General features: G+C 44.0%; 3 protein-coding genes across 11 annotated transcripts; 2 read left to right on the top strand and 1 right to left on the bottom strand.

Annotated features, from left to right (window-relative positions):
• The first annotated feature begins 39,577 nt into the window (after positions 1 to 39,577).
• Positions 39,578 to 94,125, top strand: CCDC80 (coiled-coil domain containing 80). Its single transcript, XM_029603421.1, has 7 exons — positions 39,578 to 42,036; positions 45,961 to 46,117; positions 50,362 to 50,498; positions 51,783 to 51,934; positions 72,520 to 72,623; positions 82,306 to 82,386; positions 93,321 to 94,125. The coding sequence occupies exons 1-7, from the start codon at positions 40,285 to 40,287 to the stop codon at positions 93,668 to 93,670; spliced, it is 2,733 nt and encodes a 910-aa protein (XP_029459281.1). The 5' UTR covers positions 39,578 to 40,284; the 3' UTR covers positions 93,671 to 94,125.
• A 13,695-nt stretch (positions 94,126 to 107,820) lies between these two features.
• SLC35A5 (solute carrier family 35 member A5) lies at positions 107,821 to 172,321 on the bottom strand. Of its 8 annotated transcripts, none has more exons than XM_029603424.1 (8): positions 172,249 to 172,321; positions 171,573 to 171,628; positions 160,950 to 161,107; positions 140,034 to 140,132; positions 131,244 to 131,377; positions 130,448 to 130,515; positions 128,129 to 128,900; positions 107,821 to 108,053 (listed from the first exon to the last, which is right to left on the bottom strand). In XM_029603424.1, the coding sequence occupies exons 3-8, from the start codon at positions 161,077 to 161,079 to the stop codon at positions 107,985 to 107,987; spliced, it is 1,272 nt and encodes a 423-aa protein (XP_029459284.1). In that variant the 5' UTR covers positions 161,080 to 161,107; positions 171,573 to 171,628; positions 172,249 to 172,321; the 3' UTR covers positions 107,821 to 107,984. The 8 variants fall into 8 exon arrangements, with proteins under 8 accessions (XP_029459284.1, XP_029459285.1, XP_029459282.1 ...); XM_029603425.1 differs by having other exon boundaries at positions 171,573 to 171,631; positions 172,249 to 172,303; XM_029603422.1 differs by lacking the exon at positions 172,249 to 172,321 and adding an exon at positions 171,960 to 172,196.
• Positions 172,316 to 243,020, top strand: ATG3 (autophagy related 3). 2 transcript variants are annotated; one of them, XM_029603431.1, is made up of 13 exons: positions 172,316 to 172,334; positions 172,579 to 172,670; positions 175,547 to 175,588; positions 195,214 to 195,263; positions 203,886 to 203,956; positions 204,101 to 204,208; positions 206,571 to 206,620; positions 210,183 to 210,273; positions 221,161 to 221,195; positions 223,465 to 223,620; positions 231,663 to 231,790; positions 241,741 to 241,809; positions 242,775 to 243,020. In XM_029603431.1, the coding sequence occupies exons 2-13, from the start codon at positions 172,599 to 172,601 to the stop codon at positions 242,854 to 242,856; spliced, it is 954 nt and encodes a 317-aa protein (XP_029459291.1). In that variant the 5' UTR covers positions 172,316 to 172,334; positions 172,579 to 172,598; the 3' UTR covers positions 242,857 to 243,020. The 2 variants fall into 2 exon arrangements, with proteins under 2 accessions (XP_029459291.1, XP_029459290.1); XM_029603430.1 differs by lacking the exon at positions 172,316 to 172,334 and adding an exon at positions 172,427 to 172,473.
• Positions 243,021 to 254,949: the final 11,929 nt, after the last annotated feature.

Below are 254,949 nucleotides of genomic sequence, written 5' to 3' on the forward strand. Positions count from 1 at the left end.
GGGCGGCCCGCGGGCTGAATCCGGCCCGCCTACGGTCTGAATCCGGCCTGCCCACTGCTGAGAGCAGACGGGGAATGAGGCACTGCTGCCTTCCCTTGCAGAGGGAAGGCAGCAGTTCATTCTCTGCTCCCTCGCTCCCCGATTGGCCGGCCAATCGGGGAGCGAGGGAGCGGAGAATGAACTGCTGCCGGCAAATCGGGGAGCGAGGGAGCTGCCGGCCAATCGGGGAGCGAGGGAGCGGAGAATGAACTGCTGCCGGCCAATCGGGGAGCGAGGGAGCTGCCGGCCAATCGGGGAGCGAGGGAGCGGAGAATGAACTGTTTTTTTTTTTACAGCGTCCGGTGGGGGGAGGGAGTGACTCGAGCGAAGGCACGCTGCCCGATTGGCCGGTGCTGGGCAAGCCTTGCCCAGCACCGGCCAATCGGGCAGCGTGCTGTTTCTTTCCTACATACCGGTATGTCACAGTTACGCCTTTCGTGGTCTTTTTTCAGGGGTCCCCAACCACCGGTCCGCGGGAGTTTTTTGCCGGTCCGCGGTCTCCCGGTCTCTTCCGCTGCCGTTGCCGCTGGGCTGTCAGCACGTTCAAGCCCAGTGGTAACGGCAGCGGTGTTAGAAGTGTGGCACCCGCGGCTGGCCTTTTCTTCTTCCCGCGCCTGCACCCCCCTCCCGTGACCTGGAACAGGAAGTGATACTCGGAGCGGTGCGCGGGAAGGAGAAAGAGCCGTGCCGCGTCGGCTGCAGCGTCGGTCCCCGAGCAATTAAAGCAGCCGGTAATCGAGAAAGGAGACAGCAGCAGGAGCCTCCCGCAGCCGATGGGATTCTTCTTTCTTGGCCTGCGGGGGCTGCTGCAGCTCCCATTTGTGCTGGGGGGGGGGGAAGAGGAAGTGAGTAAGAGAGAGTGAGAAGCAGCCAGCCTGCGTGTGATTGAGAGCATGTGTGTGAGTGAGAGAAACTGGTCAGAGAGCTGATGTGTGTGTGTGTGTGTGTGTATGTGAGAGACAATGAAAGTGATTGCTCAGGGAGATGACTGATGTGTATGTGAGAGTGTGAGACATTAGTCAGGGAGGTGACTGATGTGTGTGTGTGTGTGAGAGAAAAAGCATGGAAGTGAGAAGTCTGGGTATGTGGGAAAGCATGAGCGTAAGAAGCCTGGAGTTGTGGGAGTGAGAAACCTGGGTGAGTGTGCATGCATGAGAGAGAGAGACTGCTTGGTAAGGAGACTGTGTGTGTGAGAGAAAAAGACTGGTGTGTGTGAATGTGAGAGAATGTGATTCAGGGAATGAGAAGCCTGTGCACGTGGAGAGTGAGCATGGAAATTAGAGAGACTGGTGTGTGTGTAACAGAGAGAAAGTGATTATGGGAATGAGAAGCCTGTGCATGTGAAGAGAGTGAGCATGAGAGTGAGAAACCTGGGTGTGTGTGAGACACAGCATGGGAGGGAGAAGCATGTATATCTGAAAGAGAACTTGGGAGTGGGAAGCCTGTGTGTGTGTGTATGCATGAGTGAGATCAGGTGACTGGTGTGTGTGTGTGTGTGTGTGAGAGAGAGAGAGAGAAAATGTGATTATGGGAATGAGAAGCCTGTGCATGTGAAGAGTGAGCATGGGAGTGAGAAACCCGGGTATGTGAGAGACACATCATGGAGAAGCCTGTATATCTGAAAGAGAACATGGGAGTGAGAGACTGGTGTGTGTGTGTGTGTGTGTGAGAGAGAGAAAGAAAGTGATTTTGGGAATGAGAAGCCTGTGCATGTGGAGAGAACAAGCATGGGAGTGAGAGACTTGTGAGTGTGTGTGTGAGAGAGAGAGACAGAGAAAGTGATTATGAGAGTGAGAAGACCATATATGTAAGTAGAACACGGGAGTGGGAAGCCTGTGTGTGTGTGTGTGTGTGTGTGTATGGCATGAGAGAAACTGTTCAGGAAGGTGACTGGTGTGTGTGTGCCAAAGACTGTTTGGGAGATGATTAGTGTGTGAGAGACAGAAACTGGTCATGGGGGCATGACTGGTATGGTGTGTGTGTGAGAGACATGGGCACTAAGGAAGAGGACCATAAGTATAGAACTTAGCTTCTACTGCTGCTTCTGGTGTGTGCCACGGCCTGCAGGGAAGGGGAGTAGGAGAGCTGCTGGAGGGGGTAAGTAAAGGTGGCTTTAAGTTTATTTTTCTTGACTGCCATTTTAATTGTGTGATGTCTGCTTTTTTGAAATATTTTATTGGTGTTTGGAGAATGTTTAATAGTTTTTATGAGTTTTTAATTGTTGGATGTTATTCTGTTCATAGCTGTTTTGAAACATTTATTCTGCTTATTAGTATAGTTTTACAATTATTTCTGTGTGGGGATCTATAGTGCTTGCTAGTTCTGTTTTCCTAATAAGAGGTGTATTGGTTTTTAGGACCTGATTTAATATTTGTAGTGTTGCCTTTTCATAGATAGGGTTGCTCCTGTTTGAGTGTATTCCATAATACAGGTGTAACTGTGTGCGGATTAGTTTATGTGCATTACTACAGATCCTGGGAGTATGTTAGGTCGGTTCTGTGTCTGTTACCGAGATGAGATATTTTGCTAGCATGTAAGCGTTTGTATCGGTCTTATTTGTTGTGTTTTCTCAGAGAACATGCATTGGTGGTAAACTGCTGTCTTTTCATAAGTAGGGCTATTGAGAACTGAGTTAATTATATTAGTCCGGCCCTCTAAAACCATCCCAATTTCTCATGCGGCCCCATGGGAAAATTAATTGCCCACCCCTGCTGTAGAGAGTTAGGAGACCAACAAGTGGAAAACAGGAAAAAGTGGTGAAGATCAAATTGATTAGAAAAATTAATTATCCAGTCAGCAAAGGTAGAAAAAGCATTATATATACAATTTAGTGAACCGAATAAGACAGCTTTGGGAATGCAAAGCTCATAATATCTTTTATTTTGCACATTACAGGAGGAAATGTGTTTCTAGTTCTCTGGTGTTGCAGGGCATGCAGATTCTGGCTTCTGGGGGTTTCCAGTTCAGTTTTTTAATGAAGGCTTATGTTGCCAGGATCCCCATACTGGTTCTGATGGAGCAGCAGGAAACTGCTGGGGTAAAACAAACATGAAAATGAAAGGCCCCTACATTTACCAGAGTCTCCCAGCTTGTGGTGCTGTATGTTGTGTTTAGGGTGAGGGCACACATTTTCACTTGGCCATAGGTGCCAAATGGCCTGGCTATGGCTCTGAGTGGCAGTATTCCAAAAGAAAGTCTTTACTGCAAAATTTCTTCAACACAAACAATTTGCAAACAGTACATTTTGTCCTTGCTGCATTCATAATATTAAGTTGGAATAAACAAACGGGGGTCCTGATTCTTGTCTGCACATCCTCCTGGGATTCCCTCACTTCTGTTCTAGAACTGAGATCCCCTCTGGACTGATGCTGGGTTCTGACTCCCCAAGGACTCTCTTCTATGTGTGGTCTTTGTTCTCTCCTTGGACTCTTCAGTCAAAGCACCGGATGGGCAGCTCTCTCCTTTCTCCTTTCCAACACATCAGTGCCGGGTGGCGCCTTGATATATCAGATGAGCTAGATGATCTCTTTCTCCTCCTCTCCTGACTTAACAGCACTTCTCCGGAAATGCTTGTTCATTGTTAAAGGTCTCAGTTCAACATGCAGCTTTGACCAAGCTTTTCTTCCCTTGAGGACAAATCCGGGAATGAGAGATTTACTCCTTCAGTGTTGGACACTTTCCACTCCAGATAGTAACCCAGGAACAGACAGCATGGTGTAACCTAAGTGCCCCACCACAGAGGCACGTCGTGTGGCATCACCAGAGCCTTAACAAATATATAATCCTCCTCAACAAAACGTTTGATGAAAATGTGTTAGACCTTCATAATAGGCGTCATCGGGAAAATGTAATGAAACATTTTAACTGTCTTTGGCATTATATATAAGCATAGGTCTACAGTATTGTGCCACTTTTTTATTTTTAGCTTTTTTTATTTTTGAAATTAAAATATATTATCTTGATTCAAAAATAGTCCAGCAACTTATCTTACATAGAGTCAATTGTAGTAAAGAAACATCACACAGCCACCGCAGGATAATGTATACTTCAAGGACACCAGTCTCTTCTTAGCCCAACATGGGTCCGTGTTTCAAAGCAAAGTTCTTCTTCAGGGTGCAATCTTATGATCAAGGTCTAAAATCAAAAAATATATTAAGCATTTTATTTAAAAAGTTTTTAAAAACAGATTTTTGTCGCTTCAGACATTCACATACATCATGGTGTCAGACCGAAAATGAAATCAAACAATGTCCTCTTATTCAGCCGGTGAATTTAAAATCCCAGCCTGTCAATGTCAAAAGGAGGTCCTAGAGGAACATATAGATTCACAATAGCGAGTACCAATAAATCTCATTATTAAGACCATCAGGTTGTATTGAATTAAGATGAAATATTCAAAACTGTTCCCTGTAGTTTAACCGATAAGCAAGGTCCCTTCCTCATACATTATAACACACTTGCTCAATCACACGCCATTTGAGATCGTAGAACTGGCTACAAAGCTCGACACAATGTTGCACCATGGGGGCTTGCATTTTCTGAGTAGAAATACAGCTACCATGTTCTACAAATGTGTTTGCGAACAGGCCACAATGTTCTTTCAATATATTTTTTGCCACATGAGCAAACTACCATGTGCATGACATTAGAGGACATACAATCAATGTGCTGTTGGGCATAATGCTCTTTTCCTGTTGTCTCGTCATGCCAAGAGGGACCAGTGATGGACTGTCCACAAATTGAACAGCCATCACAACACCAGTGACCCTTCTGAATGGGGTCTTCCTCAATATTCGCCACCTTGACATTAGTAGTCCAAGAATGTACCACATGATCGTGCATATTCTTACCGTGTTTGAAGGCTATTAAAGGCTTACTTGAGAAATTAGTGTGAAGTTGTAAATGAAGTCAATACTTATGGACCAATGAAGCTACACAAGGTGCTAGAGATCTATATTTCAATACACACACCAAACTCTCATCTATATTATCATTCTTACAAGCCAAAAGAAGCCACTGTCGCTCAGCATGGAGTGCCCTCTTAAACGCCTATTTAATGATCTTGTATGGATATCCACAGTACAATAATCTTCTGAACAAAAAGTCAGGTTGTTGTAAAAATTTTGTAAAAAGGAACAATTCTGTCACTGGTCTTACGAAATATAATGGTACCAAGTGTCGATCCATTCTTATATATGGTGATGTCAGGTAATTAATGGACTGGAAATGGTAGGCCATAGAAAACATTAGATTAAAATCTAAAGAGTTCATCAAGCCAGAAAGACTTGCAGCTGTTTGGCATCGGATTTCCCCAAATCTCCCCTCTATTGCCCCCATCTTCCCCTCACTGAATTGCTCCTTTTACCATCTCCAGCTCCCTTTATCCTTCCCCTCAACAGCTGCAACCTTCCTTCTGCTCCTGAAAACCCCTTATCTCCAAATCCTCCTCCCTCCTCGCTCATCTTCCACAGTCATCTTCCAACCGATCCTACCTTCCACGCTTCCCTAGGGCTGGTGTATAGGTACTAAGCACCCTAGATGAACCTTAAAGCCTTGCACCACCTCCTCCCCAGTTGCACCCTCCCCATACACAATTCAAAATAATGCATTTATATTAACAGATTTTACATGAGAAAGGACTTTCTGAGGTAAAAAAAAAAATTCACTTATAGCATGTATATTATATGTACATGTACTGCTGTGGTACCAACCAGAAACCCTACAAAAAAAAATAAAAAAAAGACACTTGGAACCATATGATATTAGGCCTATGGTAATGCATGTTGGGAAAGCCATATATTTATTTATTTACCGTATTTTCCGGTGTATAAGATGACTGGGCGTATAAGACGACCCCCCCCCCTTTTTATACATATTTTTAAGAAAAAAAATAAGTTTACACTCAAACAGGAGCAACCCTATCTATGAAAAGGCAACACTACAAATACCGTTTATCAGGCCCTAAAAACCAATATACCTCTTATTAGGAAAACAGAACTAGCAAGCAGCTATAGATCCCCACACATAAATAATTGTAAAACTATACTAATAAGCAGAATAAATGTTTCAAAACAGCTATGAATAGAATAACATCCAACAATTAAAAACTCATAAAAACTATTAAACATTCTCCAAACACCAATAAAATATTTCAAAAAAGCAGACACATCACATAATATTAAATAATTAAAATGGCAGTCAGTCAAGAAAAATAAACTTAAAAAGCCACCTTTCCTTACCCCCTCCAGCAGCTCTCCTATTCCTCTTCCTCTTCCTTAGGGCCCATGTCTCTCACACACACACCATACCAGTCATGCCCCCATGACCAGTTTCTGTCTCTCACGCACCAATCATTTCCCAAACAGTCTTTGACACACACACCAGACACCTTCCTGAACAGTTTCTCTCATGCCATACACACACACAGGCTTCCCACTCCCGTGTTCTGCTTACCGTACATATACGGGCTTCTCACTCTCATAATCACTTTCTCTGTCTCACACACACACACACCAGTCTCTCTCTCATTTCCATGCTCACTCTCCACGTGCACAGGCTTCTCATTCCCTGAATCACATTCTTTCTCTCACATTCACACACAGCAGTCTCTTTCTCTCACACACACCGTCACCTTATCAACCAGTCTCTCTCTCATGCACGCGCGCGCACACACACACACACACACAGCCAGTCCTCCCGCTCCCATGCTCTCTCACATAATCAGGCTTCTTACTCCCATGCTTTCTCACATACCCAGATTTCTCACTTCCATGCTTTTTCTCTCTCTCACACTCACATACACATCAGTCATCTCTCTGAGCAGTCACTTTCATTGTCTCTCACACACATGAGCTCGCTGACCAGTTTCTCTCAATCACACACATGCTCTCAATCAAATGCATTCTCTCACTTACACACAGGCTGGCTGCTTCTCTCTCTCTCTCTCTCTCTCTCTCACTTACACACAGGCTGGCTGCTTCTCTCTCTCTCTCACTTACACACAGGCTGGCTGCTTCTCTCTCTCTGTCTCTCTCACTTACACATAGGCTGGCTGCTTCTCTCTCTCTGTCTCTCTCACACACAGGCTGGCTGCTTCTCTCTCTCTCTCTCTCACTTACACACAGGCTGGCTGCTTCTCTCTCTCTGTCTCTCTCACTTACACACAGGCTGGCTGCTTCTCTCTCTCTGTCTCTCTCACTTACACACAGGCTGGCTGCTTCTCTCTCTCTCTCTCTCTCTCACTTACACACAGGCTGGCTGCTTCTCTCTCTCTGTCTCTCTCACTTACACACAGGCTGGCTGCTTCTCTCTCTCTCCCTCTCTCTCACTTACACACAGGCTGGCTGCTTCTCTCTCTCTCTCTCACACTTCCAAACCCCCCCCCCCAAATAGTAGCTGCAGCAGCCGCCTCCTCCAGCCCCCGAAGGCCAAGAAAGAAGAAACCCATCGGCCACGGGAGGCTCACGCTGCTGTCTCCTTTCCCGATTACCAGCTCCTTCGACTGCTCGGGGCTGATGCTGCTGCGCCGCTGCTATTTTTTCACGCGGCACGGCTCTTTCTTCCCGCGCATCACTTCCTGTTCCGGTTCAAAAGGGGGGGGGGGGGCGGGAAGAAGACAAGGCCAGCCGCGGATGCCACAGCTTTTTTTTTTTTTTTTTGCACCGCTGCCGTTCCCGCTGGGCTTGATCGTGCTGATAGCCCAGCGGCAACGGCAGTGCGGTGCGCGGGAAGGAGAAAGCCGTGCCGAATGAAAAATAGCAGCGGCGACAGCAGGAACGGCCCCGAGCAGTCGAAGGAGCTGGTAATCGGGAAAGGAGACAGCAGCATGAGCCTCCCGCGGCCGATGGGTTTCTTCTTTATTGGCCTGCCTGGGCTGGAGGAGGAAGCTGCTGCAGCTACTATTTGTGCTCAGGGGGTGGGGGGAGTGGAAGTGAGAGAGAGAGAGAGAGAAGCAGCCAGCCTGTGTGTAAGTGAGAGAGAGTGAGAGAGAGAGAGAAGCAGCCAGCCTGTGTGTAAGTGAGAGAGAGAGAGAGAGAGAAGCAGCCAGCCTGTGTATAAGTGAGAGAGAGAGAGAGAGAGAGAGAGAGAGAGAGAAGCAGCCAGCCTGTGTGTAAGTGAGAGAGAGAGAGAGAGAGAGAGAGAGAGAAGCAGCCAGCTTGTGTGTAAGTGAGAGAGAGAGAGAGAGAAGCAGCCAGCCTGTGTGTAAGTGAGAGAATGCATTTGATTGAGAGCGTGTGTGTGATTGAGAGAAACTGGTCAGAGAGCAGGTGTGCCCGGCGTATAAGACGACCCCAGACTTTTGAGAAGATTTTCTTGGGTTAAAAAGTCGTCTTATACGCCGGAAAATACGGTATTTATTTTTATATACCGGTGTTCGATTTTACATATCACATCGGTTTACATTTAAACAAAATTTGCAGGAACTCATGCATTACCTTTGTCAAATACAAATTGAATTGCAATTACAATATTGTAAATTTCTCATATCAAAACAGCCCTAACTGCCAGCACTCAAACAGTAAATGTCCTACTTATGAAAAGGCAACACTGTAAATATTACACCAGGTCCTAAAACATCAAAATACCTCCTATTAGGAAAACAGAACAAGCCAGGCTGCTATAGATCCCTACACAGAAAATACACGTTAGCAGAATATCACATGTATAGAACATAGACAGACCCTCACTAAATGCAAAATAAAGAGATCATAAATTATAGTTAGAAATGTGCAGCCAAATACTGAACTGGAAACCGCAAAAAGCCATACTCTATATAAGCTCAGGGTACTGATGTCTTTCACACAAAGCATTAGTGCAACTATGTCATTGAAATAGAGGGGGGGGGGGGGGATTGTAGCATGGAGTAGAAAAATATTCATTTATTTTTAAATCAAGAAAGAGAGAGTGATCCCTGACTGTAACCAAAGAGACTTCAAGAGCTTTTGAAATGGCATCCCTTGATTTCTAAGCGACACTTTTAGATGGATTTTTCTCGCCTCCTCAATATCGGACATGCAGACACCTAGAAAGCCTTTCCCATCTCCCAGCGTTGCCGGTGAGTTGAGAAGACCATGTTGTAGGCTCCTCCAGAGCAATAAGAGCAATGTGGAAAAGTAGAGAACCAGATTCACCGTGCTCTCAGGCTTTTGTTACAAGATGAAATGGTTCCCAGATGTTTAACATATAATCAACCTACAAAGCTGGCCTGTGAAAGGATTGTTGATCCTGGCATCTTGCTTTTCTGCGTTTCACTGTTTGCATTTAAGGTGAAAAGGTTTGGGACGATGATGGTGCAGGGGAAGAGGATCATTTAAAATGAGGATGTCACCTTCCAGACAAGGTTTCACAAGGATGACTAATTCACTGCCTTTTTTCCTACACATTCCCAAGACATTCATTTATCTACAATAAGAATAAAAATAACATATACGGATACAACGCTGCAATTTGTAGAGCAGCAGACTCCTAAGAACTGCTGTAGGTTTGTAACTGACAGCATTGACTTGTTCAGGAAGGTAGGAGGGTGAACAGGCCTCTGAACTGGTTTGTACAATGTGACAGGAGGGAAAAGGGGAGGGAGAGCCGCAGAATGACTGATGAAGCTCGAGGTGTTTTGCTCGCGTGGAAAAACCATGTCGCAGTGATTTTGCTTCGCAAATAAACTTGATTTATGATAAAAGGACTGGAAAAACAAAAAGGCAAATACTGGCGAGAAAAAGGGGAGATAGCAAGGCAAGAATTCTTCAAATCTCTGAGGTTTGAATCTGAAAATCTCTTTTGTGTGAAATACATTTTTTTTTTTTTTTTTTTTGCATCTGGTGACCAAGTGTACTCTTTCTTCAGCCAGTATTGAACTGTTGCCTGCAAAGGACTACATCCAATGGTAAACGATTCAAGCTGTGAGTCACAGTATGCTGTGCAGTGTCTGAGTGACTGTTGGTGAGCTTCCTGCTTCCCTTTAATAAGGCTTTGGAGCCTTAGCTTCAGTTACCAAATCTCTTTTAGGGCTGTTGGAAGGAGCCTATTGCTTCCCTGGGTTAAGGGTTTTTCCAGCAGTCCTTTACAAAGCAGTTTACACCAATAGCACGTGTGATATAGCAACAGATGCATCTGTGCTGGACAGGCATTCTTGGTATCATATGGACTGCACACGTGTGTATGAAACCCTGGAGTTCTAGAATGAGCCATGAACAAAAAAACTTCCTTCAAAAATTGGAAGAAGGATCCATCTGAAGATAATAGGATAAAACATTGTCAAGTTAAGTGCATAACATTGATAAGACAGGCGAAGAGAGAATTTGAAATGAAGTTGGCCATAGAGGCAAAAACTCATAATAAAAACTTTTTAAAATATATCCAAAGCAAGAAACCTGTGAGGGAGTCGGTTGAACCATTAGATGACCGAGGGGTTAAAGGAAGATATCTTAGGGAAGATAAGGCCATTGCAGAAAGACTAAATGAATTCTTTGCCTCCGTGTTTACTAATGAGGATGTTGGGGAGATACCAGTTCCAGAGATGGTTTTCAGGGGTGATGAGTCAGACGAACTGAACGAAATCACTGTGAACCTGGAAGATGTAGTAGGCCAGATTGACAAACTAAAGAGTAGCAAATCACCTGGACCGGATGGTATGCATCCTAGGGTACTGAAGGAACTAAAAAATGAAATTTCTGATCTATTAGTTAAAATTTGTAACCTATCATTAAAATCATCCATTGTACCTGAAGCCTGGAGGGTGGCCAATGTAACCCCAATATTTAAAAAAGGCTCCAGGGGTGATCCAAGTAACTATAGACCAGTGAGCCTGACTTCAGTGCCAGGAAAAATAGTGGAAACTATTCTCAAGATCAAAATCGTAGAGCATAGAAAGACATGATTTAATGGAAAACAGTCAACATGGATTTACCCAAGGGAAGTCTTGCCTAACAAATCTGCTTCATTTTTTTGAAGGGGTTAATAAACATGTGGATAAAGGTGAACCAGTAGATGTAGTGTATTTGGATTTTCAGAAGGCGTTTGACAAAGTCCCTCAAGAGAGGCTTCTACGAAAACTAAAAAGTCATGTGATAGGAGGTAATGCCCTTTCGTGGATTACAAACTGGTTAAAAGACAGGAAACAGAGTAGGATTAAATGGTCAATTTTCTCAGTGGAAAAGGGTAAACAGTGGAGTGCCTCAGGGATCTGTACTTGGACCGGTGCTTTTCAATATATATATAAATGATCTGGAAAGGAATACGACAAGTGAGGTTATCAAATTTGCAGATGATACAAAATTATTCAGAGTAGTTAAATCACAAGCAAACTGTGAATCATTATAGGAGGACCTTGCAAGACTGGAAGATTGGGCATCCAAATGGCAGATGAAATTTAATGTGGACAAGTGCAAGGTGTTGCATATAGGGAAAAATAAACCTAGCTGTAGTTACACGATATTAGGTTCCATATTAGGAGCTACCACCCAGGAAAAAGATCTAGGCATCATAGTGGATAATACTTTAAAACCGTCGGCTCAGTGTGCTGCAGCAGTCAAAAAAGCAAACAGAATGTTAGGAATTATTAGGAAGGGAATGGTTAATAGAATGGAAAATGTCATAATGCCTCTATATCGCTCCATGGTGAGACCGCACCTTGAATACTGTATACAATTCTGGTCGCCGCATCTCAAAAAAGATATAGTTGCAATGGAGAAGGTACAGAGAAGGGCACCAAAATGATAAAGGGGTTGGAACTGCTCCCCTATGAAGAAAGGCTGAAGAGGTTAGGGCTGTTCAGCTTGGAGAAGAGACGGCTGAGGGGGGATATGATAGAGGTCTTTAAGATCATGAGAGGTCTTGAACGAGTAGATATGACTCGGTTATTTACACTTTCGAATAATAGAAGGACTAGGGGGCATTCCATGAAGTTAGCAAGTAGCACATTTAAGACTAATCGGAGAAAATTCTTTTTCACTCAACACACAATAAAGCTCTGGAATTTGCTGCCAGAGGATGCAGCAGTTAGTGTAGCTGGGTTGAAAACAAGGTTTGGATATGTTCTTGGAGGAGAAGTCCATTAACGGCTATTAATCAAGTTTACTTAGGGAATAGCCACTGCTATTAATTCCATCAATTGCATGGGATCTTCTTAGTGTTTGGGTAATTTCCAGGTTCTTATGGCCTGGATTGGCCTCTGTTGGAAACAGGATGCTGGGCTTGATGGACCCTTGGTCTGACCCAGCATGACAATTTCTTATGTTCTTAATGAAATCCTGTGGCCTATCATGTGGCCTTCTTAGCATCCATTTTCTCTCCCCCCCAACCTTCTCCATTTTCTAAATAAGGAAACTCACAAAAATCCCAGGGATGTCTGGCTGAAAATAATATGCACTGGGACTCGGGCCAAGGTTAATCATTGCACATGGATTTTAAGAGTCTCCCAAACCTGTCCCGGTCACCCCTATGGCCAGTCAGGCTCTCAGGATCACCACAACCTGCAGGCATGGGATAAAATGGAGACTCCATATATGCAATGTGTACTTCATACATATTCATTATGGATAGCCTGAAAACCTGACTGGCAGTGGGGGTCAGTGGGACAGGTTTGAGAAAGCCCTGCTTTCTTTTGAGGAAATCTGATGCCAAAGAATTTAAAAACCAAATATCACTGAGTACGAATAAAGAAGCCAATAATTAAATCTCTGGCTGCAGGATTTTTTTTTACCTATTTGATTATTGCCCTTCCTCCACGTGGGTGAAGGCATCTGCCTGTGTCGGCATCGCATGTGGTTTCACCTGCATATCTTTGGAGGCATTCCTGAGGCAGGATTAGGTTGGGGGAGACACAGAACTGGAGAATTTTGCATAAAAGCAAAAGCACCCATACTATAAGCAGGTGCAAATTTGTGAGGTACCTTTTGCAGGGCAATAATCAAAGCAAAAACTACCGGTGTAATTTATGTACCCCATAGCTTCAACGTACCTCTAACAGCTAATGGAAATGCTTCTCTGAGACCCAGACTGAACATCACTAGCCCAAGCAGTATTATCCCACCAATGCACATTTCTTTCTGCTCAGCTTGAAAACGTTTGCAAACACTCTACAGGTAGACAGTAAGCATCTGCCTTCCCCAGCCTTCGAGCCTTACAAAGGTTTTCTGTTGTTAATTCACTTCTTTGACTTTTGAAGAGGCAGTAAGCCAGCAGAAATGGGGAGTTTTTTTCCCACTTCCTTTTTTCTTGCATATTTCTGTCATTCTTTAACTCCATCCCCACCTCTACTCTATGTCTAGAGTAGAGGTGGGGCGCAGGAACCCTCTACTCTATGTCTAGAGTAGAGGGCGGCGCAGGAACCCTCGCAGGCATCAAGGGCTGGAGAGACCACTGCTGAGAGCCACCCTATGGCTGGCAGGGGCTGCCATCTTCCTTCCTGGGCGCTGTCAGTGAGCCACCTTTGCGGCATTCCTGGCAACCTGCCAATCTGGCCTGCTTTTGTGTCTCATACAAGCCCAACATGACCGGTACATAAATTCGGCAGTTTCTGTAACCAAACACCCTCAAATCTCAATTTAGTCTACCCTTTAATTTTTTTCTAGATATTTATTCTCGCTATAATCATGCCGAGCATTCACCTACGTCCTGTTGACGAGTTACTATTATTATTATTATTATTATCTATGTAATATTTAATTTAATCTATTATTAATATCCATATGTTATAGGTTATATGCTAAATGCAATATGTTATACGTTATATGTTAAGAAACGCTGTTCCATGTAACGCCTTTTGTGCGAAAGTTTTGTTATATGTAAACCGACCTGATTCGATACTTGTATTGAGAATGTCGGTATATAAAAATCCGAAATAAATAATAAATAAATAAATACAATGACTTCCATACTTCAAACTAGTTCACTGTTATTTCCAAATTGTGGTCATTCAGCCACATGGATCTATGCAAGGAGAACCCCAACAGTGAATTTAATTTAAATCATGAGAAAAAGAAAGCTGCCTTCCCCACAAGGAGGACATACTGAGAAAATATGACTCATGATCTGGTTAATATCTGAGGGCTCACTAGGTTGAGCACTTATACAGCAGATGATGAAAAAGGATGATGACATCTGGATTAAGGGGAAGACGTGACCTTTGGTGGATGTAGATTGATGAGAGCTTGGCCTGTTGTTTCAACTGTTGTGAAACTGAGGAGCAGATGTTTGTGCAGACTGAGTTTATCAAAGCAGACTTCGAGCCGCAGCAGTAGGCAGACTCAACCAGTGCAATACCACTGGCGTGTCAAGAGGTTTTCAATTCCATAACCCATACACAATGTCGGCATCATGCAAGGGGAAGAAACGGATACCCCCACTTTATTTTTGCAGTACGAGCGGTATTTGGAGCACCAGCAATTTTATATTGTGCCAGTCAGTTTAATTCTAAGAAATCTGATTGGGTGGAACTAAAGCTATCCGTGCCTGTTTCATTGTTGTCTCTAGCTGGGGCATTCACTTCTAGGAAAAAAGACCCAGTCATTGAGAATTACTACTTAACAGAAGGAGCTGTCTTGACCTAACTTATATCATTCTTAAATAGCTCTGGGGGACTGGACACATGCCAGTCTGGATTCTGTGCTGGACCTAGCACGGAGTCCGAACTGGGTGTCAGTTAATCTTAAAATAACGGGGCATCTGGATAGAAATGATCTGGCTTTGGTGGTCTCCCACCGGGCATTTCTTCTGATTTTGATTTGGTAGACCATTCTCCATCGAGATCAAAAGATGCTCAGTTTTAGGACTTGGGAATACAGTAATCAATTGGATGAAATCATTCCTAGAAGGAACATCTCGGTCAGTTCATGTCAATGACATAATTTATTTATTAAGAGGACTGTGGTGTGGAATCCCTCAAGAGTCAGCACTGACTCCCCACTCCTTTGTAATGTATATTAAAGGCTCTTCAGGGTGAGAGTCCTCCCTAGCTGGCAGATTGGCTTGTTAAATATGTTCTTCCTTGTTCCTTGCATTCTGCAGATAAACATATTTATTTATTTATTTATTGTTTTTGTTATACCGAGTTTCATGACTGGCATCACATCAACCCGGTTTACAATTAACAATGTGTGAAAAGCATAAGGTAACGTGATAACAATATTCCCAATAGAACTGTGAACTTTAAATACAGAGAATCAATTGAAGGGTGAGAAAGTTACAATAAAACAATAAAACAGGGAAAATTAACTTGGAGCTGGAAGAGGGGAGAGATTGAACAATGCAATATTTACATTTCAGCCAATTAGTGTAGTAGTACATATATTCAAAATACCTTCTTTTAAAGATTTATGCCCTCAGTCCACCCACCACTGAGTTTTCATAGTGGAAAGGCCGACGCTATGGAATGAATTGCCTGAAATTTGTTTTAACAATGTTGATGTAAATTTTATCAGCCCTCCGTGTTATCTTTTGCCTAGCCAGCCCCCTCCCCCGCAGGTTGAGTCCTTGGCTTCTGGGGGCCAGTAGGGCTTAACTGGACAGGCTAGATAAGCCAGACAAGGCAGGGCAGACACAGGCTGGATGTAGTGGGCAGAGATAGACTGGAAGCTGAGATCTGGGTACAGGGAAGAAGCTGAGGACTGGATAAGAGGCAGGAACAAGGCTGAATACAGACATAAGAACATAAGAAATTGCCATACTGGGTCAGACCAAGGGTCCATCAAGCCCAGCATCCTGTTTCCAACAGTGGCTGATCCAGGCTACAAGTACCTGGCAAGTACCCAAACACTAAGTAGATCCCATGCTACTGATGCCAGTAATAGCAGTGGCTGTTCCCTAAGTCAGCTTGATTAATAGCAGTTAATGGACTTCTCCTCCAAGAACTTATCCAAACCTTTTTTAAACCCAGCTACATTAAATGTCCTAACCACATCTTCTGGTAACAAATTCCAGAGTTTAATTGTGCGTTGACTGAAAAAGAATTTTCTCTGATTACTTTTAAATGTGCTACATGCTAACTTCATGGAGTGCCCCCTAGTCCCTCTATTATCTGAAAGAGTAAATAACCGATTCACATCTACTTGTTCAAGACCTCTCATTATTTTAAACACCTCTATCATATCCCCCCTCAGCTGTCTCTTCTCCAAGCTGAACAGTCCTACCATTTTCAGCCTTTCCTCATAGAGGAGCATTTCAACTCTTTTATCATTCTGGTCGCCCTTCATTGTACCTTCTCCATCGCAATTATATCTTTTTTGAGATGCAGCGACCAGAATTGTACACAGTATTCAAAATGTGGTCTCACCATGGAGCGATACAGAGGCATTATGACATTTTCCGTTTTATTCACCATTCCCTTTCTAATAATTCCCAACATTCTGTTTGGGTTTTTTGACTGCCACAGTACACTATGCCAACAATTTCAATGTATTATCCACTATGATGTCTAGATCTTTTTCCTAGGTGGTAGCTCCTAATATGAGACCTGACATCATGTACCTACAGCATGGGTTATTTTTCTATATATGTATCACCTTGCACTTATCCACATTAAATTTCATCTGCCATTTGGATGCCCAATCTTCCAGTCTCAAAAGGTCCTCCTGTAATTTATCACAACCTGCTTGTGATTTAACTACTCTGAATAATTTTGTAAAATCTGCAAATTTGATTACCTTACTCTTCGTATTCCTTTACAGATCATTGATAAATATATTGAAAAGCACCAGTCCAAGTACAGATCCCTGAGACACTTCACTGTTTACCCTTTTTCACCGAGAAAATTGACCATTTAATCCTACTCTCTGTTTTCTGTCTTTTAACCAGATTGTAATCCACAGAAGGACATCGCCTCTTATCTCATGACTTTTTAGTTTTCTTATAAGCCTCTCATAGTGGACTTTGTCACACACCTTCTGAAAATCCAAATATACTACCTCTACTGGTTCACCTTTATCCACTTGTTTATTAACCTCTTCAAAAAAATGAAGCAAATTTGTGAGGCAAGACTTCCCTTGGGTAAATCCATGCTGATTGTATTCCATTAAACCATGTCGTTTTATATGCGCTGTGATTTTGATCTTTAGAATAGTTTCCACTATTTGTCCTGGCACTGAAGTCAGGCTCACCGTTCTATATTTTCCTGGTACACCCCTGGAGCCCTTTTTAAATATTGGGGTTATACTGGCCACCCTCCACTCTTCAGGTACAATGGATAATTTTAGTGATAGATTGCAAATTTTAACTAATAGATCTGAAATTTCATTTTTTAGTTCCTTCAGAATCCTGGGGTGCATACCTTGTGGTCCGGGTGATTTGCTACTCTTTAGTTTGTGAATCTTGCCTACTAAAATGCTCACAGTGATTTGGTTCAGATCATCTGACTCATCACCCTTGAAAACCATCTCCAGAACTGGTATCTCCCATCATCCTCATTAGTAAATACAGAAGCAAAGAATTCATTTAGTCTTTCTGCAATGGCCTTTTCTTCCCTAAGAGTCCCTTTAACCCCTCGGTGATCTAACAGACCAACTGACTCCCTCACAGGTTTCTTGCTTTGAATATATTTTAAGAAAATTTTATTATGAATTTTTGCCTCTTTGGTCAACTTCATTTCAAATTCTCTCTTAGCCTACCTTATCAATGTTTTACATTTAACTTGACAGTGTTTATGCTTTTTCCTATTTTCTTCAGATGGATCCTTCTTCCAATTTTTGAAGGATGTGTTTTTGGCTATAATAGCCTCTTTCCCCTCACTTTTTAACCATGCTAGTAATTGTTTTGCCTTCCTTCCACCTTTCTTAATTCATGGAATATATCTGGATTGCGCTTCTAAGGTGGTATTTTTAAACAATGTCCACACCTGTTGTATGCTTTTAACCTTTGCAGCTGCACCTTTCAGGGTTTTTTTTAAAACTATTTTCCTCATTTTATAAAAGTTTCCCTTTTCAAAATTTAGTGTTAAAGCTGTAGATTTACATATTGTTCCCCTACTAGTCATTAGTTCAACTTTGATCATGTTATGATCACTATTGCCAAGTGGCCCCAGCACCGTTACCTCTTTCACCAAATCCTGCATTCCACTAAGAATTAAATCTAAAATAGCTCCCTCTCTTGTTGGTTCCTGAACCAATTGCTCCATGAAACAATTGTTTATTCCATCCAGGAACTTTATGTGTCTAGCATGTCCTGATGTTATATTTACCCAGTCAATATTGGGGTAATTGAAATCTATCCAATCATAAGCAGAAGCAAACCTTGCACATAAGCAAGTACTCGGGATCACTGGTGCAGGTAAATAAGTATATTTCCATTCAATGGTAAATAACTGTTTTATTATTGAAAAGGTTCCAATACCCTTACTGTGGCAACTCCATACAAAGTTACAGTCAAGAGTTACAGGTCCCCCGACACAGTCCCGTGTTTCGCGGTGGCTGCATCGGGAGGGACCGGATGACATTCAAAATCTGAAATATAACATGAGTAATCAAACATGGAAACAGGCAGGCTGCAGGAAAACAAGTTACAGTGAGTAATCACATACCTTATAAACAATCATCAGGAGCGCGAGCGTCCTCTGCATTTGACAAACATTTAAAGGGCAAAAAGGCGCGAAAAGCTAGCTCTCGCGAGATGCTGAGAGTGACAGGAAGACACCTGTAATCGGATTAACAAATTAACACAGATCCTAGTAAACCAGTTACAGTGAATGTTTACATATCTTATGAACAGGCATCAAGAGAGGAAGCGCCCTCTGCATTAGACAAACATTTAAAAGGGCGCGAAAAAACGTACTCCCGAGATGCTGTAATTGACAGGCAGACACCTATAGGAGAATCAACAAGAATCCTAATAAAACTGGTACCATTCAATCTCTTTGTTAAGACCATGAGGGGAGACTGAATTAAGGGAAAAAATCCAGCGCTGCTCTCTCCGACCAAGCATACCGGGAAAATCTCCACCTCGTAGGGGGGGCGAGACCACCTCTAATACAAGGAAGGAGAGATCAGCGATGGAGTGACCGGCATGGATCCAATGCATTACAAGGGGTTCATTGGTTCTGGATGATCTGATGTTGGAGCAGTGCTCGATAATTCGTGTCTTAATCATCCGTGAGGTTTTCCCCACGTATATAAGCGAGAGCTAGCTTTTCGCGCCTTTTTGCCCTTTAAATGTTTGTCAAATGCAGAGGACGCTCGCGCTCCTGATGATTGTTTATAAGGTATGTGATTACTCACTGTAACTTGTTTTCCTGCAGCCTGCCTGTTTCCATGTTTGATTACTCATGTTATATTTCAGATTTTGAATGTCATCTGGTCCCTCCCGATGCAGCCACCGCGAAACACGGGACCGTGTCGGGGGACCTGTAACTCTTGACTGTAACTTTGTATGGAGTTGCCACAGTAAGGATATTGGAACCTTTTCAATAATAAAACAGTTATTTACCATTGAATGGAAATATACTTATTTACCTGCACCAGTGATCCCGGGTAATTGAAATCTCCCATTATTACTGCATTGCCAAATTTGTTAGCTTCCCTGATTTCTCTTAACATTTCATCATCTGTCTGATCATTTTGGCCAGGTGGACGGTAGTATATTCTTATCACTCTACTCTTACCAAACACACATGGGATTTTTACCCAAATATTTTCTACTGAGCATTTAGTCTCTTGTATGATCTTTATCCTGTTGGACTCTATACCCTCCCAGACATAAAGTGCCATATCCCCACCAAGTTGATCTTCCTTATCATTGCGATATAATTTGTACCCTGATATAGCATTGCCCCATTAGTTATGCTCCTTCTACCAGGTGTCTGAGATGCCAATTATGTCTATCTCATCATTCACTGCTATACGACTATCAATCATCGCAATAACCATTCATATCTCACCAATGTTACTCATTGAGTCTATTCCATCCATTGAACCTATTTATAAAATGTGTATATACTACCCTAAATCAAACTGTTAAAAGTATTGCTACTCTTTTATGAACCTAAGCCATGTTGTTGCCACTATTATTATAAAATACTATTATTATTATAATAAATATAAATATAAATACTATTATTATTATTATATAATAATAATATAAATAATATAAATAATATAAATAATAATATAAATAATATAAATACTATTATTATTATTATACTACTATTATAAAAGATGGTTCCCAGGGAATAGGGCATTGCCTCTAGGGTGACTGAGAGTGCCCAGTAATAGCATTCATGTTTCCCTTCAGAACTTAATTCTTTATTATTTATTGAGGTCCACATTCAGAGGCATTTAACCAAATAACTCACAAGTAATCCTGCTAAATGCTGACTTCTGAATATTTTTGTGACATATCCAGCTAAAATTTAGCCAGATAGCTTAGGGGCATTCCGAAAGTGTTTCTGGAGGAGTTAGACTAGCCGGATAACATATCCAGCTAACTCTAAGCATGCCATAGAGCAGTCCTAAAATTAGCTGGATAATTTAGCTGGCCATCTTTAGGATAGCTGGCTATATTCGGTAATGTGGCTGTACCAATGAATATCCCTCCAAGTTTATCTGGCTAACTTTACAGTCCAGCCAGTGACTGAATTTATCCCCATTATTATCCATTGACTGAAATTGAAATGTTAAAAATTGTTTTATTCCATATTAAAAAGAAGATTCTGTATGGCAAGGTTGCATACATAACTAAAATGTGTTTGAGCTTGGTTATGATTTTAGTGTGTGCAATAGATTTGAGGGTTTTTTCCTTGTTCATGGACATTATGTTTCTCTTAAGTGTTATGTAACTTAATTATATCCCAGTTTTTCACTTCCTTGTTCTCTGTAAGACACACATCTGTTATGTCATCCCAAAGTTATTTGTAAACCGAAGTGATTAGTAACATTGTTACCAGAACCTCGGTATATAAAAAATGTTAAATAAATAAATAAATAAATAAATATTTGTTACTATCACTTGTTACCTGTTACTTGTTACTCTTGCCTGATTCTAAGCCATGTTGTTGCTACTACTTTTAACCTAAATTATATTGTTACAAACAATACAAAGTTTCAATGTAAAATAAGAAGCCTAACTCTTATTGAACACTGTTGTAATGTAAACCATTGTGATATGCCAGATCGAACATCGGTATATAAAAACAAATAAATAAATGAAATAAATATATACTCTAACTCTCCCATCTTACTTCTTAGACTTCTGGCATTGGCATACAGACATTTCAAAGTGTGTTTTTTGTTTGTATTAACAACCTGATTTTCAATTGATAGGGAGAATTTGGAATTCTTTAGCTCAGGTCCATCAAGAATAGAACACAACAAGTGAAATATATAAATGGGTTTTCTCAATCAACTAGCCTCAATATGGAAGTCCCACAAGGATCTGCTTTATCAACTGGCCTGTTTAATATTTATTTAGCCCCGATTGCTAAGTAACTTGCCACGACATGTGACGGTTATAAGATTTACGCTGATGAACATACAATCTTTTATTCGTATGTGTTCAAGCTGGAAAGAGACCATAGATCATTTACAGATCTATATATTGTCGATACATTCTTGGTTACATCACAATAAGCTCTCTCCAAACATGTCCAAAACATAATTTTTGGTAATTAAACAATCCTATTCTTTAAAGACTTACCCTTCAATTTCCCTAGGAAATTGTTCTTTCAAACCCTCTGATTCAATTAAAAGTTTAGGTGTTTTCATTGATTCTCATCTTTCTTTTAAGCCTCAAATCAAAGCTGTTATTAGATCTGGTTTTTATAAGCTTCGAGTTATTGCAGGTTTGAAAAAGTTGTTAATTTCTGCTGATCTTCAGATGGTTCTGCAACCAGTCTTTTTCCCCGTGATTGATTATTATGACCGCCTCTATCTAGGATTACCTGCTTCTCCACGCCAACCTCTACAGGTTATACTAAATTCAGTGGCTCGCTTACTCTCTGATATTAAATGTAACCAGCACATTACCCCAGTATTAATGGAACTAAATTGGTTGCCTGTCAAACAACGTATTGCTTACAAAGTTAGTATGCTTACTGCCAAACTGTTGAACCCAAATACTTGTTCATGGGTTAAGCTTTATTAAAAGTGTATAAGCCATCCAGAGTGCCCTGTTCATCTCAACGGGGCTTATTAGACATTCCTTCGGTTAAATTCACTCGTCTTGCACCTACTAGAGACTCAGCTTTCTCCATTGCAGTGCCAGCAGTATGGAATTCCTTACCAGGTGATTTGAGATTGAACCCTTGCAGTAAAATGTTTAAGACTATGCTTAAGACTTTCTTTCTGCAACAGGCTTTTTAGAATAATTTGACTGCTTTCTCACAGGTATTTGATACAGATGTTTTAAACAATTAAGACCTTTTTGCAACATGCCTTTTTAAAATAATGTGTTTCCTCATAGATATTTGTTGCAGATGCTCTAACTAATTATTTACTGGCTGTTTTTTATTATTTTATTGTATGTAAATAGTTATTTTATATATGTTCTTTGTACATTGCCTCAGCCTCCAGTGTGAGGTGATTAATAATTTGTTAAAAACAAACAAAACAAACAGGCGATTCTTTACTTATAGGCGCATGAACTACTTTTGCTTTTATTGGAACCTCTCTGCTGGGATGTTCTGACTCTCCTGTTTCATTAGTATCCTTCAAAGATACCTTCCTCCGATTCATGCACTGCTGAGTGACTGTCGGCTTTCCACCTTGTTCTAGTTTAAAAACTGCTCTATAAACTAGAACAAGGGCTTGGGTAAAGCAAAGCAGGGAATGGAGCCTAGGGACTAGACTGGGCAGGACACGAGAAGACCAGACAAGGCCAGGACAAAATAAGGCAGAATAGGGCTGGATTTAGACAAGGCAGACAAAAACACCACTGAACAGAGAACACTGAGGCCCAAAGGCCGCTAAGAATAAGGCTCTAAGGCCACCAGGTAAGGTAAGGCCTAAGTAGGCCACAGAGCAAGGTCCAAGGAGACAGAAAGCCCGGAGGCCACAAGGCAAGATAAGGCCTGAGTAGGCCACAGAGTAAGGAGCAAGATATAGGAAGGCCCAGAGGCCACAAGGCAAGGTAAGGCCTAGACAGGCCTCAAGGCAAGGAGCAAGGCCACAAGGCATAGTAAAAGGAAAGAGAGGCCAAGTCAAAGAGCCAAGGGAAACTCCATGAAATGGCAAATAGGTTCTGTCTGGCAAAGCAGGGTTAAATGGGGCTGGAGCTTAGGTGTGGTGTGAGCTGCAAGTCAGAGCTTGTCAAGGCTGGAGATGAAGCTCGCTGAGGACCCCTGCTGGAGAGGAGGCTGCACCACAAGCTGAGTTAGATGGCCAGTGAGGAGATAGCTTGGGTAGCTTGGAACAGAGCTCACTGGAGGCCTCTGCTGGTGGGGGGAGGGGGGTCATAGAGGATTGGATCAGGGCACGGTGAGGCTGCACAGCAGGCAAAATCATGACAGGATGGTTTACCTCTTAAACAAACTTAACACAGAGAAAACAGAAATCTTAAAGGTTGGCTCAGTTTGTCCATCTGATTTCCCCAGTATTCCAGCAGTTAAGGGCAACATCTGCACTTTTGCAAGCAAGATTAGAGACTTAAGGGGGGTATTTGACTCCTCTTCCTTAGAAACGCACATTTGGGGGGGGGGGGGGGGTTTGCAGGACTGGCTTTTGAGAAATTAAGACTTGTACAACAACTAGGGCCATTTCTACATGTGGAAGTTTTTTTAAAGAGTTGTCCTTTCCCTCGTGATCTCCCAATTGTGCTTCTGCATTGCTGTCTGTTGAGTAAATTCTCAAAGGAATTACATGCATAAAATGAGCATATACTCAATTAAGTAGCTTGTATTCGCGCACAAGCTAGTTTAAAAACATCAAAAGTACACATGTATTTTCTGTTTTACATGCACATTTCCCTGCACAAAAATGGGGCAATCTAGAAATGGGACCAAGAGATACGCGCTTAAGTTGCTATTTTATAAGAGATTTACAAGAATACATTAGGTAACTTATTTGCACCATTTTACACCCAATAATTAATTAGCACAACTGATATCAGACTCGTTTGTTGTCTGCTGTTTTTGGGTGGGAGGACTGGGTGAACTGGGGAGAGTTCAGGGAGAAGTACTAGGAGGATCTCAGTGAACTGGAGATGGACTGGGTGAACTTGCAGAGGTATCAGCAAACCGGTGATTTCAAGTATGCACGAAAATTTTAAAATATACCTGCCTCCACATATAAATCAGGGTTTTATGCCAAGATATTTTTTCCATGCGTAAAATATACCTACATATGTTTTTGAAAAAGACAGAGAAAGTATGAGCTTTCATTGCATTACAAAATACTTGGGCGTACTGAAACATATGTGCGTATGTTTGGGCAGATGTACACGTATTTTATAATCTGCAGAGACTGATACACACAGATTATAAAATACTATAATAGATCTGTGCATTCCCATATTTGCATATGGGGTCATGCAGAGTTCTTTGAAAGTTATTCTCCCTATGGGCTTACCAGCAAAACAGTTGTACAGAACATTGCAGCTAGAATGGCACTGAGGAGATCATGTAGGGCGAGAGGGATACCCATATTCCACAATATTACATCGGCCACTGCTAGCCACTAGAGTTAAGCTCAAAATACTAACATTGACCTTTTGCACATTAAGAGGTAATAGACCAGAGTACTTGGCAGAGGCTCTTATAGTCGACACATGCTAAGATGGGAATTAAATAACTCCAGGGAGGCTTTATTAGAGGTAATGACCATTAAGAAAGTTTGGAAGGCATGTTCTAGAGCCATGGCTTTCCCTGTCATGGTGCCTATTCTTTGGAATAGCTTCCCCAGAGAGTTTAAGCTTGAAACTAGATAATTTCTGTTCAGAAAGAAGCTTAAGCCATGGCTGTTTCTTCCTAAGTGAAATAGTGTACTTTTTGGGAAGGATATGACCTGATAGTCTTTGGAAGAAGATGAGGGGCCTGTGAGGGATGTGTTTTTTTAGGCTGTTGAGGGGGTAGGGGATAATCAAGATTTTATGTTTTCACATTTTTATAATGTTTTGGGGGACTTAACGGTTTTATTTCTACCTTGTTATGGTTTTGTTTTATGTTTAGTTTAGATTCTGTGCTAGTTGGTTAATAGTTTGTATTGAATTGGCATTGCTCTGGAGTTTTATTGGTGGTACATGGATTGAATTAGTTTGCTTAAAAACAGTGGTTCACAAATGATTAAATGAAATGAATTAAAGGTTTTGTTTTTTTTTATTTATCCTTGGAACATTGTGTATTTCTGTTTGCATTCACTATGCTTTACAAACAAAGAACTGCAGATCATTACCCTTCCACCATATCAGAACCTAATGATAAGGAACAAGATCCTACAAGCAGGCAAGCTTCTGTGGCTACCAGCTGGAATATAACCTTAGCAGCAGTGTGGAGCAGAATAACTAGATAGACTGGAAGGGAACAATGGGGATTAGAAAAAAAAAATGTTCCCTTGATGCCCCGTTTTCCTCTTCCCCTTCTGCCACTCACCCCGCCCACCCTAACTCACATGGCACATCTGATCATTCTCTAAACAGGAGGGCCCCAGGAGACTGTTCCTCATTGCTGATCCTTTGGTCAGCAAAGGGGGTCATCAGAGCAGAAGTGAAGCTCCTGGACTGAGTGAACGCAAGTCTCCCGGGCTGCAGCCTGAGCCTTGGGGATCAGTCCCATAACTTCACCCTTTACATAGTAACGTAGTATTGATGGCAGAAAAAGACCAAATGGTCCATCCAGTCTGCCCAGCAAGCTTCTTATGAAGTAACTGCTGCTCCGTGCTGGTTACCCCCAAGTCTTAATTTACAGGTAATACTATTAACAATCAAAACCAAGCAACTGTCAAACCCATAAAAAAATTACTGCTAGCAACATACAGTGCTGCTGCTTGAACGTGCTTTGCTTCTGCACTTTGTTGCAGAAGCAGTCCTATGCTTTTTCCATAATGTCTGCATATCAGTACCCTAGATTGTAAAAGTCAGGGCCCGGTGTTAGTTGTCATCTGAATCTAATTCCCCTTCCCCCCCCCCCCCCCCCCCCCCACTGTTAAAGCATAGACGATGCTGCAGTTACGTCAAAATCATGTATGTTAATTGGTTAAGGATAGTAATCTCCATGCCTTCTGTTAGGGGTAGCAGCTGCCGCTCCGTGCTGGTTACCCCCATGCACCCTTTCCATAATTTCCTAGCCTTTAGGGATCCACAGTATTTATCCCATGCCTTTTTTAATTTGTTTATTGCTTTTATCTTCACCACCTTTTCTGGAAGGGCATTCCAGGCATCCACCAAGAAATATTTCATGATGTTGGTTCTAAGATGTCCCTCCCTGAAGTTTCATATCACAACCCCTAGTTCTATTCTCTGCTTTCTTTCAGAAAAGATTCTAAGAACAAGCATCATTAAAACCAGTCAGGTAGCGGAAGGTCTGTATCATATCTCCCTGCACCTCCTCTCCTCCAGGGTGTACATATTTAGGTCCTTCAACCTCTCCTCATAAGTCATTTGATGGAGACTCCCCCACCACCATTTTGGTCGCCCTTCTCTGGACCGCCTCCATCCTGTCTTTGTCCCTTTTGAGATACGGGCTCCAGAACTGAGCACAGTACTCCAGGTGAGGCCTCACCAAGGACCTGTACAAGGGAATTATCACCTCTTTCTTTCTTACTGGTTATTCCTCTCTCAGTGCGGCCCAGCATTCTTCTGGCTTTAGCTATCACCTTGTCACATTGCTTCGCTGCCTTCAGATCACCAGACACTATCATCCTGAGGTCCCTCTCCCAGTCTGTGCACATCCGTCTTTCACCCCCCATCACATACAACTCTTTTGGATTACTGCACCCCAGATGCCGTGACTCTGCACTTCTTGGCATTGAATCCTAGCTCCAAGTCTTCAACCAAGCTTTCTTAAATCACTTTTCATTCTCTCTACTCCTTTAGGCTTTTCCACTCTGTTGTAGATCTTAGTATCAACCGCAAATAGACAAATTTTACCTTCTGTCCCTTCCGCAATGTCACTCACAAAGATATTGAACAGACCCGGTCCCAAAACTGATCCTGGTGGCACTCCACACAAAACTGTCCTCTCTTCAGAGTAGGTTCCATTTACCATTGCACGCTGTCTCCTGTCAGTTAAGCAGTTTGTAATCCACTCCACCACCGAGTCCCAAGCTTCCTATTTTATTCACAAGCCTCCTATGTGGGACCGTATCAAAAGCTTTGCTGAAATCCAAGTAAATCACATCGAGCGCTCTTTCTCGATCCAATTCTCTAGTCACCCAATCAAAAAAATCAATCAGTTTTGTCTGACAGGACTTTCCCGCTGGTGAATCCATGCTGCCTATAGAGAGTTTAAGAAATGAATACACAAACTGCATTTTTCAATTTGATCAGTAAATGCAGGATGCATGTAGTGATTGACCACTGGATGAAATTTTGATTCACAGATTGCTAGTCAGAAGCAGGGGTTCTGTAAGCCACAGATGGTGAAAATATGAATGAGATAAAGAAACCCTTCTTTCCCCTACAGTGTGAACACTGAATCCTACACCTCAAGGCCAAACTTGAATTTGAGCCTTCTGTCTGACGGAGCCGGCTGGAGGGTTGGGTGCGTCATGGAGGCAATTCACTGGATCACCGAGAGGGAGGGAATATAGAACAGCCTCCTGCTGGCTGAAGGAGCAGTGCTGAGGGTAAGTCTCAGAAAAGACCCCTGGCCAGTGAGGGCAAATGTTACCCAGGTGTGGCTCTCGGGGGTGAGGACACTCTCTACAAAAATTAGGGATCAAAAACAGATAGAGATGTTTATGTCGTTGCTCAAATTAAGATTTCTAGTGGATGGTTATCGAGCCTATAATTGGGATGTACGTAGTAGTCTTTGTAGCTTTAAACTTCTCATGATTCATTTTCTCAGACAACGTGCCAATGGTTTCTCCATTGCAAGATCCCCTTAACTAAAACATTGCCCCACAAGGAGATACAACTGAATGCAGACCCGGAGAATCTCAGTTAAGCTCTCTGGTGCTACGCTATCTCTCATCTCCACCAATGTCATAGCATTTTTAGGGCTATATTTAATGTCACTGGCAGCTTCCCACAGACATTAATGAGAGCACGCCTAGTGTACAGCCATCACTCTGAAACCACTTTTAAGAAGAGATGGATGGTAGGCTTTCATAAGTACAGGCTCGGCTTGTGTAAAGTGGTAAAGTCCTTTTTTTTATAACCTTCTTACAAATAAGTTTAAAATGTGTTTCCTTTTGAATTTCAGAGGCATCTTGAAATGGGCTCTAGAAGAAAGTAGAAATGATTTTGTCCTCCTGCAGGTCAGCTCAGATTCATTCCAGACCCTAGCAGAAATGCACTTCAATCTCTTATGAGGAAAAAATGTAAAAAGACAAGGAAAGGACCAGTAGAATAGGAGTAGCTAGTATTTGTCTAATACTGTGATGCCGCCATAGCCATAGTAAGTGGGCCCTTTGGCACCCTTGGCCAAATACAAAAGTGCTCCCTCACCCTATATACAGCACATGACACCAAGAGCTGGCATTGTTAAATATTTTGGTTTTCATTTGAAATGTAACACTATTATTATCTATAATCTAGGGGTTCATTTTCAAAAGCATTTCCGTGTTTTACACACGTAAATTCACCTTTTGAAAATTACTCTGGGGGTTAAAGGTGTAAAAGCAAGTAAGGAAGTGATTTTGCAAAGCGGTTATGCAGAATGCAAAGAGGTGCTCTTGAGAACGGAAAAATAATTTACTCGTGTGCTTTCAATTTTCAAAAAAGTGCACGTAGCTGTTCACAAGAGCATTTGCACTTGCCCCCAGGGAAGTGTTTACATTCAGCTACTGTGGGTGAAATACCTACAGTACCTGAATGTAATCTGCTTGGAAGTGTCAAAAAGCAGAATAAAAATCAATTTAAAAAACATGTAAATGTGCTTGCCTATGCCCTGCTAAGGTACTGTATGTGCTGTCACATACATTTATATAGGAGACTTACATGCGTAAATCTACTTTGAAAATTCAGGCTGAAATCCGCATGTATAAGATTTCAGACTTAAGTGGACTGTTAGACACAAATTTGACCCTGGTTTCAAAAATGTGACCCTTAGGTCTATAATAAATGTGATCCTTAATCTCTACCAGAATTGACCCTTAACCTCTATCCAATGATTTGTAATCTCTGCCTCATTAAGCAGTAAGGGTTGAAAAAAAGAGTATATGCCTTTAAACCATGATGATGACACGCCTTTTTTGCTTCTATGGAATTATAGGATTTTTTTTTAATTATATTAACAGCAAAGAAAACTCCCTCCACTACCAGGCAGATTGTGATGTACCACCAAACCCTACCAAACTCAGCACCTTTGTAGCAAACCTGCCATATCATAACAGCATTAATATCCAGGACTGACCCAGCAACAACCTTACCTATGAAAAGATAGCACTACGAATATTACTACAGGCCCTAGAACACCAAATCACCTCCTATTGAAAAAATAGAACAAGTTAAACTATCCCTACACAGGCAGTACATGCTAGCAGAATCCCTCATCTTGGCCACAAATGCAGGACACAGACCAACCCTCTTCAAATAAGGAGCCACAAATTAGAAACAGAAACATGCAGACAAAAACTGAAATGGAAATCGCAAGAAGTCAGATTCTATGGGCAGTACAGCCTTGCAGACAGAGAAACAGGTATTTCCATCTATACTGAGCAAAATATATGTGCTGCCCCCAGATCTTTTCCACCCTAGGCACAGGTCTATAGAGCCCCCCCCTCCCAATACACATCCTCCAGAGTCCCCTCATAGCCTCTCCTATAGACCTTCCATGCACATGATTCATGCCTCAGAAAGAACCCTCACTATGCACATTATCTAAATCCCCATGATCCTTCCCCATACACATTCCCAGACTCCTAGGGCTCCTTCACATCCCCCACTCCCAGAACCTCCCACCATACACATGATCCTCTCATATTTATATAACTGTATTTGTATGCCATCTTTCTGAAGACAATCAAGCTGGCTCACAGTGTTACATGGTAACCATAAATGTGCAATACAGATATAAAAAAACAACAAAACATAACCCCCTCCCCCAGCTACAAAAATTGAAACAGCAGCCACTCAAACCATTTCAAGTCAGTTAAAATAGACCAAGTCTGAAAAGCCGGGCCTAGCATCCCCAACAATCTGACAAGCTATTATCACATAGTACTAAGCTCTATTCCACTCCTCATCTTTAAATAACAACCACCCTTTAGTTTAGCCTATTAACTTTGATTATATTGTCTTTCAGATAATATATCAAAGCGACTTACAATAATACACACGGCATAAAAATACATCAATGACAAAACCAGAATAGAAAAACCATTAAACAAACAAGACAAATCAGAAAAACAAATATAAATAAATCAGATACTTTCATAAAAAATGCCAACACATATAATAAAAAATAAAATGATACATAAAATCCTTTAGCTACAAAGCACCTATCTTTAGTAGTTAGCTTATAGGAAGTAAGGGCTTGATTGAGTAGCCACTACTTAATAAATTTCCTAAACTTTAAGAAATTCAATTCTTTACCAAGCTCAAGTGGAACAGTGTTCCAAAGAAGGGATCAGCAAAGGTTCGTGTCCCTGTCGTGCACGTTCCAACTTCATCTCAACTGGACCTGGAAGTTTTTAACCGGACCAGCTGAGATGGTTGCAGGGTCCTATCCAGAGTATAGAGTATTAAGAAGTCCAGCAAATAAAAAGGCTGACCCAAGGCCGGTGCTTCCATTAACCAAACTAGGCAGTTGTCTAGAGCGCTAACATTTATTTTGGGCCAAGATAGGAATTGTGCCAGAGCCAATACCACCCAAGAAGGGAGAGACGTGCTAGAGCTATCGCCTCAGGAAGGAGGGAGCACCGTGCTAGAAGTACGTTGAGGGAGGGGGAATGCATGACCAAATGTTTGCCTAGGGTGCTAAATAATCTTGCACCAGCCCTGGTAAGCAATTATCTGTATTTTGAATCAATTATAACCTATGTTGAACTACAGCAGGAAGGCCCTATGGGAGACCATTACAACAGTGTAAACAGTTTAAAATCAATGCATGCACAGTGGTTTAAAGATCGAGTTGTTTCAAATAAGGTCGTAAGCACCATAAGTAACACAAGTAAAAGGACCACACTAAGGCTAAAATCTGATCAGTCATAGTTAATCCAGAATCCAGTTTCACTCCCAAGATTGTAATACAATCTTTCGAAGGTATCACTGTTCTTAACATGATAGAAGCTGCTTTAACAGGATTGCCTCTCCTGCTAATCCAAAGAGCTTCGGATTTCACTGAGTTAAAATAATGAGGGCATATCTGAAGCCTATTAAAGAGCCTGCCAACCAGATCTCCCTTGGCAATGAGTTACACAAGTGAGGGAAGGCCGAAAAAAAAAACAACAAACCTCTGCCTACCAGCTCTAACCGACTTTCCAGTTCCCACAGCCTGAAGCTCCAGCAAATTTTGCTCCTGGGAACATATAGCATACAGCGAGGGGTGCAGGGTCTCAAATACTAGCAGCCAAATATTTAGGTTCTGAATCGGGCAGAGGTGATCAAATTTGCAGATTATGCAAAATTATTCAAAGTAGTTACAACATGAGCAGACTGTGAGGAACTAACTGCAGAAGGAACTTGTCAGTCAGGGCAATTCAGCATCTAAGCAGCAAATGAAATGAAATGTGGAGAAAGTAGTGCACATAGGGGAAATATCCAAACTATAGGTGCCCAGTGCTGGGTTCCATGTTAGGAGTCACCAGCCAGGAATGGGATTTTGGAGTCATTATGAACAAGACATTGAAATCCTCAGCCCTGTGTGGCAGCGGTCAAAAAAATCAAATAGCATGTTAGAAATGATTTGGAAAGGAGTGGAAAACGAAACAATGAATATCATAATGCCTGTGGTGCGAGTGCACTTTGAGTTTTGTGTGCAGTTCTGGCCGCCCCATCTCATAAAAAATAAAGCAGAACTAGAAAAGGTACAGTGAAGGGCAACAAAAATGATAAAGGGGGTGGAACTGCTCCCTTAAAAAGAGAGATTAAATGGGTCAGGGGCCTCTTCAGCTTAGAGAGAGAGGTGACTGAAAGGACATATGATAGAGATTTTAAAATCATGAGTGGGGTGCAACCAGTAATTAGGGAACAGTTTCTCACCCTTTCAAATCGTACTAAGACTGGGGGGACACTCTGTGAAACCAGCCGACAAAGTGGAGAATGTATTTTTGTCACTCAATGCACAATCAAGCTCTGGGATTTGTTGCTGGAGGATATGATGAAGGCATCTAGCACTGCGGGGTTTAAAAGGGGTGTGGACAAGTTCCTGGAGAAAAAAATACATAATTAGCCAAGAGGATTTATGAAAGCCACTGCTTATCCCTGGGAGTGAGCAACAAGATATGGAACTACTCTTTGGGATCTGCCAGTTACTTTGTACTGCAGTTGGGGGTCACAGGTGCCTCGAATGGCAGCACTCTCTGGGTGCCAGCAGCATCAGTAGTGGAAGCCAGCGTGAGGCCTTTGCTTGAGTTTCCGTGGTAACAGAAAGCCCTGCACGAGGAGGGATCAGGGCCGCTGCAGGCCCCGTGAGCCACCACTACCTCACAGGGCCCCATGTTGTTGAATTTCATTAGTGACGCTGCTGCCACTTGCAGATCAGTTGGGCTTGGGACCAGACATGAGGGGAGAGAAGGAGATTTCCACCGCTCCTCTCTCCTCAGCCTGTACTGAATCTACCCAAGAGTAAAATGTTGCTTGCCCTCTCTTCCCACCGGTTGTCCTTCACCTTTTTCCCAGGACCCAAAGAAAAATGTTGCCACTACCCTGGCCAGGGACTGTTTGGAGAAAGGGCTGTTTGAAAGAATGGACGAGAGGCAGGAGAGTTTTGAGGGTTGGATAAAGTGAAGAGGGATTGGCTGTGGAGAGGGGAATGATCGAAGATCAACTGGGGGATGTACAAGGAGGTGGGGGTAAGAGGGGATAAGTTGGGTGGAATGTAAGAGAAAGGTCAGAGGGGAGAGGTGAAGCTGGGAGGTGAGGAAGGGGAAGAAGATGAGAGTGAGGATGGACTAGGAGATGAGCTGGAGAGGGGATGAGAGAGGATCAGCTAGAGGTTACAGGAAGGGCGAGTAGGCGACAGGATTAGCTGGGGAGTTATGAAAAGGTCTGGAGGGGCTGAGGAGTTGAGAGGAGCAGAGGTTGAGAGAGGGGGTCTGCTGGGGAGAGGAGGTCCGCCTGAAGCGATGAAAGTCGAGAGAGAGGATTAGCTGGAGTGTGGGGAGGGTGAGAAGGAGTGATTGATGGAGGGGGACTGCACCCCTGCTAATTTGTTTTGCTCATTCCCTGGGACCATGCACATTTTCAAATGCTAAAATGGGATCATACTGACAAAATGTTTGGGAAGCCCCTGTCCTCGTGGCTCGTATTGGCTACTGTTGGAAATAGGATGTTGAGGCTGATGGACGTTGGTGTAATCTAGCAGAGCACTTCTTATCTTTTGTGTCCAGTATAATGTAGACAACAACAGATTTGCTGAAGAGAAAGATGAAGATCCTAGTGAAATGACAAAGGAACTCCAGACAAAAGAAAATTTCTTGAAGTCCCTTTCGGAGATTTGGACAAATACGTATACATGCTTTGGAGTTTCTTTTACACAGCTGTGGGTTTCTGGGGCAACAAGAAATACATTTATTTTTTGGGATCTACTGGGTACTTGTGACCTGAACTGACCACTGTTAAAGACAGGATTTGGGGCATTTCCCATGTTCTTATGAACACGGGCCCTGTGTCTGGTCTGGATTCTCTCATCCCAGATTATTCATCGGAGTTAAGATACGGCCTTTAAAGTTTGTGTATAAAATAGTAAGTGGCTGCTGCTGACTTTACCACATCCTGTAGCCCTCGGTGGCGTGCGGTCAGGGCCTTCTAGGGATTCAGTGAATCCCTGGCCCTAACGGATTTCTTTTATTTCTTTATTTTGTTTTGGTTTTGTTTTTTTGCCTTTTTTTCAAGTTGGGCAGGGATAAACCAAACTCCTGCCCAATACGACACTGCATTCAGCCACATGATCCACTTCATCGACCCCCAGCCGGCAGCAGAAGTTGTGTTTACGTGAACGTCATCTCCTGCTGCTGCAGGGCTGATCTCACAGCTCATATCACGAGAATGGCCCCCACGGCAGCAGGAGATGATATTGCATCAATGCAACTCCTGCGTCCATACACCAAAAAGAACCTGTGATGCAGCAGCCTGCCAGGGGAGCCTATCCCGTTGGTGGCTGGAGACGAGTCCCAGCAGCCGCTGCGCAGTTCATACTGCCACAGCTGAAAAAGGACCAGTGACTCAGCGGCATGGCTAAGAGGTGGAGAAGAGAGCGGGAGACCCTGAGCCTGTGTGTGTGTGTGTGTGAGGGGAAGCAGGCCACTGAGCGTGAGAGACTGCTTGTGTCTGTGCGTGTGTGGAGAGAGCCATTGAATGTGAGAGTGTGCCTGATTATGTGTGTGTGAGAGGGAGAGAGAGCCACTAAGTGTGAGAGAGTGCCTTTGTGTGTGTGTGTGTGTGTGTGAGGGGAAGCAGGCCACTGAGTGTGACAGCGTGCTTGTGCGTGTGTGGAGAGAGCCATTGAATGTGAGTGTGTCTGATTATGTGTGTGTGAGAGGGAGAGAGAGCCACTAAGTGTAAGAGAGTGCCTGTGTGTGTGTGTGTGTGTGTGTGACAGGGAGAGAGAGCCACTGAGTGGGAGAGCATGCCTTTGTGCCCTATGTGTGTGAAGAAAGAGCCACTGAGTGTGCAAGAGTGCCTGTGTGTGTTTGTGAAAGAGAATTAATACATGTGTTAGAGTGTGTGTTTGGAGAAGAGAAAGAGAATAAAGTTTGTGCATCCTCTTCCCCCCCTTCCCCCACAACTAATCCAGGACAATCTCAGGGTTACTGGAAATCATGTTCTCCCCTTTTTTAAATTGTTGGATATTATTTGATATGTCAGCTGTTTTTAAATATTTTATTGATGTAATATTTGCAGTGCTGTTCTTCTCTGGGTGGGATGGTTTCCTGGGTCATAAACATGACATGTTTTTGCACATGAAACTGTTAATTAGTGAGCCATATCCTGATACTGCTTGCAACCCACTGCAAGGCACACGGCAGGGGAACGAAGTTTGTGCACATTAAAAAAAATGTCTGATACCAGTTTCTTTTAGTAATTATATAAACTTTGGATGTATATTACTTTTTACACTTTTTTGTTTTTTCTTTTTGTGATTTGATTTGAGGTGTGTGCTTGCTATTTTTTTTTAGTTTGTACTAACATATTTGCAGTGTTGCCACTTTTTTTTTTTTTTTTACTGTTCAAGTGCCCGCAGTTAGTGCTGTTTGGGTATGAAATGGTTTATTATATTGTAATTTTTATTTATGGCTTTCTGAGGGTCAAGCCTACACACCCAATGCATATTACAAAATGTCTAATTCTATATGGGTTCCAGCTGTCTTTTGTATGTTGGGGAGAGGAGACAGAGGGCACAGACTGCCGAAGGCTGGGGGGGGGGGGGGGGGGGGGGGGCGAGGAGAGAGGAGGGAGACTGAGGGAGCGAGACTGAATCCCCTACTTTAAATGTCACTGCACGCCACTGGTAGCCCATCATCTATCCTTAAATTTATTGGGAACTGTTATTATTGATTATCATGAAGATCCAGCATGCACTGGATAAGGACTTGTAAAATTTGGGATTTCTCCAGCCACCACTCGTTCTAACCTCCTGTGGCTCAGACCGAATCTGAGTAGGGCATTCCGACCATCACTCAGCAGAGAGACTTATTTAGGACTGTTTGTTTGTCATTGGTTTTCTTGCTGTCTTTTATGCTACGGTTAGCTGTAGGTTTTTAAAATCTGTAAACCGCTTTGCTTTTACTGTAGAAAGGCGGCATATCAAACAAATAATTATCACGTAAAGACACCTGGTTTAAGAAAGCATCTGCGCTGGATTATGGAGGGACTGCTGTCAATTCCTGTCCACCAGGGGATTGTGGCTGCAATGGCTGAGCTAGCGGGACAAAAGAAGCGTGGAGAAACCCCGGCAGCTGCAGAGAAATGCTGGGGATGCAGTAATGTCATTCCAAAAAGCTGCATTTTTTTTTATTTCAGACAGGTTACGGCCAAGTAAGATAAACTGGCAATGGGAGCCACATTGCTCTATCTTTTATTTCAGACCATTCCTTCTCTTGAGAAATCAGTATTTTTCTTCAGGGACTCTTACTGGGTAGTTAGGGAGGGAAGAGAGGGAGCAAGAAATGGACAGAAGGAAGCCAGGAACCTACAAGTTGCTGCAGGGTCCAGCAAAAGGAGCCCGATAATGCAAGCCTCAGGCTGTCTGCTGCCTAGCTCAGTGGTCCTCTTGCTTCATCTTTCAAAGAGCCACTTCAGTAGCCAGCCAAGTCTCAAAGAAACCGCATGGAAATACTTTTTATCCCCTGCATATAAACATTCATTATAATCTGAACCTGTTCTATATAAAAACCTTGTGGTGTAAGCGAGAGCCCACACCGGGAACGCTGCTTGTGGCTTTCTTCTCAGTTCTAAACTGGAACGGATTTGAGACGGATTCTGAGTTTCCAATGACCCCCATGCTATAATAATGATCCCTTATTTTGTCAGAGGAAGACTCCTCTGACTGACTCAGCTGCTGCAGAGTGAGGCCTCCTATGCCTGCACGTTTGCGTCTTCGCATACTTAGCGGCCTCGCATTTATAAAGCTTCAGTTTCCCCAGGGTTTGGTTTTTTTTTCCAGATCTCAGCTAAAAACTTCTTTCCTCAGCTGGAGATTCTTGTCCTGGTTCCTTGATAGGCAGAATCAGGGGCCATCAATAAGAACTTTGGGGCTGATGCAATACACAGGCCGATACAATACAGTGTGCTCTGGCGGAGCGCACTGTTAACCCTCATTTGGACGTGCGTTTTCAATGTGCTAGCTTTACCCCTTATTCAGTAAGGGATAATAGCGCGTCGAAAACGCGCGTCCAACCCCCCCCCCCCCCCCCCGAAACTAATAGTGCCTGTTGATGGCCCTATTGCACGTTGCTGGTCCTATTAGTTATTCCCCTGCGATTCAGTAAGTAAAATGTGCAGCCAAGCCGCACATTTTACTTTCAGAAATTAGCGTCTACCCAAAGGTAGGCGTTAATTTCTGCCGGCACCGGGAAAGTGCACAGAAAAGCAGTAAAAACTGCTTTTCTGTGCACCCTCCGACTTAATATCATGGCGATATTAAGTCGGAGGTCCCAAAAGTTAAAAATAATTTTAAATAATTTTAAAAAAATTGAGCGTCGGCTGTCAAACTCGCTGACAGCCGCCTCTTTTTACCACGGGCCCTAATCTGAATAATTTTTTTTACTGAATCGCGCGCACAGGAGAGTAGCCTGTGCGTGAGCCGGAAGAGCGGGCGCTCGCCCGCTCTCCCGAGATTTTTACTGTATTGGCCTGACAGTGCGTTCAGCCGAGCGCACTGTTTAACCTGCTGTCGGACGTGGGTTAAATAGGCACTAATCCACCTCTAATGCAATAGGGGGATTAGCGCCTATTTAATGCGCGTCCGATGCGGAGTGAATGAGTTAGCGCTCATCACATGCAAATGCATGAGAATGAGGTTATTACTCATTCACTCCAAATGCAAAAAGATAAATGGGGCCGATGCAATAATCTTCACGGAAAGCGGGCGCTGGCTTTTCAGTGCCCGCTTTCTTAACGCATGCACGGCGCCCGCAAGGGAGGGGCGCCATGCAATATGTAAATTAGGGGGTCGCGCTAGGAAGGAGGCGACCCACTGCAGCTGCCGGTTATGAAGACTGAAGCCGGTAAAGTAGGCCTAAGAGTGACTTTTCTGTTTGGAGAGGTTTAGCTCTGATTTGCTACTCGTCCCAGGATCTCTCTCTCACTAATCCCCGTTGCTTATTGACTTGATTGAGGGGTTGCGCTCGTGGATCATGACGTCTGCCTGTGTATTAGGGAGAGAGGCTACAATCTCGGCTTTCCCCTCTAGACAGTTTCATTTGTTTTTTAAATGTTAATAAATCGGATTTTCTGAGGCCCTCGAATGGACTTGAGCTCCTATTTAGGCTAGCTAATGAGACGAGGAGGAGGAGAAGAGAATTTGCTGATGCTTAATTTGAGCCCATTACACTGAGCTCTCCATATAAATGGAAAGCAGACCTGGGGCTGGTGGACTCTGGCAATTAGTGGCTTTCCACCTGGAATGACACAGCAAGTTTGGCTTTGTGGTTTTTCGCATTTGGACATGGTTTAAGATTTTACCTCAGATCAGACATAATTTACCCCTGCCTTGCTCGATACAGATATCTTTTAGGGGAAACTGCACCCTGAAGGCATAATGTAAGCATATTTGGTGGGACTGTGCTTACATTCAGTAATTCTGGCAGGGAATCAATAGTTAATGACAGTTCTCATACTAATTATCCTTTCCATTCCTCCATAGTTCTATTAGGATTGAAGCCAGCAGCCAAACGCATTATAAACTCCTAGGAATTACTTTGCTCATGATCTCTTAAGCTGCAGACTCACGGTTGCCTCCATCCGCCAGGCACACTAAGAGCTGGACTATCTTAATGATAAATATCACTTATTTCTTCAAATTGTAGTCTCTATCTCTTTTTTTTTATTTTGCAGATCATAGTATTATTGCTGATTGAGGCTCTTTCTTTCCTGATTTTTGCTTGACTGCGCCTTGTCCCAATCAACTCAGCTTGCTCTTTTTTATATCCCTGGATCTCCTCTACTTTTCTTATGTCTTGTAATTGGTAAGTTAAACAACTGTCCGGTTATGTGACAACGGCGAGCTGCTGTCACTTAGCCGGATGAATCGGTATTTATCCGGTTATCTGGCCACTGCTGTTTAGCCGGATATGTACCGATCAAAGGTGAGCAGAACAGGGGGAGTGGGAGTCGTCAATAACAGCAGCTAGACGAACCCGGCGGTTACCGCATCTGCAGCCAGCGGACGAGCTGAGGAGAAGGGTCTGCCAGGATGCAGCCTCCCAAACACGCTTTCCGGAGTTAAAAATTGCTTCGGCCGATGACGAACGCACATTTTTACAGTTTTTGCTCATTTTTAGACTCCCGATGCATTTACCCTGAGCGTTAAAAAACTAAAGAAAAATTTAACCTGAGCGTTAAAATTGTGCGCTGGAAACCAGCGCACAGTTTGTTTTTTTTAACGCTCAGTTGATTGCATTGCTCTGAGAGAGAAGTAAGGAAGGGAGACTGAAGAACTCCAGTGCTGAAAGAGTTAATAACCCCCTCATCTCCCCCCAAAGCGCTGCAAGAGGCTGGGTAAAGGCTTCGGCCCCTAAGGAGAGTCACCCTTAGCCCCTCCCCGACTGTGGGGAAGGGGGCGGGGCTTTGCTGGGATCTCGCTGAAGTCCTCCCCCTGGTTCCTCGGAGTTTACCCCGGGACGGAGATGAGGCTATTCCTGACCTGAGATTGCAGGGATTAGATCCAACTCCGCCCCCCACCCCCCCCCCCCCCAAAAATTAAAGGAAAAGCGAGCGAGCGGGAGGTGGGACAGGAGGAAGGGAAACCCATTGTCAGCTTCTGCCAGGAGAGGGGCTCATGCGGGCGCCCTCCGCCTCCGAACAAAGAAGCCAGGAGGGGACCGAGAAGGAAGGATCGCGGGGCTCCGAGCGGCCCCGGACCGTGCGGCTGCTGGACGAGGGGGAAAGGCTCGGGCTCCATGGAGGAGCAGCGGTCTGAAGGGGGATCCGCCGGGCGCCGCTCGGGCGGAAGGTGAAGCCCCGGCTGGGCTCCCGGGCGAACTTTGCCGGCACCCGGGAAGAAGCGCCTCAGCGCGCCTCCCCCCCCCCCCCCCCCCCTCCACCTCTGTCAACAGCTGGATCGTGAGGGTGCCCTGAGAACAGAAGCGAGCTCTTGCCTTGCCTCGAGAGGAAAGTGAACTTTTTCCCGTTCGCAGCGTCCTGTTCTAGCCTTGCACGGGCTCTCCTCCTGCAGAAAACGCTCTGTGACCCCCCTTCTGCTTTCTACGCCGGAGCCGAAGGTAGAAAAGAGCGTGCGAGCCGGGGGGGTGCAAGTTGTCGCAGATTTGCAGCGCAGCTCCTCTGTTCTTGTCATGCGCTCTTAACGCCGGCCTCCCCGCTTCTCTTTCAGCTGCTGCAGGCTTTGGCGCCATGCACCGGGGGGCGCTGTTTCCCCTGACACTGCTGCTGGCCATGTGCGCCGCGGCCGGGTCGGAAGAGCCTCGGGCGCCCGGAGCCCGGAGAAGGGGGTTGGCGGGAGACCGCCAGGGAAGGGACCTGGAGTCACCGGCCAGGAAGAACGGGCTCCGAGGCGCCCAGCAGCAAAGGCCTCCCAGCCCCAGCCCCCCGGTGAGGGACGAAGGCGCTTCCTCCTCCCGCGCCAGGTCGGTGCGGTTCCCGTCCGGATTGGGCGCCCCCAATGTCCTGGCCGGCTTCGCAGGCAAGAACCGGGTCTGGGTCATCTCGGCTCCCCACGCCTCGGACGGCTACTACCGCCTGATGATGAGCCTGCTGAAGGAGGACGTCTACTGCGAGCTGGCCGAGCGGCACGTCCAGCAGATCGTGCTCTTCCACCAGGAGGGCGAGGAGGAGGCCACGGTCCGGCGGATCACCAGCGAGGGCAGGATCGTGGAGCGGCGCCTGGACCCGGCCTTTGTGCCCAAGCTGATGAGCTCTCTCAAGCTGGAGAAAGGCAAATTCGGGATGGTGCTCCTGAAGAAGACCCTGCAGGTGGAGGAAAGGTACCCGTACCCGGTCCGGCTGGAAGCCTTGTACGAGATGGTGGACCAGAGCCCCATCAGGAGGCTGGAGAAGCTCAGGCAGAAGGGCTTTGTGCAGAAGTGCAAGGATGCCGGGGTGGAGGGCCAAGTCGCCCAAGAGGGAAACGGTGTGCTGCCAACCAGGCGGAGTGAAAATGCCCAGGTGGTGACCAGAAAACCAGATCAAAGGAGAAGCAACCTCCCACCCACCAGAGAAGCCATCCTCAGGTTGCCCAGGAAACATCTCACCACCGTGGCCCCTCCAACCAGGGCAACTACAGCAGCTACTCCAGCCCCCCCTACAACGAAAACAACTACCAGGGCAAGTAATCGGATAGTAACTGTGGCAACCAGACCACCATCGCCAACAACAGCCACTGCAGTGCTTCCTCCTACTCAAAGAACTTGGGCCACAAAGGGCTACAACAAGGAGGACGTTCACAAGTTGCCCACAGCTGCTGATGTGACTACTAGGGTAACTGTCACAGAGGATTCTCACTCGCCTGCAAGGACAGATCATCGCAGAGACAGGCAGCCTGGGCATCCAGAGAGGCAGCCAGCTGTTGCAAGAAAGCCTGGCAGAACATCTGGTTATGATGGCCATGCGCAAGCATCAACCACTGCAAGTCCCACCTCGGAGCAGTCCACGAGGGGCAGCACGGGCAGGCTGGGGGACAATCGCACAGACAGGAAGGATATCAGCCACCGAGAGCCAAATGCCACTCCGGGTCAACAGAAGCCGCCCAAGGCCAAGCCACCTAAGAAGAAGGCAGCCGAAAAGGATTTGAGCAACGAATATGACAATACCTATGATATGGGCAGGCCCGGCACTCACCAAGTAGGACTAGAGGAGGTGGAGGGGGCCAGAATGCCAGCCAAGAAGGGGAAAGAGCAGAAAAGGCAGGAGAAGGCAGAGAGAGGTGAAAAGAAGAAGAAGAAGCACGAGAAGTCCGACAGGAGGCCGAAAGAGAACAAGCCGGCCAAAAAAGCCAAGGCTGCGAAAGATCGCATCAAGAAAAGCAAAAAGGAGAGCAAGGGTGAGAAGGAGGGGGTCCTCAAGCCGGTGACAAAGCCTTTCGTTCACAGTCCCCCCAAGTCGCTGACAGCTTTCCTGGATTACTTTGAAAGCAAAAGGAGGCTTCTGGTAAGTGAGATCTTCCGACACATGTCAGACGGGCATTTCAGCCCAGCACCGAGAACTCTTCCCTCCCACATTCATTTATTCGTCAGAGGTGACCTCTTGCCCCCATCTGTCCATGAATGTCAGGGCAAGTTGCACCTAAAAGCAGATTAGAAAGATGATAGATGCTCCCTAGATGAAAGGATGTCCCTGAGTTATAGAGAATGAGGTGAGGCGATGGTCTCAGGTCGCTGCTAGCTGCATACGAGCCTAGGCTGCTGGTGTCTCCTCTTTCCTAGAGGTTCACCTCTCCAGTGAGACACATGAAAAAGCAAACTTGTTTGTGCAGTGCAACGGGTTTGCTTTTCGCACAGTCACAGAAGCCCAGGTGAAAGGCTGATGTTGACTTTGTGCTCTTTTTGACAAGCTTCCGCTGTTTGCCACTTTTCACCGCTTGGCAGAAACCTTTTGCCGTTAGATCCTCTGCTGAAATGTTTCGCATAAAGCAGCAAAGTCTCAGGATATCATTTGTAGAGACGAAATTGCTATCGACCCTCTTTTCTGCAGGGTTGCAAAGTGACCCGGTACCTAAAAGGAGCGCAGGGGGGGGGGCAGTTCTGGCTTTGTGACTTGCCCCGTCGTGATGCTGATGCCCGATGGAAGAAGCAGGATTACATCTACCACAATGCACCAGACTGAGTTAGGGGGAGGGGAGCATTAATAGAAATTAGTGCAGGGCTAAAATCTCAGGATAACATGAAACTGTGCACAAGATCCCTCTGTCACTGTGATCTAATGTCACCGCATTTCTCAGCTTTTCAAGCCGGCAGCCCGTCCTCAATAGCAGCATTCACATCTCCCTTTTCTGCTGACTGGCCACTGCCATGTAATGCTCTTTTCCAACTTGAGATCATCTGATATGATCACCTTGCGATCTCTCTCCTGGTAATGTCTCCAGATGGGATGCTTGATTTGCACATGTTATGACAGGAATGAAGCTCATTGGTAAGCCAAGATATGCTGGTTATGATGATCTCAGTCTTTCAAATTTACTGCTTCTTAATACTTGCATTGTGCCTAAGAGAGCTTCCTTCTGGAGCTCATAGGGTGTAATCTGTACATAATTACAGATAGCATTTCCAGATGCGCTTGTAAGTGCCTAATCAAGCCAGTGGTGCCCAGTACAACTGGGACTATTTCTGTATCTTTCTGTTGCTTTTTTTTTTTGGGGGGGGGGGGGGGGGTCAGATTACATCTCTTGGTTCTTGATGACAGGGCCGGTGCAAGGTTATCAGGTGTCCTAGGTGAAATTTCAGCTTTGCAGCCCCCAACCCCCCACAGGCCTATCTACTGGTGGCAGATCCAGCACAGTACTCCGATCTATCTGTAAAGGCAGCTCCATCCAACACAGCACTCCCTTCTGTGGCAACCGCGGCTCTGGCACACATCCCCCTCACTTTCTTCCCTCACCAGCTAAAGAACATAAGAAGTTGCCATACTGGGTCAGAGTAAGGGTCCATCAAGCCCAGCATCCTGTTTCCAACAGTGGCCAGTCCAGGCTGCAAGTACCTGGCAAGAATCCAAACACTAAGAAGATCCCATGCTACTGATGCCAGAAATAGCAGTGGCTATTCCCTAAGTCAACTTGATTAATAGCAGTTAATGGACTTCTCCAAAAACTTATCCAAACCTTTTTTGAACCCAGTTACACTAACTGCACTAACCACACCCTCTGACAACAAATTCCAGAGCTTAATTGTGTGTTGAGTGAAAGAATTTTCTCAGATTTGTTTTAAATGTGCTACTGGCTAACTTCATGGAATGCCCCCTGAACTACTCTGTATCCTCCTGTCTTTGCCCACTGCACATGGTGCCCACAATCCCCTCTTTCTGTACTTACCCAATATTTTTCCTCTCTCTCCCCCTCCTCCCCACAGATCCCTCCTCTCTTTTCTCCCCAGTCCCTGCCCAGCATATACCAACTCCACCCAATCTCTTTGCCCTCTTTCCTTAGTGCCGAGCATTCTTTCTTTCTGTCCATCCACTCAGCTCCTTCTCTCTAGCCACCCACTCATCCAGCACATCTCTCTCCACTCCTCGCTCCCTCAACCACCTAGCACTTCCTTCTCTCCCCACCCCCACCCAGCATTCATATCCCTTTTTCTCTCCTTTCCTAATTGCTGAAGCTCCAGGCCTCCTGCAGTCTTTGGCCACTGGTGGGATGGGCTCCACCAGCAACCCCAGATCTCCCATTGGCAGGATGGGCTCCGCCGTGGTCCTTGGCCTCCCGCATTTATTGGCCACTGGCAAGCTGAGCTCCACCAGCAGACTGGGGCCTCTTTCCAAATTCTTCGGCCGTTGGTGGGACAGGTTCTGCTAGTGGCCCGGAGAGGTGGGGGTGGGTGGGGGATCTCCTGCGGTCTTTGGCAGCTGGTGGGATGAGTTCCGCCAGTTTGCCACCACATGCATTTTTAAAACTCGCGTCTGATATCCTGACTTCTCATCTTGTGATGCATGAGATAAATAATCAGAAAGTGCCAGTCCACAAGTTTAAAAAAAAATGTTTGCTATTGGTGCCAGGCTAGTGCCTTCCTTCAAAATGGGCAGGTGACACTAGAAGCTTTCTGGGATTTTACCAACCTCCCTCCTCCCCCCCCCAAATTTTGGCACTCTAGGCAACTGCCTAGTTAACCTAATGGAAGGGCCAACCTTGCCTGATGATCTTCTGTCTCGCCATAGGTAGTTCAGAATATTTTGTCGCTTGGTACTGACACTTCTTCAGCTTTTTATGGATTGGACTGCGAAAGCCCCATGTGCTTCTTCAATATCTCTCCTTCCCATGTCCTGCATTGATGGATTTTTGTGCCCCGGCTGCATGACTCTGCATGATTTGTTTTGTTTGTTTAGGGGGGTTTTTCTGCATTTAATTATATTAATTGCCCAACTCTTTTTTTTTTTTTCTGTCTGCTCCATCGGGAGTGTCTACCCAGCCTGCTACAGAGCTTAATCTCATCTGTACTGTAATAATGAAGCCAGTCTGAGTCCTGGCACCTCTGTCCAGATGTAGTGATAAGGAAATAGAATCCCCAAGCAATCCGGGCCATTCTTAGCGGTAAATGTCAGGAGAACGCAGCAACAGATGGAAGCGGGCTCTATCGGCTCCACGCGGCTGTGGCGAACCATTCAGATCCGTGACTCGCTACGCTGAGCGGAACCAGCCTAGCGATCCTGGGTAAGGCCTCTGCTGACAGCAGAACCACACCTGCCATTGGTGAGATGTAAAAGTCTGGCCCCACGTAAGTCTGGTAAGTTTGCAGTGACTTTGACAGGAGAGGATCCAGTGCAAGTCAATAGGGGAGGGGGAAGACGGGCACAGCCCTAGAAACCTTGTACTGAGTATTCATGGTCAACAAATACAGTATAAGAAATTGTAAAGGAAAAATAATTTAGGCTCTCTCTAAACAGGTCTCTTGCACGTATATTTCCAAAGTAAATGTGATGTATACTTACAGCAGTGTGCAGACGTCCTGCACTTTGTTCCATGCCATGAAGATTGAAAAAAATACAGAGCTAGATGTCGCTGTTGATTCGGCATGAATGTTTCCAAATTACAGTATAAAATAATAATAATAATTTGAATTTGGAGAATTGGTTCCATCAGTAGGACCGATTTTACCAAAGGAATATTTCTGTCAACAGGAAAGTGCATGGGGACCATTTCTTTCTCGTTGCTTCGGTTGATGAACTGTTAGCTTGGGTTTTCCATTAATGCTCAGTGCTGCTTTAGTCATGTTACATGTGTCCTATGTGAGGCTACTCTGTGACTTGCAGGTCATTTCTCAGTGATTCAGGATATTTTTACCATTCTGTTTCTGCACCTGGAAATGTGTTGATCTGTTGTGTCCATCTCATGCCACTTTCCTTCCTGTGTTTCTCTTTCTCATTCAGCTGATCACTGCACCCAGGGATGAAAACAACATGTACATTCAACAGCGGGACGAGTACCTAGAGACCGTGTGTGAAATGGCTGTCAGGAAGATATCCATCATCACTATCTTCGGCACCATGGCCAACAGCACAATGAAAATCGACCACTTCCAGTTAGGTAGGATGAGGCTTTCATTTTGTGACCTGGCAGTTGCCTCCTGCTTTTTTCGGGCTTCCACCTCAGTCAGGACCAGGGCTGGGATGTGGCCCCCAGGATCCTTCATTTCCATGTTATATTTCCCCACCCAAATACCTAATCTGGTCATTACAGTTGACAGCCCATGCACCAGGGACTCCTGTCGGAACCCTGCAGTCCTGGTTCCCAAATCCAGCCGCTAGCTGTCATCCTTAAGGAATGACCATGCTCATTCTGCCTCTTCTCTCCAGCCCCTGCGCAGCATCCCACATCCCAGCCCACCAGAAGATCTGACTGGGGGCTCGAAGCAGCGACCTTTTGCCTGACAGTGCCCAGCATGGGGCCAGCCAGTTAGGCTGATTCTAACTTAATTTCATAGCAACCCAGAGTTTTCTGTCTTCATTTCACCCTAGAGATGGGATCTCTTGATTAAAAAGTTGTGTTTCTTGGGTTTGTGTTTAAGGCAGCAGTGTCGTTCGCGTTGACTTTCTTGTCGTGATAGAGGTCACGGTATAGAAACGAGACCTGGCGGAGCTGCCTGGGTGCGCCCGCGCTGTGACTTTCAGCTCAGATTTCCTCCGTTCTCCGGTTACATGTTAAAATCGGGAGAACTTTCCCTCCTCTCTCTCCAAATCTAAATCCGCCACTAGAATCTTACGGTTTGAGTTCCAGCAGAGCAAGGAAAACTGTTTTGGTGTTGGGGGTTTCCTTGGCTTTCGTTTAACAAAAGCGGGGACCTGGTCAAGAGAAAAGCGCATCCCGGGTAATCTCTTCCAAAGTCTGAGCGCATCCAGACTCATCTCTAGCTGCGGTCAGTGAGCTAGAAGAGACTGGTGACTTTCTGTGATTAGGATGTGTAGGTTTTGTTAAGATAAATGTTTGTGTCATATGCGTATGTCTGTATCCTGCCTAATATGGAGGATAGTGCAGGCAAAAATATTTGTTATAATTAAAGTTAAACCAAATTGAGAGACGGGATGGATTTCCAGTCGTGTGTGTAAAGGACATAGATTCATGGTTCGTTTCATTCACAGACTTTCTATTTGGCACAGAGCAGGTTCCATTCATCTGCATAACATCTCCGGGGTTTTCAAAGTTCAAAAGTTGTTCTGTAAAACCCAAAACGTTTGCTAAATCACCTCAAACCTTTGAAAAAGTTCTAGAGATGTCACAGGATCCAAAAGATCTGAGTTTGCTCCTTCCTAAGCATTCTCAGTTGCTGCTGGATAAAGACTGAACACCGACCAAAACCGAGGGCATGTTGTTTTTTTTCCATAACTGATGCCATTCATTTATTTATTTAAAATAGAGAAGGAGCGGCTTGATCTAGGAAAACCAGGGTACAAAGCTTACTTCCCCCCCCACAGATACTTCTTGTAACCTTATCGCCTGTTACCTCAGGTAGCCACTTAGATTATAAGCTCTATGAGGCTGGGACTTACTATGCAGGAATTCTAATTCAGCTGCCTTGAGTATCTTTTGGAAAGGAAGGCAAAAATCCCAAAAAGGAATTAAGACAGTAGGATAGTTAACATCTAATGAGGTCGGCTCCTTTTCTGGGTGCAACACCCACATAGCGCATACACCATGGTCTCTCTGTTTTGGTTTTCTGTGCGGCGACTGACTGTGTCGCCGCACAGATGTTTGTGATTTGTCCTGCGAATTCAGCAGGTATAAGGTGGAGGTCACAGAGCAGCCTCACCCTTATTCAAAAGTCTTATGTTTACAGCTATGCCCTTTATTGGCAAAGACACATTTTGACAGAAACCAGTCTTACCTACCATTATGGTGTCATGCTTCAGTCTCTGCCCCCCTGGTGCGCTTTTTCCTCCTTTAGTATGTGATTCGAATATAGTAACATAGTAAATGATGACAGATAAAGACCCAAATGGTCCATCCAATCTGATCAGCAAGTTGCTTGCGTGGTAGCTGCCGCTCCATGCAGGTTACCCCCATCCAGAAAAGTTATGGCTAAACTTAGCAATAGGTCATCCCTTGTCTTCATTTGTATCCTCTAGCCATTAGGGATCCTCTTGTGTTATCCTACACCTTTTTGAAGACCATTACTGTTCTTGTCCTCACCACCTCTTCTGGGAGGCAGTCCATGCATCCACCACCCTCACTATGAAGTAATTCCTGCCGTCGTTCCTGAGTCTACCCTCTTGGAATTTCAAGGTGTGATTCATCATTTATATTGTTAAAGTATTAAAAACATTTGTACCAGGTCTCTTCCAGTCTCATCTCTTAAGTCTTTCGGTGCAGACCCCACGCCATTTTGATCACCTTCCCCTGGACCACTTGCATCCATTTTGAGATAACGGTCTCCAGAACTGAACACAGTTCTCCAGGTGAGGCCTCGCCAAGGACCTGTACAAGGGGCATCACCAACTCCATTTTGCTGCTGGTTATTCCTCTCTCTGTGCAGCCCAGGATCCCTCTGGCTTTAGCCACGGCTCTGTCAGATTGCTTCGCTACCTTCAGATCATCAGACACTTATCACCCCAAGGTCTCTCTCCCAGTCCATGCACATCAGTCTCTGGCCCACCTTTACATACATCGTTTTATATTTATTGTTTGGTTTATTGCATCCTGAAAGCATTACTCTGCATTTCCTGGCATTGATTCTTACTTAAAAACTATTGTGATAAAGCAGAATGAGAGCCTCTTTAAACCTGAAGAAGATGGGGAATAATGGGATTTTTCCTTATTTTTAATCAATGAATTTGCTGGGCATGTACGGACAAATATTGACTTTATAAATCTTATTTGGGATTCAGCAAGTAACACAAAATAACGCAGAGACCTGACCTTTTGATCAGCTCTTGCTGACATCTGAGGGTAGTAAGGATGACTTTAAGAGTTAGCCAGCAAAGATTATATCATAAGTCTGGTCTAGAAATCTATGTACGGTACCTGTTCCTGGCAGGGTGCCTTTTGTAATGTTTAACCTTCAATGCACCAGGTGAGGATCTTTGTCATCTTTACAGTACTGGGGTATTCCACGTGTACGTGGAAGCAGAAGCCGCTCGAGCCTCTGGGATCCTATGGTTACTGGAGGGAAATTCCTCCCAGTCTCTTAACTCTTTAGGAACTCTCTCAAGAGCAGTGACAATATTGCAGGACCCCTCCCCCCCAGCACAAAATCAAATCATTGCGGGGAGCACCCGACTCCCTCTGGATGCATACTTTGACTACTCCCACAAAATTACAAAATCCTCCAGCTTTTTAGAAGCTGCCTTAGAGAGTTCTGCTGTCAGACAGAACTGCCAGATAACCACTCGGGCTGTAATCCTGGGGACTGCGGACTGCAGTCCAATTGAATTCAGCTTTTTATGCAGTGCTCAGTTACCTATTTATTTGGCATTACCTCTTGCTTTCGTGCATGTCCCAAGCACATCTGCAGCTGAAATGAAGCAGCCCAAGAGTGAGAATGTAAAGCAGAACCCTGCTATTTCAGTGGGCTTCTAGCTTTTCTTTTTCTATTTCTATTCCACCTTTCGTGACTGGTCGGCCCCGTCAAAGCGGATTGCATTCAGATCCTGTAGGTATTTCCCTATCCCCGGAAGGCTCGCAGTCTAAGGTTGTGCCTGAGACAATGGAGGCTGGAGTGACTTGCCCACGGTCACGAGGAGCCAGCAGCGGGATTCGAACCTTGGCTTCCTTGCTTCTCAATGCCGCTGCTCCAACCAGTAACCACTAAAGCGAGATGGGACTGTATGCCGTCGCTGGCATCCCTGGTGAACAAAAAGGCCCAGTCCATGTTAGCTGGATCGTGCATTCAGGGTTGAACACGGAAAAATCCTTTTGGTGTATGGTATAGTTCTCCTGCCTTTCAGAACTCCCCCATGTTTGCACTGTTAAGTTGGTGAGCGTTTTCCTTGAAAACGATGGACTGTTGGCCACCTCCTGCTCAATATTTCACCAGGTGCCAGTTAAGAATTCTCCCACTGGGTCGCTATTTCTGAATTTCTGTGAGCAGCTCCCTTGCAGTTCACCGGAAGTCAGAGGAGCCGCCTCGTTTAGACCTGCATTGCCAGTGAGCTGCTTAAAATGCAGCGCAACTGCACAGCGCGACACCAGCCCGTCACAACACACAGCTGAACAGTGCAACACAAGTCTATCCCCACCACGAGTCAAGCTAATTACAGTTCAATTGCGCCTGCACCTCTTCCAGCCTCCCTGACGATTCGTCGGCCGCCCTCAGACATCTTTGCATTTCCTTTCAGACAATGAAAAGCCAATGAAAGTCATTGGGGATGAGGACCTCTTGGACCAGGACCTTATCAGCGAATTAAGGAAAGAGTATGGGATGACGTACAATGACTTCTTTATGGTGCTGACAGATTTCGACATGAAAATCAAGGTAGGGGATTCTCGTTTAAGATATCTAAAGTCTTTATAGGGCCTGCTTTCATTTTGTTTCTTTCCTACTCTTCTCTAGAAGACACAGAGCAGCTTACAACAGTATTCAAACTATAAGAATGACCATTAAGTGCGTCTCAGACTGACCAGTTAAGCCTCTCCTGGCAAATAAAGGCAAGGTTTGCAGTGGCGTATGAGCTGCACCATTTGAATCTGCTCCCATAATCACGGGAATTGTCCTGGGGGAAAAGGGGCAGATACAGAGACATAATAAAGAGAGAAGAAGCACAGGATAGAAGGAAGCACATCCAAGGAATCATATCGTGTTGGGGCTGGAAAAGAAGGGCAAGGGTATGCCAAGGTAGACAGTGCTAGTTGCTCTAAAGCCGCAGATGTGTTGCCCATGGGTACCTATTGACATTTTAGCGTTGTCACAGGCTGCACTGTAGTACATAGAGGCGGCTGTGCAAAGCATACGGCATGCACCGTAAACTAATGCACAGAGAGACTTAGGTGCCGATGTGCTAATAATGTTAATATGCATGCTAAAAACATCACTTAACACGCGAGACACTACATTTCTTAGCAGGCATGCTAAAAATAGTTTCTATAGCACGCACATCCTGTTAATAAGCCCACTAGCCCAAAAAGTGTCATTTTTCACCCTTCGGTGCACTGGCTGACTTCTAGTTTGTGGTACATTTTCCCTAGTTTTATGAATATTTTTTTCCAGTTTTCTTAAACACCATGGGCCACCTGTTTTTGTTTATTGGATTTTCTTGTTGCCAAGCAGTATTTTTATTCCTCTGAGTTTGTTTTTTGTTTTTTTTAATTTTTGTTCTTATAGTTTTCATACATCACAGAGCTTACAATTGAAATCTGAGGTCAGGGAGATAGTGGCTTGATGCAGTAAGCAGTGGGTAGGAGGCTTGGGATCTTCGTGTTCAAAGCTCAGGGTTCCTCTCATTCACTGGGTGCTGCCAGACCAGGGGATGAACCATTTAGGCACTGGAAAAGGCTGGCTTAATTAATGGCACCAACAGTTCTTCAAGTCCATTCAACCACAAAGTCTGAACGGAGGGGACCGGAGCAATAAGCTAAAATCAGCCCAACAAGTCCGGTCTGACCAGCCTTACTGCCTGCTTCATGAATGTTAGCTGCAAACCTGAATCGAGAAATAGAAGTCCCCTGGTTTATCTGGATTTTGATGAAGCTGCTGCTCTGTCTCTTTGCACGGCTGCTAAGACCTTGGTCTGGTTATGTTGTCTCTTTCTTTTTCAAACAGCAATATTACGAGGTGCCAATTGCGATGAAGTCCGTGTTTGACTTAGTTGACACGTTCCAGTCGCGAATCAAAGAAATGGAAAAACAGAAGAGGGAGGGGATCTCTTGCAAGAAGGAAGATAAGACTCGCTCGCTGGAGAATTTCTTATCAAGGTACTGCGTTCAGTTCTCTTCTTGGGCCAAATGATTTATAAGTGTTTTTTCTTGAAATTATTCATTCTGTAACGAAAAGCAATTTGCAAAAAAAAAAAAAAAAAGTCTTGGTAGCTCTCAGAAGGTCTATTGCTTCCTTAAGATTATTTTTTTCGCCTCTGATTCTCTCCTTTCAGAAAGAGAGATACAGCACATTCATTGACCCAGTCTTATGAAGAACTCTGAGGCTTAAACAGGCTTTATTCATAGCAGACTGTGCTGATTCTCCTCCATCCAGCAAAGTCGCTGAAAAGTGATTTGTGGTTCTTTTCTACCTTCCAGCATTGACTCTGAAACATCAGTAATAATGCAAGTCAACCTTTTCTTGATGTTGTAAAGAACTGTGCATAAGGAAACTCCTAGTCTGATATTAGAACATGTTATCTAAGACCATGGCTTATTATCAGCTAGGTCAGGGGTGCTCAAATCGGCTCCCCCCCAACCAGTCTGGTTTTCAGGATATCTCTAATGAATATGCCTGAGATTTATTTGCATGCACTACCTCCTATTTATGCAAATATTTTTCATGCATATTCATTAGGGACATCCTGAAAACCTGACTGGCGGGGGGCGGGGAGCCCGAGGACCGGTTTGAGCATTCCCGAGCTAGGGAACCCTGACCTGAGGCCCAAGTCAAATTCATTTTCATGTATGCATATCTGATTAGAGGCGACCCTATAGACACCAAATTGATGAATATGCAAGATTATGTCAGACTGCAAAGAATATAAAGGCAAGATCCTCCATATTGGGAGATATGTGTAAGAGATAAGAAATCCATGAGGACCTTTTGATATTAACATATGGGAATGGGGGTTTTTTTGTATTATGCAGTGGATTGTTTTATATATTTGTGCCATCCAAGAATGCACCATATCCATAAGCGCCAGCTTTTCAAAATGATTAGGGGTGCTAAATTCAACACAAATGACCCCTCCCTGGACAGTGTGAAGGAGTTTTTTCAGAAACAGGGGTGCTCAAGCATCCACATAATTAGCACCTATGACAGCAACTCTTCCCCTCTCTGCTCACATCTTTTACACTTTGTCCTATCACATGCACATAGAAACTAGCCAGTTGTGTCACGATTTCCAGGATCCCTTTAAGCAGAAGATCATACAAGCCTAGATTCCTTTTTTTCCCAATCCTTAAGATAGAGTTTTGCTGTTATTATAATCTTTAACATTTTAGTAGATGTTGTCAGTGTTCTACTAGGTCATCACCTATGGCAGTGCAACTGAGGTTGACTATTCTGCCCTTGTAGTTCATACTGTGATCCAGCTGTTTCATCTCACCATGCAGAACCTGCCAGGTGTTTTTCTGTGCTCGCTTTGCTCTTCTTGTGTATTGTCACGCTGGAGTGCTTTTTTCTTTGTATCTCTCTTCTGTTTTCACCATCTTTGCTGATCACTGGAATGAGTCATTAATACATCATTGTGCACCAATATTTTACCGGATAAACTTAAGGTTACTAGAGTGAAACCAATCTTGAAGAAAGGAAATTCAAAAGGGTCGGGGAAGAGGGAGGGAGGGTAGGTAGGAGGGAACAGGGGAGGCCCAATCTCGTCGCTGCGCGTAATCTGGGCAAATCTCTCCTCCTGCGTGCTGGCCCAGATTTTATAACATGCGCGCACCAGCACATGCATGTTATAAAATTGTGCGTCCATGTGCGCTCACCGGGTACCGCGCGCGCATGGAGGCTCGCATGGAGGCGCACATGTATTTTTTAAAAATCTACCCTTTAGGATGGGCTTTAAAACTCATCAAGATGTTAGTCCCAAATATCTACATGATTTACTTGTCCAGGAAGATCATTACATTCTTTGGAACAAGATATGTTAGTAATACCCCCTGTAAAATCATGTCGATTGTCCAGTACTCTGAAAAGGGCTTTTCCTGCCCTTGGCTCAATGCTCTGGAATAGCCTTCCAGGTGTTTGAAGAAAGAGACAGATTTAAAGAGATTTCGGAACGGGCTTAAAGTACTACTTTTTCAAGAGGCTTTCCAGAGTTAATTGACACTAGTGTTGGCCACCAATTTTGTCCTCTAAATGCACCTTGCAGAGAATGTTTTTGTTATTTGATGATTGTTCTATGTCTTTATGTATCATAAATCGTATGATTACTTTATTATGTACTCCGCATCAGACTGCTTTTCTGAGAGTGCAGAATCTAAATGTTCTAAATAAATACATCTAAAGGAGGATCTTAGATCCTTGAAGAGCTCCTTTGAATGCAGTAACACGGGTGTTCCTTACAACAGCGCCATCTTGCTCTCCCCGACCCAGTGTGGGTGGCAATATGGAGTCTTCTGATTACACAAGTGTGCTCAATCAGAACCGCACTTGGGTGTATGCAGACAGGAATAATGGAGAGAGGTTGAGAATCTTCCTAGCCATGTCTTTCCTACATGCTGAGAAATGTTGCAGAACGTTTTAGGCTTTTGGAGCTTCAGAACTCCCCCCGCAGAAAGAAAGTAACCAAGACTAGAACTTACTTTCAAAGACACCCCTTCAGGTCCGTGCCTAGTGCAGAACTCTGTCGTGGGAAGATACTACCTGCAGTTGCTCCTCTGGGCCTGGTGCCTGTCATATTCATCTGTCATCTCTTTCATCTCCAAAAGACTGGGGCACTGCACGCTGAATTCTTCTGGAGTCTATGTGGGTTAGCATCAGAGTGCAGTCCCTTAGTAAAGACGAAGTCCGGTGAGTAAGTGATACATTGCCAACAACAATTCCAGTTTAGACTTGAGCACATTTCTTCTCATGTATGTGTTTCCAAACGTTCTTCATAAAATGCGGCATTCTTAAGAAAGCAACAACCCTGGCCCTCAACCAGCTTATAAACTTTGTCCAATCCAACAAAAAGTGGAATTCTTGCTGCTCTAATGACCACCTTCCTGCACATCCAAGAGCAACATATTTGAATCTGTAACCATGTGAAAGATCGTTTTCCTTCTGAAAAGTAGCCCCAACTGTGAGTTAGCTCAGAACTGACAGATGAGTTTCTCCTTCTTTGGGATCATTTGGGCTCTTTTTTTCACTGAATGAGAAAAAGGATAAGCTTTATATGAGCTTCCTGAGCAAGGAGTTACAGAACTGCCACCACACAAGCATGACTAAACGCTGCATTAGAGGTGGCATTTCCACTTGGCGCCTTTTTTGGTGAAGGTCATGTTGGAAGTCCCTTTTTTCTGGGATGTTTTAGACCCTGGTGAAAGGCAAGGTGACAGGGGCAGTAATATACTGAGATTCCAGATTGTGCCAGGCTTCCAAGATGGCTGGGGTAATCCGAGTGGTGCGGCCATGGTTACAACCCTGATATCAGCGAGCATGGGGCTGGTGGGATGTTTTGGACCATCACCTCTCCACTTTTGCTGCCTGTGTGGATTATGTACAAAACCTGGTGGCAAGACTTGTGAAGGGGCCTGGGTGTTGGATTAAATACAAGTCTTGTAAGAATCAAAGAGGAAGGTAACAGGGTCTGGAATGGCCTTGCCAGCACTATCAGAGAAGCTAAACGTGCTTGGAACACACATAGAGGGCAGTGGGGCAATGGTAGGAGCAGGGTTGAGCGGTCGTGTAAAAGATATGGGGGGAGAGGTGAGACAGAAGCTGGTATTGGCTTAAGAGTGGGAATTTATTTGCTTTTCTACCCAGAATTGTAGAGAACCAGAGAAGAAGACAACCAGGAAAGCTGGATGAGCCAACTGGTCCTTATCTGCTGTCAGTCACTATATACAGGTTCCTGGCAGGGTGAGAAGATGTGGTATACTTCAACCTCCACACTGGCTTCTGCTTCTTCCACGTGACAGCGTTCGGATTCTTAGGCAGAAATCACTAAGCTCGTCTGTTTCCTGCTCACATCCCAGTAGCCAGTGATGATGATTAATAAGTAGCATTTCCGTATGTCGAGCTTGCAGCCCTGCATCTGCACCAGTTTATAATCGATGTTGCAGTAAATTTATTTCTCTTTCTAAACCACAAAAAAAACCCAACCCAAATTCGTTCGCTCCTATTGAGTTGAGCAGCAAACCAAAGCAATAAAATCTAGACTCTAATCTTGATTTACAGCAACTATACTTTATAGTGGAAACTTTTAAACAGCAGTAATAGAGATTTCCAAATATCCCCTTTCCTATTTCTTGCTCTTTTGCTGTCTCTTTTGATCTTATTTCTGAATTTCTTTTTTTGCTTTTCCTATTAATTACATTTCTTATTTTCACACTTTATTTTTGGAATAAAAGGTGTGCCTGTCTCATTCTGACTCTCTGCCTTGCCACTTCCACTCTTCAGCTGTTCGGGCTGCACTTATGCTCAGTGAGGACGGTTTATGAAGCCCTTTACCCACGTGAATCAGGCCTGTCCAAAGGGTCGGCTTCCTTTGATGCAGCTCGGGGTGTGCGCACGCTTCTGCCGCACGGGCAGGCTTAACCACATTCGGAGGAGGTGTTCCTGGGGCAGGGTTTTAGGGAAGATAAGAAAACGTCACGCGCCGTTCCTATTTTCAAGATTGCATGTTACTTTCCTGAAGAAAATCTACCCGCACGTAACAAAAAAACCCCCAAAACAAAACAGGTGAAAACAATCTGAGTACACTTTGTACCTGTGCAAAGTTTCAACATGGAAGTACCTGCGTACTTTTTCTATGAATTTTGGTACAAAGTGCATGGGTAAAAGATAGTTGCCGACATTGTCCCAGTGCAGACAGTGAAAATTGCCCCCACCCCCTGATATGCTGTGAGGAAGATCTGCTAGTCAGTTGTCTGTGCTGTGTTCATGCTTCACATGTATTCGTGTGAAGCTTGCAGGAGACTGTGGCGCAGATCTGCTCTTCATCTGTCCGTGCTGTGTTCATGCTTCACATTTATCAGTGTAATGCCTGCATTGGACTCTGGTGAAGATCTGCTCTTCATCTGTCCGTGCTGTGTTCGTGCTTCACATTGATCAGTGTCATATCTGCAAGGGACTTTTGCTGAAGATCTGTTCTTCAGCTGCCTGTACTTTGCATATATCAGTGTGACACCTGCATGGGACTCTGATGAATAGCTGCTCTTCAGCTTTATAAAATCAGTCTATTCTGTGCTGCTGGCATTAGTGTGAAAATAATGGAAGCTTAGAGAGAAGACATCAGAGATTTTGTTCCTGCCTAATAATAAGAGAGAGGAAATGTCCGTGGTATCTGTGGCACCACTGACATGAACCTCATCCCTGGGGAGCACATTTTGTCGCTACCGATTCTGTCTTGAGGTTTTCTGGAAAGGTGGCATATAAATTGCATTCAATTAAACTTTAATGCTGACTTCCTAGTGATAGTTTAAAAAATACTTTTTTTTTTTTTTTTTAATTTACCATAATCAAAATTTGTAACTTTCACAATTGCCTTAAGGGGGCAGCCTCTCCCCCAGGTGCACTTCTCCATTTTTTTTTTTTTTTTTTTTGCATGATCGCTGTTTAGAGGAGGTGATGGTTAAACCGAGGCCATGCAAGACCTCGTAACTTGCAGAGTTCAAACAAAGCGGGATTGGTTTGTAACCTGCAGTCTTGTGTCTCCACGTTCTCTCTCAACCAAGTCATTGCCCTTTTAAACGTTGTTGTAACGGTTAAAACCCCCCAAAAATATTACAAGTTCAGGGAGCATGGGGCCAGGAAGGTATTTTTTTAAACTGTAGAATGAGTTATGTGGGATTTTAGTTATTTTCACTTTCCCTTGGATTACTGTCTAGAGACAGCTATCAGGCAGTCAGAAGGTTGCACTCAATGGTCATCCTTCAACCTAATCGTTAATTACATAACCCTGCACTTCTTCCTTTTTCTCAAACAGTGTGAGAGCAGGACTAAGCTCCAGCTAAAACACACCAGACACAATGGACTCCTTGTGCTTCAACCAATCAGTTCTTCTTCAAGGCACCCCCAGCTTCCCAGTCATTCTTGAATGTTCTTGCTTCTTACCATCCCTGCACATTCCAGGCTCTGATGAAGCTTTGCAGCTTTGCAGCTTCGTTCCTTGCTAACACAAAGGCACACGGGAAATGGGGCATGGCTCATTTCTGCAAGGCCTGAGAACTTTTGGCAACCTGGTGGGGCCTGGGACAGCCAATAACCAGTCACCTCTGGGGGGGAAAAAATGCCATACAGAAATGTTACTGGCTGAAAATATTTACTGTGATACAGTAAAGACAATGAGAATCGGACGATCAGAAGAAGCCCTTTATTTCAATGCCCGACTCTGGCCGAGTTTCGCTCATAGAGCTGCCTCAGGGGCAACTAAAATTGAACAAATAAATATAAAACCTTAAAACAACACAATTAAATAATTCAAAACAATAAGGACATAAAATACATGTATAGATGTACGTACTTAAATCATAAAATAAAATACATGTATAGGTGTTCAGATAAAAATTAAAATAACACAATTAAATAATTAGAAATATAAAATACATGTATTAATGTGTGAATACAAACAAAAAGTGCTTGATACATGTATAGCTATATAAACTCATGGAATCCAAACAGATTAAAATTGCATTTGGACATCAACATGGTGTAGACAGAAAACAAAGAATGAATGATTCAATAGAACTGGAGAGGCTGACTTTCTATGAATGTAATTCTTAATCAGAGGATATAGTGGAGTCAATGTAATCATAGTTAGTGCTTACTTCAATTAGCAGGACTTAAAATATGCTATACAAACAAAGGTTGTGGTTTTAGTAGTGTTTGCTTCTCTGATTGAGGTGAGTGAATTGCTTTGATAACATTAAGAGAGAACCGCCAGAGTATATCAGCATTGCTCTGATAACACTTGGAGAGAACTGCCAGAGTATATCAGCTTACAGCTGAAAGAAATTCTTTTTGGCGCGAATTCCTTGCAAATCTCGCGAGAATCACTATAAGTACTGGGCTTGACGGCGTCTCTGTTTGACACTAGCAGAAAGAATGTCAGAGTGTTCTGCAGGTACGTGATCTCTCTGAAGCGCAATCAGTTAAGTATTTGGCTGTGTTTCCTACGTTTGATACAGATACTATGGCTTTGTTTTACTGAGAAGCAACAGCACAAACTGTCCTTTAATTTGGAATGACCTTTTTATATTTTTTTAAAAAGTATGTTTTTTTAAAAAGTATGTTTTTTTAAAAGTAAATTGGCAAAAGGTTTGTCCTAGTTATATATTTTATACAATTAATATTATGATGATAACTTATGGTTAATGTGCTATAGACTACTGGCTGTGCAATTCTCAATAGTTTTGAATGATTTTTTTAATTAATAGTAAGAACTTCATTTATTATTTTTAAACATTGCTAGTATAAGATAAAATTATATAACAAATGAATGGTTTGTTTAAAATCTATATGTTGTTGTTTCTATTTAGACACTAATGATATTGTGACAGTGTGACAGCAGCCCTGCAGGCATATTTTAAGTCCTGCTAATTGAAGTAAGCACTAACTATGATTACATTGACTCCACTATATCCTCTGATTAAGAATTACATTCATAGAAAGTCAGCCTCTCCAGTTCTATTGAATCATTCATTCTTTGTTTTCTGTCTACACCATGTTGATGTCCAAATGCAATTTTAATCTGTTTGGATTCCATGAGTTTATATAGCTATACATGTATCAAGCACTTTTTGTTTGTATTCACACATTAATACATGTATTTTATATTTCTAATTATTTAATTGTGTTATTTTAATTTTTATCTGAACACCTATACATGTATTTTATTTTATGATTTAAGTACGTACATCTATACATGTATTTTATGTCCTTATTGTTTTGAATTATTTAATTGTGTTGTTTTAAGGTTTTATATTTATTTGTTCAATTTTAGTTGCCCCTGAGGCAGCTCTATGAGCGAAACTCGGCCAGAGTCGGGCATTGAAATAAAGGGCTTCTTCTGATCGTCCGATTCTCATTGTCTTTACTGTATCACAGCCAACTGGATCGGCTTCCGATTTGCTTTTTGGGTCCATCCCTTTTACTGAAAATATTTACTTACAGCTGTTTTTCAGCAATGCCAAGAAATCCAGGCCAAGGAGGAGATTTTAGCCTGATCTGACCCGCCCATCCTGCTACATTTTGGTACCGACAGCACTGAGTTCACAGTGGAAGCAGGAAGTAGAAAAAGCACAATGCTTTGGAAGATAAACCCAAAACCCAGGACTAGACAAGAGTCTGCCTCTTCCAGTGGGTCTCTTAACAGCTCTGTTTTTTTCCAAAGTTTAGATCATTTTGTCTTTTATATATGACTGCTCAGTCTGTTGTCCTGGGTTGCTGTTAACATAATAATGAGTCAAAACCACGCAAAGAAAAAAGACACCGTGTTGGTTTTGTCACTACAGACTAAGAGGAATACCCCTCTAATAATAAGCCAAAAGGTTTTGCAGTCTTGGTAGGGGACAGGGGAAGCTCTATTCTTCCCTGTGTTGAGGACAAGGAAATATTTTGTTTTAGAGTGAGCTTTTGAATGCTTTCCTTTGTCACCCAGGTACTACTGTACAGAGGCACATCACTATTATCATTTCTAAAGTGCTACTAGACATATGCGTACAGATACACAAAAAACAGATCTTTCTCTGTAGAGCTTACAGTCTAATCACAACTGACAGATAAAGCAAATAGGTCTCAGGAAATATATTACAGTAAATTTGCAAGACCATCATCAAGAAGATCCAGGGTTTAAGATTTTAAATTCATCTCAAAATGGCAGATTTTTTGGGAGGGTCAGAAATTGGTCAGAGAGAGGGAGGCTCTTCCAGGCATATGGTGCAGCGAGTTGGCAATAGAGGAAAAGATAAGAGCAGCTTGCCTGATGAGCAGAGTTCATAAGGTGAGGTGTAGGGGGAGACAGGAGAAGTAGCAAAGAGCTGCAGGGTGAAGATGTTTGCAGGTGAGTAGGAGAAGCTTGAAGCAGATGGGGAGCCAATGTGGTGGCTCACACTCTCTGCTTAACATATGAGAAGTGCTCCAGTCCTGAATAGCCATGTTTCCACTCTTGAACGAATAGATGTGACTCGGTTATTTACACTTTCGAATAATAGAAGGACTAGGGGGCATTCCATGAAGTTAGCAAGTAGCACATTTAAGACTAATCGGAGAAAATTCTTTTTCACTCAACGCACAATAAAGCTCTGGAATTTGTTGCCAGAGGATGCGGTTAGTGTAGCTGGGTTCAAAAAAGGTTTGGATAAGTTCTTGGAGGAGAAGTCCATTAACGGCTATTAATCAAGTTGACTTAGAAAATAGCCACGACCATTAGCAATGGTAACATGGAATAGACTTATAGAAACATAGAAATGACGGCAGAAGAAGACCAAACGGCCCATCCAGTCTGCCCAGCAAGCTTCACACATTTTTTTCTCTCATACTTATCTGTTTCTCTTAGCTCTTGGTTCTATTTCCCTTCCACCCCCACCATTATTTATTTATTTATTTATTAACTTTTATTTACCGACATTCGTGAAGCACATCATGCCGGTTTACAAAGAACTCAGGTGGGAGATACAGTGAAACAATAAAACAATATAATATAATATAACAATGAAACATTATAACAAAGTGAACAAATAAAACAGTACAAAAAAGAAACCATGGGAGCCGAATTGAGAGGGGGAAAGGGGGGGAGAGGAGGGGGAGGGTAGGCAAGGGGTAGGAGGGGAAGGGGAAAGCATAGTTAGAAGGAGGTATGGGGAGAATATAAAAGAGTAGGGGGAGACTATGTACAGGAGAACTGTATAGGTGTCATTTAACTACGTAGAATTACGGAGGCGTCGAAGGTTGAAGAAGGCGGTAGAAAACTGGGAAAAAGTTACTTCAGAGGGTATAAAAAAAAGGGGGGGGGAAATTAGGGAAGGGGGGGAATTAGGGGGGGGGAAATTAGGGAATGTAGAAAGCAGTGATGGAGCTGTATCCAAGTGAAATATCTAGCTTGATTAGTTAGGGGTAGTAGGGGTAGTAACCGCCGCAATAAGCAAGCTACACCCATGCTTATTTGTTTTACCCAGACTATGTTATTAGCCCTTATTGGTTGTTTTTCTTCTCCCCTGCCGTTGAAGCAGGGAGCTATGCTGGAAATGCATCGAAAGTGAAGTATCAGGCACATTTGGTTTGGGGTAGTAACCGCCGTAACAAGCCAGCTACTCCCCGCTTTGTGAGTGTGAACCCTTTTTTCTTCTCCCCTGCCGTTGAAGCAGAGAACTATGCTGTATATGTCCATCAAGCCCAGCATCCTGTTTCCAACAGAGGCCAAACCAGGCCACAAGAACCTGGCAAGTACCAAAAAACTAAGTCTTTTTTTTTTTTTTGTAGATACGGAAAAAAAAAAAAAAAGACTTAGTTTTTGGGTACTTGCCAGGTTCTTGTGGCCTGGTTTGGCCTCTGTTGGAAACAGGATGCTGGGCTTGATGGACCCTTGGTCTGACCCAGCATGGCAATTTCTTATGTTCTTATGACTATTGCTTGCAGTCTGCAAATTTCCTGTAAGTAACTGAATATTTGGAGAGATTTCAGCTTGTTCTGCACCCAGGGCAGACAGTGGTCTGCAGCCAGAATGCTTCCAAAATGAATGCAGTCATTAAATCTGGTCTCTGAGAATGAAAATGATGCTTAAAATTGTTGACTGGCTTTAGTTTTCAAGATATGCTACTGGGTCAGCCTCACTTCAAGTACTGTGTTCAGATGTGGAACCCTTATCTCAAAAGGGATGGAGGCAGTCAGAGAAGGGTGACCAAAATAGTGTGGGGTCAGTTCTGGAAGACTGATGAAAAGTGGCTGCAGGGGAGATACGATACAGACCTTTGGATACCTGAAAGGTTTTAATGATGCACAAATGTCAAACCTTTTCCTTTGGAAAAAAATCAGTAAAACCAGGCGTCACGAAATGGAACTCCAGGGAGGGCGACTCAGAACCAACGTCAGGAAATATTTCTTCAAGGAGAGGGTGGTTGATGCCTGGAATGCCCTTCCGGAGGAGGTGGTGAAGACTAAAACAGTGAAAGAATTCAAAGGGGCATGGGATAAACACTGTGGATCCCTAAAGGCTAAAGGATGGAAATGAAGGAAAGGGTGCATTGGAGTAACTTGCTGGTGCAGCGCCAGTTACTACTCTTAATCAATAAGCCTTTATACTATTGATGCAACTCCATCATTGCTCTTTGCTTCAATGGCAAGGGAGAAAGGGGAATTTGGATTCAGACAGCAACCAACGAGGGCTGTGACTTTTACGGTCTAGGGAACTGATGCACAGGTCTGCTTCTGTGGCCAAGTCCATAAGTAAAGCATGTCAGGCAGCGCTGTCTCAAATTTCAGAAAGGCTCATCATCCAGTAAAAATGTTACTAGCAATACATTTTTATGGGTTATCATAAGGATTGGGGATAACTGCATGGTGCAGCAGAAACTGCCATAAGCTTGCTGGGCAGGCTGGATGGACCATTTTGGACCTTTTCCATATTTCTATGTTTTATGTTTATATGACCTTTGACTTGGGAACTGTAGAGGATAAGTGAGTTAAGGGAGTGGATTGCCAATTTAAACCAGAAATAACTAGTATACATCTTTGACTGACTATAAATAAATTTATGACTGGGTACACAAAGTACTGCAGCTTCCTCTGCGAATGGGATAGTTGTGCGAGAGATTCCCACTACATCAAGAGAGACTGACCGCTCCAACAGTCAATGGAGCCTGGGAAGAAGAGTGTTCAGCATCCAGCACTTGTTGAATAAGGGAAGATGAGGTTACTAGCCTTATACGTCAAGCTGGGTCCTGATGAAGAACTTTGTCAAGGCCATGGACAAAACTACATTTCCTCCTTCTCTCAGGGGTGCGCACACACACACATTGGCTCACTCTTTCTGTCAGACACACATACTGACTCTACTCCTCTCCTCCACATACACACACTGGCTCCATTCCCTCTTTTCCACAAACACACTCACAGGCTGGTTCCACTACTTTCCTCCACACATACACAAAAGCTGGCTTCAGTCAAAACTGCAAATTACACCCAGATCTACGCCCGTGCATAATTCTTAATCCGGCTCACAGGTTCTCACACAGAACACACAGGCTCTCATACAGACACACATACATGTGACTTCCTCCTCACTTTGGGCCGTGGTGGGATGAGCGCCACCATGGCCTTGCAGACTTCGGACCATAGTGAGATGAGCTCCACCGTGGCTTGCTGGCCTTCCTGCTCTGGGGGGGGGGGGGGGGGGGGGGGTAAAAGTGTAGCGGAAACTTTGTGCACTCGCAGAAAAAGTTGTGTGCAGGCACCCTCGCACATAAGAGGGAACACAGCCGACTCCTCATTATTGACTGCCAGCGGGTAGGGCTCTGCCAGAAGTCCTGCAGCTTCAACTGTTTTCAACCCGTGTGCTGCCCTGTTCAAATGCATGGTGTGCATGTCTGGTTACGCTGGGCCTGCTCCAGATCCTTCCCTCACTTGGGCTGCCGGGTGGGATGGGATCCCCAGTTGCCGCAGGCCTCTTACACTTCTGTCACCAGGTGGGATGGAATTCCGTAGTGGCCAAGAGACCTTTTCTTGGCTGGGCAGAATGGGATTCCCTGCCGGCACATGCGTCCATGTGCGCGCGCGTGCTCCTTTTTAAAATCAACCTCTTTAAGGATGCACATGAACATGCATTTTTGGTGGCAGCTCATCATTCTGGAATACACTGCCAGAGCTTGATCGATCATTGACAGAAATCAGGCAATTTATGAAAGCCTTAAAAGCATTTCTTTTTAAGGAAGCCTTTGGATGAGAGCAATAAGAAAATTCAATAGCTTTTCCTAGAAGGGTTGATTTGCATTTATTTTGAGAGATTGTTTTATTTGTTTTTAAAGTTTTATTTACTGTTTTAAGTTGTCACTCTTTGTCTATAGATTTTATTAGATTTTATGTTATCTCTTTTTACACATTTTTTAGATTTTATTTGTCTGGTGCCATTTATGTTCTTTGGAATTTTTATTTACTTTTTTATATACTATGAATGTTCTTAATGTAATTGCTGTGAGCCGGGGTCAAGTGGAATATAAATCAAATTTGGAACACATTAAGTTTACGCTTTTGAAATGGGGTCAGGTTATTGCAGTAACATAACAATTCAATCAAAGGGTTGCGGTATTATATAAAAAGTTCTCTACTTGGTTGTTGGGATCTTTTAGATTTATGCTTTTGTTGGCTGAAGAGCCTCATTTTCAGCTGGCAACAGAAAACCAGGGAGTCTTTGGGGCTTGGACCTATTTTTTTTTCCCCCAAAGGGCCTTGTGGAAAGGAGTGGTCAGACTTTGCTTTTGGCTCGATCACAGGTTCTGGGTGTCGTTCAGGGCCTTGAATGTGAAAGATGCAGGATGTCACATTTAATGCACAAGGAAACTGGGAGCCACGAGCCGGTGTAGCGAGCACAGGTGTGCAGGGGGCCCATTCCCCACTTTCTGCTGCAGGTAAATGGTTTAGGCCAGCTCCTGGGATATTCAGCTCTGACACACAATGGTTTGCTCTTGTGTGTGATATTTTTGCTCTCTTCTGGATTTCACAGCACGTTGGAGCCTAGCAGCATGGCCTGTTCTCACTGCTCAGAAAGGCACAGACAGGGTGGTTAATATTACTTTCAAAGTGTAATCAGCCGCAGACTGCTAATGAATCGCTAACAAAAGACTTCAGTTCTGAATTTCTGGTAGGAATGGTCCCCATTCCCACTGCACTCCGTGGTTCTATCGCCTCTGTCTATCATATATATCTCTTCAGTCTATCACTTTCCACTACAACAATTCCTGCTATATTCAAACATGCTGATGCTACACCTCTCCTCAAACAAACCTTCACTTGCCCGTCTAAATATCAAATCTCCTTCCTGCTGTGTACATACAAACTTCTTGAATGTGCTGTTTTCCTGGCTTGCCTTGATTTTCTTGCATGCCCAAGCCATTTCTTGATCCACTCCAATCAGGTTTCTGATATCTCCAATTCACTATCATGGTTTATAGTGACCTATTCATGGCCAGGGGCTACCAATCCATCTTTATCCTCCTTGACTGTATCCACTGCTTTTGACACTATTAATTACTGCCCACTCAGTATCAGCATATCTGTTAGGTTGTGTTTTGGTTTTTTTTGGGCTGTTTTATTTACTATAGTTGAATTACAGATTTTTTTTAGTTTTTATGTCTGAACTGTGATCCTATGTATTTTTATGATTATGATTGTATTACCATAATCCACATCGGACATTTAATGGATTTGAGAATACAAGCAATATTAAATAAAAAAGAGAGAACATGTCATCAGAATACATCCCCCCGGAGCCACTGGCTAACGCAACCAGGAAGAAATAGTGGTATCTTGTAAAAATAATAAATTGAGAAAGGTAGGGGGGAAGAGCATATGAAACCAGTGTTACAAAAATTGGTATAAAACGTTGCATTTTGTCCAAAAAGAAAACCAATGTTTGAATTAGAAAAGGTGCTTTCTTCGATAAATCACTGGGAAGATTTGATTTTGAAGTCCCTTTGGAGACCAAAGTCGCTTAGTATTTGATGAATCTTTACGTACTTTATGGTCAAATGAGTTCCTGGACTCATGAACCACTTATATCCAATCCTGCAGAGTGGCTGAAAGATGGAGGGTGCATCAGAGAGCATGGCATAGAAACGTTTTAAATAAATAAGTGTCTTGCTTAGGGATGTGCATTTGTTTTAAATAAATTAGGGAAAACTAAACGAATAGGGCCAATTCATTTTTTCAGGGGCCCTGAAACAAATTGAAGGTACCCTCTTGAATTAAACAAATCCTATGTATTTAATTTGTTTGAAACAAAAAAAAAGTTACCCATCGGGCCTAGACCTAAAGCCGGGGTCTCCCCTTAGGGAACATGCCGAGACCCAAGGTAGGGGCCACAGCCTATGCCTGAGTACAACTTCAGTGCCTAGGCCCAAGGCCAGGCCCTCATCTAAGCATAGGCCCTGGCCCCTGTGTCAGATTGCAGCCTACGCCCGAGCACAAGGGAAGGGTCTCGGCCCATGCCTGGGCTCAAAAAAGTTTGCCAGGGTTGAGAAATTTCCAGACCTCATGTACCTGATCCATTGGGGATCCAATGCAGTGGCTAGGCCCAGGCCCCCATGTCAGACCTGGGCCTAGCCACTGGGTCCTAATGCCTGGACCTAGGCCCACTCCAGAGATTGGGTCTGGGCTTGGGCCTAGACCCTGCCAGCGGATCCCCCCTGGACCAGGTAAGTGTGGGTTGGGGAGGATCCTGGCCCCTGCGTTTTTCCAGGTGGGAGGGATGGGTGGTGGGGATGGAAGACTTGAGAAGCCCCTTTTTCTTTTTTTTTTTCTTTTTTTCTTTTAATGATTGATTAATTTTCTTAAAACAAAAGAAGCAAATTAAATGAAATGAAATTCATGGATTAACTGCCCCCCTCCCAAAAAAAAAAAAACCCAAACCAAACCCAAAAGATGAAACCCTTGGGGATGTTAGAAAAGAGGAGACCAAAAAATCACGAAGGTTTCTGCCACATTTGAAAGAAAACCCAGGACCTCCTGTAAATTGAAAGTTTGCATTCTGGAACATGGCTCTTGCATCAGAAATAACAAATTTTACGTTTTTTTGCCCTAGACTAGAGATACCATCTCCATCCCCTCATGGTATGTGCTCTTCTGACTCAACGGGAGCAACGTTGGATTTTTGAGCTCCACTCTTTATCCTTCACTGGTTTTAACAAAAAAATCGTGGGATGCCTTTTTGTAATTTTTTTTTTTTATTGGAAATACATCTGTTTTCTCTGTTTTCTGTTAATTTTTTTTCCCTGGCAGACATTGAGCCCTATATCCTCCTTTTTCTCCAAGCAGCCCTTCATTAGGATGGTCTCTTACACCTTTTTATAAAAAAGGTCTTTTTGGAAAATGCTTTAACGATAAAGGCTTTCTTTATTTCCCGGTTTCTGCCTTGTGTTCTTTTCTATTTTTTTATACCCTGCCTTTACGTCCCTCGCTGACGTCATAATCTCTGACGTCACTGAGATTGGCACCCCCCCCCCCTTTTTTTTGGTGGGCTTTCACGATTTGCTTGTAAATTCCTCCATCTGCAGTCCCCGCGCCACTTTATTTGAACACTCGATGCTGCTGCCATGTCTAATGTAATGTAAGCATAGTTTCTCTCCTCCCTGCTCATTCACAATTTCACATCTACACTGCTGCGATGACCCCTGGTGCACGATTGAGAGTTAACCCTCCTTTTTCCTTTCTGTTGTTTTGTAGGCACATCCGGTTGCTAAACTCTTTTTCAAATCTGAATTCTTCAACTTAAAACGTTTGCTTCACCTGATGCTCCCGCCTTGGGACGGCGGTATCTGGCTTTAAGCCTTCCAGGCATTTCACTCTGGTATTCTTTTGTCTTTTTCTCTGATAGCCATCCTTTAAAGTACTTTTCCGCTGGTTAACGCAGTTTCCTTCATTCCTCGCTCTTTAGGCAGCTCACCACTAAGCATTTCTACCTGTTTCGTCTGCGGGTTTGACGCGGCTCTTCAGCCCCCTATCAGTGCTTTTTCAGTTCACTGCAGAGACAGCTTTACTTCCACACCTTTCAAGCACTCCAAGTAGGTAAATACAAAATTTTCTTTAACAATAGCTTGCACCCACCTTTCTGTCAGCTCTCTTCATTTGATGTGATCTACGGTAGAAATCACTCCCTCTTTTCCGTTCTCGGGAAGCTTCTGTGATCTCTGCCACCATTTTGTCCCAGCACGGGTCTATGAACAGTTTTTTTTTTCTCTGGTTGCATTCACTTCGATTAATACAGGTTTGTTTGAAATCTGGTTCATAGCCCCCACCCCTTCCTTTCTCTTTCACTTGATTCTAAAATCCTTCTGTATAAAGTCCCTCTTCTGGGTTCTTTTTATATTCTCTGAGCGATTACTTTGTTGCATGACTGAGACGGCTCAGGGGGGTTGATGTGATAGAGATGTTTAAAATCATGAGAGGTCTAGAACGGGTAGATGTGAATCGGTTATTTACTCTTTTGGATAATAGAAGGACTAGGGGGCACTCCATGAAGTTAGCATGGGGCACATTTAAAACTAATCGGAGAAAGTTCTTTTTCACTCAACGCACAATTAAACTCTGGAATTTGTTGCCAGAGGATGTGGTTAGTGCAGTTAGTATAGCTGTGTTTAAAAAAGGATTGGATAAGTTCACTTAGAGAATAGCCACTGCCATTAGCAATGGTTACATGGAATAGACTTAGTTTTGGGTACTTGCCAGGTTCTTATGGCTTGGATTGGCCACTGTTGGAAACAGGATGCTGGGCTTGATGGACCCTTGGTCTGACCCAGTATGGCATTTTCTTATGTTCTTATGCACTAATTATTTACAAGTATTCACTATTTGCTTGTGTACCCCCCTCTAAATTTTATTTTAAATTTTATATCTTCTAAATCGTATATCTTCTTTTTGATATAATCTTGAGACTGCATATAGAAACATATAGAAATGACAGCAGAAGAAGACCAAACGGTCCATCCAGTCTGTCCAGCAAGTTTTGCACTTTTTTTTTTTCTCATACTTATCTGTTACTCTTGGCTCTTAGTAACCTTTTGGTTCTATTTCCCTTCCACCCCCACCATTAATGAGAGAGCAGTTGTTGGAACTGCATCTAAGTGAAATATCTAGCCCAATTAGTTAGGGGTAGCAACCGCCGCAATAAGCAAGCCACGCCCACCCAGACCAAATAATTCAGTCCTTGTTGGTTGTTGTCTGTATATAGATCCACTTTTCTTCATTCCCCCTGCCATTGAAGCAGAGAGCTATGCTGGATATGCATGTGTGAGAGCAGTGATTTGGCCCTTTTACATAGACTAATTCTCTTTTCATATGTTCTCAATGTTCATTTCTTCCTACTTTATATATGCATATGTTTTTCTGTATTGTGCATATATTATATGTATGCCTCTTGCTGCGTGCCTATTTGTGGTTTAATACCAGGTTGTTTCAGCCCCCTTTTTTGTATATTTTAATTTACAGATTGAATGCTCCACTTTTAAAGTCAGCCTTTGTCCCTCCCGATGCAGCTCTGCGAAACACGGTCCCGTGTTGGGGGACTGAACTTACTAACATCATGCTAGGCGACTTTTTTTGTACATTCAGTTAGAGCTGTGAAAATATTCTCAATTAAAAGTATCTCTAATTAGATTGCAGAATTTAAATTTTGTTTACTTTGTTTGCTATTTGTTTCACTGCTCTCGCACATTATCCACTATAGGTGTTATTGCCGCACACAACTTGCTTTTTGATTTTCCCCACTGGTGTGAATACCGCGCATCGGTCCACCGTTATCTTTTTGTAGTGTTTATATTAAATCCACCCTGACTTGTACGCATGCACACTTGATTTTTGAGTATTCATCTGTTTCTTATCTGTCTTGCTTTGGTCCGGGGGTGCCGGTTTTTCTCTCTTTTTCGCTGCGTGCCATCGCCCTTTCCTCCTCCTCCTCCTCCTCCAAGCTTTGCCAGCGAGAACACACATTCCATAAGGCAGAAGGCGAGGTGAAGTACGAAACGGGGAATCTGAAACGAGCCCTGCAGCCACACTTTAAGGGAATCCTTTTAAAGTATCCCCGCCCCCCCGTATGATTTCCAAGAGCCAACCAGGACTGCAAAAGAACCAATTAAATTACCGAGCCAGAGGAGATGATGTTCAATGTCATCCTTACTCCAACCTTGGACAAATCTGAGCAAAATTATGTGATGCTGCTGCCAGGGCCGGTGCAAGGTTATTAGGTGCCTGAGGTGGACGTTTAATCTTGCAGCCTCCCTCTTATACTCCTGCCTATCTGCATACATGCAGCATTACAGAACTGAAGTTGAGTCGCCTAAGTGGTTTTGAGCACATTTGAATGAAGCAGTTGATGTGTAGGGAAGAATTGTTGACTTCGTTCCTATAGTTCATGTTGACATCACAATAAGATCCTAGGCGGGGAGCGTTATTCAACCACATCCAGATGCTGATGACATCAGCATAATGGTTCTACTTAATCTGAAAAGGGCTAATTAGCACCATGCACATTGTAATGAAACGGATAATGCATTACACAATTCTTAGCAGGGCCTGATCTAAAATCCCTTGTAAAAAGGGTGGATTTACTTTTCCAGAGATCCACAAGGCTTATAAATAGTGATATATTTTTTTTTTTTTTTAAATAAAGGAGATCATTTTTATCTGCTAGCCACGGAATAGCTTTCTGCTGGAAAATGTTCTCTTAAGTCTTGAATTTTAAGTAATTGAGCCCATAATGAATTAAGCCGATTGTCCAAGCAGGCAGAAGTGTCTGTCTGACTACACAGTAAGTTTCAAATGCACTTTCTCCATTTATTTTCCTGTACTTTGAAAGAACAAGTTTCCTCCTGCCATCTTGTGCCACTGGCATCAGCTCATCCTCCCCTCTTTGGCCAAATGCTGGAATGTCTTCCCCTGTGCCTGCTAGTGTCAGCACAAGTCGGGTGTAGCCGGCAATATTGGGAAGCTCATCTTTACAGTAAACCATTTAGAAAGCTTCTTGCACTGGACATGTTCTCTAAGAAGGCATGCAGTTTCACCTGGTTGGACAAGTTTATTAAGGAGATGAAAGTTTTTTTTCCTTTAAAATGGCTCTTATGTACGTACAAAAAGGGCCTGGTTTATGCAAGCTTTTTCTGCTAGGCACAGGATGGGAAGAACCCTTTAGTCAAGCTCAAAAAGTGAATTTATCACTTTCTAAGGATGACCTCACTCTGACTTGACGTAAGGTGTTTTTAAAGTTTTGGAATACAATGCACTTTATTCAGTTTTATTCACTGGAAAGGTTTAGGCAAGATATCCATTGTGGCCCAGGGCAATCTCTGGACAAAATGGTACCCGGAGAAAGGGTTGCTTCTGGCACCGCCCTTCCCTTTTAGGCTTGAATGCTCACAGACTTACAGACCAACTCAAAAGGTTCCTGAGGCACGCCCCTTCAGCTTGGTGTCTGGGGCAGTCCACCCTTCTTGTCCATGCTTGTGATGGCCCTGATTGTGACTCAGCAGTGGCCTGGTCTTTTCTTTTCCTAAGCATTTTCATAGCATATTTCCAGATAAACGTAAGTAATGTGGTTGTCATGTTCGTCCATTTGGATATATAGAAATAAAGATCAACGAACAAGTTGTAGGTGAGACCTTTTTATTGAACTATAACTCAATAAGCTAGTTGCATATGTTAAGTTAGTCCAACAAAGAAAAAAGGATATCGCCTATGACAGGGGTGTGCCACAAAAAGGGCTGGTTTTCAGGATATCCACAGTGAATATGCACTGCCTCCACTGTATGCAGATATATTCCTCATATTCATTGTGGATGTCCTGAAAACCAGAAGTTGACTATCCATGACCTTCAGCATATTTTGTGGACCTTTTATTTCTATTCTAGACGAACAAATAGGAAGGGTACGGTAAGTGAAAACATCAGGCAACGGAGATGTGTTTAGTCAGGTTTCTGGGACGCGTCATTACTGCCTTTTCCTCTCTTTGCAGGTTCCGGTGGAGGAGACGCCTCTTCGTCATCTCTGCACCCAACGATGAGGAGTGGGCCTATCAGCAGCAGTTTTATGCCCTCAACGGGCAGGCCTGTAATTTGGGTAAGTGAGAGAGAATGCTGATGCTCGTTGTGAGCGCACAACGGATTTCCTTTAGAAAAGCCCAAATGCAAATTCAACCGCTTCATCCAAAGGCAGGCTTCCCTGACAGCCAGCAAAGCATTAGGTTGAGCCGAGGGGTATGCTTGTGCTTCCTCTAGATTCCTAGTCCAAGTAAACCTTTTTTTTTTTTTGCAGCTTAATAATGAACATGTGTCAGGCAAGCAAGCTGATTGGTTAACTTGCCCATGGTGTTGTGCAATACCCTAATAAAAAGGTTCTCTCCAAAAGGCTGATTAGCCAAGTATCCTCGGTAGTAGGCATGTAGTGTCCATTGTGCACAGTGGTGCACAGGCACCTCCAACTTTAGAAAGGCTTGTGCCTTTCACCACCAAGTTTAAATGCCCATAACGGCTGGGAGATCCCATCCCAAGGGGCGGATTGGCCTATCAGGGCTTTGGGCCTGCCCCGTTGGGCCAGTCATCCCAACCACGTGGTTGGTGTTGCTTGCAGCGTCCCCATGCCTGTGGTGCCACTGTGCCCAACACCAACCCACTGCAGCAATTCACTCACTCAGTTCTGCCTTTGAACGTGCAGTCCGGCAGCAGCTGTGTGGGTCGTGGGGCCTGCTCTTCCTTGCTTCTCAAGCAACGCAGCAGTAGCATGAGCTTCACTTCTGCTCCCCCCTCTCCTATGCAGCACCTGAAACAGAAGAAACACTCTGGCAGCTTCCCCTTGCATCCCCTTGCCAGGTTCTTATGGCCTGGATTGGCCACTGTTGGAAACAGGATGCTGGGCTTGATGGACCCTTGGTCTGACCCAGTAAGGCATGTTCTTATGTTCTGTCTCTTGCTCCTGCTGGTGGGGCCAAAGAAAACAGCAGGGAGCTGCGCAGAGCTGAAAAAGTAGCTGCTCACCTGCAGGCAGCTGCCGTAGCCCAGGCTAGTGGGGCCAAGGAAAATAGCTGCAGGCCGCTGGCAGAGCTAAACAGGAGCTGCTTAGCTGTGAGCTGCTGCTGGAGCAGAGGACAAGAGCTGTAGACCTCCGCAGGAGCCTAGGCCGCTGGGCTGAAGAAAGGAGAAAGAGGCAATCTGCATGGTGAAGAAATTAGAGGCACAATTGTAAGAAGGATATGTTTCTGTCTTTTCTGTGTGCGAGAGAGAGAAGGAGGTGCTTCTGTGCATGCTTGTGAGAGAGAGAGAGTGTGCCTGTGTGTGTGTGTGTGAGAGAGAGAGAGGGAGCGTGCTTCTGTGTTGTGTGTGTATGAGAGGAAAGGGAGCGTACTTTGTGAGTGTGTGTGTGTGCTTGAACGATAGGGAACGTGTGTGTGCGCGCGTGCGCCTGAGAGGGAGCCTATGTGTGTTTCTGAGTGAAAAGGATCCAGCTTGTAATTGTGTGCTTGAGAGAGGGAGGAAGCCAGTGTGTGTGTGTGTCTAAAAGAGATGGAGCCTGCATGTGTTTGCACCTGAGAGAGAGGGAGCCAGCATGTATGTGTGTATCTGTGAGACTGTGTGAGTTTTGAGTGTTTGTGTATGTCTGTGAGAGCATGAGAATGAACATTTGTGTATATGAGAGAGGTTTTGCACCTCCCTTTCCCTCCCACTAATCCATGACAATCTCAGGGCGAGCGGAAGTCCAAAAGTTCCAAGGTATGAAGAGGAGTGATTTTTTTTTTTTTTTTAATTCTTATTGATTTTATTTAATAGGGTGATGTTTGATCCGTATGATGTTATGAAATATTTTATTGCTATTTGGAAAATGTAAAACATCAAATATGTGTGTTTAATGTTTGGATGTTCTGTTCATCATTTGTTTTGAAATAATTATTTTTATTAGTATGGTTTTACCATTATAATTTATGCTTTAGATTTCTTGATTTTATTGCTTGATGTTTTCTGAGGAATGTTGATGTTTCTGTTTTTCCATTGGTGCACTTTGTATGTACTACTTGGGATTTCCAGTTAGTTTTTGTCTGCATGCTTCTATTTATGGTCTCTTTATTCTGTATTTAGTGAGGGTCTGTCTGGGTTTCTGCATGTGTGACTAAGGTGAAGTATTTTGCTAGCTTGTAGTCTCTGTAGGGATCTATAGCAGCCTGGCTTGTTCTGTTTCCCTAATAGGATGTGTATTAGTGTTTAGGGCCTGGTGTAATATTTGCAGTGCTGCCTTTTCATAGATAGGATTGTTACTATTTGAGTGCTAGTGGTTAGTGTTGTTTTGCAACACTGTGAACCTGGAAGATGTAGTAGGCCAGATTGACAAACTAAAGAGTAGCAAATCACCTGGACCGGATGGTATGCATCCTAGGGTACTGAAGGAACTCAAAAATGAAATTTCTGATGTATTAGTTAAAATTTGTAACCTATCATTAAAATCATCCATTGTACCTGAAGACTGGAGGGTGGCCAATGTAACCCCAATATTTAAAAAAGGCTCCAGGGGCGATTCGGGTAACTATAGACCAGTGAGCCTAACTTCAGTGCCGGGAAAAATAGTGGAAACTATTCTCAAGATCAAAATCGTAGAGCATATAGAAAGACATGATTTAATGGAACTCAGTCAACACTGATTTACCCAAGGGAAGTCTTGCATAACAAATCTGCTTCATTTTTTTGAAGGGGTTAATAAATATGTGGATAAAGGTGAACCGGTAGATGTAGTGTATTTGGATTTTCAAAAGGCGTTTGACAAAGTCCCACATGAGAGGCTTCTAAGAAAACTAAAAAGTCATGGGATAGGAGGCGATGTCCTTTCGTGGATTTCAAACTGGTTAAAAGACAGGAAACAGAGAGTAGGATTAAATGGTCAATTTTTTCAGTGGAAAAGAGTAAACAATGGAGTGCCTCAGGGATCTGTACTTGGACCGGTGCTTTTCAATATGTATATAAATGATCTGGAAAGGAATATGACGAGTGAGGTTATCAAATTTGCGGATGATACAAAATTATTCAGAGAAGTTAAATCACAAGCAGCCTGTGATACATTACAGGAGGACCTTGCAAGACTGGAAGATTGGGCATCCAAATGGTAGATGAATTTTTATGTGGACAAGTGCAAGGTGTTGCATATAGGGAAAAATAACCCTTGCTGTAGTTACACGATGTTAGGTTCCATATTAGGAGCTACCACCCAGGAAAAAGATCTAGGCATCATAGTGGATAATACTTTGAAATCATCAGCTCAGTGTGCTGCAGCAGTCAAAAAGCAAACAGAATGTTAGGAATTATTAGGAAGGGAATGGTTAATAAAACGGAAAATGTCATAATGCCTCTATATCGCTCCATGTTGAGATCACACCTTGAATACTGTGTATAATTCTGGTCGCCGCATCTCAAAAAAGATATAGTTGCTATGGAGAAGGTACAGAGAAGGGCAACCAAAATGATAAAGGGGATGGAACAGCTCCCCTAGGAGGAAAGGCTGAAGAGGTTAGGGCTGTTCAGCTTGGAGAAGAGATGGCTGAGGGGGGATATGATAGAGGTCTTTAAGATCATGAGAGGTTTAGAACGAGTAGATGTGACTCGGTTATTTACACTTTTGAATAATAGAAGGAGTAGGGGGCATTCCATGAAGTTAGCAAGTAGCACATTTAAGACTAATCGGAGAAAATTCTTTTTCACTTAACGCACAATAAAGCTCTGGAATTTGTTGCCAGAGGATGTGGTTGGTGCAGTTAGTGTAGCTGGGTTCAAAAAAGTTTTGGATAAGTTCTTGGAGGAGAAGTCCATTAATGGCTATTAATCAAGTTTACTTACAGGCCGATACAGTACAGTGCGCGCCTACGGAGCACACTGTTATCCTGCCCTTGGACGCGCATTTTCCCTTACCCCTTATTCAGTAAGGGGCGGAAAATGCACGTCCAACCTGCGGCACCTAATAGCGCCCTCAACATGCAATATGTGGCTTCTCCAAGCCGCATATTTTACTTTCAGAAATTAGCGCCTACCCAAAGGTAGGCGCTAGTTTCTGCCGGCACCAGGAAACTGCACAGAAAAGCAGTAAAAACTGCTTTTCTGTGCCCCCTCAGACTTAATATCATGGCGATATTAATTTGGAGGTCCCGAAGAGTAAAAAAAAGTTTAAAAAGAAAAAAAATTTTTAAATGGGCCGGCGGCTGTCAGGCCGAAAACCAGACGCTCAATTTTGCTGGCGTCCAGTTTCTGAGCCCGTAGCTGTCAGCGGGCTTGAGAACCGACGCTGGCAAAATTGAACGTCGGCTGTCAAACCTGCTGACAGCCGCCGCTCCGGTTCAAAAGGAGGCGCTAGGGATGCCCTAGTGTTCCTAGCGCCTCCTTTGCCGTTTCTACCGCACCACCTAATTTAAATACAGAATCGTGCGCACAGGCGAGTGGCCTGTGCGCGCGCCGGGAGAGCAGGCGTTCGTCCGCTCTCCTGCGGACTTTATTGAATTGGCCCGTTAGGGAATAGCCACTGCTATTAATTGCATCAGTACCATGGGATCTTCTTAGTGTTTGGATAATTGCCAGGTTCTTATGGTCTGGATTGGCCACTGTTGGAAACAGGATGCTGGGCTTGTTGGACCCTTGGTCTGATCCAGCATGGCAATTTCTTATGTTCTTATGAGGTTTATTATATTGTAATTTGTATTTTAGTTAGCTTGAGGCTTTCTGAAGACCAAGCCCACACCCACTATGTGTTACAATAGTCCTAATACCATTTGTTCCAAGTATCTTTTTGGCTTTTATGCAGGGTTTTCTGGTTGACACCACAGCAGTGCATGTACATATAATATACATGGTGTTGTGATATTTTTACTTCAAAAGACTGTACTTTTGAGTTCCTTTTCCATGTAATATCTAGTATAATGAATGCATAATTTTAAATTGTGTGTGGAGAGGGTTGAGTTGGGAGGAGGCCTGCGCACAAAGCTGTAAAATTTATTTAGGATGCCTAATACCCTTGCACTGGCCCTGATTAGACAAAGAATACAAGTTAACCGTTAAAAAAAAAATAATAGGATGAGGAGGGGCCAGCTTGGTAATTGTTCACACAAAGCAGCAAAAAAGCTAGCACTGACCCTACGCAGCAGCGCTTTGTGGTGATGCACTGGAGGGGGGTTCCCAACCCTCCCCAGTGAGAAGAGACCCTGCAAATGAGGGGGAAGGGGGGAATGAGAAAGTAAAAGGGGAGAATAATAAGAAGAGAGGATAGAAGAGTTTTGTGAGAGAGGAGAAAAGTTTGGGTGTTCCCTGCTCCCCTACATCTCTTTTTTTCCATTAATCCACGACAGTCTCAGGGCGACTGAAAATCAAAAGTTCCCAGCTGTTACTTCAAAAGGTTTCTGACAGTGAAAGGTGTTTGTGTGGCTCTTAATGAGGTGACCCCAGAATTTGAATTTTCTTTTGTAGGGTGAGTCGGTGTGGGCTGTCTCTTGGGAGAGTGCATCCCTTTTGGGTACCTTAGCAGGGGCAGCATCTCATCCTATCCCACCCCTGGCCTCAGACGGCAGCTTGCCATGAGCTGTTCCTAACTGCCGGCATCAGTTACCAATAAAGTAAAGCTCTGCTCCTGCTCTGGGCTGCCAACACTCTGAACTACCTCCCACAGAGCAGCGGCGAAGCCAGAACTGATTTTTTGGGTGGGCACAAGGTTAAGATGGATGGGCTGTAGGGTAGGTCTGAGACCTACCAGTTGTATTCTTACTGATAAATAATGCCATATACTGCACCCTGCAATGGCTTTCTAAGTAGTTTGCAAAAGCCATTATGCATGATGCATGAAAATTTAAAATATTTTACCTCAATTACTTCAAGCACTTACCAACATTAAAATTTCCTTATTAATCTGCATTTTATTTTATAATTATTGTAGTTTATAAATGCACAAGTATATCATGTAAAAAGCAAAGAAACCAATCAGATCCAGTCAATCATATAATAAAAATCAATGTATTCTTTCATGAGTCCTCTTCGCAGAAAACCAGAAATCATAACTACAATAAAATAGCATTAATCATCAGAACAGGTGCAGAGCAGAGCTAGGACAATTCACATTACAACCACCATGAAAAAAAGAAATATTCAAATTGTGGTGTCACCTCAGCAAAAAAAATCCCTCAACTGCTATTTTATGAAGTGATATCCCATGGGGCTGTGCAGCCCGGTGTCGCAGAAGAGGGGCCAGGAGTGCCTGGAAGAGGCATGGAGACAACTGGCTGGCCGCATGAAACTGGGGCCGGTGTGCATAACAATTAGTACATTACCTACTGGAATAACAGAACAAGCCGCATTATTACAGAGAAATTACATCTAGCACAAATACAGCAACACACACACCCCTTACATAATATAAATAAGAAACTACAAATTGGAAACAGAAACATGCAGATAACATCAAAATAGAAAGTCTGAGAAACTAAAGTCTCTGCACAGTGAAATACTGAAGAAAGAGAGCAAAATATAAGAAATTCACATTCCTAAACATGGCATATTCCGATTGCTAAAATCTCAAAATATAAATATATATATATATATATAAAACCTTTGTTGTCTGATCTTATCAATTAGTCCCTGTGTCTTTTTCCCTTGTTGCTCATTGTCTAATTCCTTTTCAGTGACTCTCTTCTCCTACAGTCCTCTTCCCTTCCTCACACACACGTGCACACTTTCTCTCAGACTCACTAGCACATACAAACTCTCACGCTCTCAACCCCCCAGGCTCCTATGCACACACAGAGGCTCCCATTCTCACCCACACATACACACACTCAAGCTCCCATTCTCACCCACACATACACACACTCAAGCACATGGCAGCAGCAAATTTTCTAATGCACCACAAACTTTAGCAGTCACCCTACATCCCAGCCTTGAGAGGAGTAACAGTGGGAGGTGAACGCATTGAGTGTTATGTTCACAGAAGCTCTTGCTCTCTCTGCTGGTACTTCAGCTGTATGGGTTCATTTTATAAATGCAAAAACAGAGGCAACTGATGAACTAGATAAAGCTGCTCAGACTGATGGATTTTTCTGTCTCAATATGTTATTCCTATGGTTTCACACAGGATTAAGCTGTCTTTCTGAATCACTGGCTAGTTCCTTTCATGGCTACTCTCTTTTTTATTACACAGTTACCAAGCTGTATATCTACTTGCTGCAGAATATGAAATTTTAAGAAATATGTAGTAGCATAGTTGTCTGTGAAATTCATAATATTAACAATGGGCACATAGTGCAGTCCCAGCCAGAGCCCAATTTAATATGAGTTACAATAAAACTTTCATAGAAAAGCCAGTTAGCAACACATGCTTGAAATATTAATACACAATGCTTGGTCCGTGTATACTGTATAGCCTTCAACTTCATAGTCTCGCTAATTCAGAACTTTACAGAATTTGGCTTTTAATGATATATTTCATGTCGCAATGTTCACTCAGTGCATTTCTTCTTCCTTCCTCCCTCCCTTTGTATATCCTGTTATTCTGGAGCCTGGAGAGCTGGCAATTGTGACCTCAGTGGGCTGGCTGACCTTAATGAAGCTTCAGTTTCCTCAGCCTTCCCCTGTGATTCCCGCGCATATCTTTTTCCCATGCAGATGATACCACGACAAAGTGGCTCCTCGTGTCCTCTTTCACATAGAATGTTGTGTTTGAAAACGTGCCAGCCCTCAAGCTGAAATCAGTGCCCAGATAACTTGCATGCCCACCCCTTCTCATTCCCTGCCACTGTGTCCTCTGATGCCCGGAATCCTGATTTCAGCTCTTAGCTGACTATCAAGCATCACCATGCTATTATAGAAAAGTTATAAAGCTCCAACGCTGTTCTTTTAGCACAGGTTGTCCTCAGAGAGGAGGCTGTCCGCTGATGATGTTGTCAGATTAACAAAATCTAACTAGCACAATCAATTTTCATTTTACAAACAAGATTCTCCAAAATATCAACTTCCCCAGTTTTCTGTATGTCATGTTTCTAGGGCTCTTTTGTCCTATTTTATTCTGTATATTTTCATGCAAAAATAAAAAAAACAAAAAACTTTAGCATGCATCTATATAAGGGTGTTTTTGCTAGAATAAAATCACCTAATGTGGAGTCTTTCGCCATCTGTTTCTCCATACCCATCACAGTGCATGTATGGCCATGGACAATTAGTCAAGCGGCCAGGCAGGCTACATGTCTGGCAGCTGAGGATCTGGAAGGAGAGCACCACTGCTGCTCCCTGTCGTCTTCGACCCCCATGGCAGTTTTAGTGGAGGAGCAGTGGGTACGTCTCCCATCGCCGGCACTCCCCAGCTCTGCTAATCCTCAGGGGGGTGGGAGAGGTGAGCTAAGGGAAACGTGATGCTGTGCAGTGCTTCTAGTGTGCATTTTCCCACTTATAGACGTGCACCGGTTCCTGGTGTCCACGCCTTGGTTGCTCATTCTTCATCAAGTGCATCCATGCAACTGGAGGAGTAGCCTAGTGGTTAGAGCAGTGGCCTATGAACCAAGAAAAACCAGCATTCAAGTCCCACTGTTGCTCCTTGTGACCTTGGGCAAGTCACTTTACCCTTCATTGCCTTGAGTACAAACTTAGATTGTGAGCCCTCTGGGGATAGGGAAATACCTACAGTACCTGAATGTAATCCACTCTGAAGTGCTGAAAAAAGTGCAAAAAGTGGAATATAAATAAATATAGCGATAGCTGCACAGGCTTCTGAGTAGAGGGTGCTGTTTAAATAAAACAGAGAAAATTTAACGTTTGTCTCATTTTGTGGTGTTTCCAATCCAAAATAACACAACCCCACACACACACACACATTTTTGTTGCATTTAGGTCCATGTTTTAGATGACTTTCCCCCATCCCTTCCCAAGAGAAATACCTGGGGCTCAATTAAAAGTAATTTTCCCCAGCACATCAACATGTTCTCCCCCCTCCTCCTCCAGCTAATAAAAAGAAAACCCTTCCCCACCCCCATCTCCCTGGACTTACACTTAAGCGCCTCCAGATCCTAATAGGGCAGGAGTGATCTTGTCGCTCCTGCCCTACAGGCACCGTAATCCAAAATGGCGCCAGCCATCAGTGTTGGAATCCAAAATGGCACCAGCAGGTGCGTTGCTGGCTGACGGCATTTGAATTGCAGCGCTGCTGGCGGAATGCATTTTGAGTTTCTGTACCCCAGAGCAGGAGCGGTTGGGGACCAGGAGACACCTAATTAAAAGTAGGGAGGGCATGTAAGGATGTGAAAGAACCACGGATCTACACAGGCGGTTTCTTGTTTTTGTTTTAAATCAGCTGGGGGTGGGGAAGAATATGTTGATGTGCTGGGGGGGAGGCCGAAGCAGAGTGACTTTTAATTTGTGCTCTGGGAGTTTCCCATGGCGGAAGGGGGGGGGGGCAGTCTCTTATTTCATTATTGTTTATTCTAACATGCATTAAAATGACATTTAATGAAAACAAAATGAAAATGACACCGAAACAAATGAAGAAAAACCTCATGAAACGAAAAGCAAAATGGAACAAACTCTTTTCCATGCACACTCCTCGTTATGAGCAGCTGCAGGGGAGGACTGAATTAGAGCACCAAGATGCTTTGCTTGCGCTGCTTACACGGTGAACACACAGAGCTTTAAAGAGTTCTGAACTTGGCAAAGGCCGTTCTCCCTTTCCTGTGGTTCCATCCTTCTGGCAAGTGAAGAGGGCTAGTCTTGCGTCATGTCTAAGGGCTTCCTTTCTCATTTGTCCACAGGCCTGCGCCACATCGCTATCCTGAAGCTACTTGGGCTTGGAGCAGATGGTAGTGGGGTCTTGGAATTATATCCAATCAATGGTAAGTCAGTGCCTTCCATTTTTTTAATATAAAAAGAGGTAAGGAAGCATGAACGGGATGACTGCAGTGTATATTTGTATCTTTTCATGCAATGGGAAGGGAGCTGGTGCGGTCTGGCAGTCAGTGCTCTGACCTGGGAAAAAAAACTCCTGGGAGATCCCCTTCATTGGTAGCATTCTGAGTAACTCCGGACAAGGTAGCCTATCTCCCAGTACCTTACGTTCCCTGATCAGAATTAATAGTAATAATAATAATAATAATATTTCTTCTTATGCCAACACTATGCAAGCTTTCATGCAATGAGAGCACTGGAAATCTGAGACCACATCATGCCAGCTTATTAAACCCGCAGAAGCTATTTGCAGTGCCTTGTAAAAGTCTTCACACCCTTAAACCTTCTTCACATTCTGCTGTCTATAAAATGCATTAAAGAGCACTGATGTACACAATGTATGCTATACTTTCCTTGTGAAAGAAAAAGTATAGACAGATTATTAAGTAATCAATAAATAATAAAAAAAAAAAAAAAAGCCTTGATTGCATAAGCTTCACACCCTTTGTCATACCAGACCCAAATTAGTTCTGGTTCAAAAGAATAACCTTAACAAGGCCCAACATAATTTAAATAAAGCCCACCTATGTCCAATCACAGTAGCGGAGCTGATTTCTGGATGAAGAATAAAGTCATTTCTGTCGTATGAAGTGAGTTTGAAGCCAAGGTCAAAACATGAATGACAAACAAACAAGGAGCTGTCAAGATCTCCGGGTACAGACTGGCGGCGAGCTACAAGAAAATGTCAGTGTGTTTGAATATTCGCTGGGGTATTCTTTCATTAAAGGAGAAAATATTAATGTTCTTAAATCTAAAGTAAATCAGCTCCGTAAACAGGCTAAGAATAGCACAATCACTGCAGGTCGCTTTCGTGCTGGTGTGCTTGCTGCTCATAGTCCCTGGTGCAACTCGTGAGCAACTGACCCAGGTGAGTTACAGCAATAGAAAAAGGCTAAACATAAATATCGGTGAAAATAAACTGCAGCACCAAAAGATAATGCAAATATTTAAAAAAACCCCAAGAATAAAAAGCAACTGCAGCTGAATAGGAAAAGAAAGGCCACCAGTGTTGTGTTTGGTGGACTGTAGGCTAATCCCAAAAACCGCCATCCTTACCTCTGGGCCTGGGCTGGGGGCACCGCTCCCTGGTGTGGTGAAACGCCGCCGATAGAAACATGCTGTGCTGTTCCTTAGGCCAGTGATTTTCAACCTTTTTTGAGCCGCGGCACACTTTTTACACTTAAAAAATCCCGGGGCACACCACCAACCAAAATGGCACAAAATGACACTAAAACAGTACATATTATACATATGTTTAAAAATATAGATTCTAAATGTATCTATACTCATTCAGTGTGAAACCTGGGCCTGTTTCGATGAACACAAAAGGGATATCCTGGCAGGAATGGTGGAAAGACACACACGAAGCTCTTCCTCAACAGTTCTCAGTCTCTCCCTGTTTTTAGTTTTTATGGCAGTCAAGCTTGAGAAGCCCAGCTCACATAGATATGTGGTTGAAAATGGGAGCAATGTCAAAATAGCTTTGTTGGCCAGAATGGGGAACTCCTTGGCAACAGATAACCAAAAACTGTCTAAAGGAAGATCAGCAAACTTTAGCTTTAAACCGCGATCTTGCTTCAGTTCAATGAGTTCCTCTTGCTCCTTTAAAGTCATGTCCTTTCCAGCAACGGATAATGAACTGTATGGGTCCCTAACCCAGTCAAGGCATTCTGTGAAGGCTGAAGAGAAATAAAACGACAATTTCTCCTCAAGAGTTTTCAAATGTCTGCCAATCACCTCGCACATTGCAGCAGTGTTGCCATCATGCAGTTTCTCGGTGAGCGGGAACATCTGAAGGTTGCCACCCTGAACATGTTGTTGCCAGTGCTTGTAAGCAGGTTTTCATTTCGGCCTTGCATCCGTGTGTTCAGTTCATTCAGATATTGAAATATATCAGCCAGGTATGCCAGCTTTGTACACCACTCATCACTTGCAAGCAGCTTTGAAAAATCGGACCTCTCGTTTGTCAGAAATATTTTAAGTTCCTCTCGCAACTCATACACACGGGCCAGCACTTTGCCGCGTGACAGCCACCGGACCTCCGTGTGGAGCAATAAGATTTTATGTTCCGCTTCCATTTCTGTACACAAAGACGCAAATAAGCGACATCGCAAAGGTTGCATCTTCACAAAGTTCACTATGCGCACAACATCATCCAACACAGGAACTAGATCTGCTGGTAAGGTCTTTGCAACGAGGGCCTCACGGTGCAAGAAACAGTGGGTAACAAGAACATCTGGGTTTCTTTCTTTAACCCTACTTACAAAGCCTTTGATGCGCCCGACCATGGCTGCGGCTCCATCAGTGCAGACACCTGTGCAGTTTTCCCATGTAAGCCCACTTTTATCAAGATATTCCGATGTGACCTGGAATATTACCTCTCCTGTTGATTTTTCTGGCAGTGCCTTGCAAAATAGGAAGTTTTCTCTAATGGCTTCTCCATCCACAAAACGCACATTGGCCAACAGCTGACAATGTCCACTGATATCCGTCGACTCATCAAGTTGCAAGGCAAATTTCTTACTGATGCGCACCTTTTCCAAAACAACTGTTTCAATGTCAGCAGACATGTCATCAATCCGTCTGGAAATTGTATTATCAGAGAGAGGCACTTTAGCTATCTCTTTGTCTGCGTCAGGGCCAAGCATCTCATTTACAATAGCTTTACAAGCTGGTAGTATTAATGTTTCTGCCACAGTGTGAGACTTTTTTGATTTAGCTATGAGTTCAGCAACAAGGTAGCTAGCTTTGAGGGCTCTCTCATTTACCTGTGTGCTTTTTCTCAAAAAAGTTGCTTCTTTCTCATTGTTTGTACGTAAGCGTACAAAATACTCCATCGGCTTGTTTTGAACGGAAGAGTGTTTCGTTTGGAGATGGCGTTTAAGCTTGCTTGGCACCATGGCGCTATTGGATAGCTTCTCACCACACACCAAGCACAGTGGTGTTGGTGCTGTCGCATCCCCAGTGAAAGTAAATCCAAATGAAAGATAGCTTTCACTGTATTGCCTTGAGCTCACCGTCTTGTCTTTTTTCTTTTGTCGACCTCTCATACTAGGGCCTTCATCTAGGTCAGAATTGTGTCCAGGGTCCTGTTCGGCATTTGCCTTTTCCATTCTCAAATACTTCTCCATCACTGCTGAGATAGTGTGCGCAGCCACACACTAAAATAGAAGAGTATTACATTATCTGCCACACTTAAAGGACCTCTGCCAAGCATATACTGCAATATAAAGGGGTACAATGAGAAATACTATGGTCATGAGGCCAGAGTACAAGTACCAGCTCGGTGATGTCATTAAGTCGCGCGAGCGTTCAAAGCTCGCGCATGTGTTATTGTACACGGCTCCTACACTGTAGGAAGCGTGACTGCGCATCGTAGGGCAGGGGTCAGGAACCTTTTTGGCTGAGAGAGCCATAAACGCCACATATTTTAAAATGTAATTCCATGAGAGCCATATAATATGTTTAAAACTAAATACAAGTAAATGTGTGCATTTTATGTAAGATCACACTTTTAAAGTACAATAAGTCTCTGAAAATATTACACCAGGCCTTAAGACACCAATACATCTCCTATTAGGAAAACGGACCAAGTCAGGCTGCTATAGAGTCCTACACAGAAACTACACGCCAGCAGAAAACCTCACCTGAATCACGTGCTGTCCCTCACCTAACATAGAATAAAGAGACCAAAACGCATAACAAGAAGCATAAAGAAAAAAATGAATTGGAAACTGCAACAAGCCAGAGTCTCTGTATGCAGTGTAACAAAGGAAAAAAGAAACATCACCCATCCTTATAAAACAAATCAAGAAATATAAAATCATCAGCAGTAAAACTGTACTAACAAAAAGAACATATTTCGAAACAGCTAATGAGTGGAATATCCAATAATTAAAAACACATATAAAACATTTCCAGATACCAACAAAATATTTCAAAATAGCAGACACAAAGACCCAGTAATGAAAAATAATAAGGATACAAAAATTGTTTTGCTCTGCATACCTGGGAACGTTTGATATCCAGGTGTCCTGAGATTGTTCTGAATTAGCAGGAGGTGGGGTAGTTTGCTTGGAACTTTTTCTCCTCTCTCAGTCACATACCAGCGCTCTCTCTCACACTGGCTCTCAATGACACACCTATACACACATGCTCTCAGTACTCACATATACACATGTTTTTTCTCACTCACTTATATAGGCTCTTAATTACACATTTACACACATGCTGTCTATCTTTTCACGCTTACACACACACACAGGCTTTCAATCACATAAATACATGCTGTCTTTTTCTCTCACACACAGACTCTCATTCACATGCTTACAAACATGTCCTCTCTTTCTCTCATTTACACAAAGGCTCTCAATCACATACTCACATGCTCCATCACCTAAACCAGCTCTCAATCACACACAGACACACATGGTCTCTCTCTCTCATTTAAACACAGGCTCTCAATCACATACTCACATGCTCCATCACCTAAACCAGCTCTCAATCACACACAGACACACATGGTCTCTCTCTCTCATTTAAACACAGGCTCTCAATCACATACTCACATGCTCCATCACCTAAACCAGCTCTTAATCACACACAGACACATGGTCTCTCTCTCTCATTTAAACACAGGCTCTCAATCACATACTCACATGCTCCATCACCTAAACCAGCTCTCAATCACACACAGACACACATGATCTCTCTCTTACTTATACACACAGGCTCTTAATCATACATACACATGATTTCTCTCACACACAAAGGATCTCAATCATACACACATACTCTTTCACACAAACAGGTTTTCAATCACAAACTTACACATACAGGTTCCCAATGGTAAACTTACATTCATGCTCTCTCTCTCTCTCACAGGCAGGCTCTCAATCACAGACATACTCTCTTTCACATGTACAGGCTCTTAATCATTCACATACATGCAATCTCTCACTCTCACACACACACACACACACACACACACACAGAGGCCCCCCCGCGGCCCGGAAGAGGAAGTGAAGAGTATCGGGTGCCTGCACGGCAAGAAGAGGCCACGCTAGTGCGCTCGGCATCGGCCCGAAGAAAAGAAGACTGCAGCGCGGCTCGGAGGAAAATGAAGAGGTTCAACCGCGGCCGATGGGACTCTGCCTCCGCGAGGGCTGTAAGTAAGAGGTGAGCGTTGGGAGGAGGCTGCTGCTGCTGCTCGCGAGTTTCCGGGGTGGGGGAGAGAGAGAGTGAATGAGCGAGTTCACTCTCTCTCTCCCCCACCCCGGAAACTCGCGAGCAGCAGCAGCCTCCTCCCAAAGCTCACCTCTTCATTTTCAGCCCTCGCGGAGGCGGAGTCCCATCGGCCGCGATTGAACCTCTTCATTTTCCTCCGAGCCGCGCTGCAGTCTTCTTTTCTTCGGGCCGATGCCGAGCGCACTAGCGTGGCCTCTTCTTGCCGCGCAGGCACCCGATACTCTTCACTTCCTCTTCCGGGCCGGGAGGGGGGGGCGAAGAGAGCACGCCGGTGCCGCTGACTCCAGCTGTCCTGCCGCGTTCCGCCCGGGCTGACAGCATTTTAAGCCCGGGCGGAGGAGGACCGGGGAGCAGCTGGGTCAGTGGGAAAGTGTGGCGACTGTCTGCGAGCCAGATGCAGCCCTCAAAAGAGCCATGGGTTCCTGACCCCTGTCGTAGGGGAACAAAACACAGGGGGCACTATAGTTTGGGGAACTTTCCCCACGGCACACCCGACCATGTGTCGCGGCACACTAGTTGAAAATCACTGCCTTAGGCACATGAACGCATCGCTTCCCAGTATTTAACGGGACTGCGGCGGGAAATTCCCCGCGGTCCCTAGAGATGGCATCACCAATACTGCCCTGTATAAGGGCAGCTTCCCAGAAGCTACACACCTCAACAGATCCAGCTACCGTGAGTAGTGTGTTGCTTCTCAGCTTGTGCCTGCCTTTGTCCCAGCCTGTTCCAGTCCTCGCTTGCCCTACTGGCCTTGCCTGCCCATCTCTGCCCCATCCGTCCCTCCTCCTCTTCCTCAGGCGGACTCTGTGCTTAACCTTCGCCTGGACTCTGGATATGGTTGATTGCCACCTGCTGGACTCTGGCTATGCCTGACTGCTGCCTGCCCTTGACGCTTGCCTGGACCCTTGACCCTTCTGTCCACTGCTGGCCTACAACCTTAGCCTGGCCTCGGACCAGCTCTTCAGTCACCTAAGTCCTGCCAGCCCTGGCACCCAAAGGCTCAACCTCAGGGGAGCTTGGTGCTGGTAAAGATGAAGCCCCCTGACCAGTCTCTGCTTTGCCTGGGTCTGCCTGCTGATGGTGAGAACCTGCAGGCTCCTCATTGCAGCTAGAGCCAATCTCACCTCAGTTCAAGGGTCTACGACCACAGCAAGAAGCCTGGGCAAGATGCTGAGAGTGCAGCAAGACTAAAAATGTAGGAGTTGTCCCTGCTGACAACACAATGGTCATAATGCTCCCAAAAGAATCCCAAATTCCTGGGGTCTGTATATGTGCAGCTGCCACCTGATAGCCTCCGAGTCACTCCACCTCCACCCTGAACAAGCGCAGGTTGCAGGGAAAAAATAAACCCAGTGATTGCATTAGGAACTAAGCTGCACTGTCATTCACAGCAAACAATCTGACCAGATACCAGTTCTCATATAGCACTGTGGCCCCACACTTGGGCAGGGAGCCAGGATTCCCCAGCATCTACGGTAAGGAGAGTCAGCAGAGACTCCCAAAACTGGCAGGGAGCCAAGATATCCTATAGGCGGCAACAGGTAGAACCATCCAGCATTGTGGGGTCTTGGGCTAACTGCCAGCTTGACCATCCAAGAACAGAGAAGAAAGGCAAACCACCTCACAGCCGATAGAACGCCAAGGCATAGCAGGGGTTCTATCGGCTGAAAAATGAGAAAAAAAAAACTACAATCAAATAGTATAGACCCTTTCCAGCACTTACCTAGTGATGGTTCACTGCAGAAACTAGGACTGAGAACTGAGTCTCCTCAGGTGAATTCTTAGAGGTGTTAACATCTGGGCTGGAAACCAAATGCAGACTGGGGAGAGGAGCAATCAACACCATGTGATGTCACTCTAGATCTTTATTTACAGCAGAAGTTCTAAACCTAGTACTCAAGACACAGCTAGCCAGTTTGTAATGCATATTGGGTGTGGGTTTGGCCCTCAGAAAGCCATGAATAACTTAAACTACAATTATATCATAGTAAACCTTCCATACCAAAAGAGCACTAACTGCCAGGCACTCAAACAATAACGACCCTACCTATGAAAAGCCAGCACTGCAAATATTACACGAGATCCTAGAACACCAACATACTCCTGTTAGGAAAACAGAACAAGCCAGGTTGTTATAGGTCCCTACACAGAAATGACACACTCAAAGAATACTTCACCTTGGTCACACATGCAGAACACAGACAGACTCTCACCAAATACAGGATGAAGAGACCATAAAGTATAAATATGCAGGCAAAAAGTGAACTGGAAACCACAAGAAGCCAGACTCTGTAGGCAGTTCAACAATGGAAAACAGGGACATCATCGTTCCTCATAAAACATCAAACCCTAAAATCAAGAAGTGTAAAACCATTCTAATAAAAAGAATAAATATTTCAAATCAGCTGACAAATAGAACATCAAATAATTAACATTCAATAATTAAATAATAATCAAATAATGATTAAGAATGCTGTAAATATACTGTACATTGTAGTTATTTTATTATATATATAATGTACATTGTAGTTATTTTATGATATTTCTATTTATTTATATTTACTCAGTTGTTTCTGCTATCCAGTCTCAACAATATTTACTGTTACTGTAATTGCATATGATACCCCTATTTTAGTTACTTTGTTATTAACTAATTATCTCCAACTGTTACTTGTAAGGGCCCTGCCCAAAAGTTATTTGTTCGATGTAAACCGATACGATGTGTGAACGGCTATCGGTATAGAAGAGACGTTAAATAAATAAATAAAATTAAAAAATTAAAACTAATATAAAATTTGTTTTTAATTTTCCAAATGCAAATAAAATATTTCAAAACAGAAGACATCAAATAACACCCAATAATTAAAACTAATATGGATAAAAAAAAATCTGCTCTCCATACCAGTGAACTTTTGATTTCCAGTCACCCTGATATTGCTGTGAACTAGTTTATGGGGGAGGGACACATATGCAATCCCATACTCTCTCACTTATGCTAGGCCTCTCCTTTGGCTGCTGGGGGAGGCCCTGGGGGCCTGTTTTACTCTGACATCCAGTAGGATGGACTTCACCAGGGCTGACCTGTGCGGGGCCCAGGGCGAATCGGTCAGAGGGAAGGTTCCTCCCCGGTGATGGTACATGCAGGAGGGGGTTCGTCCTTAAGATTGAGATTGTATTCTTTACCCCTCCTCAAAAAAAGAGCCCATCCAGCCCTTTCCCCACCTCCCCAAGACCTCCTGAATTGGACTTTCCTCTCTCAAAGACACCATGAAGCCCTTTCCATCAAGATCCCATCAAAGCAATCTCCCCTCCTCCCAGACTCCAAGACCCCAGCAGCACTCCCTCCTTTCTCCCTAACCCTTCCAGTTACCTTATTAGTAGTGACAGTCATCACTTTCCCTGCATGGCTGATTACATCTTCCCATTCTCTGCACTGTGTGGGAAGACACATGCTGACACCACCCCTTCCTATCTTCTGCCAGTTGCACACTAGATCCCCCCTGGCAACATATGACCAACACTGCCTTTTCCTTTTATCTTTTGTGTGGTAAAGGAAGGAGTCTGTTCGGGGTCCATAAAATGCGAAGCCCAAGGCAATCACTCTAGTTCTGTCCCCCACCCACTAAGGATAGCTCTGGTCTTGTTGTGGCCTCCAGGACCTCTTTCACTCTTCCATTGCCAATGGGATGGATTTAGCTCACAGTGGGCCTGCCTTTCTACTTCGCAGCTGCCATCCTCCCCTCCATGTGTGCCATCCTGTGCAATTGCCCAGTTTGCACTTTAAAGGGCGGATTTTAAAAGCCCTATGCGCGTAACTTCCAGTGTTTACGCGCATGGTTGGGCCTTGCATGCGCCAGGCGAATCTTCAAAGGGGCCCGGCCCTGTGCGTAAACACCAGTATACACATAAGTGCCGGGCCTCTTTGGGGCAGGCGAGCACCATGCTCGCAGTCCTGAAGACTCGGCTCCCGGTGCGCGCAACTTACTTCAGGTCGGGCCCTGAAGTAAGTAATAAGAAAATAAAAAATAGGTAGGGTTTAGGGGGTGGGGAGGAGCGGAGAAGGGGAAGGAAGGTTAGATAGGGGGGTACGGAAGTTCCCTCCCAGTCTGCTCCTTAATTGGAGCAGACTGGGAGGGAACTGGGGATGGCCCGAATGTGTTGCTGTGCGGAGGTTGCATAATTTCTCCTCCCCCTTATGCGTGCCACCCGCAGATATGTGCGCAGATTATAAAATCCGGTGTGCACGGTGCTCGGATTTTATAACATGCGTGCGCTAGTGCGCACGTTATACAATTGGTGCATCCCTGTGTGCGCGCACACATTATAAAATCTACCCCTAAGTATTGGTGGGCCTGAGAAGGGCTGAAACAGGAAGCAGAAGGCTGTTCTCTGCTGAGCGAGATTCAGCATCGTTAGGGGTGCAGCAAGTCTTCAGATGGCTTACTAATCCCCGTTTTTTTTTTGTCACCTTAGGCACAAGCTTACGGGCCGATTCAGTAAAGTCCGCGGGAGAGCGGACAAACGTCCGCTCTCCAGACGCGCGCACAGGCCACTCGCCTGTGCGCACGATACAGTATTTAAAATAGGTGGTGCGGTAGAAACGGGCAACAGGAGGCACTAGGGACACTAGTGCGTCCCTAGTGCCTCCTTTTGACACAGAGCGGCGGCTGTCAGCGGGTTTGACAGCCGACGCTCAATTTTGCCGGCGTCGGTTCTTGAGCACGCTGATAGCCACGGGCTCGGAAACCAGACACCAGCAAAATTGAGCGTCCGGTTTTCGGCCTGACAGCCGCCGGCCCATTTTAAATTTTTTTTTTTTTAAACTTTTTTTACTCTTCGGGACCTCCGACTTAATATCACCACGTGATATAAGTCGGAGGGTGCACAGAAAAGCAGTTTTTACTGCTTTTCTGTGCACTTTCCCGGTGCCGGCAGAAACTAGTGCCTACCTTTGGTAGGCACTAATTTCTGAAAGTAAAATGTGCAGCTTGGCTGCACATTTTACTTACTGAATCGCGCGGGCATACCTAATAGGGCCATTAACATGCATTTGCATGTTGAGGGCGCTATTAGGTGCCGCGGGTTGGACGCACGTTTTCTGCCCCTTACCCCTTATTCAGTAAGGGAAAACGCGTGTTCAAGGGCAGGTTAACAGTGTGCTCCGTCGGAGCACACTGTACTGTACTGTACTGTACTGGCCTGTTAGTGTGCCTGTTGACAGATCCAGGCCTGAGCCCCCTTCTGTTTCTAATCTGGTTCTAATTCTGGACACACCTTGACATCTTTCAACCCAGATTAAGGTGTGTGGCAACTTGTGTCCTTTAACAATTAGAATTGAGGGTGAAGGGTCCTATTGTTTACTTTAGCTCACTGAATAGCAGTAGCAAGTCAAAATGGATGGAGAACTGCAGTTACATTCAATTTGCAAATTTAAATTGAGGACAGGATGCATACTTGGTCACTCTGACTCACCCATTCCTAAGCCTAACGTTCATCAGAAAGCTGAAAGCTTTTCTTTCCAGTGCTATGGCTTATAATTGAAATAAATCAGCACGCTTGCTTGTTCTATTTCTAGGAAGTTCCAGTGTCGACAGAGAAGATCTCCCTGCTTACTTGGTGAAAGACTTACGAAACTACTTTCAAATTAGTCCGGAATACTTCTCAATGCTCCTCGTAGGGAAGGATGGGAATGTTAAGTCCTGGTATCCGTCGCCGATGTGGTCCATGGCTATTGTTTATGATTTGATTGACTCCATGCAGCTGCGGCGGCAGGAAATGGCTATTCAGCAGTCGCTGGGGATGCGCTGCCCAGAAGATGAATATGGTGGGTACGGTTACCATGGCTACCATCAACAGGGCTATCAGGAGGGTTACCAGGATGACTATCGCCATCATGAAGGTTACTACCATGGGTACCATGACTGAGAAGCAAGTGTAGACATGGGCAGCCCTGGATCTCTACTTCAAGAAATTCCGCACGATACCTAACTCTGGCCTTCTCCTAAAGCATTCCAGGCAAAATAAACAACAGACTTTGGTCTTCTCGACATCACGCAGGTCTTGAAGTGAAATATTTCAGAAGTGTAGCACTGAAACTTGGAATACTAAAGACTCAAGGTTAATTTTCCTTTTTGTTGTTCTTTTAACTGAAGATAGCACCTCATGACTTTCTATGAATTGTAACAAATCTTTCAGTTGTTTTTCCATGCTGGATCTTGTATTATAGATAGAACATAGATTGTATAGACAACATTATGCTATTGTGCATATAAATATATTTGTTAGTGTATTTATTGGAATGTGCACAATGTATGCATCTCTTAAGACTTCTCTATGCTGTACTGCCAGAAAGCTTAGTACATTTTCACATTTTCCTTCAATTTTCTTATTTTTATTTCCTACTACTTCTACTGAAAAAAAGTAGGTTTGCTCTACAACTTATTTTTTCATGTGTAACAAGCCAGAAGGAAACAAACTTAAAACATGTTTTGAGGGAAACACTGTTAAAAAAAAAAACCAACCTATTTTCAAATGGTATTTCTTACATGACTGGAAGATGAATCTTCTGAAAAGAAGGCTCGTTAAGACAACTTCTCATATAAGAAATGAAGATTTTTAAGAATTGTGCTTAAAGGAGGCTGTGTCCCCTTGCAGGTAATGGCTAGGCTGGCACTGCTTTATCAGATAAAAGGTAAGTATCTTACCAAAAGGTCAGGGCTTAGCATTTTGGTTCCAAAGAACCTTTATCAGCTGCGCATTATTCTCCCAAAACAGTATGTAGGCCCCTGCTGCTAGCGGAAGTGGGTTCCAAGAGTACGCTTTGTTATGCTGCTATGGTCTCATGGGTTTCTTCTAACATAAAATCCATGCAACAAGTACAAAAGAAGGTGACAAAACCCCATTTCAAGAATGGAACTCAGCAAAATCAACTCTACTACAATCCAGATCCATTGGCAGCATCGGCTGTTAGCATACGTGACTCTTTTTGAGAAATAAGATGGAAACAGGATGCTGGACTTGATGAACCCAGTATGGCAACCTTTGTTCTTATGAACTTGCCGCAGGATGATGAAATTAGCTGAGGCCTTGCTACCTTTGACATGATCTAGAATTTGGTGGTCTCTCTTGCCTGGGCACTGGCACTTCCCTGCTGCTGAATACACAGGAATGATTCATTTATGTTTAACAGCAATGTGCACAGACGAGCTCCTGCTTTATTCTAGATTGCAGTGTAGTAATAAACACAATATAATACATAGCTTCAATGCAGGTAACTTGATAGATTTAGTTCGTGGGAGGCAAACCAAAAGGCCCCATTAAAAAAACAAAACAGTTCCTGAAGCAGCTGACCATTAAATACTGGCTCTCAGATGTTGGTATACTGAAAATCAAGGAATGCAACCTCTTTTAAAGTTGTTTTTTTTTTTTTGCATTTATGCATTTTCTATAGCATATCCCTATTTTTAGGGAAATGCATCTTGCCAAACGAGAGTAGTGAGAACGCAGGTGTTACATCAGAAAAACCTACCTGACATTTGGCTTGTGAAATCTCGATCATGCAAAGGCATACACAAGATATGGCTTCTGCCGCAATTGGCTGTGCCTTAATTGTGAATGTAATAGAGCAAGACCAAAAGAATTCCTGCTCTTGGATTTCACTTAAAAGAAACCTGATCAAATATTGGGGGGAAATCACAACCTTCCCCCAACAGTGTACAATCATTTCTCACAGGACAAGCAGGATGGTTGTCCTCACAAATGGGTGACATCGAGGATGGAGCCCACCACGGAAAACTTCTGTCAAAGTTTAAACAGAACTTTGACTGGCCCCTACTGGGCATGCCCAGCAAGGCACTGACCCTGCAGCCAGCAGGGGTCTCCCTTCAGTCTTCTTTTTTCCGCGCAGCAGTTGCCACGCGGTGAAAGGAGCTCTCTAACCACGTTCCTGACAGGAATTTGGAAGTTAATTTCCTAAGAAAATTTGCCCCTCAGGGGTCTCCCTTCGACAAATTTTTAGTCATCTTACGGAACCCGGTAAGTTTTTTGCCTTTTTCCATCGACTACCGTCGAATTTGGCCCTTGAGGCCTGTTGGCACTTACCGATCCCCAGCCTAAATTTTGGCTTCAGGCCATGGCAACGGGGTTCCGCCGTTGTCCGGATTGTACCCGGACTATGTCCATCACAGACCCCCACAGGGTTTGTGTGATGTGTTTGGGTAGTGAGCATGATGTCCTGACTTGCACCAAATGTGCCTTAATGACACCCAAGGGTCGCAAAGCCAGGATGGAGAAGATGGGGCTCCTCTTCCATGCACCCACCCCAACGCCATCGATAGCATCGACGTCATCGGAACCGGCACCGTCGAAGTTGTACCATCATCGTCAACCCTCCGGTGACCGTCCGCCATCGATCGCTTCTCGGCCGTCGACTCCCATCCCTTCCCCGGATGGGCGAGGGGATCGGAAGGAAAAGCACCGCTATCGACGGCACAAATCTCGGCCTGTCGAGGATCCACAGCCATCGACCTCTGCTCAAGCCGAGCCACCGACAAAGAAGCCGCGAACAGACCGGACACCCTCCACGTCTCGTTCGCAGGCATCGAGGAAACCCTCACCCTCCCGGGGTGCAGGGGCCGTGATCCCACCGGTTACGGTGGTCCCTCCGGCCCTGCCTCAGCCTCCCTCTCCCGTCGAGCCGGGTATGGTTACCCCTGGTCTCCGGGCAGAACTGGACCGGCTGGTCCAGGAGGCCATCGAGAAAGCGATGAAGAAATTGCAACCTCCATCGGCACCGTCTCCGGCACCGGTTCCAGTGCCGCCCCCGGCACCGGCTTCGCCACCGAGGAGGGAACCGACCACCGAGCCGTTGATACAAGCGCTAGCACCGCTACTGAGCCGCATGGAGGCGCTCATGACGGCCCTTCCATCGGTGATTCCAGTGCCATCGACAACACCACCGTCTCCGACTGGATTTTCATCGGCAGGAGAAACACCGTTCCGGATTCCCCCTTCCGGGGTGGTTCCATCGGTGCCTTCTGGTATATCTCCACCGATATATCCTTCGGTTCCATCCATTCCACGCCAGGCACCGATTCCATCGGCAGCACCGAAGCCATCGATGCCATTTCTGGTTCCACCTACGGCACCGATTCCACCTCGGTTTCCATCGATGCCTTCAGAGCCTCAGCCAGGTCCATCAGGGCTACAAACCCCACTTGATCCCTACGATACCTGGGGTGATGATGATGATACATCTTCTGACACGGATTTGCCTTCGCCTCCATCTCCTACAGAGAGTAGAAAAAGATCTCCTCCTGAGGATCTATCTTTCATTAATTTTGTGAAAGAGATGTCAGAAGTTGTACCTTTTCAACTACAATCTGAAGCTGATGACAGACACCAGATGATGGAACTCCTTCAATTTCTGGATGCTCCAAAAATCATCGCTTCCATCCCTATACACCAGGTGTTTTTGGATCTGCTCAAGAAAAACTGGGAATCTCCTTCATCAGTGTCCCCAGTTAACAAAAAAGCTAACTCCACCTACCTTGACCAGTCAGCACCAGGTTTCCAAAAACCTCAACTGGATCATCGCTCTGTTGTGGTTGAGTCCGCGCAGAAGAAGGCCAAGCGTCTTAAGCCACACTCTTCTACCCCACCTACCAGGGACAACAAGTTCCTAGATAGTGTTGGACGGAAAGTCGATCATGGAGCTATGTTGATTTCACGCATAGCTTCATATCAACTTTATATGACTCAGTACAACAGAGCCATCCTTAAGCAGATGCAAGACTATGCTGACACGTTACCAGACCAATACCAACCGCAGCTTCAAGCCCTTCTTCACAAGGGATTTGAGGCAGGGAAGCACGAGATTAGGACTGCCTACGACATATTCGATGCTTCCACAAAAGTTTCAGCCACAGCCATCTCAGCCAGACGTTGGGCTTGGTTAAAATCATCCAACCTTCGCCCAGAGGTTCAGGATCGTCTTGCTGATTTACCCTGCTTAGGCGATAATTTGTTTGGAGAGCAAATTCAGCAGATTGTGGCGGAGTTGAAAGACCACCATGAGACGTTGAAACAACTCTCATCTGTCCCACCTGAGCTGACCTCCAAGCAACCGCAAAAGAAAGACTCTAAGAAGTCATTTTTTCGACCACGCCGTTATTACCCTCCATCGGCCAGGCCTCGTCCAGCTCGATCCTCTACTAGGCCTCAGCCGCGTCAGCCTAGGAAACAAAGGCCTACTGTAGCCCCTCCTCCTGGGCCTGCGGCTGGCCTTTGACTCCCCTGTAGGGAACACATGCCAAACCCCTCTTCCGGACATCCCTGTAGGAGGTCGACTGTACCATTTTCTACAACCTTGGTTGCAGATCACCTCAGATCAGTGGGTGCTAACAATTATCGCACAGGGTTACCACCTCAACTTCATAACTCTTCCGGCAGACTCCCCGCCTCTTCAAGCGTGGAGTCTATCCACCCATTTGGCTCAATTACAACAGGAAGTATCCCTTCTTCTGCAATCAAATGCTATAGAACCCGTTCCTCCCTCTCAACGAGGCAAGGGATTCTATTCCAGATACTTCCTAATACCAAAGAAATCAGGGGGACTACGTCCCATTTTGGACCTTCGAGCCCTCAACAAATACCTTCAAAAAGAGAAGTTCAAAATGGTAACCCTAGGCGCGCTGCTCCCTCTGCTACAAAGAGGGGATTGGCTGTGCTCTCTCGACCTCAAGGACGCTTATACCCACATTGCGATCACACAATCCCATCGCAAATATCTGCGGTTTCTAGTAGGCCACGACCATTATCAATACCGTGTCCTCCCTTTCGGTCTAGCTTCTGCCCCACGAGTCTTTACCAAATGTCTCATAGTGGTAGCAGCATTCCTAAGGAGGGAAGATGTCCACATCTACCCATACCTGGACGATTGGCTAATCAGGGCCTCCACCCAACAGATAGCTCAATCCTCCCTAAAATTGACAATTCAAACACTCCTTTCCTTAGGGTTTCTCGTCAATTACGAGAAATCTTGCTTAGTCCCGTCTCAAACCTTATCCTTCATTGGGGCAGACTTGGACACCTTACAGGCGAAGGCTTACCTTCCTCTTCAGAGGGTCCACACCCTAATGTCCCTGGCTCGCCAGCTCCAGTCTCAGAACACTGCCACGGCTCGCCAGTTCCTCATTCTCCTAGGGCACATGGCATCCTCGGTTCAAGTCACTCCCATGACCCGACTAGCCATGAGAGTAACACAATGGACTCTACGACACCAATGGATTCAAGCTTTTCAGCCTCTGTCCTCCATAGTCACAGTCACACAAGCGCTGCGCCTATCCTTAACATGGTGGACGACTCAGGTCAACCTCCTTCAGGGCTAACCCTTTCTTCCACCGGATCCGCAAGTTATCCTAACCACCGACGCTTCTCACATCTGTTGGGGAGCCCATGTGGACGACTTTCAAACCCAAGGGTTATGGTCCAAAGAGGAAGCCGAACACCAGATCAATTTCCTGGAACTTCGAGCAATCCGCTATGCACTCCGCACTTTCAAAGATCATCTCTTTCATCAGATAATCTTAATCCAGACGGACAACCAAGTGGCCATGTGGTACATAAACAAGCAGGGAGGCACAGGCTCCTTCCTTCTGTGTCAGGAAGCTGCGCAGATCTGGGCGGAAGCCCTCTCCCACTCCATGTACCTCAGGGCCACTTACCTGCCGGGAGTAGACAATGTATTGGCAGACCAGCTGAGCCGTGTCTTCCAACCGCACGAGTGGTCACTCGATCCTCTGGTAGCGACCTCTCTGTTTCACAAGTGGGGTTCTCCCCGCATAGACCTCTTTGCGTCCCCTCAGAACCACAAAGTGGACGATTACTGCTCTCTCGAAGCCAGCACTCTCGGCCGAGGGATGCATTCTCCCTCAAGTGGACAACCGGTCTGCTCTATGCATTCCCTCCACTTCCTCTTGTGTCAAAGACTCTCGTGAAGCTACGCCAGGACGGGGGAACCATGATCCTGATAGCACCTTACTGGCCACGCCAAGTTTGGTTTCCAATACTCCAGGATCTCTCCATCCGCAGGCACATTCCTCTGGGAAAGGACCCGCATCTGCTCACTCAAAACGACGGATGCCTCCTCCATCCCAACCTCCAAGCCTTGTCCCTGACGGCATGGATGTTGAAAGGTTAGTCCTTCAGCCTTTCAACCTTTCAGATTCCGTTTCTCGGGTCCTGATAGCTTCACGAAAGCCTTCCACAAGAAAGTCTTACTCATACAAATGGAAAAGGTACACATCATGGTGCACTTCTCAGTCCCTTGATCCCCTTTCCTGTCCAATCTCCAAATTCTTGGACTATTTATGGCATCTCTCTGAATCAGGTCTTAAAACCTCTTCTATCAGAATGCATGTCAGTGCGGTAGCCGCCTTCCATAAAGGTGTACAGGGTGTCCCTATTTCAGTACAACCCCTAGTAACACGTTTTCTTAAAGGCTTGCTCCATCTGAAGCCACCCTTACGTCCTCCGGCCCCATCTTGGGACCTTAACCTGGTTCTTGGTCGTCTAATGAAACCTCCTTTCGAACCTCTGCACTCCTGTGAGTTAAAGTATCTCACATGGAAAGTGTTATTCCTTTTGGCTATCACTTCAGCTCGCAGGGTTAGTGAATTGCAGGCCCTAGTTACCTATCCGCCTTACACTAAGCTCCTGCAGGACCGGGCGGTACTCCGCACTCACCCTAAATTTTTACCTAAGGTAGTTTCTGAGTTTCATATTAATCAATCCATCATACTACCTATCTTTTTTCCCAGGCCCCACTCCAACTCCGGGGAACAGACTCTGCATACCCTAGACTGCAAACGAGCTCTAGCTTTTTATCTAGACCGTACAGTTGCTCACAGGAAGAGCACTCAATTATTTGTCTCTTTTCATCCTAACAAGTTAGGACATCCTGTGGGTAAGCAGGCTCTTTCCTCCTGGTTGGCGGACTGCATTTCTTTTTGCTATCAGCAAGCTGGCATTCCTTTCCAAGACCGTGTTAAAGCACACTCTGTGAGGGCCATGGCGACGTCAGTGGCACACCTTCGATCGGTGCCGCTTCCTGACATCTGCAAAGCTGCAACCTGGAGTTCTCTCCATACCTTTGCAGCCCACTATTGTTTGGACAAAGCTGGAAGACAGGACTCCATCTTCGGCCAATCTGTCTTGCGTAACCTTTTTCCAACGTGATGTACCAACATCCTTCCACCTTCCCGGTAGGGTGCGGATGCCCTCTCCCAAATTCCACCCCGGTTGTAGTGCCTGTTGCACGCCGTTGGGTACATTTGGTGCATGTTAAGACATCCTCAGCTCGGTACTCACCCATTTGTGAGGACAACCATCCTGCTTGTCCTGTGAGAAAGCAAATGTTGCTTACCTGATGTAACAGGTGTTCTCACAGGACAGCAGGATGTTAGTCCTCACGAAACCCGCCCGCCACCCCGCAGTGTTGGGTTTGTTTTGTTTTTCCTTTTTAGGCACTGCCTGTAGCTTTGAAAATCAGACTGAAGGGAGACCCCTGCTGGCTGCAGGGTCAGTGCCTTGCTGGGCATGCCCAGTAGGGGCCAGTCAAAGTTCTGTTTAAACTTTGACAGAAGTTTTCCGTGGTGGGCTCCATCCTCGATGTCACCCATTTGTGAGGACTAACATCCTGCTGTCCTGTGAGAACACCTGTTACATCAGGTAAGCAACATTTGCTATCTTTGATTTTATCCCCTCCCCACCCCGTTACATAGTAAATGATGGCAGGTAAAAGAGCATTTGGCCATTCTAGACTGCTCTGGACAAGATCTGAGACTTCTCATCCCACTGGATTTTACACTTCATAACAAAATGAATTAGTTTCAGCTTGTTCCAGACTTAGTGTACATTATAGAGTACAGAAAGTGGGGAAAAGTTACAATTAATTTAGCAACACGTTTACTATCCTAAGCCCACACCCTTCTGCTTCCCACTGGCTCAGAAGTAGCAGGACTCGCAAATTCGTCTTCAAAGGGTGCAGCCCTAGCTTGGTTTTCAGGATATCTGCCATGAATACTCATGAGATGGATAGGCATCCCAGCAGGTCTAATTTCTGCTGACTTTACCTATTTTAATGACCCTGACAACTAGACCCATCTGCACCCTTTGGGGATTGGTTTCCTACTCCAAGAAATAGAGCGCCTTAGTATTATTTATCATACTAATAAATATACCCATGTTTTTCTTAAAAGGACAATCAGTCACTAATGGCACAATCTATGACTGACACACTTATTTCATTAATAAAAGGAAATAAGTGACTTAAAAAAAAAAAATCCTGAGCCACACCAACCCTGATAAAGTGAACTAGGCCACTGCTATAGCACCAATTATCAGCACTCCCTGCAGATATCACACTGAGCCATGCAGAGTATGAACACAACATCAATAGTGAAAGAGGATGAGAGTTGTTTTTAATCCTTTTTTAATGTCCTGTAGCCATATTATAGGTCTTGCACCTTTTATCCAAACAAGACTAGAAATAAAATGGCTTGGAGATCTGGGAAGAAAACTGAAAGGAGCAAACGTTTATCAAAGAGGACAAGAGAAGGCAGTACAACTGGTCCTTTAAGACAAGCTGTGCTTCCATTCTGTTACCTTGTTTTTTTTAGTCTACAAGACCCTACATGCAGCTTACGAGATCTGCAAGTGTATTTTAAATTGTCTATAAACCGTTGTGACAGCTAGCTCCAAACATCGGTATAAAAATAGTCTAATAAATAAATAAATAAATTCTGGAAAGACAACAGACTTTTTTTTTTAAACCAGAAAATGCAAGCAACAAACACTCCAGAAAATATAACAAAGAAAACTTATGAACATTGAGTCATCCAAACTATATTTCAGTCCCATCCCCCCCCCAAGGAAGACTCACGACTGAAGCATCAGCAGGCTGGGCTCAATGTTCCTAAAATGTCTGATTTTTGTTTTTCACTGTGCCCATGATTCGCAATTTTCCTGTTTGAAAGATTGTGGGGCTTGTTACTCATGACCCTTATGCATTTATTTTCTTTTATACTGCTGACTATAGAAAACTGGTCTGCCTTGATTTCAAAAACAAAAGTGCTGCAGTCGGGTAAGTCTTTTTGTTGTAATGTTGCCCATTTAGTTAAAAAAAAAAAAAAAAAAAGCAAGCTGTTTTTTATATTCTGCAGAATTAAGCCAAAACAACTAATAAAAGCCATCTTTCTTTTAAACCCTTCAGAAAACATCCCTCAAAAACAAAAGCCTCCTTTTCCCATAAACCGTAACAGTGCCCTACCTTCCATTGCAGCAAAGGTGATTAATCAGAAATGTATCTTTCTTGGCCTAAATCTGACTTATGTATCTCCCCTTGGAAAGATTTCCTCCCTTCCTCTCCTTAGCAGAGACATCGCTCTATGTCTTTATATAAATGTACTTATTTTTTTTACGCTGTGGGTAAAACCCATGTATTCTCCAAAAGACATCCATTAAGAAAACATTTCTAAACATATTTTCCTTGAAAGCTTGCCAATTGAAAAACCAGTTTACTTAAGCACTATTGGACTCGCCCGTATTTTACCTCGATTTCTGTTGCTGCCACTACTGAACACTTAACATTTATATATGAGGCAGGAATTCTCTCTGCCACATTTCTGTTTTTATTTAAATTCCTTTCAAGCATGGATAGTGGAGCAGGAAAGGTCCAGGGCCGGATGGGCACCAATGCACTGATTGTGATGCAAGTCATCTTATTTCTGATGGCAATGGAAAATCTAAACACTGTAATAAAAGGCCAAGCTTGCGCTGACCTCTTATTACTGGCATGAAAAGCCACACAAAAGGGGCGGATGTACCAACAGCCAACACCCTTTGCATACTTATTTGCAATCACATGCACTATTTGGTGATTTGGCAGGCAAAGCCCTCTTTGCAAAGTTTTTCTGATTCACAAAATGTAAAATTGTGCACAGGTACAATTTTATTCAAATTCATAATTGAGGAGCTACTGCAAAATAATGCCAAGCAGCTCATTAACAGTGAGTGTGGTACAAAACTGCATGAAATTGGCTTTACAGCCTGGATTTTGCAAAAGAAATGAAATGTAGTTTTTTTTCTTTTGCAAAACTTCAAGGTGCTGATTACTATATATATATATATATATTTTTTTTTTTTTTACCATAATGATTTGTATATCAATACTGGTGGAAAAATAGTACACACAGTGTATTAAAGTCCACTGAAAATTCAGTGCACTTTAGTACGTTGGCTTCAGAGAGTGCTAATACAGGCATCCCCCACTCTTCCAATTTTTGCTGATCATTTATGCATGAACTAAAAAAAGCTGGGTAAAAATTAAAGAAAGTAGTAGGAGTGGGATGAGGGCAAGTAGGAAATCTGTAATTTAAAGCATGGTAGGTGAATGCACTCTCATCAAGCAAAGGTGTGAATTTATGGAAGATCTTTCATATTGGGATTTGCTGGGTAGTTCTGAGCAACCTGGATTGGCCACTATCAAAGACAGGATGCTGAATTTGAGGACTGTCTGACCAAGTATGGCACTTCTTCCATTATCTTTAAAAACAGAGCCTGGTCCTAATAAAAGATGCTTCAATTCAATAAAAGAAGTTCAACATATAATAAACTAAATTATAACAAAAACACAGGAGAGTCCAGAGTATAACAAAAAATGACCAGAACCAAGAAACCAGCAAAATGATATTTTGCAGAAGCTAGCTAGTTATGATTGCCTTGAGAATCACTCTGATGTGAAGATGCGTTATGTACGTATGGTCTAATGACTGATCAAAAAGATATCATGCCAAGAGCGTGTGAATGGGACTGCCACAATCAAGGAATACATGTATTTAATATAATATTGTATAATTAATTAAACTGCAGTTACAGGCTAATTCACTCAAGGACTTATCTATTTCATAGATTGGCTTTGCAATAAACTACTGCAACTTAAATAAGCAATATTAGTAGGTGTAGGAAGAACAGGCTCAGGAGGGTGAGAGTCAAGCTGAACGAATAGTAAAGACACAGGAAATAAGTAACAGTATACACACAAGCAGGTGAGTATGCCAACCCAAATGCAAAACAGATAAAAGTGTTGAATCATATTTTTTTGTTTTGAAATCAAGATGTTGATTTGAAACTATCCTCACTCTGGCAAAAACATTTTTGAGCCCCTGAGGTAGGCAGCAGTGTCCGCCGAAACGCTGTGTCTGGCATTAGAGGAGCACAGAATGAAACTGGGAGTGAAAACAAGCCATGATAGATTTTGAGGTAGATTTTCAAAGGTGCACATGGGCGCACACACATGTACGCCCGATTTTATAACTTGCGCATGCATGTTATAAAATCAAGGGTCGTCGCACACAAGGGGGTGCACCTTGCGCGTGCCGAGCCGAGCTACCTTCCCCCGTTCCCTTCCCCCTAGCCTGACCTTCCCACCCCTTCCCCTCTCCCCGACCTTTGTTTCACCTTTTGCGCCTAACTCTGGGCAGGTGCAAGTTGTGTGCGGCTCCGGGTAGGCGCAAGTTGCGAGCACTGGCAGCCTGCCCGCACGTGATCCTCTGACACAGCAGCAATGGCCCTGCCCCCGGACCGCCCCTTTAGCAAAGCCCCGGGACTTACACGCATCCCGGGGCTTTATGCGCATCGCCGGGCCTTTTTAAAATAGGCCCAGCGTGTGTAGGGCTTTCAACATCTGGCCCTAAAGTGATATGCACTGTGTTCTCACTACCAAAGCAAGAATTAGAATACAGGAGAATTAAGACTTAAGAATTATGAGCCATTAAAGAAATAAAAAATAAAAAAACCCCCCAAAAGTAAAAAAGCAGTCAATTCAAGAATAAAAACAGAGGGAAGACATCTCAGTGAGTAGGTATAAAAGTTACTCCTGCTGTGTGCATCCCACCGAACAAACCTTTTGTTATATGTTATTCATTGAAATCAAATCACACATTTTTAATTTTCTGATCACGGCTAAATTCCACCAATAGTCCTACACGGCAGCAGCTGTAACAGGAAGGTCTCAAGAGTTTTCTGTCTTCTTTCCCGCCATAGAAAAGAACAGACTTCAACAGGAACCCCAGGTGGTTTATTTGGCATGGACAGTAACTGCTTTTGCATTGGGTAGTTTATTTTAGTCGTGCGGGTTTTCTACAGTTTTTGTATCCAGAAACCTGCTATTTCGGGGTTCCCTCCCCCCACAAGACTCCGCTGGTCCTACAGATGAGTTAGATCAGAGTCACCAGTGTGTGTGGCTGAGTCAGCAGCTGTGTTCCTTTCAGTAAATTCTCTCAGTCAGGAGCTGTGTATGGGGCTTGACCATTCTCAAATAGATGCTGCTGCTGCTGCCAATATTTCGCTGGGATTGTGGAGTCAGGAATCTGGCTGCAGTCACGAGATTACATCCCCTACGTGACTGTGACAGCCTCGTAATTAAAAAAAAAAAAATATATATATATATATAATCACTACCAACTTTGTATTTTCAAAAAATAGTATTGAATTTTATTCAGTTTTCAAATGTCATGGTAGTGCTTGAACACTACAATCAATCCTGCTTTACACTATAAACAAGTTTCAGTTATTTCAGTTTAAATACAGAAAAACATGGGATTGAAATTCACCTATTGCACAAGGAGAGGTTCAAGTAGTTCCCTCATTTGGGGCAGTGAACACTACCTTCTGGGTTTGGGAGGGGTGGCCTAAGTCAACCAAGTTCTGCCCCCTCAACTGGTTTCTGTCCCTCTCCTGCCAAGATGATCAGCAGCAGGAGGGGGAGAGAAGTGGTGCTTCAAGCTGCTTCCTCCCCTGCTGTGCAGCCCGACTGCTGCTTTGACCCACATGGCTCTGCAGCGTTCCAGGCCGTTCAAAAGAGGTAGTCGCATCCAGAGCTCCAAGATGTGGCTGAAACACCGCTGGCTCTCCTCTTACCACTGAGCAGCTACTGCCTGCCACACCCAGCTCCAGATCTCCCACGGAGATTCTGCAATGCGGGGTCATGGCCCCAATGGGTCTCCCCCTTTCAACCCCCCCACTGTCAAACACCTGTAAATTACATAGATGTGGTTTTTGATGTTAGCATACTGAGTGACAGTAAATCCTGAGTCGAGATGTCAGAAATCAGTACATATTGGGAGTTAATATGAGCTGGGTGCCATCAGTGATAGATCATCCATTTTCAACAGACAGTTGTACTTCAAGTGGCTGGAGAGTGGGCCTGCAGGGGCCCTCATGGTCATTCTGCCAGCTGTTCATCACTGGGTTTAATAAAAAATAATCTATAGACCTGGGATTGCCAACTCATCCCAAGGCAACTGAGCAAATTGATCGCACCCTGGTTTTGCCCCATTGCATGCAGGGATTTGAAGCTCTAATTTTCCCATTGATTTCCCCAAAAAAACAGAACTATGAGCCCTTGCACTCAAAGGGGCAAAACCAGGAGCAGATCAGCCGAGCCCTAGAGAGAACACTGGACATCATTTTGCTAAATTGGTTGGAATAAAAATAATAGATTCACCTCAATCAATTTACAACACAGTATCCCAAGACTGCCCCACATTGATAATACAGACCCTACCATCAAAATAATTTTAGTATGACAAAGAAACCCTTCTGTAAATAGCACCAAGTTGAGAAAATGACCTAAAATTATCATACAATGAAAACTGGAATTAAAATTGGTTGCTTCTGTAAAATTCACCAAATCAAGTTAAAATCCACTGTACCCGTAAGAAAAAAAAAAAAAAGGATGACAGGAAATAGAAAGACATCTATCCAAAAACAGACAGACACCTAAAATTGTTAACACAAATAAAGCTCTTACAGGTTCAGTAAGACAATTCCTAACAGAAAATATGTAACAAGGACTTGGATTCCCAAGATTTTCTCCCAATCTGCTCCTGCTTGAAGAGTTAGAATTGCACGTCTTACAGTCTGCAGCACATCTCTTATCTAGCATTTATTTCATGTTAAAATCATGGAACACAGGTGGATTTTTTTGTAGGGTAAAAAAATACATTTCTTCTAGATGGGAAGATAAAATATAAATTTATTGGCCACTTGGAATACTCCTATTTAAAAACCTCACTTAATATGCAGTACTAATTCCCAGAAAAGGCAGTCCGTTTTCAGTGAACTCTGCTCTTGGTATCTGCAGTGAGCAGGGTTGTGGCTCTTCTCGTCCAGCTGGGAGCTAGAAGGGATCTTCATCCGTTTCCGTGTCTGTGTCTGGTTTGGTCAGTCTCTGAAGTTCCTCTCCATCCTATACAAAAAAAAAACAACCCAAACCAAAACATAATAAGGTATCTTGAAAGCAAGAGATATGAAATCTAGGGAGGGAAAGAGAAAACAGGGAACTTGCTGCAAAGGAAGCCTCGGGATTCCCATCACTCATTTTTATGCTATCAGGGTGGTTTTGCTATTTTATCTTTGATTTCCCTGGATTGTTGCTGCCTGATTTTTGCATCCAGACCAGTAAAATTTCTCCCCCAAATGAATAAATATTTGGGAGTTTGCACCAGGGGTTAGGGATTGCAATCCGGAATTATTTTTCTATCCACATTTTGTAATACAGATAAAAAAAATATATATTTCATTGCATTATCACGATGAAATTTAGTCTTGCCTTCTAATTTCCTTTCCTTGAATTCTGCTACCCCAAATCCAGATGTGTGGATCATCACCACCTACCAGCAGGTGGCAAAGAATAAAAAACTTTGAGGCACTGCTACATATTTGAGTGCGCCACCTGCAGTCCCTCAGTACTGACCTGTACCCAAGCCAGAGTGTAGAAACCAATCCCCCTTATAGGGCCAACACACACACGGTTGGAAACCCCTGAACTGCAAGCTCTCATACTTCCAGAAAACTCAATAGCATTAATTAAGAAAAAAACCATGTACAATTAGAAAACATTTCTGCTATAAGATGAACAAACATCATCAGGACACTCAGTCTCTCGGTAGCATTCGGACAGGTTTCTGGACTGATCTGTGGTAATATAGGAACAAAAATTAGCAGGTAAGAACCAACTTTCCTTTCCTATACATACCCAGATCAGTCCAGACAAGTGGGATGTACCCAAGTTCCTCTACACTAGGCAGGAACCCGAAAGACCTGCTCAGAAAACACAAAGGTTGTGTCATCCGGCACACGAACATCTGAACGGTAATGCTTGGTGACAGTATGAAGTGAGGACTATACCGCAGCCCTACATATGTCCTGCGGCAACACCAACTGATACTCAGCCCAAGAAGCTGCCTGCACTCTTGTAGAATGCTCCCTCAGACCTGTCGGAATTTCACAACACTTACAAATATATGCCAAGCAAATGGCTTCCTTCAACCAATGAGACAGGGTAGCTTCAGAAGCCTTCTCTCCCTTTTTCACACCACCGAACACCACAAACAGGTTATCCGATCATAGAAAGCTGTTAATGACCTTCAGATAGCACAACTAAATCCAATGCACAGCCAGAAGATGAAGATCTCTCTCCTGTGGAGACTCCTTAGACCACTCTGGAAATGCCGGAAGCTCCACTGTCTGATTCACATGAAAGGAAGAAACCACCTTCAGCAAGGAGGGAACTGTACGCAATTTCACCCTATCATTGGCAATACGCAAAATAGATTCCTAACCGACAGAGCCTGAAGCTCTGATATCCACCTGGCTGAACAAATAGCTACCAGGAACACAGTCTTCAAAGTCAAATCCTTCAAAGACACCTGCCTCAATGGTTCAAAGGGCACTCCTCCACAGAGCACCCCCAAAACCAAGTTGAGGTGTCAGTTAGGACATATTTTCTGAACCAGAGGTCGTAAATGCTTAAACCCCCCCCCCCCCTTTAGGAAACAAACCACATCGGGATGAGAGGTCAAAGAGCTCCCCTGCACCTTGTCTCTAAGGCAACCCAAAGCCAAAACCTGGATGCAGAGTGAACTATAGGCTAGGTCCTTGGACAACCTCTGCTGTAAAATGACAAAATATGATGAACACTTACAGACAGGGGCTCCAGCCGCTGTTGAAGACACCAAGAATCAAACACCTTCCAGTCCCTGACATAGAAACATAGAAATGACGGCAGAAGAACAAGTGGCCCATCCAGTCTGCCCAGCAAGCTTTCACACTTATTTTTCTCATACTTATCTGTTATTCTGACTGCTGAGGTCAGGGCCCTTATTGGTAACTTTTTGGTTCTAATTTCCTTCCACCCCCGTCTTTGTTGTAGAGAGCAGTGCTGGAGCTGCATCAAACTGAAGTATCAAGCCTAATTGGTTAGGGGTAGTAACCGCTGCAATAAGCAAGCTACTCCCACGCTTGTTTACCTAGTCTGTGCAATTTAGTCCTTGTTGGTTGTTGTCTGAATATAAATCCTTTCTTCATTCCCCCCTGCCGTTGAAGCAGTGACATGCGCCATATATGTAGCAGTCTCCTAGCCTGAAGCAATATGGCAATTAGTGTTTCCAAATAACCTTTCAGTCGCAATCACTGCCTTTCAAAAGCCAAGCTGAGTGACAAAAGTGATACTCCCGATCCAAAAATATTGGTCCTTGATGCAGCAACCCTGGCAAGCGAACCAACCTGAGAGGCCCATCTATTGCCAGATGCACCAGATCTGCGAACCATGGCCTACGGGCCACTCCGACGCCACCAGCACCAGCTTTCCTGGATGTAACTATGCATTGCAGCACTCGACCAGTGAGAGGCCAAGGAGGGAACACATACAGAAGAACCTCCGTCAGCCACAAACACACAAGAACATCGAGCCCTTCCGAGCTCCCTTCTGAGACTGAGAAACTTTGCTGCCTTAGCATTGCAATGCGTTGTCATGAGGTCCACCTGAGGAACACCCCCACCTGGCACCTATGAGATCCCAGGCTTCCGGAGACAACTCCCATTCCCCTGGATCTAGCTGTTGTCTGCTGAAGAAGTCCGTCTGGACATTATCTACTCTCGCGACATGAGCTGCTGCTATGCCCTCCAGATGACGTTCCGCCAAAACAAATGTTGAGTCTCCAGAGCTATCGTGTGACTCCTCATGCCTCCTTGGCGATTGATGTTCGCCACAGTCATCGCACTGTCAAAGAAAACTCGAACTATCTGACGTCTGACCCAGGCAGAAACACTTCCAGTGCTCTGTGGACAGCCCTAGTCTCGATACGATTGATGGACCAGGACGCCTCCATTATAGACCACTGACTTTTGGCAGACCGTCCCAGACAAACTGCCCCCCAATCCTTGAGGCTGGTGTCTGTGGTGACCACTATCCAATATGGGGCCTGCAGATCCACTCCTTTTTCCAGGTTGCGCTGAGAGAGCCACCACAAAAGACTGGATCTGGATACGCTCAGGAAAGGTAGGGGCATTTGATACTCCTCTGCCATCTGATTTCCCCTGGATAACAGGCCCTTTTGCAAAGGCTATATATGAGCAAAGGCTCACAGCACCAAATCCAATATGAAAGCCATGGAACCCAGAACCTGCAAATGATCCCAGACCTTTGGCACCAGCAGGTGCAACATATGCGTCACTTGCACCTGTAACTTCAGCAATCTGTCCGCTGTCAGAAACACCCTGCCCTTCTGAGTATCGAAGCGAGCTCCCAGATACTCCAACTGGGTCAGAACTAGATGACTCTTAGCAACATTTATGACCCAACCCAGTGAATTTAAGGTGTTCATTACCCGCCGGATGGACCCACCACACTTTTCCTCCATCTTTGCCCATATAAGCCAATTGTCCAGATATGGATGTACCAAAATCCCTTCTCGTATCAAGGCTGCCACCACCACCACCACCACCATCACTTTCGTGAAGGTGCGGAGTGCCATAGCCAGCCTAAAGGGGAGAGCTCGAAATTGGAAGTGCCGTCCCAGCACCATGAATGGGAATATGGAGGTACGCTTCGGTCAGATCCAGTGATGCTAGGAACTCCCCCTTGTGGACTGCCATGACTGTCATTAACGTTTCCATGTGAAAACGCGGAACCTGCAAGACTATGCTTACCTTTTGCAAGTCTAGGATGGTATGGAAGGTGCCCTCCTTCTTTGGCACTATGAAATAAATGGAATACCTCCCCCGTCCCTGCTCACCCAGCGGCACTGGAACTATTGCTTCCAAACTTAACAACTTTTGTAGAGTCCCCCTTACTGCCTCCTGTTTTCCTCGAGAAGAGCAGTGGGACTCTAGAAAGTCCTCCTTGACCAGGTGTGAAAATTCTAAGGCATAACAGTCTGTTCTCAACTCCAGAACCCACCAGTCCGAGGTGATCTTGACCCACTCCTCGTAAAAGCGGGACAATCTGCCCCCTACTGCTTCTCCAAGGAGTGGGGAGCCCTGATCTCATTGTGTGCCCTTTCCGCCTCCAGTCCCCTGACCAGATCCCATCCCTGGAGGATCTGTGGGCACCACGAAAGGACTGCTGCCTTCCTGAAGACTGCTTTGATCCCGACACCGAGGCAACCTTGCCTGAACAAAACCTCCAGGAGTCCCATAAATGAGACCCGGAGGGAAATACTTTCTTTATTGTTCTTCTTGTCCTCAGGAAACCTATTTCCTTTGGATTTGCCCAAAAACATCAACTGATCCAAGTCCTGTCCAAACAGAAGCTTCCTCTTTAAAAGGAAGATTACATAGCTGAGACTTGGTCCACATGTCCGCTCACCAATTGAGCAACCACAAAAGTCTGTGCACCGCCACTGCCGCAAACATAAGCACCAAATCATACAGCGCATCTGCTACATAGGCCACTCCAGCCTCCAACTGTGCAGACTCCTGAAGAGTGAGTACCCCAGTTGAAGCCTGTTCGTGTACTGTCTGAACCCAGCACAGACTGCCACATACCGCAGCACGAAGGCTTAGGGCTGACACCTCAAACATGCGCTTTAATTGAATCTCCCATTTGCGGTCCTGCACATCCTTCAGAGAGCTGAAGTCACCACTGGAATCTTGGCTGTCTTGGTCACTGCAGATACCGCTGCATCCACTTTAGGTACCCTCAAGCACTCCAGGTTCTCCTCCATCAACAGATAAAGCTTTGCCATCATCCTCCCGACTTTCAACCCCGTTTCCAGGAAGTCCCACTCCCAGCTGATCAGCTTCTGAATCTTCTTGGGTAACAGGAAGGCACTAGGAGGACCTCGCAGCCCATCCAGGACCGGATTCAACTCTATATTATCTGACTCCTCCTGAGTCATCTTTACTCCTATCTCCAACACCTGAGGAATAAGAGGACGCAACTCAAACTTCTTAAACAGGTGGACTTCCCAAGGGTCATCCTCCTCCGCCACTGGAACCTCATCCGGATCAGTCATTCTTATCAGGACCAAAATAAGCATTTGGACTCACATCTGGGTCCACATTCTCAACCACCCCCTGCAGAAACATGGGATCCTCCTGCATACCATCCAAATCATCCAAGTCCTTGGGATCACCCTCAGTTCCCAACCGAGACAGCTCTAGGCGCCTCAAAAGATCCCAGAACCTCCCGCCAAAACCTTCCTTGGTCTCTTGAGAGGGACACCTGTCTGTCTTTCTCTGGGCCTTTTCCTCCCTGCTCCCTTTCTTGCCAGGAAGGCTCTATGCAAGAGAAGCACAAACTCCGGGGAAAACTCCCTCCAGATCCTCAGCCCCCTGAAGAAAAAAAAAACTTTCATCTGAGTACCCTCCCCCATTCTGATCCTCCTCAGCACACTGCACCACAGGGGAGAGGGGAGAGGGGAGGCAGGGAGTCTCTGGACTCACTGAACTCAGGAGCCCCGTGGGAGCAATCCCCCATGGGCGCAGCTAAAAAAGTGGAGACCCCCGGACCCACAGTCATGGCTCCCGACAACCTGGAAGCCCTCTTGTCCTTTGTTGCTCCCACGGAGGTTCCCTCCTGATCTGACGCACAGTCGGTACAGAGGAAGGCGAGAATTAAGCCTTGCCAACCAGAGTCCTCAAGCCCTTCACTCCGCTATTCGCAGTTTTGGCACCATCCCAGTAATGGGAAACAAACGCGGACCAAGCACACCCAACAATGAAACAGGCCATAGAGGTTGAGACACCAAGCCGCACAGTCATGTCATCACAAATGGCACGCAGGATATCAGCCTCACAAAGAAAGTTTCCCTGACTGGGAAAAACAGCAAGCTTCTCACCTTCTCCCTCCTGCTGACCCCGGCAGCTCCCGTTGCTGAAACGCCCTGATCACCGAGCCACCAAACACTGAGTCTCCCAATCTTCTACTTTTTTTTTTTTGTATACTTAAAATCAATTTAAAAACAACAAAAGGTTTACACTTCCCTGATCAGAAGATTCTGGCTCATAGGAGGCGGCCTCTGAGGTAGCGAGGGAGACAGTTACCTGGCTATCAAGGCCTCTGGAAGCAGCGGGCTAACACAGACAGAGGTTGCCAGCCCTCCGGATGCCCAGCTCAACCCGAAGGATGGTCCACAAAGGTACCTAGCTCCTAGGGAAGCCTAAACTCAATCTCCTTTCATTTTTTTTTTTTTTTTGTCAGACTGCAGGTTTGCACCTCTATCATCTGAGGGACTGCAGGTGGCACTCTCAAATATGTAGCAGTGCCTCGAAGTTTTTTGTTCTCTGCCTCGATCTGCTGGTAGGGATGCAAAACCACTTGTCTGGACTGATCTGGGTATGTACAGGAAAGAAAAAAAATTGCCAACCTAATTTGCGCTTATGAAACTAGTTTAAAAATAGCAACCTTGGTACTCTGTAAGAATCGCTAGGTGATGCAATGAGACTAAACCATGTAAAGAAATAATAGACATCACACTGTTTTTATAGACCATCATACAAAAAAGCAACAGTGATTGAATCCAGTGCAGATTTTAATCATCAATCCAAATGATAAATTTTCTGAGATGCATATAAGAAGAAGTTCTAAAATTATAACACAACATAATCCATGTTTTGAGGAAATTGCTTCAGCAGAAAACTTGACGATCTCATAGCACCTGTCCTCATCTGGTGGCCAAACTTTATATACAGGGGTCTTCTCCTCCCATAATAAATGCAGAACTATATATTGCTAACAATGATGGCAATATTTGGGAGATCTAAAGAAAACACTCAAAGGCAGTTTGGAAGAGTCATGATTTTATGAACTTATGAAAAAGCAAGTCATCGTCAACAAGACGATAATTATGCGTTATAGAATTCCATGGTTTAGGTCCAGCAAATGCAAATGCCCTTCTCCATGTTCTCAAGTATATATAACTCCTATGATTGAATGGGATACAATAGCTGAGATTAGTGGCCATGTAGGCTAGTTCCTTACTTATGCAAGACTCAAAATACCAAAGATATAAAACTTTAAATTGTGCTCTAAAGAGAACCTGATCTATATCCTAAAGAGTGGACTTAATACGATCATAGCGATCAAAACTAGCAATAGCTAGCGATGTTATTCTAGCAAATTTGTAACTGCTGCAACACCTTTACAGGGAGCCAGATAAACTGCACATGAGACAAATGAAGCTGCTAGCCGCCCCATTTTCCAGGCTCTCCTGTGCTCAAGAGAATCCACCCTGCACCAAAAAGCAGGTACTGTCTTTGTAAACCTCCGATCACCACAAATTTCATCGAATAGACCAACACGTGTCCATTCCCTTACTGAAAGCCAAATCAGCAACAATACATCCTAGTCTCCTTTGTTACAAGCAATCTTTTTAATGTTTGGGTCAACCACACGTCAAATGGGTTGGGAGATGCACCTGCCAGAATAATCAGCTAATTCTACAGGCTCCATGCAGGATTAAGCTTTTTGTTTACTTCCAAAATAAAACTTCTTCCGTCACTTCTCCCCTCTTTCTACCTGCACCCCCCTCCCCCCCAAAAAGGACTTTATGCCATCCAAAGGAAATCATGTCACTGGTTTCAGCTCTAGAGTGGGAAATCTGGAGATAACGAAGGAGTTGTCAATCTACTACTGAAAGAGAAGCACTAGGAAAAAGTGGAAGGGCGACAGCACTGTAAAAGCTTTGTTAACCAACTAAATGGAAACTTCTCTCATGAAGAGGGCAAACTGCTCATTCTGCTTGTTACATGTGTGATGGGGGCTTCGCGACCCGAACTAAACCTTTTTCCATTTTGACAATTTCTGGAGATATTTTGCATTTTTTAGATCCTCCGGCCAGTTTTGACCTCTGCTTTTTGGGATGGGCTCCTCTCTAAGTAAATTGGGGTTTGAGCATGCTGAGTTCAGTTGTTTCTTTCTATTTCTGGGTTTTTTCAAGTTTGAGCTGTTAAGTTTTGGAGAGTTTTTGAAGAAGAGTTTTGATGGAGGTGTGGATCAGTGGTAGGCCTCCAGACTCACCACTTGAAGCAGCTGAAGTGGAGGCTTTGGAAGATTTTTGAATAGTTCCTGGACAGAAGACTATTTTTTCCCCCCTTCTGATGGGCTAGCTGTTACCAGGGGTTTCAATCTGCAACTAGTGGACAGTGGGGCAGAGACTGCGTGGGAGAAGTTGTGTATCCAGCATAGAAGCGAGTCTTCATCCCTTCTTGCAATTTTCCCCTTTTTATCCTTTGACCGTGGAAGAGGAGAATTTTCTTACCCTCTACGGGGAAGGATGCTTGTCACTGATCCAGACCTATGGATTAAAGTGCACCAAGTAGCCTTGAGGGTGATTATCCTCTCACTTTTGTTTATGATTTTTGCAAATCTGGCATGGATTCTGTTTTTCAAGATCAAGTAAATTCTTTTCTTTTTGTTGAACACCTCTGTCTATTAAACTAGTCTACTGTGAGTACCAGCTTGGCAGTGTCTGAGAAGTGGGCGAGACTGAATGAAGGTGTTGAGCATCACCACTCTGCACTAAGGGCCCCAGAAGTTATATCTCCTCCTTGATCCCAGGAGCTACAGGAGTGGAAGATTGGCTGAGCAAAATAAAGATTTGAGTGGCTAGCATCCTGGGAACCGTGAGGACCCTCGAACCACTCAACTCATCGGTGAGGGGGTTGGCTCATGGAAAATATTCTTTCACCAGGTAAACTTCTTTAACACTCGTGGGTGGGTGTGTCCTATAGTGGATCCCCACAGTATTATACAATAGTTCAGGGACCAGCCATGCAAATGATAAAGGGTCAGTTATTTTTTCCCCCAAAAGTGGGGGGAATATGTCTGTGCGTCTTATGGAGCGAATATAAACCCCCCCCCCCCAAAAAAAACACAAAACACTAACAAACCCCCCCCCCCCAAGACCTGCCAAATTAATTTACTACAACCCCCCACCCTCCTGACCCCCCCAAGACCTGCCAAAAGTCCCTGGTGGTCCAGCGGGGCCGTCGGCTGCCAGTAATCAAAATGGCGCCGACGGCCCTTTGCCCTTACTATGTCACTGGGGCCCACAGAAAGAGAAAGATAAAAGTTTTCTGATCTGGGGAGTGGACCGAAATGGCCCTCCCCAGACCCGAAAACAAAATAGGGAGAAAAAAAAATGTTATGCATTCCCCTAATTTGCTCCATAAGACACACAGACGCCCGGGGACAGAGCCGGTTTAGCACAACATTTTTTTTTTTTTTTTAAATTTCCCCCCTCTGAATCCTAGGTGCGTCTTATGGAGCGAAAAATATGGTACCTTCTAGGACTACACTCCACCAGAAGTTCAATATACAGAAACTTATGTGCTAAATGTGAAGTTATATAAAAAAATTGCTTATCCCTACCTATAGCAGAATTTTGATTTAAAGTGGAGATCAATGCCTATAATCATGATTTAGACAGAGGACAGAGTTTTCTCTTTTCTAAATTTATTCTCTCCCTATCTCCTTCCCTCCTGTAGCCCCATGGTTTCCTACTAACTTATTAATTAGTTCCAGAATAAAGCTTTATAACAAAGTCCAGATTATTTCCTTCCAGACAGATGTGAGAACTACAACAATGCCCTCTTGTGGTAAACCTCTAGGCTAGATCACACATGGCAATTTACCAGAGGCTAAAAATCGAAATTTTCCCAATGCAATGAACAGACCCTTTGGGAGAACTCTTCAAGACCTCAAAGAGATGGCCAGAATATTGCTAAGCTGAAATACCCAAAAACTGTGGAAGCCTGGAACTCTGTTGAGAGCAATCGGAATACTATAGATGAATAGGGCTCATTCAAACTAATAACAGAAGAGAATCTTAAAAAGATTAATCTGTGCCTGGGAACCTTCACCCTCAACCCATGCCTATCAAACTTACGGGCCGATACAGTAACGGGCGGTAGAAAGAGGTGCGTTAGTGCCCGGCGCACCCGCATTTGCCGCACGCACAGTTCGGATCACCTACTGCTCGATACTCTATTTAAATGGCATGCAAATGCAAGCCACGTCCAACGCGCGTCCATGAAGCGCAATCCATTTTACTGTATAGGCGCTATACAGCACCTATACAGTATCCTGGGTGCGCTGGTACCTGTCATTTCAAATGACAGGTACCAGGAAGTGGATCCCAACTTTAATCAAAAGAAAACCTAAGGTGAGCAAGGCGCAGGGTGAAAAGCGACTCGACATGCTATTAAAATATTGTAAATAAAGCGTAACAAAAGTTAACTTACTTTTTCTTACAGTCCTCTCTGCCCTCCTCTGGAGGCACGCACCACGGCTCCCCTGCCTCACGCTGGCTTGAGCACCCAAATTGATGGGCGCCCAAGTCAGCGAAAGCGTATGAACGTACGCCGTGACGTCACGCACGCCCATTCATGCGCCTTTGCAGACGAGCACCTGTGCACTACGGGCGTGCGTTCATCCATCTTCGCCGGCGGGGGCCGCTGGAAGCTGCTTTCGCCGCCGGCTGCCCCCGGGAGGCAGGGGAGCCGCGGTTCGCACCTCCGGAGTAGGGCAGAGAGGACTGTAAGAAAAAGTAAGTTAACTTTTGTTACGCTTTATTTACAATATTTTAATAGCATGTTGAGTCGCTTTTCGCCCTGTGCCTTGCTTCGCGAGGAGGGGAGAGAGGACTGGGGCTGCCCCGGAGACCGGTGGCCAGGGCAGGTGAGCGGGGGCTGGGGGAAAGTTTGCCACCTACCCTTACCCCTGCTTCTAACGCAGGGGTAAGGGTAGGCGGTAATTTAGCAGGTTAAAGACGAGGCTAAACTGCAGGTTAAAAAGGCGATAGTCGGGGCGCACGTTACTGAATGGGAGGGAATAGCTAATCCGATCGTTTACATATCATATACATGCCGCGGGCGGTAAGGGTTACCTGTTGATTTAAAGAAGCGGTAAGGATGGGTTAAAAGGGATAGTGAATCGCGGGTTGGACCTACGCGGCCAAATTGTGAGTAAACAGCGGGTTAGAAACGGGGTAACTGCGGCCGCGCTTTACTGTATCGGCCCGTTAGTAAAACTGGCAACTAAAGTTCTCACAGAATGGAAAAATTACTTACCTGATAATTTTGTTTTTCTTAGTGTAGCTAGATGGACTCAGGACTAGTGGGTTATGCTCCCCTGCCAGCAGATGGAGATAGAGCAAGCTGACGTCACAGTATATATAGTCCTGAAGTGACCCCAGCCTGCCAGTATTCTCTTCAAAAGCATCTGTGGACAGACTAGCAAAAAACCAATTAAAAACTTGATTAAAAACAGACGACCGTAACTGTACTCATTCAAAAGAAACACTGAACTCATGTAAGAATCTAGGTACCCCAATCTAGGGACTGGATGAACACTTCCCAGTAATCCCTTGGGATCCAGAGCCCCACAGAAGGACCATTAACACAATCAATTTGGCAGCCAAGGGCGGGAAGGTGAATCCATTTGTCTACACTAAGGAAAGCGAAATTATCAAGTAATTTCTCCATTTCCTAGAATGTAGACAGATGGACTCAAGACCAGTGGGATACTCCCCAGAGTGGGAGGCTGCCCATGGGCTGGTCAACACTGCACGTGCAAAGGCTGCATCCTCCTGGGCCTGCACATATCCAGAAGATAAAACCTGGAAAAAGTGTTTAAGGAGGACCACATCACAACTCGGCAGATATTGATGGGAGTCAAAAGACTAGCCTCCGCCTATGACACTGCTGAGCCCTAGTGGAATGAGCCCGAACCTGAGTAGGCAATGACTTCTCAGCATCCACATACGTGACTGTGATCACCTCCTTAATCCAGCCAGCTATTGTAGCCCACGAAGCCGGAGCGCCCTGCTTTACTTCCACCATGGAGGACAAACAGGCGATCCATCTTCTGGAAAGGTTCAGAAACCTCAGGATATCACACGACAAGTCTCTTGACATCCAAGGGGGGCAGGAAGTGATACTCCTCTGCATCCCTGACCTTCTCAAGGGATGGCAAGGAGATGGACTGATTCAAATGAAAGTACGACACCACTTTAGGCAAAAAGGATGAAACAGTATGCAGCTGTAACGCCCCTGGAGTCACCTGAAGGAACGGCTCCCACCAAGACAAGGTCTGCAGCTCAGAGTTTCGACATACAGAACCTATAACCACCAGGAACACTGTTTTCAAGGTCAACATCGTCAAGGATAGGCTACGCAGTGGTCAGAATGTATGGCCCGCCAAAAAATCCAGTACAAAGCTAAGACTCCACAAGGGAACCGGCAATCTCAACGGAGGCCTAAGATGCTTCACTCCCCTCAAAAAATGGACCACATCAGAATGAGACAAGGAATCACCATTTACCACGCCTCTGAAATAGGCAAGAGCCACAACCTGCATCTTTAAGGAATTAAGGGCCAATCCTTTATTCAACCCATCCAGCAAAAAATCCAGAATGAGCGGGATCTTAACCGAGGAAGAACACCACGCTCCTCACACCAGGCCTCAAAAACTCTCAAATCTGCACATAGACTAAGGAAGTGGAGAACTTTCGAGCACGGAGTAAGGTGGCAATCACTGTGGAGGAATATCCATGCTTCAACAGGCGAGCCCTCTTAAGGGCCAAACCATAAGACAGAACAGAGTTGGATCCTCATGAAGAACCGGACCCTGCTGTAACAGATCCATGTGAGGCAAAAGATGAAGGGGAGTCTCCACCAGGAGTCTTTGCAGATCCACATACCATGGATGCCTGGACCAGTCTGGCACCTCCAGCAGTACTAGCCCCCCATGATCTTCGATTTTAAGAATTATCCTGCCCAGCAATGGCCACAGAGAAAGGCATAAAGCAATCTGCCTTCTGGCCAGACTTGTACGAGAGCATCTATGCCCAGGGACTACGGATCTTTCCTGCGACTGTAGAATCGAGGAACTTTCACACTGCAAGAAGTCGCCAGCAGGTCTAGGAACGGACAGCCTCAACGATCCACAATCAGCTGAAACACCTAGTCTGTCAACACCCATTCTCCTGGGTCCAGACTCTCCCTGCTGAGAAAGTCTGCTCTTACGTTATCTTTTTCTGCAATGTGAGAGACCGAGATTATCTGTAGATGTCCTTCCGCCTATTCCATAAGCTGCAACACTTGCTGGCTCTTGGTTCCTCCCTGGCGATTGATGTATGCCGTCGTCGTGTTGTCCAACATCACGCGGACTGCTTCACCCTGCAGCTGAACTGCAAGTATGCCAACCGGACTGCTCGGTCTTCCAGGCGATTGATGTTCCAGCAAGACTCCTCGGCATTCCAATGCTCTTGGGCAGTCAGCTCCTGACAGTGAGCGACCTTACCCTGGAGACTCGCATCTGTCATGAATACCAACCAAGACAGGGAGGACAAGAAGACTGCCTTTCTCAATTGAGCCCCCTGCAACCACATTGGAGGCGATAGCCGATTTCCATCGGCAAGTAGAGCTGCAACGAATAGTCCTGAGACTGCGTGTTCCAACAAGACAGCAGAGAGCACTGAAGAGGACATTTATTTATTTTAACTTTTTTTTTATACCGTTGTTAAGATGGATACCGTCACAACGGTTTACAGTAAGGCACATAAAATAATGATGCTAAAATATATCAAATTACACAGGTGCCATAATGGTTCGGTAACATAGTTTGTAAACAATATTAATTGTTAAGTGTGATAAATCATGTCCAATTTTCACTGTATCCGTTTTGGAATTGAGATTAGCACCACTTCCAGGGTTGCTGCCATCAAGCCAAGCACCTGTAGATAGGACCACACCATCAGGCGCACCTGAGACATCAATTTCTGAATCTGATCTTCCGGCAGGAAACTTTGTCCTGCCCAGTGTCAAACCATGCTCCCAGATATTCCAATGACTGGGATGGCTGAAGACTGCTCTAGACCAGGTTCACCACCCAACAAAGCTCCTGAAACAAGAGAGATCACCGTGTGTGTCACCAGGCAGCTCTCTTCCTGAGTCTTGGCTAGAATTAGCCAGTTGTCCAAGTACGGGTGCACCAAGATCTGTTAAGGACGCCGCTACCACCACCATAACCTTGGAAAATGTTCTGGAGGTGGTGGCTAGATTAAAGTGCAGCACCCGAAACTGATAATGGCACCCCAACACTGCAAAACGTAGAAAATGGTGTCCAAACGTGAAGATAGGCCTTGGACAGATCCAGGGAGGTCAGAAATTCCCCCGACTGCACCACCATTATCACAGAGCATAAGGTTTCCATGTGAAAATGAGACAGCTTCCAATGACGGTTGACCCTTTTGAGATCCAGGATGGAACCCTCCTTCTTGGGCACAACAAAGTAAATGGAATATTGCCCCATACTTTGAGATGTGGGCACCAGAACCATAGCCCTCAGCTTGAGGAGCCTTTGAAGTGTAAACTCCACTGCTTGCTTCTTCTGCAGAGAGTGGCAAAGGGACACCATGAACACGTCCCAAGGAATACTGCGAAACTTCAGCGCATATCCCTCTCCTATCACCTTCAGGACCTACTGGTCCGATGTGAAATCAATCCACCTCTGATACAAGAGAGAGAGAGGCGTCCCCCTATCTGTTGTTTCCGAAGGTGGGTTGGCAAACCTTCATTGGGAAGCTTGGCAAGGTCTGCCACCCGAGCCTGCTCCTCTCTTGGGCTATCTACGACGAAAGGACTGAGACCTACCGAAAGGCCGACCCTCTGTAGAGATGAAAAATCGCTTGAAACCCTGGCGACAACCCCTCATGCCAAAGGGGCACTGTAATTGCTTCCTATCCTCTGGCAACTGAGAAACCGGGGATTCTCCCTACTTACTGGCTAGTTTCTCCAACTCGCTCCCAAACAAGAGCAAGCCTTTAAAGGCATCTTTGTAAGATTAGCTTTGGAGGCCACTTCAGCTGACAAATTTCACAACCAGAGTTGATGCCTGGCTGCTATCACCGAAGCCATTCCTCTGTCCGAGGTACAGACCAAAATGCAGCCTGCATGTGCTAAACAGGCAGCAGCGGGCTCCATAACAGCTCTGGAATTCCCTCCATAATCATCAATTGACAAGATTGTGTCACCAGGGTGCAACAGGAAGCGATCTGTAAAGTCATCGCCACTGCATCAAAGGCTTGCTTAAGGATAGCGCCAATCCTCCTATTGTGCACATCCTTCAAGGCCACTTCTCGCTCTATGGGGATAGTCTTCTGCACAGAAATAGCTCATACCAATGCATCCACTTTGGGAAAACGCAAATGCTTTCTCACAGCTGGATCCAGGCGGTACAGGCCTTCCAATGTCCGACCCCCTTTAAAATTTGCCTCTGGGGCGTCCCATTCAAGATCTATTAATTCCTGAATGGCATCCATCACAGGGCAAAAACAAGATGCTTTACGCAAGGAAACCGAAATGGGATTCTTCTTCAGCTCCGACATGGCATCCAAACCATGGGAAATCAGGGCCGGCAGTTCATCTCTATGAAAGAACCACAACATGGTTCGATATGGTTCCAATCCTGGAGGAATTTCCCCATTTTCCAGGGAATCAGGATCTGCCTCATCATCAGTGCCATCCGGGTTCCTGTCGAGAATACCCGCAGGGAGTAGAGGCGAGCTCCGGCGCTTTAGCATAGGACCAGAAGAGGGAAGAGCCACTGGCTGAGGGTCAGACCCGACAGGTTTGGGTGAAGCAAAGGACTGCATCTGAAGAAAAAAAAGTTTGTATGCCTTGAAAAATTTCCACCCAAGAAAAAGCAGCTGGATCCAGGTCAAGCCCAAAAGGAACTGGAGCTGGGGCCACAGAACTGCCCTCTACTGTGCAAGAGCCAGTCAAGAGAGAACCAAGGTCTGGCATCCCTCCAGCCAAAGCTGTAACCAACCCATCATCAGAATGGGAGGAGCCCGGCTTAGCAAAATCAGAGGAAGACAACTCACCCTGAGCATCCGAACAGTGCTGACACGTTAGAAGACAGGTCAAGGTGAGAAGACCTAATATGACAGGCCAAACAAAGAGAAATGCGCTTAGGCTTCTTGTTTACCGGCACCATCGCGGCGGTAAACATGCATCAGAATAGCTCGCACTCAAAAATGTATGCACAAAAAATTAAGCACCAGAGAAGTAAGCGTGGCAAGGCACACGCACAACTCGTGCACCAAGCTAAAGCATTTAAAACAGTTCAAACGTTATGCACGCAAAAAGGCGCATCCAAAACTGAGCACACAATGCGTTCACAGAGTCGATGTACTGCACACACCGGTGGCCTGTAGAGAGCCGCAAAGCACTCACAGAAGCACGCGAAAACACCGCCGCGGCCTACTACTCAGTGTGCAAGCAAAAAGCATAACTAAGGGGCCTAGCCCACTGGGGCTGCTCAACCCGCAAGGCTGCCCAATTCCCCAACCCCAACGGGAGCGGGAATGAACATTGGGACGGCATGCCGAACATGCAGACCAGAAGAAGTCCTAAAAATCCCTCTATCTCTGTGTCTGAAAGTAAAACTTTTTTTTTTTAACCTTACCTGAGCTCAGCACTTACTGGCTGAGTACAGAGACAGTCTCTGGCTATGAGGAGAGAGGGCATCTGCCATCACTGCTGCATTCGGCCTCCTGAATGTGCAAATAAGTCCATGCTGGGAAGCCCAACTACCGGATCAAGGCACACTGCTGAGGGACCACAGAAATCACCTCAGGAATTCTCACTTGGGGGAGGGACCTTTTGGTATCACTACAGGAGAATGAGGCTCTCTTTTCCTTAAGTCAAATTTCTCCTTCCAAAACACCTGAAGCAATCCCCAATAGGGAGATGCATATCCACCATCTGCTGAAGACGGATAATACTGGCAGGCTGGGGTCACTGCAGGAGCATATATACTGTGACGTCAGCTTGCTCCATCTCCATCTGTGGGCAGGGGAGCATAACTTACCGGTCCGGAGTCCATCTGTCTAAACGCTAGGAAATGGGCTATTAAAATATAAACATCCTCCCTATCAGAGTGGGATGTTGCCACCAGCATTAAAAAGAGCTGTGGGACATCCTGTACTAAAAAAAAAAAAGAGCAGCTTTCTTGATCAGGATAAATCAGAAAACTACCACTCTGTGTCTATCCCATTCCTGGGAATCTCGTAGACAAGTGGTATGTACTCAACTCATTGCCTGTTTGGAAATAAAACTGGCTTAAGCCATGTCAATCCAGCTTCAGATCTGGCTAAGGAATGGAGATAGCTCTTACTGCAGTGTTGGATGACCTCCGTAGAAATCATGAAGAGGGGGGGGGGGGGGAGGAGGTACAGGGGCGGGCGGATCTGCCTTGATGCTGGGGCTGCTGGGTTTCTCAGCAGCATTTGATATTGCAATTCGCACTTATACTCTTATAGTTGGCAAAGGCAGACAGAGGCAACAGAGTGATAGCATGATTGTATCAGACAGACTTGTACAGTTTGCCGGGTCCTCATCCTCATTTTGGGCCCTGCCCTGCAAGGTCCCACAGGGATCTATACCATCACCTGTTCTCTTATTTGCTTGTAGGAGTTGATTATATTTTTTAAATCTTGTTTGCTTGTGGGGCTTGTGCATAAGTTTTGAAAGTAAATTCTAGTTGTTTATTCACTTTTTCTCTCTTCGCCTACTGTTCACTGTTAATGCCTACTGTTAATGTTATTACACCGCTGTTTATTGTAAACCGATACGATATGATTGGTATCATGAGTGTCGGTATAAAAAAGCCCTAAATAAATAAATAAATTTATAAGAGTAAAGGTTTGAAGTCTAAAAAGTTTTGCTCATTTCAGGTAACTATCTAGGAGCTTAGTGTGCCTCTAAACAAAATGGCATTATCTGCAAGTACTTTGATAGTGAGAGAGCATAAGAGAAAATCAGATGAAATCTGATAAGGTTATATAATGCATCAGCAAAAAAAAAAAAAAAAAGGTGGCCCCAATTTTATCCAGGCCACCCCCTGATTTTCTGGGAGCTGCTGTACCCAAACCGAATACTGCCCGAGCTACACATTCACGACAAATAGAGACCTGCACAGCTAAGACTGAAGAAGTGAAGACCTACTTCAAGAGAGACTCAATCTATCTATCCTGCAGATCTTTAAGATTTGTGCCACCTTCCACCGGGATAGCTGTCTCGTGTGTCACAGCTGAAACAAGGGCATCTATATGCAGCAGTAAAAAAAAAAAAAAGGCACTCTCTGACTTCTGAAGGCACTGGATACACCTTGTTCATGGTCTTCACACCTTTGAGCTCCCCCTTCAGGGGACTCCCATTCAGACAAAAGCATTTCAATCAATCATCTTCTGGAGGGAAAAGTTTTAACAGCTTGCAAATTCCCTGGAGAACAGGATCTCAGACACCTCGACCTTGGAATGCAACATTCTGAGGAATGAGATCACCTGGGAATATAAGAATATTGAGGACCACTGATAACAATTCTTATCATTTCTACTGTAAAACTGGCACAGTTGAATGAAATGCGTCAGATCACGTTTTGTCTCGGGGCCCACTTTATGGAATGTATTGCCATGTTATTTGTGTTCACTCGATGATCTTAAGCAGTTTAGGAAGTCAGTTCTTTATAAGCAGGTTTATAATATGTTATGATATCAGATAATTTGTTTGTTTTTATTTTCTGTTCTTGTTTTATCTAATTTGTTTTTATTGTTATTTTACTGCTATTCTATTGTATTGTTATTTTATAATTTTAAGCTTGTTTTGAAATAAGCAAACAGAGGACTATCCTCTTTCAGGTCCTTCTTTGCTGCAGAATCAGGAGATGACCTCGAGGAGGAAACCCCCCACCAAATACAATGTTTCCCTGGCCAAAATATGGGCAACCGGCCATTGAGCCCCACCCAATGGGAAGGAAAGCCCGAGAAAACGCCTCCTTCTCCAGCTCTTAGGACCCCCTCCCAGTCAGGCTTTTGTAAGGCACAGAAGGACTGGTGCAAAAGCATAAGACAGGTGAAAAAATCCCCTTGAGAGGGCTAGGAGATGACCCGCAGAGACAGACACTCACTCTGTCTCCCCCCCTTCCTGGCTAAGATTGGGGATTCAAATAAGGCCAGGATTAGCACCCTCAGAAAGGACACATGGATGGGAAGATCCTGTAACAAGAATTCAAAATGGTGGTTGCTTCCGCCACCACACAGTCTCCAAGAGAAAAAGAGAAAACCTTCACTGCCAAGAGTCCCCCTCAAAAGCCTGCATAACCACTGCAGGGGAAGCAGAGACCCTCCTGACTTTTTCACCTCTCAAAACCTTGACACCATCCTTCCTTCCCACTCTGCTCACATGTGGGACAGAATAAGCCTGCCATGCTGATGCACCGGCACCTGCATCCTCCACACCAGTGGCCTTGCTTTAACATAAGGCACTTGTGGGCCTGCCAATACTCGATTCCAAAGAGCAGCAAATGAAAAACTAAACAATTCTGACAGACCAGCCTCAGAAGAACCCAGAGCCACCGGGTGAAGGAAGGGGGAGAGAGGGAAGAACCTGGCCTGGCCCAGAGAGGTTCAATTCTCACTACCCTCCCTCTAAGTACAGAGCATGGCCACTGGCTGACCTACCCCCTTAGCAGCAGCCTCTCTCTCCTTAAACGCAACTGTAACAAATCCATATTTGGGTGCTAGAGGAAAAAGGTGGTCTGCATGCACAACCTCAACAGCTGAACAAACTGCAGTGTCTTCTTTCCTACTCAACACATGGTCATAACGTTAGCTGACAAAATATTTTGCTTAACATTTCTCAAAATAATGTACAATATGGATACAACATAGGAATAAAAGTATTTGGTAAAGACACCCTGTACACAACTAGGATGCGTAACAAGGCTTTTGCTGATATTCAGTGCTTGTCTACAAAAATTAAAATTTTTTTTTATTTTTTTCAGATTTCAGTACTTTTGGTACTCGATAAATTGTACTGAAATTACATTAACAGCAATAATTCCTACTATTGCACTGAATGTCTTCATTACTGCTGTGATTCATTTCTGACTGTGGTCCAACTCTAACCAACCCTGAGAAATAACAAAGCAAACAAAGAAGCAGAGTCAGAGTTATCGTTTAATCAACTTACCCCATTAGAGCGTTCCCAAATTTCTCCATTTAAAACCTTGGCCCTCTCCTGCTGGCGAATGTGTTCACTGTCCTGCATCTTATCAGCACTGTAAATAAATATTGAAAGTAGCACCACAGGAGCTTCTAGGAAAAATTCCAAGGAAGGCTTGAAGTCAAAGACAAAAAACGAAATAATTGTAATGACGACAGTCCCTAGCTGTGCCATGAGGACATGGTACATATTGTCCCGGAACTTTAAAATAAAGGCCACAGCGAGCCCCATAAATGCAGTAACAAATATGAGAGAAACTGAAAACCAGTTGTGGCCGTAGAAAAATCCACAGGACTGTATCTGGGTTCGGTATTCCGAATGAAGGCACAAAGCAAGTCCGTTGAACAGAACTCCAAAGGCGTAGAGTTTGGAGTTCTGAACAAAGATGCTTTCGGTGAGCTGATCTCCTTCCTTGAGTATTTTCTCATTGTAGATGTTGGCCAACGCAGCAATAAAGCACTGGATTAGTATTAAGAAGTGTCCAAGGCCAAGGCTGAGATTTTTCAAAACTCCTACGTTCATCTTCAAGCTGGAGAAGAGTTCAGTGAAGAGGGAGGAGTTATACACTAGGTTTGGTTTAGTTAACTGGAGACAGCGACTGGAGGGAATGAAGAAAGGGGTGTGATGAAAGCCTTTTCCAGCTGAGTTATGCCGATCATTGTTCTTCCCTGCAATGAGGGCCATGATGGAGAGGAACAGAATCAGAAGAGATGCCCACTGCACAGGAGAGAGGTATCGCCTGGTCAAAGTGGAGATAAAATGGGCAATGTTTCAAATAGCCATTAATGCATTCCCAGAAATACTGCTAACCAAACATACTTGTTTCCAAATTCAGAGTTCTAGAAGCCCTATTGGTACTGGCAAAAAACTGTATTTTTAGGTTACCATTCCTTAGATCGATCCAGTAGAAGGTATTACCTAAGATGATAAATACTGTATATGAGCCTTTGAGATCTCATAGATCCCTTCTTTGTGTGTAACCAGAAGGAAATTATGTGGTGTTCAAAGCTTATGTGCGCCATCATCTTTGGATAATATGAAAATTGGGCCATTAAAAACTAAACTATCAAAGCACCCAGTTTACTCCAGGACCAATGCAGCTGCTTCTTTCACAGAAGTGGACTCAGTTTCTATTTTTTTTTTTAAACTTGTGTATGATTTTCATGCCAGTATGCGGAGCATAAGATTTAGCTTGATTTTTGCATACTCTGGTTCAATACAAAAGAACAGCAACACCACATTTATACCATCTTTTCCTTTTCTCCAAATATTCTTCTCCCTGATTTACTCTGTTTGATAGTTAGCTATGGACCATTAGGTGCAGATGACAATCAACTGCTTTCAAAATAGGTTTCATTTAGTTACTCTAATCAAAAGCCAACTATTAAAATAAAACCAACACAAACACAATAGATAATTCCCCCCAGTTACCTTTCCAAGTTCTTGAACTTGGGTTATCAATAAAGTCTTAGTGCCACTGAAGGGAGGCAGTCAGAGTCGACACAATGGGAATGGCTGCCGTTTGTTTATATTCACAATGAAGAGTCTGGCATTGGAATATGTAGAACTCAAGACTGATACCTAAACTACTGTGCATTAGCAGCAGCAAAGATGCAGCTTGTCAAGAATTGGCTCAGCAGGTGGGCCAAGCCCATTGCTCCAATTTGCATTTTTTTTGCTGCTGCGCCACAAAGTTAAATGGGGAGATCCAAGCAGACTTTTATTTTCCTCAAAGCATGAACTAAAATGTAATTAGCAATTCAAACCTCAAACAGTGACTGAACAACTTCTGCAAGGTTTCTGTTTGGTCTTGCAAATCAAATCAATAGGATTGACTCTTCTTCTTGAGATTCATTACTACTCAAACTATAAATAAATGCCATCCACTGCCATGTGACTCACCAAGATTTGAAGTCTTTACAATTTATGTATTAAAAAAAAAAAAAGAATAAATCAGCAAAAACCTAAACAAAAAATACAACACTAAAATGACACAAATACAATAAAAAGGAAGCCAAAATCTTAAAAAAAAACATTTCTGGACTATATGAAACCAAATCACATTTGTTTAACAAAAATCTTAGCCGGTTTCTCTCTCTCTTTGTATATAAGACAGATAATACTGTCCATACAAGGTAAACAAGACAAGGGGGAGCAGGAGGGAGAAAACAAAATATCTCTTGCCCACAGCAATAGCTGCAAAGGGGAATTTCAAATCTAGGACCAGAATCTGGTGATTCTGCAATTGCACATTAAAATCTTCTGTTCCTTTAACATACAACTTACTTTAGCACGATCCTGAACAGAAGTGCTGTTGCTATAATGACAAAGTTTGACAGCAACACAGCCACTGCCTATGAAGAAAAGAGACACAAAGAGTTCAATTGAAATACCTAAACACTTGCGCAGAATCTACTGGTGCTAGGCCCAATAGAGGGACGGATCTGTAGTATTCGGTGCAATGGTCTTCACCAAGCACGCAAGTGTCGTTTTCCCTGAATCTTCTTCATCACTAATAATCAGCTAACCCACTGTTTACTGCTGGTGAAAGAATAGTCAAGGAGAGGGGCATGGAGAATAATGTGGAGTGCGCACCTTCTTTTTGCCTTAACATACCCTTCTATTTGTAAACGTCAGACTGACTGCCCACAAAGGTGGATGGGACTTCACAGTTCACTAAGCAGCCAGGTGAAAAGGTCCCAAATCACCGTGCAGTGGGTGGAATTTACTTAGAGTCATGTGATCTCTTCTACCCAATTGCGCTACAATTTCAAATGCAGTTTGATACAAAGAAATTATCAGGCAAGGATTTTATATCAAAATGCTAAAGACCAAATCTGTACCTTAACCCACAATATTAAATGACCAAAAAAGAAATGCATTAAAAAGGAGCAACAAAGGAAGAAAAATTCCTTAGCACGGGATCGTAAGTTTTAGTAAAACCTTTACTGGTAAACTCGTTTTAGTGACTCCTTACATTGATGGGAGACTTGAAGTGTGATGGGGTTATTAATTAAAACAGTAAAGAGAATGCTGATGTTCGCTGTAAAATAATGACATATTCCAACAATACACCACTTACAGGCTGAATGTAAGACAACACATAGAAGATTATCAGGTTGTCCAGAAAGTAGAGGAAAGCAGGGATTGACCACTTCATGTACTTTAAAAAGTCCTGTCTGGAGTAGCATCCACAATTTCTAAAGGAACGTCCTTCTGCAGAGAACCAAAGGAAAGACAAGATCAGTGACAGGGCTGGAGGTTGAAATTACAAGTATCTAAACTGAAATTTATTTGCGATAACACAAAGCTCCAAGGACATTCACTGTTGATCTGAATCCATCTATGGTCTAAGCAGTAAAAGCAGCAAAATATGTACTTGGGCTTTGGAGACACTTCCAAAAACAACCTGTTAAAATGAATCTGAAATCCATGTCAGTGACAGGGTCCAAGGCCATGGTTGTTTTTAAACTGAAGAATCCTGATTCCTCTGGTCACAGCCTTTCAGCACCAAAGGACAGAGGAACAAGACATACAGCTCGTTACGTTAGGTGGAGCCATACCCTCCTCAAATAAAGGCCTGTGTTCCAGGGCACCACTGAGGTGATAAATTCATTGAAAAAAAGCTAGCTTGTAACAGCTTTCTTGTTTAAATGTACATGCAAAGCCAACTCAAAACATCTTAAAATGTAGCATGCATTCCACAGCTCAAAAAAAAACAAAACCAAAATGTTTTTGGAGTTTGTTTCTTTGGACATAATGGGGCTGACTTTCAAAGGCTGATGAATACTGTGTACAATACTGGTCGCCGCATCTCAAAAAAGGCATAGTTGCGATGGAGAAGGTACAGAGAAGGACAACAAAAATGATAAAGGGGATGGAACAGCTCCTCTATGAGGAAAGGCTGAAGAGGTTAGGGCTGTTCAGCTTGGAGAAGAGGTAGCTGAGGGGGGATATGATAGAGGTGTTTAAAATCATGAGAGGTCTAGAACGGGTAGATGTGAATCGGTTATTTACTCTTTCGGATAGTAGAAAGACTAGGGGGCACTCCATGAAGTTAGTTAGCATGGGGCACATTTAAAACTAATCGGAGAAAGTTCTTTTTTACTCAATGCACAATTAAACTCTGGAATTTGTTGCCAGAGGATGTGGTTAATGCAGTTTGTGTAGCTGTGTTTAAAAAAGGATTGGATAAGTTCTTGGAGGAAAAGTCCATTACCTGCTATTAATTAAGTTGACTTAGTTTTTGGGTACTTGCCAGGTTCTTGTGGCCTGGTTTGGCCTCTGTTGGAAACAGAATGCTGGGCTGACCCAGTATAGCATGTTCTTATGTTCCTAATTGAGTTAGGCTCCTAAATTGGCCCTTTTGAAGATTTGCTTGGGCTGAGTACCAAACATTAGGCTCCTAGTTTCATTGGGCCCCTAAAAAGTGGATGGTTACAGGGGCAGCAGTAGAGCAGGAGAAAAAATAAGGAGCTTAGCACCAATTTTCAGATCTAGGAACCTAATTTAGAAGACTAAACAATATTCCCTCTAAGGCAGGGCTTCCCAAACTGGGGGTTGGAATCCCAAATGGGGTCACAAGTGCCTCATATGGCAGGGTTCAAGCAACTACTGCAGCAACAGCAGCACTAGTAATGCAAGTCAGCATGGGGCCTGTGATCCAGCACACTCCTGAAGGCCCTGCAGTGCCACTACCCTTGCATGAGTTTCTGTAGTAACAGGAAGCCCTGTGTGAGGATAGATTGGGGCTGTTGTAGGGCCTGTGAGCTTGCATTATCTCACAGACCCCCAATGCTGATTTTCATTAGTAATGCAGCTGATGCCAGCAGATCATCCTGCCTTGGTCCTGCCATAAGGGGAGGGGAGGGCTTAGTGTGAATGGACCAGTAGAGCTGGCCATTCCTCCTCTCTCCTTACCCACCACCGAACCTACCTAAGAGAAAAAGGTTGCCCCTGTCAAACTGCCCCTTTTTTCCACCAGTTTTCATCCACCTCTGGCTTGGAGCCCAAAAGGAAAATGCTGCTGTTGATCCTGGCTAGGGGTATGTTTGGAAAGAGCTGCTTGAAGGGAGGGTTCAGATGCCGGAAGGGTTTGAATGTAGGATCAGGTGGATAGGGAGTGGCCGTGGACTGTGAGAGAAGGAGAATGACAGAATATCAACTGGGAGATGTAAGAGAGGAGCTGGGGGACACGGTATCAGCTGGGAGGGATATAAGAGGACTGAAGGAGAGGCAGTGAAGCTGGGAACTGAGAGACAGGGGATGGCCATCATTTGGGGATTATAAGAAGGGCTGTAGAGGATAATAGAGAGGCCTTGCCAATCTGTCTGGGAGCATGGACCAGTTTTCAACCTCCAAAATTTTCTTGGACCTCCACATGCTTCTCTACATTTACCCTGCAGTTATATATATATTAATGTAATAAAATAAAGAAATAGTTATATGCACTTCAAACTCATTCGTAATAAATACAAATTATCTAAGGCTTACTGATATAAACTGAATACATATAATTGCAAAGCACAGCAGTAAGTGTGCAAGAATGTTCTCACGTCCATTAACTTACACCGTGTAACTCTAGGTAGCCACACCGCAGGATCTGTCTGGACCCGGAGCATCTGGTGGCAAGAGGGGGAAGGAGAAAGAGAGACTGGCAGAGTAGGAGGGCAAGAAAGACTGACAAGGATGGACTGTTGGAGGGAGAGAGAGAGACTGACCAGGGTGGACTGATGGAAAGAGGGAGAAGGAGAGAGACTGGTGGAGATGGAGCAGTGGAGGGAGAGAGAGGGGATTGCTTGGGATGAACTGTGGACAGAGAGAAAATGAGACTAGTGGGGAAAGAGGAAGGAGGCAATTTGAGACCGGCCCACATCACTAAAAGGGAGATGTGGAGAGAGGTTTGGTGATTGTATATAAGTTCTATATATATTTAGAGTGCCTTATTTCCGACCCAATGCACTTCCAGTATAGCCTTGTTAAGTTTACAACGTTATTCCTCTGTCTCCGGCACATTTCTGTTTCCAAGATCAAATAGAAACATAGAAATGACGGCAGAAGAAGACCAATCTGCCCATCCAGTCTGCCCAGCAAGCTTCACACTTCTTTTTTTCTCATACTTATCTGTTTCTCTTGGCTCTTAGTAACCTTTGGTTCTATTTCCCTTTCACCCCCACCATTAATGCAGAGAGCAGTGATGGAGCTGCATCCAAGTGAAATATCAAGCTTGATTAGCTGGATATGTGGCAGCATAGCTTTCTGCCGTTGAAGCAGAGAGTAAATTATGCTGGATATGCGTGATATGTGTGGATATGCTGGATATGCGTGAAGTATTAGTTTTTCTTCTCCCCTGCTGTTGAAGCAGAGAGCTATGCTGGATATGCATTGAAAGTGAATTATGCCTTGAAGGTCACATTAACTATCAACAAATATTGAATAAGCCTAATAATTGGTAATTGAATAAGCCTAATAATTGGTACTACCTATAGCCCATGAACCCACCCCTGGTTTTTTTTGTTTTTTTTAATTTGGAGATGGCAGCCCTCCATCCTTCCACTCCGTGAAGGTGGAACACCAATCACTGGTCACTGGCATCCCACTCCGTGAATGCCTCTGTGGCTACTGCCACTCCGTGCAGTGTTTTGCTGCCTGCTCTTTATACGCATCCTCTAAACCTGTTTTATTGTAACTTTTAATAAAACAAATAACCTTGTTTTATTGTAACTTTTCTTCCTCTTCAATATTATTGTTACAACCCCCCTGTTCCTTGTGAACCGATATGATATGATTTGTATCATGAATGTCGATATAGAAAAGAGTTAAATAAAATAAATATATTTCCCTCCCAAACCCCCAAAATGGTCCTTTTTTTTTTTTTTTTTTAAGAAAACCACCTGTGACAAAAACTATCCTGTTGAATCGATCTTGCTGGGGCCCAATAACTCTCTCCATACCTTCCTGTTACTAAATTCCATACTGGGAGAGGCAGAAAACCCCCGCTATAAACAGTCTGCATCATCACAAGGTGCTGGGCATGCATGTCGGTGGCATCTCTAGACAGTAGAACCACCTCTTAATTATGAAAGAAATCCCAACCAGTTTCAATCATCTAGTAAAACTGCCACTAAAATTATTCAAGCGCAATGAATCAATAAAAATTATTTTATATGGTAGTGGAATGCAATCCCAATATAAAACTTGCATCTCAAGTTCTACCTTAAATATCTGGAGTTCACAGAAACTCCAACAAAGGATGCAGAGCAAACAAGCTCACTTCCCCATACCACTCAGAATAACAAAATAATATTTAAATTCTGATGTCTCCTCAATAACAGCAAAACAAATGCCCTCCACTACCAGAAACATTGTATAATACAAACTCCTGCAAAACAATGTACTCAGAACCTATAGTAAACCATTCCATACCATAACACCTTAACTGCCAGACTCAAACAGTAACAACCTTACTTATAAAAAGGAAACATTGCATATAGTATACCAAGCTGTAAAACATCTTCTATTAGGAAAACAGGCTGTTAAAGATTCCAAACATGCAGCACACAGACAGATCCTTGCCAAATACAGAATAAAGAGACCATAACATAGAAAAACAAATGTGCAGACAAAACCTGAACTGTAAACCGTAAGCAGTGCAGTGCAACAATGCAAAAACAGAAGCATCACTATTCCTTATAAAATAAAATCAAGAAATATAAATCATAGCAGTAAAAACATACTAATAAAAATAAATGTCTTTCAAAGCAGCTGATGAATATAAATTTTGAAATTTAACAAATACAAACAATAATAATTAAAACATCCTCTGCTCTCCATACCTGGGAACTTTTGATGTCCAGCTCTTTCTGACACACTGACACACACACTGACAAACACACACACCCCTTTTCTCACACAAATGCCCTCATACAGCTCCCTCTCTCACACACACATACTTTCACAATACATACAAGCCCACACATGCTCTCAAACACATATATACACGCTGTAGTGAGTATGAAAATTGGTGATTATTTTGTCATAGATTACGTAACACTTATTTATAAGCATAGAAATGCTCTCACTTTTCCTGGAGTCTGCAGGGGAGGGGGGAGCGGTTTGCACAGTATACTTACTCAGGCTGCCGGCTGGATGGGGGCGCACCAGCAGTCTGTAGGGCCTCCTCTTTCTGGGCCGGTGGCCTATCAGGACTCTTCTCTCTCATACACACGCCACACACGTTCTCTCATACACACATCGTGAGGAAAAAGTTTTGGTTTCATTATCTTGCGAGCACTACTTTCTTTGATGGAAAAAAAGCCTATCAATTTTAAGTTCACAGAAACTCAGTCTTTAGAGGGAACACCGGTAGCAGCATGCATACAAAATTTCTCACTAACACACTTCATATTCATTCTCATACTCTTTCACATACCTACAAACTCTTCACTGCCAACCAACCACTGAGAAGTAACACAAACCCTTCAGGGCTCAAACAGCAGCAGCCTATGACATGGCAGCAATGTAAATAATATACTATGCCCTAGAACAGTGGTCCCCAGCCCTGTCCTGGGGGCCCCCCAGCCAGTCGGGTCCATAACATGCAAATTTTCTCTCATGCATATTCATTGTGGATATCCTGAAAACCCGACTGGCTGGGGGGCCCCCAGGACAGGGCTGGGGACCACTGCCCTAGAACACTAATACACCACCTACTGGGATTAACAGAACAAGCCGTACTGCTACAAAGCCCTAGAGAAAACCTACATGCCAGCAGAAATACTGCACCTCAGTTACACATGCAAAACACAGACAGATCCTTACTTCATACAAAATAAGGGACTACAAATTGGAAACAAAATGTAGACAAAAATAAAATGGAAAGCCCTGAACACTGAAGAAAGAATAAAATACAATATGTAACACACATTCTCAATGATAATATACCAATCACTAAAAATTCAAAATAATCTTTTTTTTTTTTAACCTTTGTTGTCTGATCTTATTTTTCTAATTGGTTGGTCCCAGGCTCTTCTTCCCTCTCAGTCTTTTCCCAATTCCTTTTAATGTCTTTTTCTCTCTCTCCATCTGTCTTCTTCCCTTCCTCCCTCACATATTCACTCAGGCTCTTATTCTCACATGCTGTATCTCCCTCACACACAATAACATCCCCAAGGAGGCTCTCGTCCACACACCCTCACCCACCCAAATCCCAGGGAGGCTCCCGTCCAGACACCCTCACCCACCCAAATCCCAGGGGGGGCTCCCATCCAGACACCCTCACCCACCCAAATCCCAGGGGGGGCTCCCGTCCAGACACCCTCACCCACCCAAATCCCAGGGGGGGCTCCCGTCCACACACCCTCACCCACCCAAATCCCAGGGGGGCTCCCGTCCAGACACCCTCACCCACCCAAATCCCAGGGGGGGCTCCCGTCCAGACACCCTCACCCACCCAAATCCCAGGGGGGGCTCCCGTCCACACACCCTCACCCACCCAAATCCCAGGGGGGCTCCCATCCACTCACCCATCCCACAAAGGGTCTCATTCTCTAACACACACATACCCCACTATCCCAGGAAGGCTTCCATGCATGCATGTGCACACACACACACACACACACACACAAACCCACCCACCCACTGAGCCACCAAGAAGGCCCAGTATTCTCTGTTTTTTTTCATAAAGGATATCAGCGTAGGTCCAGCTGCTGACCACCATTAGTGTTTGGCCATACACTCTGTTGTGTTATCACCTTTGTAACTTGCTGACAGCTTGAGCTATAATTTTCTGGTTTGTAAACACAAAGTCACTTTTGAGCTGATATATTAAAAAAAAAAAAAAAAAAAAAAAAAGCACACACACACACAACACAAAGGCTGAACTGCAAAATTAGGGCCCTAAATGAAGTAACTATTTTCAGCTAAACTTAACTGTTCCTAAGTCTTTTTGAAAATTCACAAAATTTAGGATCCTAAAAGTTAGGCTCATCACCCAGTAAAAAACGTTGCTAGCTAAAATGTTTTTGATATCATAAGGTTTGGGGCTAGCTGCACAGAGCGACAGTTACTACCTTTCAGGCCGATTCAGTAAACCGCACGGGAGAGCCGGCGCTCCGAGGAGAGCGCCTGCTATCCCGACGTGTGCACAGGCCCCTCTCCTGGGCACACGATTCAGTATGCAAATGAGGACCCGGGGTAATAAGGAGGCGCTAGGGACACTAGTGCGTCCCTAGCGTTGGTTGTCGAACCCACTGACAGCCACGGGTTCGGAAAACAGACGCCAGCAAAATTGAGCATCCGTCTTCCAACCCGAAGGCTGCAGGCAGATTTTTTATTTTTGGGGCCTCTGACTTAATATCTCTATGATATTACGTTGGAGGGTATACAGAAAAGCAGTTTTATTTTGCTTTTCTGTACACTTTCCCGATGCCGGCCGAAATTAACTCCTGCCTTTGGGTAGGCATTAATTTCTGCACATTTTACTTTCTGTATTGCGCGGGACTAACTAATAGGCTTATCAATATGGATTTGCATGTTGCGGGCGCTATTAGTTTCGGGGGGGGGGGGGGTTGGACGCACGTTTTCCACGCGCTATTATCCTTTACTCTATAATGGGTAATAATAGCGCGTCAAAAACACGTATCCAAACAGGGGCTAACGGTGCGCTCAGCCTGAGCGCACCATACTGAATCGGCTGTTTAAGAGATATAAGGGAGTAACCTGCACAGAGTGGTAGTCGCTACCTTAAGCTCGCTGGGCAGACTAGATGGCCCCATTTGGTCCTTTTCTGCCATCATTTCTATGTTTCTACATGCAAACTTGCTTTTGCCATTGACAAGCATGTGGGAGTCCAAAGATGAGAGTTGTAAGCAGAGCAAACACAGACAACTTGGCCCCATCATGTAAAACAGACTAACTGGGTGAACAGGCAGTGCAGAACTGCTGATCCCAAAATTAGTGACTCCTTGGGGTCATGCTGTCCATTCAGTAGTGGGATGTGAAGGTGTGCCCAGATGACAAAGTAGCAGCTTTCAAATGCCTTCAACAGAAGTGGCCCTGAGATAAGATCAGCCACTGACGTTACCATGGCTCACTTCATGAGCCATGACAGAATCGGTTACCTGTAAGCCAAGTAGTGCAATAGGACAGGCTTCATTTGGCAACTGCCCTTCCTAATCTATTAGAATCAAAGGACATGAATAATTGAGAAGCTTGACAGTGAGCTTGGGTCCTCTTTAGGTAGTACCAGGATCTCTTACAGCCCAAGGCGTGAAGAGCTCACTCTCCTCTTTGTGCATGTGAACCTGGAAAGAATGTAAATATGAACAATAGCTCGATGAATGTGAAACGCCAATACCACTTTTGGAAGGAACTTGGGGTGCATTTGAGGGGCTGTCAAGTCAGCAACAGAAAAACAGAAGGAGCAATGAAGAGTAAAAGAGAACTAAGACCAAAACCCAAACTTTTTTTTTTTTTTTTTGGAGAGAGAGACTGTGACATGTCTGTGCGATAGCTCAAATGAAGAAAGGCCAAAGATCTCACAAGGCAGCGTGTGTACGGAGAAACTCCTGCGAGTGCTCAGCAAAGGCTTTACTGAGCTCTGAGATGATACCATTCCTGCATTATGGCCATTTCATGCCTGCTTATCAAGAGAGAATAGGCAAGTTTCACCCACTGTCACACGCTCAACAGTCCAACACAGTGCAAGATTTATGTTCTCGTGCTGTAAACCTCACAGTCAGAATGTTGCTAGCAAAGAACACTGCTGAGTAAATGACAAGGCCATGAACTTGCACAGCATTTTTACGGGTGAAAGGAGGAGACAAAGCAAGGCAAGACATGACCACAGGGAAGCGCTCTGGAAGGAACTTACCCCGCATCATCACCCAGAGAGCCATTACCATACAAACTGTCATCTTCACCACCTCCGTGCACATGTTCACCGTGGCAGGAAGATAGTCATATTCGTTCACTGTGAAATGCAGCAGAAACAAATATACCTAAATAAGCTTCATTTACACACAAAGCAGACCCTTCACATGTTGAATAAATAATGGGCAAGCTGCCGGAGCGCACTGTACTGTATCGGCCTGAAAGAATGAACAGTGAGAGTCAGGAATCCCAGCAAGAAATTCTGGGGTAGGGTATACTTAGGTCACAAAGCTCAATTAGGAAGATAAAATCTTGTACATTACTTCTTAGGTTGCATATCTAAACTGCCATCAGATAAATGTCAGACTGAGCCCAACACAGACCAGAAGACATTATCATCCCCCTCCCTCCAACAAAGGCTCTATTTTGAAGGGGAAGGTTTTGCAGATTATTTCCTCTCTCAGCATGCAGATACAGTCACCTATTAAGAAACTTTACTTTTCTTTATTAATTATGGTCCTCAGAATTATTAATTTAAAAAAAAGATTTATTGCCTGCACTCTCCCATTGATCTGATCGAGACAGGTTACAGAATCAAAACATCCATAAATAAAACAAATATATAAAAAAAAAACCCAATCCCAATGGAATCCACAGTATCACATGAAGCAGAACAAAATATAAACATTAAAAGGACAGAAACATAGTTGACCGCGTGCCTAGTATGGAACAAATATTGCAAAAACTGGGACCCAACATGCAAAATGCATTTTTCTTAACTAAAAAGCCTCTTGGGAAAGTTGTATCTTCAACTCCTTTTCAGATCAGTAGTCTGAGGCATTCCAGGACAAAGTTCCATAATGTAGGGCCTCCTACGAAGAAGGCCCAGTCCCGTGTCTCGGTTAATTAGGGAAACTGTTTTTTTCCTGCTAATTTTCATTCCTTGAGGTCCACAGATCAATCCCGACGCATGAGTTTTTCTCCCCTTCCAGCAGATTAAGACAAAGAAAAACTTTAATGAAACTGTGTCACCTGGAGCCTCTCAGTATAACTGAGGTAAGACACAGTTAAAACAACAATCCTACTTCGCAACGAGCAAGGGGAAGGTAAGCCCATAACTCCGAACTCTCACGACTTTAAAGGAGATTGAAAACTCCCTTTAACCATAAACTTTTTCCTATTTACACACAGACTAAAGTGGTCTTTTCAGAGAGGGCGGGGCACTGGACTGATGTGTGGAACTTAACGAACAAAAATTAGCAGGCAAGAATCAATTTTCATTTCCTTATTGTTCCCCAGATCATTCCAGACAGATGGGATGTACCCAAACTCCCCTAAACTGGGCAGGAGTCTGAAAGATACGCTCACAGGCACACTCCAAGTGCACTTTCCTTAACAGCCAGGGTAGGATTCTGGACTGATCCGTGGTATTCCAGGAATGAAAATTAACAGATAAGAACCAATTTTCCTTTCCTGTTCACACCCGGATGTACCCAAGCTTCCCTAACTAGGATGGGACTGCAAGAATCCCGCCCGAAGAACACGCTCACCAAAGCTCATGGCCTCTGGAGCCTGGATGTCTAAATAATGTCTGGTGAAATTGTGCAACAACTTCCAAGTGGCCGCCCAGCACCTGCTGGCACTCAGCCCAAGAAGCCGCCTGCAACCGAGTACAGTAAGCCTTCAATCCCACCGGGACAGTTCGCCCCTTACAGCCGAGCCTATAGCTTCCTTCAACCACCAATCGTGGATTTTGAGGCTTTCTGCCCCTTCCTAGCCCCACTCTATAGAACAAAGAGATGGTCAGACATCCAGAAGCTAATGGTGATTTTGAAGTAAGGTAACAGAGCCAGTTTTACATCCAAAAGCCGCAAATCTCTCATGCGTGGCACTGATTCGTCCAAATTTGGAAAGATGGAAGCTCCAATTCTGACTCAAATGGAATGTCGATACATTCTTCGGGAGAAGAGAGGGCACTGTATGCAATGAGTCTGAGATCTTCAAAAAGGGATCTCTACATGACAATGCTTGAAATTCAGAAATTCAGGCTGTACAAATCGCCACAAGAAAAACTACCTTCAGAGATCCTTTATAGTTGCCCTCCTTAAAAGCTCAAATGGTGCCGCACACATCCCTCTTAGGACCAAGATAAAATTCCAGGAAGGACATCAGAGGACGCAAATGCTTTGCCCCCCCCCCCCCCCAAGAAATCACACCACATCCAGATGAGCGGCCAAGGTCACGCCACATACCTTGCCTCGAAGACAGCCCAAAGCCACCACCAGTACCTTCAGGGAGTTAAAGGCCAAACATTTCACTAACTCTTTCTGCAAAAAAGGTAAAATGTGTGCCACACATACCTGAGTAGGTTTTTACTTCCTGATCTGTAAACCAGGACTCGAAGACACTCGAGATCCTCATGTAAACCAAGGAAGTGGATGGCCTTCTAGCCTGCAGCAAGGTGAAAATGACATCATTCAAATATTCTTTCCCTCTCAAATGCTTTCTCTCAAAAGCCAAGCCGTGAGACAAAAGCTATCAACCTGATCCGAAAATACTGGACCCTGATGAAGAAGCCTTGGTAGATGCACGAGATGCAATGGTCTGTCTACTGCCAGATTGATCAGGTCTGCAAACCACAGCTGGCATGGCCATTTTGATACCAGCAGAATCACCTTTACTAGAGGATATTCTATCCGTCATAACACCATGCCCACCAGAGACTATGGAGGGAACACCAGGAAGAATCCCTCAGGGCCATGGCAGAACCAGGCTTCGACTCCTTCTGCCCAGTGCTCCCGTCTGCAACTGTACAAGCGAGGCACCTTAGCATTCCATTGAGACGCCATCAAGTCTAGGTGGGGAATGCCCCGCCTGCGATGGAGAAAAACCATTGTCTCCTCTGACAGTTCCCACTCCCTGGTATCCAGCTGCTGTCGACCGAGAAAATCTGCCTGAATGTTGTCCACTATGTGGAACGCCACTAACGCCGTCAGATGCCATTCCGCCCAGTGAAACAACTCCTAGGCCACCGCCCAACTCTTGATTCCCCCTAATCTATTGATGTAAGCCACGGTGGTCGCATTGTCCAACAGGATGCGCACCAGGCGATCGTGTAACAAAAGCAGAAAGGTAAGCAACACGAAACGTACTGCCCTCATTTTTAACCGATTGATAGACCAGGATGTCTTGTCCTTGGACCACTGCCCTGGCACACCACACCCCATCCGAGAAGACTGGCATCCGTGGTAACTACCACTCAGTCCAGAATATCCAAGTCCAACCTGCAACTCAGATGGGCCCGACCAACCCACCATGAAAGAACATAAGAACCTAAGAAACTGCCATACTGGGTAAGATCAAGGGTCCATCCAGCCCAGTATCCTGTTACCAACAGTGACCAATCCAGGCTACAAGTACCTGGCAAGTACCCATTCACTAAATAGATCCCATGCTACTGATGCCAGTAACAGCAGTGGCTATTCTCTAAGACAACCTGATTAATAGCAGTTAATGGACTTCTCCTCCATGAACTTATTCAAACCTTTTTCAAACCTTTTTTAAACTCTGCACTAACCACATCCCTGGCAACAAATTCCAGATCTTAATTGTGTGTTGAGTGAAAAATAATTTTATCCAATTAGTTTTAAATGTGCTACTTGCTAACTTCATGGAGTGCCCCCAAGTCCTTCTATTATCCGAAAGAGTAAATAACAGATTCAATTTTACCCGTTCTAGACCTTTCATTATTTTAAAGACCTCTATCATATTCCCCCTCAGTCGTCTCTTCTCTAAGCTGAACAGTCTTAACTTCTTTAGCCTTTCCGCACAGGGGAGCTGTTCTATCCCTTTTATCATTTTGTTCGACTTTCTCTGTACTTTCTCCACTGCAACAATATCTTTTCTGAGATGCGGCGACCAGAATTGTACACAGTATTCAAGGTGCGGTCTCACCAGGGAGCGATACAGAGACATTATGACATTTTCCCATTTTATTCACCATTCCTTTCCTAATAATTCCTTTTTTGACTGCCGCAGCACACTGAGCTGACGATTTCAATGTATTATCCACTATGACTCCAAGATCTTTTTCCTGGGTGGTAGCTCCTAATATGGAACCTAACATCATGTAACTACAGCATGGGTTATTTTTCTCTATATGCATCACCTTGCATTTATCCACACTACATTTCAGCTGCCATTTGAATGCCCAATTTTCCAGTCTCGCAAGGTCCTCCTGCAATTTATCACAATCCGCTTGTGATTTAACTACTCTGAATAATTTTGTATCTGCAAATTTGATTACCTCACTCATTATATTCCTTTCCAGATCATTTATCAATATATTGAAGAGCACTGGTCCAAGTGTAGATCCCTGAGGCACGCCATTGTTTACCCTTTTCCACTGAGAAAATTGACCATTTAATCCTACTCTCTATTTCTTGTCTTTCAACCAGTTTGTAATCCACGAAAGTACTCCGCCTCTTATCCCATGACTTTTTAGTTTCCTTAGAAGTCTCTCATGAGGAACTTTGTCAAACGCCTTCTGAAAATCCAAAATACATTACATCTACTGGCTCATCTTTATCCACATGTTTATTAACCCCGTCAAAAAAAAAATGAAGCAGATTTGTGAGGCAAGACTTCCCTTGGGTAAATCCATGTTGACTGTGTTCCATTAAATCATGTCTTTCTGTATGCTCTGTGATTTTGATCTTTAGAATAGTCTCCACTATTTTTCCCAGCACTGAAGTCAGGCTCACTGGTCTATAGTTTCCTGGGTCACCCCTGGAGACCATTTTAAATATTGGGGTTACATTGGCCACCCTCCAGTCTTCAGGTACAAAGGATGATTTTAATGATAGGTTACACACTTTAACCAATAGATCTGAAATTTCATTTTTGAGTTCCTTCAGAACACTGGGGTGCTTACCATCCGGTCCAGGTGATTTGCTACTCTTTAGCTTGTCAATCTGGCCTACTACATATTCCAGGTTCACAGTGATTTGGTTCAGTTCATCTGAATCATCAGCCTTGAAAACCATCTCTGGAACCGGTATCTCCCCAAACTCCTCATTAGTAAACACAGAAGCAAAGAATTCATTTAGTATTTCTGCAATGGCCTTATCTTGCCTAAGAGCCCTTTTAACCCCTTGGTCATGTCAAGAGACAGAGAAAGATGAAACTGCTCCAACAATGGATTCCACCGGAAGAGAACAGACTTCTTCATAGGCTTCATGTGTGCAGAGGCCGAAGGAACTAGTTCCAAAGTCAATGCCATAAAGCCTAGAACCTGGAGGTAGTCCTAGACCCTGGGCATCATAGTGTTCAAAAGCCTGTGAACCTATATCTGCAGTTTGAGTATGTGATCCTCAGAGAGAAAAACCTTCCCTATCCTGGTATTGAAATATGCTCCTAAGAAATCCAAAACTGGACACGGGATGAGATGACTTCACGAGATTCACAACCCAGCCTAGTGACCTCAACTCCTGCAGGACTTAAACACAGCCTGTCTGCAAAGGACTTCTGACTCTGCCCAAATGAGCAATTGTCTAGATAAGGGTGAACCAGTATACCCTTCATTCTGAGCACCGCTGCTACTACTACCATCACCTTGGTGAAGGTACGTGGAGCCATTGCCATTCCAAAAGGGCACAAAACTGAAAATGCCTCCTGAGGATCATGAATCTCAGGAATTGGAGATCCCAGCGGATTTCTATGTAAAGGACACCTTGGTCAAATCTAGCGAAGCCAGAAACTCTCCTTTGCACACTGTTGCGATGACAGAGCGCAGGTTTTTCATGCAAAAATGAGGAACCGAGACCCACACTTACCTTTTTTAAATCCAAAATCAGACGTAAGGCCTCTTCCTTTTTTGGCACTATGAGGTATATGGAATACCTTCTGGTTCTTCGTTCCCCCATAGGCACAGGAATGAAGACTCCCAGCCTCTACAAACGATTTATGGTTTCTTGGACCACCTTCTTCTTGTTGAATGGGGCACAAGGGGAGACTATGAACAAGTCTCGTAACAACCAAGAGAATTCTAACGCATAACTATCTCCATCGTGATTTTGGCCCATTCTTCATAAAACAGAGTCAGATGTCGTCCGATAGAAGGAACAGAGGAGTGGACCGACTTTGCTTCATTGAGAGGACTTTGCTCCATCAGATCCCTAGCTAAGGCCATCCTGGTTTGGTTTTCTGCCCCCTTGTAAGGACTAGCCCCAGGATTGTTGTCTGCCAATGCCTTGTCCCTAGGCTCCCGGCATAGGCCTATTCTGTCAAAACCTCTTATTTGGTCAGAAATTGGGAATGCCCCAAAAAGGAACCCTTGCCTCCTTTTGGCTTATCCTCTGGCAACCTATGCTCCTTGATCTCACCAAGACGCCTGACTAGCTCTTCAAAGTCTTCTCCAAATAGGAGTTTTTCCTTAAAAGGCAATAATCCCAAACGCAACTTGGACCAAATATCCACCGATCAGTTCCTTAATCAAAAGAGACACCTGGCCTAGATTGCCGACATCATAATCCTCGAAGAAGTACCATTGCTGCCTCCAGACAGACCACCTGCTTAGCCTCAGATGCAAGGTAATTAAACAGAGGGAAATTATTTTTATACAACTCTCTGGTATCCTATAACCTAATTTACTTCACAGAGAGACCACATACATCATAATATAATTTATTATTTATTTAGAAAACACAAAATGTTCACCTATCTAGACATTTTAAAATCTAAACTCACACATTCAACAATGTTGAATGTGTGAGTTTAGATTTTAAAATGTCTAGATAGGTGAACATTTTGTGTTTTCTAAATAAATAATAAATTATATTATGATGTATGTGGTCTCTCTGTGAAGTAAATTAGGTTATAGCCTCAGATGCAGACATCAGCCTCATAGCCTGCAATTGCATCACCCAGCGCAGGCTAGCCCTCTGCATAAAGCTACTGCAAACGGAAGCACATATGGCTAATGCAGACACTTCAAAAATCTTTTTGAAATTAATTTCCAATTTTCTGTCCTGCATTTCCTTCAGTGCAGCTGAACCAGGCACTGGAACGGCAGTCTTCTCAGTGAACGCTGACACAGATGCATCCACTTTTGGAAGCGCCAAAAGCTCAAGCCTGTCTCTAGAGCATCCCACTCTCTAACCACTAGCTTCTTCACAGATTTGTGAAAGAGAAAAGCTTTTGCTGGACCCCTTAAGCCATCCATGACTGGATCTACCCCTTTCTTATCTGACTTCTCTTGGGGAAAGCAAATGTTGCTTACCTGTAACAGGTGTTCTCACAGGACAGCAGGATGTTAGTCCTCACATATGGCTGACATCACAGGATGGAGCCCAATCACGGAACACTTTTGTCAAAGTTTCTAGAACTTTGACTGGCACCTACTGGGCATGCCCAGCATGGCACTAAACCTGCAGCCAGCAGGAAGTGCCAAAAAAATAAAATCAGAAAACGTAACGAACCTAACACCGCGGGGTGGCGGGCGGGTTTCGTGAGGACTAACATCCTGCTGTCCTGTGAGAATACCTGTTACAGGTAAGCAACATTTGCTTTCTCACAGGATAAGCAGGATGGTAGTCCTCACATATGGGCGAGTACCGAGCTGAGGATGTCCGAGTATGCACCAAATGTACCCAAAGACGTGCAACAGGCACAACAACTGGGGTGGAATTTGATAGAGGGCATCCTGAACCCTAATGGGCAGGCGGAAGGGTGTTGGTACATCAAGTTGCAAAAAGGTTGCGCAAGACAGATTGGCCGAAGATGGAATCTTGCCTTCCAGCCTTGTCTAAACAATAGTGGGCTATAAAGGTATGGAGAGAACTCCAGGTAGCAGCCCTACAAATATCAGGGAGCGGCACAGAGCGTAGGTGCGCTACTGAAGTTGCCATGGCCCTGACAGAATGTGCTTTAACACAGTCTTGAAGTGGAATGCCTGCTTGCTGATAGCAAAAGGATATGCAGTCTGCTAACCAGGAGGAGAGAGTCTGCTTATCTACAGGCTGCCCCAATTTGATAGAATGGAAAGAAACGAACAACTGAGTGCTTTTCCTGTGGGCAGCTGTACGGTCTAGATAGAATGCTAGAGCATGTTTGCAGTCAAGAGTATGCAGAGCCTGTTCTCCCGGATTAGAATGGGGCCTAGGAAAAAAGGTGGGTAGTATAATGGATTGATTAATATGAAGGACTGGAGAGGCTCAAATGGTGGTTTCATGAGCCGACCTAAAACCAGATTGAGGTCCCAAGAAGGGGCTGGAGGGCGAAGTGCGAAGTGGAGGCTTGAGGTAGAGCAAGCCCTTCAGAAAATGTGTTACCAGGGGTTGTACTGAAATAGGAACATCCCCGACATCTCTATGGAAGGTGGCCACCACACTGACATGCATTCTGATGGAGGAAGTTTTTAGACCTGATTCTGACAAGTGCCAGAGATAGTCTAGAAACTTCGTGGTAGAACAGGTAAAAGGATCAAGGAACTGAGAAGAACACCATGATTTAAACCTGTTCCATTTGTAAAGATAAGATTTTCTCGTGAAAGGCTTCCGTGAAGCAATCAGGACACGGGAAACTGGCTCCGAAAGGTTAAGTGGCTGAAGGATTAACCTTTCAACATCCAGGCAGTCAGGGACAAGGGCTGAAGATTGGGGTGGCGTAGGCACCTGTCGTTCTGAGTGATCAGAAGCGGGTCCTTTCCTAAGGGAATGTGCCAGGGAATGGAGAGGTCCCGAAAGATCGGAAACCACACTTGGCATGGCCAGTGAGGGGCTATCAGGATCATGGTTCCCTTGTCCTGACGTAACTTCATGAGACTCTTCAAGAGAAGTGGAAGTGGAGGGAATGCATACAGGAGACCGGTTGCCCATGAGAAGGAGAACGCATCTCTTGGCTGTGAGAGTTGGCTGCGAGTGAGAGAGCAAAAGTTCTCTACTTTGCGGTTTTGAGGTGACGCAAAGAGGTCTATTTGAGGGTAACCCCAATGCTGGAATATGGACATCGCTACTGTGGGGTCGAGGGACCACTCGTGCGGTTGAAAGGCATGACTCAACTTGTCCGCCAACACATTGTCCACTCCCAGCAAGTAGGTGGCCCTGAGGTACATCGAGTGGGAAAGGGCCTCCGCTCATATCTGTGCAGCTTCCTGACACAGTAGGTAGGAGCCCGTCCCTCCCTGTTTGTTGATGTACCACATGGCCACCTGGTTGTCCATCTGTATCAGGATGACTTGGTTGGACAGGCAATCTTGAAACACCCTAAGAGCATATCTGATTGCTCGAAGCTCCAGGAAATTGATTTGGTGTTTGGCTTCCTCTGGAGACCAGGCTCCTTGGGTTTACAAATTGGTGACATGTGCTCCCCAGCAGAGGTTGGAAGCATCCATGGTAAGAATTATTTGAGGATCTGGAGCCTGGAAGGGTAGGCCTTGGAGGAGATTGATCTGATTTTTCCACCAAGCTAGAGACTGATGAAGTGGGTCGGTGATATGGACAATGGTCGATAGTGGTTGGACGGACTGAGTCCATTGTGACCTTAGAGTCCACTGCATGACTCTCATGGCCAAGCGGGCCATTGGGGTAACCTGTACCAAGGACACCATGTGTCCAAGCAGGATGAGGAAGTGGCGTGCAGTCGAGCGGTGTTGAGACTGTAACTGGTGTGCGAGAGAAATGAGAGTGAGAGCTCGCTATCGAGGCAGAAATGCCTTTGCTTGAAAGGTGTCCAAGTCTGCCCCTATGAAGGACAAAGTTTGAGATGGGACTAAGCAGAGTGTGTAAGGTAAGATGTAGGGGCGACAGAGCAGCTTGCTGAGTGGGAGCTCTGATCAACCAATCGTCGAGATAGGGATAGACGTGAACACCTTGGGTCCTGAGGAAGGCTGCTACTACTACGAGACACTTGGTGAAAACTCGTGGTGCAGATGCTAGGCTGAACGGGAGCACTCGGTACTGATAGTGTTTGAGGCCTACCAGAAATCTGCGATGAGATGGAGTTATCGCAATGTGTGTGTATGCGTCCTGGAGGTCTAGACAGCAGAGCCAGTCTCCTCTTTGCAGAAGGAGGGAACCCAAGGTTACATCTTGAACTTTTTCTCATTGGAGGTACTTGTTGAGGGCACGCATGTCTAAAATTGGACGAACGTCGCCTGATTTTTTGGGGATTAGAAAGTACCGGGAATAGAATCCTAGGCCCTGCTGGGAGTAGGGCACTGGTTCGATTGCTCTGGATTGAAGGAGTAGGGAGACTTCCTGATCCAGGAGTAGTGAATAATCTGATGTTCCCCACGTCAGCAGAGCTGGGGAACCCGGTGGGATGGAGAAAAAGTTCAGGTGATAACCTTGAGAAAATATGGCAAGGACCCACTGGTCCGAGGGGATTGTGTGCCATATGTTGTTGAAATGGCACAATTGACCTCCCACTGGTATCTGCTGCAGTGGAAGCTAGCTGCTGCTCTCTATGCAGGAGTCAAAAACTGGAAGCAGGGCCCGGCTGAGGAGCTGCTTGCGGCTTTTGTTTACGAGGTTGACGAAACTGGGCCTTTTGGAAAGGCCTTGTAGAACGACCTCTAGACGGTGGTGGATAGGACTTCTTTGGACGGAAGAATGACTCTTTGGACAGAAGAATGACTTTTTCCACTCCGAAGGCATCAGAGAGAGTTGGCGAAGGGTCTCATGATGCTCGAGTTCCGCCACCGTCCGCTGGATCTGTTCACCAAACAGATTGTCTTCTATGCAAGGCAGATCGGACAATCTGTCTTGTATTTCAGGGCGCAAGTCCGAAGACTTAAGCCAGGCCCATCTTCTTGCAGAAATAGCAGCTGCAGATACCCTGGAAGCAGTGTCAAAGATGTCATAAGAGGATCTTATTTCATGTTTCCCCGCTTCAAAATCCTTGTGAACCAGGGTTTGTAGCTGTTTCTGGAATTGCTGAAACAGGGAACTCTCCAAAGTCCTGTTTCTGCTTCAATAAGACCCTATTATACTGGGTCATATACAGCTGGTAAGAGGCGATCAGAGAGATGAGCATTGATCTCTGGAAGACATGCCGGCCAATGGCATTCAGGAATTTCTGCTCCTTACCTGGGGGGGAAGGAAGAGTGGGGTTTTGAGCGTCATGCCCTCTTTTGGTGATCCAGCAGAGGTTTTTGGAACCCTGGAGCTGACTGGACCAAGTAAGTGGTATCTGCTTTTCGGTTGACTGGAGCTACCAAACCAGGGTGTTCCCAATTCATTTTGAGAAGATCCAAAAGAACCTGATGGATAGGGATGGAGGTTATTTCCTTGGGAGCATCCAGAAATTGTAACAGCTTCATCATTTGGTGTCTATCATCTTGCTCAGTCTGAAATTGGAAGGAAACCAACTCAGACATTTCCATCACAAAATTTATGAAGGACAAGTCCTCTGGAGGAGAACACTTCCTGCTTTCAGTAGGAGAAGGTGGTGATGGTAAATCATCGGTGTCTGGGGATGAATCGTCAGTCCAGGTGTCATAGGGATCAGCACCTGTGCCTTTAGGAATCTGAGAGGGACGGGACGAAGGAATTCCTGAAGGTCCTGGTCTAGGTTCTGAAGGCATCGAGGGAAGTAGTGGAGGCACCAATGAAGGCATCGAGGGCACCGGTGCAGGCATCAAGGGCATCGATGGATAGATCGGTGGCGCGGATGGTCACATCGGCATCGATGGTTGAGGCATCGGCAGGACTCCCGATGGAGGAAGACGGAACGGTGTTCCTCCTCCCGATGACAGAGCAAGCGGAGAAGGTTCCGGAGCCATCGGAGACCCCGGTTCCATCGCTGGAAAAGCAGCTATAAGCGCTTCCATCTTAGAGAGCAGCGGTGCCAATGCTGCCGGAATGGGATTGGTGGTTGGTTCTACAATCGGCACCGGTTTCAGCATCGGAGGAACTTGGAATCTGTGCATCGTCTTATCGATGGCCTCCTGAACCATCCGGTCCAATTCTTTACGGAGACCTGGAGCAATCAGTCCCGGCTCCGGAAGGAGAGAAGGAGGCAGAGGCATAGCCGGAGGGACCACCGTTAAAGGCGGAGTCGCAGCTCCCAATACCCATCCGGGTAAGGGCTGCTTCGGTGACCCGATCCCAGAAAGAGTCTATGCCTTTTCTGGACAGGATTTCTTCGATGGCAGCTCGGACAATGGCGAGATGTCTTTCCTTCATCGATGGTCCGAGGCTTTCAGTGTCGATGCCGTTGTTTCTCTCTACGATCCCCTCTGTCCTGAGGGGGGAGTAGAGGTAGTCGATGGCCGAGAAGTTGTCGACGCCGGACGGTCACCGGCTGGTGCGATATGGATGGCGCCGGTTCGGACGACGTTGAAGCAATAGACGGCGGAGTTTGAGAACATAGAAACATAGAAACATAGAAATGACGGCAGAAGAAGACCAAACGGCCCATCCAGTCTGCCCAGCAAGCTTCACATTTTTTTCTCATACTTATCTGTTTCTCTTAGCTCTTTGGTTCTATTTCCCTTCCACCCCCACCATTAATGTAGAGAGCAGTGATGGAGCTGCAACCAAGTGAAATATCAAGCTTGATTAGTTAGGGGTAGTAGGGGTAGTAACCGCCGCAATAAGCAAGCTACACCCATGTTTATTTGTTTTACCCAGACTGTGTTATTCAGCCCTTATTGGTTGTTTTTCTTCTCCCCTGCCGTTGAAGTAGAGAGCTATGCTGGATATGCGTGAAGTATCAGTTTTTCTTCTCCCCTGCGGTTGAAGCAGGATATGCATTGAAAGTGAAGTATCAGGCTTATTTGGTTTGGGGTAGTAACCGCCGTAACAAGCCAGCTACTCCCCGCTTTGTGAGTGCGAATCCTTTTTTCTTCTCCCCTGCCGTTGAAGCAGAGAGCTATGCTGGATATGCGTGAAGTATCAGTTTTTCTTCTCCCCTGCCGTTGAAGCAGAGAGCTATGCGTGAAGTATCAGTTTTTCTTCTCCCCTGCTGTTGAAGCAGAGAGCTATGCTGGATATGTATTGAAAGTGAAGTATCAGGCTTATTTGGTTTGGGGTAGTAACCGCCGTAACAAGCCAGCTACTCCCCACTTTGTGAGTGCGAATCCTTTTTCCACATTTCCTCTTGCTGTTGTAGCTTAGAGTGATGTTGGAGTCACAGTAACCATGTGTATGTTTATTGAATAAGGGTATTATCTCCAGGCAGTAGCCGTCATTCTGGCGAGCCACCCACTCTTTATTGACGGCCTCTTGATTTTATGGATCCACAGTGTTTATCCCACGCCCCTTTGAAGTCCTTCACAGTTCTGGTCTTCACCACTTCCTTCGGAAGGGCATTCCAGGCATCCACCACCCTCTCCGTGAAGAAATACTTCCTGACATTGGTTCTGAATCTTCCTCCCTGGAGCTTCAAATCGTGACCCCTGGTTCTGCTGATTTTTTTCCTATGGAAAAGGTTTGTCGTTGTCATTGGATCATTAAAACCTTTCAAGTATCTGAAAGTCTGTATCATATCACCTCTGCTCCTCCTTTCCTCCAGGGTGTACATATTTAGATTCTTCAATCTCTCCTCATAAGTCATTCGATGAAGACCTTCCACCTTTTTGGTCACCCTTCTCTGGACCGCCTCCATCTTGTCTCTGTCTCTTCGGAGATACGGTCTCCAGAACTGAACACAATACTCCAGGTGAGGTCTCACCAAGGACCTGTACAAGGGGATAATCACTTCCCTTTTCTTACTCGATATTCCTCTCTCTATGCAGCCCAGCATTCTTCTGGCTTTAGCTATCGCCTTGTCACATTGTTTCGCCGACTTCAGATCATTAGACACCATCACCCCAAGGTCTCTCTCCTGCTCCGTGCACATCAGCCTTTCTCCCCCCATCGAATACAGTTCATTCGGATTTCCACTCCCCATATGCATGACTTTGCACTTCTTGGCATTGAATGTCAGCTGCCATGTCTTCGACCACTCTTCCATCTTCCTTAAATCCCGTCTCATTCTCTCCACTCCTTCCGGCGTGTCCACTCTGTTGCAGATCTTAGTGTCATCCGCAAAAAGACATACCTTACCTTCTATCCCTTCCGCAATGTCGCTCACAAAGATATTGAAAAGGACTGGTCCCAACACCAATCCCTGCGGTACACCGCTTAAAACCGCTCTCTCTTCAGAGAGAGTTCCATTTACCATCACACATTGTCTTCTGTCCGTCAACCAGTTTGCAATCCAGGCCACCACCTCGGCACTCACTCCTAAGCTTCTCATTTTATTCACCAGTCTCCTGTGCGGGACAGTGTCAAAAGCTTTGCTGAAATCCAAGTAGATGACATCGAGTGCTCTTCCTCGATCCAATTCCTTGGTTACCCAGTCAAAAAAGTCAATCAGATTTGTCTGACAGGATCTTCCAATGGTGAATCCATGCTGCCTCTGGTCCAGCAATTCTCCCGACTGTAGATAGTTCACTATTCTCTCTTTCAACAGTGACTCCATTACTTTTCCCACCACCGAAGTGAGGCTAACCGGTCTGTAGTTACCAGCCTCTTCTCTGTTCCCACTCTTGTGAAGCGGGACCACCACCGCTCTCCTCCAATCATTCGGCACCACTCCCGTTTCTAGGGATCTATTGAATAGGTCACACAGCGGACCTGCCAGCACATCTCTGAGCTCCCTCAGTATTCTGGGATGAACTTCATCAGGCCCCATGGCTTTGTCCACTTTCAGTTTCACCAGCTCTTCCCATACATTTTCTACTGTAAATGGAGTTACATCTACTCCATTCCCCTCCAGTTTCTTGTTAACTAGTGTCGGTCCTTCTCCAGGGTCCTCTTTAGTGAACACAGAACTGAAGTATTCATTTAATATTTCTGCCATTTCTTCGTCTCTCTCCACGCATTGATCCTTTCCACCTTTCAATTTCACTATACCATTTTGAACTTTTCTCTTTTCACTGATATATCTGAAAAATGTTTTGTTACCACTCTTTACCTCTTTGGCAATCCTCTCTTCCGCTTGACTTTTTGCCATCTTGATTAATTTCTTCGTCTCCCTCAGTTCTACCAGATATTCTTCTTTGTGTTCCTCCTTTTGGGATCTTTTATATTTCTTGAATGCTGTTCTTTTAGCCTTTATTTTGTCAGCCACCTCCTTTGAGAACCAGATAGGTTTCATTTTTCTTTTGCTTTTCTTTACTTTTCTAACATATAGATTAGTTGCCTTGGTGATTGCTCCTTTTAGATTGGTCCACTGTTGATCCACATCTCTCTCGTTTTCCCAGCCTTTTAGTTCTTCCTCCAGGTACTTCCCCATTTCATCAAAGTCTGTGTTTTTGAACATCAAAACTTGGGTTTTTGTGCTTCTTTTTCGTGTCCTTTTTGTGATATTAAACCATACCGTTTGATGATCACTGGTGCTGAGGTGGGCACCCACCTGGACGTCTGAGACATTATCTCCATTAGTGAGCACTAAGTCGAGTATAGCTCCTTCTCTCGTGGGTTCCATTACCATTTGTTTGAATAAAGCTACTTGCAGGGCATCTACTATTTCTCTACTATTTTTAGATTCTGCAGATGGGATTCTCCAGTCTACATCTGGCATATTAAAGTCTCCAACGATCACCACTTCTCCTTTCTTTGCTATCCTGTGGATGTCTTCAATCAGATCTCTGTCCAGCTCTTCCTTTTGGTTTGGAGGCCTGTAAACCACTCCAATAAAAATGGATGCCCCATCTTTTTTTAAGTCTGCCCATAGTGCTTCTTCTTTGCCCCATCTTCCTTGCAGCTCAGATGCTTGGATATTGTTTCTGACATATAGAGCCACTCCTCCCCCTTTCCTATCCTCTCTGTCCTTCCTTAACAAGTTATAGCCTGGTATTGCCGTATCCCAGTCATGATATTCCGTAAACCATGTTTCCGTGACAGCAACAATGTCCAAGTCCGCCTCCACCATTAGGGCTTGCAGCTCTGGGATTTTATTACCCAAACTACGAGCATTTGTGCTCATAGCTTTCCAGCTTTCTTTGCTCAGGTTACTGCTGTTCCTGGACTCCTTTTGTGACCTATTTAGTTGAGGTTTGTTATCCACTTTTCTCTTTGCATTTGTGCAAGGGAAGATATTAATGCCTCTGATGACAGAATCATCCATCACTGTGAGCTTTTTCGTTTGGTTTCTGATTTGGAATTTCTGTATGCATTGGGTTTTTTCTCTCTTTTCCGATAACATTTCAATCTTTTTCTCAAGGACTTCTTCAGAATTTAATACAGAGAAGGCATTTTGTACTTGTTGCACTTGATACAGTGTGTGTCTACGGAACACAGGTCTTATTCTACCAGAGCCCACTGAAATACTTTTAAAGTTCCTTAATGGCCTGTGTGAGTGGTGGGATAGAGTTGTGGGTTGCACAGCTTTTAATAATGGGTGTCTGTGGGTTACAGGTCTTATCCTACCTGAGCCCACGGTAAATCTCTTTTTTCTTGAGTTTTGGTTATTCAGTGGTAAGTGGAAATTATTTCCTGAATAATGTACCGTGGCTGAGACTCTCTTTATTGAAGCTAATTCAGCTTTAAAGTCATCCAGCTCCTTTTCCAAGGTAGAGAGTTTTGAACAAAAGGGGCAAGCCTTAAGTTTCCATATGATTACCCTCAATATAAAGGCTCCACAGCAGTTGCATTGAATAGTACTCATTTAGGTAAGTTATTTGATTGGTGCACCTAAGGAATAATCAATTTACTAATTTATCTGGTTGCCTATTATGAAGTTAGGATGACTACATTAGAAATACAAACCTAGGGGTGGGTGGGCAGAGGGGTAGGGTGGGAGGGAGTTAAACAGTTTATACCTAGGTCAAGCTGCGTAGGGCAAGACACTTTCTGAAAGTTTACTTGTCCTTTAGCTAGTAAAAGGATCCCACAGCACTTATATCCCAATTTGGAACAGATTATATAACAGTTATACAATTAGAGGGATACTGGGAATTTTTTTCTTTTTTTTTTGTGGCTTTTTTGAATCTTACAACAATCTAGAGAAGTTCCATTTTCTCCATTCTGACTTTCCGACTTTTTGGTGTCATTAAGCCACATTTAGTGCAAGTCAGGACATCATGCTCACAGCCGAGGCACATTACACAGACTTTATGGGTGTCTGATATGGACATGGTGCGAGCGCAGTCAGGGCACCGCTGTAACCCCGACGCCATGGCCTTTGAAAAAAACTGAGCCGCAGTGCGGTCGATGGCCAGTAGGCCGCGAGGGCCAAACTCGACGGGAATTGGGTAGAAGACTTACCGGAGTACCGCGGAAGCAAAATTCGAAAGGGGGACCCCTGTGGGGTATGAAAGTTTGTAGTAAATCCGTGAGGAAAATTCCTGTCAGGAATCTCTAAGAGCTCCTTAACCCGCATGGCTACTGCTGCATGGAAAAAAGAAGACTGAAGAGGGACCCCTGCTGGCTGCAGGTTTAGTGCCATGCTGGGCATGCCCAGTAGGTACCAGTCAAAGTTCTAGAAACTTTGACAAAAGTGTTCCATGATTGGGCTCCATCCTGTGATGTCACCCATATGTGAGGACTACCATCCTGCTTTTCCTGTGAGAACCTTGATCCCCAACTCCTTTAGGACATGGGGGATCAGGGGCCACAGTTCCTCCTTGCGAAAGATGTACCACTTTTGGGTTGTCCCTTTCAGCAAAGAAACCTGGCCCAGCCCTTCATCCGGCCCCGCCACATCCGGGATAGTATCTGCAGCAGCAGCAGCATCAGGAGAAACAAATTACCAACAGTACTACTTCCTCTGAATCCTCAAAGCTTTCATTCAGACTAATCAGTCACGCCACCATATCCAGGAGTCTCTGAGTCCGTCTGGAACCCCTAGATCTTTTCCTAGGTTGCAGTCCAAGCGGTACCTGAGGCCGAGCTGATTCTCTGCTGCTTTCTTGTCCAAGTATGCCTTATGCATAAGCAGCACAAATTCTGAGGAAAACACTGAGGAATCCTCAGAATTGTCCCTGAGGAGGTCCCCCTCCTCATCAGAATTAGGCTCTCGCCTGATCATGGGGCTCTGAATTGTCAGGGACAAAGGATAGGGGAAATCACCCAACCTCTTTCAAAGGCTGTGAGGCATCTTCTGCTGAAGCAAACATGACCGCTGTTCCCACGCCCAACGAGAAGATGTTTGCAGCCTTCTAAGGTGCCCCCGTACCTGCTTTATGCTTTTCCTGCTGCTCCGATGCCACCACAGCCTGCCCCAACCCGCTTTCCCCTCCAGAGAGGCATTGGAAGCAGAGGCCATCGCATGAGTCATGCAAATGCAATGCCGCATGAGCGGCAGGCACTGCCGTGCGCCATCAGCCGATCTTTAGCGAACCACATTGCACTGGTTGAATAGGCCTGACCGCACGGCTATCCACCACTGCCACTAGAGAACTCTTCCACAAACAAAACTGGCCGGAATACCTTCCACAGCGCCTGCGGCAATCCTGCCGGTCTGCCTACTTTTTTCTTTTTTCTAACTTTACTAAACCAAAAACAAAAGAGCATAAGCAAAGTGTACTTCCCTGCAGCTGAACTGCTACAGAACACCAAGAGATCTCCTGGGAGGGAGGGAGGGAACTGGCACTACCAATTGTCCATCCCTGGCGGCAAAAGGACCGAGCCAGATAAGTGTTCCCAGCCCCCTGCTCATCCACCTCAGCACCAGAAGGGATAGCCCCACCAGGGCCTAGCAACCCCTGGGAGGAATTCTCCAATTCTATATCCTCCCCCCCCCCTCCAGACTTCAGGATCTGCACCTCTACCATCCGCTGGAGTCAGAGAAATACTGAGGGAATGCAGATGGCACACTAGTTTAGATGGCAGAGTCAACAGAACTTTCTCTGTCTACTGGAAAGGATGCAAAAATCCAGGAGTCTGGACTGATCCAGGTATGAACAGGAACTCAAGGATGCTGATAAGACCTGCATCAACGCCTCCAATAACCCTACCATCATCGAAGCCTTGTCTGGGGTCAAAGCCTCTCCTCTACGTGGGAGGAGGTAAGGTGGATTTGGATAGCATTTTTCCCTTCCTTTTCCTACCCATGCTCATACTTCACCAGCAGAGCTTAGGAGAGAGGTCTTTGCAAGTCTGTTATGTTTAGGCTTCTCCTCCTTGAGTAGTACCCAGCAGATCTAATGGAGAGATCTAGTCCCCATTACTCATGCTCAGCAGTAAGAAGTAGTGACCCTCAAGTTGTGAAGTAATCAGGAGCCAACACATCACATATTATGATAAATAATAAAATTAATGTGGGTACACAACTAATTATTTATAGCAGAAACCTCTTAAATTTTTGAAGGCATCAAACCTGGAGCTTCACTAAACATTTTTATGGTGGTGAACGCTACCCCATGTCATCAAATGTCAATGTTTTTGCTTTTTAAACAAAACATGATGAAACAAGTGTCTTTATGTCAACAAAATATTTAAAAGTTGATTCTCCCCCAATGTCAGTCATAGCAATACTTAACTTCTCCCAGAGATTATATCTCTTGACATATAGGAAGCTGTTACAAAACCGCAAGTCCCAACATCGATGTTTCGAAGGAATTCTTCATCAGGAGACCCAAGTCTTTGGTTTTGAAAATTTTGACGACACAAAGACACTTGTTTCATCAAATGTTAAAAAGCAAAGACAGGCATATGACGACATGGAGTGAAATTCTTCACTATAAAAATTCTTTTGGTGAAGCTCCAGGTTTGATGCCTTCAAAAACTGGAACCTATGTTAATTTTATAATTCAGAAGGGACATGAAAACGTGTTTGAACAGTTGTTTCATTGTCAATCCCATATGGAAAGATTTATGAATTTTGATCAGGACTCCTGATGCAAGAAACCAAAATATGTTTGTGTTGAGTACTAGTGTGAATTACAACTAACTGAAGGAAATGACTAGTTTAGTATAAAGTAAAAAAAAAAATGAAATAAAGATTTTTTGATTTTAATTTTCACATAAGGGTGTTGAACTGCTCACAACAAAAAACTTAAGACTATGATTACAAGCATGTGGTTTTCTCCGTAGGCAGAATCCATGGAGTTTTTTCGGGTAGGACTGTCCTCCTTATAAGTTTCAAGCCATTATGAAGCTAGTTATTGTGATTGGATTGATATTTTCCTAGCTCATTTGGAATCTAGTAGCTTATTAGTATTAATGGTACTGTCCTCCAGAAACTTGTCCAAAATTCTTTTAAAACCAGTTATACTAGCCTCAACCACATCATCCGACAAATTTCACAACTTAATTGGGCAGTGACTGAAAAAGAAAAAAAAAAAACCAAACAAACCAAAAACCACACTCTTAAAAACTTGTTTTAAAATCTACTATCAGATCATTTTATGGAGTGTCCTCTAGTCCTATTACTACTTGAAAGTGTAAATAATTGTTCCCTATTTACCTGTCACACCCCATTCACAATTTGATAAACCTCTATCATATCCCTCTCAGCTGTCTCTTCTCCAAACCGAAGAGCCTTAACCTGTTAAGCCTGTCTTCATGAGGGAACTATTCCATACTCTATCGTTTTTGTTGCCCTTCTCTGTACATTGTCTAGTTATACTAGCAGTTCTGGGGCAAAAGGTTCTTCCAAGGGATGTGCATTCATGCTCGTTCATTTTGGTAGCTTATACATGTACATTTTTCACACACATAGAAAGTGATTTTGATTGCATAAATGCCATTTTACACACACAAACTACCAAAACAAATGAGACAAACCAAAAGCTGCCCCTCCCCTCCCCTCCCCCCCCCCCATCCAAATGAACATAGCAAACCAAGAATTTTGTGCCTAAGCAACAATTTTTTGAGGGGGTGGGGACCACATACTTAATTCTTTCCATATTTTTCAGCAAATATTTATGACGAGATTCCTAATGAACTCTATAAACTGCATTCTGAACAAAGAGAGCCACACACACCTTCATTAGCAGAATACGTCACCAGCAGAACACGGCTTGAGGCCAAGCCAACATAGACTGCTCCCAGAAGGAAAGTATGAATTGCTGATCTGGAACATGATACAGTAAAGGGACAACCTCTGCATGTCATATTGCTGGCTTATGGTGCTGACCCCCACCTAGAGAAACAAAACATTGCTGTTTAACTTCTGAATGTATTTCATCTATGCAATGGTATAAAAGATGAATTAACACTGACCATTTTTAAGCACGAAGACTTTTTTCTTAAAAGCTTACTTATGAACCTTTCCAAAATTATTTACAATTTTACATTTTATTTTATGGACACCATTAGGCTTGTTTACAGGGAGAAAAATGAAATAAGATATTACTACTTACCTGATAATTTCCTTTTCTTTAGGACAGTCAGATGAATCCAGAACAAATGGGTTATACACCTCTACCATCAGATGGAGAAGGAGCAACCTGATGTCACAGTATATTACCCCTGCAGCGACATCAGCCTGCCAATATTTTCTTCAAAAGCAACTATAGACAGACTAGCAAAAACGTAATTAGAAACACATAACCATCGCAATTCTCAGCCAACGAGCAACATTTCACTCAGACAATGTAATAACACTAGTTTAGGGACTGGAGTAACACTTACCAGTAATCCCTTTAACATGTAGGCACACAGGAGGATCATTATGCAATCATTCAGCAGCCAAGGGAGGGAAACTGGATTCATCTGACTGTCCTAAAGAAAAGGAAATTTTCAGGTAAGTAGTAATTTCTCATTTCTTAGCGTCCAGTCAGATGAATCCAGAACAAGTGGGATGTACCCTAACTACTCCCAAACAGGGCGGGAGGCTGCCCGCGGTCCAGTCAAAACCGCACGGGCAAAGGCCGCATCCTCCTGTGCCTGAACTTCCAGAAGATAATACCTGGAAAAGGTGTGTAAAGAGGACCACGTCGCAGCTTGGCAAATGTCAATGGGAGACAACAATCTAACTTCTGCCCATGACACTGCCTGAGCCCTAGTGGAATGAGCCCTGACCAGACTAGGTAATGGCTTCTCAGCATCCACATATGAAGCTGAAACTACCTCCTTAATCCAGCAAGCTATTGTAGCCCGCGAGGCTGGCTCTCCCTGCCTAGTACCGAGGCGAAGGACAAATAGGCGATCCAACTTCCACAAAGGCTCAGTAACTTCCAGATACCTGACAATATGCCTCTTGACATTAAGGGTCATAACAGACAATACTCCCTCTACATCTCTCTCTCTCTGTCCAGAGATGGCAGGGAAATGGACTGATTCAAGTGAAACTCAATGACCACCTTCGGTAAAAAGGAAGGAACAGTACGCAGCTGAACGTCCCCTGAAGTCACCTAGAGAAATTATGCACAACACAAACAAACCCCCAACTTGGAACATCCAAAACCCCTCCTCCACGCAAACCAAGAGCCAACTTGTTACAACTGTAAGAGATCTAGGCATTAATCTAGACTCCGAGCTCAACCTGAAAACTCACATCAATGCAATAATAAAAGGGGGCCATTTCAAACTACAAGTCCTCAAAAACATCAAATCCCTTCTACTCATTCAAGACTTCCGGTCCATACTACAAGCTCTCCCCCTATCCAAGATAGACTACTGTAACTCCATCCTCCTCGGGCTCCCAACCTCCACCCTCAAACCCATCCAACTTCTACAAAATGCGGCAGCCAGATCCATCTCAAACAACAAGCGCTCCGCACACATCACCCCCATACTAAAAGACCTCCACTGGCTCCCCATAAACTACAGAATTCAATATAAAGCACTGACCCTCATGCACAAATCCATCAGCAATGAAAAGACCGACTGGCTAAAAGGACACCTTACATCCCTACACCTCTCAAAGAAACCTGCGTTCCAAAAACACTGGAATACTTGCCATTCCCTCCAACAAACAGGCCCACCTCACAACAGCACGAGAACACGCATTCTCAATAGCAGGCCCCACTCTATGGAACAAACTACCAGAAAAACTCAGGACAGAACCCTCACCGCAATCCTTCAAGAAAGCACTAAAAACCTGGCTTTTCCTCAAAGCCTATCCCGAAAGCAGCTAACCCCGCATCACCACCATCCAACTCCTGCCCTTCCAATCCCACCCCTTCACACACATCCCTAAGACAACAGTTCTACATCCAATCAAACTGCCCCACTACCTCTTAAACCCTGTTTCATTGGTGAATCATTACCTTGCATTTGCTACAACACTAAGCCAACAAGATACAATTGACACAAGTTTATATCGTTAAATATTCAAAGAAACATACTTGCAACCTTATTGATGTTACTGTATATGTTATATGTTGAGACATTATTAATAATAATATTACAAAGTAAAGTTAAAGTTAATATTACCTTGTTAATAATGTTACAATATAGAGATAGTACTGTTAAAAATAATGTTTCAATGTAAAGATAATATGACCTGTTGTCATACTATCACACAAGTTCCCATGTACACCGATGTGATACCCATGGCTGAATGTCGGTATAGAAAAGCAAATAAATAAATAAATAAAAATAAAATAGAGAAATGGCTCCTGGCAAGATGAGGCCTGAAGTTCAGAAACCCTATTTGCAGAACAAATTGCCACAAGGAACACAGTTTTCAAGGTCAGCAACCGCAAGACAGAGTATGTAGTGGTCTAAACATAGGGCCTACCAAAAAATCCAAAAGCAAATTAAAACTCCATAGTGGGCACTGGAAACTGCAAAGGACGAAGATGATGTTTCACTCCTTTCATAAAACAGCCACATCAGGATGAGCCAACAAAGATCCACCATTTACCTGACCCCTGAAACAGGCGAGTGCCGTTACTTGTACCTTTAAGGAATTGAGAGCCAAGCCTTTATTCAAGCCATCCAGCAAAAATTCCAAAATAAGCGGTATCTTGACCGAACAAGGAAGAGTACCTCGATCTTCACACCAGGCCTCAAACACTCTCCAAACATGCACATAGGCCAAGGAAGTGGAGAACCTTCTAGCTCTTAGCAAGGTGGAAATCACTGCTGCAGTGTATCCACGTTTCAGCAAGTGAACCCTTTCAAGGGATATACTGAAAGACAAAATAGAGTTGGATCTTCGTGAAGAACAGGTCCCTGCTGCAACAGGTTCCTGTGAGCTGGAAGTCGAAGAGGCGAATCCACCAGGAACCTCCGCAGATCTACATACCATGGTCTCCAGGGCAATCTGGAGCGACCAAGAGCACCATCCCTCTGTGGTGTTCGATCCTTCAAATCAGTCTGCCCAACATGGGCCATGGAGGAAAGACATACAGCAACTTGCCTTCTGGCCACGCCTGCTCTAGGGCATCGATCTCCAATGACTTCCTCATGCGGCTGAAGAAACACGGAATTTTCACATTGCACAAAGTCACCAACAATTCTAGGAACGGGAGACCCCAGCTGTTCCAAATCAGCTGAAACACCTCATCTGACAACACCCAGCTGTCTGGGTCCAGACTCTCCCTGCTGAGAAAGTCTGCTCTTACTTTGTCTTTGCCTGCAATGTGCGAGGCTGAGATCATCTGGAGATGCACCACTGCCCATTCCATAAGTTGATCTATTTCCTGTGATACTTGTTGGCTCTTGGTACCTCCCTGCTGATTGATGCAAGCCACAGTAGTCAGACATTATTCGGACCGGTCGACCCTGCAGCCTGTTGCCGAACTGTAAACATGCCAACCGGACCGCCCCAGCTTCCAGCCAATTGATGATCTAGAGCAGTGGTTCTCAACCTTTTTTCGTCTGGGACACACCTGACAGATGATTCTCACATACGTGACACACTGAACATGTGACCGTCACGGGGCAAAATGTAAATATACATTCTGTATCCTCAGGAACCCCCTCGACTCCCAACAATGGGTGCAGAGCAAAACTTGAGCATTACCCGTACAACTCACCATACAAAAAAAAAAAAAAAAGATATTCTGGTTCTGATGACATCTCAGTAAAAGCAAAACAAGCTCTCTTTACTGGCAGGCACAATACCCCTCCTTATGAAAAGACAGTAATTTACTACTACAAATATTTAATCAGGCCCTAAACACTAGTACATCTCCTATTAGGAAAACAGTGCAAGCCAAGCTGCTATAGATAGATATCCACTCAGAAATAATTGTAAAACTATACTAATAAATGTTACACAACAGCTGATGAACAGAATAACATGCAACAATTAAAAACTCATAAAAATTATAAAAAATTGTCCAAATATAAATAAAATATTTAAAACAGCAGACACATCACATAATATCCAACAACTAAAATGGCAGTCAATCAAGAAAAATAAACTTTAAAAGCTGCCTTTACTTACCCTCTCCAGCAACTCTCCTACTCCTTTCCCTTGCAGGCCAAGAGCACTCACCAGAAGCAGCAGTGGCTGCTGAAGCTCTGACCTCACAGTCCTCTTCCTTAGGGCCCACAACCAGTCACTCACACAAAGTTTTTCTTCTTCTCACACCCACCAGTCACCTCGCTGACCAGTCTGTCTCTCTCACACACACCCCCCCCCACCAGTCACCTCGCTGACCAGTCTCTCACACACACACCCCCCACCAGTCACCTCGCTGACCAGTCTCTCACACACACACACCAGTCACCTCGCTGACCAGTCTCTGCCTCTCACACACACACACCCACCAGTCACCTCGCTGACCAGTCCCTGTCTCTCTCACACACACACTCCCACCAGTCACCTCGCTGACCAGTCCCTGTCTCTCTCACACACACACTCCCACCAGTCACCTCGCTGACCAGTCCCTGTCTCTCTCACACACACTCCCCAACCAGTCACCTCGCTGACCAGTCCCTGTCTCTTTCACACACACACACCCACCCACCAGTCACCTCGCTGACCAGTCCCTGTCTCTCTCACACACACACACCCACCAGTCACCTCGCTGACCAGTCCCTGTCTCTCTCACACACACACCCCCCACCAGTCACCTCGCTGACCAGTCTCTGTCTCTCTCACACACACACACACCCCCACCAGTCACCTCGCTGACCAGTCTCTGTCTCTCTCACACACACACACCCCCACCAGTCCCCTCCCAGGCCTGAACATCCAGGCGGTAGAACCTCGAGAAGATGTGAATGGAGGACCATGTCGCCGCCCTACAGATCTCGGCGGGTGACAGCATCTTGGTTTCTGCCCAGGCTTTGGTGGAATGGGCCTTGACTTGTAGAGATGGAGGCTTGCCTGCCTCTACGTAGGCCGCCTTGATTACTTCTTTGATCCAGCGGGCTATGAATGCTCGTGAGGCCGCTTCCCCTTGTTTCTTCCCACTGTGAAGGGCGAATAGGTGGCCCGTCTTTCGTACGGATTCCGATCTTTCCAGGTATCGGATTAGGAGTCTGCCGACGTTAGGATGGCGAAGGAGGTGTGAGTCTTCTGAATCCTTATGCTCGTCTGGAGATGGCAGCGAGATGGTTTGGTTTAGGTGGAAATGAGAAACGACCTTTGGAAGGAAGGAGGGGACAGTGCGTAGCTGTACTGATCCCGGAGTGAATCTGAGGAATGGTTCCCGACAGGATAGTGCTTGAAGTTCGGAGATGCAACGGGCTGAACATATTGCCACTACGAATGCAGTCTTCAAGGTCAGGAGCCATAGTGACAGACCGCGTGAAGGTCTAAAAGAAGCTCCCACTAGGAAGTCAAGTACTAGATTGAGATTCCATAGGGGTACTGGCCACTTTAGTGGTGGTTGGATTTGTTTGACCCCTCTCAGGAAGCGGGAGACATCTGGATGGGAAGATAGACTGATGCCGTCCACTTTGGCTTTGAAGCAGGCCAGCGCGGCCAGTTGAACCTTGATGGAGTTGAGAGACAACCCCTTCGTCAAGCCATCCTGTAGAAATTCCAGGATCATGGGAATTTTGACTGTCTGCGGAAGGATGTCACGGTCTTCACACCCGGCTTCGAATATTCTCCATATTCGTAAGTAAGTTAAAGATGTGGAAAACTTGCATGCTCAGAGCAAGATGTCAATCACTGCCCCCGAGTACCCGCACTTCTTCAGGTGAGTCCTCTCGATGGCCAGACCATAAGCGAGAATCAAGTTGGGTCTTCGTGGAGGATCGGTGCTTGCTGGAGCAGGTCCCTGTGTGGAGTAAGACACAGAGGGTTCCCCTCCAGAAGTCTTGGCATGTCTGCTTACCACGGCCTTCTTGGCCAGTCCGGGGCCACTAGAAGTACTAGCCCCCTGTGGTGTTCTATCTTGCGGATGATCCCGCCCAGTAGTGACCATGGTGGAAAGGCATACAGCAAGTCTTCCTGTGGCCAGGTCTGGACGAGGGCCACAGGAATCCCCTGGGATTGTGATTCTTGTCTGCGGCTGAAGAACTTGGGGACTTGGGCGCTGGACTGGGTTGCCAGAAGATCCATGGCTGGAGTTCCCCAGCGGTCTGTTATTAACTGGAAGGCTGTGGTTCACAGCCTCCACTCCCCTGGGTCTAGACTTTCCCTGCTGAGGTAATCCGCAGCGACGTTGTCTTTTCCCGTGATGTGGGTGGCCGAGATCCCTTGTAGGTTTGCTTCCGCCCATGCCATTAAGAGGTCTATTTCCAGGGACACCTGTTGGCTTCTGGTTCCTCCCCGACGATTGATGTAGGCCACTGTTGTAGCACTGTCCGACATAACTCTGACAGATTCGCCCTGGAGTCTGTGACTGAATCGTAGGCAGGGTAGTCTGACTGCCCGGGCTTCCAGATGGTTGATGTTCCATCCCAACTCTTCCTTTTCCCATTGTCCCTGGGCCGTCAGTTCCTGACAGTGGGCTCCCCACCCTCGTAGGCTCGCATCCGTGATGAGCCCGACCCAGGTCGGTGGGGATAGCCTTACTCCCTTGCTCAGGTGGTCTTCTTGTAGCCACCATAGGAGCTGGATCCGTTCCTCCACCGGTAACTGGAGGCGGACGGTGTAGTCCTGGGACATCGGGTTCCATCGTGACAGTAGGGAATGTTGTAGTGGTTGCATGTGGGCCCTTGCCCATGGTACGACTTCTAGGGTTCATGTCATGAGTCCGAGGACTTGGAGGTAGTCCCATACAGTGGGGCAAGCACTGTTCAACAATTTTCTCAACTGGTCCATCAATTTTCTTCTCCTTGTAGGGGGAAAAATGACCTTGTCCTGTTGGGTGTCGAACTGAACTCCCAGATATTCCAGAGATTGGGAGGGCTGCAAACAGCTCTTGGTTGCGTTGACGACCCATCTGAGGTTCTCCAGGAGATTCTTGACTCTGGTGGTCGTCTGATGACTTTCCTCTGGAGATTATGCCCTGATCAGCCAATCATCCAGATACGGGTGAACGAGAATTCCTTCTTTTCTCAGTGTCGTCGCCACTACGACCATGATTTTGGTGAAGTCCGAGGGGCTATAGCTAACCCGAAGGGTAGCGCTCGGAACTGGTAATGATGGTCCAGTATCGTGAAGCGTAGGAAGCACTGATGATCATGATGGACCGGGATGTGCAGATAGGCTTCTGACAGGTCCTTATGACAGAGTGTAGGGTTTCTATGCGGAAGTGTGGTACCCTCAGGTAGCGGTTGACCGACTTGAGGTCCAGGATGGGCCGGTACGTTCCCTCTTTCTTGGGGACGATAAAATAGATGGAATAGTGTCCAGTATTTCATTGGTGCGTGGACACTGGTGTTATAGCCTTTAAGGCGAGCAATCTGGTTAGTGTGGATTCCACTGCCGTCCTCTTGGAGGGGGAGTGGCAAGGAGATTTCACAAATTTGTCTGGAGGGATGCTGTGGAAGTCCAGAAAGTATCCCTCTTAAATGATGGTTAGGACCCACTTGTCCGACGTTATCTCGACCCATCTTTGGTAGAATAGGGCAAGCCTGCCCCCTATGGCTTCTTCTTGTGGATGGGTCTGTTGAATCTCATTGTGGGGTGCGGCTGGGGCCTGGACCTGAGCCGGCTCCCCTTTTGTTTTGTTTGTTCTGAAAGGACTGGCCCCTACCTGCGGGGCGAGATACTTGGTATGTATTCTTGTATGGTCTGAAGCTCTGTGATCCTCTGTCCCTGGGTTTTCGGGGAGAGGGGCGTTGGCTTCTCTTATCTTGTCCTCCGGTAACCGCAGTATTGGGGATCTGCCCCATTTGTCGGCTAACTTCTCCAGTTCGCTTCCGAACAGGAGGGTTCCTTTAAACAGCATTCTCGTGAGTTTCGTTTTGGAAGTCGCATCGGCTGGCCAGCTTCGGAGCCACAGTTATCTTCTGGCTGTCACAATGGATGAGACGCCCCTGGCTGAAGTGCGCACCAGGTCGGAAGTCGCATCCATGAGGAAGGATATTGCTGGTTCTAATGTTTCGACGGGCGTGGTGGTGTTCCTGCCATTGACAAGCATGCGCGTGTCATCACGGCACAGCAGGCAGCAATCTGTAGTGTCACAGCTGCTGCATCAAATGTCTGTTTAAGGATGGATTCCTGACGTCTGTCTTGGGCATCCTTGAGTGCCGCTCCTCCTTCAACTGGAATGGTAGTGCGCTTTGTGACAGCACAGACTATGGCGTCCACTTTGGAAAACACCAGGAGTTCTTTGGCTGAGGGTTCCAGTGGATACAGGGCTTCTAGGGCTCATCCTCCCTTGAAACTGGTCTCTGGAGTGTTCCATTCCAGGTCGATCAGTTGCTGTACGGCTTGCAGCAATGGGAAATGGCGCGAGGCCTGACGGAGCCCGACCAGAAGAGGGTTCGTCTTTGGCTCCGCTGTGGCGCTTGTGCCTGGGATGGCCAACTCCTTCAGGCTCAGGGACACAAGGTCTGGTAGTTCATCTTTGGAGAAGAAACGCATCATGGTTCGGTATGGTTCTGTTCCTGGAGGAATTTTCCCTTCCTCCAGGGAGTCTTGGTCTTCTTATGAGATGTCCGTGTCCCTTAAGGTTAGGCTTTTGTCCAGGGGAGGCATGTCTCTGGGAGGCCGAGAAGGGCCTGGGAGGTTTGGGTCCTCTAATGGAGGCTGAGGCTGTTACCTGTGGTGCCAATTGTGCGTGGACGAAGGTTTGCAGATCTTTAAAGGTTCCTGGGTCTATATTGAACCCAGCAGCATTCCCCAAGGGCCCCATCTGGAGGGCCGAGCTGGGGATAGAGAGGTCCGGGGTACTATCAGTGGATCCGGATTCCTGTACTGGCTGGGGGGGCCCTTGCCCTAGTTCTCCCAGATCTGTCTCACACTGTAGGCACAGGGCCGTAGCCTCTTCATGCTGCGCAGCTCTTATGTGGCAAGCTGGGCAGAGGGCTTGTGCTTTGGCTTTCTTGGCCGGTGGTGCCATGGTCTGTGCGCGTAGGGGCGCTCAAACCCAGTCTGTGCGTTTATATGTGCGCGCCGGGAGGCTTAGATATGCGCTCCAGGTGTGCGTGCAGGCCGGTCTGTGCGCTTATGGGGATGCGCGCAGCTGCACTTGTGTGCCCGGCGCTGTTGAGCGTGGCACTGTGGGTCCGGCACCTATGCGCGTGCCGCTGTGCGCACAAGTATGTTATGCGCCCGGCTCCCAAACTGCTAAGGAGATCGAGAAATACTGAAGAACAGAGCTTCCTGCAGGGGTGTATGTAGTGCTGACTCAGATTGAAATCTGACTCAGTCTCCAACTGCCAGAAGGAGCACACTATACCCATTGGTCCTGAGTCCATCTGCTACACTCTAGGAAATATGCATTTATAACAGACTTTACATGAAAAAGAACAAAACACAGTTTTCTGAGATAAAAATATCACTTACAAAATGTATATTTACATGCACTGCTGAGGTGCCAACCAGAAAACCCTGCAAAAAAGCAAGAAATACTTGGAACATATGGTATTAGGCCTACTGTAATGCATCCTGGGCATGACCCTCAGAGCACCACTCAGCTTTCATAAACAGGCTTGTTGCTGTTTAATACTATACAAATTACACCAGGCCTAAAATAGTAATAAACACCCTATTAGGAAAACAGAACAATTCAAGCTGCTATAGATCCCTACATGGCAACTACACACTAATGGCATAACTCACTCCAGTCACACATGCAAAACACAGATAGACCCTGAAAACAGAATAAAGAGACCATACAATATAAATAGAAGTGTACAGACAAAAACTGAACTGGAAACCACAAGCCAGTAACTAAAATTTATCAAATTGCTGTAAATATCAAATGCGATAGAAAAAGCGTGTTTTATGTAATTTCCTACTTTTATCAATGTGTGCTACATTAGCGCTTTGCATAGGTATTAACGCACCTAGAGCTAAAATGCTTTCCTAAACAGAAAGGTCTTCAGCTGCTTCCTCCATGTTAGTGTGCATGGCATAATACGCAGATCTTCAGGTAAGGTGACTTGGGAAAAGCCAATTTATCCCTGGGAGTAAACAAGAAACTGCACTTTGCACTTGTGACCCGGCCTGGCCACTGTCAGGAGCCAGGATGCTGGGCTCGATGGACTCAGCATGGTTGGCGCTTCTGTTCTCATAGCTACTTTTAAAAGTGAGCCGTTTCTGTTCCTCTCTCACTTTGATAAAACTAACGACTACATGCCTCGGAGTGTCAAAGACAGCTCGCTGAGGCTCTGGGTTAAGCGACAAAGTCTCTCACCTTATAGCGACCGGCTCCGCTCTGCCAGAACCCTCGGGGAACATCTCATGCTTCTGCTGCTAAAACATATGGAAGAGTAAAATATGCGCAAACTAAATATTCTTTGGCAAACAATATTTCAAAATTGTATAGCTCGCCTATTTAAAAAAAATTATATAATCAATTAGTCTACATATGTTAAGCTAAGCCACAATACTAAACTAAGAATCTCGTGCATCTCCCTAACCACGTCAAGTAAATAAACCGCGCAGGCGCAAAACACCGGCCCACGCGGGTCACGTGACCAGAAACGAGCGGCGCAATATGGTCCATCTCACTCTTGAGTTTCACCATTCTTCTCAAAAACAAAACAACCCCACATCCAACCGACGGGGTCGATAGTGTTACCTGGGGCAGTGGGGGGAATAAATAAACAATGGACTCCAGAATCCGCTCAGGTTACTTGTAAGCAACAAAACCGTAAGAATAAGTGCAGAAAACCCCAAATCCCTCTAGCCAACCAGCGCCTTGTTTACGTCCCAAACGAGGCACTTCCTCAAACGCATGCGTAAAGCTGTTCTTTTTTTAAAACAAGCTTTATTAGATAATAGAAGTACTTAAGTCTCAAAGTATAGTGCTCTTTGTTATGTTAGAAGGTATAAATAAGACTTTGTGTTTGTATTTGCCCATTCCAGACCTTCGCAGCTAGCCAGCCCTCAAATGAGAATTTATAGCCAAAAAATATAACATTGAGTTAATTTCTGGAACCGGTCCTTTTCTCAGGTGAGGCGTGGCGTCATCGTCATGTGATGCGGGTCAGAGGGAGGTAGAGGGAGAGCGAATACGCGTCAGCCTGTAGCGTGACGTGGAGTGCGTGAGGTGTTGGATTGGCTGTGGGGAACGGAAGCGCGTGGAGCTGGAGGTGGGGTGGGTGCATGGTGGGAGCAGGCTCCGCTCCTGCGGGTCCGGTCGGGAGCTGCGGAGCCTCATCGCTGGCCTTAGCTTGTTTTTGTTGTTTGTGCTCTAGGAGAGCGCCGCGGAGGTAGGATGCAGAACGTTATCAACACGATGAAGGGGAAGGCGCTGGAGGTGGCCGAGTACCTGACTCCTGTGCTGAAAGTAAGTGGATGTTATCTCCCATTCTCTTCTCGCTGTTCCTGCGGTGCACCTCAAGTTCCCTATCTCCTCACCTCCATTTTCTTATGCTGTCTGTCGTCCTCTTCTCCCCCAGTCGCCCTCCCTTCCCCGTTGTCTGTTCTAGGGTTTAAAAAAAATCTGGTCTCCCACCAGGAGTGGAACTCAAGATTTGCTGATACACCCTGCCATGAACAGGCAGGTCCAGAAACTTCAGATCACTGTGGATATCTGAATACTTTAGTATTAGGAATATCTAGATACTGATGGCTGCTCTTGTCTATCACTTCCACATTGTTGTTTGCCATCCTAACCCAGTTAATCTCCAAGCTCTACCAACAAAAACTGAACGGGGCTGAGAGGACTCTGTTGCCATCCTTCACTATATGCTATGTCTAAAGGTTGCAGAGTAAATTCATACTCTGAACCACTCACTGGATGGTGACTCTTAACCCACCTGTACTTAATGATTCCACCACTGCCACCAGAAAAGGTCTGGCATGTAGTGCCTTAGAGCTGTCCCTATCACCCACTCAAGGTACACTCTGTGGACATTTGGGCTCCTACCAAGCAATGCCCATACCTGCCTGCAACTGGGTATTCCCTTACACTGACAGCCTTCCACCTGCCAACTGGGTCCCCACTTTGCCCTAGGCAATTGCCTTTTCCTCTGGTACTTTCTAGGGACAGTGAGGCCCACACAACCTAAGGGTGATACCTAAAGACTTGATACAGTGCCTGGGGAGGTTCAAATCAGGCTGTCCTCATAAGGATGTGAAAAACTGGGTCAGGGTCTTGACATAGAACTGGTTCCTCTGAATTTTCAGCCAAGAGTGAAATATCTGGCAAATTCTGAGCTAGGTCAATCTGGAGCTGATACTGTACAACCAAAGCACCATCTTCCTGATCAGTACTAATACAGAATATTTTAACATTACACCACCTTGTTGAAACTGGGGAAGTATGCACTCCAAGCCTCTTTTTGGGATATGGCAGGTTAATCTGTTTAGTTCAACTACCAGAAACTGAAGAGTATAGCAGAAATTAGACTGCCACCTGCCTGCCAGTTCAAGAATTGCAAGAGAAACAAGGTCTTACTAAGAAAACAAAAGGGTCAATGTGCAACACAAAAAAAAATCCCGAGGCACTAAGATCCCAGTTTTGCCATATCCCCCATTCCTTATCATGCTCCTCATTCCCCTTTGCACTGTCCCAATATCTGCTCTCACTCTTTGTCCCACTGTGCATGCCACCTTCCCATATCTGCTTACACTGTGTCCCTCTGCACCATACTTGCTCACTCTTTCTATTCCTCTCTGCATGCCCCCTATACTTTCTCATGCTCCCTGACCCCCCTCTGCACCCATCACACACCAAGATCCCTCTTGTTCTCTATCTCCATATCTTATTACACTAGAGTCAGTGTATGCTAATTCTCATGCATATTCATTATGGATATCCTGAAAACCTGACTGGTGAGGTGTGACACCAGGACAGGGTTGGGAAACACTGCCTTATTAGTTCGTTTTTTTTTTTTTCTTTCTGTATTCCTCAGTAGCACTGCCTGCTCCCTGCACCCCCCCCCCCCTCCCCCGGTAACTCTATATAACAGCTCATGCTGTTCTCTGCATCCGCATATCTCACTATACTCTATTTTTATATCGCCATATTTCTTACATTCCCTGGCTCTTTTTGTATCCCTCCATATAACATATCATGGGGGTGCACCCTGTCCTCTTCATCTAAATGGCTTCAGCACTCCCCTTACTCCCGTGCATGCTTTATTCTTCCCTCTGTGCCTTGTTTTTCTCTTTATCTTTACGAACTGGTAGGATATTAGATTTTGGTTTCTGAGAGCCAGTATTCAAAGAAAGCTGAATTCTTGACCTCAGTATCTAGATTTTTGGGATGAAACTTCACATAACTCTAGGTGCCTAAATTTAAGACAGTGCTTAAGGGTCCTAACTTAGTTCCCCAATCTCTCTGCCCTTTGCCCTGCCCACTTCTTAGGTGCCTAAATTTAGGGACTCAACTGTAGGCAATTTTCAAAGAGACCAATTTAGACACCTACATTTTTTTGAAAGTTAACCCCAGTGTGTTACTAGATGCAAGGTCTACTTGAGGATGTGAGCTCAACTTGTCAGGTCCTGGACATACATAGCTTAGGTCCACTGCTATGTATGTCCAGAGGTCTTATGAGAAGACACAAGAGTCCACAAAATAATTTGCTAGTGGTTAAGCTCTTTTGGCATTCTCTTTCAGTACCTTGGCACAAGTGAAGGAAGGAGTTATGTATTTTTGCAAGGTTTTAAGTATTTGATGTATGAATCTTGGGTGCCAGCTGATGCCAGACTTAATGGTTAAGGTGGCTTTACTGGTCAGAGGACCCTTTTATCTCGTGTATAGGGAAAAGGTAGAATTTTTGCAAAACACTGGTTGGGCCTTTGTCAGTGAGTCCTTTCTTGCTAAAGAAAAATATTTATTGATCAAGATTTATTCTTTTTTTTTTTTTTTTTAAGAAGATACAATCCATTATGGAAGATTCTTTGTTTGATATAGCTAAGTTTAATTGCTGTGAATTGAACCTAGTCCAATGGCTAATAAGACTATTTGGTTTGTTCTTTTTGGCATGTAGTAGATCCTCTGTGAGCTCTTTGGGGCAGGGTTTTGTCCTGGCTGAACATTTTGTAAACTGCATTGAACTAAAAATGGAAAAGTGGTCTAATAATATAATATTGTTACACCTTTGTAATTTGCTATTAATTCACTTAGTCATATCATTTGACCTGGAGAAAACTGCTCATACAGAAGGAAACCATCAGAAATATACAACTTTAAAATATATTTATTTTTCCAAATAGGAGTCCAAGTTTAAAGAAACTGGAGTAATCACACCTGAAGAGGTGAGTAATCAAATAATGTCTGTGAATTTCTTTAGAGGCGTTATTAAAATGTTAGCTTTTCACTAAAGTTATTCATTACAAACTAAGGCCTAGATTCATCAAAAAGCTATAAATACAGCGAAAATAGCTCCTGCCATAAAAAAGGGGGCATGGTTAGGATAATTTCCCTGCTCCCGCATTGCACTGGTAATTTCCGCAGGCTGCGATAAACTTATGACACCAGCACAGTGGAAGGAGGGGGAGAGAGAGACTCCGTAGAGACCAATATGTAACGTAACTATTTATAACACAGTAAGAGGGGGGCACTTTAACTCTGTGTGGTTGGGGGCGGGGGGGAGCAGTTTTACATACACAGTCAGAAGTAGGAACAGAAAAGTTGAAATCTCTCCTCGAACAGCATGTGTGATCGGTTCCACAGGCACAACGCACAGAAAAAAGGTGTAGTTATTTCCAACATTAAAGCCCGCGTTGCTGTGCGATACTCTCTTGCATTTGACGTTCGGAGCCACTCATTACCGTTAACTCCTCCCACTTTCATAACTAGTGTGATATTTGCATATTATTTTTATTTTATTTATTTGTTGAGTTTTATATACCGTCATTCGGTGAAGCTATCACAACGGTTTACAAGATTCAAAAGGTATTTTCGAAACAGTTGTGAATTAAGGTATAACAGGATACATATTATAAACAAAAAGTTAATCTTTTTTTTATAGTCCAGAAAAAAATCATTTTTGAGTGAGAAGGGTTTGTTTGTTTGTGCTGGTTGGTGACAAGTTATTTCGTGGATTCGGTTGGTAGTTCTGTTGGGTGTTTGGATGTTGTGATGTTGATTGTCAATGTAGACTTTGTAAAACAGCCACGTTTTTAGATCTTTTTTGAAAGTTATGAGGTTAGGTTGGGTTCTCAAATCTTTTGGGAGGGAGTTCCATATTTTAGGGCAGGCGATGGAAAATGCTCTTTCTCTGGTTGTTGTCAAGTGAGCATCTCTGATGGGTGGGGGGGGGACGGACTGTTAAGTGGCCTGTGTCGTTTGAGCATAAGTTTCTTTGGGGATTCTGGGGGGGTTATGTTTAAACCAATTTGACCTTGATATTCATTGTTTAGTAATTTGTGTATGATGGTCATGGATTTGTGTTCGATTCGGGCTTCAATTGGAAGCTAGTGAGGTGAAATCAGTATAGGTGCTATGTGGTCATTCTTCTTTATTCCTGTCAGAATTCTGGCTGCTGAGTTTTGCAAAATTTGGAGAGGCTTGAGGTTGGAAGATGGTATTCCAATCAGTAGGGAGTTGCAGTAGTCGATTTTTGAGAATATGAGTAGCTGTAGTACAATTCTGAAGACATGAGGGTTAAGAAATGGTTTCAGATGTCTTAGGGTTAGTAGTTTTGATATCCTTCTTTGATTTTGTTTGATATATGGTTCTTGAATGAAAGTTCTTTGTCAATAATAATTCCTAGGTTTCTGGTTTGGGTGACAGGGAGTATTGGGTTCATTTGATTGTCGAGTATGAGTTGGGGTGGTGGTGTTGGATTGGGTTTTTTATCCATGAGGATTATTTCAGTTTTGTTGATTATGAGTTTCAGTGATGTTAGATGTTTAATTGAGACAAGTAGAGCAGATGGTTCTTTGTACGTTTCTTCAATTGAATTTTGGATGGGAATTAGAAGTTGAATGTCGTCAGCGTAGAGGAAATGGGTGATTCGACTAACTTTTAGTAGTTGGCAAATGGGAAGAAGGTATATGTTAAATAGAGTGGCCGATAATGCTGATCCTTGGGGAACTCCTGTGTTGAGGCTAATCTTTTTGGATGGGTTGTTGTTGTTGTTGTTAATTGATACTTGGTAGGTTCTGTCGGATAGATAGGATGAGATCCATTGTAAGGTGGAGTTAGTTAAATTGATTTCAGTCAGTCGTTCTAGGAGTATATTGTGGTTTACTGTGTCGAAGGCTGCTGAGAGGTCAAGGAGAATGAGTAGGTATTTTTGCCTTTGTCGAATCCTCTTAGTATCGTGTCATTCAAAGAGAGTAGGAGAGTTTCTGTGCTTAGGTTCTTTCTGAATCCATATTGGGTTGATGATAGGATGTTTGTTTCAAGATAATCAACAAGTTGGGGAGTGTATGACTTTTTCGATGATCTTGGCTATGAAAGATGGCTTGTGTCACTCAGTCATGCTGCCATGTCTCCGGCCACCAGTTCCCTGATATGCTCTGTCTGCAAAGCCCTGTCACACTTATACAGGTGCACATGCACAGTCACACACAAGCTGTTCTAGATCAGACTACCTGAGCAACGCCAGGCAGTTTTTTGCTAGTGATAATGCGCATTTATAAGCCACCACATCTCACCCACCAGAATTAACTGAACCTCAGAGTACAGGCTGAGATGGGTGGGCACAATTTTTAATTTGGTGTTGGATGGGGGGTGGGGGGAGCACTTTCTCCTGCTGTAAGACACCTTTGTGAGGGACCGGGGGGGGGGGGGCTTTTTCCAACAGCCTTATGTTGGGTAGGAGTGGGGGAAGAAGTGTTTTAGATACAGAAGCCATTTCATTTGAAGGAAGTGGGGGAGCTTCCTTGTTTGCTGGCCCTTTCACTTTGGAGCGGTTAGCATGGGGAATTCTGAGTTTAGTGTGGCAGCGTTTTCATGCTGTCTTCTAATGTGGCCATTTTAACACGGCCATGTTCTTCCTTATGTTGGTGTCCTACATCCTGGATTAGTATATAAGATTCCTAGATCTTGCTAATGCTTAATCTACAGCACATCTTCATAACCAGAGATAATTAATGCCATTGTAGAATATGTGTATATTCTATTAATAGTTTCAATAAGATTATTCACACCTCATATAAGAGCATAAATAATAATAAAGGAGCCCTTATCAGCAAAGGCCATGTTTAAAATGGCAGCTAAAATGGTTTATAGTGATTAAAGTTACTGTAAGTATAGCTCAGTTTAAAACACATACCTCAGGCTTTTGGGTTTATGTTGGATTGCTAATTTTATGATGCTGTATTTTATGTATTGTGATTTTTTTTTTTTTTTTTTTTATAACTTTCTATTTAGATTTTTCCAAACAAATGACAGAAAAAAGGACATAGAAGCAATTAACCATATTGCAGTGAGGTACATGGCAAAAGAGAGTATAGGGGGAGCAAACGATTAAAGGACAGTAAAAGTGGAAATAAAAAGAAATAACCCCAAGTGACACCGGAAATTAGCTTAAGTATCATTCAAAAAATCAAGATATGGCCCCCAAATAGTGATTATAGAATATTGGCGTTAGCCGGTTAACATAGTCAGCTAACTCAACTCCTCCTAGTTATGTCCTCTGAACACTCCTAATTTAGCCAGATAGGTGCCCAAATGTTCATTTAGCTGGCTAACTTTTGAGTTATAATTATTCAAAAAGTGGGACACTACTGTCCAATCACCGAAATGTACTTTCCAGCACAATTTTTTTATCTTTTTTATTTGTTGTTATATATAAACTCTTATTTTAAACAACACACACACTGTGTGTTAACATATTGAATACCTTTCAAAAGATGACTTTATGATTTTTTATTTTTTTTTTTATTTTTTGGGGGTAGATTGAAAGTTTCATATATTAGTATAGATGTCCCTGCACCACTTTGTCTTTATAATCATTAACTTCCAACCACCTCCGTGAATATTTTTTTGAAAATTTTCTTAATATGTTAAAGTACCAAAAACATTTTTTGACATTCATTAAACGATGCATCACTCTAGAAATAAGTTTTACATGTTACCTTCTTGTTTTGGCTGAAATCTTTCAAGTCCTACAAGAATGAATGCCTTAAACCCTTTAATTGTTCCTGGAGACATGTACATGTTTCAGACCGTCCGTCCTTCTTCAGGGGATGTAGCCGCTGTAAATATACTGCAAAACCCGGGTTGTTACCATTCTCTTTTATTATTTAACGTGTACTGCTTCGCAGTCACTTAACTTTTGAGTTAGCCAGCTAAATGCTTTTGAATATGGACCTCAAGGTATTTAAATTTGCTTTTATTTTCTTGAATTAATTTATTTAAAACCATTTTTATCCTGTATCTACAATTCTAGGCAGGTAACAAAAAATAGGCATAATTAAAAATATATATAGACAACAACAAATGTAGTAAAACTCTTCACAAATAGTTTGCTACTCATGTACAAGTCCCTGCCTATAACAGACTGTTCTTTGCAGACACAATGCAGATCCACAGCAGGTCTTCTTTGCTGGCACAGTTGCTGCTTCAGCAGGATGTATTGTGATTTTTATATTTCGACCATCCTGCTTATGTTTGTTGTGGATGCTTGGCTCTTAGAGTAGCCGATTAGGTAATATTTTACTTTGTATTATTCTGTGGTGTACTGATTTTATTTGAATTTTGTTTTTTATATGATGCACTAAAATCACTCTGTAATTCACTGTGTATTATTTAGACAGTAGTTGAAATACATAAATTATGTAATCTGCTGAGAGCAGGCTTTTCGTTGGGTATATAAATAAATATTTGGGACTGAACTTAGACAGCTAACACACAGTTTTAATCAAAATCAGCTCAGATAGGCTGGTCTGATGCCTCAGCGATGGGTGCTATCTGGTTCAATGCGCAAGGTGGGTCTCCTGCTCCTCCGGTGGGCTGGAATTGGGGTGCTGTGGAGATGGCGTTCACAGCCCCACCTTATCCCTGTGCACTGCTGAAAGGGTGACACCTAGTGACTGATAAGTCCCATTATATGGCGGCTCCCAACCCAGGACCTTTGTATTAATGAACAGACTTAGGCATGCTGGCGGGGCATTTACGGGGTATAAAATAGGGCGAAATTTCCCATGGCGGTTGTGAATAAAGGCTCCGAGCACCAGATCCCAGCCCTGGTGTTGACTAAGCTGAAAGTACAGGAGGGAAACAGCAGAGTCAAAAACAAATCCACTCCACTCCAAAGATGGCAGCAACACATTACGTTTAAATCTGAAAGCACTGTAATCAATTTTTTCATCAACTTCTTATTTAACTAACAGCTGTCAATATACTTGAGTCAAAAACAGACTCTCCCAGGTTAAAGCACCATTAAGCTTTAACCCGTACGCCCTATGGCATCACTTCATATTTATTTCCTGCCTTATCTTCTTTCCAGCTTGTTGCAAGCTTCCAAGTTCTCTTCCCTGTTGATTGTAACTTTGACTCATTCCTACTTACTGTTTATCTTTCGTTTACTTGAATAGTTACCCCAGTTTTTTATTCTTGTTAATTGTAAACCGATCCGATATGGTTATTTACTATGAAGGTCGGTATATAAAACTGTTAAATAAATAAATAAATAAATAAAAATGCTTGAACCTTCCTCGTAATCAGATCCTAGAATGTTTTTCTTTTCAGAAAAAAAAAACTAGCAAATGGCAAAGTCTGTAAAAGAAACTGCAGGGTTTTTTTTTTCTAGCGCCATCCCCCAGTTGAACAAAACAAAGATGATGAGGGTTTTCTCTATTTAGAAATATATCAAAGAATTTCAAAACCAAACAATTCCTGAGGTTTTTTTTTTGGGTTTTTTTTTTTTTTGCTTGTTTTAACCCTAAAATGTTTGCAGAGAGATAGAGAAGAGACTAGGATGGATAATATTTACCATCACCATCATTACAAAAAGTAAGAAATTTTAAATTTATTCAATAGCTTCGTTATCTTCCACGGATAAAACTTGGTAGAGCAAAAGTCCTATGAAAATGTTGCTTCAGCACAATAATTTTATATCCCATTTTTTTTCTTCAAATAGCTTTTTTTTTTTTTTTCCTGCCTAGGTTTATCCTGTCCTACTCATCTGACACCAGCCTCATGTTTTGTAGCTTTGCATTTTCCAATTTTGGAGCTTTTATGTTCTAATTCTGGTGAAAATAAGTGCAGTAATGATCTGTTGCATCACATTGCAGTTTTGGATAAGGCAATGCTGCACATCTGGGTATGTGTGACAGGATTTTAACACATGCCTGGAATAAGTTGATTAATCTGTCACTAATCTCATCTAAAACCCCCTTCTTTTTTTTTTTTTAAAGCTCCCTGGTCACAACCTTGTTGATTTTTTAACCATGTTTATTGTAAAATGTTTCTTGAATCATTTTCTTTGTCTTGTCTGAGCATTTTGAGTATACTGTAAGCTCCACAGAGCAGGGAGTACCTCTTATGTGAGTCTGTGTAGCGCTCTGTATATCTATCTGGGAGTGCTTTAGAAATGACTGCTATTAGTAGCTAATCAGTTATGGTCGATTGCCTTCACTATGACCAGGCCCCCAGGGTAAAGGCCGCAGAATCTGGTTCTCGCCACAGGAGACCCAGGGGCTGGAGAGAGCAACAGCAGCATCTGTGTCTGCTCACACATCTCATACCCTCCCCTCCGGCTGCCAGCACTGATCCAGACTTGGTAAACCACAAACAGCAGCAGTTGCACCTCAGGCCACTTCCGCTTCCCCCTGCATCAGGACCAGTATCGTGCCTTCAACTGTGCGGCGCAAAGCACATGAGCACAGCACTCGGTCACTGCTGCCGCCGCTGCTTGCAGATCACCAAGTCTGGATTGGCATTGGCAGCTGGTGGAGAGGGGGGGAGAAATGCATGGGCTGATGCATTTGCCAAAGATGGGAAGGAGAGAGGGTGTCGGAAGCAGAAATAGGAGGGGGACAAAAGAAAAGTGGGGAGATAGGATAGAAGATTGGTGAAGAGCTATTTTATTTAAGTGGTGTGTGACTGCAGGGGATCAGAGGTGGTGTCGTGAGCTGTGAGTGGGTCGTCAGGGGATGTAGAGTGTGTGAGGGAGGGTATTGGAGAGGGTTTATGAGGGTATGGAGGAGTGTGTGTGTGTGTGTGTGTGTGTGTGTGTGTGTGTGTGTGTGTGTGTGTGGTGTGTGTGTGTGTGTGTGTGTGTGTGTGTGTGTGTGTGTGTGTGCTAAAATATAAATAAATAAAATTCCTCCCCACCCAAAAATAAATAATTTGGCCACACGAATGTCAGAAAACAACTTCATATTTTCATTCATAAAAATCATATCTAATCGGCAGATTTATGTAAAAGTGGCACAGAATGAGGAAGCTGTCGGGGGGGGGGGGGGGGGGGAGTTAAGATGGCGGTGTGTGAGCTTCCACAGAGTCAGGTCTGGCTATTTTTGTTTGGTGTTTTCCTTACTTTTTTTGATGCCTTCTAAAAGAAAGGGGTGGGTGTAGCCCTCGGAGCCTTCCCTTCCCCATACCATCCTAGATTCTGTGGCTGTGACGGGGGGGGGGGGGGGGGGGAGCTTGAACCCCATTGTGGAAAGCGGCGGTGGTGGAGCATCATTTTCGCTAGGAGAGGATGGCGTTGCTCAGGCCCCCCCCCCCCCCCCCCCCCCGGATCTAAGGCTACCTCCGGCTGAATGGAGGTGCAGTGGCTCAGGGCAATGAGGTCATCAACGGTGCCGCAGTGGAAGATGGCGGCCCCCGTTCTTCATTTGCATCAGAGTCCTACGAGGTCCGCATTACTGTCTTCTGGACAAGGGGCGGCGGAATCCAGGAAGCAGAGGTGAAGTGAGTTCTTTCGACGTCCCGGCGGCATCCTCCGGTTTCACTGGCTGCTTGTGAGAACTTTTCCGGTTGGCTAACCCGGCGGCTGTGATGCTCGACTCATCATAGGACTTAATGGCTAACTTTGGTTTAGCCCTTTCAGACTGTTCCAGGAGAGCTGCAGTTTGGGGAACCTTACCTGGGCTCACGAGAGGCGGCTGCAGGAGCAGTCCGGGAGGATACGGAAGCTCGAGACAAAGCTCCAGGCAGTCCAGTCTGTTAATGCTGCAGTTATTCAGGAGCGAGAGGAGTGGCATTTAGTGAATATTGCCTTACTTTTGAATTTGTGTGTTTTGAATTTTCCAAGAGTGGTTGGGGAAATGCCACGTATGACTTTGAGAAAGTACTTAACGGAAGTGCTGCATATCTTCTGAATATATTGCCCCCCTTTTTAATAAGGTTTGTTCTTCTGTGAGGAGGGTACAGGGCTACCTTACTGGGTTCTTGGTCTCTGAGCTGGATCTAGGCCTCATTATCGAATCTTACTTTCATAATATGAATGATGATTTATGGGTCAGGTGGTCAGAATCTGCCCTTATCTTGCTGGAGCCACTCGAGAGGAAGGGTTTTCTTGCTGTACTACAGGAGGTCTGTGATCTGGGGTCCCTATATTTTTTTTTTCTTCTTTTGAAATACTCTGTAAATGCATAATTAAATATAATGATTTTTTGGATGTGTTTGCCCCAAAACTGCTGAGAGCGTTTGTTGATTTGTAGAAAGTCAGTCTCTGAAAGTAAATGATCTTATTTTTCTTTCTATGCTCATGCTGTTTCTTTAATTTTTATATTTGTTACTATAACCCCTCTGTTATTTCTCTCCACCTGATATCATGGGCTGCAGCAGTGAGATTTTGTTACTAATGTGGATTTTCCTTAATGGTTTTGTCCTTGTTTGATTCTCACAGTGTTTCTGTACAAAGTTGTTAGTTTTTGGTTTTGTTTTTTTTGCTTTGTAAAATGTTTGGGAATCCAGTACATCTAAAGTTAAAAAGTAATAATGGAGTAAATATTCAAAGCTGGCCATGTAAGTAACTTAGCCAGTTACAATGTGTATTCGGCACCTCGGTGAAGCCACAGAATATATCCATACTTAGCCAGATAAGTCTACCCGGCTAACTTTAGACCTGCTCTATGGGGCATCTAAACTTACATGTATACTTATACAGCTAACTCTGAATATCGGTAGTTAACCATATAAGTTATATGGCTAACTCACTCCACCCTAAATCCCCCTCCCCAGTACACGCCTTCTTTTTGTGCATGTGACTTTTAGCCGATAAGGGACTTGTACAGCTAAGCGGCGGCCGCTGAATGTACATGCATATTCAGCAGCTGCTACTTAGCTGCATTAGTTCCTCTTATCTGGCTAAATGGTACTGAACATGCTTTGAATATTGGGCCCAATAACAATAATTGCTGCAGAAATTTGTAACTGTTGCCACAGAATTTACCCTTGAGCTGCTCTCTACTCAAGCAGAGCGAACAATCTTTTTTAACAGGAAGCTATCGTGTTAATTATTGCAATTCCCGAAGATTATGAAATTGTCGGATTAGAGCTTTGCGGCTGCTGTAAAATGCTGCAGTGCACTTTGTATTGGGCTGATCCATGAGGGATCACATGACACCCCCCCCCCCCCATATGTTAAAACATCTGCATTGGTTGTTCGTCAGATAAGGATAAAGTTGAAAGTCCTTTGCCCAGTTTTCAGAGCCATTAATCAGGAAGAGCTAATTTGCCTTGCAAATTTAGCACCTTATGTTCCCTCACTAGGCCTATATTCTGTGACCAGGCGGCTATGAATGATTCCGTCTGTAGAGTGGGTACATCTACAGGCCACACAACACCGAGCCATCTCTTATAGATCCTGACTTCTGAAACTATATTCAGCCTCGGAAGAGGCTCAAGTGTCTGGTTTTGGAAGCTTTTTCCTAGGGTCCGTCCATTTGTGGCAAAGATTTGTTATGGGATATCATGTGCCAAATGAGTCTGTTTGAGCTGCTGCTATTATGATGTCAACAAAAACATAAGGTAGTAATCTGCTTAGCCCAACCTGCTAAATGTGGAATATAAGTGCTTTAAATAAAGAAATATTCTCTATATATTGAATTGTAGTGTTAAAGATTATATATTTATTTTTTTTTCTTTTGTGGGTGAAGGAAATGCCACAGCAACACAATGTATCCTATTGGAGGGCATGAAGACCCTGAGCTTCCCTACAGTAAGAGCCACTGGAAGGAGGGGTCAACATGAACCAAAGGGCAGGGATGGGGTGAGGTGGCGGGTGTCTGGAGCCCCCTGAGATTGAAGAGTGGGGGGAGGGAGTGCCATCTTATCCAAAACATTTGCACAGTGCTGGATGCTGCAGTAGCTGGCCCCGCAGTGCTGTTGTACACCACCAGCAACTGCGGGAAGGAAGGGATGTAAGATACCAACAGGAAATTCTGCCATGGCGCTAATCTAGTGGTGTGAGGCCTAGGGCAGTCTGTCTGATATGTGCTACCTTCAGCTCCCCCCTCCCCAGGAATCCCTCTTAGTCACATTACCAGAATATTTTGGCCTCCAGTGGGGGGGTGTACTTGTATTTCTAATATGGGGAGACTTTTAATTGATTTAACTTTTCTCGTTTGGTTTTGTTTTGTGGTGTTCAGTGGCTAGGTAAAACATTGTAGTATGACATCACAAAGTGCTGTCGGTCTTTTTTTTTTACTTATAAGCCTCCCAGTGCCAGTATTTCAGTATCTCTTGTCCCAGAGCCTGCTGGCGTTGCCTAGTGCTAGAATGCTGAAGTTGTGTTTAAAGTACATTTAAAGGTTTCGGTATCTGCAGTCTTGCTGCATTCACACTAGAGCCTTGGTTTTTATAGCTTGTACAAAATGATAAGTAGCTTACCAAATATTACAGCTGGACTTGTCTAGGCAGGAAACTATGTACAAAGGACATACTTAACAATCCTTGTAAAATAGTCTGGATTGGGATTTCTGTTAAGCAGTCTTATTCCTGAACTGGATACACCAGGTCCACTGTGAGTTAAATTATTAGAAAGGGAATAGTGAATAAAACGGAAAATGTCATAATGCCTCTGTATCGCTCCATGGTGAGACCGCACCTTGACTACTGTGTACAATTCTGGTCGCCGCATCTCAAAAAAGATATAATTGCGATGGAGAAGGTACAGAGAAGGGCTACCAAAATAAGGGGAATGGAACAACTCCCCTATGAGGAAAGACTAAAGAGGTTAGGACTTTTCAGCTTGGAGAAGAGACGACTGAGGGGGGATATGATAGAGGTGTTTAAAATCATGAGAGGTCTAGAACGGGTAGATGTGAATCGGTTATTTACTCTTTCAGATAATAGAAAGACTAGAGGGCACTCCATGAAGTTAGCATGTGGCACATTTAAAACTAATTGGAGAAAGTTCTTTTTTACCCAACGCACAATTAAACTCTGGAATTTGTTGCCAGAGGATGTGGTTAGTGCAGTTAGTATAGCTGTGTTTAATAAAGGATTGGATAAGTTCTTGGAGAAGTGCATTACCTGCTATTAAGTTCACTTAGAGAATAGCCACTGCCATTAGCAATGGTAACATGGAATAGACTTAGTGTTTGGGTAATTGCCAGGTTCTTGTGGCCTGGTTTTGGCCTCTGTTGGAAACAGGATGCTGGGCTTGATGGACCCTTGGTCTGACCCAGTATGGCATTTTCTTATGTTCTTATGTTTAGGTAATTAATAGACTTTAAAAGTATAGAGAGGGATGGGTGTCTTCAGACATGGTGTTTAGAGACTTAAATTGACAGAATTGACCCTGTAGTTACTGGAGGAGGTGGGGATAACAGGGGAAGAATGGACTGGGGTTTGAGCGGAGGGGATCGGATAGAGAAGAAACTGGGGAATGAGGGGAATAGGGCATGGGTGTCTTAAATCTTGCTGGCTACCAAGTGTGTTTAAAAAAAAAAAAAAAAAAAAAAAAAAGAATTTGAACCCCTGGTCCTAACCATATTCAGATTTCTGTACCAAAGAAAACTGGCCCTTTTCTTTACTTGTGATTGTAATTTTATGATTGAACAAAGCTTCAAGTATTGTTTTATTTTGAACTTGAAAATGTGTTGTGTGAAGGCCTTCACATTTCTAATACTTAAAGATCAGGGAAGGAAAACTCTGCCAAGTCGTCATGCTCGTGGGCAGAGTCCTTGTCTGCGTGGCAGAAATCCCTCGGAAGGGAGTCCACATGAAGACGCAGCACGTGCATACAGGGTACTTGCAGGCTTTGCGCCAGTGCTGACAGGAAACATACACGCATACTCTTTGAAAATTGCGTAGCGTGCAAAGTTGGCACAACCCCTTGCGTCTGCTCTTTCAGAGAATTGGAAGCGCCGTCTGTGCATTTACTGGTCTTTTCCTCCCGGCCTGCATGCATCCCCGGGAACGCTGCCTTTCGTTATGGGGTGATGCCCAGACTCTTAGCCGCAATGAGGGTGAGCCGTTTTCTGGCAGCCTGCTGACGTGAATTAGCCTTTCCATTGGACACCTAATTGAAAACTGGGAAGCAAATATATTTTTAGGTGTATTTTTTTGGTGTTTCAAGCAAAAGTTTCTATGATGCTCATCCTGTCTGGCCATGGCAGGGACACTGGCTGGATAAATTTGACTGAGTTTGGTTTTGAAGGCTAAAATAGCATGAAACCAGCACAAAATATACTTGTGAAGAATTCTTGCTAGGTCCAGTTTTCAGTGCTGTTAAAAGTGCCCCCTTGGTGGCACGCAGCCAACGGACACATTACCAGCATGACATGGTTAGCATTGGCCACCAGGTTTCTGCTGTACTGGTTACAGCTGTAGTTGCCTACAGTAAATGTCCTCTGCCACTGGCTATAGTACTATCCTCATCTAACTGCCATCATATTCCCTTTTTCTATGTAAATGGAAAACTTCATTGTACTTGCGTTTTCAGCTCACGTACTGAAATGCATTTCAAGTTCAAAATCCTTTGAAGGGAAGTCAGATTAATGTTGTCTTGTGCAACTTCCCTGTTGCTTAATTTAATTCCCTGAAATCATCCTTCTAAGAAGTTGTGCAAAACATGATACAGGGATGTTTACCCCTTAACTTTTCTAGGTGCTCCCATGATTTAAAAAATGTGTGTATTAGTTCCTAATTTTTTCTCTCTAATTTTTCTGCCCTGTGTACAATCTGAATACCTGTTCTTATTGTATTTTTGTCAGATTCTTGCTTGCAGTGTATTAGTCACAAGAGAGCCCTGCATTTCCTGATGTTAAAGATAGTTTGAGACTATCCGAGAACCTAGTGTCGGATTGCAAAATTCTAAGTATGCAATAGTTTGAAAAGATGAGAATCCTAGAATATCTACCACTTCCTCTTTTTTTCCTCCCTCCTGTGCCCTCCAAGGATAGGTTCCGCAAAATTAGAGCATGCATTGGCTGAGTGTCCTATTGAAGGGATAGTTTTGTGTTTCATGTAAATGATTGACACACTTTGCAGTATTGCAAAAATCTTGGGTGTATTTTGTGATTCCAGCCTCTTCACTGTATATGGTCTGGTTTTTCTGTAATATAATCTTTGTTTATAATTCGGGGGTCATTCTCTGGTACAAAGAAGAGATTCTCTCCACTGCTACCACTTTGGCTTCTTATTTCTGTAGCATTGAACTTACTCAGAGCTGTACAAATGTGTACAGCTCTGGGTAAGTTAGCGTCTCTTCTCTAGAGAAGAGACGCTAGTAAGATAAATAGGCTTTCAGGAGACAGACTGAAACTGTTCTTCTGTGATGAATGAATATTGTGGTATTTCCCATTTTCTGGAAGGACGAATGGTGTTGTAATCTGTGCAGCCTGCTGGCAGTAACGCTGAAAGCTAACCAATTTGGTAATGCAATAATGGGAGATTTCAGTTATCACAGTGTTGACTGGGTAAATGTAACATTGGGACATGCTAGAAACGTAAAGTTCCTGGATGAAATAAATGACTGCTTCATGGAGCAATTGGTTCAGAAACAACTGACGCGAGAGGGAGCTATTTTAGATCTAATTCTTAGTGGAACGCAGGATTTGGTGAGAGAGGTAACAGTGGTGGGACCACTTGGCAATAGTGACCATAACATTGTCAGATTTGATCTAATGACCAGGAAGGGGGACAATATGTAAATTTGCAGCTCTAACACTAAATTTTCAAAAGGGAAACTGATTAAAAATACTGAAAGGGAGTGTGAGGCGCGTTTCCTGGGAAAGGCACTGATGGTGGCGGTACAGACGATCATGTCCCAGTGGATATCTGAAGACCGGCCCTCGGGTGGGCAATGGCATGCTCGTCTGGTGTCGCTATTACAACATGAGTTTTGGACAGCACAAACGCAACCGATGACAAAGCAGGCCCTGTGTGCAGGGGTATGGAGCAAGTTTTGGTGGTCCCTACCTGGCTCTACAAGAGACTTGATTCTTAAGGTTACTGGATACAAATACCAATCTTCGGGTGCGACTGGGTGCTAAGTCTCGAAGGACACTGAAGGGTCAGTACTGGAGCTCTACGAAGCTTGTGACATGCTTATGGATTGTGGTGCATGTGGGGGGGGGGGGTTGGGAGGGGGAGGGGGGAGGGAGATTCCTTGTGTTCTAATGTTCTCTAGTGTTTGGTGTTTTCTTGTAAAATTCTAATAAAGAAAGAATTAAAAAAAAAAAAATACTGAAAGATGCAGCTGCAAAGGTTGTGTACAACAGGTATGCGTATTGTTTAGAAATACCATTTTAGAAGCACAGTCCCAGACGTACTCCACACATTAAGAAAGGTGGAAGGAAGGCAAAACAATTACTGGCATGGTTAAAAGGTGAGGTGAAAGAGGCTGTTTTAGCAAAAAAAAAATCCTTCAAAAATTTGGAAGAAGGATCCGTCTGAAGAAAATAGGAAAAAGCATAAGCATTGTCAAGTTAAGTGTAAAACATTGATAAGGCAGGCTAAGAGAGAATTTGAAATGAAGCTGGCCATAGAGGCAAAAATTCATAATAAAACCTTTTAAAAATATATTTAAAGCAGGAAACCTGTGAGAGGGTCGTTGGACCACTAGACGACTGAGGTGTTAAAGGGGCTCTTAGGGAAGATAAGGCCATTGCAGAAAGCCTAAGTAGATTCTTTGCTTCTGTGTTTACTAATGATGATTTTGGGGAGATGCGGGTTCCAGAGATGGTTTTCAAGGGTGATGAGTAAGATGCATTGAACCAAATAACAGTGAACCTGAAAGATGTAGTAGACCAAATTAACAAACTAAAACGTAGCAAATCACCTGGACCGGATGGTATGCACCCCAAGGTTCTGAAGGAACTAAAAAAATGAAATTTCAGATCTATTAGTTAAAATTTGTAACCTGTTATTAAAGTCATCCATTGTACCTGAAGACTGGAGAGTGGCCAATGTAACCCTAATATTTAAAAAGGGCTCCAGGGGTGATCCGGGAAACTATAAACCAGTGAGCCTGACTTTAGTGCTGGGAAAATAGTAGAAACTATTCTAAAGATCACAATCAGAGTATATGGAAAGACATGGTTTAATAGAACATAGCATGGATTTACCCAAGGGAAGTCTTGCCTCACAAATCTGCTTCATTTATTTGAAAGGGTTAATAAACGTGGATAAAGGTGAACCAGTAGATGTGTATTTGGATTTTCAGAAGGTGTTTGATAAAATCCCTCATGAGAGGCTTCTAAGAAACTAAAAAGTTGTGGATTACAGACTGGTTAAAAGACAGGAAACAGAGAGTAGGATTAAATGGTTATTTTCTCAGTGGAAAAGGGTAAACAGTAGCACGCGCCTCAGAGATCTGTACTTGGACCAGTGCTTTTCAATATATTTATAAATGATCTGGAAAGGGATACGACAAGTAAGGCAATCAGATTTGCAAATAATACGAAATTATTCAGATTAGTTAAATCACAAGCAGGAGGATCTTGCGAGACTAGAAGATTGGGCACCCAAATGGCAGATGAAATTTAAGGTGGACAAGTGCAAGGTGATGCATATAGGGAAAAATAATCCATGCTTTAGTTACACAATGTTAGATTCCATATTAGAAGCAACCACCCAGGAAAGAGATCTAGGCGTCATAGTGGATAACACATTGACATCGTCAGCTCAGTGTGCTGTGGCAGTCAAAAAAGCAAACAGAATGTTGGGACTTATTAGGAAGAAAATGGTGAATAAAACAGAAAATATCATAATGCCTCTGTATTGCTCCATGGTGAGACAGCACCTTGAGTACTGTATACAATTCTGGTCGCCACATCTCAAAAAAGATATAGTTGCACTGGAGAAGGTACAGAGAAGGTCGACCAAAATGATAAAGGGGATTGAACAGCTCCCTTATGAGGAAAGACTAAAGAGGTTAGAGCTGTTCAGCTTGGAGAAGAGATGACTGAGGGTGGATATGATAAAGGTCTATAAAATCATGAGAGGTCTAGAATGGGCAATTGTGAATTGGTTACTTGCTCTTTCAGATAATAGAAAGACTAGGGGGCAAGTCATAAAGTTAGCAAGTAGCACATTTTAAAACTAATCGGAGAAAATTTTGTTTCCATTTAGCGCACAATTAAGCTCTGGAATTTGTTGCCAGGGGATGTGGTTAGTGCAGCTGGGATTAAAAAAGGTTTGGATAAGTTCAAGGAGCAGAAGTCTATTACCTGCTATTAATCAAGTTGACTTATAGCCTCTGCTATTACTGGCATCTGTAGTGTTTGGGTACGTGCAGCCTGGATTGGCCACTTTTGGATGCTGGGCTGGATGGACCCTTGGTCTGACCCAGTATGGCAACTTCTTATGTTTTAATGGACAGAGGAGTTCACAAAATACAGCGACACTCAGAGCAGGGGGAACAACAGTTCTGGGCTAAGTCTTATCATTTTGATGCAACACGCTTTAAAAACTCCACAGGGGGCCTCCCTTTTCAAAATTTGCTTGCAAGTTGATGGATGCAAAGTATCGAAGAGCCTGCAAATAATGCAGCCAGTTTAGAAATTGTTCCAATGGTAACATAGTTCATGACAGATGAAGACAAGGTGGCCTGCCTAGTTGTCCCTCTCAGCCATACAAGCTTTAAATCCTGCTGGAGATTGCTCTTTATCCAAGTCAGTTTTCTGGTCTCTTGTTTTTGTCCCTCTGCTTATTCCTGGGGGAATTCTGCAAACTTTATATTTGTCAAAATAACACAATATACAGCATAGTCTTTGAGTAATTAACTTAATGTAATACCGAAAAAAATCATTATTCAAAGATGCAGAGTTTAAAATATTTTGAGCAGAATTCCCTTAGAAAAACACTGTAGGCGTGTCCCTTCCACCTGCTCTTCTCTGTTTCCTGGCCAGAACCTTTCACTCTGCCCTCTCAGGCTCTAACTTCTGTCTCCCCTGCTACTCCAGGCTCAACACCTTCCTCAATCTCCAGCCTGCAGCCCATTCACTCCTAGAATTTGACCACTCTCTCATACAGCCTTTTCACACAGTCTGTGTCTATCCCTCTCTCCCTAGGGGCTTCACACAGGCTCCCTCTCGCTTGCGTGCGCCTCCTCACACAGGCAGGCTTGATCTCTCTCTTGCGCGCACACACACACACACATATGCACACCCTCCTCACTCAGGCTCGCTCTTTCGGCGCGCACTCGTACACCTCTGCACATAGGCACTCTCACTCCCAGATGGTGGGTATCTGTGTTTCCTCATCATCCGATGATAATGGAATTGGTGTGGAAGGCACCGGACCTATAGGTGCTCTCGGTTCCATCGGTGCAAGCGCTACGGGAATTGGATCGGTGACCAGCTCGGGGACTGGTACCGGCATCGATGGAAGCCCTGAAGTGCTTTACCGATGGCCTCTTGGATCAAACCAATTCCTCACGGAAGCCTGGGGCGTGAAACCCTGGCACTGGAGTAGAAGACAGCACTGGTGTAACAGGAGGGTCCACTGGTGAAGGTGGAATCGCGGATCCCGGCACCACTGAAGGTGGGGAACGCCTCAGTGACCCGGTCGCATTTTCTGGACGGGGCTTCTTTGTTGGTGGCTGTTGACGTCGATGCAGAGGACTTGCCTGGATCTTCAGACTGAGCCTTGCGATGATGGTGTCGACGTTTTTCACGATGATCCCCTCTGTCCTTTTCTTGAGGAGGCAAGGAGGAAATCGACACCTTTGAAATCGTCGATTCCCTCCTTGCCTCGGCTTGGACGAAGTTGGAGTCGGAGTTTTTGACTAAAAGAGAAACTCCATTTTCTCTAAACGAGCCTTACGGCCCTTTGGTGTCATTTTGGCACATTTGGTGCAAGTTAGGACATCATGGTCGGACCTCAAACACATAAACACAGACCCTGTGCGGGTCAGTGATGAACATTGTTAGAGTACAGTCGGGGCACCAACGAAAACCCGATGCCATGAATCTGACAAAAATTTAGCTGTGGGGTGGTCTATGGCCGGTAGGCCCTGAAGGGAAAAACTCGACAGGAATCGACCGCAACAAGGGTAAAACCTTATCTTTCGACCGCAGAGTATGAATATCGATAGGGAGAACCCCTATGGGGTAGAATATTTTGAAAAGCTCTGTGAGGAAAATTCCTGTCAGAAATCCCAAGAGAGCTGCTTAACCCGCATGGCTAGTGCTGCGCGGAAAAAAGAAGACTCTGCTGGCTGCAGGGTTAGTGCCATGCTGGACATGCCCAGTAGGTGCCAGTCAAAGTTTTAGAAACTTTGACAAAAGTGTTCCATGATTGGGCTCCATCCTGTGATGTCGCCCATATGTGAGGGCTAACATCCTGATGTCCTGTGAGAACACCTGTTACAGGTAGCTTTTTTCCCCCCACTATAACGTTAGAGCTAATGTAAATTATTTGCAAATTTGGAGAAATGAGAAAATCAGCAAAGTAAGGTAGAATATGGTTTTCAACGTGTTTTTAATTGGCACACATACACACCTTGTGCCTGTGACTGAACATTATTATATTAATGAAAAATCTTTCTTTTCTTTGATCCTAAATCTTATTTTATATAATTGGGGCCCTTTGTTTTCCGTTTTTTTTTTTATTTTATTTGTTTAGAGGGGTTTAGCAACGTTTCCTACAACAAGGACAAACATGATATGTACTCTGAGAAATGTCAGGTCATTATTTTCCACTGATTTCTCCCAGTTTTGTTCTTGTGGTAATAAACACTGATAAATTAAAGTGATTAGGAATTTTGAAACAAACACAAAAATACAGGATACTAGTGGTATGAGATTGCTCATCCGTTGCCAGGCAGAATCCTGCTGCCCCTCTGCCAGTCTTCGCACCACTCCAAGACCTTGCTCCCTCTTCCGCCCTCCCCCCACCTGATTTATTTGGGTGTTCAGGCACCCTCATCCTTTGCATTAACCTGTGCATTTCCCTTTGACCTGGCGAAGGGCGCATAGTCTTACAAGATTCTCACAAATGCTCTGTTAGTCCAGTAAAAGGTATCGTAGGACTTTTGTTGTTCTTGTTGACACTTATTTCTGTCATGCATATAAAATATTCATCCGAGTGCTAGGGTTAGTTGAGAGGTTTTTTTTTTTTGGGGGGGGGGGGGAGAATAAGGAGGTTAGCGTGTATCTCTATGTATTGCTTTTGTAAATCAAAACGTTAAATATCTGTAGGCTTGGGTGCTGTTGCCCCAGAACTCAGGAACCCCTCAGTGCCTGCACTCAAATAGTGTGTGTCTCTTGCACCACGAGGTTTTTCAGGTTGTACAGAAGAAAACGGACCGTTTTTATTAAGGCTGAAAGAATTGGAATGTCTCTCTGAGGATTTCGGTTGCTAAAATGTAACTCAACCAAGCACTTCTAAGTAGCAGAGGAGGTCTATTCTGTTTCTTGTATTTTTCCTTAAAACTGCTCTAACCAGGCACACTTTTTTGTTCCAGTCCATGTCTTTAAATCTGAAAAAAAAATACTAGTAGATGTAATGCTACCTGATGGACTAGAGGTTCTTTGATTCCATCATTTCTTGCTTACTCTGTTATGTACTTTTATTCCAGTTTTTGGCAGCTGGAGACCACTTGGTGCACCACTGTCCCACTTGGCAATGGTAAGTAAAAACAAGAGTCAAAACAGCAAAAGGAAAGGATAATTTACGAGGCCCGAGATTGTGTCCCATTCCTTGACTCGCTCTTGCAAGGGTTCTGAATCTGCAGCCGCCTCCGTGCCTCTGCCCTCTGGGAGACAGATGCAGTCTGAGTCACATCTTTCACTGGTATCTGCTTTAGTGCAAATAAAAAAAAAACCAACAACACACATTTTGGGTAATTCAGTTATTGGATAAAACAAAATCGACCTGAAGAGATGATGCTGGGGTTTTTAGGGGCAGGGTGCAGAGCATTTTCCTTCTGCTTCACTGAGCTTCCACTTCAAGTCAGAACCAGCCTCCTTTTTTATGTTATGATGCCGTGAGTCTTCATTCACAGCTACCCAGGAATTCCCTCCCCCACCCCCCCCCCCCCCCCCCCCCCCCCCCCCCCCTGTTTTTTTTTTTTTATATATCCTTCCTTGTAATTCGTTCACCCCAGCCATCAGGGATAGGAAATTATTTAGAAAATGTTGGCACCCCCAACTCAGATTGCAAGCTCTTTGGGGAAGTAACTTTGTACTGGAATTACTAATATTGCTGTAAGTTGCTTTCAGCATTATTTGAAAAGACAGGCTTAAAAGCCATATGATGACTATTTAGGAGCAAAAATGTTTTTCTTATTTTTATCTTTTGGGTTTTTTTGGCTATTTTTAAGTATGTGTGCTTTTTTCTTTTTTAATTTTGTATTTGCTCTTCTTTATGGTCTCTTCCCTTTCCCTTCATTCCTACTTCCAAGGACAGATTGACCATTATAGAAACATAGAAATGACGGCAGAAGAAGACCAAATGGCCCATCTAGTCTGCCCAGCAAGCTTCACACATATTTTCTCTCATACTTATCTGTTTCTCTTAGCTCTTGGTTCTATTTCCCTTCCACCCCCACCTTTAATGTAGAGAGCAGTGATGGAGCTGCATCCAAGTGAAATATCTAGCTTGATTCGTTAGGGGTATTAGCCGCCGCAATAAGCAAGCTGCACCCATGCTTATTTGTTTTACCCAGACTATGTTATTAGCCCTTATTGGTTGTTTTTCTTCTCCCCTGCCGTTGAAGCAGGGAGCTATGCTGGATATGCGTGACGTATAAGTCTTCTCCCATGCCGTTGAAGCAGAGAGCCATGCTGGATGTGCATCTAAAGTGAAGTATCAGGCACATTTGGTTTGGGGTAGTAACCGCCGTAACAAGCCAGCTACTCCCCGCTTTGTTAGTGCGAACCCTATTTTCTTCTCCCCTGCCGTTGAATCAGAGAACTTTGCTGTATATGCATTGAAAGTGAAGTATCAGGCTTATTTGATTTGGGGTAGTAACCGCCGTAACAAGCCAGCTACTCCCCTCTTTGTGAGTGTGAATCCTTTTTTTCCACATTTCCTCTTGCTGTTGAAGCTTAGAGCGATGTTGGAGTCACAGTAACCATGTGTATGTTTATTTAATAAGGGTATTGACTCCAGGCAGTAGCCATCATTCTGGCGAGTCACCCACTCTTCATTGGCAGCCTCTTGACTTTATGGATCCACAGTGTTTATCCCACGCCCCTTTGAAGTCCTTCACAGTTCTGGTCTTCACCACACCATTCGTACAATAGGGCAGTGCCAGAGAGCCCACTTTGCTGTAGCCTTGGATGGTTGGGGGGGGCAGTGACCCTTACTGCCTGGGGTTCAGTTCACTGTCAGTCTGCCCTTGCCTACCTCTCTGTTCTTCCACTCTCTCCAAACACTCTTGACTTCCCTGCCTCTTCACCCTGACCTGGAGCTCACAGGACAATTCCAGGCTACAGCAGCAGTAGATCCTTGGCCAAGGCTGAGCCGGTGACATTGGCAGTGGCAAAGCTTCCTGCCTAGTTGGGCACCTGACCTTGGGGCAGTGGCTTTTGGGTCTGGATTGGATCGTCTCTGATATTGGCAACAGCTCCTAGGCCTGGGCCATGCGTCTAATAGAAGCCTTGTTTGTTTTTTTTTGTTTTATTTTTTTCCAGCCTTGCAGCAATGCTCCTTAGCCAGGACCATAGACCACAGCTTTCTTTGCACTGTGGTAATGTGAGTCCGGAGTCTGTTTTGCTAGAAGTTGCTACTGAGTGATGACTGGCTTTCCCCTTCCAGGCCTGGCCCTCCAGAAAGCAGAAGCCTGACCTGAGAATCAAACCCGGGTCCTTCTGGGACACTGAACCAGCCCCTATTGTTTAAAATTGAAAGTCTCACCTACTTAACTAAGAACATAAGAAATTGCCATATCTGTCAGAGCGAGGGTCCATCAAACCCAGTATCCTGTTTCCAACAGTGGCAAATCCAGGTCACAAGTACCTATTCTAAATCAGATCTGCTGTGCAGATCCTCTTTGGAACCCCAAATACAATATTGTATTTATTTACAGTGATTTGTATTTCACCTATTATCAGGCCCTATTCTAGGTGGGTTAGAAGCACAGGTAGAACAAATTACAAAACATAAAATAAGTATGAACTGTTATACAGCAATAATCAAAAATAATGCACAGAATACGTTTTGTCTGGGCCTCAGGGATGGTAATTTTAAACAGCATCCATGCCTCCTGCAAGTTTTTTACCTTGTGGCTTGCTCCTTTCCATTTTTTCTCTACAAATTTCCTAATAAATGTATTTGTAAAGTGTAATGGCATGCTGTGCTTGCTCAGTGTATTTTGGTGTGGCTGAGTCTTGCAAGATTGACTGGGCGGCAGCTTGCATGTGGATTTTCTCTCTGATAACCTGCACACGCTTATTAAATTTGTTTCTGTGTTCTGGAATACTAACTGTGTAATTCAGACTGTCATTGGGTATGTAGTATTCATTTTACGAGCACTTTTTATGTTAAATCTGGTTTCATAAATCTGGCATGTGGAAAATTTGTGTTGGAGCCAATAAATATTCTACTTTAAAATCAAGGTAAGGAATTTGGATTGCTGTTCTGTCTGCTCCAGTACTTAAACATAGTGGGCAAGTGCCAAGTTGCAGTGACAGGAGTTTATTTAAATTGAGCTCTTGTAAGACTTACAAGCTGCTTTATTTATTTTTTTTAATTTTGAGAGAGTTTTATTAAATGCTATAAAAATGTAGCCTTAAGCATAATTTTTAAGAAATATATCAAAACATGTCACTAACCCTTCTCTGCATCCTCCCCAAAATCCTATAGGAAGGAATTTTCACATACAATTTAAAAAATAATAAAGTAAAAATATTTCCAGAGCTTATTAATTCAAAAAAACCCAGGAGCAGAGAAGTCTTGCAGAGGAACTGAAACAAATCTCAGTGAACCTGGAAAATGTAGTAAGTGAAATTGACAAACCAAAGAGTTGCAAATCATCTGGACCAGATGGTATACATCCCAGAGTGCTAAAAGAACTGAGAAATGAAATTGCAGACCTGCTATTGGAAATTTGTAAACTATCAATAAAAATCATCTATGGTACCTGAAGACTGGAGGGTTTGCCAATGTAACACCAGTTTTTAAATAGGGATCAAGGGGTGATCCAAGAAATTACAGACCAAGTCTATGTGCCAGGCAAAATGGTAGAAACTATCATAAAGAACAAAATTGCTAAACATATAGATAAACATAGTTTAATGGGACAAAGCCAATATGGAATGATGACAGAAAAGGACCAAATGAACCAAGCAGTCTGCCCAGCAAGCTTATGCCAGTATATTCTGCACTGTGCAGGTTACCCTCCTGCTTATGACTTTCCCAGACCATAAAAGTCAGTGCCCTCGGATGCTTTTTGAATCTAATTTCCCTTAACCCTTGCCATGGAAGCAGAGAGCAATGATGGAGCTGCATCAAAAGTATCAGGCTTAGTGATTAAGGGTAGTAAAAGCCACATCAGCAATTTGTTCCCCAAACCATAAAATTTGAGGTCCTTGTTGATTTCTGTCTGAATCCAATTCCCCCTTTCCCTCCTTGGATTTAGCCAAGAGAAGTCTTGCCTCACAAATTAGCTACACTTGTTTGAAGGCATAAATAAACATGTGGATAAAGGTGATCCAATTGATATAGTGTATCTGGATTTCCAGAAAGCATTTGACAAAGTCCTTCATGAGAGGCTTCTTAGGAAATTAAAATATCATGGAATAGGAGGCAGTCTCCTATTGTGGATTGCCAACTGCTTAAAAGATAGAAAACAGAGAGTAAGGTTAAATGGTACATTTAACCTTACTCTCTGTAATGGTAAAGGTTAAATGGTAATAATTAAATCAGTCACACCAAAAAAACCCACACACACCAACGGTGTATTCCAGTACACACCAATGTAAACAATCCAAAAACAACAAGTGTCCTGGTACTAAATTTTAAATAGCACCTAATACGCCAAACTACTTATGTATGACCCTCTATTCACGGGCAGACATTGTCAGTACTGCTCGTTTTGCATAGGGGTCACTAAACCTTTAATCAAATATAATTTTTTGTTGATTTTCAAAAATTTTTAGCAATTGCAATCGAGAATAAAAAAACGGATACTTATCCGCACTCGGAACCCAAACCCGACATGGCCATGTTTCGGACTTCTGTCCTGCTTCAGGGGAAAATATTCAAAAAGCCAATTCAGGTGGTAGAAAACATCTTCTTCTTTCGGCGAATTTACTCCGTGCCTATCCTGTTTGTCAACGCGGGCTGCATTTCACCCCGGGCTGCATTTCACCCCGGGCTGCATTTCACCCACTCAGCGGGGTGAAATGCAGCCCGCGTTGACAAACAGGATAGGCACGGAGTAAATTCGCCGAAAGAAGAAGATGTTTTCTACCACCTGAATTGGCTTTTTGAATATTTTCCCCTGAAGCAGGACAGAAGTCCGAAACATGGCCATGTCGGGTTTGGGTTCCGAGTGCGGATAAGTATCCGTTTTTTTTATTCTCGATTGCAATTGCTAAAAATTTTTGAAAATCAACAAAAAATTATATTTGATTAAAGGTTTAGTGACCCCTATGCAAAACGAGCAGTACTGACAATGTCTGCCCGTGAATAGAGGGTCATACATAAGTAGTTTGGCGTATTAGGTGCTATTTAAAATTTAGTACCAGGACACTTGTTGTTTTTGAATAATTAAATCAGAACATATTTCTGTTTAAAAGAATTATTTAATATATTCTGTTACAGTTATTTAGTTAAGCAAGTTATAAGTACCTAGTTAATCAGTTAACCTGTTACACTGTATCATGTCCTAACAAGGCTTGCCTTTAGACATCATGTTATATGTAAACCGATGTGGTATGCTAACTTGAATGTCGGTATAGAAAAATAAATAAATTAAATTTTCCCAATGGAGAAGGGTGACTAGTGGAGTGCCCCAGGGATCTGTTCTGGGACTGATGCATTTTAATTTATTTATAAATGACCTGGAAAAGGAAAACAAGTGAGGTGATAAAATTTGCTAATGACACAAAATTATTCAAAGTTGTCAAATCACAAGAGGATTGTGAGAAATTTCAAGAAGACATTGCAAAACTGGGAGACTGGGCATGCAAAGAAATTTAATGTAGACAAGTGCAAAGTGATGCACTTAGGGAAGAGTAACCCAAATTATAGCTACAAAATTCAAGGTTCCACTTTAGGAGTTACCACTCTGGAAAAAGATCTAGATGTTATTGTTGAAAATACATTAAAATCTTCTGTTTAATGTGCAGCAGCCAAGAAAGCAATTAGAATGCTAAGGAATTGAGAATAAAGCAGAGAATATCATAATGCCTCTGTATCACTCCATGATGTATCCTCATCTTCAGTATTGTGTTCAGTTCTGGTCACCACATCTCAAGAAAGATATAGCAGAATTAGAAAAGGTACAGAGAAGGGCGACCAAGATGATAAAGGGGATGGAACAGCTCCCCTATGAGGAAAGGCTGAAGAGGTTAGGACTCTTGGGGAGGGGGGGGGGATATGATAGAGGTCTATAAAATAATGAGTGGAATGGAACGAGTTAATTTTAATCAGTTTACTCTTTCGAAAAGTATAAAGACCAGGGGGGGACACAGTGAAGTTACTGGATAATACATTTAAAACTAATAAGAAAATATTTTTTTACTCAAAAGTATAATTAAGCTCTGGAATTCATTGTAGTGAAAGCTGTTAGTATTGCTGCGTTAAAAAAAAAAAAAAAAAAAGGTTTGGACAAGTTCCTGGAGGAAAAATCCATTAATTATTAAGGGAGAGTTGCAAACTCCACTGCTCGTTCTTGAGATAAGCAGTTTGGACTCTCTACCCCTTGGGATCCTGCCAGGTACTTGTAACCTGGCTTGACCACTGTTAGAAACAGGATATTGGGCTTGATGGACCCTTGGTCTGATCCAGTATGGCAAATCTTATGTTCTTATGAACCAAGACAGAAATTCCTCCTATTCCAGTCCAGAAGTGGTTTCCAGATTTCATCAACACATTTTCTTTCTTTTAATGCTCAACTGCCTACAGATCCCAGAACAATTGTATCCAAGCCTCTTGGAGATGCAAAAGGACTAATCCAAGTCACTAGCAATTCTCCTTGCGCAGCCAACATGTGCTTAATTTAAAGGGAAACCATTTTTGTTTTACTTGAAAACGAGTTCTCCCCTTTAAAGAGTCCAGCTGTAATACTGCAGCTATGCTGGCAGCACCTGTCATACTGGCTCATTTAAATGAATAAGTTTTAAATTAAAAAAAAAATCACCTCCTCCCTGATTCACTAGAACTGCCTGAGGCAATGCAGAATTGTTATAGATCAGAAACCAATGAAAAGAAGTAAAAATGCAATACTTATCCATACAATTAAAACCGCATCAAAATCACAAACCTAAACAGCTGTCCATCATTGCTCAGCCTTGTCCCACCACTAACTGGCTTAAAAAATCAATTGACTACGCATGCTCCCAAGTCTTGTCCCTTTTCTGGAAGGAAAGATGGCTTCACTCCAGCTGAACATCAGCGGGCCACGAATTCCAAAATGGAGGCACCACGGTCGAAAAGGCTGTAAACCATAATCTAATGCCTTTCATTTCATTGATACAAAACCACAAATAGTGACATATGTAAAGTTACAAATTTTATTTATTTTAAACCCCAAAAGCTCAATACTTAAATATTCTCAACATCACCCCAAGGAATATTTATCTAAAATCCCATATTTACTCACACACATTCATACCACACACTCACACTCATTTATATCTATTACCCCCCCAACATTTAAAAAATGTCTTCTACATTTTTGAATGTAGAAGACCTTTTTTAAATGTTGGGGGGGGGGGGGGGTAATAGATATAAATGAGTGTGTGGTATGAATGTGTGAGTAAATATGGGATTTTAGATAAATATTCCTTGGGGTGATGTTGAGAATATTTAAGTATTGAGCTTTTGGGGTTTAAAATAAATAAAGTTTGTAACTTTACATATGTCACTATTTGTGGTTTTGTATTTATAATTGTGTGATATATATTTGAGTAGCCAAAACAAGTAATATCTTTCATTTCATTGAAGCAAGATGCGACTAACCAAGATGTTCACACTCACTCAGGAGTTTACCAATTCAATTTCCTACTCAAGTAGTCAGGCCTTGCAGTGCTCTAAATGTCCAATCTAAAATCTGAAATTGTACTTGAGCTTCGATTGGGAAGCATGTAAAATAGGAGAAACTGGGGCCATGGGAGAAATCCCTGTAATTAACCGAGCCAGTGCAGGATTCTCAGGGAGGCTCATGCTACTGCCATTATAAATTAAATTAATGTCACAATGTCTGTCCATAAAGTTGCGCCAGTACCTAAACATGGTAAGCAGGTTGTCAACTGGCTCCAGATTTTCAGGACAGGCTAATCTGGTCCTGATTTTTAACCCATTGCATGCAAGGACTTGTAGTTCTGCTCTTCCCAATTACATGTCCTTAAAAGATCAAGACTACAAGCCCTTGCTTGCAGTGGGATAAAACCAGGACTGGATGAACCTGCCCTGAAAATCTGGAGCCAGTTGACAACCTTACATGGGTGGATGGGGTTGGGGTGGCATGAGTTTTATTAACTGAACTCTTAAAAGATTATTATGTAGTTGGTTAGTTTAAAAAAACAAACATTGTCCAAAACAAGTTTCCTGCCCTGAAAAGATCTTAATTCAACTATTACATTTCACCCATGTAAGCTTTTTTTTTTTTTTTTGGCAATTATTTTAAATTATTTTTTAATAACTTCATCATTTTTTTAAAAAAGCTCATATTTCACCTAGTTCCCTCCAGCACTCATTGTTTGAGCCTGAGGAACACAACCTATGAGAATGGCTCCTAAATTAACTCTTCCATGGTGATTTGAGTTGGCCACCATCCTGACAGTGGGATCCTCACGGTTGTATTAATGGCATTTTGCTACTTCTCACTGTAAAGCGAGCACTCAGTTATGTTGCCAGTTCTTGGTAATGGGGATTTATCTCAGCAGTCCTGAGACCACCTCAAGTCATGATGGGCCAGGTGCACTATAGGGGGGATTTCCCCATGTTGTGTCAATGGAGGGGAGACAAAGCATAGTACATCGTCCCTGCGCTAAGGCTGTGGTGGTTTCTTTTGGTTTGCACAGAATTAGCAACCTTGATACTTGACTTCTCTACCTGCTTGTTCTTTTTCTGTTTAAGGGCTGGTGGGGAGGAGTCAAAGGTCAAAGCTTACCTCCCAAAGGAAAAACAGTTTTTGATGACAAAAAATGGTAAGTCTGAACAGCCACGACAATGAGACTTGTAATAGGCCTGTAACCGGCGGATAATAAGGAGGGGACGATGGAGCTGTGTGTATAAAGAAGTGGTGGCAGGTGGGCTTGTCTTTCAGTAGATGTCTTTGCTCATCTCTGCAGTGCCATGCTACAAGCGGTGCAAACAGATGGAGTATTCAGATGAACAAGAAGCAATCATAGAGGAAGACGATGGTGACGGGGGATGGGTAGACACATTTCACAATGCGGGTATGTGACAGAAAATACCTAAAGAAACTTATTGGTTTGTTTTATTTATTTACTTTTTTTTTTTTTTTTGCATAAAAGGACAAGTGCTTAACATAGCTGGCCAAAATCAGGTGAATATAGTATGTTTTGTTTGAACATTGCCTAGTGTTTTATTTTAGGCGATTCATAGATCTGAATAAAGATAAAGCTGTATTTTGGGCTGAAAATCATCCTGAAACTAAGCTCTCTTAGAATTAGTGTGTTCAGCCGTCAGGTGCCTAAACGTTGCCTGCTAGCGCTGAAAATCAGCCCCAGCCAGCTTAAGTCCTCTCCGGGCTGATTCAAAATGAACTTGGGTCTGATTGCCCCCACTTACCCCTTCCCCTCAAAAATAAAATTGTAGGGGGCTGACAGCCTCCTGAGCCATCTGCCCACTCGAAGACCTGTAGTGGGCCAAGGATCCCCCCGGAGCCCCTCTCCCAGCCACCTGCCCGAAGGCTGAGGGGATTCCAGGGGGGCCTTGGCCTGCTACAGGGTTTTGACCGGGGGGGGCTTCAGGGGGACTGTTGGCCCCACATTTTAATTTTGAATTGGGAGGGAGGGATAAGGGGGAGGTTGGCTCAGCAATTTGATTTTGGATCCGGAAGAGGAATCTTGGGCGGGGCAGGAGGTGGCTGCCAACACGGATGCTTTACTTTGGCAGGAGGTATGAAGGATCTGGAGGCAGATTTAGGAGTCTAACTCCCTTCCTCTGACCTGATCCTGGTGCCAACTAAACCTGTGCATCTGAATTTAGGCACAGAGTACTGTCAGTTTTTTTTTTTTCCACTGGAGCCAGTTTAAGTGCTGAAAATGTGCCTCAGTGGCTATAGGTCAGTTATAGCCATTCTAGAGCAAAGGGGGCATAACACTTTCTAGGGCTATAGCAGGCAAATAAGGACCTGCTGTCCGGATCATTATTATTCTCAAGTTGTCTTTTTAAATGTAAAAAGAAAACAGAAATGCATTGAGTGTAACTTCATGTTTGCTGAGAGAACCTGTCATGCTACAATATCTCTACCAGTCCCATCTACTATAGGGGACAGCTTGAAGAAAAATCAAGTTCTCTGCTTTCTTTTCATCTCTTACCCCCCAGTCACCAGCAACAGTGTCCCTTATTTTATATCAACAGACTTAAGGGTTTCCACTTACTTTCCCATTACAAATGTATTTAAAATAGTACCCTAGGCATACCATGAGTCTTCCCTCACCACATTATCTATTAAACAAACAGCCGAATTCTCCCTCTTCTGTCAATATGTTTTCATTATTAGAGTTCAGGAGGATGTGGGGGGGTTTTTTTTTTGTTTTTTTAAAGTCCATAACTCAGTTGTTTCATCAGCTATCTGGATGTTGCAGAGCCTTGCATGTGGCTTTTATATCCATACATTTCTGACAATATACCTCTTTGGCTGGTTTTCAAAGTCTTAGGATTTTGGAAGATGGCAAAATTGCATCCCTGTGCTTTGCTCTCTTTAAAAATGATCCTACTGTAAGGACAATGGTGATATTTTGAATGCACACAAACATTTCAGAATATCAGACTGACCGTCCTTGGTGCCTGCAGACTCTCCAAGGGTTTTCAGAGTTGTGCAGGGGGATTTTCCAGCAGTGATGCAGATGTGTTGATGACTTTGGAGGTTGATGTGTCTCCTCATTTGCTGGAGACTCCAGCACAGGGCCAAAATGCTTCTAGCAAAACAGAGTGCTTGCAGGTTGTGATTCCTTTTATTTATTTATTTATTTAATATCTTTTATATACCGACGAACGTTGGGAACATCTCGTCGGTTTACAGAGAACAGAACTGAGCAACAGGCTTTACAATTATCGCATAGTTATATGAGGAACAGTAAAAACATACATACAATAACAGAGTAGATTATACAAGTAATAATTAACTAAGTGGGATACATGATTGAGGTTATCTAAACGGGGGGGGCAAAGAAAATCTGATAAATAGGAAGGATATCAATATTTGTAGGAGGCATATATACACGTGGTTGGGAATAAAATGTTCTTATATACAATATACAATAAGCTACGTTTGACCAGTCCTGATAAATTCACTTTACGGGATGGAGGGGAGATGGGAGAGTGTTAAGTAAAGTGGAAAGGGGGTGGATAGGAGGTGGAAAGGAAGGGGGGGGGGGAGAGAGGGGGAGGGATGTTATGAATTGGAGAAAATATGAAAATATCATTAGGAACTTCAAAAATGAAAACAAACAAAGAAAGTAAATACCTTTCAGCAGGAAGGCGACTGCAGAGTTGAAAGCTATATATTGTTCCTCAGAACCCTGCAGGTTTTTTTGATTTGTCTGCTCTGCTGTTCATCCCTTTTCCCAGGTGTTTCTGGAGTGACGGAGGCAGTGAAAGAGATCACGCTGGAAAGCAAGGTGGGGTTTGCCCTTTAATGTTCTGTACTGCCCTAAGGTTAGGAGAAAGCGTACAACATCCAATACCAAGCCAGGGCTCTCTGTCCTTCTGCGTGCAAGTAGTAGTGCATGTTTATTTGTTACTGGATACCATTGGCACCCCCTTTGTAAAGAATGAGCTAATCTCCTCTATGTGTGCCTTATTGTAAACCGTTATGATGGTAAATAACTTAATGACGGTATAGAAAAACTTTTAAATAAAATAAATAAATATTTGGAGTTAGCTGGTTAACTTATGCAGCTAACTCTGGTCATGCCACTGACCTGCCCCTAAAGTTGGACAGATAACTATATTCAGCTAACTTTAAGATAGCCGAGTATATTCAGCGATGCAACCACACTGCTGAATGTACCCTGATAGCTGAATATGTTTATCCAGCTAACTGGCCAAGATGCTCAGTGGCTGAATATTGCTCCCTGCAGCTTTTAGTTTTGTGGCAAAATGTTACATGAAACGTCTGCTTTCAAGCACAGTTCTCAGGTTGGAAAAGGGGTCAGGGCCTTTCCTTTTTATAGAAAACAGGGAAGGAGGCTCTGAGGAGCAGTAGATGTTTTCATTTTTAGAAAAATGTTTTGTGCACTTGTGGAAAGGTTTTCTAATGTCCTCAAGGGAGATTCATAGATGTAGGACAGCAGATTCTGCTCTAGGTGTTGCACTCCCACCAGCAAGATGGTGCAGGCAAGGGTCATGAAGTGTTAAAATAAATAAATAAATAAATTTAAAAAATAAAAAAAAGTACAAATAAGACGAGCCCTTTCCTATACTTCCTAGAGCTATAGTCCCGTCTTTAACCTTGTAGCACTAGATGGCTGGCCTTCCCCTAACAATAGACACCTTTGCCTTCAGCCCTAGGATTTGGACTTGCAGCATGGACAGTTGTAGTTGTAACCATTGCTTAATTTTTTTTTTTTCAATTTATACTTTATTAAATTTCTCATATTTTTCAATGAAAAGAAAATAGGAATTCTGGGATACCATATCATCAATTTACAAAAACAGAAAAAATAGAATCTATACACATTCCCATTATTTAAGTCCACATAATAGGGAGCTTACATCTAAGAAAAAATCAAAACAATAAATCATATCTTATGAGATTCATCATTTTTTTTTTACCAGTTTACAATTTATCCATATTTGGCTAATTACAATGCCTTCAACTACCTTTATCTATAAGAAAAACTTCCAGATGAGAAGGTTCTAAGAAAACAAACTTATTTTTTTGTAGTGTAATAATACACTTACAAGGGAATTTAAGAAAGAATGTGGCCCCTAGGGCCAACACTCTCTCTCTGTTTCATCGAAAGAAATTGTTTCCTTCTCATCTGTGTGTTCCTTGATACGTCAGGGAAAACTTGAACTAATTTACCACAGAACATGAAACGTTTGTTTTTAAAATATTTTTGTAAGACCAGATTTTTGTCCTGTTCTAATACAAAGGTCACTATCAAGGTTGCCCTAGTTGAAATTTCATCTTCAGAAGCCTCTAAGAAAGATGTTAAATTTGGGCTATTGGCAACTAACACATCCATTTCACCTTCTGGGGCTATACCTTCTCTCCTAGAATTAGATAAATAATATATCTTTGATATAAGCATTTCATTTGAAATACATAATATCTCTTTGACATATTTTTTAAATAACTCTTGCCCAGATAGTAATCTCGTATAAGGGAAATTTAAAAAACGTAAATTTTTCCTTCTCATATTTTCCAACCCCTCCATATTTTTATATATCATCAGAGAATCTTTTACAAAGGTAGCCCCTGCTGTTTGTAATGCTGTTATCTGAGAATTCAATACTACATTTGTTGCTTCAATTTGATCTATTCTTTTTCCATGGTCATCAAGTTTCCCTTTAATCTCATTAGAGAAAACTGTAGATTGGGCCATGGACTGGGATAGTCTCCTCTCCATGTTTGTAATTGCCTTCCAGATATCTGCGAGAGATATATTCTCTGGATCTGACACGGTCACCTCCCCCTCTGCTCCTCCAACACTGACTGTAGTCTGTTCCAGAGATTTCTTCTCTCTATCTTCAGATGTTATCACCTCTCCCAAGGTAGGGGTATTTAAGATATTTAACCCTACACTTCCTGAGGTGCTAATGGATAACTGGTCTTTGGGCAGGACTAGCTGTAGCCCCAGACGAAGGAGATAGATCTTGAGGAGCCTCTTTAGAGTTTTGACTCACCCTTCGCACTAAATGTGTGTCCATCGGTCCTCTTAAGTCCTTCGCAACCGGAGTTGATGTTATCACCTTCATTTTCCGCTTTTTTCCCCATTCAGAGTGAAGGCTACTTCCTCCTCAAAAAATGTTCTCCAGGGGCGCGCCGCTGTGCAGCTCTTTAAATACACTCAGCTGGCGTCGGGCACAGATGACGTCAGGGAGGGGCGGGAGACAATTCTCTCAGCTCACCTGCTCGGTCCCGTTTGCCCTCGCTCCCCTGCAGGTACGGCTCTCCTCAGCAAGGCTCCACCATTGCTTAATTTTAATCCCCATAGTATTGGCCTAGATTGCTGGGCTGAAAATCCTGTGTTAAGATTGGTTTATACTCATTTCCCTGTTTACATCAGAGGTCCATTACACCAAATTAAAATGTTCACCATGAGTTGTCTAAGATAGACTTTGTTAAAGCAATAGTTTAGTTACACTTTCATTTCAACTTAAAATTTCTGATGAAGGTGAACATAGTGCAGCACCTTGAGACCAAAATGGTCCGTCCAGTCTGTCGTGAAGAGATTCATCGAATTCCCTCATGTAGCCCATCCCCAACTGCCAAGTCCTTTGCCTACCCTCTCACCACTGTCCTGAGCATGTCCCAGATCAGCCAAAAGTGATGACCTCCACTTCTTCAGCTAGTAGACTGTCAGGCCCTCCCATCTTCAACTATTGTTTCTCACAAAGCCAGCTCCTTGATGCAATTATACCACTACTATTTAGATTTGTAGCAATCGCTCCATGCAGGTTACCTCCCCATGCATTTCTGAAAGCACAAAGCAGGCATGCCACTGCTGTTATGGGCTGAACTGCTGTTCAATGCACTTCACTCAGTGCTTCGTTACCATCGTCTGTGTTTATCCCGCTGTTTTGAATTCTGTTTTTTATCTCCAGCATCACCTCTGGCAGGGCATTTGCGGCATCTACTACTCTTGCCATAAAAAATAAATAAATAATAGGAATACTTCCTATCATGGTTTCAGTCACCCTCCTGGAAGCTTCATATTATAACCCCTAGTTTTACAAGTTCCTTGCCACTGAAATAAGTTTGCTTCTTGTGTAGTATGTTTTGTTAGGATGAAAGGTGCTGTATAAATCCAAGCCCTTGTCTGCTTTCCCTTCTATTTTGATTTTCCTATTGGGGTTTTTAATTTTAGTCAAGGAGAATCATCTTATGAATTTTACTAAGCGGTTATATGATGATCAGGCAGATGAAAATGTCATTGTAAGAAAGTGAATCTGTTATGGAAAACAGTTTTTCACCTAAGTGGGGGGTTTTTTTCTTCCCATTTGACATGGAAGGATTCTGCAGCACTAGCAGCAGGTCCAGGGACATGTGGCAGTGGGTATGACGAGGAGGACGACGAGGAAGGCGAGGCAGCGGATATGGAAGGTAAATGCCATGCTAAGAATTCATTTCCTTTGTGTGCTTTCTACGGCCAGCAGTAGATCCAGATCTCCCTTCTGGTCAGTTGTCAGCAGAGAAGCAAAGCTCTTACCACCCCTACAAGGGGATCCTCGGAGGGTCAGCCCCTCTACCAGCAGGAGAAATGCTTCCTGCTGATCCTATGCACTTACTGTGAGGGGGAATAGGAAGTTTGTGAGCAAATAAAAAGCAAAATAAGCACATTTTATTTAATAAAAGAATCCGGAAAATAAATTAAAATCCAGAGAGAAATATTTTGAGTGTTTTTGCTTTATTTGATGATACAGTTCAAGCTAATGCAATTTTTTTATGCAGCAAAACAATTTACCAGTCTGCTAGCTCTCTCACTTTGTTTTATCTCACTTCTAAAGCTTTCTGGTTTGTTCTAGTACATTGTCTTATGTTTTCACACGTTGTTGAAAAAAGAAAAAAAGTGCTGCTTTTATTTTAAAAATGCCTCCTTCCTGGAATCTGCTCTGTAAGCTGTCATTGCTGTCCTCCTGCTTCACATGGATCAGTGCGATGCCTTCGTGGGCTGTGATGAGGAGCCGCTCTTCGGCTATCCTTGCTGCATTCATGCTTCCTGCATCAGTGTGACACCTGCAATGGGGTTCAGAAGAGGGTCCACATAGGAGTGCCCCCATTTATTTAGGATCAGACTTAAGGATGTGGGAATAAAATTTCAAACACTTGTGGAAGAATTTGTCCAATACAGAAAGAAAAAAAATCCTGCAGTTTTATAACATCTTGCAACGTTAAAATAAAGCAGTACAGGATATTTTTCCCATGCACAATGTGAATGCAGAAATGTGGACTGTGTACAATTTTTATGGATGTTGCATTCATTTTTTTTTCACTGACTTCACTTGCATTGTTTGTTTGTTTTTTTTTCCCTTGATAACATCAAGGTGACTGTGCATGTGTAGTTGAGTTTGAGTAGCCTAGAGTAGCAAGAGAGAAAATTACTGCTGCCAGTTTAAACTACGATTCCCCCATTTTTTATCCTGACCTGTATTGCATTCCCCCAATTTTTTTTTTATTACTGACCTATATTCCTGAGGTGAAGTTAAGTGTGTGAACATTTCTGGAAGATGGCTTTACATAACCAGTTCCAGATTTATAAGCTCTTGTGCTATCCCTCAGTTTAATTTAAAGCATATTTTTCATCTTTCCTAGAAAGAATTTGTGTTCAAGGTGGATCCCCCCCCCCCATAACCCCTGGTCACTTCCAATTATAACTCAACAAAATAATAAACTATAAACAATACATAATAAAATAGAAATTCACATTATGGAAGGAATAGAGGAGAGGATCCATATCATAAAATCTATAAATCAACTGTATTTTTGCTAGATGAAAAAAGTTTGACGATATTAGAAACCCTCTGTCATCCAACAGCCAGGATTATGATGAAATTCTCCAAGGACAAGCAGAATGGTAGTCCTCACATGTGTGACATCAAAAATTCTAGAATTTTCAAACATGCCCTTCTGAGCATGTGAAGCTGTAGTTATCACCCTGCCCCCTAGGCAGAGTCCCTCGGTCCTTCCTCCCCCCGAGTCATATGTGTCATGGTTTTGGAAATTAATTTTTTTTTCTAGAGCTGCAGCTGTTTTTCTTTTCTCTTCTTTCCACTGTCTGCCAGCCACATGGTGGGCCTTAGTCACTGTGCAGCCTGGCAGAGTCTAATACTATCCCTTAGTAAATAAATACTGCAACTGCAGTTTAGTACCTGTGTCCTCTCCTTGCTCTGTCTTTTTTTTGTACCTTTGTCAGGTGTTCCAGGACTGTCAATGTAGTCCATGAATCCATGTAAGCTGCTGAGCCTGGGGACTCGCCTGAGTTCTACCTGGGCAGGAGTTTCATGTCGTTTCACTAATCAGTCGGCATCGGTGAAGAGATTGAGGACCACACCATTCCCTACATTCAAAGGAGCTAGTCTCCATGAGCAGGAGCTGAGGAAGACGTAGCCTCCCCGCCTGCTTGCCTGTGATAGTGCAGTTTCCTTGTGAGAGAGTGAGCAGGAGTGTGGGCAAGCAGCTTGAAGCTGCACCTTTGGTGCTATGTCCAGTATTGACTGCCCATGCACATCTGACGCCATTGAGGTGTCGGGGCATCCTCGAGTGTGACCTCCAATGCTATAAGGGCCACATGGGCTAACAAGCACCATGTACGCTTCAAGAGTGCTGACTGGGCAGGGGGGCGCTCTCGCTGCAGAGCAAGATGGCCGCATGACCTCGAGCTCCCGCCCACCCCGAGCCGTTTTGCAGCTTTTTTGCAGCGTTCAACCTGGCGAATTTGATTAAAATTAGCACCGTTCAGTCTCCGCAGCCTTCAGGATGGCTCAGAAAAAAAAGGGGCCGGATTTGAAGCAGTTTGCTTACGCTCCCGATGAGGCTGCTGACGGCGGGCCTGGTGCAGTGTTAGGAGCCCCGGACACGAGCAAACGCCATTTTGGGGAGGAGCGGGACCAGGGCGAGACGGACGCGGCGCCATCTACCCACCCGACCCGGGAGGAATTCCGATGCTGGTTCGGGGATCTGCGCCGCGAAATTAAAGAATATAAGCAGGAACTGCAGCAGGCCATGTCGGAGATTCGAGAGGAGATGGCAGAGATCGGGCGGCGTACGGATGAATGCGATGTGAGGCTGGAGGGACATGCCATCAAGCTTAAGGAGTTACAACACAATTCGGTCCAAACCCAGGCGGATTATACAGCACTCGCTGCAAAACTGGAAGATCTTGACAATCGTGGGAGGCGGCATAATCTGCGGTTTCGAGGTATCCCCGAAGATGAGAAGTACGCTGACTGTGGGGCCACGATTCAGAGATTTTGCTCCTTTTTATACGCTCAAGATGGCGGCGGGACTACGGAGCTATCAGCAGCTGATATTGAGTTGGACCGGGCTCACCGCTCTTTGGGCCAAAAATTGCCTGGTAAGCCTAGGGACATAATTGTCTGTTTTACTAAATACACTATTAAGGACAGCATCTTTCAAATTGCTAGAAAACGCAATTCCTGGGCATGGGAGAATAATAACATACAAATATACGCCGATCTGTCCCCCATGACTCTCAAAAAACGGATGGAATTTAAGGAAGTCACGGCAGTGCTGCGCAAGGAAGGTCTCCGGTATCGTTGGCTGTTTCCTTTTGGAATTGCAATTACCGTAGATGGTTCGACGACGAAAACAGAGACAGTGGAGGGCGCAGTGGCAGTACTCAAAGCAGCCGGTCACCAGGTGCAGCATACTGCTCCTGCAAAGAAGACCTCCACTTTCGTGCTGGAAACTCCACGATGGCAACGGGTGCGCCATGGAGGCAAACGTCTGCGGAGACAATCCGGAGAACGAGTTTCTGCCCCGGATAAGGGGGCAGGATGAGCAGTCTGTCCCAGTTCCAGGGATTTCCATACTTGGATGGACTCATGTCACGGGACGTGAGACTGTCTCGTATTTTGGGACTGAGTTTATTACCATTTCTTGTTTCTTTGGTTGATGGTTATATATCTATACCCAGGTTGCTTAGTAATGATGGAGGCTCGGGGGTGGGTAGGGGAGGGCTCTGCAGATGATAATGTCCTTCATAGCCTACACAGGGGTGCCTTTAGCACATGTCTGTGGAGTGCATTGGGAGTTGGGAGGGAGGGGGAGGGGGAGGGCAAGTGGGAACAGAAAGTATAGCACAGTTCCAGTTGCATGTGTATACCAGACCTTTGGGAGTTACTGTTTTCTTTGTTTCACATCCACTGCATCATTCTCACGCTGGTTTTGTCAAGCGGGCCTCCCACGGGGAGTCTGTGGGATTTTGTGCTGTGTGCGGGTCCCAGGCCCGAGTTTTTTGTTTTGTTTTTTTTTGGGGGGAATGGCTGAGTGGCGCCATTGTTCTTTTTAAATCATGGCGAAACTAACCATATGGTCCCTTAATGTTAGGGGGTTGAATAACCCTTATAAGCGGCGGATTCTCCGTAATGATGTGCAAAGGCTTGGGGCTGATATCTTGTTTCTTCAAGAAACTCATCTTAAGAAAAGATATGAGCATTTATTATCTTGGGCTCAATACCCGCAACAGTTTCATGCTGCTGCATCTAAATCTGCGAAATACTCAGGAGTGAGTATTCTACTCCACAAAGATATCCAAGGTACAGTTACTAAAACGGTGGCTGATCCTTTGGGGCGATATGTGGTTTTACAATTGTTGGTGGAGAAGACTACGTACACTTTCTTCAATATCTATGCTCCCAATACCAACCAACACGCTTTTATAGCTCAGATAGGAGAGGTTTTGAATAAACTAACCCCTGAACACCTCATCCTAGGGGGTGACTTCAATCTCACTTTACAACCTCATGTAGATAACTCAGCGGGTGGGGGTGGAGGACCATCATACGATCGTAAATCCCTCCGAAAGTTCGTCCGAGATAGGGATTTGATAGACATCTGGAGGCACCGCCATATTAATGAGCGGGATTACACTTTTTATTCTAATCCCCATAACACTTATTCTCGTATAGACTACTTCCTAATAGATAAGGTATTGAGTCTGCAGGCTGTGCAACCAAAGATAGGTTCTATTACTTGGTCCGACCATGCCCCTATAGGTTTCACATTGCATCTACACAACAAAAAGGCAGGCCTCCGATTTTGGCGCCTGAACGACACCCTGCTTGCTGATGAATCGTTCTGTCAAACCTTAAAGGATGCTATAGCAGATTATCAGCAATTTAATTCTCCACATTCTCATTCACCACCAGTGTTGTGGGACTGTTTAAAAGTGGTGTTGCGTGGCCGATTAATATCACAAGCTTCCTATCAGAAAAAGGTGAAGGGTGAAAAAATTGAAGCGTTACTGTCTGATATTGCATGCCTCGAAAAACAACATAAAGCCACCTTATCCACTAGGGCCTATGCTTCCCTTCAACAAGCTCGTAATGATTTAGCTTTGTTGCGGGCTGAAGACGTAGCGCACCAGTTGCTATTGGTACGTCAGGAACATTTTGAGTGGGGTAATAAGGCGGGTCGTCTGCTGGCTCAGAAATTAAAACGCCAAGTTGCACAATGTCAAATCACACGCATTAAAGCGTTAGATGGCTCGTTGTTGAATTCTGCTGAAGATATCCAACACAGATTTCAACAATTTTATGGTGCCCTCTACTCTGTGGATCCTCAAATTGCAGATGATAGTATTGATGCTTACTTGGTCGACGCCACCCTCCCGACTCTTTCTGAGGCTGAGAGGCTGAGGTTTGAAAGTCTTATTACACCCATGGAAATATTATATGCTATCAAGGACCTCAAACCTAATAAGGCCCCAGGGTTGGATGGATACACTGGTTCCTTTTATAAAAAGTTTGTCTCTCAGATTACCCCTTATTTGTTGGAAGCTTTTAATGCACTGCAAGGGGAGGCAGTTCTACCCTCTGAGGCGAATGTCGCGGGTATAACCATCTTGGCCAAACCTGGGAGGGATCCTGTGGAGTGTGGGTCGTATCGCCCAATCTCCTTGATCAACATAGATTTAAAAATACTCGCCAAAATTTTAGCCAATCGCCTTAATTCAGTTATGAATAAATTGGTTCACCAGGATCAAGCTGGCTTTATTCCCGGGCGGAAAGCGGCAGACAATGTCAGGAAAATAGTGGATCTCATCTGGCAAGTCACTCGGACTAAGATTCCAGCGATTTTGTTGGCAGTCGATGCTGAAAAAGCATTCGACATGGTCCATTGGCAATTTCTGTTTAAAACACTGAAGAAAATGAATTTTGGCCCCAAATTTCTCAATTGGCTTTTTAAACTCTATGATCGGCCAAGAGCCAGGGTTAAAGTTAATGGAGTATATTCGGACCCTTTTCCAATTGAGAGAGGAACGAGACAGGGTTGTCCGTTGTCCCCTTTATTATTCGCGTTGTTTTTAGAGCCCTTTACTGCTAAAGTTCGGGAAGCGGGGACTATTATGGGAGTCCGTGTGGGAGCGATGGATCATAAGTTGTCACTTTTTGCGGACGACATTCTATTTACCTTGTCTAAACCGGAGCAGTCATTACATGGGGTAGTGGCCCATCTTCGGGAATTTAGTTTGGTTTCCGGTTTTAGACTAAACCTTGCTAAATCGGAGGTGTTGAATGTTTCTATGCCCCCGGACCAAGTGGCTCCGTTAAAACAACAGTTTCCTTTTAAGTGGGCGGGTGCCAAACTCAAATATCTAGGAATCTTTATAGGACCTAAACTGGCGGACTTGTTTCGTTTGAATTATACCCCATTGGTGGCTAAAGTGTTTCGGGATTTGGATATCTGGGATGGTCTACCAGTTACCTGGACTGGACGCATAGCTATATTGAAGATGTCCATTCTACCCAAATTTAATTATCTATTTCAGTCCTTACCTATTCCCGTTCCGACGAACCTGCTAAAACGCTGGCAGAGACGTTTCTTTGCCTTCCTCTGGAAACGGAGGCCACCTCGGGTAGCACGGGCGACACTGTACAGACATAAATTGAGGGGAGGGATGGGGGTCCCCAATTTACAGTGGTACCATGCTGCTGCTCAACTAGGATGTATTCTGTCTTGGTATAAAAAAGCTGAGAGGCCTGGCTGGGTGACCATCGAACAATCTTTAGTGGGCAACATACCATTACAAGCCCTTCTTTGGCAACCTAGATCGACCTTGAAGATAGGGGGCAGCATCACTGACCCTCTACAAACGACTCTTCAATGCTGGGGAAAGTGGAAACATCTTATCATAGGGCACAGACACTATTCTTGCCACACCCATTTATATTACCACACTCGATTTTCTCCCGGTTGGGATTCGACCTCAGCTCGTTATTGGAGGGAGAGGGGCCTGCACACTGTGGGGCAGTTATGTGATGGGGATGGGGTACTGTCTTTTTCACATCTCCAGGAGCTATACTCTATTCCACATTCTACCCTTTATTATTACCACCAAATTCGGCACTTTTTGACTGAAGAGCATATACTGGTGGACCTTCGCAGGGGTAAGTCCCAATTTGAGGGTTGGTGTGATCTAGCTGACCGTATCAAGGGTGGATTGTCCAAGCTCTACATGGTATTGCAGGGTGCATTGCCAGGGAAACCCGCATATGCCCACAAGTGGGAGATGGAACTAGGTCGGTCATTGGCACCTGAAGAGTGGGATCAGATATTTTCCAATACTAAACGCAGTTCCGTGGCCACTTCCCTTACAGAAAACGGGTACAAGGTACTCTTTCGCTGGCACCTGACACCTCATAGATTGCACAAAGCAGGTCTTAGTTCTGATGCCCAATGTTGGAAGGGGTGCGGCTCCGTAGGAACTTTTATCCATGTATGGTGGGAATGTGTTCATGTTCAGAGACTGTGGAAGGATGTTATGGATACCATTTTTTGCACTTTGCACCAACGGATCATTTTAACCCCTGTTCAGGGATTACTCAATATGTCGGTTGATGGTTCAAAATATGAGTGCCTGTTAATTAATCAATATTGTATAGCAGCGCGATGTACCCTGGCGGCTTCCTGGAAGCAGGACAGAGTCCCTGATAGGGAAGTTCTTTATCAGAAACTCGATGCTATGTGTTCCCTATACAAGATTACAGCCCAAAAGCGAAGCCAGCTTTTACGGTTTCAAAGGGTGTGGCAACCGTATCTTACCTGGAGGGAGACAATGTTGGCAACGGCTGGGTCACCTGCCTCTCAATGCTGATTTTTGTTCCCCGGATGTGTTTCTTTAATTTCTACGCCAATTTGTTGTATTCTGGTTATCTCTTTTCTTTGTATCAAAGCTGTACGTACATTCCTGAGCTTTAGGTACGTGGGTCTTCCTGATGGGGGACGCTCATACAACACTGAGATTTGGTACGTTCTCTAGTTTCCAAGTCACATGCATATATTTCCTTTTGCATTTTACACTGGGGGTCTGGATGGTAGCGTTACCTACGCATCCGCTATATGTTTAGCTTTCCAATGTACAGTGGTCTACATTCTATGTGTTATTGTGGAGCTTATCAGTAACTGCCTTTTCTGTATGGTATAAGATTGTTTTAGTATTGTATCAGTGTGCGCTTAGTCTGGCGTTGTTCATATACACGATTGTAATGGTTGTATTATTGTTCGAACTGTTCAATAAAATTTACATTATAAAAAAAAAAAAAAAAGAGTGCTGACTGGGCCTTCTTAACTGTAGGCAACTGCGGGTGCCGTAGAGTCTCAATGCACTGGAGGAACGCATCTACCTTAGTGTCATCAAATGCTTGGGCTTCAAAGCAGCTGATGAATAGAACATCAAATGATTGGAAAATACAAACAATGTTATATATTTTTAATCAAAATATTTCAAAACAGCAGATGCATCAAATAACACCATATAAGTAAAACTAAGGCTAAAATAATCTCTTGCTCTCCATACCTGGGAACTTTAGACTCCATTCACCCTCAGATTGTCATGGGTTAGTCAAGGATAGGAAGTATGCATATATATGAGGAGAAAGTTTGTGCATACTTCCAATCCCTGACTAATCCATGACAATCTGAGCATATTATACTTTCTAACATGCTCATTCTCACATAAACTCCCTTATATTCTCTCTCACACACATGCTCACTGTTTTTAAATAGTCCTCATTAGTGTGCTTGTCTCTCTCACCCACATACATACTCACTCTTGCTCACACACATGCTCTGGAAAACACAGCAACGCCTGACTATTATGCAGTGCAACAATGGAAAAACAAACATTCCTCATAAAACATTAAGCAATAAAGTTGAGATATAAAAGATCTTTCATAATAATAAACCATATTAAAAAAAAAAGAAGAAATGCCAAGCAGGCAACAGCCAACAAACATCCAGTAATTAAAATAACTCAAGTTTTGTCTAATATTTCCCAAACACCAAATATTTTAAACAGTAGATGCATGAAATACCCCAAAATTTAAAATAGGAGAAAAAATTTCCAATCACCCACAGATTGTTGTGGATTGGGGGAGGGGGCCTCACAATCTTTACCTCGCTCCCTCCCCAACACACACACATGCTGTCACATACACAGGCTCTTTCACTCTCTCACACTTACACACACTCTTTCTCGCTCTAACACATACATAGGCTCAAGCTCTCACAGATACTCTCACTCTGTCATACATATACAGTCTCACAGGCTCTGTCGCTCTTTTATAACCAAGCAGGCCTTCACACACACACACATGCAGTCTCTCATACACACAGGCAAGCACACATATAGCTTTCAGACCTCCCCCTTCCTTCTGGCCTTCCCTTTGTCTGCTGTGGGATAGCAGTGCTGCTCCTCAATGCTGGAAGGGAGGTGGAAGAAGGCCACTACTACCTGTTGCACCTGCGCTTGGCTGACCCTCTTTTGAACCCCACTATGCTAGTTGCTTTGGTCACGTCCTTCGACAACAGATTCCATTGTGCGCTGAGTGAAAATATACTTCCTGTGATCTGTTTTAAATCTGCCAGTTGCTAATTTCATGGAGTCTCCCCTGGTCCTAGTGTTGATTCAAAGGGTAAATAACTATTTTAAAGTGGTGGGGTGTGTGGAGATGGACTCTTGCCCCCATTAAAACAACATGATGGGTACCCATCACCGGCTCACTTCTTTTGGGCCACAGCGGGCAAGGCCAGCCCAGTCCATTAGCAGATGGCCGATCAGTGACTGACTGCCCCATCCTGCAGCCACCCAAAAATGGGGACGCTCTAGGCAGGCACCTGTTCTGCCCAGTGCTTCCATTGGCCCTGACTGAACCACTTTCAGCCCTGGTACAAAAGCACTAACGTGCAATCTTAATCAGTGTGCAACTGCTGACATATTTAATTTGCAAGTTAATACTACTGTTTGTAAGTTACATTATCAGTCACTGTGGCAACATCGCATCATGGTGAAGAGCTGCGTCCTAGTGATACCCTAGCTCTTTGTCATAAGGAGCAGCTGAGGTATCCTGCTTTTTCAGCTCTTGTTACAAAGGACTCTTGGGAGATGCTCAGTGCAGAAAATGTGAAAGCTGCAATTATAAACCCAGCACTTTGCTCACTTGTTTTTTTTACTACCTGGAGCCATGTGGTTAGTCTACATGTAAGCCAGTGCATCTCATAATATATATCCAGTACTTTGACTCTTGAAGATACCAGTAAACTTGATGCTGCTGTCTGTAGACATCATTTGTCTTAAATCTCTTGGCATGTATATGGGACAAACGTATTCCTTGTGAATGGAAAGGCAGCCTTTACCGTCTGAAACCTGAGGAGCCACTGCCTATGGCTTTACCCCTGAAATGTCCTCTCTTAGCTATCCTGGTGCTTCTTGATGCTTAGTTTAGTAAGACTTGTCCCACTGACAGCAGATTGGGCTCCTGCCATGATTAAGAGTCAGCAGCTGCCCTAGTACCGGTTTGATTCAGCATAAGGCAGAAAGGACTAGGCAGGTTTGGGTCGGCCACTGTAAGTCTGTGTGGCACTGTGCATTAAGAGATGGGGATGGGTTTTATTTATTTATCCTCGTCCAGGGGAAGGGTGAGGCACTGTTGCTGATCACAGTGCTGTGTTATGATTTGCCAACCCTATAATGTATCATGGCAGAAACCTAAGCCTCCTTTCCATTTAAAAACTGATTTTTCTTGGTTTCTTTTGTCATGTAGGTTTGGAAAAAGGTAATGCAAAGGGCTTTGTCAGTGAATCCTTCATTCTCAGTCCCTACAGTCCAAAAAAATGTGCCCTCTACTTTCTGCCCAAAGTGACCTACACCATAAACTTCCTCTCTGTTCCTTAAGCAGTTTGTCTCTGCACAGAATAAATGTCTTCACTATTTGATCCTTGTCCTAATTTATGAATGTTTTTTAACAGAATATGAAGAGAGCGGGCTCCTGGAAACGGATGATGTAAGTGCATTACCCCCCCCCCCCCCCAATAACTTCTAACCCACGGGATGGAAGTGGTTCAGGGCCTGATTTAATTTACTGAGGCTCTTCTCCTGTTCTGTTTCAGTGAGGAAAGCACTTAGTAAATGAAGTCCTAAATGAAGTTTAGGCAAGGTCACAGTACGATTTGTGTGCATGCAGGGCCCTGATTTAGACACAGGCAACATAAGCAACTGCCTATGGCACCAAGAATCCAGCCCAGAGAGGAGCCTGCTTCTGCTTGCATGAGGACCAGGTGCTAGCACAGCTTCAAAGGGGTGCTGCCGTGGCACTCTGCCCATGGGCACCCGCACCTTAAATCTGGTCCTGTGTGCGTGGTGTGGTTATTGGGATGGGGAACAGTGGTGCAGAGTCTGTGGGTACTTATCTCTCGTGAGATTAACATCCGTTTTCAAAGGGAAAGTACCTTTTGTACTTTTGCTTTCAAAATTGCTCACCTGAATTTTTTTTTTTTCCTGCAGGTATTTTTTTTTTTTTTTAATTCTTGAAAATGTGCAAATATTTAAAAATGTAAATCCGTGCACATTATTTCTCCCCCGACCTAATCAAGCCCCTGACTCCACCTACTTTGTTTTCCCCTGCATGTACTTTTTAGCTGGCTAAAGGCTGGGTGGTTTTCAGATAACCATGCTGGGTTTTTTATTGTCTAGAATTAGAAATTATTTAAAATATATAGTATACGATGTTAATGCACACAGCTCGTAGAAAATAAAGTTTTGAACAGACTGCTTGAGAGGGCAGTTAGCGTGCGTTACCTAAATTCTTTCCAGCATCCTAGTTAACTTACGTATTATTGATTTTTTTTCAAATCGTGCGTTGCTGTGATGGGAGTAATTCCAGAGCAGCCTGCCTAAATTTCTAAGCGACCGCATGCGAGCGTTACAGCAGTTTTCAAAGGAGAAAGCACACATTGGGAAAAGTCTTCCATCCAAACAGCCCGTGCACCTGCTAATTCTGTGTGCAGATGTTTTTTTGTTTTGTTTTCTGGGAAGATGCGCATGTGTCCTTCAGAATGGAAAAGTGTGCGCAGAAGTGCAAACCACTTCCCAGCCCCGCCCTGGGGAACACCTGCAGGTGGAGGGAGGGGAGTACACACACACACACCCACACACGGCATAAGCTGGCCGACAAGTCAGGTGAGCAATCTTTGGCTGTTTTCTGTGGGTAAAGCACTGTTTTCTGCCTGCAGAAAGGGCTTTGAGAATCCCACTGGGAGTATACCTGGATTGCTAAAGGATACCGCTTTTGTTATTCCATTTTAGCTGGAATTGAGCAAAGATGCCATAGACATGTCCTCGTAGTAATGAATTATTTTAAAATATATTAAAAATGATAATGAACTATTGGGTGGGGTTTTTTTTTTTGTTTGTTTTTGTTTTTGTGGTGTCTTGTAATAGATGTAGAAGGTCACAGTGTATGACACCAGGGCAAAACCACTTTGTCAGCAAAAGCAGATTTTTAGGAAATCTTACACACAGCATAATTGGGTCCCATGGCAGGTGGCGGCAGTGTTTGCAAAAGGCCCGTTTATGTGGAGGACACGAATGGGGCCAGAAGGCAACTTGGGAAAAGTTTTTTGGGGGGAAAAAAATATTTGGTTGGGAAGCAGTTTGCAGTTTGGGCCCATTTCTTGCAGAATTTCTGTGTTATGGCTGCCCTGCCTCCCTCACAGTGAGGGGACTTATTCTCCCTATTTAGTTTTGGGGAGGACAGATGACCTGGGACTGATGAAATATACACATGGCCACACCAAAGAGAAACCACAGAGGGAAAAAATAAAGCAAGAAACTTGCCCAGAAGCCTTTGAAAACTGCATGTCTGCTGACCCTGTAGATAACCGGCCCTTACATTACTGAAAATGGACTGATTTTCTTAGAATTTGAGTGATTGCTTAGCCACCATAGGCAGGCAGACCCCATAGCTCTACCAATGCACCAGAGTGGTGATGACTTTCACCCCCTCCTATGCTACTCTTTCCCACAGTTGTCAGACTTTTCTCTTAAAGTTTAGGTTGGTTTTTCTGGTGTAGGATGTTAGTGTGGTAGGCTCTAGACTGAGGTTACTAAATTCATTTCCTTGATAAGTGATTTGAACTGAGATCCTAAGGCATGCATATGACCCCATGTGCCACCCAGCCCCCTGTATGTTTCAGGGTTGTTGTTTTTTTATTTAACATGTATTTCTTTTACTGGCAATAATTAACAAACCTTTTCTCAATTATGCACACCAGGCCACGCTTGATACCAGACAAATAGTAGAAGCCAGCAAACTGAAAACTGAGGTTGGCGGCGAAGATGCAATCCTACAAACTAGAACCTATGACCTCTATATCACGTACGACAAGTATTACCAAACCCCAAGACTCTGGTTATTTGGATATGATGAGGTAATTGCTTGCATTCTGCATTTTCAGCAAACCCATTTTTCTATTTTTACCAGCAGCTTGCACTGTTGACTTTTTTATAAGCTCTTTTCTTGGCACACTTTATGGCTGTGCAGCTGTCAAGGCCTCAGTCTGTGTAACTCCTGGGTGCTTGTCCATTAGCAGTCACTGAGTGCGGTCTCTTATAGTGTCAGAGATACTGAGATGCAGTGTGTAGCAGTGTGACATTTCCCTATCAATCCGATATCATTTCAGTTTAACCTTACTTGTACTTACTGTATGTGAAATTTGTGTGTCATAATTTGTGGTCGTCTTGCAGTTAAGAACTGAAAAAGGAAAATTAGTTTCTTACCTGATAATTTTCGTTCCTTTAGTACCACGAATCAGTCCAGACTCCTGGGTTTTGCTCCCCCCCCCCCCCCCCCCCCCCAGCAGATGGAGACAGAGCAGTTACCATAACAACGCTCTGCCTATAAATAGAATGGTGCCACCTACAGTCCGGCAGTATTACCCAATGTCAAAGCAGAATGGAACTCTCAAAACCATCATAACTATATATAATAAAAGAAACAAACTGGTCCACTAAACCCTCCTGGGACCTGAACCTTGAAAAAACCACTTGAGGACAAAACATTAAAAATCTCTGTGAATGTGAAATAACGAAATAGATAAGAACCGAGCAGACTCTCCCGTTCTTCCATGCCTCTGACGGGTGGGACTCTGGACTGATCCGTGGTACTACAGGAACGAAAATTATCAGGTAAGAAACTAATTTTCCTTTCCCTGTATGTACCCGGATCAGTCCAGACTCCTGGGATGTACCAGAGCTTTCTTACCTGGGATGGGATCCGGAGAGGTCCGCTCGAAGCACTCCCTCTCCAAATCCTCCTGAAACTGGAGCCTGTACATCCAGTCTGTAATGTCTTGCAAAAGTATGCAGAGATTTCCACATAGCCGCCCTGCAAATTTCCTGCGGTGATACCATTGGACACTCTGCCCAAGACGCCACTTGTGAATGAGTAGAGTGGGCACGTAGATCCGTAGGAAGGGATCTGCCTCGAAGGAGATAAGCCGACCTAATAGCCTCCCTTAGCCAACGAGCTATAGTAGCTTTGGATGCCTGATGTCCTTGTTTAGGACTGCTCCACAGCACAAAAAGATGGTCAGTCACACGAAACTCATTGGTAACCTTAAGGTAACGCAGCAAAGCTCTGCGAAAGTCAAGCTTCTGCAAGTCACTAGCTAAAGGATCCGAACGGTTTAAATCCGTGAAGGCCAGCAACTCCACCGATTGGTTGACATGAAAAGAGGAAACCACTTTTGGCAAGAAAGACGGAACCATCCTTAAAGAAATGCTTGAGTCCAAAATCCACAAAAAGGGTTCCCTACAGGAAAGCACCTGGAGTTTTGACATCCTACGAGCCGAAGTAATGACCTCCAGAAAGATCACCTTTAAGGTAAGATCTTTTAGAGTCGATCTCTTCAAAGGCTCAAAAGGTGCCGAGCATAGGGCAGTGAGGACTAAATTAAAACTCCACGACTGATAAGGATGCCGAAGCGGAGGACGCAAGTGTTTTGCTCCCTTAAGAAATCGAACTACATCCGGATGTACCGCTAACGCTATATCCTGGATGGAACCACGCAAACAACCAAGTGCCGCAACCTGCACTCTGAGAGAACTACATGACAACCCTTTAGAAAGACCGGATTGTAAAAAAACACAGAATATCCAACACCAAGGCCCAGGTAGGCGCAACCTCACAGTCCAAACACCAAGACTCAAAAACTTTCCATACTCTAACATATGTGAGATTGGTAGAAGTCTTACGCGATCGGAGAAGCGTAACTACCACAGCCGGAAAATAGCCTTTGCGGGTTAACCTCTACCTTTCAAAAGCCATGTCGCTAGACAGAAGCGATCGACATCCTCCAAACAAACAGGCCCTTGATGCAGCAGGTCTGGGAGAACCGGAAACCACAGAGGACCGTTCACCGCGAAATTGAGAAGGTCCGCAAACCAGGGGTGTCTCAGCCATTCTGGAGCTATCAGAATGATCTCCATTGGATGGATCTCTACCTGCCGGAGTACTTTGCCGATCAATGGCCAAGGTGGGAAGACATACAGCAGAACCTCGATGGGCCAAGGCAACACTAGGGCATCTACCCCTTCTGCTGCCGTCTTGGTGCTTTGGCATTCCGAAACGTTGCCATCAGGTCCATGCTGGGTGTGCCCCATGCATCGCATATGAGTTGAAAGGCAGTCTCTGCCAGCTCCCATTCTCCGGGATCTATATGGTGATGATTGAGAGAGTCTGCCTGCACATTGTCCACACCGGCGATGTGAGATGCTGCTATGCTTACCAAGTTTAGCTCTGCCTAGCTAATTAATTGGCGAGCTTCTATTGCCACTGGTTGGCTTCTGGTTCCTCCTTGGCGATTGATATACGTCACCGTGGTCGCATTGTCTGAGAGAATTCTGACCGACTTGCCCTGGAGGAGAGGATGGAACACTTGCAATGCTAACCATACCACCCTGGTTTCCAGTCGATTGATCGACCAGAGCTATTCGGGGGACCAAAGACCCTGCACTGATTTTCCTTGGCATACCGCACCCCAACCTGAGAGACTAGCGTCTGTGGTGACCACTGTCCAGTGGGGCACCTCCAGGGGAACTCCTCTGGTTAAATTGTCAGTCACTAACCACCAATCGAGACTGCCTCACGCTGTCTCCGTAAGCGGTAAAGGTAGATGAAAAAGGTTGGAGGCTGGGTTCCATCGGGAAAGTAATGCGGACTATAAAGGTCTCATATGAGCAAAGGCCCAAGGTATCAGTTCTAATGTTGAAGTCATCGACCCGAGAACATGTAAATAATCTCTGACTCTGGGTGGGTGCTTGAACATTAAACCTCGAACTTGGACTTGCAGCTTGGAGATGTGTTCCATGGTAAGAGAAACTCTGCCTTGCTGAGTGTCGAAAAGAGCACCCAAGTATTCTGATGACTGAGTGGGCTCCAGTCGGCACTTGGCGAGATTGACCACCCAGCCTAGGGATTGCAGAAGCTGAAGTACTTCCTGAATTGCCTCCTGGGCAAGCGCTTTTGACTTCGCTCGGATCAGTCAGTCGTCCAAGTAAGGATGCACCAGTAACCCCTCTCTGCGGAGATGGGCTGCCACCACCACCACCATCACCTTAGTGAATGTCTTGGATGCTGTAGCCAGACCGAAGGGTAGAGCCCGAAACTGAAAATGCTGATGCAGAACTGAAAACAGAAGAAACCTCTGGTGGTCTGACCGAATGCCTTTGTGAAGATTCCATTAGGTCTAAGGATGCTAGAAACTCTCCCTTGCGAACTGAGGCAATGACAGACCGAAGCGTCTCCATGCGAAACTGGGGAACCCAGAGACATCTGTTTACACTCTTAAGATCCAGAATGGGCCAAAAGATCCCTCTTTTTTTGGCACTATGAAGTGAATAGAGTAACGGCCCTTCCTTCTTGCCTCTAGAGGCACTGAGACAATGGTTCCTAGTTTCAGAAGTCATTGTTAAGTGTCCTGCATCGCTCTTCTTTTGGTTTCGTAACCGCAGGGAGAAATTAGAAATCAGAAATCGGTCCCGAGGACGCTGTGCAAAATCTAAAGCGTAGCTGTCTGTTATCATAGTAAGGACCCACTGGTCCATCGTTACTTTGGTCCATTCCTCGTAAAACAGGGACAGTCTGCCCCCTATCTCCGGCACCGAGGAATGGACCTGTGCCCCTTCATTGGGATACTTTTTTGCACTGGAAGCAGACTGGGAGTTACCAGGTCTGCCAAATCGATGGACCCGAAATGACTGGGGCCAAGTCTGTTGCCTGTTAGGAGCTTGCCAAAAAGGGGCCGCGGGCAGCCTAGATGGGCGAAATCTTCGATTCCCTCTGAATCTGGCCCAACAGGCAAATGAACCTCTGGATTTCGGTCTATCCTCTGGTAACCAATGAATCTTATTCTCACCCAGAGATTGGATCATATCTTCTAGATCCTTACCGAAAGTAGTTTGCCTTTGAAGGGCAAGGACCAGTTTCTCAACCAGAGGAGCCTATGAGCTGAGACAGCTGAAACCATGGATCTGGCCGATGTGCGCAAAAGATCATGCAGTGCATCCGCGCTGTATGCCACCAAAGCTTTCAGATGACCTGCCTGGACCGCCTCTTCATCCAATAAATCAGCGTTAACTTGCAATTGCTGAACCCAGCAGAGACCCGCTCAAAAGGCGAAATTGCTGCAAATAGCCGCAAGCACTCCCAGTGCAGAAACCTCAAAAAATCCTTTTAAGTTGCACTTCCAATTTCCTGTCTTACAGGCCCTTGTTCTGTAGCTCCAGTGACCGGAATTGTGGGGGTCTTGGTAACAGCAGACACTGCCGCATCTACCTTGGATATTCGAAGCAGCTCTAAAGCATCCTCTGGCAGAGGCTATAGCTTGTCCATGGCCTTACTCACTTTCAAACCCATATCCAGGGTATCCCATTCTCGGAAAAGCAAATCTGTAGCCGAGAGATGAAAAGGAAAAGAAGAAGCAGGGCCTCTAAGACCCAGCAACACAGGATCCATAGCACCCAATTTAGATTCCTCTGGGGGATATTCAATGCCCAGTTCAGCTAAAATAGCAGGAATCAAGGGACCTAACTCCTCCTTTCTAAAACGTTGCACCACCTTTGGGTCATCCCCCTCCACAGCATGCGCCCCACGCATTGCGCTGTGGTGCTGTAAATCAGGGTCTACATCCACCCCCAGCGGGGGTTTGGGCTGGAGGCCTGGGTCATCTGGATCAGTGTCCTGACTAGAAGTATCTGGGAAAGCCCTGACTGGATAAGTTTAGGCTGAGTAGGCTCCACACCTCCCTTCGGGGTAAACCGTTTCTTAGAGAGGACTTAGAACTCTGAGAAACATCCTGCTTGCCAGATTGCAGCTTCCCTAACTTCCTCTCCTTGTAAGCTTTATGGGGCAACAACACACATTGTGAGGAGGAAGAGGAGTCAGAGGCCCCCTCGGGGCTATCTTCCGTGGCAGGGGAAATAGGGTGTGAAGGTTCCCTGTCCATTGGAACCCCTTTCTGGGGAGAAAAAGGAGGTAAAAATCCCTTCCCCCAGCGCTGCACTAGTCACAACCCTGAAAGATTGAAAAAGAGCCCCTGTTCCCGCACTGAAGGGGAACTGATCAGCTTTAAGTGAATTGCAGCAGAGGTCCCCACAGGGACTCGGGCAGACTTTGCTTTTGCTATTTTTGCAGAATTAACATTTTTTCCAGCTCCCGACGACCCCTCCCCGCCCGGGATACAATCAAAGCAAAGATCCTCCCTAGAGAGTCGCGCGCGGGGCCGATACGCACGTGCGGAAAAACCAATGAACGTGGCATCGAGTTATGACAGAAAATATTAAATTAAACAAAATACAACAAATTTTGACAAAAATCGTGAAGAAATAGCCAAAAACAAAAAGCAAACGCCACGCTGAGACAGGGATAGAGAGAAAGAGTCGACGCGGGAGAAAACGAAAGTAAAACTTTTTTTTTTTTTAATTATAAAACTTGCCCGGCAGTGGTCCAGTGTGCTGATCCCTTCGGGTGGAGTGAGCCAGGCTCCCCGGTGTCGCACCCAGCTGCTGAGAAGATAAGTAGGGCCCTGACCCTGTGAAGCAGCTGCCTCAGACCAGCGTGGGATGGCTCTCTCAGAACCTAACGACCACTGTGCTGCCACAAGCTGCTTTCTTGTGCTCTTTCTTTCTTTTTTTTTTTCAAATAAAGCTTAAACAAGCCAGAAAACAAAAGACAAAAAAAACCCTAAACTAATTAAACACAAGAATAACCAAGTAAGCTCACAGCCCAGACTGTAGGTTTGGCACCTCCCCTATCTGCTGGGGACAGAAGAATACTGCCGGGACTGTAGATGGCACCATTCTGTTTATAGGCTGAGCAGTTTTTATGGTAACTGCTCTGTCTCCATCTGTTGTGGGGGGGCAAAACCCAGGAGTCCGGACTGATCCGGGTACGTACAGGGAAACTGAATTTCCTTTCTGTTTGTAGGCGATCACTGACAATAGTGATAAGGCCCCTCACAGCGCAGTATATAGAAAGTGAATCCGTTTTATTGATTGCTCCAGGTTCTTTTTCTCCATATGCCACGGTGAGGTACCTGCCATTGCTTGCATTGTAAAGCTTAAGGGCATCCACGTCGTTGAGCCACCCATACTTAGTCACCTGTACTTCTTTGCAGATTTGGAGGAGGAGCAGGGAAAGTGGTATTCAAATTGAACCAGGGTATTCCACAGTCTGAAGGTCATTGTTTTGCTAGTCCAGAGATTTGTAAGGCTTTTTATTAAGGATATTATTCAGCAAACCTTGGTTGTTGCTTCCTGCTGGGCTTCCTCACCTCCAGCTTCTCCCACAGGTTTAAGTACCCAGTCTTTCCTTCTGCAGCATGAGCTTTGATGAGGTTGGGAAACCTGTTCTCTGAGAGCATGTCTCAATACTCCTTGGTTAGGATTTCCAGTGGGCAAGCTAAGCCAATCCACTAGCACCCGTTGACTTGAGTAGGTAGTGCCTGGCTTCTGTATACTGTACAGGAAAGCTGGCAGCTAATCGTCATCCTTCTATTTGCAGCATATTTGGGGGAAAGCTTTATCAAATGATACAGCGATACCATAAACTGTGATCTGTGAGAGATTCACAGGGTGAGTAGCAATATCCACCCTCCATGAATTGCCTAAAAATTTCCTAAGTTCTTTAATTGGAGAATTCCTCAACACATCTAGTATAATCCAAAGACCAAGTTTTACTGTGAATCTAATTTAATGTTTTGAATCGCTGACTCCCTTTCTAGTGCTGTGGATTAGCTGTGCGTCGGCAGTCATTGTACACTGTAGTGCAGCCTGTGTGCTGTGAGGCATCATCACCCGAATGTTTTAATGGGTTACACTACTCCCTACAGTTACTTTTCTCAGAATGGTGGGTTTGCAAGGAGCTGCTTAAATAATGTTTAAAAAAAGAAAAAGTCACTTGTGAGTTGAGGACTACTTTTTGCCATAGTTTACTATGAGAAAAGGTTTTTGGGGTTTTTTTTCCCTTTAGGTAACGGAGCTAGATTTGTTGCATGTTGTGACAGAGCAGCTGAAGCTCATGGTGCTATAAAAGCTATGTGATCATGATAGCTTATGTACAGCAGTCATCCTTGGAGAACTTTTAGGTTTCTAAAAGAAGAAAAAAATCCAAAATTTCTCACCTAACAAAGAATCTAGTTGTCCTCAGGACTAATACGGGACACAAGAACTCTAGAGGTCTGTATTCAGCCACTATGCGGCTGTGCCAGTTAGTTGGTCATACATAACCAGCTAACCAGCAGGGTATATTCAGCGGCACGGTCGCACCACTGAATATACCTGGCTATCTTAAAGTTAGCTGGTTATGTATAACTAACTTAAGGACAGCCCTCTGGCCTGAGCAGAGTTAGTTGCAGAAGGTAACCTCTCCGGAATGCCTTTGGAACACCCCCGTCTTATCTAGCTAAGTTCTAACCAGGTAAGGGCTGGACATGGCCAATTAAGCCATTTAGATATAGATAACTATTACATTATTCATCTAAATGGCTTTTGAATATGGACCTACTACATTTAAGAAACTAGGGTTAAGTGACAGTGTTGTAGAAAACAGGCATCTTCTAAACCTAGCTGACTGGCAAATGGCATCAAAGAACCTAGAGTGAAGCCCAGTCTTGACTACTTAATGTAATGCCTTTGAACTGCACACCAGTTAACTGCCTCTTACCAGGTTTGGATTGGCTCATCACCCAGTCAGAATGTAGCTGTCATGTAAAGTTACCTTTTATATTTAAAAAAAAAAAAAAAAAGTGACATTTTGTAGTTCTCTGTGCAAAGCTTTCCCTTTCTCATTGCATATAGCCGACTCCCTCTGTCTTGTTGGTTTGGGGATTGCAGAGCATCAGACTGCTCTTCATCTTTTGTATTCCAGATATGCTAAATGGCTGTTTTACTATTTTTAATGTTCTGCTTGCAGCAACGGCAGCCGCTAACAGTAGACTACATGTACGAAGATATAAGCCAAGACCACGTCAAGAAAACAGTGACTATAGAAAATCATCCACATCTTCCACCACCTCCCATGTGTTCTGTTCATCCATGCAGGTATGGACGCCGTGTCCCGAAAACCCTAAAGAGTGGCTATTTTGACATTCCTTACCAGCAACATCCTGCCGTATGGCAATGGGGCTACTATTAGTGCTGGGTAAATGAGAGGCCAAATGTGTAACTTGATTATTTCAAGGAGAAATATGAATTCAGCTTTTTTATTTTAACATGCAGTTTGAATTTCGGGGTGGGAAATGCATAATTATTTTGTATTGATTAACATCCAACACATAGATATATTAAACATTTCAGTGAGAAGTGTGGGTAGTGCTTCCAAGTAGCACTGTGCACATGGCTAGAAAATGAATGGTAATCCTGTCCCCCTTCTCAGTTTGCCTGTCATTGAAAAGTCAGCCGTTTGGAATGTAGTAGCTCTGCAGACAGGCTTATGAGTGACCTCGATGCGAGCTGTCACCTAATTTGGGCTTTAGCTGGAATGAAGAGAAGAATCCTTATGCAGCAGTAATTTCTTGCTTTCCTTGACGCCTCATTTGAAAGCACTAGGTCTGACTAGCGATGTCTCTAGTTAATATACCATTGTGGAGCAGTGACACACGTTGCCCTGTTGGGAGAGCCAAGATCGATTCCCAAGCACAGCCGCACCTCAGGCCAGCTAGGACCCAGGATGCCGCAGACAGAGGCAGAATGCATGACCGCTGGGTGATGGCAGAACGATGACCTCTAGTGGGCAGGCTTAGAGGGAGCAATATTGGTTTTTGGGTGCATTGTGTTTTGCTGGGCTATGTGCCCTGACTGAGGACTGTCTGGATACAATTGGACTAGACTAGAGGGAATGTAGGATTATAAAACTTTGGTTAGCTGTGAATGAAGGTTCATTGTGCTGTAGCTCAGCAGAAGTCTTTTCCAATTGAGTGGGCTAAACCCCCCCCCCCCCCCCCAAAAAAGGTCAATATTCAAAAACCATTTAGATGAATATCTCACAAGTAAACTCTGTAGTAATCTACACTTCCAGTGCAGCTTTGACAGAGGCTACACTGAAGCTCACTGGGAGCAGATAAGTACATATTCTACTCCTGGCAGGGATTTCCATGGTTGAGTGGGTGTATGTTGGGGGGGGGGGGGCAGTGGAGAATGGGGGACATTTCCGGAGTGGTGGGAGATGCGGCGTACCACATCCTTAGACTGCAGGGGGGAGGAACTGGTGGCAGTAGACTTTTACAATCTTTGTACCAAGGCACAATTTTTTATTAAATTTAAAAGGGGATTGAGCCCCACTGGGCATTATGGGAAGGGATGAAAATTGGGCCGTAAGCCCTTTAATATTTGTTCTTTTATTTTAAATTAGATATCAAGATAAGTAGCAACTTATCTGGTCACACACAGCCAGAAAACTTAGAAATCTAACCAACTATATTCACATATAGCAGATTAGTTATCTGGCTACATGTAGCTGGATAACTTTAAGGAAGTATATTCAGTGGGATATTTATTTTTTTTAATTAGTAACTTTTATTGCTGTCAAAAACATATAACTACAAGAATATCAAGACAACAAACCTTATAAACCAGCAGAGTTCAAGACAGCTTTACAAATGTTATAACTCGAAAGGTAGACCCCCCCCCCCACCCCCCTTCCTCTCATGCTACAGGTTCTTACATCAGTGCACATTACTACACATTAGTCATCAATGTATAGATATATCCATGGCAATAACAATTGTGTTTATTCTTTCTGATGATCTATCTGAGAAAGAATTAGCCATACTAGACTAAAATAGATAGCAATGAGCTAAAATAGATACTCAAGGACTATTGCATGTAGGAGTTTTCCTCCAGGTCAAGTATGGTTCCTAGATGAGGTTAAACTTTCCCAATTTATTGTGCTTGATCGCTGTGAGTTTGTACATGGAGCAGGTTCTGTCTATACGTCGCAGAATTTCAGATTTAGTTGAAGGTCGAGGTTTTTTCCATGAGGCAGCGATCTCCATTCTTGTGGCTATACAAAGCTGGTGAATTAAAGTTTGTGTAATAAATAGTTTTGAATCATCTCGAATGTTGAGAAGTGCCAGTTCTTTTGTGACCTGAAAAGGAATCTTCAGGATAGCTGTGAGCATACTTGAGATGGTTTGCCAGGTATTTTGAATGTGAGTGCAGTCCCACCACATATGGATAAAGGAGCCTGGTAGAGAGCAATTTCCGCAACACAGTAAACTGGTTGAAGGGTAAAATTTATTTATCCAAATGGGTGTAAGGTGCCATCTATACAATAATTTATAGTTAGATTCAATTATCAAGGAGGATATTGTCCCAGATGACATCTTCAGGAAAATCAAGGACCACTCATCTTCTGAGTAGCACTTGCCCATATCCTGTTCCTAGGCTCTGATGTGTGAGGGTTTGTTTGGCATGCGAATGTTTAACAGCTTATACATTTTTTAAATCAAACCCTTCATAGGGCAAGGGTGGGAGCAATATCCCTTGAACAGGGATCTCTCAGTAGATATGATACACTTCTTCCTTAACATTGACAAAAAATGTTTGACCTGCAGGTATGATAAGTATTCAATAGAGGGAAGAGCATATTCAGTTTGAAGAGTAGCAAATGGCAATATGGTACGCAGTACCTTGTGTATAGATATGGTCTATCTGTGAAATGCCTCTAGATTTCCAATCAGAAAAGGCCTGGGTAGGTAGACATGGTGGAAAAGTTACATTGTGGAAAAGGGTGGACAAATAGAAATAAGAGGCAGTGCCCACCAATTTATGCTTCCAGGTAGTCCAGACATTCAGTGTATGTCTGGTACTGGGGGCCATAGCAGGGCATGGGTGCCACGTGCAGCATGGTTGCCAAATCAAGGCTCGTAATGGCATATCTTACCCAGACCTGCTCAATCTGGGCCCATTGTTTTACCTCATGTGTGCAATGCCAATCAATGAGTGGACGAAGCTCGGCTGAAACATAATACAAAGATAACAACTTTCCACTTGATTGATTGCATGATTAAACTACACAAACCACCACGGTCAACAAGAATCTCTACTAAATTATAGCTAATCATACCCCCTCTCTCAGATGCGAGATTATCTAGCACCAGAAATCAAGCTTTCTCTATAGCTGGTCCTATAGAATGGAACTCCTTACCAACATATCTAAGCTCAATAAGAGATTCCAAATCCTTTAAAAAAGAACTTAAAACCTGGCTATTTAAGCAAACATTCACAGCCTAAACTTGATGTCCACCTCAGTCATTGGTATTTCGCCTTGTATATGATACTTGCTATAGTTATACTATCTAATGATGTTCCTTATCACTCTGCTTTAGCCGAGATGTTAATTATAATACTAATGTTTTATGTTTATATTCTATATTATTAAATGTTTCATGTATGAAGTTGTTCAATGTAAACCGGAGTGAAGGCTTCTCGCTATACTTCGGTATAAAAAAGAATCTAAATAAATAAAGTAAGGTTCAGCAAACCCAGTCCCCCATTTTCCTTGGTTTGAAATAGGACAGACCCAGCCACTCTATGAAACGAAGCAATTTCCTCTGCCACATCTTTAGGGTAGGATTGGCTATTGGAATTGGGAGGGTTTGGAATAGATAAAGGAATCTTGGGAGAATATTCATTTTTATTGTGGCTATCCTGCCTAGCCATGTCAGGGGGAGACTGTCCTACTTATCTAGATCCTGCTCGATTTTTTGAATTAGAGGGACATAGTTTAATTGGAAGAGTTTGGATACATGTTTGCCCTTATTCACTCCCAGATATTTAATCTTGGATGAACCCCACTTAAAAGAATGGTGTGACTTTAAAGAAAATTCCAATTGTGAGGGGCATGAGATATTTAATATCTCTGACTTATCCCAATTGATTTTAAAATCGGAGACTGCACTAAAATTGGCAAGCTCAGTCTCAATCGCTTGTAGTGACGTATGTGGGTTACTAACTGTAAAAAAGATGTCCTCTGCAAATAGAGACATTTTATAAGTCTGGGAATTGAGAGTAAAGCCATCTATAAGGGGGTTGTTTCATATGGTGATAGCCAGGGGTTCTAAAAATACAGCCAAGAGGATAGGAGATAAAGTACACCCTTGTCGAGTACCTCGTTGTACATTAAAGGAGTCTGAATAACCACCATTAACTTTTAAGCATGCTTTGAGATTATTATATAAAGCTTGTATCCAATTTTGGAAGAACACACCGAAGTCCATGGTATCGAGCGTTTTAAAAAGAAATGGCCAGTGGACAATATCGAAAGCTTTCTCAGCATCTATGGCCAACAGGAGGGCTGGTGTGTGTTGTTTGTTTGTCCCTCAAATTATATTCATAATTTTTTGAACATTGTCGCTGGCCATCTTGGGCGGGATGAAGCCAGCTTGATCTTGGTGAATAATTTGGTCTATGAAGCAGTTTAAACAGTTGACGAAGGCTTTGGCTAATAATTTCAGATCAAGATTAATCAAAGATATGGGTCTATAAGAGCCACAGAGTGCAGTGTCATGGCCAGGTTTAGCAATGATTGTAATACCTGCCAGATTAGAGTCAGGTAATAGTGAACCTCCTGCCCGCAAATGATTGAAATGCTTTTGCAGATGGGTCACTACTTAGGGGGCAAAAACCTTATAAAAGTTTGCTGTGAGTCCATCTGGACCTGGGGCTTTTCCCACATTAAGATTTTTAATAGCCATCAAGATCTCAGAAGTGGATATTTCAGCATTAAGTAATTCACGCATTTCCAAGGATGAGTGTGGAAGTGGGATAGAGCTCAAATATTTGCTGACCTTCTCTGGGGTAATCTGAGACTCTGCTTTGTATAGGGCTTGATAATATTTAAGAAATTGCTGGGTAATAGCAGAATTAGTAGATTCAATCTGGCCCGAATCATTTTTAATTTTGAGGATGTGATTCTGATAAGTAATTTTTTGTTTCCCCCCTCAAAATATTCTTGACGGGTTAGTTCCAAGGAATGGGCTATGCATTCCACTTGTAGCCTATGAAGTTCCTCCCGAGCCTCGTTAAGGAGGGACAGAATTTTCTGGGATCCGTTATGTATGTGTTGTTGCGAAAGTGATGATAAATTGTCTCTTAGTTGAGAGCAGGCTGCCTCCCTTTTCTTTTTCAGATAAGAGGAACGTGAGATAAATTGGCCTCTTATGAATGCTTTAAAACAGTCCCAAACTATTACTGGTGATTCTACAGAGCCAGCGTTAGTTTGAAAATAGTCGAATGGCTTGTGAAATAGTTTTAGTATAGGGGATATCATGCAGTACTGAGTCATTGAGCCTCCAAAAGCATTTGCCCCTCTCGTCACCCAGGCCTAAAATCTAAATATATTGGGGCATGGTCAAACCAGGTAATTATGCCCACTTCTGATTTCTGGACAACATGGTATAAGGCTTTGTCCACCAGTAGATAATCTATTCTGGAATACCTTAGAATAATAGGAATAAGAGCGTGTGTGTGTGGATTTTTAAGTCTCCAGGTATCCACTAATTGCAGATCAGTCATGAGATCCCGAATGGCTCTAGTGTGTGTCTGAGGGGTATGGGAGTGACCTTTGGACATATCTAGGGCTTGAGAGAGGGCTACATTGAAGTCTCCTCCCTCAATTAACAACCCATCACTGCGTTGCAGAATGATTTGATGGATTTCTTAAAAACAAGTAGCTGGGCCCTATTGGGGTCATAGATATTAACTAGGGTATAGGCCAGGGGTGGGCAATTCCGGTCCTCGAGGGCCACAAACCAGTCTGGTTTTCAGGATATCCCTAATGAATATGCATGAGAGAGATTTGCATGCACTCTGCCTCAGTTGTATGCAAATCTGTCATGCATATTCATTAGGATATCCTAAAACCTCGACAGGTTTGTGGCCCTCGAGGACTGGAATTGCCCACCCCTGGTATAAGCAGTCCCATTCACCTTAATACATAACAGGTATCGGCCCATTGGGTCTGTAACACAGAGAGAGCATTCAAATATAAAATTTGTGGCAAACAAGATGCCCACCCCAGTATATTTTGCAGTTTTGTTATTAGGAACAAAATATTGTCGACCAAATTTGGGTGAACGCATAAGGTGTCATATCTCCTCCAGAGATGAGTTTCTTGTATAAAAACTATCTCGGGCGCAAGTGTGTCTAGTTCCCTATAGAGAAGATTCCTTTTTTGTGGGGAATTTAGCCCCTTAACATTTATAGATAAAATTCGGAGATGCGCCATATTATAGATTAAAAGGTATAGGAATGGTAGAGCAAAGCATCATTACCCTCTGAAGCAATAAATCATAACAGCTATAGCAACAGTAAGAAGTAATGTTAAGAAAGAGGGAACCTGAGAGATACAAGCAGGAAGCTTTGACATATCCATAACAATAAAATATATGCAATGGTGTCACCTGTGAAGAAATAGAAATTATTCAACAAAACTACATTGTAAGTCTAATATGTACAGGAAACCCCTGAGGACTACTTTTGTCCCCGTTAAGCTGCAACTTGCCTGCAGAACCCTCCTTGCAGGCAAGTGAATCTGTTAGAGGCTATCATGGAGCTTCTTAGATAGACTCTGATTATGATGATGTTTTATCTATAGAGCAGAATGTTATCCGGAGTGTGCCATAGAAGAACATTATTGAGTTGTCAAAGGTTGTTGATTACCCTGACGGGAGTTCTTAGTTGCTTGAGTTGAGAGTGGGTTCAGTTGGTGTCTGGAAAGGCTTTCAAGAATAGCCAGGTTTTAAGTCTTTTTCTGAAAGTGGGGAGGCAAGGTTCCTGTCTCAGTTCTGGTGGGATAGAATTCCACAAGGTAGGTCCTGCTGTAGAGAAAGCCCTGTCTCTGAGAGTCCTATGGTTAAAGGTTTTTGCAGGAGGCACCTGTAATGAGTCTCTGTAGGACTCTCTGATAGGTCTGATGGAGGTATGTTTTTTAAATGGGATTTGGAGGTTAAGCGGAGAGAGTTGATGGAATGCTTTGTAGATGGTAGTAATGGATTTATATAAGATTCTATAGTGCACTGGCAGCCAATGTAAGTCTTTGAGAATCGGAGATATGTGGTCTCTTCTTCTTGTGTTTGTCAAAATTCTGGCCGCCGTGTTCTGAACCATCTGAAGAGGTTTAGTATTTATTGATAGGCTTGATCTAAGCATCAGCAACGCCATTGCTTTTTCTCAAGGAAAATCGCTTATGAGGAGCCCTGGCTGTGCAAAGAGCCTCCAGAATGTCTGCGGAGTCTGTTTCTCTTCCCTGCTCTTTGCCAGGCTGGATATAGTGAGCTGGAGGATGGAAGATTTAAGTACTTTAGTAGAAATCTGTGCGCTTGAAAAGCCTCGCGATGAAAGTATAGGAATGGCTTCATCAGGAGAGTTAATTTTGTGTGTAATTCCGTCGAAGGAGAACAAGAGTCCCAAGGGATGGAGCCATCGGTATTTGATATTGCTTTTTTCTGAGAGAGGTGGTTATTTCTCGTAGTGACTGCCTGTTTTGCAGTGTTGCATTGGATAGGTCGGGGTATATAGACAATATGTGCATAATTGCCGGGCCCTAAAAAGGGGGCGGGCTGAGGTGTGTGGTCTGGGCAGGACGGAGGACGGTCGGGAAAGCGAACATTAGCCGCTGTCCCAGGGAAGCACATATACCGGCAGTCAGCCAGCACACACAAACTATTTCTGCTCCAGGGGGAGAGCAGTAAGTGGTGCAACCAAAAAAAATGGTAAGTATTTAGGACAGGTTAAATGGAGCGGACAGGGAGGGAACGGGGGAAGGCCTGATTTTGTCACCGCACGTACTTTTACAAAATTAGCCCCCCCCCCCCGTGTGCGCCGCCTGCACATGTGTGCGGCCCACGGATTTTATAACATGTGCGTGCATGTTACAAAATCGGCACGTCCGGGTGTGCACGCCGGGAAGCGCATGCACATGGACACACGCGCACCTTTTTAAATCTACCCCATAGTGGTGAAACTTCACCTTCATCTAGTCCCCACAACCTATTTGTTTTCCAAATGTGCAGTGTGTGATAAAATGGGGTTACGTTTGGTTAAATTTACATAGATTGGGGACGTGGTGGACATTGTAAGCAGTGCTGGCAATTCTATTTCCTCCAATGAAGAACTTTCCAAGGAAACCCAATTAGGAGGACTAGAGAAATCCAGCCACCCTCTAATTCCCAGAAGTCTTGCTGCTAAAATGTAATAATACAAGTCAGGAATATCTAAAACTCCCACACTTTCCTGGAACTGCAAGACCTGTAATTTAATCCGTGGAGTTTTTTCCTCCAAAGAAAGGAAGAGACGGTTCCATTCAGCTCTTTAAAGATCTTTTTCGGTATGTGGCAAGGTGTATACTGAAAGAGATAGATATAACAATTTCGGCAGTACAACCATTTTCACTAGATGTGCTTTTCCAAGGAGAGAGAATGGAAAATCTGGCCATCTAAGTAAATCAGATTATAAAGTCTTCATAACTTTAGAGTAATTCAACTGATATAGGTCTCTGAACTTTCAGGGACATTAATTCCCAAGTATTTAATTCCTGATGTTATTAAAGTAAAATCGCCCATGATCAGATCTGGCCCATATTCCAGACCTATGGGGAATATTAAGGACTTAGTATAGCTAATTTTATAGCCTGTTGATATCCTCCATTTGTCAGTAAGGGATATTAGAGCTGGATGGGACACAGTGGTTGAGACAAGTAAAGTAATATATCGTCAGCATATAATGAGAGTTTGACTAATGAATTCAAGTTGAAAGCCGATTATGTCAGGAGTATTTCTAATCTTTTGGGCCAAAGGTTCCAATGCCAAATTAAACAAAGTAGGCAAGAGGGCAACCTTGACGCGTACCGCGTTGTATAGAAAAGGGATCAGAGAGAGTTCTTTTGACTACCATCTGCGCACTAGGAGTTTTATATAGTGCTTTAATCCAGTGTTGGAACTGTAAAGGGAATCCAAAATAATGAAGCAAATGAAATAGATATTTCCAGGAAACCCTGATCAAACACTGTATCTGCGTCTAGTGAGGCAATAACTCCAGGGATTTGTTTATTTAACATTATTCATATAGTAATATATAATCTCCTGATATTATCCACTGAGTGTCTCCTCTTAACAAATCCGGTAAAATCAATTCCAACTGGAGTGTTAACACTTTTGCAAAAATCTTTGTATCTGTGTTTATCAAGCATATGGGTCTATAAGATCCACATTGTAGAGGATCTTTGCCTGGTTTCGGTATCAGGGTAATCAAAGCATCCAGGCTGAAAAGGAGTTGCCATAAAGATAAACAGCTCTAAAAGTAAAGGACACATTTCCTGTTGCAAATATTTATAGAAGTCCAGTGGAAAACCATCGGGTCCGGGGCTTTTATGTAATGCCAGTTGTTTAATAGCTTGAGCTATCTCAGGTCCCATGAAAGGGGAAATTAGATCATTCTGTAGTTCGACCCGAATCATTGGGATTTTAGCGGATAGTAAAAATTCCTGTACCACATCATCAGAAGCTCTTGTGGGATCACTATATAACTGTTCAAAATAATTTTTGATTTCCAATGAAATGTGGGATGTTGAATGCACCAATGTACCAGTGGAACCTCTGATGGTCCCTATCACCCTAGAGGATTGCTTAATATTAATCAATCGAGCTAGTAAAGTACTGGGTTTAATCGCCTGCTCATACCTTTGTTTTGTCTATCGATATATTTTTCTACATATTTGTAGTTTAGACAGTTCATCTGTAAGTTTTCCACAAACAATCTTTCTTATGTTTAGTTTCAAGTTCTAGGGTATGAATTAATATTTTCATCTGCTTAGGTAAAAAATAGAATGTGGCTGGGTTTGTTTTTTTTTTTTTTTAGGGGGGGGGCGGGAAGAAATATAGAAAGAAAGTCCTGGTCTGATTTCATAAAGACGATTTAAAGGAAATTAAAAAGTTTGACTTGTGTCCAGTGATTAGTCTGTGGTTTAAATGTCATTTTCTTTGATTTTTCAGACATGCAGAAGTCATGAAAAAAATCATTGAGACCGTTGCAGAAGGTGGGGGAGAACTTGGAGTTCACATGTATCCTTGCCTGACTTGCCCGGTACCTTGCTCTTCAAGGACAATTTTGTCTTCATTACACAGCCCTATACCACCCACATTGTGCACAAACACACACCCCTTCACCACCCACACCTGCACCAGATACCTTCCATTCCCCCCATATTCATCCCTTCTACAAACCTGTGTCGGAAAGTATTTCCAAAGCAATGCCTCTGTGTCAGGGGGTGGCCTCAAGAGCCACAAACAGGCCAGGTTTTCAGGAAATCCACAATGAATATGCATGAGATAGATTTGCATGCCCTGCCTCCATTATATGCATATCTGTCTGTCTCAGGCATATTCATTGTGGATATCCTGAAAACCAGGGCCTGTTTGTGGCTCTCGAGTCCAGAGTTAGCCACCTTCCTGTATATGCTTTCTCTGTTTGTCTAAACATACAATTGGCAAGCAACCAGGAAGACAATTCCACAGACAAGTCCAGTTCTCGAGAACCACAAACAGGCCAGGTTTCCAGGATAACCACAATGAATATGCATGGAATAGATTTGCATGCAGTGCCTCCATTCTATGCAAATCTATTTTATGCATATTTATTGTGGATATTGCAAAAACTTTGTGGCTCTTGAGGACTGGAGTTCACCACCACTGACTAGAACATTTCTGTGCTTCAAGTTCTTGATTTTTGCCTTTTCTTTTTTTTTTTTTTTATCTATAGTTGTATTCAGGTTATACATTTTGAATCTGAACATTTTATTAATGAAAGAGTCTAAAGTGTTAGTCCTCTTGGATATATACACAAATAAAGGAGGACAAACAAGTTGTAGGTGAGACCTTTCACTGGACTGACAGTATAGTTGTGATGAGCTTTTGAGAGCTGCACTCCCTTCATCTGGTCAATACAGAATGAGCTAACCATGCAGATGCCCAAAAAAGGGTGGATGCTAATTCAAATGGCTGTTTTTCCTTTAACTTCAGATCTTCAGGTACCTTCTTATTTTCTTGAAATTTGTACAAGCTGTCATTCCAACAATAGAATATGACTATACAAGACATTTTACAATGTAACCAGGAGAAACGATGACCCTTTCTAATTTTTAAAGAAATCAAAGTCCCATACCTGCTGTGACTGTCGCCTGTCCCTTATATGCACCAATTTACACTATTTCCGTCATGCAAAATGCTCTAAATTAGATTAAACCTGTGCATTAAAATGAACTGTTTCACTACCAGCCTTACTTTTTTTTGTTAAACTTTATGCACTTTATTCAAAGTGTATAATTTAATAAAGATCTTTCTGTGTGAAATCATTCCCCCCTCCCCCCCCCCCCCCTCCATCTGCTTGAATAAGAATACAAAGAGTTTTGTTTAGCATTTGAAAGATTCTTCCGTTTGGGAAAAGTTTTCATATATTAAGACGCAAATAATTTTTACCATTCTTTTCTGGGTTTTGCATTGAGCAAAATACATTCAAGGAGGCATTAAAGCAGTGAAAATAAGCAAAAAAAAAATGCATCTGGTTGTTTTCTGCCAACTGTTATCTAACCATCGGATCGCCTTTTTGGATTATGGCTGCATGCCAGAAGAGATGTTGGTTTCCATACTGCTTCCTGAGTAGCTTCCACTGCTGTTCTGCATTGGCATAAGGCAGGGGCGTAGCCTCTTATCACCAGAATTCTCAAACAGGCATCATGGCATTGATGCTAAGAAAACATGAATGTAACAGCCAACTAAAAGAGAAACTCATTTTGAAAAATAAGTTATAGGCACAAGGATGCATACCTTTTAATCACAAAGTGGAACGACATAAGTAAAATATAGTAGGCCAAAAAAATACAAGGACCTAGGAAGAAGACCCAAGGAAGCAACAGTGTTTGTTTTTTCGGGGAAGGCAGTTTGATACTGTGAGAAACAGAGTTTACAGTGTCCAGTGTCTGCATCTGTTGCTGGAAGGGAACAATATCGACCTTTGTGGCCTGTAGCCAGCAATTCCTAAATATTTTTCTTGTAATTTTCCATGAGAAAGTTGCACAAATGGAGATACTTTTTTAAAAATATGCTTTCTAGTTTGTATGACAGTTAAAGCTTTTTTTGTATAAAGAGTAGTATTTGTTGTGGAAAAAAGCTGTTATGAGTTATCCTTCATTGTGTAACGCGTTTTGATATCTTAAACCTTTGGACCTCTACACATGGTTCTTATTCACTTTATATTTGTTACTGCCAGACGTTTTGCTGTGAGTGCACTTTTGAACCATTGCATACTGATTATGGCTCAATAAATAAATGCTTAGAGCCAAAAGCTGTGGAGAAAAAAGTTTTATTAAATGCTACATTTAATAAGGCATACCTTTTATGGAGAGAGGTTTTTTTATACTGTGGCTTTGAACTAAAGGTTATGGAAGTTATGTTTAGAAACATCAAGACTGGCTGGCACTTCAGGCTTATAGATAACATTTGCATACAGGATGAGAGTAAATTAATATATGGCCATTTAAATGAATTGTTCATAGTAAAAGTCAATCACCGAAATTTTGTCAATTGTGTAACCTAGTTTAAGGGTTGGAAATATACCAGTGTAAATCCTATATAATGTCTTATCAGCAAAATCATTTGAGAGAGAGTTTTATACCGGTGCGTGGCACTGTCTCTTGTTTCTCTCTCCATAAGATATGCCTTATTGTATGTAGCATGTAATAAAAAGTTTCTCCACAGCTGTTGGTCCTAAGTGTCTATTTATTGAACTATATCAATACAATTGGCCACCTTGGATTTATTCAAGTAGTTTTATAATGGATGGATGGTTAGACATATATTCAGACAGAATAGCTGGTCAAATTTAAGGTCATAAATATGGGTTTCTATGGCTGCCTCATCCTTTTATGTTTTCCTCTTTCCTCACTTAGCATGTAATTAAATGTTGAAAAAAAAATGTTTTGTATTGACCAGGAAGGTACAACAGGGTCGGTGGCATTGGTGGATACTGGCATGCTTGAGTGACTCTGTAAGGCCTTCAGTTTTGAATGGTTTGCTGGAGTGCCTTACTGTGAGTTCTAGCACATTTGAAAAAGTTTATATGCTCTACTTTATCTGTTGATCAGTCTGTCATAGGAGGTATCCAGACCATGGTACTCTAAAGCACTCTTAGGAAATTATACTGCACTAATAGGCCGATTCAGTACAGTGCGGTGGAGCGCACTGTTAACCCACGTGTGGACGCACATTTTCGATGCGCAAGCTTTACCCCTTATTCAGTAAGGGGTAATAGCGCGTCAAAAACGCGCGTCCAACCCCCCCCCCTCCTGAAACTAATAGCGCCCGCAGCATGCAAATGCATGTTGATGGCCCTATTAGTTATTCTCACGCGATTCAGTAAGTAAAATGTGCAGCCAAGTCGCACATTTTACTTTCAGAAATTAGCGCCTACCCAGAGGTAGGCGTTAATTTCTGCTAGCACTGGGAAAGTGCACAGAAAAGCAGTAAAAACTGCTTTTCTGTACACCCTCTGACTTAATATCATGGCGATATTAAGTCAGAGGTCCCAAAAGTAAAAAATAACTAAAAATTAAAAAAAAAAAAAAATTTAAAATCGGCTCGCGGGTTGAAAACTGGACGCTCAGTTTTTACGGTTTCAGAGCCCATGGCTGTCAGCGGGTTTGAGAACCAGCATCGGCTGTCAAACTCGCTGACAGCCGCCGCTCCTGTCAAAAAAGAGGTGCTAGGGATGCGCTAGTGTCCCTTGCACCTCTTTTTTTTTTTTTTTTTTACCACAGGCCCTCATTTGAATACTAAAATGCGCGCACAGGAGGAGTGGCCTGTGCGCTTGCCCGCTCTCCCTCGACGTTTACTGTATTGGCTTGTTAGTATGTTTGCGGGTGGGGGCCATGAGCTTCGGTGATGCTGTGAACTAAAAATGGAAGGCAGAGAAGCAGTGTGCTCAACAGGCTTGTTAGCTCTTATTCTAAGGAGAGGCTGCTCCTAGTTGCCTTCCTCTGCCAAAGACACTAGTGGATGTACATAGCACTGTACAGATATGCATGAGAGAGTCCCCTACTCCACAGAACTTACAGTCAAGACACACCCATATGGTAAGAGTCTATGGGAAATGTATTTATTGCAGAAAAGTGCTTAAGATTTTGAAGCAGCTTCAACAAAAAAAAAAAAAAAAAATTTTAGACTGAATTTGAATATGGCCAAAGAGGAGGAGCATTGAGGCCCTGACTCAAAACTTTAATTTGAGACATGACATAGCAAGATGCAAAGTGTGGAGTTGGGTACAGATAAAGAGTGACTTTACCCACTGTATGACGTTCACACAGAAGGATTTGAGGGAGAAAGAAGAGTAGATAACAATGAACTGCAGTATGCATGCATTTGTTGGCAAGTAAGAGAAGCTTGAACTACAGGTGGAGGCAGGTGAGGAGCAATTTTAGGGATGTGCACTTGTTTTAAATGAATGGCACATCTGAGCCAAAAATGGCATTCCTCAAAATTTTCTGGTAAAGGCTGTGGCCCTGCATGGTCCCCGCTTACCCCTTACGTGGCAGGCGAAGGCAAAGAAAGGCACGGAGCAATGCCGGTTTGCTCCCTTTGCTTCCCATTTCCCATGCCACTCATTTATTTATTTGAACAAGAGAGGGCGGGAGTGAAGGCATTAGTATGTGCAGCCAAAAATTTTCATTTTGCTTTGTTTTAAAATTTTTTCCTGTTTTTTTTTGTCATTGAAATGAAGGGAAAAAAACAACAATGCACATCCCTAATGAACATTGCTGCTGCCACTTTCTTTGTCACTGATGCACACCCCCCTCCCCCCTTATGGAAGGGGTAGGTGGGGGCTGGAGGAGGTCCCTAGTGCCAAATAATTTTCTGGAGTGGGGGATTGGGCCCAGGAAGGCCCTGGCTGGACTCGGCACAGCTGGATAGGGCCAGGCCATGAGGTTAGCGTCGTGGGGCTGGAGGCAGTCTAAGGATGCCTCTTTAGTTTGTTTGTGTTTGCTTCGTTTCTCAAACCAAAATCAAAACTGAAAAAAAGCAAAAATTCCGCCAAAACAAAAAAGAACCAAAACGGCATTACTTGTCCTGCACACCCCTAGCCCGTGAAGTGTCTTGGGAAGGAGAGTTATGTGGTCAAAGTTAAACTGAAGGAAGATAAGTTATGTAGCTGGACTTTGAATAGATAGCAAAGAAGAAAGATGGTTCAGTGGGAGATCTGTGAAAAGCACAGGAACAGAGAAGAGAGAGAGTGGATGAGTTTTGGTAGCATGCTCAGAAAGGAAGGGGTGGGTTTTAGCAGTTATTGGGGGAGGCAGGCCGTGCTTTAGCAGTGTACGGGGTGGATGTGGAGGAGCGGAGAGAGGTATCAAGGATGACCTCAGGCTTACAGGTGCAGGGGACTGTTGAGGACGAGCACCATCCACAGAAAAAGAATGGAGGTGAGGTTGGAGGAAAGTTCTGTTTTGTCATGTTAAGTTTAAGGTGGGGACAGGATAGTTGGGCAGCGAAGTCAGACAAGCAGGCTGAAATTTGGGATTAGATTCTAGTCAGTCTTCTGGTGTAGAGTGACTGAAAATGATGGGAGGAGGTTAGAGGGGCAAATGTATAGAGAGAAGAGAGCCCAGGACAGAGCCTTGAGCCATACTGACTAATAGCACACTATTGATGAAAGAGGAGCCACCAGCACATACAGTAAAAATGCCATAGGAGAGGAAAGAAGATGGAGCAGAGTCCCAAAATCCAAGTGAGTCTTGTGGAACCAGAGGCAGTGGGGGGTCAAAACCCCATAGCATCCTCCCCAGCGGAGGGCACCATTTTGATGTACGGCAGCACACCACAATGTCAGGCCTGGGCTTTGCTTAGGGCCTAGGCCTCGAAGTCTGTTCCCAAGGCCTAGGCTCAGCCCGAAGCCTCAGTCTTTCATAAGCCTAGACTGTGGTAAGTTGCCGCGACCGTGGCCTATTCCCTTTGCAAGGCCCAGACTTTGGCCTGGGCCTTGCAACCAACCAACCCCCTGGCCGGGTAAGGGGGGTGGGGCCAAGGAGGATCCTGGTCTGGGCATTTTTTCAGGTGGGAAGGATGGGTTGGGAATATGGGAGGCCTCAGGAGACCCCATTTCTTCTCTTCCCCCCCCCCCCCCCCCTTTTGGGGTTTTGTTTTGTTTTTTTATGTTTGATTTTTTTAACAAAATAAACATCAGATGAAATAAATTTGTGGAGCGAAAACATTTTTTTCTTCTTCCCACCCCATATGTGCTTAGAATTTTTCACTACCTTTCAAATATAAATTCATTTTTGTCAGTCTTAGGATCTTTCTGGGTTTCTACAATAACCATTCTGCCCCCCCTACCCCCCCCCCCTCCACAAAAAGTTATGGAGACCCATTCATTCCTTTGGCAAGGGGGGGGGGGGTGTCTTGGTTAGTGAAAGGGGAAAGAAGGCTGCCCATTCGCCTTCTGCCCCTCCAGCATCCCTGCATAAATGGTGCCAGCAGCTGCTGAGGCCAGCACCATAGTGACATTAAAAAAAAAATAATAATAATAATGGCACCAGTCACAGGTCCAGATGCTACAGCCGTACAATAAGTCGCCAGTAACTGGCCCTTGGACTGATGCCATTTTGATGTGACACTGGGGGAGCAGGAGAATCCCCCCGACAGAGGGGGTAAGTAAAGGCTGGGATGGTCCCTGACCTTGGCAACTTTTTCAAATGGGGATTGGAGGGGCCCATGGAGGCCCCATTTTATTTATTTATTTTTTTGGAGGGGGTAAGGGGGCTCTGTTTGTTGGTTCAGCCAATGAACCAAACTGAAATAAACATTAAACAACCCCCCCACAACACACACACACACAGTTTTGGGTGCTGCTCACCCGTATGGCACAAGTAACACAAGTTTGAAACTTGTGAGCAGTAGCACCAAACATCAAGGCTTCAACTATACAGTAGCTACTGCCCATTTGTGCATCTTACTCATAATTCATTGCATTCCTAATTCAATTTCTTTTAAAAAGTAAAAAAAAAAAAAAAATCTATCTAGAATAGAAGTGCATTTTTTACATTCACTCACCTCCTGCTTGGACCAGAAATGGCTGTAATTCTTAAAAGAATTTCCTGAGGAAATGCAATTGTCCATGAGAAAAGGATGTATGCAGGGGTATCTCATTATCTGAGAGGTGGGGGAGGGCAGGGATGCAAACATGCTTTTATATTTTAAAGAGATGGCAGCTAGGATGCTGACCTTGGGACTGACCCGCTCAGAGCCCTCTAAATTGGAGTCTTTGCGGACTGTGTTGGGGGTTTATTTTGGACTATTATAGGAACTTGTCCAGTGAAAGGCACTACGTGGTCTCAAAGGCCCATGTTCGACATCTTGACATTACTCCTCGGTTTTGTCCAGTAAACAGCATCAGAAACCTACAAGGAATCCAGCTTTTTCCAGGGCCAATACAGCCATTAAAGCAATGGGTTATGGATCTCCAAATTCAATTATATAAAATCCCTGACCAGGATCTACCTGTGTCGTTCTACACCATCTTGCCTTGTTCTTTTCACCCCCAGCTCTCTACCCCCTTACAACAAAGATGGGGGAGCTGAAAATCTATTAGGCTTGAGTTTTCTTTATTCTGGTGTGATAGTTGTACTTCTTTACTTTCCTATGCATTATTCTGTACAAGATTAGTTGGTTTTTTTTCTTGGTTGTAAATTAGAAATTCTGAAAATATAAAGTGGGGGAAAAAAGGTGGTGGAGCCACATTTGGCCTTCATCTGGATCACGAGAGCCCTCCCCAAGTCAGTGCACCGGAGGAGCAGCAGGCTGGAGCTGGGCCAGCCCTGCCTATAATGGGCTTACCTCGTTGTGGCCTTCCAGGCCAAAACTTTTGCCCACCCCGACTTAGCCCGTGAATGAATTTCCTTCTGCCGTCAGCAATTCACAGTAAATGTATATCTCTGAATACAAAATAAATATTAATCTGTTTGCCTGCTCTTAATTCTTCTCCAAGCCCTGAACTGCATTTTCTATAGATGGGAAAAGTGGAGTCTGGGGGGAGAGAATTTAAATTAGTTGGGTTAAATTAGATGGACACAAACTGCAGCTGTATATAAAACAAGTAAAAAAAAAAACGTGTTTTATTTTGAAGGCATTCATAGTGCAATCAGATCATACATATCTGCAATATTTTATCTGGTAAATGATGTATGCCTTTTCTCTTAGATTCCATCTAGTGAAACAAGGCAATGCATTAATCCTTTCCCCCTGTAGCCCTGAAGAGACAGTATTTTGTACAGGTAAATATTAACTCCACTCTGTTTGAAGTAAATGATAGCCATCTCTGTTTACTCAGCACATCATGTATCCTATTAGCAAACTGTCTAAACTCTGGACGTGCTATTCTGCAGGAAACACACAGTTACGGCCCCATTTATTTTTCATTTTAAATGACATTTTATGAGATATTCTTAAGGATTATATAATACCTCCTGGTTGCGGTTGGCCTCCCCCACCTGCCGGCAGAACTCCCTGTTAACTCTAGAAGTTGGTAGGGTCCGCATCTCTACTTGTTCTGCACTCCCCACACACCCCCATCCATTGTCCTAAGGCTGTATTTCTGCAAGCTCTGATCCCTTTCATTGGACCACCAATAATATCCAGATGTTGCACAACCAAGTTTTAGAAACCAGGTTGATATTACTGGAAACTGAAATCCTTTTGGTCATGATTACATTTTAACAGACCAACAAAAAGAAGTCGTAGTATATGAGCTTTTGAGCCCACAAAGATCCCTTCTCCAGATGGCTGAAGAGGCCTTTGAATCCAGAAAATTTGTGTTCTGCAGCTTTGTTTTTTTGTTGGCTTAAAGGTATCGCAACTAGGGGTGAGCACAGAAAACATTTTTGGCTAATTCATTTTTTTCATTTTGTTGTTTCTTTTTGTTTTGTTTTTTTTTAATCTATTTTGTTTGTTGTGTTATTGTAGTATTTTAACATGTGCTATATTGCATGTCATTTTGCAAATAACTTGCACTAAAACAATTTGGTGTACACTATTTGCAATATAACATACTTTGTTTAAAAAAATATATAAACTAAAAGGAAATAACACAAGGAAAAGAAATATTGTTGCATTTGATTTTATTTCAGATGGGAAATGAAGTTTGTTGGTATTTGCCATGTTGTTTTCAAATGACAGTTACATCCCCAACCAGTATTTACAGAGATTGCCTATGGTGCATGGGCTCTCAAGACCCCATAGAAGAAGGGACCTATATACAGAGGGCTTCCTTTGGCAGTTCAGGGGTGAATTCTGCAGCAAATGTTTTTAAATTTGGTGACAATTTGGAGACGCATTTACATGCATTTGCATAATATTTACATTATTTAATATGTAAAAGTAAGTAGTTTCCAACCTTTCTAGTGTGTCTGGATATTTTATTTTTGCTTTCTGGATATTTTTTGATTCCTTTCATTGTTCAGTTTTAATTTTTAATTTTTTTACTTTTCATTCCTTCCATTTTTTTTTCTGTCTCTCTCCTCTCACTACAATATGTCCTATTCCTTCCTATAGATGCCTCAAGTGTGTTTAAGAGAGGGGGCCTGTCTGAGTGAATGAGATTGGGGGAGGGGGGGTGGGCGCAAGGCAGAAAGTTCACTTAGGGCGCCTAATACCCTTGCACCAGCCCTGCCTCTGGGCCAATTCTATCCTCTCCTCTCCCTCTTTCCCCTTCCCAGTCAGATCGTCCTCTCTTTTGCCCCATCCTCTCTCCCTCCCCCTGTTCTCTTCCACCTGAGCCAAACCCCTCCCCCGCTGCCCCTCCTTCAGGGCTGATCCCATCTTTCCTCCCTCCCTGCCTCTCCCTCCCCAGGAGGCGCGAGTAGGCAAACAGAACTTCATGCTATGTCTGCCTCCTTCCGCCACTCCGTGTCGTACTCTGGTCTGAGCCACGAGGCCACGGATAGCAGTCAGGCCTAGCTAGGAGGGAGAGGAGGACATAGCCAGAGCTGCCAACTGCACTCCTCTTCCTTCAGCCAAGTTCAATCTGCGCATAAAGGGGTGGGAGATCAGGGTTTTTAGTGAAGGATGTGTAAAAGAAAGTGGAAGAAATGAATTGATTTAGTGAAGAATATGTGTCCCTCTCCAGTGATGGCAAAGTGAGACGTGTTATTTTTTTTATTTATTTTTATTTTGTTAAAGCATTGTATATTCTGCCCTTTCTGTGCAAATTACAGCCATTTGTATTCAAGTGTTATGCAAAACAATCACAGTATATAAAATGAAACATAGAATTGCTTAAAACATTTTCATTTTATGTATTTATCTTCATTTGTTAATCGCTTTACAGATAAAAATTGCCCAAAGTGATGTTGTTCTGTCCCCAGCAGTGGGTACATGTTTGTATCTGTATATATTGTAGTCTAACTGTGTTTAGTGCAGTCCTCCCTTCTGAGGACTCTTAATACTGAAACACTTTTTGTAACCCATGATAAAAATCTGTGAGCCTTTGCCTTTAAGAGGAGCCTTTGCCCTTAAGAGAAGCTCCCTCCCCCCCTCCACTTTCTCTCACCATCGGAAGAGCTTGAATCCCCCTCAATCTAACTTCAGTCTTCCTAGGTGCCTTATAGGTTCATATGACTGCTCTTCATGCTCTCCCTGTGTTACATGGTTCTCAGGCTCGCTGCCATTGGACTCTGTCCCCTGCTTCCTGCTTGTGGGGGTGTTTTCCTTTAGCAGCTCTCGACTAGAGTTCAGTTTACTCCATGCGTGCTTCTGAGTCAGCAGCGTTCTGTAATAACCTTGAAACGATCGGGTTTTTTTTACCTTCTCTCTTACAGGCTGATAACAGAAAAAAGCATGGGAGGCGGGCGAGCGCCCGCTCTCCCAGCACGCGCACAGGCCACTCTCCTGGGCACGCGATTCAGGAGGATGGCCTATGCAAATTAGGGCCCGCGGTAAAAGGAGGCACTAGGAACACTAGTGCGTCCCTAGCGCCTCCTTTTTGACAGGAGAGGTGGTTGTCAGCAGGTTTGATAGCCAATGCTCAATTTTTCCGGCGTCTGTTCTCAAACCCGCTGACAGCCATGGGTTTGGAAAATGGAAGCCGGCATAATTAAGTCGGAGGGTGTACAGAAAAGCAGTTTTTACTGCTTTTCTATGCACTTTCCCAGTGCCGACAGAAATTAACGCCTACCTTTGGGTAGGCACTAATTTCTAAAAGTAAAATGTGCGGCTTGGCTGCATATTTTATTTTCTGTATCGCGCGGGAATAACTAATAGGCCCATCAACATGCATTTGCATGTTGCGGGCGCTATTAGTTTTGGGGGGTTGGACACGTGTTTTTGACGCGCTATTACCCCTTACTGTATAAGGGGTAAAGCTAGCTCGTCGAAAACGCACGTCCAAACCTGGGCTAACTGTACTGTATTGGCCTGTTACTGCCTTCTTCTAAGGACTAAATCAGCCTCATATTCCTCATGCTTCCTACCTCTACCATAAAACAACTCCTGCAACACAAGAGACTCCCTTCCCCCTTTCTCCTACCTCGTCTCCATTTACCAAAGATCTTTGCCTAGGAGCTCACGTTTGAAATGCAACAATTGTAAGTAGAATTTACCTGTACAATAAATAATTTCAAACTTACAGAATTTTTGTCTTGAGGACTAATTGGAGAGAAAGTTTAACTGCCTGGATAGCAAACACGGATGTTTACCTGATCCAGAACAAATGTACAATAAAATCACATAAAACATCAATTTCACAAAACAACCATCAACACTATAGTAGTCATGATCAGAGCATCTTACCCATCCCTGGTTAACAAAATTGCCAATAACTGCAGTATTATACTGCTACCCTACTAGCAGCTGAGATAAGCCAGGTCTTCAACAGATCACTCTCAGCTCTCAGAAATTCTGGTTTTTCATTCCACAAGCTTGATATTGTAGCGGAAAATGATTTCTTGAATAATGGTGAATGGTGAAATGTCTTCCTTGCAGGTAATTGCAGAAAAAAATCTTTCTTCACTGATATGAGATTTCTTTTAGCCTTATACCAAGGTAAACTGCCCTTCAACTGGGGGAGGGAATATTTACCCCTAAGCACTTTGAATGCTACAACTAGATTTTTAAACTTACACTGGCTACCGTTAGAAGACTGTTGTAACTGCATCCACAATGGCATGGCCGAGGTTCTTTGTAACCTCCTAACAAAATCTGAGCTGTTGCATTCTCAATCAATTGTAACTTTCAAATTATTTTCTTTGGAACTCCCATTAAGATCGCATTACAATAATCCATTTGTGACCAAATCAGCGCATAAGCCACTGACTTTAAAGCTGACAAATCCAAGTATGATTTTAGTTGTTGTAGATACTATCCCTAAAATACTAACTCTGGGTTTGCTAATCATAGGCTGGTTGAAAAACTTAAGCTTTTAATTCTTTTTCTAAACTTACTAATTTTCCTCATCAATCATCTGATAAAAGAGGTCCATAGAACTGGAGCTACAAAGGAGAATCATTTATTTCTTGTTTCCTGTAATCTACAATTTCTGAAATCTGGAACAAGCAGTTCTTCAGTGCATGCATTTCTAGGGGGATCTGTGGAGGGGGGTGAAGGGAGAGTTAAGCATGCAGTCAGTGATAGCAGAGAGGATATGGCATCCTGTTCCTGTCACTGTGAGCTATTCTCTGCTTCCTGTTGCAACACTCAGAGGCTCTGATTCCCCTTCTTGCAAGGAAGGACGGAAGGAAATTTATTTCACTGCGTGATGTTCTCTGAGATTATGCTTAATGGGTAGAATTTGCTTCCTAGTTGTAGTTACACAAAACAATACGTTTGATTTGTCTGCCACCTTTGTTTGCTTGTTTTTGTGTTCCTTTCAGCAGTGAAAGTACCATTGCTTCCCTGCCCATCAGGTCTCCAGTGGGGTGGGGTAGAATGATCGCTATAGAGTTACCTGCAAGTATGCTGCTAAATTCTGATTTTTGGTCAACAACGTGTGCCAATCTAGCCAACCGAGAATAAAAATTAGTTAAAAGAAAGCAGTTAGGTATAAACAGCAATTTTATAAGACTAAGGTTTCAAGGTGTGAATATTAGGGGCAACTAAGCATCCTTCATTAGGAATCAACTCAGCCCATCAATGAGTCAGCAATTCTGTAGAAATAATAACTTAAGG

This window comes from Rhinatrema bivittatum, chromosome 5, assembly GCF_901001135.1.
Source record: "Rhinatrema bivittatum chromosome 5, aRhiBiv1.1, whole genome shotgun sequence".
In the NCBI taxonomy this organism is placed as follows: domain Eukaryota; kingdom Metazoa; phylum Chordata; class Amphibia; order Gymnophiona; family Rhinatrematidae; genus Rhinatrema; species Rhinatrema bivittatum.

What these genes read in the sequence shown, in the direction of transcription:
- CCDC80 (XM_029603421.1), top strand. Translation starts at nt 40,285, where the DNA reads ATGCACCGGGGGGCGCTGTTTCCCCTGACACTGCTGCTGGCCATGTGC. An exon ending in AAAGCAAAAGGAGGCTTCTG is followed by an intron (nt 42,037 to 45,960) that starts GTAAGTGAGATC and finishes TTTCTCATTCAG; the next exon opens with CTGATCACTGCACCCAGGGA. An exon ending in CTGGAGAATTTCTTATCAAG is followed by an intron (nt 51,935 to 72,519) that starts GTACTGCGTTCA and finishes CTCTCTTTGCAG; the next exon opens with GTTCCGGTGGAGGAGACGCC.
- SLC35A5 (XM_029603424.1), bottom strand. Translation starts at nt 161,079, where the DNA reads ATGACATGCAGAGGTTGTCCCTTTACTGTATCATGTTCCAGATCAGCA. An exon ending in TCTCTGGGTGATGATGCGGG is followed by an intron (nt 131,378 to 140,033) that starts GTAAGTTCCTTC and finishes GGTTCTCTGCAG; the next exon opens with AAGGACGTTCCTTTAGAAAT. An exon ending in TTTGGGAACGCTCTAATGGG is followed by an intron (nt 108,054 to 128,128) that starts GTAAGTTGATTA and finishes TTTTTTGTATAG; the next exon opens with GATGGAGAGGAACTTCAGAG.
- ATG3 (XM_029603431.1), top strand. Translation starts at nt 172,599, where the DNA reads ATGCAGAACGTTATCAACACGATGAAGGGGAAGGCGCTGGAGGTGGCC. An exon ending in ACCTGACTCCTGTGCTGAAA is followed by an intron (nt 172,671 to 175,546) that starts GTAAGTGGATGT and finishes TTTTCCAAATAG; the next exon opens with GAGTCCAAGTTTAAAGAAAC. An exon ending in CGAGGCAGCGGATATGGAAG is followed by an intron (nt 210,274 to 221,160) that starts GTAAATGCCATG and finishes GTTTTTTAACAG; the next exon opens with AATATGAAGAGAGCGGGCTC.